This window comes from Nomia melanderi, unplaced genomic scaffold, assembly GCF_051020985.1.
Source record: "Nomia melanderi isolate GNS246 unplaced genomic scaffold, iyNomMela1 scaffold0014, whole genome shotgun sequence".
NCBI classification, from domain to species: Eukaryota; Metazoa; Arthropoda; class Insecta; order Hymenoptera; family Halictidae; genus Nomia; species Nomia melanderi.
The window spans coordinates 13233664-13522021 of NW_027475130.1; positions in this window are offsets into that span (position 1 = coordinate 13233664).

Below are 288358 nucleotides of genomic sequence, written 5' to 3' on the forward strand. Positions count from 1 at the left end.
GCAGATAATTCACTTTGGTTTCTTGCGCTATCTCTAATAGCACCCGAGATATCACCAGATATATATTGGATTTTTCGCCGACCCTGAGTGTCCGGCCCAATGTGTCGATGGTTTTCTCGGTCCCTCGTGGTCCGAGGTCGATCCCGCTGCACAGATTCATGCGCCAGGGCCTCATACAGACAATGCACATTGATTTATTGCGCTATCTGTAATAGCACCCGAGATATCACCAGATATATATTGGATTTTTCCCTGGCCCTGAGTGTCTGACCCCATGAGACGGAAGTTTTCTCAGCCCCTGGTGGCCCGAGGTCGTTCCCGCTGCACAGATTCATGCGCTAGGGCCTCCTGCAGACAATGCACTTTGATTTATTGCGCTATCTGTAATAGCACCCGAGATATCACCAGATTTATATTGGATTTTTCCCTGACCCTGAGTGTCCGACCCCATGAGACGGTGGTTTTCTCGGCCCCTGGTGGTCCGAGGTCGTTCCCGCTCCACAGATTCATGCGCCAGGGCCTCCTCCAGACAATGCACTTTGATTTATTGCGCTATCTATAATAGCACCCGAGATATCACCAGATATATATTGGATTTTTCCCTGACCCTGAGTCCCCGGCCCCATGTTTCGGTGGTTTCCTCGACCCCTGGTTTTCCGAGGTCGATCCCGCTGCACAGATTCATGCGCTAGCGCGTCCTGCAGACAATGGACTTTGATTTATTGCGCTATCTCTAATAGCACCCGAGATATCACCAGATATATATTGGATTTTTCCCTGACCCTGAGTGTCCGGCCCCATGTGTCGGTGGTTTTCTCGGCACCTGGTAGTCCGAGGTCGTTCCCGCTGCACAGATTCATGCACCCGGGCCTCCTACAGACAATGCACTTTGATTTATTGCGCTATATCTAATAGCACCCGAGATATCACCAGATATATATTGGATTTTTCCCTGACCCTGAGTGTCCGGCCGCATGTGTCGATGGTTTTCTCGGTCCCTCGTGGTCCGAGGACGATCCCGCTGCACAGATTCATGCGCCAGGGCACCCTGCAGGTAATTCACTTTGATTTATTGCGCTATCTCTAATAGCGCCCGAGATATCACCAGATATATATTGGATTTTTCGCTGACCCTGAGTGTCCGACCCCATGAGACAGTGGTTTTCTCGGCCCCTGGTGGTCCGAGGTCGTTCCCGCTGCACAAATTCATGCGCCAGGGCCTCCTACAGACAATGCACTTTAATTTATTGCGCTATCTCTAATAGCACCCGAGATATCACCAGATATATATTGGATTTTTCCCTGACCCTGGCAGTCCGGCACCATGAGACGGTGGTTTTCTCGGCCCCTGGTGGTCCGAGGTCGTTCCCGCTGCACAGATTCATGCGCCAGGGCCTCCTGCAGACAATGCACTTTGATTTATTCCGCTATCTGTAATAGCACCCGAGATATCACCAGATTTATATTGGATTTTTCCATGACCGTGTGTGACCGACCCCATGAGACGGTGGTTTTCTCGGCCCCTGGTGGTCCGAGGTCGTTCCCACTGAACAGATTCATGCGCCAGAGCCTCCTACAGACAATGCTCTTTGATTTCTTGCGCTATCTGTAATAGCACCCGAGATATCACCAGATATATATTGGATTTTTCCCTGGCCCTGTGTGTCCGGCTCCATGAGACGGTAGTTTTCTCGGTCCCTAGTGGTCCGAGGTCGATCCCGCTGCACAGATTCATGCGCCAGGGCTTCCTGCAGATAATTCACTTTGATTTATTGCGCTATCTCTAATAGCACCCGAGATATCACCAGATATATATTGGATTTTTCCCTGACCCTGAGTGTCCGGCCCCATGAGACGGTGGTTTTCTCGGCCCCTGGTGGTCCGAGGTCGTGCCCGCTTCTCAGAATCATGCGCCAGGGCCCCCCGCAGATAATTCACTTTGGTTTATTGCGCTATCTCTAATAGCACCCGAGATATCACCAGATATATATTGGATTTTTCCCTCACCCTGGCAGTCCGGCACCATGAGACGGTGGTTTTCTCGGCCCCTGGTGGTCCGAGGTCGTTCCCGCTGAACAGATGCATGCCCCAGGGCCTCCTGCAGATAATTCACTTTGGCTTATTGCGCTATCTCTAATAGGACCCGAGATATCACCAGATATATACTGGATTTTCCCCTGACCCTGAGTATCCGGCCCCAGGAGACGGTGGTTTTCTCGGCCCCTGGTGGTCCGAGGTCGTTCCCGCTGCACAGATTCATGCGCCAGGGCCTCCTACAGACCATGCACTTTGGTTTATTGCGCTATCTGTAATAGCACGCGAGATATCACCAGATATATATTGGATTTTTCCCTGACCCTGAGTGTCCGGCCCCATGAGACGGTGGTTTTCTTGGCCCCTGGTGGTACGAGGTTGTTCCCGCTGCACAGATGCATGCGCCAGGGCCTCCTGCAGATAATTCACTTTGATTTATTGGGCTATCTGTAATAGCACCCGAGATATCACCAGATGTATATTGGATTTTTCCCTGACCATGAGTGTCCGGCCCCATGAGATGGTGGTTTTCTCGGCCCCTGGTGGTCCGAGGTCCTTCCCGCTTCACAGATTTATGCGCCCCGGCCTCCTGCAGATAATTCACTTTGATTTATAGCGTTATCTCTAATAGCACCCGAGATATCACCAGATATATATTGGATTTTCCCCTGACCCTGAGTGTCCGGCCCAATGAGACGGTGGTTTTCTCAGCCCCTGGTGGTCCGAGGTCGTTCCCGCTGCACAGATTCATGCGCCAGGGCATCCTGCAGATAATTCACTTTGGTTTATTGCGCTATCTCTAATAGCACCCGAGATATCACCAGATATATATTGGATTTTTCCTTGACCCTGACAGTCCGGCCCCATGTGTCGATGGTTTTCTCGGTCCCTCGTGGTCCGAGGTCGATCCCGCTGCACAGATTCATGCGCCAAGGCTTCCTGCAGACAATTCACTTTGGTTTATTGCGCTATCTGTAATAGCACCCGGGATATCACCAGATATATGCTGGATTTTTACATGACCTTGGGTGACGGATTCCGAATATCTGTAATTTTCTCGGCCCCTGGTGGTACTAGGTAGTTCCTGCTGCACAGATTCATGCGCCAGGGCCTCCTGCAGACAATGCACTTTGATTTATTACGCTATCTGTAATAGCACAAGAGATATCACCAGATTTATATTGGATTTTTCCCTTACCCTGACAGTCCGGCCCCATGTGATGGTGGTTTCCTCGGCCCCTGGTGGTCCGAGATCGTTCACGCTGCACAGATTCATGCGCCAGGGCCTCCTGCAGACAATGCACTTTGATTTATTGCGCTATCTGTAATAGCACCCGAGATATCACCAGATTTATATTGGGTTTTTCCCTGACCCTGACAGTCCGGCCCCATGTGACGGTGGTTTTCTCGGCCCCTGGTGGTCCGAGGTCGACCCCGCTGCACCGATTCATGCGCCAGGGCCTCCTACAGACAATGCACTTAGATTTAATGCGCTATCTGTAATAGCTCCCGAGATATCACCAGATATATATTGGATTTTCCCCTGACCCTGACTGTCCGGCCCCATGAGACTGTGGTTTTCTCGGCCCCTGGTGGTCCGAGGTCGTTCCCGCTGAACAGATGCATGCTCCAGGGCCTCCTGCAGATAATTCACTTTGGTTTATTGCGCTGTCTCTAATAGCACCCGAGATATCACCAGATATATATTGGATTTTCCCCTGACCCTGAGTGCCCGGCCCCATGAGAGGGTGGTTTTCTCGGCCTCTGGTGTTCCTAGGTCGTTCCCGCTGCCCAGATTCATGCTCCAGGGCCTCCTACAGACAATGCACTTTGATTTATTGCGCTATCTGTAATAGTACCCGAGATATCACCAGATATATATTGGACTTTTCCCTGACCCTGAGTGTCCGGCCCCATGTGTCGGTGGTTTTCTCGGCCCCTGGTGGTCCGAGCTCGTTGCCATTGCACAGATTCATGCGCCAGGGCCTCCTGCAAATAATTTACTTTGGTTTATTGCGCTATCTCTAATAGCAGCCGAGATATCACTAGATATATATTGGATTTTCCCCTGACCCTGACTGTCCGGCCCCATGAGACTGTGGTTTTCTCGGCCCCTGGTGGTCCGAGGTCGATCCCGCTGCAGAGATTCATGTGCCAGGGCCTCCTACAGTCAATGCACTTTGATTGATTGCGCTATCTATAATAGCACCCGAGATATCACCAGATATATGCTGGATTTTTACATGACCATGGGTGACGGATTCCGAATATCTGTAATTTTCTCGGCCCCTGGTGGTACTAGGTAGTTCCTGCTGCACAGATTCATTCGCCAGTGCCTCCTACAGACAATGCACTTTGATTTATTACGCTATCTCTAATAGCACCCGAGATATCACCAGATATATATTGGATTTTTCCCTGACCCTGAGTGTCCGGCCCAATGAGACGGTGGTTTTCTCAGCCCCTGGTGGTCCGAGGTGGTGACCGCTGCACCGATTCATGCGCCAGGGCCTCCTACAGACAATGCACTTAGATTTAATGCGCTATCTGTAATAGCTCCCGAGATATCACCAGATATATATTGGATTTTTCCCTGACCCTGACAGTCCGGCCCCATGGGACGGTGATATTCTCGGCCCCTGGTGGTTCGAGGTCGATCCCGCTGCGCAGATTCATGCGCCAGGGCCTCCTGCAGACAATGCACTTTGATTTATTGCGCTATCTGTAATAGCACCCGAGATTTCACCAGATTTATATTGGATTTTTCCCTGACCCTGACAGTCCGGCCCCATGTGACGGTGGTTTTCTCGGCCCCTGGTGGTCCGAGGTCGTTCCCGCTGCACAGATTCATGCGCTAGGGCCTCCTGCAGACAATGCACTTTGATTTATTGCGCTATCTCTAATAGCACACAAGATATCACCAGATATATATTGCATTTTTCCCTGACCCTGAGAGTCCGGCCCCATGAGACGGTGATTTTCTCGGCCCCTCGTGGTCCGAGGCCGACCCCGCTGCACAGATTCATGCGCCAGGGCCTCCTGCAGACAATGCACTTTGGTTTATTGCGCTATCTCTAATAGCACCCGAAATGTCACCAGATATATATTGGATTTTTCCCTGGCCCTGAGTGTCCGGCCCCATGAGACGGTAGTTTTCTCGGCCCCTGGTGGTCCGAGGTCGTTCCCGCTGAACAGATTCATGCGCCAGAGCCTCCTACAGACAATGCTCTTTGATTTATTGCGCTATCTGTAATAGCACCCGAGATATCACCAGATTTATATTGGATTTTTCCCTTACCCTGACAGTCCGGCCCCATGAGACGGTGGTTTTCTCGGCCCCTGGTGGTGCGAGGTCGTTCCCGCTGCACAGATTCATGCGCCAGGGCCTCCTGCAGACAATGCACATTGATTTATTGCCCTATCTGTAATAGCACCCGAGATATCGCCAGATTTATATTGGATTTTTCCCAGACCCTGACAGTCCGGCACCATGTGACGGTGGTTTTCTCGGTCCCTGGTGGTCCGAGGTGGACCCCGCTGCACAGATTCATGCGCCAGGGCCTCCTACAGACAATGCACTTTGATTTAATGCAGTATCTCTAATAGCACACGAGATATCACCAGATATATATTGGATTTTTCCCTGACCCTGAGTGTCCGACACCATGAGACGGTGTTTTTCTCGGCCCCTGGTGGTCCGAGGTCGTTCCCGCTGCACAGATTCATGCCCCAGTGCCAGCTACAGACAATGCACTTTGATTTATTGCGCTATCTGTAATAGCACCCGAGATATCACCAGATATATATTGGAATATTTCGCTGACCCTGAGTGTCCGACCCCATGTGTCGATGGATTTCTGGGCCTCTGGTGGTCCGACGTCGTTCCCGCTGCACAGATTCATGCGCCAGGGCCTCCTGCAGACAATGCACTTTGGTTTATTGCGCTATCTCTAATAGCACCCGAGATATCACCAGATATATATTGGATTTTTCCCTGACCCTGAGAGTCCGGACCCATGAGACGGTAGTTTTCTCGGCCCCTGGTGGTCCGAGGTAGTTCCCGCTGCACAGATCCATGCCCCAGTGCCAGCTACAGACAATGCACTTTGATTTATTGCGCTATCTGTAATAGCACCCGAGATATCACCAGATATATATTGGATTTTTCCCTGACCCTGAGTGTCCGGCACCATGAGACTGTGATTTTCTCGGCCCCTGGTGGTCCGAGGTCGTTCCCGCTGCACAGATTCATGCGCCAGGGCCTGCTGCAGACAATGCACTTTGGTTTATTGCGCTATCTCTAATAGCACCCGAGATATCACCAGATATATATTGGATTTTTCCCTGACCCTGAGTGTCCGGACCCATGAGACGGTAGTTTTCTCGGCCCCTGCTGGTCCGAGGTCGTTGCCGCTGTACAGATTCATGCGCCAGGGCCTCCTGCAGACAATGCACTTTGATTTATTGCGCTATCTGTAATAGCACCCGAGATTTCACCAGATTTATATTGGATTTTTCCCTGACCCTGACAGTCCGGCCCCATGTGACGGTGGTTTTCTCGGCCCCTGGTGGTCCGAGGTCGTTTCCGCTGCACAGATTCATGCGCTAGGGCCTCCTGCAGACAATGCACTTTGATTTATTGCGCTATCTCTAATAGCACACAAGATATCACCAGATATATATTGCATTTTTCCCTGACCCTGAGAGTCCGGCCCCATGAGACGGTGATTTACTCGGCCCCTCGTGGTCCGAGGCCGACCCCGCTGCACAGATTCATGCGCCAGGGCCTCCTGCAGACAATGCACTTTGGTTTATTGCGCTATCTCTAATAGCACCCGAAATGTCACCAGATATATATTGGATTTTTCCCTGGCCCTGAGTGTCCGGCCCCATGAGACGGTAGTTTTCTCGGCCCCTGGTGGTCCGAGGTCGTTCCCGCTGAACAGATTCATGCGCCAGGGCCTCCTGCAGACAATGCACATTGATTTATTGCCCTATCTGTAATAGCACACGAGATATCACCAGATATATATTGGATTTTTCCCTGACCCTGAGTGTCCGACACCATGAGACGGTGTTTTTCTCGGCCCCTGGTGGTCCGAGGTCGTTCCCGCTGCACAGATTCATGCCCCAGTGCCAGCTACAGACAATGCACTTTGATTTATTGCGCTATCTGTAATAGCACCCGAGATATCACCAGATATATATTGGAATATTTCGCTGACCCTGAGTGTCCGACCCCATGTGTCGATGGATTTCTGGGCCTCTGGTGGTCCGACGTCGTTCCCGCTGCACAGATTCATGCGCCAGGGCCTCCTGCAGACAATGCACTTTGGTTTATTGCGCTATCTCTAATAGCACCCGAGATATCGCCAGATTTATATTGGATTTTTCCCAGACCCTGACAGTCCGACCCCATGTGTCGATGGATTTCTGCGCCTCTGGTGGTCCGACGTCGTTCCCGCTGCACAGATTCATGCGCCAGGGCCTCCTGCAGACAATGCACTTTGGTTTATTGCGCTATCTCTAATAGCACCTGAGATAACACCAGATTTATATTGGATTTTTCTCTGTCCCTGAGTGTCCGGCCCCATGTGTCGGTGGTTTTCTTGGCCCCTGGTGGTCCGAGGTCGTTCCCGCTGCACAGATTCATACGCCAGGGCCTCCTACAGACAATGCACTTTGATTTATTGCGCTATCTGTAATAGCACCCGAGATATCACCAGATATATATCAGATTTTTCTCTGACCCTGAACATCCGGCCCCATGAGACGGTGATTTTCTCGGCCCCTGGTGGTCCGAGGTCGTTCCCGCTGCACAGATTCATGCGCCAGAGCCTCCTACAGACAATGCTCTTTGATTTATTCCGCTATCTGTAATAGCACCCGAGATATCACCAGATTTATATTGGATTTTTCCATGACCGTGAGTGACCGACCCCATGAGACGGTGGTTTTCTCGGCCCCTGGTGGTCCGAGGTCGTTCCCGCTGCACGGATTCATGCGCCAGGGCCTCCTGCAGACAATGCACTTTGATTTATTCCGCTATCTGTAATAGCACCCGAGATATCACCAGATTTATATTGGATTTTTCCATGACCGTGAGTGACCGACCCCATGAGACGGTGGTTTTCTCGGCCCCTGGTGGTCCGAGGTCGTTCCCGCTGCACAGATTCATGCGCCAGAGCCTCCTACAAACAATGCTCTTTTATTTATTGCGCTATCTGTAATAGCACCCGAGATATCACCAGATATGTATTGGATTTTTCCCTGACCCTGAGTGTCCGACCCCATGAGACGGTGGTTTTCTCGGCCCCTGCTGGTCCAAGGTCGTTCTCGCTGCACAGATTCATGCGCCAGGGCCTCCTATAGACAATGCACTTTGATTTATTGCGCTATCTGTAATAGCACCCGAGATATCACCAGATTTATATTGGATTTTTCCCTTACCCTGAGTGGCCGGCCCCATGTGTCGATGGTTTTCTCGGTCCCTCGTAGTCCGAGGCCGATCCCGCTGCACAGATTCATGCGCCAGGGCCCCACGCAGATAATTCACTTTGATTTATTGCGCTATCTCTAATAGCACCCGAGATATCACCAGATATAAACTGGATTTTTCCCTGACCCTGACATTCCGGCCCCATAAGACGGTGATTTTCTCGGACCCTGGGTGTCCGAGGTCGTTCCCGCTGCACCGAATCATGCGCCAGGGCTTCCTGGAGACAATGCACGTTGATTTATTGCGCTACCTCTAATAGCACCCGAGATATCACCAGATATATATTAGATTTTTCCCTGACCCTGAGTCTCCGGCCTCATGAGACGGTGGTTTTCTCGGCCCCTAGTGGTCCCAGGTCGATCCCGCTGCACAGATTCATGCGCCAGGGCTTCCTACAGACAATGCACTTTGATTTATTGCGCTATCTATAATAGCACCCGAGATATAACCAGATATATATTGGATTTTTCCCTGACCCTGAGTGTCCGGCCCCATGAGACGGTGGTTTTCTCGGCCCCTGGTGGTCCGAGGTCGTGCCCGCTTCTCAGAATCATGCGCCAGGGCTTCCTGCAGATAATTCACTTTGGTTTCTTGCGCTATCTCTAATAGCACCCGAGATATCACCAGATATATATTGGATTTTTCGCCGACCCTGAGTGTCCGGCCCAATGTGTCGATGGTTTTCTCGGTCCCTCGTGGTCCGAGGTCGATCCCGCTGCACAGATTCATGCGCCAGGGCCTCATACAGACAATGCACATTGATTTATTGCGCTATCTGTAATAGCACCCGAGATATCACCAGATATATATTGGATTTTTCCCTGGCCCTGAGTGTCTGACCCCATGAGACGGAAGTTTTCTCAGCCCCTGGTGGCCCGAGGTCGTTCCCGCTGCACAGATTCATGCGCTAGGGCCTCCTGCAGACAATGCACTTTGATTTATTGCGCTATCTGTAATAGCACCCGAGATATCACCAGATTTATATTGGATTTTTCCCTGACCCTGAGTGTCCGACCCCATGAGACGGTGGTTTTCTCGGCCCCTGGTGGTCCGAGGTCGTTCCCGCTCCACAGATTCATGCGCCAGGGCCTCCTCCAGACAATGCACTTTGATTTATTGCGCTATCTATAATAGCACCCGAGATATCACCAGATATATATTGGATTTTTCCCTGACCCTGAGTCCCCGGCCCCATGTTTCGGTGGTTTCCTCGACCCCTGGTTTTCCGAGGTCGATCCCGCTGCACAGATTCATGCGCTAGCGCGTCCTGCAGACAATGGACTTTGATTTATTGCGCTATCTCTAATAGCACCCGAGATATCACCAGATATATATTGGATTTTTCCCTGACCCTGAGTGTCCGGCCCCATGTGTCGGTGGTTTTCTCGGCACCTGGTAGTCCGAGGTCGTTCCCGCTGCACAGATTCATGCGCCCGGGCCTCCTACAGACAATGCACTTTGATTTATTGCGCTATATCTAATAGCACCCGAGATATCACCAGATATATATTGGATTTTTCCCTGACCCTGAGTGTCCGGCCGCATGTGTCGATGGTTTTCTCGGTCCCTCGTGGTCCGAGGACGATCCCGCTGCACAGATTCATGCGCCAGGGCACCCTGCAGGTAATTCACTTTGATTTATTGCGCTATCTCTAATAGCGCCCGAGATATCACCAGATATATATTGGATTTTTCGCTGACCCTGAGTGTCCGACCCCATGAGACAGTGGTTTTCTCGGCCCCTGGTGGTCCGAGGTCGTTCCCGCTGCACAAATTCATGCGCCAGGGCCTCCTACAGACAATGCACTTTAATTTATTGCGCTATCTCTAATAGCACCCGAGATATCACCAGATATATATTGGATTTTTCCCTGACCCTGGCAGTCCGGCACCATGAGACGGTGGTTTTCTCGGCCCCTGGTGGTCCGAGGTCGTTCCCGCTGCACAGATTCATGCGCCAGGGCCTCCTGCAGACAATGCACTTTGATTTATTCCGCTATCTGTAATAGCACCCGAGATATCACCAGATTTATATTGGATTTTTCCATGACCGTGTGTGACCGACCCCATGAGACGGTGGTTTTCTCGGCCCCTGGTGGTCCGAGGTCGTTCCCACTGAACAGATTCATGCGCCAGAGCCTCCTACAGACAATGCTCTTTGATTTCTTGCGCTATCTGTAATAGCACCCGAGATATCACCAGATATATATTGGATTTTTCCCTGGCCCTGTGTGTCCGGCTCCATGAGACGGTAGTTTTCTCGGTCCCTAGTGGTCCGAGGTCGATCCCGCTGCACAGATTCATGCGCCAGGGCTTCCTGCAGATAATTCACTTTGATTTATTGCGCTATCTCTAATAGCACCCGAGATATCACCAGATATATATTGGATTTTTCCCTGACCCTGAGTGTCCGGCCCCATGAGACGGTGGTTTTCTCGGCCCCTGGTGGTCCGAGGTCGTGCCCGCTTCTCAGAATCATGCGCCAGGGCCCCCCGCAGATAATTCACTTTGGTTTATTGCGCTATCTCTAATAGCACCCGAGATATCACCAGATATATATTGGATTTTTCCCTCACCCTGGCAGTCCGGCACCATGAGACGGTGGTTTTCTCGGCCCCTGGTGGTCCGAGGTCGTTCCCGCTGAACAGATGCATGCCCCAGGGCCTCCTGCAGATAATTCACTTTGGCTTATTGCGCTATCTCTAATAGGACCCGAGATATCACCAGATATATACTGGATTTTCCCCTGACCCTGAGTATCCGGCCCCAGGAGACGGTGGTTTTCTCGGCCCCTGGTGGTCCGAGGTCGTTCCCGCTGCACAGATTCATGCGCCAGGGCCTCCTACAGACCATGCACTTTGGTTTATTGCGCTATCTGTAATAGCACGCGAGATATCACCAGATATATATTGGATTTTTCCCTGACCCTGAGTGTCCGGCCCCATGAGACGGTGGTTTTCTTGGCCCCTGGTGGTACGAGGTTGTTCCCGCTGCACAGATGCATGCGCCAGGGCCTCCTGCAGATAATTCACTTTGATTTATTGGGCTATCTGTAATAGCACCCGAGATATCACCAGATGTATATTGGATTTTTCCCTGACCATGAGTGTCCGGCCCCATGAGATGGTGGTTTTCTCGGCCCCTGGTGGTCCGAGGTCCTTCCCGCTTCACAGATTTATGCGCCCCGGCCTCCTGCAGATAATTCACTTTGATTTATAGCGTTATCTCTAATAGCACCCGAGATATCACCAGATATATATTGGATTTTTCCCCGGCCCTGAGTGTCCGGCCCCACGGGACGGTGATTTTCTCGGCCCCTGGTGGTCCCAGGTCGTTCCCGCTGCACAGGTTCATGCGCCAGCGCCTCCTGCAGAGAATTCACTTTGGTTTATTGCGATATCTCTAATAGCACCCGAGATATCACCAGATATATATTGTATTTTCCCCTGACCCTGAGTGTCCGGCACCATGAGACTGTGGTTTTCTCGGCCCCTGGTGGTCCGAGTTCGATCCCGCTGAACAGATTCATGCGACAGGGTTTACTGCAGACAATTCACTTTGGTTTATTGCGCTATCTCTAATAGCACCCGAGATATAACCAGATATATATTGGATTTTTCCCCGACCCTGAGTGTCCGGCCCCACGGGACGGTGATTTTCTCGGCCCCTGGTGGTCCCAGGTCGTTCCCGCTGCACATATTCATGCACCAGGGCTTCCTGGAGACAATGCACTTTAATTTATCGCGCTATCTCTAATAGCAACTGAGATAACACCAGATATATATTGGATTTTTCCCTGACCCTGAGTGTCCGGCCCCACGTGTCGGTGGTTTTCTTGGCCCCTGGTGGTCCGAGGTCGTTCCCGCTGCACAGAGTCATGCGCCAGGGCCTCCTACAGACAATGCACTTTGACTTATTGCGCTACCTGTAATAGCACCCGAGATATCACCAGATATATGCTGGATTTTTACATGACCTTGGGTGACGGATTCCGAATATCTGTAATTTTCTCGGCCCCTGGTGGTCCGAGGTCGATCCCGCTGCACAGATTCATGCGCCAGGGTCTCCTGCAGACAATGCACTTTGGTTTATTGCGCTATCTCTAATAGCACACGAGATATCACCAGATATATATTGGATTTTTCCCTGACCCTGAGTGTCCGGCCCCATGTGTCGGTGGTTTTCTCGGCCCCTGTTGGTCCCAGGTCGTTGCCGCTGCTCAGATTCATGCGCCAGGGCCTCCCGCAGACAAAGCACTTTGATTTATTGTGCTATCTGTAACAGCACCCGAGAAAGCTCCATATATATGCTGGATTTTTACATGACTTTGGGTGACGGATACCGAAAATCTGTAATTTTCTCGACCCCAGGCGGTCCGATGTTGTTCCTGCTGCACAGATTCATGCGCAAGGGCCTCCTGCAGACAATGCACTATGGATTATTGCGCTATCTCTAATAGCAGCCGAGATATCACCAGATATATATTGAATTTTTCCCTGGCCCTAGGTGTCCGGCCCCATGAGACGGTAGTTTTCTCGGCCCCTGGTGGTCCGAGGACGTTCCCGCTGAACAGATGCATGCGCCAGGGCCTCCTGCAGATAATTGACTTTGGTTTATTGCGCTATCTGTAATAGCACCCGAGATATCACCAGATTTATATTGGATTTTTCCCTGACCCTGAGTGTCCGGCCCCATGTGTCGGTGGTTTTCTCGGCCACTGGTGGTCCGAGGTCGTTGCCGCTGCACAGATTCATGCGCCAGGGCCTCCCGCAGACAAAGCACTTTGATTTATCGCGCTATCTCTAATAGCACCCGAGATATCACCAGATATACATTGGATTTTCCCCTGACCGTGAGTGTCCGGCCCCATGAGATGGAGATTTTCTCGGACCCTGGTGATCCGAGGTCGTTCCCGCTGCACAGATTCATGCGCCAGGGATACCTGCAGACAATTCACTTTGGTTTATTGCGCTATCTCTAATAGCACCCGACATATCACTAGATATATATTGGATTTTTCCCCGACCCTGAGTGTTCGGCCCCATGAGACGGTGGTTTTCTCGGCCCCTGGTGGTCAGAGGTCGTTCCCGCTGCACAGATTCATACGCCAGGGCCTCCTACAGACAATGCACTTTGGTTTATTGCGCTATCTGTAATAGCACCCGAGATATCACCAGATATATGCTGGATTATTACATGACCCTGTCAGTCCGGCCCCATGAGACGGTGACTTTCTCGGCGCCTGGTGGTCCGAGGTCGTTCCCGCTGAAGGAATCATGCGCTAGGGCTTCCTGCAGATAATTCACTTTGGTTTAACGCGCTATCTGTAATAGCACCAGAGATATCACCAGATGTATATTGGATTTTTCCCCGACCCTGAGGGTCCGGCCCCATGAGACGGTGGTTTTCTCGGCCCCTGGTGGTCCGAGGTCGTTTCCGCTGCACAGATTCCTGCGCCAGGGCCTCCTGCAGACAATGCACTTTCATTTATTGCGCTATCTCTAATAGCACCCGAGATATCACCAGATATATATTGGATTTTTCCCTCACCCTGACAGTCCGGTCCCATGAGACGGTGGTTTTCTCGGCCCCTGCTGGTCCGAGGTCGTTCCCGCTGCACAGATTCATGCGCCAGGGCGTCCTGCAGACAATGCACTTTGATTTATTGCGCTATTTCTAATATCACCCGAGATATCACCAGATATATATTGGATTTTTCCTTGACCCCGACAGTCCGGACCCATGTGTCGATGGTTTTCTCGGTCCCTCGTGGTCCGAGGTCGATCCCGCTGAACAGATTCATGCGCTAGGGCTTCCTGCAGACAATTCACTTTGGTTTATTGCGCTGTCTGTAATAGCACCCGAGATATCACCAGATATATATTGGATTTTTCCCTGACCCTGACAGTCCGGCCCCATGTGTCGATGGTTTTCTCGGTCCGTCGTGGTCCGAGGTCGTTCCCGCTACACAGATTCATGCGCCAGGGCCTTCTACAGACAATGCACTTCTGATTTATTGCGCTATCTGTAATAGCACCCGAGATATCACCAGATATATATCGGATTGTTCCCCGACCCTGACAGTCCGGCCCCATGAGACGGTGATTTTATCGGCCCCTGGTGGTCCGATGTCGATCCCGCTGCGCAGATTCGTGCGCCAGGGCCTCATACAGACAATGCACTTTGATTTATTGCGCTATCTGTAATAGCACCTTAGATATCACCAAATATATATTGGATTTTTCCTTGACCCTGACAGTCCGGCCCCATGTGTCGATGGTTTTCTCGGTCCCTCGTGGTCGGAGGTCGATCCCGCTGCAGAGATTCATGCGCCAGGGCCTCCTATAGATAATTCACTTTGGTTTATTGCGCTATCTCTAATAGCACCCGAGATGTCACCAGATATATATTGGATTTTTCCCTGACCCTGACAGTCCGGCCCCATGAGACGGTGATTTTCTCGGCCCCTGGTGGTCCGAGGTCGATCCCGCTGCACAGATTCATGCACCAGGGCCTCATACAGACAATGCACTTTGATTTATTTCGCTATCTGTAATAGCACCCGAGATATCACCAAATATATATTGGATTTTTCCCTGACCCTGACAGTCCGGACCCATGTGTCGATGGTTTTCTCGGTCCCTCGTGGTCCGAGGTCGATCCCGCTGAACAGATTCATGCGCTAGGGCTTCCTGCAGACAATTCACTTTGGTTTATTGCGCTGTCTGTAATAGCACCCGAGATATCACCAGATATATATTGGATTTTTCCCTGACCCTGACAGTCCGGCCCCATGTGTCGATGGTTTTCTCGGTCCGTCGTGGTCCGAGGTCGTTCCCGCTACACAGATTCATGCGCCAGGGCATCCTACAGACAATGCACTTCTGATTTATTGCGCTATCTGTAATAGCACCCGAGATATCACCAGATATATATTGGATTTGTCCCTGACCCTGAGTGTCCGACCCCATGAGACGGTGGTTTTCTCGGCCCCTGGTGGTCCGAGGTCGTTCCCGCTGCACAGGTTCATGCGCCAGGGCCTCCTGCAGACAATGCACTTTGGTTTATTGCGCTATCTCTAATAGCAGCCGAGATATCACCAGATATATATTGGATTTTTCCCTGACCCTGACCGTCCGGCCCCATGAGACGGTGATTTTCTCGGCCCCTGGTGGTCCGCGGTCGATCCCGCTGCCCAGATTCATGCGCCAGGGCCTCCTACAGACAATGCACTTTGATTTATTGCGCTATCTCTAATAGCACCCGAGATATCACCAGATATATATTGGATTTTCCCCTGACCCTGAGTCTCCGGCCCCATGAGACGGTGGTTTTCTCGGCCCCTAGTGGTCCGAGGTCGATCCCGCTGCACAGATTCATGCGCCAGGGCCTCCTACAGACAATGCACTTTGATTTATTGCGCTATCTATAATAGCACCCGAGATATAGCCAGATATATATTGGATTTTTCCCTGACCCTGACAGTTCGGCCCCATGAGACGGTGATTTTCTCGGCCCCTGGTGGTCCGAGGTCGATCCCGCTGCACAAATTCATGTGCCAGGGCCTCCTACAGACAATGCACTTTGATTTATTGCGCTATCTGTAATAGCACCCGAGATATCACCAGATATATATTGGATTTTTCCCTGACCCTGACAGTTCGGCCCCATGAGACGGTGATTTTCTCGGCCCCTGGTGGTCCGAGGTCGATCCCGCTGCACAGATTCATGCGCCAGGGCCTCCAGCACACAAAGCACTTTGATTTATTGCGCTATCTGTAATAGCACCTGAGATATCACCAGATATATATTGGATTTTCCCCTGACCCTGAGTGTCCGGCCCCATGAGACGGTGGTTTTCTCGGCCCCTGTTGGTCCAAGGTCTTTCCCGCTGGCCAGTTTCATGCGCCAGGGCCTCCTACAGACAATGCACATTGATTTATTGCGCTATCTGTAATAGCACCCGAGATAGCACCAGATATATATTGGATTTTTCCTTGACCCTGAGTGTCCGGCCCCATGAGACGGTGGTTTTCTCGGCCTCTGGTGGTCCGAGGTCGTTCCCGCTGCACAGATTCATGCGCCAGGGCCTCCTACAGACAATGCACATTGACTTATTGCGCTATCTGTAATAGCACCCGAGATAGCACCAGATATATATATTGGATTTTTCCCTGACCTTGAGTGTCCGCCTCCATGAGACGGTGGTTTTCTCGGCCCCTGGTCGTCCGAGGTCGATCCCGCTGCACATATTCATGCGCCAGGGCCTCCTACATACAATGAAATTTGATTTATTGCGCTATCTGTAATAGCACTCGAGATATCACCAGATATATATTTTATAGTTCCCCGACCCTGACTGACCGGCCCCATGAGATTGTGGTTTTCTCGGCCCCTGGTGGTACGAGGTCGTTCCTGCTGCACAGATTGATGCGCCAGGGCCTCCTACAGACAATTCACTTTGGTTTATTGCGCTATCTCCAATAGCACCCGAGATATCACCAGATATATATTGTATTTGCCCCTGACCCAGAGTGTCCGGCCCCATGTGTCGATGGTCCTCTCGGTCCCTCGTGGTCCGACGTCGATCCCGCTGAACAGATTCATGCGCCAGGGCTTCCTGCAGACAATTCACTTTGGTGTATTGCGCTATCTGTAATAGCACCCGAGATATCACTAGATATATGCTAGATTTTTACATGACCTTGGGTGACGGATTCCGAATATCTGTAATTTTCTCGGCGCCTGGTGGTCCGAGGTCGATCCCGCTGCACGCATTCATGCGCCAGGGCCTCCTGCAGATAATTCACTTTGGTTTATTGCGCTATCTCTAATAGCACCCGAGATATCACCGGATATATATATTGGATTTTTCCCTGACCCTGTGTGTCCGGCCCCATGAGACTGTGGTTTTCTCGGCCCCTGGTGGTCCGAGGTCGTTCCCGCTGCACAGAATAATGCGCGAAGGCTTCCTGCAGACAATGCACTTTGATTTATCGCGCTATCTCTAATATCACCCGAGATATCACCAGATATATAATGGATTTTTCCCTGACCCTGAGTGTCCGGCCCCATGAGACGGTGGTTTTCTCGGCCTCTGGTGGTCCGAGGTCGTTCCCGCTACACAGATTCATGCGTCAGGGAATCCTACAGACAATGCACTTTGATTTATTGCGCTATCTGTAATAGCACCCGAGATATCACCCGATATATATTGGATTTTTCCCTGACCCTGTGTGTCCGGGCCCCTTAGAGTCGGTGGTTTTCTCGGCCCCTGGTGGTCGGAGGTCGTTGCCGCTTCACAGATTCATGCGCGAAGGCTTCCCGCAGACAATGCACTTTGATTTATTGCGCTATCTCAAATAGCACCCGAGATATTACCAGATATATAATGGATTTTTCCCTGACCCTGACAGTGCGGCTCCATGAGACGGTGGTTTTCTCGGCCCCTGGTGGTCCGAGGTCGTTCCCGCTGAACAGACTCATACGCCAGGGCGTCCTACAGACAATGAACTTTGATTTATTGCGCTATCTGTAATAGCACCCGAGCTATCACCAGATATATATTGGATTTTTCCCTGACCCTGAGTGTCCGGCAACATGAGACTGTGGTTTTCTCGGCCCCTTGTTGTCCGAGGTCGTTCCCGCTGCACAGATTCATGCGCCAGGGCCTCCTACAGACAATGCACTTTGATTTATTGCGCTATCTGTAATAGCACCCGAGATATCACCAGATATATATTGGATTTTTCCCTGACCCTGAGTGTCCGGCGCCATGAGACGGTGGTTTTCTCGGCCCCTGGTGGTCCGAGGTCGTTCCCGCTGCCCAGATTCATGCGCCAGGGCCTCCTGCAAATAATTCACTTTGGTTTATTGCGCTACCTCTAATAGCACCCGAGATTTCACCAGATATATATATGATTTTCCCCTGACTCTGAGTGTCCGGCCCCATGAGACTGTGGCTTTCTCGGCCCCTGGTGGTCCGAGGTCGTTCCCGCTGCACAGATTCATGCGCCAGGGCCTCCTGCAGATGATTCACTTTGGTTTATTGCGCTATCTCTAATAGCACCCGAGATATCACCAGGTACATATTGGATTTTTCCCTGACCCTGAGTGTGCGGCCCCATGTGTCGGTGGTTTTCTCGGCCCCTGGAGGTCCGGGGTCGTTGCCACTGCACAGATTCATGCGCCAGGGCCTGCCGCAAACAAAGCACTTTGATTTATTGCGCTATCTCTAATAGCACCTGAGATATCACCAGATATATATATGATTTTTCCATGACCCTGACAGTCCGGCCCCATGAGACGGTGATTTTCTCGGCCCCTGGTGGTCCGAGGTCGATCCCATAGCACAGATTCATGCGCCAGGGCCTCCTACAGACAATGCACTTTGATTTTTTGCGCTATTTGTAATAGCACCCGAGATATCACCAGATATAATTGGATTTTTCCTTGACCCTGACAGTCCGACCACATGTGTCAATGGTTTTCTCGGCCCCTGGTGGTTCGAGGTCGATCCCGCTGCACAGCTTCATGCGCCAGGGCCTCCTACAGACAATGCACTTTGATTTATTGCGCTATCTCTAATAGCACCCGAGATATCACCTGATATATATTGGATTTTTCCTTGACCCTGAGTGTCCGGCCCCATGAGACGGTGGTTTTCTGGGGCCCTGGTGGTCCGAGATCGTTCCCGATGCACAGATTCATGCGCCAGGGCCTCCTGCAGATAATTCACTTTCGTTTATTGCGCTATCTCTAATAGCACCCGAGATATCACCAGATATATATTGGATTTTTCCCTGACCCTGAGTGTCCGGCCCCATGAGACTGTAGTTTTCTCGGCTCCTGGTGGTCCGAGGTCGTTCCCGCTGCACAGATTCATGCGCCAGGGCATCCTGCAGATAATTCACATTGGTTTATTGCGCTATCTCTAATAGCACCCGAGATATCACCAGATATATATTGGATTTTTCCCTGCCCCTGACAGTCCGGCCCCATGTGTCGATGGTCCTCTCGGTCCCTCGTGGTCCGACGTCGATCCCGCTGAACAGATTCATGCGCCAGGGCTTCCTGCAGACAATTCACTTTGGTGTATTGCGCTATCTCTAATAGCACCCGAGATATCACCAGATATATATTGGATTTTTCCCTGACTCTGAGTGTCCGGCCCCATGAGACTGTGGTTTTCTCGGCCCCTGGTGGTCCGAGGTCGTCCCCGCTGCACATATTCATGTGCCAGGGCCTCCTACAGACTATGCACTTTGATTTATTGCGCTATCTGTAATAGCACCCGAGATATCACCCGATATATATTGGATTTTTCCCTGACCCTCAGTGTCCGGCCCCATGAGACGGTGGTTTTCTCGGCCCCTGGTGGTCCGAGGTCGATCCCGCTGCCCAGATTCATGCGCCAGGGCCTCCTGCAGATGATTCACTTTGGTTTATTGCGCTATCTCTAATAGCACCCGAGATATCACCAGGTATATATTGGATTTTTCCTTGACCCTGTGTGTCCGGCCCCATGAGACTGTGGTTTTCTCGGCCCCTGGTGGTCCGAGGTCGTTCCCGCTGCACAGAATAATGCGCGAAGGCTTCCTGCAGACAATACACTTTGATTTATCGCGCTATCTCTAATATCACCCGAGATATCACCAGATATATAATGGATTTTTCCCTGACCCTGACAGTCCGGCCCCATGAGACGGTGGTTTTCTCGGCCCCTGGTGGTCCGAGGTCGTACCCGCTGCCCAGATTCATGTGCCAGGGCCTCCTGCAGATAATTCACTTTGGCTTATTGCGCTATCTCTGATAGGACCCGAGATATCAACAGATATATATTGGATTTTTCCCTGACCCTGAGCGTCCGGCCCCATGAGACGGTGGTTTTCTCGGCCTCTGGTGGTCCGAGGTCGTTCCCCCTACACAGATTCATGCGTCAGGGAATCCTACAGACAATGCACTTTGATTTATTGCGCTATCTGTAATAGCACCCGAGATATCACCCGATATATATTGGATTTTTCCCTGACCCTGAGTGTCCGGCACCATGAGACGGTGGTTTTCTCGGCCCCTGGAGGTCCGAGGTCGTTCCCGCTGCACAGATTCATGCGCCAGGGCCTCCTGCAGATAATTCACTTTGGCTTATTGCGCTATCTCTAATAGGACCCGAGATATCACCAGATATATATTGGAATTTTCCCTGACCCTGAGTGTCCGGCACCATGAGACGGTGGTTTTCTCGGCCCCTGGTGGTCCGAGGTCGTTGCCGCTGCACAGATTCATGCGCCAGGGCCTCCTGCAGATAATTCACTTTGGTTTCTTGCGCTATCTCTAATAGCACCCGAGATTTCACCATATACATATTGGATTTTTCCCTGACCCTGAGTATCCGGCCCCATGAGACGGTGGTTTTCTCGGCCCCTGGTGGTCCGAGGTCGTTCCCGCTGAACAGATTCATGCGCCAGGGCCTCCTACAGACAATGCACTTTGATTTATTACGCTATCTGTAATAGCACCCGAGATATCACCAGATATATATTGGATTTTTCCCTGACCCTGAGTGTCCGGCCCCATGAGACGGTGGTTTTCTCGGCCCCTGGTGGTCCGAGGTCGTTCCCGCTACACAGATTCATGCGCCAGTGAATCCAACAGACAATGCACTTTGATTTATTCCGCTATCTGTAATAGCACCCGAGATATCACCCGATATATATTGGATTTTTCCCTGACCCTGAGTGTCCGGCACCATGAGACGGAGGTTTTCTCGTCCCCTGGTGGTCCGAGGTTGTTCCCGCTTCATAGAATCATGCGCCAGGGCCTCCTGCAGATAATTCACTTTGGTTTATTGCGCTATCTCTAATAGCACCCGAGATATCACCAGATATATATTGGATTTTTCCTTGACCCTGAGTGTCCGGCCCCATGAGTCGGTGGTTTTCTCGGCCCCTGGTGGTCCGAGGTCGTTCCCGCTGCACAGATGCATGCGCAAGGGCCTCCTGCAGATAATTCACTGTGATTTATTGCGCTATGTGTAATAGCACCCGAGATATCACCAGATATATATTGGATTCTTCCTTGACCCTGAGTGTCCGGCCCCATGAGACGGTGGTTTTCTCGGCCCCTGGTGGTCGGAGGTCGTTGCAGCTGCACAGATTCATGCGCCAGGGCCTCCTGCAGATAATTCACTTTGGTTTCTTGCGCTATCTCTAATAGCACCCGAGATTTCACCAGATATATATTGGATTTTTCCCTGACCCTGAGTGTCCGGAACCATGAGACGGTGGTTTTCTCGGCCCCTGGTGGTCCGAGGTCGTTCCCGCTGCACAGAATAATGCGCGAAGGCTTCCTGCAGACAATGCACTTTGATTTATTGGGCTATCTGTAATAGCACCCGAGATATCACCAGATATATAATGGATTTTTCCCTGACCCTGAGTGTCCGGCCCCATGAGACGGTGGTTTTCTCGGCCCCTGGTGGTCCGAGGTCGTTCCCGCTGCACAGATTCATGCGCCAGGGTCTCCTACAGACAATGCACTTTCATTTATTGCGCTATCTGTAATAGCACCCGAGATATCACCCGATATATATTGGATTTTTCCCTGACCCTGAGTGTCCGGCACCATGAGACGGTGGTTTTCTCGGCCCCTGGAGGTCCGAGGTCGTTCCCGCTGCACAGATTCATGCGCCAGGGCCTCCTGCAGATAATTCACTTTGGCTTATTGCGCTATCTCTAATAGGACCCGAGATATCACCAGATATATATTGGATTTTTCCCTGACCCTGAGTGTCCGGCCCCATGAGACGGTGGTTTTCTCGGCCCCTTGTGGTCCGAGATCGTTCCCGCTTCATAGAATCATGAGCCAGGGCCTCCTGCAGACAATTCACTTTGGTTTATTGCGCTATCTCTAATAGCACCCGAGATATCACCAGATATATATTGGATTTTTCCTTGACCCTGAGTGTCCGGCCCCATGAGACGGTGGTTTTCTCGGCCCTTGGTGGTCCGAGGTCGTTCCCGCTGCACAGATGCATGCGCAAGGGCCTCCTGCAGATAATTCACCTTGATTTATTGCGCTATCTGTAATAGCACACGAGATATCACCAGATATATATTGGATTCTTCCCTGACCCTGAGTGTCCGGCCCCATGAGACGGTGGTTTTCTCGGCCCCTGGTGGTCCGAGGTCGTTCCCGCTGCACAGAATAATGCGCGAAGGCTTCCTGCAGACAATGCACTTTGATTTATTGGGCTATCTGTAATAGCACCCGAGATATCACCAGATATATAATGGATTTTTCCCTGACCCTGAGTGTCCGGCCTCCTGAGACTGTGGTTTTCTCGGCCCCTGGTGGTCCGAGGTCGTTCCCGCTGCACAGATTCATGCGCCAGGGTCTCCTGCAGATAATTCACTTTGGTTTATAGCGCTATCTCTAATAGCACCCGAGATATCACGAGATATATATTGGATTTTTCCCTGACCCTGAGTGTCCGGCCCCATCAGACGGTGGTTTTCTCGGCCCCTGGTGGTCCGAGGTCGTTCCCGCTGGACAGATGCATGCGCGAGGGCCTCCTGCTGATAATTCACTTTGGCTTATTGCGCTGTCTCTAATAGGACCCGAGATATCACCAGATATATATTGGATTTTCCCCTGACCCTGAGTGTCTGGCCCCATGAGACGGTGGTTTTCTCGGCCCCTGGTGGTCCGAGGTCGTTCCCGCTGGACAGATGCATGCGCGAGGGCCTCCTGCAGATAATTCACTTTGGCTTATTGCGCTATCTCTAATAGGACCCGAGATATCACCAGATATATATTGGATTTTCCCCTGACCCTGAGTGTCCGGCCCCATGAGACGGTGGTTTTCTCGGCCCCTGGTGGTCCGAGGTCGTTCCCGCTGCACAGATTCATGCGCCAGGGCCTCCTGCAGATAATTCACTTTGGTTTATTGCTCTATCTCTAATAGCACCCGAGATATCACCAGATATATATTGGATTCTTCCCTGACCCTGAGTGTCCGGCCCCATGAGACGGTGGTTTTCTCGGCCCCTGGTGGTCCGAGGTCGTTCCCGCTGCACAGATTCATGCGCCAGGGTCTCCTACAGACAATGCACTTTCATTTATTGCGCTATCTGTAATAGCACCCGAGATATCAACAGATATATATTGGATTTTTCCCTGACCCTGAGTGTCCGGCCCCATGAGACGGTGGTTTTCTCGGCCCCTGGTGGTCCGAGGTCGTTCCCGCTGCCCAGATTCATGCGCCAGGGCCTCCTGCAGATAATTCACTTTGGTTTAGTGCGCTATCTCTAATAGCACCCGAGATATCACCAGATATATATTGGATTTTCCCCTGACTCTGAGTGTCCGGCCCCATGAGACTGTGGCTTTCTCGGCCCCTGGTGGTCCGAGGTCGTTCCCGCTGCACAGATTCATGCGCCAGGGCCTCCTACAGACAATGCACTTTGATTTTTTGCGCTATCTGTAATAGCACCCGAGATATCACCAGATATATATTGGATTTTTCCCTGACCCTGAGTGTCCGGCCCCATCAGACGGTGGTTTTCTCGGCCCCTGGTGGTCCGAGGTCGTTCCCGCTGGACAGATGCATGCGCCAGGGCCTCCTGCAGATGATTCACTTTGGTTTATTGCGCTATCTCTAATAGCACCCGAGATATCACCAGGTATATATTGGATTTTTCCCTGACCCTGTGTGTCCGGCCCCATGAGACTGTGGTTTTCTCGGCCCCTGGTGGTCCGAGGTCGTTCCCGCTGCACAGAATAATGCGCGAAGGCTTCCTGCAGACAATGCACTTTGATTTATTGGGCTATCTGTAATAGCACCCGAGATATCACCAGATATATAATGGATTTTTCCCTGACCCTGAGTGTCCGGCCTCCTGAGACTGTGGTTTTCTCGGCCCCTGGTGGTCCGAGGTCGTTCCCGCTGCACAGATTCATGCGCCAGGGTCTCCTCCAGATAATTCACTTTGGTTTATAGCGCTATCTCTAATAGCACCCGAGATATCACGAGATATATATTGGATTTTTCCCTGACCCTGAGTGTCCGGCCCCATCAGACGGTGGTTTTCTCGGCCCCTGGTGGTCCGAGGTCGTTCCCGCTGGACAGATTCATGCGCCAGGGCCTCCTGCAGATATTTCACTTTGGTTTATTGCTCTATCTCTAATAGCACCCGAGATATCACCAGATATATATTGGATTCTTCCCTGACCCTGAGTGTCCGGCCCCATGAGACGGTGGTTTTCTCGGCCCCTGGTGGTCCGAGGTCGTTCCCGCTGCACAGATTCATGCGCCAGGGTCTCCTACAGACAATGCACTTTCATTTATTGCGCTATCTGTAATAGCACCCGAGATATCACCAGATATATATTGGATTTTTCCCTGACCCTGAGTGTCCGGCCCCATGAGACGGTGGTTTTCTCGGCCCCTGGTGGTCCGAGGTCGTTCCCGCTGCCCAGATTCATGCGCCAGGGCCTCCTGCAGATAATTCACTTTGGTTTAGTGCGCTATCTCTAATAGCACCCGAGATATAACCAGATATATATTGGATTTTCCCCTGACCCTGAGTGTCCGGCCCCATGAGACGGTGGTTTTCTCGGCCCCTGGTGGTCCGAGGTCGTTCCCGCTGGCCAGATTCATGCTCCAGGGCCTCCTACAGACAATGCACTTTGATTTATTGCGCTATCTCTAATAGCACCCGAGATATCACCAGATATATATTGGCTTTTCCCCTGATCCTGAGTGTCCGGCAACATGAGACTGTGGTTTTCTCGGCCCCTGGTGGTCCGAGGTCCTTCCCGCTGCACAGATTCAAGCGCCAGGGCCTCCTACAGACAATGCACTTTGATGTATTGGGCTATCTGTAATAGCACCCGAGATATCACCAGATATATATTGGATTTTTCCCTGACCCTGAGTGTCCGGCCCCATAATACGGTGGTTTTCTCGGCCCCTGGTGGTCCGAGGTCATTCCCGCTGCACAGAATAATGGGCGAAGGATTCCCGCAGACAATGCACTTTCATTTATTGCGCTATCTCAAATAGCACCCGAGATATCACCAGATATATAATGGATTTTTCCCTGACCCTGACAGTCCGGCTCCATGAGACGGCGGTTTTCTCGGCTCCTGGTGGTCCGAGGTCGTTCCCGCTGCACAGATTCTTGCGCCAGGGCATCCTGCAGATAATTCACATTGGTTTATTGCGCTATATCTAATAGCACCCGAGATATCACCAGATATATATTGGATTTCTCCCTGCCCCTGACAGTCCGGCCCCATGTGTCGATGGTTCTCTCGGTCCCTCGTGGTCCGACGTCGACCCCGCTGAACAGATTCATGCGCCAGGGCTTCCTGTAGACAATTCACTTTGGTGTATTGCGCTATCTGCAATAGCACCCGAGATATCACCCGATATATATTGGATTCTTCCCTGACCCTGAGTGTCCGGCCCCATGAGACGGTGGTTTTCTCGGCCCCTGGTGGTCCGAGGTCGTTCCCGCTGCACAGATTCCTGCGCCAGGGTCTCCTACAGACAATGCACTTTCATTTATTGCGCTATCTGTAATAGCACCCGAGATATCACCAGATATATATTGGATTTTTCCCTGACCCTGAGTGTCCGGCCCCATGAGACGGTGGTTTTCTCGGCCCCTGGTGGTCCGAGGTCGTTCCCGCTGGACAGATGCATGCGCGAGGGCCTCCTGCAGATAATTCACTTTGGCTTATTGCGCTATCTCTAATAGCACCCGAGATATCACGAGATATATATTGGATTTTTCCCTGACCCTGAGTGTCCGGCCCCATCAGACGGTGGTTTTCTCGGCCCCTGGTGGTCCGAGGTCGTTCCCGCTGCACAGATTCATGCGCCAGGGCTTCCTGCAGACAATGCACTTTGATTTATTGGGCTATCTGTAATAGCACCCGAGATATCACCAGATATATAATGGATTTTTCCCTGACCCTGAGTGTCCGGCCTCCTGAGACTGTGGTTTTCTCGGCCCCTGGTGGTCCGAGGTCGTTCCCGCTGCACAGATTCATGCGCCAGGGTCTCCTGCAGATAATTCACTTTGGTTTATAGCGCTATCTCTAATAGCACCCGAGATATCACGAGATATATATTGGATTTTTCCCTGACCCTGAGTGTCCGGCCCCATCAGACGGTGGTTTTCTCGGCCCCTGGTGGTCCGAGGTCGTTCCCGCTGGACAGATGCATGCGCGAGGGCCTCCTGCTGATAATTCACTTTGGCTTATTGCGCTGTCTCTAATAGGACCCGAGATATCACCAGATATATATTGGATTTTCCCCTGACCCTGAGTGTCTGGCCCCATGAGACGGTGGTTTTCTCGGCCCCTGGTGGTCCGAGGTCGTTCCCGCTGGACAGATGCATGCGCGAGGGCCTCCTGCAGATAATTCACTTTGGCTTATTGCGCTATCTCTAATAGGACCCGAGATATCACCAGATATATATTGGATTTTCCCCTGACCCTGAGTGTCCGGCCCCATGAGACGGTGGTTTTCTCGGCCCCTGGTGGTCCGAGGTCGTTCCCGCTGCACAGATTCATGCGCCAGGGCCTCCTGCAGATAATTCACTTTGGTTTATTGCTCTATCTCTAATAGCACCCGAGATATCACCAGATATATATTGGATTCTTCCCTGACCCTGAGTGTCCGGCCCCATGAGACGGTGGTTTTCTCGGCCCCTGGTGGTCCGAGGTCGTTCCCGCTGCACAGATTCATGCGCCAGGGTCTCCTACAGACAATGCACTTTCATTTATTGCGCTATCTGTAATAGCACCCGAGATATCAACAGATATATATTGGATTTTTCCCTGACCCTGAGTGTCCGGCCCCATGAGACGGTGGTTTTCTCGGCCCCTGGTGGTCCGAGGTCGTTCCCGCTGCCCAGATTCATGCGCCAGGGCCTCCTGCAGATAATTCACTTTGGTTTAGTGCGCTATCTCTAATAGCACCCGAGATATCACCAGATATATATTGGATTTTCCCCTGACTCTGAGTGTCCGGCCCCATGAGACTGTGGCTTTCTCGGCCCCTGGTGGTCCGAGGTCGTTCCCGCTGCACAGATTCATGCGCCAGGGCCTCCTACAGACAATGCGCTTTGATTTTTTGCGCTATCTGTAATAGCACCCGAGATATCACCAGATATATATTGGATTTTTCCCTGACCCTGAGTGTCCGGCCCCATCAGACGGTGGTTTTCTCGGCCCCTGGTGGTCCGAGGTCGTTCCCGCTGGACAGATGCATGCGCCAGGGCCTCCTGCAGATGATTCACTTTGGTTTATTGCGCTATCTCTAATAGCACCCGAGATATCACCAGGTATATATTGGATTTTTCCCTGACCCTGTGTGTCCGGCCCCATGAGACTGTGGTTTTCTCGGCCCCTGGTGGTCCGAGGTCGTTCCCGCTGCACAGAATAATGCGCGAAGGCTTCCTGCAGACAATGCACTTTGATTTATTGGGCTATCTGTAATAGCACCCGAGATATCACCAGATATATAATGGATTTTTCCCTGACCCTGAGTGTCCGGCCTCCTGAGACTGTGGTTTTCTCGGCCCCTGGTGGTCCGAGGTCGTTCCCGCTGCACAGATTCATGCGCCAGGGTCTCCTCCAGATAATTCACTTTGTTTTATAGCGCTATCTCTAATAGCACCCGAGATATCACGAGATATATATTGGATTTTTCCCTGACCCTGAGTGTCCGGCCCCATCAGACGGTGGTTTTCTCGGCCCCTGGTGGTCCGAGGTCGTTCCCGCTGGACAGATTCATGCGCCAGGGCCTCCTGCAGATATTTCACTTTGGTTTATTGCTCTATCTCTAATAGCACCCGAGATATCACCAGATATATATTGGATTCTTCCCTGACCCTGAGTGTCCGGCCCCATGAGACGGTGGTTTTCTCGGCCCCTGGTGGTCCGAGGTCGTTCCCGCTGCACAGATTCATGCGCCAGGGTCTCCTACAGACAATGCACTTTCATTTATTGCGCTATCTGTAATAGCACCCGAGATATCACCAGATATATATTGGATTTTTCCCTGACCCTGAGTGTCCGGCCCCATGAGACGGTGGTTTTCTCGGCCCCTGGTGGTCCGAGGTCGTTCCCGCTGCCCAGATTCATGCGCCAGGGCCTCCTGCAGATAATTCACTTTGGTTTAGTGCGCTATCTCTAATAGCACCCGAGATATAACCAGATATATATTGGATTTTCCCCTGACCCTGAGTGTCCGGCCCCATGAGACGGTGGTTTTCTCGGCCCCTGGTGGTCCGAGGTCGTTCCCGCTGGCCAGATTCATGCTCCAGGGCCTCCTACAGACAATGCACTTTGATTTATTGCGCTATCTCTAATAGCACCCGAGATATCACCAGATATATATTGGCTTTTCCCCTGACCCTGAGTGTCCGGCAACATGAGACTGTGGTTTTCTCGGCCCCTGGTGGTCCGAGGTCCTTCCCGCTGCACAGATTCAAGCGCCAGGGCCTCCTACAGACAATGCACTTTGATGTATTGGGCTATCTGTAATAGCACCCGAGATATCACCAGATATATATTGGATTTTTCCCTGACCCTGAGTGTCCGGCCCCATAATACGGTGGTTTTCTCGGCCCCTGGTGGTCCGAGGTCATTCCCGCTGCACAGAATAATGGGCGAAGGATTCCCGCAGACAATGCACTTTCATTTATTGCGCTATATCTAATAGCACCCGAGATATCACCAGATATATATTGGATTTCTCCCTGCCCCTGACAGTCCGGCCCCATGTGTCGATGGTTCTCTCGGTCCCTCGTGGTCCGACGTCGATCCCGCTGAACAGATTCATGCGCCAGGGCTTCCTGTAGACAATTCACTTTGGTGTATTGCGCTATCTGCAATAGCACCCGAGATATCACCCGATATATATTGGATTCTTCCCTGACCCTGAGTGTCCGGCCCCATGAGACGGTGGTTTTCTCGGCCCCTGGTGGTCCGAGGTCGTTCCCGCTGCACAGATTCATGCGCCAGGGTCTCCTACAGACAATGCACTTTCATTTATTGCGCTATCTGTAATAGCACCCGAGATATCACCAGATATATATTGGATTTTTCCCTGACCCTGAGTGTCCGGCCCCATGAGACGGTGGTTTTCTCGGCCCCTGGTGGTCCGAGGTCGTTCCCGCTGGACAGATGCATGCGCGAGGGCCTCCTGCAGATAATTCACTTTGGCTTATTGCGCTATCTCTAATAGCACCCGAGATATCACGAGATATATATTGGATTTTTCCCTGACCCTGAGTGTCCGGCCCCATCAGACGGTGGTTTTCTCGGCCCCTGGTGGTCCGAGGTCGTTCCCGCTGCCCAGATTCATGCGCCAGGGCCTCCTGCAGATAATTCACTTTGGTTTAGTGCGCTATCTCTAATAGCACCCGAGATATAACCAGATATATATTGGATTTTCCCCTGACCCTGAGTGTCCGGCCCCATGAGACGGTGGTTTTCTGGGGCCCTGGTGGTCCGAGATCGTTCCCGATGCACAGATTCATGCGCCAGCGCCTCCTGCTGATAATTCACTTTGGGTTATTGCGCTATCTCTAATAGCACCCGAGATATCACCAGATATATATTGGCTTTTCCCCTGACCCTGAGTGTCCGGCAACATGAGACTGTGGTTTTCTCGGCCCCTGGTGGTCCGAGGTCCTTCCCGCTGCACAGATTCAAGCGCCAGGGCCTCCTACAGAGAATGCACTTTGATGTATTGGGCTATCTGTAATAGCACCCGAGATATCACCAGATATATATTGGATTTTTCCCTGACCCTGAGTGTCCGGCCCCATAAGACGGTGGTTTTCTCGGCCCCTGGTGGTCCGAGGTCATTCCCGCTGCACAGAATAATGCGCGAAGGATTCCCGCAGACAATTCACTTTCATTTATTGCGCTATCTCAAATAGCACCCGAGATATCACCAGATATATAATGGATTTTTCCCTGACCCTGACAGTCCGGCTCCATGAGACGGCGGTTTTCTCGGCCCCTGGTGGTCCGAGGTCGTTCCCGCTGCACAGATTCATGCGCCAGGGTCTCCTACAGACAATGCACTTTCATTTATTGCGCTATCTGTAATAGCACCCGAGATATCACCAGATATATATTGGATTTTTCCCTGACCCTGAGTGTCCGGCCCCATGAGACGGTGGTTTTCTCGGCCCCTGGTGGTCCGAGGTCGTTCCCGCTGGACAGATGCATGCGCGAGGGCCTCCTGCAGATAATTCACTTTGGCTTATTGCGCTATCTCTAATAGCACCCGAGATATCACCAGATATATATTGGATTTTCCCCTGACTCTGAGTTTCAGGCCCCATGAGACTGAGGCTTTCTCGGCCCCTGGTGGTCCGAGGTCGTTCCCGCTGCACAGATTCATGCGCCAGGGCCTCCTGCAGATGATTCACTTTGGTTTATTGCGCTATCTCTAATAGCATCCGAGATATCACCAGGTACATCTTGGATTTTTCCCTGACCCTGAGTGTGCGGCCCCATGTGTCGGTGGTTTTCTCGGCCCCTGGAGGTCCGGGGTCGTTGCCACTGCACAGATTCATGCGCCAGGGCCTGCCGCAGACAAAGCACTTTGATTTATTGCGCTATCTCTAATAGCACCTGAGATATCACCAGATATATATATGATTTTTCCATGACCCTGACAGTCCGGCCCCATGAGACGGTGATTTTCTCGGCCCCTGGTGGTCCGAGGTCGATCCCATAGCACAGATTCATGCGCCAGGGCCTCCTACAGACAATGCACTTTGATTTTTTGCGCTATCTGTAATAGCACCCGAGATATCACCAGATATATATTGGATTTTTCCTTGACCCTGACAGTCCGGCCAAATGTGTCAATGGTTTTCTCGGCCCCTGGTGGTTCGAGGTCGATCCCGCTGCACAGATTCATGCGCCAGGGCCTCCTACAGACAATGCACTTTGATTTATTGCGCTATCTCTAATAGCACCGGAGATATCACCTGATATATATTGGATTTTTCCTTGACCCTGAGTGTCCGGCCCCATGAGACGGTGGTTTTCTGGGGCCCTGGTGGTCCGAGATCGTTCCCGCTGCACAGATTCATGCGCCAGGGCATCCTGCAGATAATTCACATTGGTTTATTGGGCTTTCTATAATAGCACCCGAGATATCACCAGATATATATGGGATTTTTCCCTGCCCCTGACAGTCCGGCCCCATGTGTCGATGGTCCTCTCGGTCCCTCGTGGTCCGATGTCGATCCCGCTGAACAGATTCATGCGCCAGGGCTTGCTGCAGACAATTCACTTTGGTGTAATGCGCTATCTCTAATAGCACCCGAGATATCACCAGATATATATTGGATTTTCCCCTGACTCTGAGTGTCCGGCCCCATGAGACTGTGGTTTTCTCGGCCCCTGGTGGTCCGAGGTCGTCCCCGCTGCACAGATTCATGCGCCAGGGCCTCCTACAGACTATGCACTTTTATTTATTGCGCTATCTGTAATAGCACCCGAGATATCACCCGATATATATTGGATTTTTCCCTGACCCTGAGTGTCCGGCCCCATCAGACGGTGGTTTTCTCGGCCCCTGGTGGTCCGAGGTCGTTCCCGCTGGACAGATGCATGCGCCAGGGCCTCCTGCACATGATTCACTTTGGTTTATTGCGCTATCTCTAATAGCACCCGAGATATCACCAGGTATATATTGGATTTTTCCCTGACCCTGTGTGTCCGGCCCCATGAGACTGTGGTTTTCTCGGCCCCTGGTGGTCCGAGGTCGTTCCCGCTGCGCAGAATAATGCGCGAAGGCTTCCTGCAGACAATGCACTTTGATTTATTGGGCTATCTGTAATAGCACCCGAGATATCACCAGATATATAATGGATTTTTCCCTGACCCTGAGTGTCCGGCCTCCTGAGACTGTGGTTTTCTCGGCCCCTGGTGGTCCGAGGTCGTTTCCGCTTCATAGAATCATGCGCCAGGGCCTCCTGCAGATAATTCACTTTGGTTTATAGCGCTATCTCTAATATCACCCGAGATATCACCAGATATATATTGGATTTTCCCCTGACCCTGAGTGTCCGGCCCCATGAGACGGTGGTTTTCTCGGCCCCTGGTGGTCCGAGGTCGTTCACGCAGGACAGATTCATGCGCCAGGGTCTCCTCCAGATAATTCACTTTGGTTTATTGCTCTATCTCTAATAGCACCCGGGATATCACCAGATATATATTGGATTTTTCCCTGACCCTGAGTGTCCGGCCCCATGAGACGGTCGTTTTCTCGGCCCCTGGTGGTCCGAGGTCGTTCCCGCTGAACAGACTAATGCGCCAGGGCCTCCTACAGACTATGCACTTTGATTTATTGCGCTATCTGTAATAGCACCCGAGATATCACTCGATATATATTGGATTTTTCCTTGACCCTGACAGTCCGGCCACATGTGTCGATGGTTTTCTCGGTCCCTCGTGGTCCGAGGTCGATCCCGCTGCACAGATTCATGCACCAGGGCCACCTGCAGATAATTCACTTTGATTTATTGCGCTATCTCTAATAGCACCCGAGATATCATCAGATATATATTGGATTTTTCCCTGACCCTGACAGTCTGGCCCCATGTGTCGATGGTTTTCTCGGCCCCTGGTGGTTCGAGGTCGATCCCGCTGCACAGATTCATGCGGCAGGGCCTCCTACAGACAATGCACTTTGATTTATTGCGCTATCTCTAATAGCACCCGAGATATCACCAGATATATATTGGCTTTTCCCCTGACCCTGAGTGTCCGGCAACATGAGACTGTGGTTTTCTCGGCCCCTGGTGGTCCGAGGTCGTTCCCGCTGCACAGATTCAAGCGCCAGGGCCTCCCACAGACAATGCACTTTGATGTATTGGGCTATCTGTAATAGCACCCGAGATATCACCAGATATATATTGGATTTTTCCCTGACCCTGAGTGTCCGGCCCCATAAGACGGTGGTTCTCTCGGCCCCTGGTGGTCCGAGGTCATTCCCGCTGCACAGAATAATGCGCGATGGATTCCCGCAGACAATGCACTTTCATTTATTGCGCTATCTCAAATGGCACCCGAGATATCACCAGATATATAATGGATTTTTCCCTGACCCTGACAGTCCGGCTCCATGAGACGGCGGTTTTCTCGGCACCTCGTGGTCCGAGGTCGTTCCCGCTGCACAGATTCATGCGCCAGGGCATCCTGCAGATAATTCACATTGGTTTATTGCGATATCTCTAATAGCACCCGAGATATCACCAGATATATATTGGATTTCTCCCTGCCCCTGACAGTCCGGCCCCATGTGTCGATGGTTCACTCGGTCCCTCGTGGTCCGACGTCGATCCCGCTGAACAGATTCATGCGCCAGGGCTTCCTGCAGACAATTCACTTTGGTGTATTGCGCTATCTGCAATAGCACCCGAGATATCACCCGATATATATTGGATTTTTCCCTGACCCTGAGTGTCCGGCCCCATGAGACGGTGGTTTTCTCGGCCCCTGGTGGTCCGAGGTCGTTCCCGCTGCACAGATGCATGCGCAAGGGCCTCCTGCAGATAATTCACTTTGATTTATTGCGCTATCTGTAATAGCACCCGAGATATCACCAGATATATATTGGATTCTTCCCTGACCCTGAGTGTCCGGCCCCATGAGACGGTGGTTTTCTGGGGCCCTGGTGGTCCGAGATCGTTCCCGATGCACAGATTCATGCGCCAGGGCCTCCTGCAGATAATTCACTTTGGGTTATTGCGCTATCTCTAATAGCAACCGAGATATCACCAGATATATATTGGCTTTTCCCCTGACCCTGAGTGTCCGGCAACATGAGACTGTGGTTTTCTCGGCCCCTGGTGGTCCGAGGTCGTTCCCGCTGCACAGATTCAAGCGCCAGGGCCTCCCACAGACAATGCACTTTCATTTATTGCGCTATCTCAAATGGCACCCGAGATATCACCAGATATATAATGGATTTTTCCCTGACCCTGACAGTCCGGCTCCATGAGACGGCGGTTTTCTCGGCACCTGGTGGTCCGAGGTCGTTCCCGCTGCACAGATTCATGCGCCAGGGCATCCTGCAGATAATTCACATTGGTTTATTGCGCTATCTCTAATAGCACCCGAGATATCACCAGATATATATTGGATTTCTCCCTGCCCCTGACAGTCCGGCCCCATGTGTCGATGGTTCACTCGGTCCCTCGTGGTCCGACGTCGTTCCCGATGCACAGATTCATGCGCCAGGGCCTCCTGCAGATAATTCACTTTGGGTTATTGCGCTATCTCTAATAGCACCCGAGATATCACCAGATATATATTGGCTTTTCCCCTGACCCTGAGTGTCCGGCAACATGAGACTGTGGTTTTCTCGGCCCCTGGTGGTCCGAGGTCCTTCCCGCTGCACAGATTCAAGCGCCAGGGCCTCCTACAGACAATGCACTTTCATGTATTGGGCTATCTGTAATAGCACCCGAGATATCACCAGATATATATTAGATTTTTCCCTGACCCTGAGTGTCCGGCCCCATAAGACGGTGGTTTTCTCGGCCCCTGGTGGTCCGAGGTCATTCCCGCTGCACAGAATAATGCGCGAAGGATTCCCGCAGACAATGCACTTTCATTTATTGCGCTATCTCAAATAGCACCCGAGATATCACCAGATATATAATGGATTTTTCCCTGACCCTGACAGTCCGGCTCCATGAGACGGCGGTTTTCTCGGCTCCTGGTGGTCCGAGGTCGTTCCCGCTGCACAGATTCATGCGCCAGGGCATCCTGCAGATAATTCACATTGGTTTATTGCGCTATCTCTAATAGCACCCGAGATATCACCAGATATATATTGGATTTCTCCCTGCCCCTGACAGTCCGGCCCCATGTGTCGATGGTTCTCTCGGTCCCTCGTGGTCCGACGTCGATCCCGCTGACCAGATTCATGCGCCAGGGCCTCCTGCAGATAATTCACTTTGGTTTATTGGGCTATCTGTAATAGCACCCGAGATATCACCAGATATATATTGGATTCTTCCCTGACCCTGAGTGTCCGGCCCCATGAGACGGTGGTTTTCTCGGCCCCTGGTGGTCCGAGGTCGTTCCCGCTGCACAGATTCATGCGCGAGGGCCTCCTACAGACAATGCACTTTGATTTATTGCGCTATCTGTAATAGCACCCGAGATATCACCCGATATATATTGGATTTTTCCTTGACCCTGACAGTCCGGCCACATGTGTCGATGGTTTTCTCGGTCCCTCGTGGTCCGAGGTCGATCCCGCTGCACAGATTCATGCACCAGGGCCACCTGCAGATAATTCACTTTGATTTATTGCGCTATCTCTAATAGCACCCGAGATATCATCAGATATATATTGGATTTTTCCCTGACCCTGACAGTCTGGCCCCATGTGTCGATGGTTTTCTCGGCCCCTGGTGGTTCGAGGTCGATCCCGCTGCACAGATTCATGCGGCAGGGCCTCCTACAGACAATGCACTTTGATTTATTGCGCTATCTCTAATAGCACCCGAGATATCACCAGATATATATTGGCTTTTCCCCTGACCCTGAGTGTCCGGCAACATGAGACTGTGGTTTTCTCGGCCCCTGGTGGTCCGAGGTCGCTCCCGCTGCACAGACTCAAGCGCCAGGGCCTCCCACAGACAATGCACTTTGATGTATTGGGCTATCTGTAATAGCACCCGAGATATCACCAGATATATATTGGATTTTTCCCTGACCCTGAGTGTCCGGCCCCATAAGACGGTGGTTCTCTCGGCCCCTGGTGGTCCGAGGTCATTCCCGCTGCACAGAATAATGCGCGATGGATTCCCGCAGACAATGCACTTTCATTTATTGCGCTATCTCAAATGGCACCCGAGATATCACCAGATATATAATGGATTTTTCCCTGACCCTGACAGTCCGGCTCCATGAGACGGCGGTTTTCTCGGCACCTGGTGGTCCGAGGTCGTTCCCGCTGCACAGATTCATGCGCCAGGGCATCCTGCAGATAATTCACATTGGTTTATTGCGATATCTCTAATAGCACCCGAGATATCACCAGATATATATTGGATTTCTCCCTACCCCTGACAGTCCGGCCCCATGTGTCGATGGTTCACTCGGTCCCTCGTGGTCCGACGTCGATCCCGCTGAACAGATTCATGCGCCAGGGCTTCCTGCAGACAATTCACTTTGGTGTATTGCGCTATCTGCAATAGCACCCGAGATATCACCCGATATATATTGGATTTTTCCCTGACCCTGAGTGTCCGGCCCCATGAGACGGTGGTTTTCTCGGCCCCTGGTGGTCCGAGGTCGTTCCCGCTGCACAGATGCATGCGCAAGGGCCTCCTGCAGATAATTCACTTTGATTTATTGCGCTATCTGTAATAGCACCCGAGATATCACCAGATATATATTGGATTCTTCCCTGACCCTGAGTGTCCGGCCCCATGAGACGGTGGTTTTCTGGGGCCCTGGTGGTCCGAGATCGTTCCCGATGCACAGATTCATGCGCCAGGGCCTCCTGCAGATAATTCACTTTGGGTTATTGCGCTATCTCTAATAGCAACCGAGATATCACCAGATATATATTGGCTTTTCCCCTGACCCTGAGTGTCCGGCAACATGAGACTGTGGTTTTCTCGGCCCCTGGTGGTCCGAGGTCGTTCCCGCTGCACAGATTCAAGCGCCAGGGCCTCCCACAGACAATGCACTTTCATTTATTGCGCTATCTCAAATGGCACCCGAGATATCACCAGATATATAATGGATTTTTCCTTGACCCTGACAGTCCGGCTCCATGAGACGGCGGTTTTCTCGGCACCTGGTGGTCCGAGGTCGTTCCCGCTGCACAGATTCAAGCGCCAGGGCCTCCTACAGACAATGCACTTTCATGTATTGGGCTATCTGTAATAGCACCCGAGATATCACCAGATATATATTGGATTTTTCCCTGACCCTGAGTGTCCGGCCCCATAAGACGGTGGTTTTCTCGGCCCCTGGTGGTCCGAGGTCATTCCCGCTGCACAGAATAATGCGCGAAGGATTCCCGCAGACAATGCACTTTCATTTATTGCGCTATCTCAAATAGCACCCGAGATATCACCAGATATATAATGGATTTTTCCCTGACCCTGACAGTCCGGCTCCATGAGACGGCGGTTTTCTCGGCTCCTGGTGGTCCGAGGTCGTTCCCGCTGCACAGATTCATGCGCCAGGGCATCCTGCAGATAATTCACATTGGTTTATTGCGCTATCTCTAATAGCACCCGAGATATCACCAGATATATATTGGATTTCTCCCTGCCCCTGACAGTCCGGCCCCATGTGTCGATGGTTCTCTCGGTCCCTCGTGGTCCGACGTCGATCCCGCTGACCAGATTCATGCGCCAGGGCCTCCTGCAGATAATTCACTTTGGTTTATTGGGCTATCTGTAATAGCACCCGAGATATCACCAGATATATATTGGATTCTTCCCTGACCCTGAGTGTCCGGCCCCATGAGACGGTGGTTTTCTCGGCCCCTGGTGGTCCGAGGTCGTTCCCGCTGCACAGATTCATGCGCGAGGGCCTCCTACAGACAATGCACTTTGATTTATTGCGCTATCTGTAATATCACCCGAGATATCACCCGATATATATTGGATTTTTCCTTGACCCTGACAGTCCGGCCACATGTGTCGATGGTTTTCTCGGTCCCTCGTGGTCCGAGGTCGATCCCGCTGCACAGATTCATGCACCAGGGCCACCTGCAGATAATTCACTTTGATTTATTGCGCTATCTCTAATAGCACCCGAGATATCATCAGATATATATTGGATTTTTCCCTGACCCTGACAGTCTGGCCCCATGTGTCGATGGTTTTCTCGGCCCCTGGTGGTTCGAGGTCGATCCCGCTGCACAGATTCATGCGGCAGGGCCTCCTACAGACAATGCACTTTGATTTATTGCGCTATCTCTAATAGCACCCGAGATATCACCAGATATATATTGGCTTTTCCCCTGACCCTGAGTGTCCGGCAACATGAGACTGTGGTTTTCTCGGCCCCTGGTGGTCCGAGGTCGTTCCCGCTGCACAGACTCAAGCGCCAGGGCCTCCCACAGACAATGCACTTTGATGTATTGGGCTATCTGTAATAGCACCCGAGATATCACCAGATATATATTGGATTTTTCCCTGACCCTGAGTGTCCGGCCCCATAAGACGGTGGTTCTCTCGGCCCCTGGTGGTCCGAGGTCATTCCCGCTGCACAGAATAATGCGCGATGGATTCCCGCAGACAATGCACTTTCATTTATTGCGCTATCTCAAATGGCTCCCGAGATATCACCAGATATATAATGGATTTTTCCCTGACCCTGACAGTCCGGCTCCATGAGACGGCGGTTTTCTCGGCACCTGGTGGTCCGAGGTCGTTCCCGCTGCACAGATTCATGCGCCAGGGCATCCTGCAGATAATTCACATTGGTTTATTGCGATATCTCTAATAGCACCCGAGATATCACCAGATATATATTGGATTTCTCCCTGCCCCTGACAGTCCGGCCCCATGTGTCGATGGTTCACTCGATCCCTCGTGGTCCGACGTCGATCCCGCTGAACAGATTCATGCGCCAGGGCTTCCTGCAGACAATTCACTTTGGTGTATTGCGCTACCTGCAATAGCACCCGAGATATCACCCGATATATATTGGATTTTTCCCTGACCCTGAGTGTCCGGCCCCATGAGACGGTGGTTTTCTCGGCCCCTGGTGGTCCGAGGTCGTTCCCGCTGCGCAGATTCATGCGCCAGGTCCTCCTGCAGATAATTCACTTTGGTTTATTGCTCTATCTCTAATAGCACCCGAGATATCACCAGATATATATTGGATTTTTCCCTGACCCTGAGGGTCCGGCCCCATGAGACGGTGGTTTTCTCGGCCCCTGGTGGTCCGAGGTCGTTCCGGATGCTCAGATGCATGCGCCAGGGCCTCCTGCAGATAATTCACTTTGGTTTATTGCGCTATCTCTAATAGCACCCGAGATATCACCAGATATATATTGGATTTTTCCCTGACCCTGAGTGTCCGGCCCCATGAGACGGTGGATTTCTCGGCCCCTGGTTGTCCGAGGTCGTTCCCGCTGACCAGATTCATGCGCCAGGGCCTCCTGCAGATAATTCACTATGGTTTATTGGGCTATCTGTAATAGCACCCGAGATATCACCAGATATATATTGGATTCTTCCCTGACCCTGAGTGTCCGGCCCCATGAGACGGTGGTTTTCTCGGCCCCTGGTGGTCCGAGGTAGTTCCCGCTGCACAGATTCATGCGCGAGGGCCTCCTACAGACAATGCACATTCATTTATTGCGCTATCTGTAATAGCACCCGAGATATCACCAGATATATATTGGATTTTCCCCTGACCCTGAGTGTCCGGCCATCATGAGACGGTGGTTTTCTCGGTCCCTGGTGGTCCGAGGTCGTTCCCAATACCCAGATTCATGCGCCAGGGCCTCCTGCAGATAATTCACTTTGGTTTATAGCGCTATCTCTAATAGCACCCGAGATATCACGAGATATATATTGCATTTTTCCCTGACCCTGAGTGTCCGGCCCCATGAGACGGTGGTTTTCTCGGCCCCTGGTGGTCCGAGGTCGTTCCCGCTGGACAGATGCATGCGCGAGGGCCTCCTGCAGATAATTCACTTTGGCTTATTGCACTATCTCTAATAGGACCCGAGATATCACCAGATATATATTGGATTTTCCCCTGACCCTGAGTGTCCGGCCCCATGAGACGGTGGTTTTCTCGGCCCCTGGTGGTCCGAGGTCGTTCCCGCTGCACAGATTCATGCGCCAGGGCCTCCTACAGACAATGCACTTTGATTTATTGCGCTAGCTCTAATAGCACCCGATATATCACCATATATATATTGGATATTTCCCTGACCCTGACAGTCCGGCCCCATGAGACGGTGGTTTTCTCGGCCCCTGGTGGTCCGAGGTCGTTCCCGCTGCGCAGATTCATGCGCCAGGGCCTCCTGCAGATAATTCACTTTGGTTTATTGCTCTATCTCTAATAGCACCCGAGATATCACGAGATATATATTGGATTTTTCCCTGACCCTGAGTGTCCGGCCCCATGAGACGGTGGTTTTCTCGGCCCCTGGTGGTCCGAGGTCGTTCCCGATGCACAGATGCATGCGCCAGGGCCTCCTGCAGATAATTCACTTTGGTTTATTGCGCTATCTCTAATAGCACCCGAGATATCACCAGATATATATTGGATTCTTCCCTGACCCTGAGTGTCCGGCCCCATGAGACGGTGGTTTTCTCGGACCCTGGTGGTCCGAGGTCGTTCCCGCTGCACAGATTCATGTGCCAGGGCCTCCTACAGACAATGCACTTTCATTTATTGCGCTATCTCTAATTGCACCCGAGATATCACCAGATATATATTGGATTTTTCCTTGACCCTGACAGTCCGGCCCCATGTGTCGATGGTTTTCTCGGTCCCTCTTGGTCCGAGGTCGATCCCGCTGCACGCATTCATGCGCCAGGGCCTCCTACAGACAATCCTCTTTTCTTTATTGCACTATCTGTAATAGCACCCGAGCTATCACTGGATATATATTGGATTTTCCCCTGACCCTGAGTGTCCGGCCCCATGAGACGGTAGTTTTCTCGGCCCCTGGTGGTCCGAGATCGTTCCCGCTGCACAGATGCATGCGCCAGGGCCTCCTGCAGATAATTCACTTTCGTTTATTGCGCTATCTCTAATAGCACCCGAGATATCACCAGATATATATTGGATTTTCCCATGACCCTGAGTGTCCGGCCCCATGAGACGGTGGTTTTCTCGGCCCCTGGTGGTCCGAGGTCGTTTCCGCTTCATAGAATCATGCGCCAGGGCCTCCTGCAGATAATTCACTTTGGTTTATTGCGCTAACTCTAATAGCACCCGATATATCACCAGATATATATTGGATATTTCCCTGACCCTGACAGTCCGGCCACATGAGACGGTGGTTTTCTCGGCCCCTGGTGGTCCGAGGTCGTTCCCGCTGCGCAGATTCATGCGCCAGGGCCTCCTGCAGATAATTCACTTTGGTTTATTGCTCTATCTCTAATAGCACCCGAGATATCACCAGATATATATTGGATTTTTCCCTGACCCTGAGCGTCCGGCCCCATGAGACGGTGGTTTTCTCGGCCCCTGGTGGTCCGAGGTCATGCCCGCTGCACAGATTCATGCGACAGGGCCTCCTACAGACAATGCACTTTGGCTTATTGCGTTAACTCTAATAGCACCCGAGATATTACCAGATATATATTGGATATTTCCCTGACCCTGACAGTCCGGCCCCATGAGACGGTGATTGTCTCGGCCCCTGGTGGTTCGAGGTCGTTCCCGCTGCACAGATTCATGCGCCAGGGCCTCCTACAGACAATGCACTTTGATTTATTGCGCTATCTCTAATTGCACCCGAGATATCACCAGATATATATTGGATTTTTCCTTGACCCTGACAGCCCGGCCCCATGTGTCGATGGTTTTCTCGGTCCCTCGTGGTCCGAGGTCGATCCCGCTGCACACATTCATGCGCCAGGGCCTCCTACAGACAATGCACTTTGGTTTATTGCGCTATCTCTAATAGCACCCGAGATATCACCAGATATATATTGGATTTTCCCCTGAGCCTGAGAGTCCGGCCCCATGAGACGGTAGTTTTATCGGCTCCTGGTGGTCCGAGGTCGTTTCCGCTTCATAGAATCATGCGCCAGGGCCTCCTGCAGATAATTCACTTTGGTTTATTGCGCTATCTCTAATAGCACCCGAGATATCACCAGATATATATTGGATTTTTCCCTGACCCTGAGTGTCCGGCCCCATGAGACTGTGGTTTTCTCGGCCCCTGGTGGTCCGAGGCCGTTCCCGCTGCACAGACTCATGCGCCAGGGCCTCCTGCAGATAATTCACATTGGTTTATTGCACTATCTGTAATAGCACCCGAGATATCACCAGATATATATTGGGTTTCCCCTGACCCTGAGTGTCCGGCAACATGAGACTGTGGTTTTCTCGGCCCCTGGTGGTCCGAGGTCGTTCCCGCTGCACAGAATCATGCGCCAGGGCCTCCTACAGACAATGCACTTTGATGTATTGGGCTATCTGTAATAGCTCCCGAGATATCACCAGATATATATTGGATTTTTCCCTGGCCCTGAGTGTCCGGCCCCATGAGACGGTGGTTTTCTCGGCCCCTGGTGGTCCGAGGTCGTTCCCGCTGCCCAGATTCATGTGCCAGGGCCTCCTGCAGATAATTCACATTGGTTTATTGCACTATCTCTAATAGCACCCGAGATATCAGCAGATATATATTGGATTTTCCCCTGATCCTGAGTGTCCGGCCCCATGAGACGGTGGTTTTCTCGGCCCCTGGTAGTCCGAGGTCGTTCCCGCTGCACACATTCATGCGCCAGGGCCTCCTACAGACAATGCACTTTGATTTATTGCGCTATCTCTAATTGCACCCGAGATATCACCAGATATATATTGGATTTTTCCTTGACCCTGACAGTCCGGCCCCATGTGTCGATGGTTTTCTCGGTCCCTCGTGGTCCGAGGTCGATCCCGCTGCACGCATTCATTCGCCAGTGCCGCCTACAGGCAATGCACTTTGATTTATTGCGCTATCTCTAATAGCACCCGAGATATCACCAGATATATATTGGATTTTTCACTGACCCTGAGTGTCCGGCCCCATGAGACTGTGGTTTTCTCGGCCCCTGGTGGTCCGAGGTCGTTTCCGCTTCATAGAATCATGCGCCAGGGCCTCCTGCCGATAAATCACTTTGGTTTATTGCGCTATCTCTAATAGCACCCGAGATATCACCAGATATATATATTGGATTTTTCCCTGACCCTGAGTGTCCGGCCCCATGAGACGGTGGTTTTCTCGACCCCTGGTGGTCCGAGGTCGTTCCCGCTGCCCAGATTCATGCGCCAGGGCCTCCTGCAGATAATTCACTTTGGTTTATTGGGCTATCTGTAATAGCACCCGAGATATCACCAGATATATATTGGATTCTTCCCTGACTCTGAGTGTCCGGCAACATGAGACTGTGGTTTTCTCGGCCCCTGGTGGTCCGAGGTCGTTCCCGCTGCACAGATTCATGCGCCAGGGCCTCCTGCAGATAATTCACATGGGTTTATTGCACTATCTCTAATAGCACCCGAGATATCAGCAGATATATATTGCATTTTTTCCAGACCCTGAGTGTCCGGCCCCATGAGACGGTGGTTTTCTCGGCCCCTGGTGGTCGGAGGTCGTTCCCGCTGCCCAGATTCATGCGCCTGGGCCTCCTGCAGATAATTCACTTTAGTTTATTGCGCTATCTGTAATAGCACCCGAGATATCACCAGATATATATTGGGTTTTCCCCTGACCCTGAGTGTCCGGCAACATGAGACTGTGGTTTTCTCGGCCCCTGGTGGTCCGAGGTCGTTCCCGCTGCACAGAATCATGCGCCAGGGCCTCCTACAGACAATGCACTTTGATGTATTGGGCTATCTGTAATAGCTCCCGAGATATCACCAGATATATATTCGATTTTTCCCTGACCCTGAGCGTCCGGCCCCATGAGACGGTGGTTTTCTCGGCCCCTGGTGGTCCGAGGTCGTTCCCGCTGCCCAGATTCATGCGCCAGGGCCTCCTGCAGATAATTCACTTTGGTTTATTGCGCTATCTCTAATAGCACCCGAGATTTCACCAGATACATATTGGATTTTTCCCTGACCCTGAGTGTCCGGCCCCATGAGACGGTGGTTTTCTCGGCCCCTGGTAGTCCGAGGTCGTTCCCGCTGCACAGATTCATGCGACAGGGCCTCCTACAGACAATGCACTTTGGCTTATTGCGTTAACTCTAATAGCACCCGAGATATCACCAGATATATATTGTATATTTCCCTGACCCTGACAGTCCGGCCCCATGAGACGGTGATTGTCTCGGCCCCTGGTGGTTCGAGGTCGTTCCCGCTGCACAGATTCATGCGCCAGGGCCTCCTACAGACAATGCACTTTGATTTATTGCGCTATCTCTAATTGCACCCGAGATATCACCAGATATATATTGGATTTTTCCTTGACCCTGACAGTCCGGCCCCATGTGTCGATGGTTTTCTCGGTCCCTCGTGGTCCGAGGTCGATCCCGCTGCACGCATTCATGCGCCAGGGCCTCCTACAGACAATGCACTTTGGTTTATTGCGCTATCTCTAATAGCACCCGAGATATCACCAGATATATATTGGATTTTCCCCTGACCCTGAGTGTCCGGCCCCATGAGACGGTGGTTTTCTCGGCCCCTGGTGGTCCGAGGTCGTTCCCGCTGCACAGATTCATGCGCCAGGGCCTCCTACAGACAATGCACTTTGATTTATTGCGCTAGCTCTAATAGCACCCGATATATCACCATATATATATTGGATATTTCCCTGACCCTGACAGTCCGGCCCCATGAGACGGTGGTTTTCTCGGCCCCTGGTGGTCCGAGGTCGTTCCCGCTGCGCAGATTCATGCGCCAGGGCCTCCTGCAGATAATTCACTTTGGTTTATTGCTCTATCTCTAATAGCACCCGAGATATCACGAGATATATATTGGATTTTTCCCTGACCCTGAGTGTCCGGCCCCATGAGACGGTGGTTTTCTCGGCCCCTGGTGGTCCGAGGTCGTTCCTGATGCACAGATGCATGCGCCAGGGCCTCCTGCAGATAATTCACTTTGGTTTATTGCGCTATCTCTAATAGCACCCGAGATATCACCAGATATATATTGGATTCTTCCCTGACCCTGAGTGTCCGGCACCATGAGACGGTGGTTTTCTCGGACCCTGGTGGTCCGAGGTCGTTCCCGCTGCACAGATTCATGTGCCAGGGCCTCCTACAGACAATGCACTTTCATTTATTGCGCTATCTCTAATTGCACCCGAGATATCACCAGATATATATTGTATTTTTCCTTGACCCTGACAGTCCGGCCCCATGTGTCGATGGTTTTCTCGGTCCCTCGTGGTCCGAGGTCGATCCCGCTGCACGCATTCATGCGCCAGGGCCTCCTACAGACAATCCTCTTTTCTTTATTGCACTATCTGTAATAGCACCCGAGCTATCACTAGATATATATTGGATTTTCCCCTGACCCTGAGTGTCCGGCCCCATGAGACGGTAGTTTTCTCGGCCCCTGGTGGTCCGAGATCGTTCCCGCTGCACAGATGCATGCGCCAGGGCCTCCTGCAGATAATTCACTTTCGTTTATTGCGCTATCTCTAATAGCACCCGAGATATCACCAGATATATATTGGATTTTCCCATGACCCTGAGTGTCCGGCCCCATGAGACGGTGGTTTTCTCGGCCCCTGGTGGTCCGAGGTCGTTTCCGCTTCATAGAATCATGCGCCAGGGCCTCCTGCAGATAATTCACTTTGGTTTATTGCTCTATCTCTAATAGCACCCGAGATATCACCAGATATATATTGGATTTTTCCCTGACCCTGAGCGTCCGGCCCCATGAGACGGTGGTTTTCTCGGCCCCTGGTGGTCCGAGGTCATGCCCGCTGCACAGATTCATGCGACAGGGCCTCCTACAGACAATGCACTTTGGCTTATTGCGTTAACTCTAATAGCACCCGAGATATTACCAGATATATATTGGATATTTCCCTGACCCTGACAGTCCGGCCCCATGAGACGGTGATTGTCTCGGCCCCTGGTGGTTCGAGGTCGTTCCCGCTGCACAGATTCATGCGCCAGGGCCTCCTACAGACAATGCACTTTGATTTATTGCGCTATCTCTAATTGCACCCGAGATATCACCAGATATATATTGGATTTTTCCTTGACCCTGACAGCCCGGCCCCATGTGTCGATGGTTTTCTCGGTCCCTCGTGGTCCGAGGTCGATCCCGCTGCACACATTCATGCGCCAGGGCCTCCTACAGACAATGCACTTTGGTTTATTGCGCTATCTCTAATAGCACCCGAGATATCACCAGATATATATTGGATTTTCCCCTGAGCCTGAGAGTCCGGCCCCATGAGACGGTAGTTTTATCGGCTCCTGGTGGTCCGAGGTCGTTTCCGCTTCATAGAATCATGCGCCAGGGCCTCCTGCAGATAATTCACTTTGGTTTATTGCGCTATCTCTAATAGCACCCGTGATATCACCAGATATATATTGGATTTTTCCCTGACCCTGAGTGTCCGGCCCCATGAGACTGTGGTTTTCTCGGCCCCTGGTGGTCCGAGGCCGTTCCCGCTGCACAGACTCATGCGCCAGGGCCTCCTGCAGATAATTCACATTGGTTTATTGCACTATCTGTAATAGCACCCGAGATATCACCAGATATATATTGGGTTTTCCCCTGACCCTGAGTGTCCGGCAACATGAGACTGTGGTTTTCTCGGCCCCTGGTGGTCCGAGGTCGTTCCCGCTGCACAGAATCATGCGCCAGGGCCTCCTACAGACAATGCACTTTGATGTATTGGGCTATCTGTAATAGCTCCCGAGATATCACCAGATATATATTGGATTTTTCCCTGGCCCTGAGTGTCCGGCCCCATGAGACGGTGGTTTTCTCGGCCCCTGGTGGTCCGAGGTCGTTCCCGCTGCCCAGATTCATGTGCCAGGGCCTCCTGCAGATAATTCACATTGGTTTATTGCACTATCTCTAATAGCACCCGAGATATCAGCAGATATATATTGGATTTTCCCCTGATCCTGAGTGTCCGGCCCCATGAGACGGTGGTTTTCTCGGCCCCTGGTAGTCCGAGGTCGTTCCCGCTGCACACATTCATGCGCCAGGGCCTCCTACAGACAATGCACTTTGATTTATTGCGCTATCTCTAATTGCACCCGAGTTATCACCAGATATATATTGGATTTTTCCTTGACCCTGACAGTCCGGCCCCATGTGTCGATGGTTTTCTCGGTCCCTCGTGGTCCGAGGTCGATCCCGCTGCACGCATTCATTCGCCAGTGCCGCCTACAGACAATGCACTTTGATTTATTGCGCTATCTCTAATAGCACCCGAGATATCACCAGATATATATTGGATTTTTCACTGACCCTGAGTGTCCGGCCCCATGAGACTGTGGTTTTCTCGGCCCCTGGTGGTCCGAGGTCGTTTCCGCTTCATAGAATCATGCGCCAGGGCCTCCTGCCGATAAATCACTTTGGTTTATTGCGCTATCTCTAATAGCACCCGAGATATCACCAGATATATATATTGGATTTTTCCCTGACCCTGAGTGTCCGGCCCCATGAGACGGTGGTTTTCTCGACCCCTGGTGGTCCGAGGTCGTTCCCGCTGCCCAGATTCATGCGCCAGGGCCTCCTGCAGATAATTCACTTTGGTTTATTGGGCTATCTGTAATAGCACCCGAGATATCACCAGATATATATTGGATTCTTCCCTGACTCTGAGTGTCCGGCAACATGAGACTGTGGTTTTCTCGGCCCCTGGTGGTCCGAGGTCGTTCCCGCTGCACAGATTCATGCGCCAGGGCCTCCTGCAGATAATTCACATTGGTTTATTGCACTATCTCTAATAGCACCCGAGATATCAGCAGATATATATTGCATTTTTTCCAGACCCTGAGTGTCCGGCCCCATGAGACGGTGGTTTTCTCGGCCCCTGGTGGTCGGAGGTCGTTCCCGCTGCCCAGATTCATGCGCCTGGGCCTCCTGCAGATAATTCACTTTAGTTTATTGCGCTATCTGTAATAGCACCCGAGATATCACCAGATATATATTGGGTTTTCCCCTGACCCTGAGTGTCCGGCAACATGAGACTGTGGTTTTCTCGGCCCCTGGTGGTCCGAGGTCGTTCCCGCTGCACAGAATCATGCGCCAGGGCCTCCTACAGACAATGCACTTTGATGTATTGGGCTATCTGTAATAGCTCCCGAGATATCACCAGATATATATTCGATTTTTCCCTGACCCTGAGCGTCCGGCCCCATGAGACGGTGGTTTTCTCGGCCCCTGGTGGTCCGAGGTCGTTCCCGCTGCCCAGATTCATGCGCCAGGGCCTCCTGCAGATAATTCACTTTGGTTTATTGCGCTATCTCTAATAGCACCCGAGATTTCACCAGATACATATTGGATTTTTCCCTGACCCTGAGTGTCCGGCCCCATGAGACGGTGGTTTTCTCGGCCCCTGGTAGTCCGAGGTCGTTCCCGCTGCACAGATTCATGCGACAGGGCCTCCTACAGACAATGCACTTTGGCTTATTGCGTTAACTCTAATAGCACCCGAGATATCACCAGATATATATTGTATATTTCCCTGACCCTGACAGTCCGGCCCCATGAGACGGTGATTGTCTCGGCCCCTGGTGGTTCGAGGTCGTTCCCGCTGCACAGATTCATGCGCCAGGGCCTCCTACAGACAATGCACTTTGATTTATTGCGCTATCTCTAATTGCACCCGAGATATCACCAGATATATATTGGAGTTTTCCTTGACCCTGACAGTCCGGCCCCATGTGTCGATGGTTTTCTCGGTCCCTCGTGGTCCGAGGTCGATCCCGCTGCACGCATTCATGCGCCAGGGCCTCCTACAGACAATGCACTTTCATTTATTGCGCTATCTGTAATAGCACCCGAGATATCACCAGATATATATTGGATTTTTCCCTGACCCTGAGTGTCCGGCCCCATGAGACGGTGGATTTCTCGGCCCCTGGTTGTCCGAGGTCGTTCCCGCTGACCAGATTCATGCGCCAGGGCCTCCTGCAGATAATTCACTTTGGTTTCCTGCGCTATCTCTAATAGCACCCGAGATTTCACCATATACATATTGGATTTTTCCCTGACCCTGAGTATCCGGCCCCATGAGACGGTGGTTTTCTCGGCCCCTGGTGGTCCGAGGTCGTTCCCGCTGAACAGATTCATGCGCCAGGGCCTCCTACAGACAATGCACTTTGATTTATTACGCTATCTGTAATAGCACCCGAGATATCACCAGATATATATTGGATTTTTCCCTGACCCTGAGTGTCCGGCCCCATGAGACGGTGGTTTTCTCGGCCCCTGGTGGTCCGAGGTCGTTCCCGCTACACAGATTCATGCGCCAGTGAATCCTACAGACAATGCACTTTGATTTATTCCGCTATCTGTAATAGCACCCGAGATATCAGCAGATATATATTGGATTTTTTCCTGACCCTGAGTGTCCGGCCCCATGAGACTGTGGTTTTCTCGTCCCCTGGTGGTCCGAGGTCGTACCCGCTGCACAGAATCATGCGCGAAGGCTTCCTGCTGACAATGCACTTTAATTTATCGCGCTATCTCTAATAGCACCCGAGATATCACCAGATATATATTGGATTCTTCCCTGACCCTGAGTGTCCGGCCCCATGAGACGGTGGTTTTCTCGGCCCCTGGTGGTCCGAGGTCGTTCCGGATGCTCAGATGCATGCGCCAGGGCCTCCTGCAGATAATTCACTTTGGTTTATTGCGCTATCTCTAATAGCACCCGAGATATCACCAGATATATATTGGATTCTTCCCTGACCCTGAGTGTCCGGCCCCATGAGACGGTGGTTTTCTCGGACCCTGGTGGACCGAGGTCGTTCCCGCTGCACAGATTCATGCGCCAGGGCCTCCTACAGACAATGCACTTTCATTTATTGCGCTATCTGTAATAGCACCCGAGATATCACCAGATATATATTGGATTTTTCCCTGACCCTGAGTGTCCGGCCCCATGAGACGGTGGATTTCTCGGCCCCTGGTTGTCCGAGGTCGTTCCCGCTGACCAGATTCATGCGCCAGGGCCTCCTGCAGATAATGCACTTTGATTTATTGCACTATCTGTAATAGCACACGAGCTATCACTAGATATATATTGGATTTTCCCCTGACCCTGAGTGTCCGGCCCCATGAGACGGTAGTTTTCTCGGCCCCTGGTGGTCCGAGATCGTTCCCGCTGCACAGATGCATGCGCCAGGGCCTCCTGCAGATAATTCACTTTGGCTTATTGCGCTATCTCTAATAGCACCCGAGATATCACCAGATATATATATTGGATTTTTCCCTGACCCTGAGTGTCCGGCAACATGAGACTGTGGTTTTCTCGGCCCCTGGTGGTCCGAGGTCGTTCCCGCTGCACAGATTCATGCGCCAGGGCCTCCTGCAGATAATTCACATTGGTTTATTGCACTATCTCTAATAGCACCCGAGATATCAGCAGATATATATTGGATTTTTTCCAGACCCTGAGTGTCCGGCCCCATGAGACGGTGGTTTTCTCGGCCCCTGGTGGTCGGAGGTCGTTCCCGCTGCCCAGATTCATGCGCCTGGGCCTCCTGCAGATAATTCACTTTAGTTTATTGCGCTATCTGTAATAGCACCCGAGATATCACCAGATATATATTGGGTTTTCCCCTGACCCTGAGTGTCCGGCAACATGAGACTGTGGTTTTCTCGGCCCCTGGTGGTCCGAGGTCGTTCCCGCTGCCCAGATTCATGCGCCAGGGCCTCATGCAGATAATTCACTTTGGTTTATTGCGCTATCTCTAATAGCACCCGAGATTTCACCAGATACATATTGGATTTTTCCCTGACCCTGAGTGTCCGGCCCCATGAGACGGTGGTTTTCTCGGCCCCTGGTAGTCCGAGGTCGTTCCCGCAGCACAGATTCATGCGACAGGGCCTCCTACAGACAATGCACTTTGGCTTATTGCGTTAACTCTAATAGCACCCGAGATATCACCAGATATATATTGGATATTTCCCTGACCCTGACAGTCCGGCCCCATGAGACGGTGATTGTCTCGGCCCCTGGTGGTTCGAGGTCGTTCCCGCTGCACAGATTCATGCGCCAGGGCCTCCTACAGACAATGCACTTTGATTTATTGCGCTATCTCGAATAGCACCCGAGATATCACCAGATATATATTGGATTTTCCCCTGAGCCTGAGTGTCCGGCCCCATGAGACGGTAGTTTTATCGGCTCCTGGTGGTCCGAGGTCGTTCCCGCTGCCCAGATTCATGCGCCAGGGCCTCCTGCAGATAATTCACTTTAGTTTATTGCGCTATCTCTAATAGGACCCGAGATATCAACAGATATATATTGGGTTTTTCCCTGACCCTGAGTGTCCGGCCCCATGAGACTGTGGTTTTCTCGGCCCCTGGTGGTCCGAGGTCGTTCCCGCTGCACAGATTCATGCGCCAGGGTCTCCTGCAGATAATTCACTTTGGTTTATAGCGCTATCTCTAATACCACCCGGGATATCACGAGATATATATTGGATTTTTCCCTGACCCTGGGTGTCCGGCCCCATGAGACGGTGGTTTTCTCGGCCCCTGGTGGTCCGAGGTCGTTCCCGCTGCGCAGATTCATGCGCCAGGTCCTCCTGCAGATAATTCACTTTGGTTTATTGCTCTATCTCTAATAGCACCCGAGATATCACCAGATATATATTGGATTCTTCCCTGTTCCTGAGTGTCCGGCCCCATGAGACGGTGGTTTTCTCGGCCCCTGGTGGTCCGAGGTCGTTCCGGATGCTCAGATGCATGCGCCAGGGCCTCCTGCAGATAATTCACTATGGTTTATTGGGCTATCTGTAATAGCACCCGAGATATCACCAGATATATATTGGATTCTTCCCTGACCCTGAGTGTCCGGCCCCATGAGACGGTGGTTTTCTCGGCCCCTGGTGGTCCGAGGTAGTTCCCGCTGCACAGATTCATGCGCGAGGGCCTCCTACAGACAATGCACATTCATTTATTGCGCTATCTGTAATAGCACCCGAGATATCACCAGATATATATTGGATTTTTTCCTGACCCTGAGTGTCCGGCCATCATGAGACGGTGGTTTTCTCGGCCCCTGGTGGTCCGAGGTCGTTCCCAATGCCCAGATTCATGCGCCAGGGCCTCCTGCAGATAATTCACTTTGGTTTATTGCGGTATCTCTAATAGCACCCGAGATATCACCAGATATATATTGGATATTTCCCTGACCCTGACAGTCCGGCCCCATGAGACGGTGGTTTTCTCGGCCCCAGGTGGTCCGAGGTCGTTCCCCCTGCGCAGATTCATGCGCCAGTGCCTCCTGCAGATAATTCACTTTGGTTTATTGCTCTATCTCTAATAGCACCCGAGATATCACCAGATATATATTGGATTTTTCCCTGACCCTGAGTGTCCGGCCCCATGAGACGGTGGTTTTCTCGGCCCCTGGTGGTCCGAGGTCGTTCCCGATGCACAGATTCATGCGCCAGGGCCTCCTACAGACAATGCACTTTCATTTATTGCGCTATCTCTAATTGCACCCGAGATATCACCAGATATATATTGGATTTTTCCTTGACCCAGACAGTCCGGCCCCATGTGTCGATGGTTTTCTCGGTCCCTCGTGGTCCGAGGTCGATCCCGCTGCAGGCATTCATGCGCCAGGGCCTCCTACAGACAATGCACTTTGGTTTATTGCGCTATCTCTAATAGCACCCGAGATATCACCAGATATATATTGGATTTTCCCCTGAGCCTGAGTGTCCGGCCCCATGAGACGGTAGTTTTATCGGCTCCTGGTGGTCCGAGGTCGTTCCCGCTGCACAGAATCATGCGCGAAGGCTTCCTGCTGACAATGCACTTTAATTTATCGCGCTATCTCTAATAGCACCCGAGATATCACCAGATATATATTGGATTCTTCCCTGACCCTGAGTGTCCGGCCCCATGAGACGGTGGTTTTCTCGGCCCCTGGTGGTCCGAGGTCGTTCCGGATGCTCAGATGCATGCGCCAGGGCCTCCTGCAGATAATTCACTTTGGTTTATTGCGCTATCTCTAATAGCACCCGAGATATCACCAGATATATATTGGATTCTTCCCTGACCCTGAGTGTCCGGCCCCATGAGACGGTGGTTTTCTCGGACCCTGGTGGACCGAGGTCGTTCCCGCTGCACAGATTCATGCGCCAGGGCCTCCTACAGACAATGCACTTTCATTTATTGCGCTATCTGTAATAGCACCCGAGATATCACCAGATATATATTGGATTTTTCCCTGACCCTGAGTGTCCGGCCCCATGAGACGGTGGATTTCTCGGCCCCTGGTTGTCCGAGGTCGTTCCCGCTGACCAGATTCATGCGCCAGGGCCTCCTGCAGATAATGCACTTTGATTTATTGCACTATCTGTAATAGCACACGAGCTATCACTAGATATATATTGGATTTTCCCCTGACCCTGAGTGTCCGGCCCCATGAGACGGTAGTTTTCTCGGCCCCTGGTGGTCCGAGATCGTTCCCGCTGCACAGATGCATGCGCCAGGGCCTCCTGCAGATAATTCACTTTGGCTTATTGCGCTATCTCTAATAGCACCCGAGATATCACCAGATATATATATTGGATTTTTCCCTGACCCTGAGTGTCCGGCAACATGAGACTGTGGTTTTCTCGGCCCCTGGTGGTCCGAGGTCGTTCCCGCTGCACAGATTCATGCGCCAGGGCCTCCTGCAGATAATTCACATTGGTTTATTGCACTATCTCTAATAGCACCCGAGATATCAGCAGATATATATTGGATTTTTTCCAGACCCTGAGTGTCCGGCCCCATGAGACGGTGGTTTTCTCGGCCCCTGGTGGTCGGAGGTCGTTCCCGCTGCCCAGATTCATGCGCCTGGGCCTCCTGCAGATAATTCACTTTAGTTTATTGCGCTAACTGTAATAGCACCCGAGATATCACCAGATATATATTGGGTTTTCCCCAGACCCTGAGTGTCCGGCAACATGAGACTGTGGTTTTCTCGGCCCCTGGTGGTCCGAGGTCGTTCCCGCTGCCCAGATTCATGCGCCAGGGCCTCCTGCAGATAATTCACTTTGGTTTATTGCGCTATCTCTAATAGCACCCGAGATTTCACCAGATACATATTGGATTTTTCCCTGACCCTGAGTGTCCGGCCCCATGAGACGGTGGTTTTCTCGGCCCCTGGTAGTCCGAGGTCGTTCCCGCAGCACAGATTCATGCGACAGGGCCTCCTACAGACAATGCACTTTGGCTTATTGCGTTAACTCTAATAGCACCCGAGATATCACCAGATATATATTGGATATTTCCCTGACCCTGACAGTCCGGCCCCATGAGACGGTGATTGTCTCGGCCCCTGGTGGTTCGAGGTCGTTCCCGCTGCACAGATTCATGCGCCAGGGCCTCCTACAGACAATGCACTTTGATTTATTGCGCTATCTCTAATAGCACCCGAGATATCACCAGATATATATTGGATTTTCCCCTGAGCCTGAGTGTCCGGCCCCATGAGACGGTAGTTTTATCGGCTCCTGGTGGTCCGAGGTCGTTCCCGCTGCCCAGATTCATGCGCCAGGGCCTCCTGCAGATAATTCACTTTAGTTTATTGCGCTATCTCTAATAGGACCCGAGATATCAACAGATATATATTGGGTTTTTCCCTGACCCTGAGTGTCCGGCCCCATGAGACTGTGGTTTTCTCGGCCCCTGGTGGTCCGAGGTCGTTCCCGCTGCACAGATTCATGCGCCAGGGTCTCCTGCAGATAATTCACTTTGGTTTATAGCGCTATCTCTAATACCACCCGGGATATCACGAGATATATATTGGATTTTTCCCTGACACTGGGTGTCCGGCCCCATGAGACGGTGGTTTTCTCGGCCCCTGGTGGTCCGAGGTCGTTCCCGCTGCGCAGATTCATGCGCCAGGTCCTCCTGCAGATAATTCACTTTGGTTTATTGCTCTATCTCTAATAGCACCCGAGATATCACCAGATATATATTGGATTCTTCCCTGTTCCTGAGTGTCCGGCCCCATGAGACGGTGGTTTTCTCGGCCCCTGGTGGTCCGAGGTCGTTCCGGATGCTCAGATGCATGCGCCAGGGCCTCCTGCAGATAATTCACTATGGTTTATTGGGCTATCTGTAATAGCACCCGAGATATCACCAGATATATATTGGATTCTTCCCTGACCCTGAGTGTCCGGCCCCATGAGACGGTGGTTTTCTCGGCCCCTGGTGGTCCGAGGTAGTTCCCGCTGCACAGATTCATGCGCGAGGGCCTCCTACAGACAATGCACATTCATTTATTGCGCTATCTGTAATAGCACCCGAGATATCACCAGATATATATTGGATTTTTTCCTGACCCTGAATGTCCGGCCATCATGAGACGGTGGTTTTCTCGGCCCCTGGTGGTCCGAGGTCGTTCCCAATGCCCAGATTCATGCGCCAGGGCCTCCTGCAGATAATTCACTTTGGTTTATTGCGGTATCTCTAATAGCACCCGAGATATCACCAGATATATATTGGATATTTCCCTGACCCTGACAGTCCGGCCCCATGAGACGGTGGTTTTCTCGGCCCCAGGTGGTCCGAGGTCGTTCCCGCTGCGCAGATGCATGCGCCAGGGCCTCCTACAGACAATGCACTTTCATTTATTGCGCTATCTCTAATTGCACCCGAGATATCACCAGATATATATTGGATTTTTCCTTGACCCAGACAGTCCGGCCCCATGTGTCGATGGTTTTCTCGGTCCCTCGTGGTCCGAGGTCGATGCCGCTGCAGGCATTCATGCGCCAGGGCCTCCTACAGACAATGCACTTTGGTTTATTGCGCTATCTCTAATAGCACCCGAGATATCACCAGATATATATTGGATTTTCCCCTGAGCCTGAGTGTCCGGCCCCATGAGACGGTAGTTTTATCGGCTCCTGGTGGTCCGAGGTCGTTCCCGCTGCGCAGATTCATGCGCCAGGTCCTCCTGCAGATAATTCACTTTGGTTTATTGCTCTATCTCTAATAGCACCCGAGATATCACCAGATATATGTTGGATTCTTCCCTGTTCCTGAGTGTCCGGCCCCATGAGACGGTGGTTTTCTCGGCCCCTGGTGGTCCGAGGTCGTTCCGGATGCTCAGATGCATGCGCCAGGTCCTCCTGCAGATAATTCACTTTGGTTTATTGCGCTACCTCTAATAGCACCCGAGATATCACCAGATATATATTGGATTCTTCCCTGACCCTGAGTGTTCGGCCCCATGAGACGGTGGTTTTCTCGGACCCTGGTGGACCGAGGTCGTTCCCGCTGCACAGATTCATGCGCCAGGGCCTCCTACAGACAATGCACTTTCATTTATTGCGCTATCTGTAATAGCACCCGAGATATCACCAGATATATACTGGATTTTTCCCTGACCCTGAGTGTCCGGCCCCATGAGACGGTGGATTTCTCGGCCCCTGGTTGTCCGAGGTCGTTCCCGCTGACCAGATTCATGCGCCAGGGCCTCCTGCAGATAATTCACTATGGTTTATTGGGCTATCTGTAATAGCACCCGAGATATCACCAGATATATATTGGATTCTTCCCTGACCCTGAGTGTCCGGCCCCATGAGACGGTGGTTTTCTCGGCCCCTGGTGGTCCGAGGTAGTTCCCGCTGCACAGATTCATGCGCGAGGGCCTCCTACAGACAATGCACATTCATTTATTGCGCTATCTGTAATAGCACCCGAGATATCACCAGATATATATTGGATTTTTTCCTGACCCTGAGTGTCCGGCCATCATGAGACGGTGGTTTTCTCGGCCCCTGGTGGTCCGAGGTCGTTCCCAATGCCCAGATTCATGCGCCAGGGCCTCCTGCAGATAATTCACTTTGGTTTATTGCGGTATCTCTAATAGCACCCGAGATTTCACCAGATATATATTGGATTTTTCCCTGACCCTGAGTGTCCGGCTCCATGAGACGGTGGTTTTCTCGGCCCCTGGTAGTCCGAGGTCGTTCCCGCTGCACAGATTCATGCGACAGGGCCTCCTACAGACAATGCACTTTGATTTATTGCGCTAACTCTAATAGCACCCGAGATATCACCAGATATATATTGGATATTTCCCTGACCCTGACAGTCCGGCCCCATGAGACGGTGGTTTTCTCGGCCCCAGGTGGTCCGAGGTCGTTCCCGCTGCGCAGATTCATGCGCCAGTGCCTCCTGCAGATAATTCACTTTGGTTTATTGCTCTATCTCTAATAGCACCCGAGATATCACCAGATATATATTGGATTTTTCCCTGACCCTGAGTGTCCGGCCCCATGAGACGGTGGTTTTCTCGGCCCCTGGTGGTCCGAGGTCGTTCCCGATGCACAGATTCATGCGCCAGGGCCTCCTACAGACAATGCACTTTCATTTATTGCGCTATCTCTAATTGCACCCGAGATATCACCAGATATATATTGGATTTTTCCTTGACCCAGACAGTCCGGCCCCATGTGTCGATGGTTTTCTCGGTCCCTCGTGGTCCGAGGTCGATCCCGCTGCAGGCATTCATGCGCCAGGGCCTCCTACAGACAATGCACTTTGATTTATTGCACTATCTGTAATAGCACCCGAGCTATCACTAGATATATATTGGATTTTCCCCTGACCCTGAGTGTCCGGCCCCATGAGACGGTAGTTTTCTCGGCCCCTGGTGGTCCGAGATCGTTCCCGCTGCACAGATGCATGCGCCAGGGCCTCCTGCAGATAATTCACTTTCGTTTATTGCGCTATCTCTAATAGCACCCGAGATATCACCAGATATATATTGGATTTTCCCCTGACCCTGAGTGTCCGGCCTCCTGAGACTGTGGTTTTCTCGGCCCCTGGTGGTCCGAGGTCGTTCCCGCAGCACAGATTCATGCGCCAGGGTCTTCTGCAGATAATTCACTTTGGTTTATAGCGCTATCTCTAATAGCACCCGAGATATCACGAGATATATATTGCATTTTTCCCTGACCCTGAGTGTCCGGCCCCATGAGACGGTGGTTTTCTCGGCCCCTGGTGGTCCGAGGTCGTTCCCGCTGGACAGATGCATGCGCGAGGGCCTCCTGCAGATAATTCACTTTGGCTTATTGCACTATCTCTAATAGCACCAGAGATATCAGCAGATATATATTGGATTTTCCCCTGACCCTGAGTGTCCGGCCCCATGAGACTGTGGTTTTCTCGGCCCCTGGTGGTCCGAGGTCGTTCCCGCTGCCCAGATTCATGCGCCAGGGCCTCCTGCAGATAATGCACTTTGGTTTATTGCGCTATCTCTAATAGCACCCGAGATTTCACCAGATATATATTGGATATTTCCCTGACCCTGACAGTCCGGCCCCATGAGACGGTGATTGTATCGGCCCCTGGTGGTTCGACGTCGATCCCGCTGAACAGATTCATGCGCCAGGGCCTCCTACAGACAATGCACTTTGGCTTATTGCGTTAACTCTAATAGCACCCGAGATATCACCAGATATATATTGGATATTTCCCTGACCCTGACAGTCCGGCCCCATGAGACGGTGATTGTCTCGGCCCCTGGTGGTTCGAGGTCGTTCCCGCTGCACAGATTCATGCGCCAGGGCCTCCTACAGACAATGCACTTTGATTTATTGCGCTATCTCTAATAGCACCCGAGATATCACCAGATATATATTGGATTTTCCCCTGAGCCTGAGTGTCCGGCCCCATGAGACGGTAGTTTTATCGGCTCCTGGTGGTCCGAGGTCGTTCCCGCTGCCCAGATTCATGCGCCAGGGCCACCTGCAGATAATTCACTTTAGTTTATTGCGCTATCTCTAATAGGACCCGAGATATCAACAGATATATATTGGGTTTTTCCCTGACCCTGAGTGTCCGGCCCCATGAGACTGTGGTTTTCTCGGCCCCTGGTGGTCCGAGGTCGTTCCCGCTGCACAGATTCATGCGCCAGGGTCTCCTGCAGATAATTCACTTTGGTTTATAGCGCTATCTCTAATACCACCCGGGATATCACGAGATATATATTGGATTTTTCCCTGACCCTGGGTGTCCGGCCCCATGAGACGGTGGTTCTCTCGGCCCCTGGTGGTCCGAGGTCGTTCCCGCTGCGCAGATTCATGCGCCAGGTCCTCCTGCAGATAATTCACTTTGGTTTATTGCTCTATCTCTAATAGCACCCGAGATATCACCAGATATATATTGGATTCTTCCCTGTTCCTGAGTGTCCGGCCCCATGAGACGGTGGTTTTCTCGGCCCCTGGTGGTCCGAGGTCGTTCCGGATGCTCAGATGCATGCGCCAGGGCCTCCTGCAGATAATTCACTATGGTTTATTGGGCTATCTGTAATAGCACCCGAGATATCACCAGATATATATTGGATTCTTTCCTGACCCTGAGTGTCCGGCCCCATGAGACGGTGGTTTTCTCGGCCCCTGGTGGTCCGAGGTAGTTCCCGCTGCACAGATTCATGTGCCAGGGCCTCCTGCAGATAATTCACATTGGTTTATTGCACTATCTCTAATAGCACCCGAGATATCAGCAGATATATATTGGATTTTCCCCTGACCCTGAGTGTCCGGCCCCATGAGACTGTGGTTTTCTCGGCCCCTGGAGGTCCGAGGTCGTTCCCGCTGCACAGATTCCTGCGCCAGGGTCTCCTGCAGATAATTCACTTTGGTTTATAGCGCTATCTCTAATACCACCCGGGATATCACGAGATATATATTGGATTTTTCCCTGACCCTGGGTGTCCGGCCCCATGAGACGGTGGTTTTCTCGGCCCCTGGTGGTCCGAGGTCGTTCCCGCTGCGCAGATTCATGCGCCAGGTCCTCCTGCAGATAATTCACTTTGGTTTATTGCTCTATCTCTAATAGCACCCGAGATATCACCAGATATATATTGGATTCTTCCCTGTTCCTGAGTGTCCGGCCCCATGAGACGGTGGTTTTCTCGGCCCCTGGTGGTCCGAGGTCGTTCCGGATGCTCAGATGCATGCGCCAGGGCCTCCTGCAGATAATTCACTTTGGTTTATTGCGCTATCTCTAATAGCACCCGAGATATCACCAGATATATATTGGATTCTTCCCTGACCCTGAGTGTCCGGCCCCATGAGACGGTGGTTTTCTCGGACCCTGGTGGACCGAGGTCGTTCCCGCTGCACAGATTCATGCGCCAGGGCCTCCTACAGACAATGCACTTTCATTTATTGCGCTATCTGTAATAGCACCCGAGATATCACCAGATATATACTGGATTTTTCCCTGACCCTGAGTGTCCGGCCCCATGAGACGGTGGATTTCTCGGCCCCTGGTTGTCCGAGGTCGTTCCCGCTGACCAGATTCATGCGCCAGGGCCTCCTGCAGATAATTCACTATGGTTTATTGGGCTATCTGTAATAGCACCCGAGATATCACCAGATATATATTGGATTCTTCCCTGACCCTGAGTGTCCGGCCCCATGAGACGGTGGTTTTCTCGGCCCCTGGTGGTCCGAGGTAGTTCCCGCTGCACAGATTCATGCGCGAGGGCCTCCTACAGACAATGCACATTCATTTATTGCGCTATCTGTAATAGCACCCGAGATATCACCAGATATATATTGGATTTGTTCCTGACCCTGAGTGTCCGGCCATCATGAGACGGTGGTTTTCTCGGCCCCTGGTGGTCCGAGGTCGTTCCCAATGCCCAGATTCATGCGCCAGGGCCTCCTGCAGATAATTCACTTTGGTTTATTGCGGTATCTCTAATAGCACCCGAGATATCACCAGATATATATTGGATATTTCCCTGACCCTGACAGTCCGGCCCCATGAGACGGTGGTTTTCTCGGCCCCAGGTGGTCCGAGGTCGTTCCCGCTGCGCAGATTCATGCGCCAGTGCCTCCTGCAGATAATTCACTTTGGTTTATTGCTCTATCTCTAATAGCACCCGAGATATCACCAGATATATATTGGATTTTTCCCTGACCCTGAGTGTCCGGCCCCATGAGACGGTGGTTTTCTCGGCCCCTGGTGGTCCGAGGTCGTTCCCGATGCACAGATTCATGCGCCAGGGCCTCCTACAGACAATGCACTTTCATTTATTGCGCTATCTCTAATTGCACCCGAGATATCACCAGATATATATTGGATTTTTCCTTGACCCAGACAGTCCGGCCCCATGTGTCGATGGTTTTCTCGGTCCCTCGTGGTCCGAGGTCGATCCCGCTGCAGGCATTCATGCGCCAGGGCCTCCTACAGACAATGCACTTTGATTTATTGCACTATCTGTAATAGCACCCGAGCTATCACTAGATATATATTGGATTTTCCCCTGACCCTGAGTGTCCGGCCCCATGAGACGGTAGTTTTCTCGGCCCCTGGTGGTCCGAGATCGTTCCCGCTGCACAGATGCATGCGCCAGGGCCTCCTGCAGATAATTCACTTTGGTTTATAGCGCTATCTCTAATAGCACCCGAGATATCACGAGATATATATTGCATTTTTCCCTGACCCTGAGTGTCCGGCCCCATGAGACGGTGGTTTTCTCGGCCCCTGGTGGTCCGAGGTCGTTCCCGCTGGACAGATGCATGCGCGAGGGCCTCCTGCAGATAATTCACTTTGGCTTATTGCACTATCTCTAATAGCACCCGAGATATCAGCAGATATATATTGGATTTTCCCCTGACCCTGAGTGTCCGGCCCCATGAGACTGTGGTTTTCTCGGCCCCTGGTGGTCCGAGGTCGTTCCCGCTGCCCAGATTCATGCGCCAGGGCCTCCTGCAGATAATGCACTTTGGTTTATTGCGCTATCTCTATTAGCACCCGAGATTTCACCAGATATATATTGGATATTTCCCTGACCCTGACAGTCCGGCCTCATGAGACGGTGATTGTCTCGGCCCCTGGTGGTTCGACGTCGATCCCGCTGAACAGATTCATGCGCCAGGGCCTCCTACAGACAATGCACTTTGATTTATTGCGCTATCTCTAATTGCACCCGAGATATCACCAGATATATATTGGATTTTTCCTTGACCCTGACAGTCCAGCCCCATGTGTCGATGGTTTTATCGGTCCCTCGTGGTCCGAGGTCGATCCCGCTGCACGCATTCATGCGCCAGGGCCTCCTACAGACAATGCACTTTGATTTATTGCACTATCTGTAATATCACCCGAGCTATCACTAGATATATATTGGATTTTCCCCTGACCCTGAGTGTCCGGCCCCATGAGACGGTAGTTTTCTCGGCCCCTGGTGGTCCGAGATCGTTCCCGCTGCACAGATGCATGCGCCAGGGCCTCCTGCAGATAATTCACTTTGGTTTATTGCGCTATCTCTAATAGCACCCGAGATATCACCAGATATATATTGGATTTTCCCCTGAGCCTGAGTGTCCGGCCCCATGAGACGGTAGTTTTATCGGCTCCTGGTGGTCCGAGGTCGTTTCCGCTTCATAGAATCATGCGCCAGGGCCTCCTGCCGATAAATCACTTTGGTTTATTGCGCTATCTCTAATAGCACCCGAGATATCACCAGATATATATATTGGATTTTTCCCTGACCCTGAGTGTCCGGCCCCATGAGACGGTGGTTTTCTCGACCCCTGGTGGTCCGAGGTCGTTCCCGCTGCCCAGATTCATGCGCCAGGGCCTCCTGCAGATAATTCACTTTGGTTTATTGGGCTATCTGTAATAGCACCCGAGACATCACCAGATATATATTGGATTTTTCCCTGGCCCTGAGTGTCCGGCTCCATGAGACGGTGGTTTTCTCGGCCCCTGGTGGTCCGAGGTCGTTCCCGCTGAACAGACTCATGCGCCTGGGCCTCCTACAGACAATGCACTTTGATGTATTGGGCTATCTGTAATAGCTCCCGAGATATCACCAGATATATATTGGATTTTTCCCTGACCCTGAGTGTCCGGCCCCATGAGACGGTGGTTTTCTCGGCCCCTGGTGGTCCGAGGTCGTTCCCGCTGCCCAGATTCATGTGCCAGGGCCTCCTGCAGATAATTCACATTGGTATATTGCACTATCTCTAATAGCACCCGAGATATCAGCAGATATATATTGGATTTTCCCCTGACCCTGAGTGTCCGGCCCCATGAGACTGTGGTTTTCTCGGCCCCTGGAGGTCCGAGGTCGTTCCCGCTGCACAGAATCATGCGCGAAGGCTTCCTGCTGACAATGCACTTTGATTTATCGCGCTATCTCTAATAGCACCCGAGATATCACCAGATATATAATGGATTTTTCCCTGACCCTGACAGTCCGGCTCCATGAGACGGTGGTTTTCTCGGCCCCTGGTGGTCCGAGGTCGTTCCCGCTGCACAGAATCATTCGCCAGGGCCTCCTACAGACAATGCACTTTGATGTATTGGGCTATCTGTAATAGCTCCCGAAATATCACCAGATATATATTGGATTTTTCCCTGACCCTGAGTGTCCGGCCCCATGAGACGGTGGTTTTCTCGGCCCCTGGTGGTCCGAGGTCGTTCCCGCTGCCCAGATTCATGTGCCAGGGCCTCCTGCAGATAATTCACATTGGTTTATTGCACTATCTCTAATAGCCACCGAGATATCAGCAGATATATATTGGATTTTCCCCTGACCCTGAGTGTCCGGCCCCATGAGACTGTGGTTTTCTCGGCCCCTGGTGGTCCGAGGTCGTTCCCGCTGCCCAGATTCATGCGCCAGGGCCTCCTGCAGATAATGCACTTTGGTTTATTGCGCTATCTCTATTAGCACCCGAGATTTCACCAGATATATATTGGATATTTCCCTGACCCTGACAGTCCGGCCTCATGAGACGGTGATTGTCTCGGCCCCTGGTGGTTCGACGTCGATCCCGCTGAACAGATTCATGCGCCAGGGCCTCCTACAGACAATGCACTTTGATTTATTGCGCTATCTCTAATTGCACCCGAGATATCACCAGATATATATTGGATTTTTCCTTGACCCTGACAGTCCAGCCCCATGTGTCGATGGTTTTATCGGTCCCTCGTGGTCCGAGGTCGATCCCGCTGCACGCATTCATGCGCCAGGGCCTCCTACAGACAATGCACTTTGATTTATTGCACTATCTGTAATATCACCCGAGCTATCACTAGATATATATTGGATTTTCCCCTGACCCTGAGTGTCCGGCCCCATGAGACGGTAGTTTTCTCGGCCCCTGGTGGTCCGAGATCGTTCCCGCTGCACAGATGCATGCGCCAGGGCCTCCTGCAGATAATTCACTTTGGTTTATTGCGCTATCTCTAATAGCACCCGAGATATCACCAGATATATATTGGATTTTCCCCTGAGCCTGAGTGTCCGGCCCCATGAGACGGTAGTTTTATCGGCTCCTGGTGGTCCGAGGTCGTTTCCGCTTCATAGAATCATGCGCCAGGGCCTCCTGCCGATAAATCACTTTGGTTTATTGCGCTATCTCTAATAGCACCCGAGATATCACCAGATATATATATTGGATTTTTCCCTGACCCTGAGTGTCCGGCCCCATGAGACGGTGGTTTTCTCGACCCCTGGTGGTCCGAGGTCGTTCCCGCTGCCCAGATTCATGCGCCAGGGCCTCCTGCAGATAATTCACTTTGGTTTATTGGGCTATCTGTAATAGCACCCGAGACATCACCAGATATATATTGGATTTTTCCCTGGCCCTGAGTGTCCGGCTCCATGAGACGGTGGTTTTCTCGGCCCCTGGTGGTCCGAGGTCGTTCCCGCTGAACAGACTCATGCGCCTGGGCCTCCTACAGACAATGCACTTTGATGTATTGGGCTATCTGTAATAGCTCCCGAGATATCACCAGATATATATTGGATTTTTCCCTGACCCTGAGTGTCCGGCCCCATGAGACGGTGGTTTTCTCGGCCCCTGGTGGTCCGAGGTCGTTCCCGCTGCCCAGATTCATGTGCCAGGGCCTCCTGCAGATAATTCACATTGGTATATTGCACTATCTCTAATAGCACCCGAGATATCAGCAGATATATATTGGATTTTCCCCTGACCCTGAGTGTCCGGCCCCATGAGACTGTGGTTTTCTCGGCCCCTGGAGGTCCGAGGTCGTTCCCGCTGCACAGAATCATGCGCGAAGGCTTCCTGCTGACAATGCACTTTGATTTATCGCGCTATCTCTAATAGCACCCGAGATATCACCAGATATATAATGGATTTTTCCCTGACCCTGACAGTCCGGCTCCATGAGACGGTGGTTTTCTCGGCCCCTGGTGGTCCGAGGTCGTTCCCGCTGCACAGAATCATTCGCCAGGGCCTCCTACAGACAATGCACTTTGATGTATTGGGCTATCTGTAATAGCTCCCGAGATATCACCAGATATATATTGGATTTTTCCCTGACCCTGAGTGTCCGGCCCCATGAGACGGTGGTTTTCTCGGCCCCTGGTGGTCCGAGGTCGTTCCCGCTGCCCAGATTCATGTGCCAGGGCCTCCTGCAGATAATTCACATTGGTTTATTGCACTATCTCTAATAGCACCCGAGATATCAGCAGATATATATTGGATTTTCCCCTGACCCTGAGTGTCCGGCCCCATGAGACTGTGGTTTTCTCGGCCCCTGGTGGTCCGAGGTCGTTCCCGCTGCCCAGATTCATGCGCCAGGGCCTCCTGCAGATAATGCACTTTGGTTTATTGCGCTATCTCTAATAGCACCCGAGATTTCACCAGATATATATTGGATTTTTCCCTGACCCTGAGTGTCCGGCCCCATGAGACGGTGGTTTTCTCGGCCCCTGGTAGTCCGAGGTCGTTCCCTCAGCACAGATTCATGCGACAGGGCCTCCTACAGACAATGCACTTTGATTTATTGCGCTAACTCTAATAGCACCCGAGATATCACCAGATATATATTGGATTTTTCCCTGACCCTGCGTGTCTGTCCCCATGAGACGGTGACTGTCTCGGCCCCTGGTGGTTCGACGTCGATCCCGCTGCACAGATTCATGCGCCAGGGCCTCATACAGACAATGCACTTTGATTTATTGCGCTATCTCTAATTGCACCCGAGATATCACCAGATATATATTGGATTTTTCCATGACCCTGACAGTCCGGCCCCATGTGTCGATGGTTTTCTCGGTCCCTCGTGGTCCGAGGTCGATCCCGCTGCACGCATTCATGCGCCAGGGCCTCCTACAGACAATGCAATTTGATTTATTGCACTATCTGTAATAGCACCCGAGCTATCACTAGATATATATTGGATTTTCCCGTGACCCTGAGTGTCCGGCCCTATGAGACGGTAGTTTTCTCGGCCCCTGGTGGTACGAGGTCGTTCCCGCTGAACAGACTCATGCGCCTGGGCCTCCTACAGACAATGCACTTTGATGTATTGGGCTATCTGTAATAGCTCCCGAGATATCACCAGATATATATTGGATTTTTCCCTGACCCTGAGTGTCCGGCCCCATGAGACGGTGGTTTTCTCGGCCCCTGGTGGTCCGAGGTCGATCCCGCTGCCCAGATTCATGTGCCAGGGCCTCCTGCAGATAATTCACATTGGTTTATTGCACTATCTCTAATAGCACCCGAGATATCAGCAGATATATATTGGATTTTCCCCTGACCCTGAGTGTCCGGCCCCATGAGACTGTGGTTTTCTCGGCCCCTGGTAGTCCGAGGTCGTTCCCGCTGCACAGATTCATGCGACAGGGCCTCCTACAGACAATGCACTTTGATTTATTGCGCTAACTCTAATAGCAGCCGAGATATCACCACATATATATTGGATTTTCCAACTGACCCTGAGTGTCCGGCCCCATGAGACGGTAGTTTTCTCGGCCCCTGGTGGTCCGAGATCGTTCCCGCTGCACAGATGCATGCGCCAGGGCCTCCTGCAGATAATTCACTTTGGTTTATTGCGCTATCTCTAATAGCACCCGAGATATCAGCAGATATATATTGGATTTTCCCCTGACCCTGAGTGTCCGGCCCCATGAGACTGTGGTTTTCTCGGCCCCTGGTGGTCCGAGGTCGTTCCCGCTGCACAGAATCATGCGCGAAGGCTTCCTGCTGACAATGCACTTTGATTTATCGCGCTATCTCTAATAGCACCCGAGATATCACCAGATATATAATGGATTTTTCCCTGACCCTGACAGTCCGGCTCCATGAGACGGTGGTTTTCTCGGCCCCTGGTGGTCCGAGGTCGTTCCCGCTGCACAGAATCATGCGCCAGGGCCTCCTACAGACAATGCACTTTGATGTATTGGGCTATCTGTAATAGCTCCCGAGATATCACCAGATATATATTGGATTTTTCCCTGACCCTGAGTGTCCGGCCCCATGAGACGGTGGTTTTCTCGGCCCCTGGTGGTCCGAGGTCGTTCCCGCTGCCCAGATTCATGTGCCAGGGCCTCCTGCAGATAATTCACATTGGTTTATTGCACTATCTCTAATAGCACCCGCGATATCAGCAGATATATATTGGATTTTCCCCTGACCCTGAGTGTCCGGCCCCATGAGACTGTGGTTTTCTCGGCCCCTGGTGGTCCGAGGTCGTTCCCGCTGCACAGAATCATGCGCGAAGGCTTCCTGCTGGCAATGCACTTTGATTTATCGCGCTATCTCTAATAGCACCCGAGATATCACCAGATATATAATGGATTTTTCCCTGACCCTGACAGTCCGGCTCCATGAGACGGTGGTTTTCTCGGCCCCTGGTGGTCCGAGGTCGTTCCCGCTGCACAGAATCATGCGCCAGGGCCTCCTACAGACAATGCACTTTGATGTATTGGGCTATCTGTAATAGCTCCCGAGATATCACCAGATATATATTGGATTTTTCCCTGACCCTGAGTGTCCGGCCCCATGAGACGGTGGTTTTCTCGGCCCCTGGTGGTCCGAGGTCGTTCCCGCTGCACAGATTCATGCGACAGGGCCTCCTACAGACAATGCACTTTGATTTATTGCGCTAACTCTAATAGCACCCGAGATATCACCAGATATGTATTGGATTTTCCCCTGACCCTGAGTGTCCGGCCCCATGAGACGGTAGTTTTCTCGGCCCCTGGTGGTCCGAGATCGTTCCCGCTGCACAGATGCATGCGCCAGGGCCTCCTGCAGATAATTCGCTTTGGTTTATTGCGCTATCTCTAATAGCACCCGAGATATCACCAGATATATATTGGATTTTCCCCTGAGCCTGAGTGTCCGGCCCCATGAGACTGTAGTTTTATCGGCTCCTGGTGGTCCGAGGTCGTTTCCGCTTCATAGAATCATGCGCCAGGGCCTCCTGCAGATAATTCACTTTGGTTTATTGCGCTATCTCTAATAGCACCCGAGATATCACCAGATATATATTGGATATTTCCCTGACCCTGACAGTCCGGCCCCATGAGACGGTGATTGTCTCGGCCCCTGGTGGTTCGACGTCGATCCCGCTGAACAGATTCATGCGCCAGGGCCTCCTACAGACAATGCACTTTGATTTATTGCGCTATCTCTAATTGCACCCGAGATATCACCAGATATATATTGGATTTTTCCTTGACCCTGACAGTCCGGCCCCATGTGTCGATGGTTTTCTCGGTCCCTCGTGGTCCGAGGTCGATCCCGCTGCACGCATTCATGCGCCAGGGCCTCCTACAGACAATGCACTTTGATTTATTGCACTATCTGTAATATCACCCGAGCTATCACTAGATATATATTGGATTTTCCCCTGACCCTGAGTGTCCGGCCCCATGAGACGGTAGTTTTATCGGCTCCTGGTGGTCCGAGGTCGTTTCCGCTTCATAGAATCATGCGCCAGGGCCTCCTGCCGATAAATCACTTTGGTTTATTGCGCTATCTCTAATAGCACCCGAGATATCACCAGATATATATATTGGATTTTTCCCTGACCCTGAGTGTCCGGCCCCATGAGACGGTGGTTTTCTCGACCCCTGGTGGTCCGAGGTCGTTCCCGCTGCCCAGATTCATGCGCCAGGGCCTCCTGCAGATAATTCACTTTGGTTTATTGGGCTATCTGTAATAGCACCCGAGATATCACCAGATATATATTGGATTCTTCCCTGACCCTGAGTGTCCGGCAACATGAGACTGTGGTTTTCTCGGCCCCTGGTGGTCCGAGGTCGTTCCCGCTGCACAGATTCATGCGCCAGGGCCTCCTACAGACAATGCACTTTCATTTTTTGCGCTATCTGTAATAGCACCCGAGATACCACCAGATATATATTGGATTTTCCCCTGAGCCTGAGTGTCCGGCCCCATGAGACGGTAGTTTTATCGGCTCCTGGTGGTCCGAGGTCGTTCCCGCTGCCCAGATTCATGCGCCAGGGCCTCCTGCAGATAATTCACTTTCATTTTTTGCGCTATCTGTAATAGCACCCGAGATATCACCAGATATATATTGGATTTTTCCCCGACCCTGAGTGTCCGGCCCCATGAGACGGTGGTTTCCCCGGCCCCTGGTGGTCCGAGGTCGTTCCCGCTGCCCAGGTTCATGTGCCAGGGCCTCCTGCAAATAATTCACATTGGTTTATTGCACTATCTCTAATAGCACCCGAGACATCACCAGATATATATTGGATTTTTCCCTGGCCCTGAGTGTCCGGCTCCATGAGACGGTGGTTTTCTCGGCCCCTGGTGGTCCGAGGTCGTTCCCGCTGAACAGACTCATGCGCCTGGGCCTCCTACAGACAATGCACTTTGATGTATTGGGCTATCTGTAATAGCTCCCGACATATCACCAGATATATATTGGATTTTTCCCCGACCCTGAGTGTCCGGCCCCATGAGACGGTGGTTTCCTCGGCCCCTGGTGGTCCGAGGTCGTTCCCGCTGCCCAGGTTCATGTGCCAGGGCCTCCTGCAGATAATTCACTTTAGTTTATTGCGCTATCTCTAATAGCACCCGAGATTTCACCAGATATATATTGGATTTTTCCCTGACCCTGAGTGTCCGGCCCCATGAGACGGTGGTTTTCTCGGCCCCTGGTGGTCCGAGGTCGTTCCCGCTGCCCAGATTCATGTGCCAGGGCCTCCTGCAGATAATTCACATTGGTTTATTGCACTATCTCTAATAGCACCCGAGATATCAGCAGATATATATTGGATTTTCCCCTGACCCTGAGTGTCCGGCTCCATGAGACGGTGGTTTTCTCGGCCCCTGGTGGTCCGAGGTCGTTCCCGCTGCACAGAATCATGCGCCAGGGCCTCCTACAGACAATGCACTTTGATGTATTGGGCTATCTGTAATAGCTCCCGAGATATCACCAGATATATATTGGATTTTTCCCTGACCCTGAGTGTCCGGCCCCATGAGACGGTGGTTTTCTCGGCCCCTGGTGGTCCGAGGTCGTTCCCGCTGCACAGATTCATGCGACAGGGCCTCCTACAGACAATGCACTTTGATTTATTGCGCTAACTCTAATAGTACCCGAGATATCACCAGATATGTATTGGATTTTCCCCTGACCCTGAGTGTCCGGCCCCATGAGACGGTAGTTTTCTCGGCCCCTGGTGGTCCGAGATCGTTCCCGCTGCACAGATGCATGCGCCAGGGCCTCCTGCAGATAATTCACTTTGGTTTATTGCGCTATCTCTAATAGCACCCGAGATATCACCAGATATATATTGGATTTTCCCCTGAGCCTGAGTGTCCGGCCCCATGAGACTGTAGTTTTATCGGCTCCTGGTGGTCCGAGGTCGTTTCCGCTTCATAGAATCATGCGCCAGGGCCTCCTGCAGATAATTCACTTTGGTTTATTGCGCTATCTCTAATAGCACCCGAGATATCACCAGATATATATTGGATATTTCCCTGACCCTGACAGTCCGGCCCCATGAGACGGTGGTTTTCTCGACCCCTGGTGGTTCGAGGTCGTTCCCGCTGCCCAGATTCATGCGCCAGGGCCTCCTGCAGATAATTCACTTTGGTTTATTGGGCTATCTGTAATAGCACCCGAGATATCACCAGATATATATTGGATTCTTCCCTGACCCTGAGTGTCCGGCAACATGAGACTGTGGTTTTCTCGGCCCCTGGTGGTCCGAGGTCGTTCCCGCTGCACAGATTCATGCGCCAGGGCCTCCTACAGACAATGCACTTTCATTTATTGCGCTATCTGTAATAGCACCCGAGATATCACCAGATATATATTGGATTTTTCCCTGACCCTGAGTGTCCGGCCCCATGAGATGGTGGTTTTCTCGGCCCCTGGTGGTCCGAGGTCGTTCCCGCTGCCCAGATTCATGTGCCAGGGCCTCCTGCAGATAATTCACATTGGTTTATTGCACTATCTCTAATAGCACCCGTGATATCAGCAGATATATATTGGATTTACCCCTGACCCTGAGTGTCCGGCCCCATGAGACTGTGCTTTTCTCGGCCCCTGGTGGTCCGAGGTCGTTCCCGCTGCCCAGATTCATGCGCCAGGGCCTCCTGCAGATAATGCACTTTGGTTTATTGCGCTATCTCTAATAGCACCCGAGATTTCACCAGATATATATTGGATTTTTTCCAGACCCTGCGTGTCCGGCCCCATGAGACGGTGCTTTTCTCGGCCCCTGGTGGTCCGAGGTCGTTCCCGCTGCCCAGATTCATGTGCCAGGGCCTCCTGCAAATAATTCACATTGGTTTATTGCGCTAACTCTAATAGCACCCGAGATATCACCAGATATATATTGGATTTTCCCCTGACCCTGAGTGTCCGGCCCCATGAGACGGTAGTTTTCTCGGCCCCTGGTGGTCCGAGATCGTTCCCGCTGCACAGATGCATGCGCCAGGGCCACCTGCAGATAATTCACTTTGGTTTATTGCGCTATCTCTAATAGCACCCGAGATATCACCAGATATTTATTGGATTTTCCCCTGAGCCTGAGTGTCCGGCCCCACGAGACGGTAGTTTTATCGGCTCCTGGTGGTCCGAGGTCGTTTCCGCTTCATAGAATCATGCGCCAGGGCCTCCTGCAGATAATTCACTTTGGTTTATTGCGCTATCTCTAATAGCACCCGAGATATCACCAGATATATATTGGATTTTTTCCAGACCCTGAGTGTCCGGCCCCATGAGACGGTGGTTTTCTCGGCCCCTGGTGGTCGGAGGTCGTTCCCGCTGCCCATATTCATGCGCCAGGGCCTCCTGCAGATAATTCACTTTAGTTTATTGCGCTATCTGTAATAGCACCCGAGATATCACCAGATATATATTGGGTTTTCCCCTGACCCTGAGTGTCCGGCAACATGAGACTGTGGTTTTCTCGGCCCCTGGTGGTCCGAGGTCGTTCCCGCTGCACAGAATCATGCGCCAGGGCCTCCTACAGAAAATGCACTTTGATGTATTGGGCTATCTGTAATAGCTCCCGAGATATCACCAGATATATATTGGATTTTTCCCTGACCCTGAGCGTCCGGCCCCATGAGACGGTGGTTTTCTCGGCCCCTGGTGGTCCGAGGTCGTTCCCGCTGCCCAGATTCATGCGCCAGGGCCTCCTGCAGATAATTCACTTTGGTTTATTGCGCTATCTCTAATAGCACCCGAGATTTCACCAGATATATATTGGATTTTTCCCTGACCCTGAGTGTCCGGCCCCATGAGACGGTGGTTTTCTCAGCCCCTGGTAGTCCGAGATCGTTCCCGCTGCACAGATTCATGCGACAGGGCCTCCTACAGACAATGCGCTTTGGCTTATTGCGTTAACTCTAATAGCACCCGAGATATCACCAGATATATATTGGATATTTCCCTGACCCTGACAGTCCGCCCCATGAGACGGTGATTGTCTCGGCCCCTGGTGGTTCGAGGTCGTTCCCGCTGCACAGATTCATGCGCCAGGGCCTCCTACAGACAATGCACTTTGATTTATTGCGCTATCTCTAATTGCACCCGAGATATCACCAGATATATATTGGATTTTTCCTTGACCCTGACAGTCCGGCCCCATGTGTCGATGGTTTTCTCGGTCCCTCGTGGTCCGAGGTCGATCCCGCTGCACGCATTCATGCGCCAGGGCCTAATACAGACAATGCACTTTGGTTTATTGCGCTATCTCTAATAGCACCCGAGATATCACCAGATATATATTGGATTTTCCCCTGAGCCTGAGTGTCCGGCCCCATGAGACGGTAGTTTTATCGGCTCCTGGTGGTCCGAGGTCGTTCCCGCTGCCCAGATTCATGCGCCAGGGCCTCCTGCAGATAATTCACTTTAGTTTATTGCGCTATCTCTAATAGCACCCGAGATTTCACCAGATGTATATTGGATTTTTCCCCGACCCTGAGTGTCCGGCCCCATGAGACGGTGGCTTTCTCGGCCCCTGGTGGTCCGAGGTCGTTCCCGCTGCACAGAATCATGCGCGAAGGCTTCCTGCTGACAATGCACTTTGATTTATCGCGCTATCTCTAATAGCACCCGAGATATCACCAGATATATATTGGATTCTTGCCTGACCCTGAGTGTCCGGCAACATGAGACTGTGGTTTTCTCGGCCCCTGGTGGTCCGAGGTCGTTCCCGCTGCACAGAATCATGCGCCAGGGCCTCCTACAGACAATGCACTTTGATGTATTGGGCTATCTGTAATAGCTCCCGAGATATCACCAGATATATATTGGATTTTTCCCTGTCCCTCAGTGTCCGGCCCCATGAGACGGTGGTTTTCTCGGCCCCTGGTGGTCCGAGGTCGTTCCCGCCGCCCAGATTCATGTGCCAGGGCCTCCTGCAGATAATTCACATTGGTTTATTGCAGTATCTCTAATAGGACCCGGGATATCAGCAGATATATATTGGATTTTCCCCTGACCCTGAGTGTCCGGCCCCATGAGACTGTGGTTTTCTCGGCCCCTGGTGGTCCGAGGTCGTTCCCGCTGCCCAGATTCATGCGCCAGGGCCTCCTGCAGATAATGCACTTTGGTTTATTGCGCTATCTCTAATAGCACCCGAGATTTCACCAGATATATATTGGATTTTTCCCTGACCCTGAGTGTCCGGCCCCATGAGACGGTGGTTTTCTCGGCCCCTGGTAGTCCGAGGTCGTTCCCGCTGCACAGATTCATGCGACAGGGCCTCCTACAGACAATGCACTTTGATTTATTGCGCTAACTCTAATAGCACCCGAGATATGACCAGATATATATTGGATTTTCCCCTGAGCCTGAGTGTCCGGCCCCATGAGACGGTAGTTTTATCGGCTCCTGGTGGTCCGAGGTCGTTTCCGCTTCATAGTATCATGCGCCAGGGCCTCCTGCAGATAATTCACTTTGGTTTATTGCGCTATCTCTAATAGCACCCGAGATATCACCAGATATATATATTGGATTTTTCCCTGACCCTGAGTGTCCGGCCCCATGAGACGGTGGTTTTCTCGGCCCCTGGTGGTCCGAGGTCGTTCCCGCTGCACAGATTCATGCGCCAGGGCCTCCTACAGACAATGCACTTTCATTTATTGCGCTATCTGTAATAGCACCCGAGATATCACCAGATATATATTGGATTTTTTCCAGACCCTGAGTGTCCGGCCCCATGAGACGGTGGTTTTCTCGGCCCCTGGTGGTCGGAGGTCGTTCCCGCTGCCCAGATTCATGCGCCAGGGCCTCCTGCAGGTAATTCACTTTAGTTTATTGCGCTATCTCTAATAGCACCCGAGATATCACCAGATATATATTGGATTTTTCCCTGACCCTGAGTGTCCGGCCCCATGAGACTGTGGTTTTCTCGGCACCTGGTGGTCCGAGGCCGTTCCCGCTGCACAGACTCATGCGCCAGGGCCTCCTGCAGATAATTCACATTGGTTTATTGCACTATCTGTAATAGCACCCGAGCTATCACTAGATATATATTGGATTTTCCCCTGACCCTGAGTGTCCGGCCCCATGAGACGGTAGTTTTCTCGGCCCCTGGTGGTCCGAGATCGTTCCCGCTGCACAGATGCATGCGCCGGGGCCTCCTGCAGATAATTCACTTTGGTTTATTGCGCTATCTCTAATAGCACCCGAGATATCACCAGATATATATTGGATTTTCCCCTGAGCCTGAGTGTCCGGCCCCATGAGACGGTAGTTTTATCGGCTCCTGGTGGTCCGAGGTCGTTTCCGCTTCATAGAATCATGCGCCAGTGCCTCCTGCAGATAAATCACTTTGGTTTATTGCGCTATCTCTAATAGCACCCGAGATATCACCAGATATATATATTGGATTTTTCCCTGACCCTGAGTGTCCGGCCCCATGAGACGGTGGTTTTCTCGGCCCCTGGTGGTCCGAGGTCGTTCCCGCTGCCCAGATTCATGCGCCAGGGCCTCCTGCAGATAATTCACTTTAGTTTATTGCGCTATCTCTAATAGCAGCCGAGATTTCACCAGATGTATATTGGATTTTTCCCCGACCCTGAGTGTCCGGCCCCATGAGACGGTGGTTTTCTCGGCCCCTGGTGGTCCGAGGTCGTTCCCGCTGCCCAGATTCATGTGCCAGGGCCTCCTGCAGATAATTCACATTGGTTTATTGCAGTATCTCTAATAGGACCCGGGATATCAGCAGATATATATTGGATTTTCCCCTGACCCTGAGTGTCCGGCCCCATGAGACTGTGGTTTTCTCGGCCCCTGGTGGTCCGAGGTCGTTCCCGCTGCCCAGATTCATGCGCCAGGGCCTCCTGCAGATAATGCACTTTGGTTTATTGCGCTATCTCTAATAGCACCCGAGATTTCACCAGATATATATTGGATTTTTCCCTGACCCTGAGTGTCCGGCCCCATGAGACGGTGGTTTTCTCGGCCCCTGGTAGTCCGAGGTCGTTCCCGCTGCACAGATTCATGCGACAGGGCCTCCTACAGACAATGCACTTTGATTTATTGCGCTAACTCTAATAGCACCCGAGATATGACCAGATATATATTGGATTTTCCCCTGAGCCTGAGTGTCCGGCCCCATGAGACGGTAGTTTTATCGGCTCCTGGTGGTCCGAGGTCGTTTCCGCTTCATAGTATCATGCGCCAGGGCCTCCTGCAGATAATTCACTTTGGTTTATTGCGCTATCTCTAATAGCACCCGAGATATCACCAGATATATATATTGGATTTTTCCCTGACCCTGAGTGTCCGGCCCCATGAGACGGTGGTTTTCTCGGCCCCTGGTGGTCCGAGGTCGTTCCCGCTGCACAGATTCATGCGCCAGGGCCTCCTACAGACAATGCACTTTCATTTATTGCGCTATCTGTAATAGCACCCGAGATATCACCAGATATATATTGGATTTTTTCCAGACCCTGAGTGTCCGGCCCCATGAGACGGTGGTTTTCTCGGCCCCTGGTGGTCGGAGGTCGTTCCCGCTGCCCAGATTCATGCGCCAGGGCCTCCTGCAGGTAATTCACTTTAGTTTATTGCGCTATCTCTAATAGCACCCGAGATATCACCAGATATATATTGGATTTTTCCCTGACCCTGAGTGTCCGGCCCCATGAGACTGTGGTTTTCTCGGCACCTGGTGGTCCGAGGCCGTTCCCGCTGCACAGACTCATGCGCCAGGGCCTCCTGCAGATAATTCACATTGGTTTATTGCACTATCTGTAATAGCACCCGAGCTATCACTAGATATATATTGGATTTTCCCCTGACCCTGAGTGTCCGGCCCCATGAGACGGTAGTTTTCTCGGCCCCTGGTGGTCCGAGATCGTTCCCGCTGCACAGATGCATGCGCCGGGGCCTCCTGCAGATAATTCACTTTGGTTTATTGCGCTATCTCTAATAGCACCCGAGATATCACCAGATATATATTGGATTTTCCCCTGAGCCTGAGTGTCCGGCCCCATGAGACGGTAGTTTTATCGGCTCCTGGTGGTCCGAGGTCGTTTCCGCTTCATAGAATCATGCGCCAGTGCCTCCTGCAGATAAATCACTTTGGTTTATTGCGCTATCTCTAATAGCACCCGAGATATCACCAGATATATATATTGGATTTTTCCCTGACCCTGAGTGTCCGGCCCCATGAGACGGTGGTTTTCTCGGCCCCTGGTGGTCCGAGGTCGTTCCCGCTGCCCAGATTCATGCGCCAGGGCCTCCTGCAGATAATTCACTTTAGTTTATTGCGCTATCTCTAATAGCACCCGAGATTTCACCAGATGTATATTGGATTTTTCCCCGACCCTGAGTGTCCGGCCCCATGAGACGGTGGTTTTCTCGGCCCCTGGTGGTCCGAGGTCGTTCCCGCTGCCCAGATTCATGTGCCAGGGCCTCCTGCAGATAATTCACATTGGTTTATTGCACTATCTCTAATAGCACCCGAGACATCACCAGATATATATTGGATTTTTCCCTGACCCTGAGTGTCCGGCTCCATGAGACGGTGGTTTTCTCGGCCCCTGGTGGTCCGAGGTCGTTCCCGCTGCACAGAATCATGCGCGAAGGCTTCCTGCTGACAATGCACTTTGATTTATAGCGCTATCTCTAATAGCACCCGAGATATCACCAGATATATAATGGATTTTTCCCTGACCCTGACAGTCCGGCTCGATGAGACGGTGGTTTTCTCGGCCCCTGGTGGTCCGAGGTCGTTCCCGCTGAACAGACTCATGCGCCAGGACCTCCTACAGACAATGAACATTGATTTATTGCGCTATCTGTAATAGCACCCGAGATATCACCAGATATATATTGGATTTTTCCCTGAACCTGAGTGTCCGGCCCCATGAGACGGTGGTTTTCTCGGCCCCTGGTGCTCCGAGGTCGTTCCCGCTGCACAGATTCATGCGACAGGGCCTCCTGCAGATAATTGACTTTGGTTTACTGCGCTATCTCTAATAGCACCCGAGATATCACCAGATATATATTGGATTTTCCCCTGACCCTGAGTGTCCGGCAACATGAGACTGTGGTTTTCTCGGCCCCTGGTGGTCCGAGGTCGTTCCCGCTGCACAGATTCATGCGCCAGGGCCCCCTACAGACAATGCACTTTGATTTATTGCGCTATCTGTAATAGCACCCGAGAAATCACCAGATATATATTGGATTTTTTCCTGACCCTGAGTGTCCGGCCCCATGAGACGGTGGTTTTCTCGGCCCCTGGTGGTCCGAGGTCGTTCCCGCTGCCCAGATTCATGCGACAGGGCCTCCTACAGACAATGCACTTTGATTTATTGCGCTAACTCTAATAGCACCCGAGATATCACCAGATATATATTGGATATTTCCCTGACCCTGACAGTCCGGCCCAATGAGACGGTGATTGTCTCGGCCCCTGGTGGTTCGAGGTCGATCCCGCTGCACAGATTCATGCGCCAGGGCCTCCTACAGACAATGCACTTTGATTTATTGCGCTATCTCTTATTGCACTCGAGATATCACCAGATATATATTGGATTTTTCCTTGACCCTGACAGTCCGGCCCCATGTGTCGATGGTTTTCTCGGTCCCTCGTGGTCCGAGGTCGATTCCGCTGCACGCATTCATGCGCCAGGGCCTCCTACAGACAATGCACTTTGATTTATTGCACTATCTGTAATAGCACCCGAGCTATCACTAGATATATATTGGATTTTCCCCTGACCCTGAGTGTCCGGCCCCATGAGACGGTAGTTTTCTCGGCCCCTGGTGGTCCGAGATCGTTCCCGCTGCACAGACTCATGCGCCAGGGCCTCCTACAGACAATGAACTTTGATTTATTGCGCTATCTGTAACAGCTCCCGAGATATCACCAGATATATATTGAATTTTTCCCTGACCCTGAGTGTCCGGCCCCATGAGAATGTGGTTTTCTCGGCCCCTGGTGGTCCGCGGTCGTTCCCGCTGCACAGAATCATGCGCCATGGCCTCCTACAGACAGTGCACTTTGATGTATTGGGCTATCTGTAATAGCACCCGAGATATCAGCAGATATATATTGGATTCTTCCCTGACCCTGAGTGTCCGGCCCCATGAGACGGTGGTTTTCTCGGCCCCTGGTGGTCCGAGGTCGTTCCCGCTGCACAGAATCCTGCGCCAGGGCCTCCTACAGACAATTCACTCTGATGTATTGGGCTATCTGTAATAGCACCCGAGATATCACCAGATATATATTGGAATCTTCCCTGACCCTGAGTGTCCGGCCCCATGAGACGGTGGTTTTCTCTGCCCCTGGTGGTCCGAGGTCGTTCCCGCTGCTCAGATTCATGCGCCAGGGCCTCCTACAGACAATGCACTTTCATTTATTGCGCTATCTGTAATAGCACCCGAGATATCACCAGATATATATTGGATTCTTCCCTGACCCTGAGTGTCCGGCCCCATGAGACGGTGGTTTTCTCGGTCCCTGGTGGTCCGAGGTCGTTCCCGCTGCACAGATTCATGCGCCAGGGCCTCCTACAGACAATGCACTTTGGTTTATTGCGCTATCTGTAATAGCACCCGAGATATCACCAGATATATATTGGATTTTCCCCTGACCCTGAGTGTCCGGCCCCATGAGACGGTAGTTTTCTCGGCCCCTGGTGGTCCGAGATCGTTCCCGCTGCACAGATGCATGCATCAGGGCCTCCTGCAGATAATTCACATTGGTTTATTGCGCTATCTGTAATAGCACCCGAGATATCACCAGATATATAGTGGATTTGTCCCTGAACCTGAGTGTCCGGCCCCATGAGACGGTGGTTTTCTCGGCCCCTGGTGCTCCGAGGTCGTTCCCGATGCACAGATTCATGCGACAGGGCCTCCTGCAGATAATTGACTTTGGTTTACTGCGCTATCTCTAATAGCACCCGAGATATCACCAGATATATATTGGATTTTCCCCTGACCCTGAGTGTCCGGCAACATGAGACTGTGGTTTTCTCGGCCCCTGGTGGTCCGAGGTCGTTCCCGCTGCACAGATTCATGCGCCAGGGCCCCCTACAGACAATGCACTTTGATTTATTGCGCTATCTGTAATAGCACCCGAGATATCACCAGATATATAATGGATTTTTCCCTGACGCTGAGTGTCCGGCCTCCTGAGACTGTGGTTTTCTCGGCACCTGGTGGTCCGAGGTCGTTTCCGCTTCATAGAATCATGCGCCAGGGCCTCCTACAGACAATGAACTTTCATTTATCGCGCTATCTCTAATAGCACCAGAGATATCACCAGATATATAATGGATTTTTCCCTGACCCTGAGTGTCCGGCCTCCTGAGACTGTGGTTTTCTCGGCCCCTGGTGGTCCGAGGTCGTTCCCGCTGCACAGATTCATGCGCCAGGGTCTCCTGCAGATAATTCACTTTGGTTTATAGCGCTATCTCTAATAGCACCCGAGATATCACGAGATATATATTGGATTTTTCCCTGACCCTGAGTGTCCGGCCCCATGAGACGGTGGTTTTCTCGGCCCCTGGTGGTCCGAGGTCGTTCCCGCTGGACAGATGCATGCGCGAGGGCCTCCTGCAGATAATTCACTTTGGCTTATTGCGCTATCTCTAATAGGACCCGAGATATCACCAGATATATATTGGATTTTCCCTTGACCCTGAGTGTCCGGCCCCATGAGACGGTGGTTTTCTCGGCCCCTGGTGGTCCGAGGTCGTTCCCGCTGCACAGATTCATGCGCCAGGGCCTCCTGCAGATAATTCACTTATGTTTATTGCGCTATCTCTAATAGCACCCGAGATATCACCGGATATATATTGGATTTTTCCTTGACCCTGACAGTCCGGCGCCGTGTGTCGATGGTTTTATCGGTCCCTCGTGGTCCGAGGTCGATCCAGCTGCACAGATTCATGCGCCAGGGCCTCCTACAGCCAATGCACCTTGATTTATTGCGCTATCTGTAATAGCATCCGAGATATCACTAGATATATATTGGATTTTTCCCTGACCCTGACAGTCCGCCCCACGAGACGGTGGTTTTCTCGGCCCCTGGTGGTCCGAGGTCGTTCCCGCTGCACAGATTCATGCGCCAGGGCCCCCTACAGACAATGCACTTTGATTTATTGCGCTATCTGTAATAGCACCCGAGATATCACCAGATATATAATGGATTTTTCCCTGACCCTGAGTGTCCGGCCCCATGAGACGGTGGTTTTCTCGGCCCCTGGTGCTCCGAGGTCGTTCCCGCTGCACAGATTCATGCGCCAGGGTCTCCTGCAGATAATTCACTTTGGTTTATAGCGCTATCTCTAATAGCACCCGAGATATCACGAGATATATATTGGATTTTTCCCTGACCCTGAGTGTCCGGACCCATGAGACTGTGGTTTTTTCGGCCCCAGGTAGTCGGAGGTTGTTCCCGCTGCACAGACTCATGCGCCAGGGCCTCCTACAGACAATGCACTTTGGTGTATTGCGCTATCTGCAATAGCACCCGAGATATCACTAGATATATGCTGGATTTTTACATAACCTTGGGTGACGGATTGCGAATATCTGTAATTTCCTCGGCGCCTGGTGGTCCGAGGTCGTTCCTGCTGCACAGATTCAATCGCCAGTGCCTCCTACAGACAATGCACTTTGACTTATTGCGCTATCTCTAATAGCACCCGAGATATCACCAGATATATATTGGATTTTTCCCTGACCCTGACAGTCCGGCCCCACGAGACGGTGATTTTCTCGGCCCCTGGTGGTCCGAGGTCGTTCCCGCTGCACAGATTCATGCGACAGGGCCTCCTACAGACAATGCACTTTGATTTATTGCGCTAACTCTAATAGCACCCGAGATATCCCCAGATATATATTGGATATTTCCCTGACCCTGACAGTCCGGCCCCATGAGACGGTGATTGTCTCGGCCCCTGGTGGTTCGAGGTCGTTCCCGCTTCATAGAATCATGCGCCTGGGCCTCCTACAGGCAATGCACTTTGATTTATTGCGCTATCTGTAATAGCTCCCGAGATATCACCAGATATATATTGGATTTTTCCCTGACCCTGAGTGTCCGGCCCCATGAGACGGTGGTTTTCTCGGCCCCTGGTGGTCCGAGGTCGTTCCCGCTGCCCAGATTCATGTGCCAGGGCCTCCTGCAGATAATTCACATTGGTTTATTGCCCTATCTCTAATAGCACCCGAGATATCAGCAGATATATATTGGATTTTTCCCTGACCCTGACAGTCCGGCTCCGTGAGACGGTGGTTTTCTCGGCCCCTGGTGGTCCGAGGTCGTTCCCGCTGAACAGACTCATGCGCCAGGGCCTCCTACAGACAATGAACTTTCATTTATCGCGCTATCTCTAATAGCACCAGAGATATCACCAGATATATAATGGATTTTTCCCTGACCCTGAGTGTCCGGCCTCCTGAGACTGTGGTTTTCTCGGCCCCTGGTGGTCCGAGGTCGTTCCCGCTGCACAGATTCATGCGCTAGGGTCTCCTGCAGATAATTCACTTTGGTTTATAGCGCTATCTCTAATAGCACCCGAGATATCACGAGATATATATTGGATTTGTCCCTGACCCTGAGTGTCCGGCCCCATGAGACGGTGGTTTTCTCGGCCCCTGGTGGTCCGAGGTCGTTCACGCTGGACAGATGCATGCGCGAGGGCCTCCTGCAGATAATTCACTTTGGCTTATTGCGCTATCTCTAATAGGACCCGAGATATCACCAGATATATATTGGATTTTCCCTTGACCCTGAGTGTCCGGCCCCATGAGACGGTGGTTTTCTCGGCCCCTGGTGGTCCGAGGTCGTTCACGCTGGACAGATGCATGCGCGAGGGCCTCCTGCAGATAATTCACTTTGGTTTATTGCGCTATCTCTAATAGCACCCGAGATATCACCAGATATATATTGGATTTTCCCCTGACCCTGAGTGCCCGGTCCCATGAGACTGTGGTTTTCTCGGCCCCTAGTGGTCCGAGGTCGTTCCCGCTGCACAGACTCATGCGCCAGGGTCTCCTGCAGACATTGAGCTTCGATTTATTGCGCTATCTGTAATAGCTCCCGAGATATCACCAGATATATATTGGATTTTTCCCTGACCCTGAGTGTCCGGCCCCATGAGACGGTGGTTTTCTCGGCCCCTGGCGGTCCGAAGTCGTTCCCGCTGCCCAGATTCATGTGCCAGGGCCTCCTGCAGATAATTGACATTGGTTTATTGCACTATCTGTAATAGCACCCGAGATATCACCAGATATATATTGGATTTTTCCATGACCCTGAGTGTCCGGCCCCATGAGACGGTGGTTTTCTCGGCCCCTGGTGGTCCGAGGTCGTTCCCGCTGCCCAGATTCATGCGCCAGGGCCTCCTACAGACAATGAACTTTGATTTATTGCGCTATCTGCAATAGCACCCGACATATCACCAGATATATATTGGATTTTTCCCTGAACCTGAGTGTCCGGCCCAATGAGACGGTGGTTTTCTCGGCCCCTGGTGCTCCGAGGTCGTTCCCGCTGCACAGATTCATGCGACAGGGCCTCCTGCAGACAATGCACTTTGATTCATTGCGCTATCTGTAATAGCACCCGAGATATCACCAGATATATATTGGATTTTTCCCTGACCCTGAGTGTCCGGCCCCATGAGACGGTGGTTTTCTCGGCCCCTGGTGGTCCGAGGTCGTTCCCGCTTCATAGAATCATGCGCCTGGGCCTCCTACAGACAATGCACTTTGATTTATTGCACTATCTGTAATAGCACCCGAGATATCACCAGATATATATTGGATTTTTCCATGACCCTGAGTGTCCGGCATCCTGAGACTGTGGTTTTCTCGGCCCCTGGTGGTCCGAGGTCGTTCCCGCTGGACAGATGCATGCGCCAGGGCCTCCTGCAGATAATTCACTTTGGCTTATTGCGCTATCTCTAATAGGACCCGAGATATCACCAAATATATATTGGATTTTCCCCTGACCCTGAGTGTCCGGCCCCATGAGACGGTGGTTTTCTCGGCCCCTGGTAGTCCGAGGTCGTTCCCGCTGCACAGATTCATGCGCCAGGGCCTCCTGCAGATAATTCACTTTGGTTTATTGCGCTATCTGTAATAGCACCCGAGATATCACTAGATATATATTGGATTTTTCCCTAACCCTGAGTGTCCGACCCATGAGACTGTAGTTTTCTCGGCCCCTGGTGGTCCGAGGTCGTTCCCGCTGCACAGATTCATGCGCCAGGGCCTCCTGCAGATAATTCACTTATGTTTATTGCGCTATCTCTAATAGCACCCGAGATATCACCGGATATATATTGGATTTTTCCTTGACCCTGACAGTCCGGCGCCGTGTGTCGATGGTTTTATCGGTCCCTCGTGGTCCGAGGTCGATCCCGCTGCACAGATTCATGCGCCAGGGCCTCCTACAGCCAATGCACCTTGATTTATTGCGCTATCTGTAATAGCATCCGAGATATCACTAGATATATATTGGATTTTTCCCTGACCCTGAGTGTCCGACCCATGAGACTGTAGTTTTCTCGGCCCCTGGTGGTCCCAGGTCGTACCCGCTGCACAGATTCATGCGCCAGGGCCTCCTACAAACAATGCACTTTGGTGTATTGCGCTATCTGCAATAGCACCCGAGATATCACTTGATATATGCTGGATTTTTACATGACCTTGGGTGACGGATTGCGAATATCTGTAATTTCCTCGGCGCCTAGTGGTCCGAGGTCGTTCCTGCTGCACAGATTCAATCGCCAGTGCCTCCTACAGACAATGCACTTTGACTTATTGCGCTATCTCTAATAGCACCCGAGATATCACCAGATATATATTGGATTTTTCCCTGACCCTGACAGTCCGGCCCCACGAGACGGTGATTTTCTCGGCCCCTGGTGGTCCGAGGTCGTTCCCGCTGCACAGATTCATGCGACAGGGCCTCCTACAGACAATGCACTTTGATTTATTGCGCTAACTCTAATAGCATCCGAGATATCACCAGATATATATTGGATATTTCCCTGACCCTGACAGTCCGGCCCCATGAGACGGTGATTGTCTCGGCCCCTGGTGGTTCGAGGTCGATCCCGCTTCATAGAATCATGCGCCAGGGCCTCCTGCAGATAATTCACGTTGGTTTATTGCGCTATCTCTAATAGCACCCGAGATATCACCAGATATATATTGGATTTTTCAATGACTCTGAGTGTCCGGCCCATGAGACGGTGGTTTGCTCGGCCCCTGGTGGTCCGAGGTCGTTCCCGCTGCCCAGATTCATGCGCCAGGGCCTCCGGCAGATAATTCACTTTGGTTTATTGCGCTATCTCTAATAGCACCCGAGATATCACCAGATATATATTGGATTTTCCCCTGACCCTGAGTGCCCGGCCCCATGAGACTGTGGTTTTCTCGGCCCCTAGTGGTCCGAGGTCGTTCCCGCTGCACAGACTCATGCGCCAGGGTCTCCTGCAGACATTGAGCTTCGATTTATTGCGCTATCTGTAATAGCTCCCGAGATTTCACCAGATATATATTGGATTTTTCCCTGACCCTGAGTGTCCGGCCCCATGAGACGGTGGTTTTCTCGGCCCCTGGCGGTCCGAAGTCGTTCCCGCTGCCCAGATTCATGTGCCAGGGCCTCCTGCAGATAATTGACATTGGTTTATTGCACTATCTGTAATAGCACCCGAGATATCACCAGATATATATTGGATTTTTCCATGACCCTGAGTGTCCGGCCCCATGAGACGGTGGTTTTCTCGGCCCCTGGTGGTCCGAGGTCGTTCCCGCTGCCCAGATTCATGCGCCAGGGCCTCCTACAGACAATGAACTTTGATTTATTGCGCTATCTGCAATAGCACCCGACATATCACCAGATATATATTGGATTTTTCCCTGAACCTGAGTGTCCGGCCCAATGAGACGGTGGTTTTCTCGGCCCCTGGTGCTCCGAGGTCGTTCCCGCTGCACAGATTCATGCGACAGGGCCTCCTGCAGACAATGCACTTTGATTCATTGCGCTATCTGTAATAGCACCCGAGATATCACCAGATATATATTGGATTTTTCCCTGACCCTGAGTGTCCGGCCCCATGAGACGGTGGTTTTCTCGGCCCCTGGTGGTCCGAGGTCGTTCCCGCTTCATAGAATCATGCGCCTGGGCCTCCTACAGACAATGCACTTTGATTTATTGCACTATCTGTAATAGCACCCGAGATATGACCAGATATATATTGGATTTTTCCATGACCCTGAGTGTCCGGCCCCATGAGACGGTGGTTTTCTCGGCCCCTGGTGGTCCGAGGTCGTTCCCGCTGCCCAGATTCATGCGCCAGGGCCTCCTACAGACAATGAACTTTGATTTATTGCGCTATCTGCAATAGCACCCGACATATCACCAGATATATATTGGATTTTTCCCTGAACCTGAGTGTCCGGCCCAATGAGACGGTGGTTTTCTCGGCCCCTGGTGCTCCGAGGTCGTTCCCGCTGCACAGATTCATGCGACAGGGCCTCCTGCAGACAATGCACTTTGATTCATTGCGCTATCTGTAATAGCACCCGAGATATCACCAGATATATAATGGATTTTTCCCTGACCCTGAGTGTCCGGCATCCTGAGACTGTGGTTTTCTCGGCCCCTGGTGGTCCGAGGTCGTTCCCGCTGGACAGATGCATGCGCCAGGGCCTCCTGCAGATAATTCACTTTGGCTTATTGCGCTATCTCTAATAGGACCCGAGATATCACCAAATATATATTGGATTTTCCCCTGACCCTGAGTGTCCGGCCCCATGAGACGGTGGTTTTCTCGGCCCCTGGTAGTCCGAGGTCGTTCCCGCTGCACAGATTCATGCGCCAGGGCCTCCTGCAGATAATTCACTTTGGTTTATTGCGCTATCTGTAATAGCACCCGAGATATCACTAGATATATATTGGATTTTTCCCTAACCCTGAGTGTCCGACCCATGAGACTGTAGTTTTCTCGGCCCCTGGTGGTCCGAGGTCGTTCCCGCTGCACAGATTCATGCGCCAGGGCCTCCTGCAGATAATTCACTTATGTTTATTGCGCTATCTCTAATAGCACCCGAGATATCACCGGATATATATTGGATTTTTCCTTGACCCTGACAGTCCGGCGCCGTGTGTCGATGGTTTTATCGGTCCCTCGTGGTCCGAGGTCGATCCCGCTGCACAGATTCATGCGCCAGGGCCTCCTACAGCCAATGCACCTTGATTTATTGCGCTATCTGTAATAGCATCCGAGATATCACTAGATATATATTGGATTTTTCCCTGACCCTGAGTGTCCGACCCATGAGACTGTAGTTTTCTCGGCCCCTGGTGGTCCCAGGTCGTACCCGCTGCACAGATTCATGCGCCAGGGCCTCCTACAAACAATGCACTTTGGTGTATTGCGCTATCTGCAATAGCACCCGAGATATCACTTGATATATGCTGGATTTTTACATGACCTTGGGTGACGGATTGCGAATATCTGTAATTTCCTCGGCGCCTAGTGGTCCGAGGTCGTTCCTGCTGCACAGATTCAATCGCCAGTGCCTCCTACAGACAATGCACTTTGACTTATTGCGCTATCTCTAATAGCACCCGAGATATCACCAGATATATATTGGATTTTTCCCTGACCCTGACAGTCCGGCCCCACGAGACGGTGATTTTCTCGGCCCCTGGTGGTCCGAGGTCGTTCCCGCTGCACAGATTCATGCGACAGGGCCTCCTACAGACAATGCACTTTGATTTATTGCGCTAACTCTAATAGCATCCGAGATATCACCAGATATATATTGGATATTTCCCTGACCCTGACAGTCCGGCCCCATGAGACGGTGATTGTCTCGGCCCCTGGTGGTTCGAGGTCGATCCCGCTTCATAGAATCATGCGCCAGGGCCTCCTGCAGATAATTCACGTTGGTTTATTGCGCTATCTCTAATAGCACCCGAGATATCACCAGATATATATTGGATTTTTCAATGACTCTGAGTGTCCGGCCCATGAGACGGTGGTTTGCTCGGCCCCTGGTGGTCCGAGGTCGTTCCCGCTGCCCAGATTCATGCGCCAGGGCCTCCGGCAGATAATTCACTTTGGTTTATTGCGCTATCTCTAATAGCACCCGAGATATCACCAGATATATATTGGATTTTCCCCTGACCCTGAGTGCCCGGCCCCATGAGACTGTGGTTTTCTCGGCCCCTAGTGGTCCGAGGTCGTTCCCGCTGCACAGACTCATGCGCCAGGGTCTCCTGCAGACATTGAGCTTCGATTTATTGCGCTATCTGTAATAGCTCCCGAGATTTCACCAGATATATATTGGATTTTTCCCTGACCCTGAGTGTCCGGCCCCATGAGACGGTGGTTTTCTCGGCCCCTGGCGGTCCGAAGTCGTTCCCGCTGCCCAGATTCATGTGCCAGGGCCTCCTGCAGATAATTGACATTGGTTTATTGCACTATCTGTAATAGCACCCGAGATATCACCAGATATATATTGGATTTTTCCATGACCCTGAGTGTCCGGCCCCATGAGACGGTGGTTTTCTCGGCCCCTGGTGGTCCGAGGTCGTTCCCGCTGCCCAGATTCATGCGCCAGGGCCTCCTACAGACAATGAACTTTGATTTATTGCGCTATCTGCAATAGCACCCGACATATCACCAGATATATATTGGATTTTTCCCTGAACCTGAGTGTCCGGCCCAATGAGACGGTGGTTTTCTCGGCCCCTGGTGCTCCGAGGTCGTTCCCGCTGCACAGATTCATGCGACAGGGCCTCCTGCAGACAATGCACTTTGATTCATTGCGCTATCTGTAATAGCACCCGAGATATCACCAGATATATATTGGATTTTTCCCTGACCCTGAGTGTCCGGCCCCATGAGACGGTGGTTTTCTCGGCCCCTGGTGGTCCGAGGTCGTTCCCGCTGGACAGATGCATACGCGAGGGCCTCCTGCAGATAATTCACTTTGGCTTGTTGCGCTATCTCTAATAGGACCCGAGATATCACCAGATATATATTGGATTTTCCCCTGACCCTGTGTGTCCGGCCCCATGAGACGGTGGTTTTCTCGGCCCCCGGTGGTCCGAGGTCGTTCCCGATGCACAGATGCATGCGCCAGGGCCTCCTGCAGATAATTCACTTTGGTTTATTGCACTATCTCTAATAGCACCCGAGATATCACCAGATATATATTGGATTTTCCCCTGACCCTGAGTGCCCGGCCCCATGAGACTGTGGTTTTCTCGGCCCCTGGTGGTCCGAGGTCGTTCCCGCTGCACAGACTCATGCGCCAAGGCCTCCTACAGACAATGAACTTTGATTTATTGCGCTATCTGTAATAGCACCCGAGATATAACCAGATATATAATAGATTTTTCCTTGACCCTGAGTGTCCGGCCCCATGAGACGGTGGTTTTCTCGGCCCCTGGTGGTCCGAGGTCGTTCCCGCTGCACAGATTCATGCGACAGGGCCTCCTGCAGATAATTGACTTTGGTTTATTGCGCTATCTCTAATAGCACCCGAGATATGACCAGATATATATTGGATTTTTCCCTGACCCTGAGTGTCCGGCCCCATGCGACGGTGGTTTTCTCGGCCCCTGGTGGTCCGAGGTCGTTCCCGCTGAACAGATTCATGCGCCAGGGCTTCCTACAGACAATGCACTTTGATGTATTGGGCTATCTGTAATAGCACCGGAGATATCACCAGATATATATTGGATTTTCCCCTGACCCTGAGTGTCCGGCCCCATGAGACTGTGGTTTTCTCGGCCCCTGGTGGTCCGAGGTCGTTCCCGTTGCACAGATTTATGCGCCAGGGCCTCCTGCAGATAATTCACTTTGGTTTATAGCGCTATCTCTAATAGCACCCGAGATATCACCAGATATATATTGGATTTTCCCCTGACCCTGAGTGTCCGGCCCCATGAGACTGTGGTTATCTCGGCCCCTGGTGGTCCGAGGTCGTTCCCGCTGCACAGATTCATGCGCCAGGGCCTCCTGCAGATAATTCACTTTTGTTTATAGCGCTATCTCTAATAGCACCCGAGATATGACCAGATATATATTGGATTTCTCCCTGAACCTAAGTGTCCGGCCCCATGCGACGGTGGTTTTCTCGGCCCCAGGTGCTCCGAGGTCGTTCCCGCTGAACAGATTCATGCGACAGGGCCTCCTGCAGATAATTGACTTTGGTTTATTGCGCTATCTCTAATAGCACCCGAGATATGACCAGATATATATTGGATTTTTCCCTGACCCTGAGTGTCCGGCCCCATGCGACGGTGGTTTTCTCGGCCCCTGGGGGTCCGAGGTCGTTCCCGCTGCACAGATTCATGCGCCAGGGCTTCCTACAGACAATGCACTTTGTCGTATTGGGCTATCTGTAATAGCACCGGAGATATCACCAGATATATATTGGATTTTCCCCTGACCCTGAGTGTCCGGCCCCATGAGACTGTGGTTATCTCGGCCCCTGGTGGTCCGAGGTCGTTCCCGCTGCACAGATTCATGCGCCAGGGCCTCCTGCAGATAATTCACTTTGGTTTATAGCGCTATCTCTAATAGCACCCGAGATATCACCAGATATATATTGGATTTTCCACTGACCCTGAGTGTCCGGCCCCATAAGACTGTGGTTTTCTCGGCCCCTGGCGGTCCGAGGTCGTTCCCGCTGCACAGATTCATGCGCCAGGGCCACCTGCAGATAATTCACTTTGGTTTATAGCGCTATCTGTAATAGCACCCAAGATATCACCAGATATATATTGGATTTTTCCCTGAACCTGAGAGTCCGGCCCCATGCGACGGTGGTTTTCTCGGCCCCTGGTGCTCCGAGGTCGTTCCCGCTGAACAGATTCATGCGACAGGGCCTCCTGCAGATAATTGACTTTGGTTTATTGCGCTATCTCTAATAGCACCCGAGATATGACCAGATATATATTGGATTTTTCCCTGACCCTGAGTGTCCGGCCCCATGCGACGGTGGTTTTCTCGGCCCCTGGGGGTCCGAGGTCGTTCCCGCTGCACAGATTCATGCGCCAGGGCTTCCTACAGACAATGCACTTTGTCGTATTGGGCTATCTGTAATAGCACCGGAGATATCACCAGATATATATTGGATTTTCCCCTGACCCTGAGTGTCCGGCCCCATGAGACTGTGGTTATCTCGGCCCCTGGTGGTCCGAGGTCGTTCCCGCTGCACAGATTCATGCGCCAGGGCCTCCTGCAGATAATTCACTTTGGTTTATAGCGCTATCTCTAATAGCACGCGAGATATCACCAGATATATATTGGATTTTCCACTGACCCTGAGTGTCCGGCCCCATAAGACTGTGGTTTTCTCGGCCCCTGGCGGTCCGAGGTCGTTCCCGCTGCACAGATTCATGCGCCAGGGCCACCTGCAGATAATTCACTTTGGTTTATAGCGCTATCTGTAATAGCACCCAAGATATCACCAGATATATATTGGATTTTTCCCTGAACCTGAGAGTCCGGCCCCATGCGACGGTGGTTTTCTCGGCCCCTGGTGCTCCGAGGTCGTTCCCGCTGCACAGATTCATGCGACAGGGCCTCCTGCAGATAATTTACTTTGGTTTATTGCGCTATCTGTAATAGCACCCGAGATATCACCAGATATATATTGGATTTTCCCCTGACCCTGAGTGTCCGGCCCCATGAGACTGTGGTTTTCTCGGCCCCTGGTGGTCCGAGGTCGTTCCCGCTGCACAGAATCATGCGCCAGGGCCTCCTACAGCCAATGCACCTTGATTTATTGCGCTATCTGTAATAGCATCCGAGATATCACTAGATATATATTGGATTTTTCCCTGACCCTGAGTGTCCGACCCATGAGACTGTAGTTTTCTCGGCCCCTGGTGGTCCGAGGTCGTACCCGCTGCACAGATTCATGCGCCAGGGCCTCCTACAAACAATGCACTTTGGTGTATTGCGCTATCTGCAATAGCACCCGAGATATCACTAGATATATGCTGGATTTTTACATGACCTTGGGTGACGGATTGCGAATATCTGTAATTTCCTCGGCGCCTGGTGGTCCGAGGTCGTTCCTGCTGCACAGATTCAATCGCCAGTGCCTCCTACAGACAATGCACTTTGACTTATTGCGCTATCTCTAATAGCACCCGAGATATCACCAGATATATATTGGATTTTTCCCTGACCCTGACAGTCCGGCCCCACGAGACGGTGATTTTCTCGGCCCCTGGTGGTCCGAGGTCGTTCCCGCTGCCCAGATTCATGTGCCAGGGCCTCCTGCAGATAATTGACATTGGTTTGTTGCACTATCTGTAATAGCACCCGAGATATCACCAGATATATATTGGATTTTTCCATGACCCTGAGTGTCCGGCCCCATGAGACGGTGGTTTTCTCGGCCCCTGGTGGTCCGAGGTCGTTCCCGCTGCACAGATTCATGCGACAGGGCCTCCTGCAGACAATGCACTTTGATTTATTGCGCTATCTGTAATAGCACCCGAGATATCACCAGATATATATTGGATTTTTCCCTGACCCTGAGTGTCCGGCCCCATGAGACGGTGGTTTTCTCGGCCCCTGGTGGTCCGAGGTCGTTCCCGCTGGACAGATGCATACGCGAGGGCCTCCTGCAGATAATTCACTTTGGCTTGTTGCGCTATCTCTAATAGGACCCGAGATATCACCAGATATATATTGGATTTTCCCCTGACCCTGAGTGTCCGGCCCCATGAGACGGTGGTTTTCTCGGCCCCCGGTGGTCCGAGGTCGTTCCCGATGCACAGATGCATGCGCCAGGGCCTCCTGCAGATAATTCACTTTGGTTTATTGCACTATCTCTAATAGCACCCGAGATATCACCAGATATATATTGGATTTTCCCCTGACACTGAGTGCCCGGCCCCATGAGACTGTGGTTTTCTCGGCCCCTGGTGGTCCGAGGTCGTTCCCGCTGCACAGACTCATGCGCCAAGGCCTCCTACAGACAATGAACTTTGATTTATTGCGCTATCTGTTATAGCACCCGAGATATAACCAGATATATAATAGATTTTTCCTTGACCCTGAGTGTCCGGCCCCATGAGACGGTGGTTTTCTCGGCCCCTGGTGGTCCGAGGTCGTTCCCGCTGCACAGATTCATGCGCCAGGGCCTCCTGCAGATAATTCACTTTGGTTTATAGCGCTATCTCTAATAGCACCCGAGATATCACCAGATATATATTGGATTTTCCACTGACCCTGAGTGTCCGGCCCCATAAGACTGTGGTTTTCTCGGCCCCTGGTGGTCCGAGGTCGTTCCCGCTGAACGGACTCATGCGCCAGGGCTTCCTACAGACAATGCACTTTGATGTATTGGGCTATCTGTAATAGCACCGGACATATCACCAGATATATATTGGATTTTCCCCTGACCCTGAGTGTCCGGCCCCATGAGACTGTGGTTTTCTCGGCCCCTGGTGGTCCGAGGTCGTTCCCGTTGCACAGATTTATGCGCCAGGGCCTCCTGCAGATAATTCACTTTGGTTTATAGCGCTATCTCTAATAGCACCCGAGATATCACCAGATATATATTGGATTTTCCCCTGACCCTGAGTGTCCGGCCCCATGAGACTGTGGTTATCTCGGCCCCTGGTGGTCCGAGGTCGTTCCCGCTGCACAGATTCATGCGCCAGGGCCTCCTGCAGATAATTCACTTTGGTTTATAGCGCTATCTCTAATAGCACCCGAGATATGACCAGATATATATTGGATTTTTCCCTGAACCTAAGTGTCCGGCCCCATGCGACGGTGGTTTTCTCGGCCCCAGGTGCTCCGAGGTCTTTCCCGCTGCACAGATTCATGCGACAGGGCCTCCTACAGATAATTGACTTTGGTTTATTGCGCTATCTCTAATAGCACCGAGATATGACCAGATATATATTGGATTTTTCCCTGAGCCTGAGTGTCCGGCCCCATGCGACGGTGGTTTTCTCGGCCCCTGGTGGTCCGAGGTCGTTCCCGCTGCACAGATTCATGCGCCAGGGCTTCCTACAGACAATGCACTTTGACGTATTGGGCTATCTGTAATAGCACCGGAGATATCACCAGATATATATTGGATTTTCCCCTGACCCTGAGTGTCCGGCCCCATGAGACTGTGGTTTTCTCGGCCCCTGGTGGTCCGAGGTCGTTCCCGTTGCACAGATTTATGCGCCAGGGCCTCCTGCAGATAATTCACTTTGGTTTATAGCGCTATCTCTAATAGCACCCGAGATATCACCAGATATATATTGGATTTTCCCCTGACCCTGAGTGTCCGGCCCCATGAGACTGTGGTTATCTCGGCCCCTGGTGGTCCGAGGTCGTTCCCGCTGCACAGATTCATGCGCCAGGGCCTCCTGCAGATAATTCACTTTGGTTTATAGCGCTATCTCTAATAGCACCCGAGATATCACCAGATATATATTGGATTTTCCACTGACCCTGAGTGTCCGGCCCCATAAGACTGTGGTTTTCTCGGCCCCTGGCGGTCCGAGGTCGTTCCCGCTGCACAGATTCATGCGCCAGGGCCACCTGCAGATAATTCACTTTGGTTTATAGCGCTATCTGTAATAGCACCCAAGATATCACCAGATATATATTGGATTTTTCCCTGAACCTGAGAGTCCGACCCCATGAGACGGTGGTTTTCTCGGCCCCTGGTGGTCCGAGATCGATCCCGCTGCACAGATTCATGGGCCAGGGCCTCCTACAGACAATGCACTTTGTTTTATTGCGCTATCTCTAATAGCACCCGAGATATCACCTTATGTATGCTGGATTTTTACATGACCTTTGGTGACGGATTCCGAATATCTGTAATTTTCTCAGCGCCTGGTGGTCCGAGGTCGATCCCGCTGCACATATTCATGCGCCAGGGCCTCCTGCAGACAATGCACTTTGATTTATTGCCCTATCTCTATTAGCACCCGTGATATCACCAGATGTATATTGGATTTTTCCCTGACCCTGAGTGCCCGGCCCCATGAGACGGTAGTTTTCTCGGCCCCTGGTGGTCCGAGGTCGTTCCCGCTGTACAGACTCATGCGCGAGTGCCTCCTACAGACAATGCACTTTGATTTATTGCGCTATATGTAATAGCACCCGAGATATCACCAGATATATATTGGATTTTTCCTTGACCCTGACAGTCCGGCCCCATTTGTCGATGGTTTTCTCGGTCCCTCGTTGTCCGAGGTCGATCCCGCTGCACAGATTCATGCGCCAGGGCCCCCTGCTGATAATTCACTTTGGTTTATTGCGCTATCTCTAATAGCACCCGAGATATCACCAGATATATATTGGATTTTCCCCTGACCCTGACAGTCCGGCCCCGTGAGACGGTGGTTTTCTCGGCCCCTGGTGGTCCGAGGTCGTTCCCGCTGCACAGATTCATGCGACAGGGCCTCCTGCAGATAATTGACTTTGGTTTATTGCGCTATCTCTAATAGTACCCGAGATATCACCATATATATATTGGATTTTTCCCTGACCCTGAGTGTCCGGCCCCATTAGACGGCAGTTTTCTCAGCCCCCGGTGGTCCAAGGTCGTTCCGGCTGCACAGATTCATGCGCTAGAGCCTTATGCAGACAATGCACTTTGATTTATTGCGCTATCTCTAATAGCACCCGAGATATCACCATATATATATTGGATTTTTCCCTGACCCTGAGGGTCCGGCCCCATTAGACGGAAGTTTTCTCAGCCCCCGGTGGTCCAAGGTCGTTCCTGCTGCACAGATTCATGCGCTAGAGCCTTATGCAGACAATGCACTTTGATTTATTGCGCTATCTCAAATAGCACCCGAGATATCACCATATACATATTGGATTTTTCCCTGACCCTGAGTGTCCGGCCCCATTAGACGGTAGTTTTCTCGGCGCCTGGTGGTCCGAGGTCGTTCCGGCTGCACAGATTCATGCGCTACTTCCCCTTGCAGATAATTCACTTTGGTTTATTGCGCTATCTGTGATAGCACCCGAGATATTACCAGATATATATTGGATTTTTCCCTGACCCTGAGTTCCCGGCCCCATGTTTCGTTGGTCTTCTCGACCCTTGGCGGCCCGAGGTCGATCAAACTGCACAGATTCATGCGCCAGGGCCCCTTGCAGATAATTCACTTTGATTTACTGCGCTATCTCTAATAGCACCCGAGATATCACCAGATATATATTGGATGTTTACCTGAGCCTGACAGTCCGGCCCAATGAGACGGTGATTTTCTCGGCCCCTGGTGGTCCGAGGTCGTTCCCGCTGCACAGATTCATGCGCCAGGGCCCCCTGCAGATAATTGACTTTGATCTATTGAGCTATCTCTCATAGCACCCGAGATATCACCGGATATATATTGGATTTTTCCTTGACCCTGACAGTCCGGCCTCATTTGACGATGGTTTTCTCGGTCCCTCGTTGTCCGAGGTCGATCCCCCTGCACAGATTCATGCGCCAGGGCCTCCTGCGGACAATGCACTTTGGTTTATTGCGCTATCTCTAATAGCACCCGAGATATCACCAGATATATATTGGATTTTTCCCTGACCCTGAGTGTCCGACCCCATGAGACGGTTGTTTTCTCGGACCCTGATGCTCCGAGGTCGATCCCGCTGCACAGATTCATGTTTTAGGGCCTCCTGCAGACTATGCAGTTTGATATATCGCGCTGTCTCTCATAGCACCCGAGATATCAGCAGATACATCCTGGATTTTTACATGACCTTGGGTGTCCGGCACCATGTGTCGGTGGTTTTCTCGGCCCCTGGTGGTCCGAGGTCGTTCCCGCTGCACAGATTCATGCGCCAGGGCCCCCTGCAGATAATTCACTTTGATTTAGTGCGCTATCTGTAAGAGCACCCGAGATATCACCAGATATATATTGGATTTTTCGCCGACCCCGAGTGTCCTGCCCCATGAGACGGTGGTTTTCTCGGTCCCTTGTGGTCCGAGGTCGTTCCCGCTGCACAAATTCATGCGCCAGGGCCCCCTGCAGATAATTCACTTAGGTTTATTGCGCTATCTGTAATAGCACCCGAGATATCACCAGATATATATTGGATTTTTACATGACCTTGGGTGACGGATTCCGAATATCTGTAATTTTCTCGGCCCCTGGTGATCCGAGGTCGTTCCCGCTGCAAAGATTCATGCGCCAGGGCCTCCTGCAGATAATTCACTTTGGTTTATTGCGCTATCTCTAATAGCACCCCAGATATCACCAGATATATATTGGATTTTTCCCTGACCCTGAGTGTCCGGCCCCATGTGTCTGTGGTTTTCTCGGCCCCTGGTGGTCCGAGGTCGTTGCCGCTCCACAGATTCATGCGCCAGGGCCTCCCGCAGACAAAGCACTTTGATTTATCGCGCTATCTCTAATAGCACCCGACATATCACCAGATATATATTGGATTTTTCCCCGACCCTGAGTGTTCGGCCCCATGAGACGGTGGTTTTCTCGGCCCCCGGTGGTCCGAGGTCGTTCCCGCTGCACAGATTCATGCGCCAGGGCCTCCTACAGACAATGCACTTTGATTTATCGCGCTATCTCTAATAGCACCCGACATATCACCGGATATATATTGGATTTTTCCCCGACCCTGAGTGTTCGGCACCATGAGACGGTGGTTTTCTCGGCCCCTGGTGGTCCGAGGTCGTTCCCGCTGAACAGACTCATGCGCCAGGGCCTCCTACAGACAATGAACTTTGATTTATTGCGCTATCTGTAATAGCACCCGGGATATCACCAGATATATATTGGATTTTTCCCTGAACCTGAGTGTCCGGCCCCATGCCAGGGTGGTTTTCTCGGCCCCTGGTGCTCCGAGGTCGTTCCCGCTGCACAGATTCATGCGACAGGGCCTCCTGCAGATAATTTACTTTGGTTTATTGCGCTATCTCTGATATCACCCGAGATATCACCAGTTATATATTGGATTTTTCCTAGACCCTGACAGTCCGGCCCCATGTGTCGATGGTTTTCTCGGGCCCTCGGGGTCCGAGGTCGATCCCGCTGGACAGATTCATGCGCCAGGGCCCACTGCTGATAATTCACTTTGGTTTATTGCGCTATCTCTAATAGCACCCGAGATATCACCAGATATATATTGGATTTTCCCCTGACCCTGAGTGTCCGGCCCCATGCGACGGTGGTTTTCTCGGCCCCTGGTGGTCCGAGGTCGTTCCCGCTGCACAGACTCATGCGCCAGGGCTTCCTACAGACAATGCACTTTGATGTATTGGGCTATCTGTAATAGCACCGGAGATATCACCAGATATATATTGGATTTTCCCCTGACCCTGAGTGTCCGGCCCCATGCGATGGTGGTTTTCTCGGCCCCTGGTGGTCTGAGGTCGTTCCCGCTGCACAGATTCATGCTCCAGGGCCTCCTACAGACAATGCACTTTGATTTATTGCGCCATCTGTAATAGCACCCGAGATATGACCAGATATATATTGGATTTTTCCCTGACCCTGAGTGTCTGGCACCATGAGACGGTGGTTTTCTCGGCCCCTGGTGGTCCGAGGTCGTTCCCGCTGACAAGATTCATGCGTCAGGGCCTCCTGCAAATAATTCACTTTGGTTTATTGCGCTATCTCTAATAGCACCCGAGATATCACCAGATATATATTGGATTTTCCCCTGAGCCTGAGTGTCCGGCCCCATGAGACTGTGGTTTTCTCGGCCCCTGGTTGTCCGAGGTCGTTCCCGCTGAACAGACTCGTGCGCCAGGGCCTCCTACAGACAATGAACTTTGATTTATTGCGCTATCTCTCATAGCACCCGAGATATCACCAGATATGTATTGGATTTTTCCCTGACCCTGAGTGACCGGCCCCATGAGACGATGGTTTTCTCGACCCCTGAGGGTCCGACTTCGTTCCCGCTGCACATATTAGTGCGCCAGGGCCTCCTGCAGATAATTCACTTTGGTTTATTGCGCTATCTCTAATAGCACCCGAGATATCTCCAGATATATGCTGGATTTTTACATGACCTTGGGTGACGGATTCCGAATATCTGTAATTTTCTCGGCCCCTGGTGGTCCGAGGTCGTTCCTGCTTCACAGATTCATTCGCCAGTGCCTCCTACAGACAATGCACTTTGATTTATTGCGCTATCTGTAATGGCACCCGAGATATCACCAGATATATATTGGATTTTCCCCCGACCCTGAGTGTCCGGCCCCATGAGACGGTGGTTTTCTCGGCCCCTGGTAGTCCGAGGTCGTTCTCGCTGCACAGATTCATGTGCCAGGGCCCCCTGCAGATAATTCACGTTGGTTTAGTGCGCTAACTGTAAGAGCACCCGAGATATCAGCAGATATATATTGGATTTTTCCCTGACCCTGAGTGTCCGACCCCATGAGACGGTGGTTTTCTCGGCCCCTGGAGGTCCGAGGTCGTTCCCTTTGCACAGATTCATGCGCCAGGGCCTCCAGAAGATAATTCACTTTGGTTTCGCGCTATCTCTAATAGCACCCGAGATATCACCAGATATGTATTGGATTTTTCCCCGACCCTGAGTGTCCGACTGCATGAGAAGGTGGTTTTCTTGGCCCCTGGTGGTCCGAGGTCGTTCCCGTTGCACAGATGCATGCGCCAAGGCCTCCTGCAGATAATTCAATTTGGTTTATTGCGCTATCTCTAATAGCACCCGAGATATCACCAGATATATATTGGATTTTTCCCTGACCCTGAGTGTCCGGCCCCATGAGACGGTGGTTTTCTCGGCCCCTGGTGGTCCGAGGTCGATCCCGCTGCCCAGATTCATGCGCCAGTGCCTCCGACAGACAATGCACTGTGGTTTATTGCGCTGTCTGTAATAGCACCCGAGAAAGCACCATATATATGCTGGATTATTACATGACTATGGGTGACGGACACCCAAAATCTGTAAGTTTCTCGGCCCTCGGAGGGCCGAGGTCGTTCCTGCTTCACAGATTCATGCGCCCGGGACTCCTGCAGACAATGCACTTTTAATTATCGCGCTATCTGTAATATAACACGAGATATCACCAGATATATGCTGGATTTTTACATGACATTGGGTGACGGATTCCGAATATCTGTAAATTTGTCGGCCCCTGGTGGTCCCATGTCGTTCCCGCTGCACAGATTCATGCGCCAGGGCCTCCTACAGACAATACACTTTGGTTTATTGCGCTATCTGTAATAGCACCCGAGATATTACCAGATATATGCTGGATTTTTACATGACCTTGAGTGACGGATACCGAAAATCTGTAATTTTCTCGGCCCCTGGTGGTCCGATGGCGTTCCTGCTGCACAGATTCATGCGCAAGGGCCTCCTAAGGACAATGCACTTTGATTTATTGCGCTGTCTCTAATAGCACCCTAGATATCACCAGATATATATTTGATTTTTCCCTGACCCTGAGTGTCCGGCCCCATGAGACGGTGGTTTTCTCGGCCCCTGGTGGTCGGAGGTCGTTCCCGCTGCACAGATGCATGCGCCAGGGCTTCCTGCAGACAATGCACTTTGGTTTATTGCGCTATCTGTAATAGCACCCGAGAAAGCTCCATATATATGCTGGATTTTTACATGTCTTTGGGTGACGGATACCGAAAATCTGTAATTTTCTCGGCCCCTGGTGGTCCGTGGTCGTTCCCGATGCACAGATTCATGCGCCAGGGCCTCCTACAGACAATGCAGATTGATTTATTGCCCTATCTGTAATAGCACCCGAGATATCACCAGATATATATTGAATTTATCCCTGGCCCTGAGTGTCCGGCCCCATGAGACGGTGGTTTTCTCGGCCCCTGGAGGGCCGAGGTCGTTCCTGCTTCACAGATTCATGCGCCCGGGACTCCTGCAGACAATGCACTTTTAATTATCGCGCTATCTGTAATATAACACGAGATATCACCAGATATATGCTGGATTTTTACATGACATTGGGTGACGGATTCCGAATATCTGTAATTTTGTCGGCCCCTGGTGGTCCCATGTCGTTCCCGCTGCCCAGATTCATGCGCAAGGGCCTCCTACAGACAATGCACTTTGGTTTATTGCGCTATCTGTAATAGCACCCGAGAAAGCACCATATATATGCTGGATTTCTACATGACTTTGGGTGACGGATACAGAAAATCTGTAATTTTCTCAGCCCCTGGAGATCCGAGGTCGTTCCTGCTTCACAGATTCATGCGCCAGGGCTTCCTGCAGACAATGCACTTTGATTTATTGCGCTATCTCTATTAGCACCCGAGATATCACCAGATATATATTGGATTTTCCCCTGACCCAGAGTGTCCGGCCCCGTGAGACTGTGGTTTTCTCGGCTCCTGGTGGTCCGAGGTCGTTCCCGCTGCACAGATTCATGCGCCAGGCCCTCCTACAGACAATACACTTTGGTTTATTGCGCTATCTGTAATAGCACCCGAGATATTACCAGATATATGCTGGATTTTTCCATGACCTTAGGTGACGGATTCCGAATATCTGTAATTTTCTCGGCCCCTGGTGTTCCGAGGTCGTTCCTGCTGCACAGATTCATTCGCCAGTGCCTCCCACAGACAATGCACTTTGATTTATAGCGCTATCTCTAACAGAACCCGAGATATCACCAGATATATTCTGGATTTTTCCCTGACCCTGAGAGTCCGGCCCCATGAGACGGTGATTTTCTCGGCCCCTGGTGGTCCGAGGTCGTTCCCGCTGCACAGAATCATGCGCCAGGGCTTGCTGCAGACAATGCACTTTGACATATTGCGCTATCTCTAATAGCACCCGAAATATCACCAGATATATATTGGATTTTCCCCTGAACCTGAGTGTCCGGCCCCATGAGACGGTTGTTTTCTCGGCCCCTGGTGGTCCGAGATCGTTCCCGCTGCACAGTTGCATGCGCCAGGGCCTCCTGCAGATAATTCACTTTGATTTATCGCGCTATATCTAATAGCACCCGAGATATCATCAGATACATCCTGGATTTTTACATGACCTTGGGTGTCCGGCACCATGTGTCGGGGGTTTTCTCGGCCCCTGGTGGTCCGAGGTCGTTCCCGCAGCACGGATTCATGCGCCAGGGCCCCCTGCAGATAATTAACTTTGGATTAGTGCGCTATCTGTAAGAGCACCCGAGATATCACCAGATATATATTGGATTTTTCCCTGACCCTGAGTGTCCGGCCCCATGAGACGGTGGTTTTCTCGGCCCCTGGTGTTCCGAGGTCGTTCCCGCTGCACAGATACATGCGCCAGGGCCTCCTGCAGATAATTCACTTTGGTTTATTGCGCTATCTGTAACAGCACCCGAGATATCACCAAATGTATGCTGGATTTTTACATGAACTTGGGTTACGGATTCCGAATATCTGTAATTTTCTTGGGCCCTGGTGGCCCGAGGTCGTTGCGGCTGCAACAGATTCATGCGACAGGGCCCCTCGCAGACAATGCACTTTGATTTATCGCGCTATCTCTAATGGCACCAGAGATATCACCAGATATATAATGGATTTTTCCCTGACCCTGACTATCCGGCCCCATGAGACGGTGGTTTTCTCGGCCCCTGGTGGTCCGAGGTCGTTCCCGCTGCACAGATTCATGCGCCATGGCCTCCTGCAGATAATTCACTTTGGTTTATTGCGCTACCTCTAATAGCACTCGAGATATCACCAGATATATATTGGATTTTTCCCTGACCATGAGTGTCGGGCCTCATGAGACGGTGGTTTTCTCGGCCCCTGGAGGGCCGAGGTCGTTCCTGCTTCACAGATTCATGCGCCCGGGACTCCTGCAGACAATGCTCTTTTAATTATCGCGCTATCTGTAATATAACACGAGATATCACCAGATATATGCTGGATTTTTACATGACATTGGGTGACGGATTCCGAATATCTGTAATTTTGTCGGCCCCTGGTGGTCCCATGTCGTTCCCGCTGCCCAGATTCATGCGCAAGGGCCTCCTACAGACAATGCACTTTGGTTTATTGCGCTATCTGTAATAGCAACCGAGAAAGCACCATATATATGCTGGATTTCTACATGACTTTGGGTGACGGATACAGAAAATCTGTAATTTTCACGGCCCCTGGAGATCCGAGGTCGTTGCGCTGCACAGATGCATGCGCCAGCGCCTCCTGCAGATAATTCACTTTGATTTATCGCGCTATCTCTAATAGCACCCGAGATATCATCAGATACATCCTGGATTTTTACATGACCTTGGGTGTCCGGCACCATGTGTCGGGGGATTTCTCGGCCCCTGGTGGTCCGAGGTCGTTCCCGCTGCACGGATTCATGCGCCAGGGCCCCCTGCAGATAATTCACTTTGGATTAGTGCGCTATATGTAAGAGCACCCGAGATATCACCAGATATATATTGGATTTCTCCCTGACCCTGAGTGTCCGGCCCCATGAGACGGTGGTTTTCTCGGCCCCTGGTGTTCCGAGGTCGTTCCCGCTGCACAGATACATGCGCCAGGGCCTCCTGCAGATAATTCACTTTGGATTAGTGCGCTATCTGTAAGAGCACCCGAGATATCACCAGATATATATTGAATTTTTCACTGACCCTGAGTGTCCGGCCCCATGAGACTGTGGTTTTCTCGGCCCCTGGTCGTCCGAGGTCGTTCCCACTGCACAGATTCACGCGCCAGGGCCTCCTGCAGATAATTCACTTTGGTTTATTGCGCTATCTCTAATAGCACCCCAGATATCACCAGATATATATTGCATTTTCCCCTGACCCTGAGTGTCCTGCCCCATGAAATGGTGGTTTTCTCGGCTCCTGGTGGTCCGAGGTCGTTCCCGCCTTTCAGATTCATGCGCCAGGGACTCCTACACACAATGCACTTTGATTTGTTGCGCTGTCTGTAATAGCACCCGAGATATCACCAGATATATATTGGATTTGTCCCTGACCCTGAGTGTCCGGCCCCATTAGACGGTGGTTTTCTCGGCCCCTGGTGGTCCGAGGTCGTTCCCGCTGCACAGATTCATGCGCCAGGGCCTCCTGCAGATAATTCACTTTGGTTTATTGCGCTACCTCTAATAGCACCCGAGATATCACCAGATATATATTGGATTTTCCCATGACCCTGAGTGTCCGGCCCCATGGGACGGTGGTTTTCTCGGCCCCCTGGTGGTCCGAGGTCGTTCCCGCTGCACAGATTCATGCGCCAATGCCTGCTACAGACAATACACCTTGATTTTTTGCTCTATCTGTAATAGCACTCGAGATATCACCAGATATATATTGGATTTTTCCCTGACCCTGAGAGTCCGGCCCCATGAGACGGTGATTTTCTCGGCCCCTGGTGTTCCGAGGTCGTTCCCGCTCCACAGATGCATGCGACAGGGCCTCCTGCAGATAATTCACTTTGGTTTATTGCGCTATCTCTAATAGCACCCGAGATATCACCAGATATATATTGGATTTTCCCCTGACCCTGAGTGTCCGGCCCCATGAGACGGTGGTTTTCTCGGCCCCTGGTGGTCCGAGGTCGTTCCCGCTGCACAGATTCATGCGCCAGGGCCTTCTGCAGATAATTCACTTTAGTTTATTGCGCTATCTCTAATAGCACCCGAGATATCACCAGATATATATTGCATTTTCCCCTGACCCTGAGTGTCCTGCCCCATTAAATGGTGGTTGTCTCGGCCCCCTGGTGGTCCGAGGTCGTTCCCGCTGCACAGATTCATGCGCCAATGCCTGCTACAGACAATGCACCTTGATTTATTGCGCTATCTGTAATAGCACTCGAGATATCACCAGATATATATTGGATTTTCCCCCGACCCTGAGTGTCCGGCTCCATGAGACGGTGGTTTTCTCGGCCCCTGGTGGTCCGAGGTCGTTCCCGCTGCACAGATTCATGCGCCAGGGCCTCCTACAGACAATGCACTTTGATTTATTGCGCTATCTGTAATAGCGCCCGAGATATCACCAGATATATGCTGGATTTTTACATGGCCTTGGGTGACGGATTCCGAATATCTGTAATTTTCTCGGTCCCTGGTGGTCTGAGGTCGTTCCCGCTGCACAGATTCATGCGCCAGGTCCTCCTGCTGATAATTCACTTTGGTTTATTGGGCTATCGGTAATAGCACCCAAGATATCACCAGATATATATTGGATTTTTCCCTGACCCTGAGTGCCCGGCCCCATGAGACGGTGGTTTTCTCGACCCCCTGGTGGTCCGAGGTCGTTCCCGCTGCACAGATGCATGCGCCAGGGCCTCCTGCAGAAAATTCACTTTGGTTTATTGCGCTATCTCTAATAGCACCCGACATATCACCAGATATATATTGGATTTTCCCCTGACCCTGAATGTCCGGCCCCATTAGACTGTGGTTTTCACGGCCCCTGGTGGTCCGAGGTCGTTCCCGCTGCACAGATTCATGCGCCAGGGCCTCCTACAGACAATGCACTTTGATTTATTGCGCTATCTGTAATAGCAGCCGAGATATCATCAGATATATTTTGGATTTTCCCCTGACCCTGAGGGTCCGGCCCCATGAGACTGTGGCTTTCACGGCCCCCTGGTGGTCCGAGGTCGTTCCCGCTGCACAGATGCATGCGCCAGGGCCTCCTGCAGAAAATTCACTTTGGTTTATTGCGCTATCTCTAATAGCACCCGAGATATCACCAGGTATATATTGGATTTTCCTCTGACCCTGAGTGTCCGGCCCCATGAGACTGTTGTTTTCACGGCCCCTGGTGGTCCGAGGTCGTTCCCGCTGCACAGATTCATGCGCCAGGGCCTCCTACATACAATGCACTTTGATTTATTGCGCTATCTGTAATAGCAGCAGAGATATCACCAGATATATATTGGATTTTTCCCTGACCCTGAGTGTCCGGCCCCATGAGACGGTGGTTTTCTCGACCCCCTGGTGGTCCGAGGTCATTCCCGCTGCACAGATGCATGCGCCAAGGCCTCTTGCAGATAATTCACTTTGGTTTATTGCGCTACCTCTAATAGCACCCGTGATATCACCAGATATATATTGGATATTCCCCTGACCCTGAGTGTCCGGCCCCCTGAGACGGTGGTTTTCTCGCCCCTGGTGGTCCGAGGTCGTTCCCGCAGCCCAGATTCATGCGCCAGGGCCTCCTACAGACAATGCACTTTGATTTATTGCGCTATCTGTAATAGCACCCGTGATATCACCAGATATATATTGAATTTTTCCCTGACCATGAGTGTCCGGACCCATGAGACGGTGATTTTCTCGGCCCCTGGTGGTCCGAGGTCGTTCCCGCTGCACAGATTCATGCGCCAGGGCCCCTGCAGATAATTCACTTTGGTTTATTGCGCTATCTCTAATAACACCCGAGATATCACCAGATATATATTGGATTTTCCCCTGACCCTGAGTGTCCGGCCCCATGAGACGGTGGTTTTCTCGGCCCCTGGTGGTCCGAGGTCGTTCCCGCTGCACAGATTCATGCGCCAGGGCCTTCTGCAGATAATTCACTTTAGTTTATTGCGCTATCTCTAATAGCACCCGAGATATCACCAGATATATATTGCATTTTCCCCTGACCCTGAGTGTCCTGCCCCATTAAATGGTGGTTGTCTCGGCCCCCTGGTGGTCCGAGGTCGTTCCCGCTGCACAGATTCATGCGCCAATGCCTGCTACAGACAATGCACCTTGATTTATTGCGCTATCTGTAATAGCACTCGAGATATCACCAGATATATATTGGATTTTCCCCCGACCCTGAGTGTCCGGCTCCATGAGACGGTGGTTTTCTCGGCCCCTGGTGGTCCGAGGTCGTTCCCGCTGCACAGATTCATGCGCCAGGGCCTCCTACAGACAATGCACTTTGATTTATTGCGCTATCTGTAATAGCGCCCGAGATATCACCAGATATATGCTGGATTTTTACATGGCCTTGGGTGACGGATTCCGAATATCTGTAATTTTCTCGGTCCCTGGTGGTCTGAGGTCGTTCCCGCTGCACAGATTCATGCGCCAGGTCCTCCTGCTGATAATTCACTTTGGTTTATTGGGCTATCGGTAATAGCACCCAAGATATCACCAGATATATATTGGATTTTTCCCTGACCCTGAGTGCCCGGCCCCATGAGACGGTGGTTTTCTCGACCCCCTGGTGGTCCGAGGTCGTTCCCGCTGCACAGATGCATGCGCCAGGGCCTCCTGCAGAAAATTCACTTTGGTTTATTGCGCTATCTCTAATAGCACCCGACATATCACCAGATATATATTGGATTTTCCCCTGACCCTGAATGTCCGGCCCCATTAGACTGTGGTTTTCACGGCCCCTGGTGGTCCGAGGTCGTTCCCGCTGCACAGATTCATGCGCCAGGGCCTCCTACAGACAATGCACTTTGATTTATTGCGCTATCTGTAATAGCAGCCGAGATATCATCAGATATATTTTGGATTTTCCCCTGACCCTGAGGGTCCGGCCCCATGAGACTGTGGCTTTCACGGCCCCCTGGTGGTCCGAGGTCGTTCCCGCTGCACAGATGCATGCGCCAGGGCCTCCTGCAGAAAATTCACTTTGGTTTATTGCGCTATCTCTAATAGCACCCGAGATATCACCAGGTATATATTGGATTTTCCTCTGACCCTGAGTGTCCGGCCCCATGAGACTGTTGTTTTCACGGCCCCTGGTGGTCCGAGGTCGTTCCCGCTGCACAGATTCATGCGCCAGGGCCTCCTACATACAATGCACTTTGATTTATTGCGCTATCTGTAATAGCAGCAGAGATATCACCAGATATATATTGGATTTTTCCCTGACCCTGAGTGTCCGGCCCCATGAGACGGTGGTTTTCTCGACCCCCTGGTGGTCCGAGGTCATTCCCGCTGCACAGATGCATGCGCCAAGGCCTCTTGCAGATAATTCACTTTGGTTTATTGCGCTACCTCTAATAGCACCCGTGATATCACCAGATATATATTGGATATTCCCCTGACCCTGAGTGTCCGGCCCCCTGAGACGGTGGTTTTCTCGCCCCTGGTGGTCCGAGGTCGTTCCCGCAGCCCAGATTCATGCGCCAGGGCCTCCTACAGACAATGCACTTTGATTTATTGCGCTATCTGTAATAGCACCCGTGATATCACCAGATATATATTGAATTTTTCCCTGACCATGAGTGTCCGGACCCATGAGACGGTGATTTTCTCGGCCCCTGGTGGTCCGAGGTCGTTCCCGCTGCACAGATTCATGCGCCAGGGCCCCTGCAGATAATTCACTTTGGTTTATTGCGCTATCTCTAATAACACCCGAGATATCACCAGATATATATTGGATTTTCCCCTGACCCTGAGTGTCCGGCCCCATGAGACGGTGGTTTTCTCGGCCCCTGGTGGTCCGAGGTCGTTCCCGCAGCCCAGATTCATGCGCCAGGGCCTCCTACAGACAATGCACTTTGATTTATTGCGCTATCTGTAATAGCTCCCGAGATATCACCAGATATATATTGAATTTTTCCCTGACCATGAGTGTCCGGCCCCATGAGACGGTGATTTTCTCGGCCCCCTGGTGGTCCGAGGTCGTTCCCGCTGCACAGATTCATGCGGCAGTGCCTCCTACAGACAATGCACTGTGATTTATTGCATTATCTGTAATAGCACCCGAGATATCACCAGATATATATTGGATTTTTCCCTGACCCTGAGTGTCCGGCCCCATGAGACGGTGGTTTTCTCGGCCCCCTGGTGTTCCGAGGTCGTTCCCGCTGCACAGATGCATGCGCCAGGGCCTCCTGCAGATAATTCACTTTGGTTTATTGCGCTATCCCTAATAGCACCCGAGATATCACCAGATATATATTGGATTTTCCCCTGACCCTGAGTGTCCGGCCCCATGAGACGGTGGTTTTCTCGGCCCCTGGTGGTCCGAGGTCGTTCCCGCTGCACAGATTCATGCGCGAGTGCCTCTTACGGACAATGCACTTTGATTCATTGCGCTATCTGTAATAGCACCCGAGATATCACCAGATATATATTGGATTTTTCCCTGACCCTGAGTGTCCGGCCCCATGAGACTGTGGTTTTCTCGGCCCCTGGTGGTCCGAGGTCGTTCCCGTTGCACAGATTCATGCGCCAGGGCCTCCTGCAGATAATTCACTTTGGTTTATTGCGCTATCTCTAATAACACCCGAGATATCACCAGATATATATTGGATTTTCCCCTGACCCTGAGTGTCCGGCCCCATGAGACGGTGGTTTTCTCGGCCCCTGGTGGTCCGACATCGTTCTCGCACCCCAGATTCATGCGCCAGGGCCTCCAACAGACAATGCACTTTGAATTATTGCGCTATCTGTAATAGCACCCGCGATATCATCAGATATATATTGAATTTTTCCGAGACCATGAGTGTCCGGCCCCATGAGACGGTGGTTTTCTCGGCCCCTGGTGGTCCGAGGTCGTTCCGGCTGCACAGATTCATGCGCCAGGGCCTCCTACAGACAATGCACTTTGATTTATTCCGTTATCTCTAATAGCACCCGAGATATCACCAGATATATATTGGATTTTCCCCTGACCCTGAGTGTCCGGCCCCATGAGACTGTGGCTTTCACGGCCCCCTGGTGGTCCGAGGTCGTTCCCGCTGCACAGATGCATGCGCCAGTGCCTCCTACAGACAATGCACTTTGATTTATTGCGCTATCTGTAATAGCTCCCGAGATATCACCAGATATATATTGGATTTTTCCCTGACCCTGAGTGTCCGGCCCCATGAGATGGTGGTTTTCTCGGCCCCCTGGTGGTCCGAGGTCGTTCCCGCTGCACAGATGCATGCGCCAGGGCCTCCTGCAGAAAATTCACTTTGGTTTATTGCGCTATCTCTAATAACTCCCGAGATATCACCAGATATATATTGGATTTTCCCCTGACCCTGAGTGTCCGGCCCCATGAGACGGTGGTTTTCTCGGCCCCTGGTGGTCCGAGGTCGTTCTCGCACCCCAGATTCATGCGCCAGGGCCTCCTACAGACAATGCACTTTGATTTATTGCGCTATCTGTAATAGCACCCGAGATATCACCAGATATATATTGGATTTTCCCCTGACCCTGAGTGTCCGGCCCCATGAGACTGTGGCTTTCACGGCCCCCTGGTAGTCCGAGGTCGTTCCAGCTGCACAGATGCATGCGCCAGTGCCTCCTACAGACAATGCACTTTAATTTATTGCACTATCTGTAATAGCTCCCGAGATATCACCAGATATATATTGGATTTTTCCTTGACCCTGAGTGTCCGGCCCCCTGAGACGGTGGTTTTCTCGGCCCCTGAAGGTCCGAGGTCGTTCCCGCTGCACAGATTCATGCGCCAGGGCCCCTGCAGATAATTCACTTGGGTTTATTGCGCTATCTCTAATAACACCCGAGATATCACCAGATATATATTGGATTTTCCCCTGACCCTGAGTGTCCGGCCCCATGAGACGGTGGTTTTCTCGGCCCCTGGTGGTCCGAGGTCGTTCCCGCAGCCCCGATTCATGCGCCAGGGCCTCCTACAGACAATGCACTTTGATTTATTGCGCTATCTGTAATAGCACCCGAGATATCACCAGATATGTAATGGATTTTTCCCCGACCCTGAGTGTCCGGCCCCATGAGACGGTGGTTGTCTCGGCCCCTGGTGTTCCGAGGTCGTTCCCGCTGCACAGATTCATGCGCCAGGGCCCCTGCAGATAATACACTTTGGATTATTGCGCTATCTCTAATAACACCCGAGATATCACCAGATATATATTGGATTTTCCCCTGACCCTGAGTGTCCGGCCCCATGAGACGGTGGTTTTCTCGGCCCCTGGTGGTCCGAGGTCGTTCCCGCAGCCCAGATTCATGCGCCAGGGCCTCCTACAGACAATGCACTTTGTTTTATTGCGCTATCTGTAATAGCACCCGAGATATCACCAGATATATATTGGATTTTTCCCTGACCCTGAGTGTCCGGCCCCATGAGACTGTGGTTTTCTCGGCCCCCTGGTGGTCCGAGGTCGTTCCCGCTGCACGGATGCATGCGACAGGGCCTCCTGCAGATAATTCACTTTGGTTTATTGTGCTATCTCTAATAGCACCCGAGATATCACCAGATATATATTGGATTTTTCCCCGATCCTGAGTGTCCGGCCTTGTGAGACGGTGGTTTTCTCGGCCCCAGGTGGTCGGAGGTCGTTCCCGCTGCACAGAATCATGCGCCAGGGCTTCCTGCAGACAATACACTTTGATTTATCGCGCTATCTCTAATAGCGCCCGAGATATCACCAGATATATAATGGATTTTTCCCCGACCCTGAGTGTCCGGCCCCATGAGACGGTGGTTGTCTCGGCCCCTGGTGGTCCGAGGTCGTTCCCGCTGCACAGATTCATGCGCCAGGGCCTCCTGCAGATAATTCACTTTGGTTTATTGCGCTATCTCTAATAGCACCCGAGATATCACCAGATGTATATTGGATTTTGCCCCGACCCTGAGTGTCCGGACCCATGAGACGGCGGTTTTCTCGGCCGCTTGTGGTCCGAGGTCGATCTCACTGCACAGACTCATGCGCCAGGGCCTCCTACAGACAATGCACTTTGATTTATTGCGCTATCTGTAATAAGACCCGAGATATCACCAGATATATATTGGATTTTCCCCTGTCCCTGTGTCTCCGGCCCCATGAGACGGTGGTTTTCTCGGCCCCTGGTTTTCCGAGGTCGTTCCCGCTGCCCAGATTCATGCGCCAGGGCCTCCTACAGGTAATGCACTTTGATTTATAGCGCTATCTCAAATAGCACCCGAGATATCACCAGATATATATTGGATTTTTCCCTGACCCCGACAGTCCGGCCCGATGAGACGGTGGTTTTCTCGGCCCTTGGTGGTCCGAGATCGTTCACGCCGCACGCATACATGCGCCAGGGCTTCCTGCAGACAATGCACTTTGGTTTATCGCGCTATCTGTAATAGCACCTGAGATATCACCAGATATATATTGGATTTTTCCCTGACCCTGAGTGTCCGGCCCCATGAGACGGTGGTTTTCTCGGCCCCTGGTGGTCCGACGTCGTTCCCGTTGCACAGATTCATGCGCCAGGGCCTACTACAGACAATGCACTTTGATTTATTGGGCTATCTGTAATAGCACCATAGATATCACCAGATATATATTGGATTTTCCCCTGACTCTGAGTGTCCGGCCCCATGAGACGGTAGTTTTGTCGGCCCCTGGTGGACTGAGGTCGTTCCCGCTGCACAGATGCATGCAGCAGGGCCTCCTGCAGATAATTCACTTTGGTTTATTGCGCTATCTCTAATAGCACCCGAGATATCACCAGATATATATTGGATTTTTCCCTGACCCTGAGCGTCCGGCCCCATGAGACTGTGCTTTTCTCGGCCCCTGGTGGTCCGAGGTCGTTCCCGCTGCACTGATTCATGCGCCAGGGCCTCCTACAGATAATTCACTTTGGTTTATTGCGCTATCTCTAATAGCACCCGAGATATCACCAGATATATATTGCATTTTTCCCTGGCCCTGAGGGTCCGGCTCCATGAGACGGAGGTTTTCTCGGCCCCTGGTGGTCCGAGGTCGTTCCCGCTGCACAGATGCATGCGCCAGGGCCTCCTGCAGATAATTCACTTGGGATTATTGCGCTATCTCTAATAGCACCCGAGATATCACCAGATGTATATTGGATTTTTCCCCGATCCTGAGTGTCCGGCCCCATGAGACGGTGGTTTTCTCGGCCCCTGGTGGTCCGAGGTCGTTCCCGCTGCACAGATTCATGGGCCAGGGCCTCCTATAGACAATGCACTTTGGTTTATTGCGCTATCTGTAATAGCACCCGATATATCACCAGATATATGCTGGATTTTTATATGACCTTGGGTGACGGATTCCGAATATCTGTAATTTTCTCGGCCCCTGGTGTTCCGAGGTCGTTCCTGCTGCACAGATTCATTCGCCAGTGCCTCCTACAGACAATGCACTTTGATTTATTGCGCTATCTGTAACAGCACCCGAGATATCACCAGATATATAATGGATTTTTCCCTGGCCCTGAGTGTCCGGCCTCATGAGACGGTGGTTTTCTCGGCCCCTGGTGGTCCGAGGACGTTCCCGCTGCACAGATACATGCGCCAAGGCCTCGTATAGACAATGCACTTTGGTTTATTGCGCTATCTGTAATAGCACCCGAGATATCACCAGATATATAATGGATTTTTCCCTGGCCCTGAGTGTCCGGCCCCATGAGACGGTGGTTTTCTCGGACCCTGGTGGTCCCAGGTCGTTCCCGCTGAACAGAATCATGCGCCAGGGCTTCCTGCAGACAATGCACTTTGATTTATCGCGCTATCTCTAATAGCACCCGAGATATCACCAGATATATAATGGATTTTTCCCCGACACTGAGTGTCCGGCCCCATGAGACAGTGGTTTTCTCGGCCCCTGGTGGTCCGACGTCGTTCCCGCTGCACAGATTCATGCGCCAGGGCCTACTACAGACAATGCACATTGGTTTATTCGGCTATCTGTAATAGCACCCGAGATATCACCAGATATATGCTGGATTTTTACATGACCTTGGGTGACGGATTCCGAATATCTGTAATTTTCTCGGCCCCTGGTGGTCCGAGGTCGTTCCTGCTGCACAGATTCATTCGCCAGTGCCGCCTACAGACAATGCACTTTGATTTATCGCGCTATCTCTAATGGCACCCGAGATATCACCAGATATATAATGGATTTTTCCCGGACCCTGACAGTCCGGCCCCATGAGACGGTGGTTTTCTCGGCCCCCGCTGGTCCGAGGTCGTTCCCGCTGCACGGATTCATGCGCCATTGCTTCCTGCAGACAATGCACTTTGATTTATCGCGCTATCTCTAATGGCACCCGAGATATCGACAGATATATAATGGATTTTTCCCTGACCCTGACAGTCCGGCCCCATGAGACGGTGGTTTTCTCGGCCCCTGGTGGTCCGAGGTCGTTCCCGCTGCACAGATTCATGCGCCAGGGCCTCCTACAGACAATGTACTTTGATTTATTGCGCTATCTCTAAGAGCACCCGAGATATCATCAGATGTATATTGGATTTTTCCCTGACCCTGACAGTCCGTCCCCATGAGACGGTGATTTTCTCGGCCCCTGGTGGTCCGAGGTCGTTCCCGCTGCACAGAACCATGCGCCTGGGCTTCCTGCAGACAATGCACTTTGATTTATTGCGCTATCTCTAATAGCACCCGAGATACCACCAGATATATGCTGGATTTTTCCCAGGACCTGACAGTCCGGCCCCATGAGACGGTGGTTTTCTCGGCCCCTGGTGGTCCGAGGTCGTTCCCGCTGCAAGCATTCATGCGCCAGGGCTTCCTGCAGACAATGCACTTTGATTTATCGCGCTATCTGTAATAGCACCTGAGATATCACCAGATATATATTGGATTTTTCCCTGACCCTGAGTGTCCGGCCCCATGAGACGGTGGTTTTCTCGGCCCCTGGTGGTCCGAGGTCGTTCCCGCTGCACAGATTCATGCGCCAGGGCCTCCTGCAGACAATTCACTTGGGTTTATTGCTCTATCTCTAATAGCACCCGACATATCACCAGATATATATTGGATTTTTCCCTGACCCTGACAGTACGGCCCCATGAGACGGTGGTTTTCTCGGCCCCTGGTGGTCCGACGACGTTCCCGCTGCACAGATTCATGCGCCAGGGCCTCCTACAGACAATGCACTTTGATTTATTGCGTTATCTGTAACAGCACCCGAGATATCACCAGATATATATTGGATTTTTCCCTGGCCCTGAGTGTCCGGCCCCATGAGACGGTGGTTTTCTCGGCCCCTGGTGGTCCGACGACGTTCCCGCTGCACAGATTCATGCGCCAGGGCTTCCTACAGACAATGCACTTTGATTTATTGCGTTATCTGTAACAGCACCCGAGATATCACCAGATATATATTGGATTTTTCCCTGGCCCTGAGTGTCCGGCCCCATGAGACGGTGGTTTTCTCGGCCCCTGGTGGTCCGAGGTCGTTCCCGCTGCACAGATTCTTGAGCCAGGGCCTCCTGCAGACAATTCACTTTGGTTTATTGCGCTATCTCTAATGGCACCCGACATATCACCAGATATATATTGGATTTTTCCCCGACCCTGAGTGTTCGGCCCCATGAGACGGTGGTTTTCTCGGCCCCTGGTGGTCCGAGTTCGTTCCTGCTGCACAGATTCATGCGCCAGAGCCTCCTACAGGCAATGCACATTGGTTTATTGGGCTATCTGTAATAGCACCCGAGATATCACCAGATATATGCTGGATTTTTACATGACCTTGGGTGACGGATTCCGAATATCTGTAATTTTCTCGGCCCCTGGTGGTCCGAGGTCGTTCCTGCTGCACAGATTCATTCGCCAGTGCCGCCTACAGACAATGCACTTTGATTTATCGCGCTATCTCTAATGGCACCCGAGATATCACCAGATATATAATGGAATTTTCCCGCACCCTGACAGTCCGGCCCCATGAGACGGTGGTTTTCTCGGCCCCCGCTGGTCCGAGGTCGTTCTCGCTGCACGGATTCATGCGCCATTGCTTCCTGCAGACAATGCACTTTGATTTATCGCGCTATCTCTAATGGCACCCGAGATATCGACAGATATATAATGGATTTTTCCCTGACCCTGACAGTCCGGCCCCATGAGACGGTGGTTTTCTCGGCCCCTGGTGGTCCGAGGTCGTTCCCGCTGCACAGATTCATCCGCCAGGGCATCCTACAGACAATGCACTTTGATTTATTGCGCTATCTGTAATAGCACCCGAGATATCACCAGATATATATTGGATTTTTCCATGACCCTGAGTGTCCGACCCCATGAGGCGGTGATTTTCTCTGGCCCTGGTGGTCGGAGGTCGTTCCCGCTGCACAGATTCATGCGCCAGGGCCTCCTACTGACAATGTACTTTGATTTATTGCGCTATCTCTAAGAGCACCCGAGATATCATCAGATGTATATTGGATTTTTCCCTGACCCTGACAGTCCGTGCCCATGAGACGGTGATTTTCTCGGCCCCTGGTGGTCCGAGGTCGTTCCCGCTGCACTGAACCATGCGCCTGGGCTTCCTACAGGCAATGCACATTGGTTTATTGCGCTATCTGTAATAGCACCCGAGATATCACCAGATATATGCTGGATTTTTCCCTGGCCCTGTGTGTCCGGCCCCATGAGACGGTGGTTTTCTCGGCCCCTGGTGGTTCGAGGTCGTTCCCGCTGCACAGATTCATGCGCCAGGGCCTCCTGCAGACAATTCACTTTGGTTTATTGCGCTATCTCTAATGGCACCCGACATATCACCAGATATAGATTGGATTTTTCCCCGACCCTGAGTGTTTGGCCCCATGAGACGGTGGTTTTCTCGGCCCCTGGTGGTCCGAGGTCGTTCCCGCTGCACAGATTCATGCGCCAGGGCCTCCTGCAGACAATTCACTTTGGTTTATTGCTCTATCTCTAATAGCACCCGACATATCACCAGATATATATTGGATTTTTCCCTGACCCTGACAGTACGGCCCCATGAGACGGTGGTTTTCTCGGCCCCTGGTGGTCCGACGACGTTCCCGCTGCACAGATTCATGCGCCAGGGCCTCCTACAGACAATGCACTTTGATTTATTGCGTTATCTGTAACAGCACCCGAGATATCACCAGATATATATTGGATTTTTCCCTGGCCCTGAGTGTCCGGCCCCATGAGACGGTGGTTTTCTCGGCCCCTGGTGGTCCGACGACGTTCCCGCTGCACAGATTCATGCGCCAGGGCTTCCTACAGACAATGCACTTTGATTTATTGCGTTATCTGTAACAGCACCCGAGATATCACCAGATATATATTGGATTTTTCCCTGGCCCTGAGTGTCCGGCCCCATGAGACGGTGGTTTTCTCGGTCCCTGGTGGTCCGAGGTCGTTCCCGCTGCACGGATTCTTGCGCCAGGGCTTCCTGCAGACAATGCACTTTGGCTTATCGCGCTATCTGTAATAGCACCTGAGATATCACCAGATATATATTGGATTTTCCCCTGACCCTGAGTGTCCGGCCCCATGAGACGTTGATTTTCTCTGCCCCTGGTGGTCCGAGGTCGTTCCCGCTGCACAGATTCATGCGCCAGGCCGTCTTGCAGACAATTCACTTTGGTTTATTGCGCTATCTCAAATAGCACCCGTGATATCACCAGATATATATTGGATTTTTCCCTGACCCTGAGTGTCCGGCCCCATGAGACTGTGGTTTTCTCGGCCCCTGGTGGTCCCGGGTTGTTTCCGCTGCACAGATTCATGCGCCTGGGCCTGCTGCAGATAATTCGCTTTGGTTTACTGCGCTATCTCTAATAGCACCCGTGATATCACCAGATATATATTGGATTTTCCCCTGACCCTGAGTGTCCGGCCCCATGAGACGGTGGTTTACTCGGCCCCTGGTGGTCCGAGGTCGTTCCCGCTCTACAGATTCATGCGCCAGGGGTCCTGCAGATAATTCACTTTGGTTTATTGGGCTATCCCTAATAGCACCCAAGATATCACCATATATATATATTGAATTTTTCCCTGACCCTGTGTGTCCGGCCCCATGAGACGGTGGTTTTCTCCGCCCCTGGTGGTCCGATGTCGTTCCTGCTGCACAGATTCATGCGCCAGGGCCTCCTACAGACAACTCACTTTGGTTTATTGCGCTGTCTCTAATAGCACCCGAGATATCACCAGATATATATTGGATTTTTCCCTGACTCTGAGTGTCCGGCCCCATGAGACTGTGGTTTTCTCGGCCCCTGGTGGTCCAATGTCGTTCCCGCTGCACACACTCATGCGCCAGGGCCTCCTACAGACAATGCACGTTGATTTATTGCGCTATCTGTAATATCACCCGAGATATCACCAGATATATATATTGGGTTTTTTCCTGACTCTGAGTGTCCGGCCCCATGAGACGGTGGTTTTCTCGGCCCCTGGTGGTCCGAGGTCGTTCCCGCTGCACAGAGTCATGCGCCAGGGATACTGCAGATAATTCACTTTGGTTTATTGCGCTATCTCTAATAGCACCCGAGATATCACCAGCATATATATTGGATTTTCCCCGGACCCTGAGTGTCCGGCCCCATGAGATGGTGGTTTTCTCGGCCCCTGGTGATCCGAGGTCGTTCCCGCTGCACAGATTCATGCGCCAGGGCCTCCTGCAGATAATTCACTTTGGTTTATTGCGCTATCTCTAATAACACCCGGGATATCACCAGATATATATTGGATTTTCCCCTGACCCTGAGTGTCCGGCCCCATGAGACTGTGGTTTTCTCGGCCCCTGGTGGTCCGATGTCGTTCCCGCTGCACAGACTCATGCGCCAGGGCCTCCTACAGACAATGCACGTTGATTTATTGCGCTATCTGCAATAGCACCCGTGATATCACCAGATATATATTGGATTTTTCCCTGACCCTGAATGACCGGCCCCATGAGACGGTGGTTTTCTCGGCCCCTGGTGTTCCGAGGTCGTTCCCACTGCACAGATTCATGCGCCAGGGCCTCCTGCAGATTATTTACTTTGGTTTATGGCGCGATCTGTAATAGCACCCGAGATATCACCAGATATATATTGGTCTTTTTCCCTGACCCTGAGTTTCCGGCCCCATGAGACGGTGGTTTTCTCCGCCCCTGGTGGTCGGATGTCGTTCCTGCTGCACAGATTCATGCGCCAGGGCCTCCTACAGACAATGCACTTTGATTTATTGCGCTATCCGTAATAGCACCCGAGATATCACCAGATATATATATTGGGATTTTTCCTGACTCTGAGTGTCCGGCCCCATGAGACGGTGGTTTTCTCGGCCCCTGGTGGTCCGAGGTCGTTCCCGCTGCACAGATTCATGCGCCAGGGATACTGCAGATAATTCACTTTGGTTTATTGCGCTGTCTCTAATAGCACCCGAGATATCACCAGATATATATTGGATTTTCCCCTGACCCTGAGTGTCCGGCCCCATGAGACTGTGGTTTTCTCGGCCCCTGGTGGTCCGAGGTCGTTCCCGCTGCACATATTCATGCGCCTGGGCCTGCTGCAGATAATTCACTTTGGTTTATTGGTCTATCCCTAATAGCACCCGAGATATCACCATATATATATATTGGACTTTTCCCTGACCCTGAGGGTCCGGCCCCATGAGACTGCGGTTTTCTCGGCCCCTGGTGGTCCGAGGTCGTTCCCGCTGCACAGATTCATGCGCCAGGGATACTGCAGATAATTCACTTTGGTTTATTGGTCTATCCCTAATAGCACCCGAGATATCACCATATATATATATTGGATTTTCCCCTGACCCTGAGTGTCCGGCCCCATGAGATGGTGGTTTTCTCGGCCCCTGGTGATCCGAGGTCGTTCCCGCTGCACAGATTCATGCGCCAGGGCCTCCTGCAGATAATTCACTTTGGTTTATTGCGCTATCTCTAATAGCACCCGGGATATCACCAGATATATATTGGATTTTTCCCTGACCCTGAGGGTCCGGCCTCATGAGACTGTGGTTTTCTCGGCCCCTGGTGGTCCGAAGTCGTTCCCGCTGCACAGATTCATGCGCCAGGGACTCCTACAGACAATGCACTTTGCATTATTGCGCTATCTGTAATAGTACCCGAGATATCACCAGAAATATATTGGATTTTTCCCTGACCCTGAGTGTCCGGCCCCATGAGACTGTGGTTTTCTCGGCCCCTGGTGGTCCGAGGTCGTTCCCGCTGCACATATTCATGCGCCTGGGCCTCCTGCAGATAATTCACTTTGGTTTATTGGGCTCTCTCTAATAGCACCCAAGATATCGCCATATATATATATTGGATTTTTCCCTGACCCTGAATGACCGGCCCCATGAGACGGTGGTTTTCTCGGCCCCTGGTGGTCCGAGGTCGTTCCCGCTGCACAGATTCATGCGCCAGGGCCTCCTACAGACAATGCACTTTGATTTATTGCGCTATCTGTAATAGTACCCGAGATATCACCAGAAATATATTGGATTTTTCCCTGACCCTGAGTGTCCGGCCCCATGAGACAGTGGTTTTCTCGGCCCCTGGTGGTCCGAGGTCGTTCCCGCTGCACATATTCATGCGCCTGGGCCTCCTGCAGATAATTCACTTTGGTTTATTGGGCTCTCTCTAATAGCACGCAAGATATCACCATATATATATATTGGATTTTTCCCTGACCCTGAATGACCGGCCCCATGAGACGGTGGTTTTCTCGGCCCCTGGTGGTCCGAGGTCGTTCCCGCTGCACAGATTCATGCGCCAGGGCCTCCTACAGACAATGCACTTTGATTTATTGCGCTATCTGTAATAGCACCCGAGATATCACCGGATATATATTGGATTTTCCCCAGACCCTGAGTGTCCGGCCCCATGAGACTGTGGTTTTCTCGGCCCCTGGTGGTCCGAAGCCGTTCCCGCTGCACAGACTCATGCGCCAGGGCCTCCTACAGACAATGCACGTTGATTTATTGCGCTATCTGCAATAGCACCCGAGATATCACCAGAAATATATTGGATTCTTCCCTGACCCTGAGTGTCCGGCCCCATGAGACGGAGGTTTTCTTGGCCCCTGGTGGTCCGAGGTCGTTCCCGCTGCACAGATTCATGCGCCAGGGATACTGCAGATAATTCACTTTGGTTTATTGGTCTATCCCTAATAGCACCCGAGATATCACCATATATATATATTGGATTTTCCCCTGACCCTGAGTGTCCGGCCCCATGAGATGGTGGTTTTCTCGGCCCCTGGTGATCCGAGGTCGTTCCCGCTGCACAGATTCATGCGCCAGGGCCTCCTGCAGATAATTCACTTTGGTTTATTGCGCTATCTCTAATAGCACCCGGGATATCACCAGATATATATTGGATTTTTCCCTGACCCTGAGGGTCCGGCCTCATGAGACTGTGGTTTTCTCGGCCCCTGGTGGTCCGAAGTCGTTCCCGCTGCACAGATTCATGCGCCAGGGACTCCTACAGACAATGCACTTTGCATTATTGCGCTATCTGTAATAGTACCCGAGATATCACCAGAAATATATTGGATTTTTCCCTGACCCTGAGTGTCCGGCCCCATGAGACTGTGGTTTTCTCGGCCCCTGGTGGTCCGAGGTCGTTCCCGCTGCACATATTCATGCGCCTGGGCCTCCTGCAGATAATTCACTTTGGTTTATTGGGCTCTCTCTAATAGCACCCAAGATATCGCCATATATATATATTGGATTTTTCCCTGACCCTGAATGACCGGCCCCATGAGACGGTGGTTTTCTCGGCCCCTGGTGGTCCGAGGTCGTTCCCGCTGCACAGATTCATGCGCCAGGGCCTCCTACAGACAATGCACTTTGATTTATTGCGCTATCTGTAATAGTACCCGAGATATCACCAGAAATATATTGGATTTTTCCCTGACCCTGAGTGTCCGGCCCCATGAGACAGTGGTTTTCTCGGCCCCTGGTGGTCCGAGGTCGTTCCCGCTGCACATATTCATGCGCCTGGGCCTCCTGCAGATAATTCACTTTGGTTTATTGGGCTCTCTCTAATAGCACGCAAGATATCACCATATATATATATTGGATTTTTCCCTGACCCTGAATGACCGGCCCCATGAGACGGTGGTTTTCTCGGCCCCTGGTGGTCCGAGGTCGTTCCCGCTGCACAGATTCATGCGCCAGGGCCTCCTACAGACAATGCACTTTGATTTATTGCGCTATCTGTAATAGCACCCGAGATATCACCGGATATATATTGGATTTTCCCCAGACCCTGAGTGTCCGGCCCCATGAGACTGTGGTTTTCTCGGCCCCTGGTGGTCCGAAGCCGTTCCCGCTGCACAGACTCATGCGCCAGGGCCTCCTACAGACAATGCACGTTGATTTATTGCGCTATCTGCAATAGCACCCGAGATATCACCAGAAATATATTGGATTCTTCCCTGACCATGAGTGTCCGGCCCCATGAGACGGAGGTTTTCTTGGCCCCTGGTGGTCCGAGGTCGTTCCCGCTGCACAGATGCATGCGCCAGAGCCTACTGCAGATAATTCACTTTGGTTTATTGCGCTATCTCTAATAGCACCCGCGAAAGCTCCATATATATGCTGGATTTTTACATGACTTTGGGTGACGGATACAGAAAATCTGTAATTTTCTCGGCCCCTGGTGGTCCGATGTCGTTCCTGCGGCACAGATTCATGCGCAAGGGCCTCCTACGGACAATGCACTTTGATTTATTGCGCTATCTCTAATAGCACCCAGGACATCACCATATATATATTTGATTTTTTCCTGACCCTGAGTGTCCGGCCCCATGAGACGGTGGTTTTCTCGGCCCCTGGTGGTCCGATGCCGTTCCCACTGCACAGATTCATGCGCCAGGGCCTCCTGCAGATAATTCACTTTGGTTTATTGCGCTATCTGTAATAGCACCCGAGATGTCACCAGATATATATTGGATTTTTCCCTGACTCTGAGTGTCCGGAACCATGAGACGGTGGTTTTCTCGGCCCCTGGTGGTCCGAGGTCGTTCCCACTGCACAGATTCATGCGCCAGGGCCTCCTGCAGATAATTCACTTTGGTTTATTGCGCTATCTCTAATAGCATCCGAGATATCACCAGATATATATTGGATTTTCCCCTGACCCTGAGTGTCCGGCCCCATGAGACTGTGGTTTTCTCGGCCCCTGGTGGTCCGATGTCGTTCCCGCTGCACAGACTCATGCGCCAGGGCCTCCTACAGACAATGCACGTTGATTTATTGCGCTATCTGCAATAGCACCCGAGATATCACCAGATATAAATTGGATTTTCCCCCGACCCTGAATGACCGGCCCCATGAGACGGTGGTTTTCTCGGCCCCTGGTGGTCCGAGGTCGTTCCCGCTGCACAGATTCATGCGCCAGAGCCTCCTGCAGATAATTCACTTTGGTTTATTGCGCTATCTGTAATAGCACCCGAGATGTCACCAGATATATATTGGATTTTCCCCTGACCCTGAGTGTCCGGCCCCATGAGACTGTGGTTTTCTCGGCCCCTGGTGGTCCGATGCGGTTGCCGCTGCACAGACTCATGCGCCAGGGCCTCCTACAGACAATGCACGTTGATTTAGTGCGCTATCTGCAATAGCACCCGAGAAACCTCCATATATATGCTGGATTTATACATGACTTAGGGTGACGGATACCGAAAATCTGTAATTTTCTCGGCCCCTGGTGGTCCGATGTCGTTCCTGCTGCACACATTCATGCGCAAGGGCCTCCTGCAGACAACTCACTTTGGTTTATTGCGCTATCTCTAATAGCACCCGAGATATCACCAGATATAAATTGGATTTTTCCCTGACTCTGAGTGTCCGGAACAATGAGACGGTGGTTTTCTCGGCCCCTGGTGTTCCGAGGTCGTTCCCACTGCACAGATTCATGCGCCAGGGCCTCCTGCAGATTATTTACTTTGGTTTATGGCGCGATCTGTAATAGCACCCGAGATATCACCAGATATATATTGGTCTTTTTCCCTGACCCTGAGTTTCCGGCCCCATGAGACGGTGGTTTTCTCCGCCCCTGGTGGTCGGATGTCGTTCCTGCTTCACAGATTCATGCGCCAGGGCCTCCTACAGACAATGCACTTTGATTTATTGCGCTATCTGTAATAGAACCCGAGATATCACCAGATATATATATTGGGATTTTTCCTGACTCTGAGTGTCCGGCCCCATGAGACGGTGGTTTTCTCGGCCCCTGTTGTCCGAGGTCGTTCCCGCTGCACAGATTCATGCGCAAGGGCCTCCTACGGACAATGCACTTTGATTTATCGCGGTATCTCTAATAGCACCCGAGATATCACCAGATATATATTGGATTTTTCCCTGACCCTGACAGTCCGGCCCCATGAGACGGTGGTTGTCTCGGCCCCTGGTGGTCCGATGTCGTTCCCGCTGCCCAGATTCATGCGCCAGGGCCTCCTACGGACAATGCACTTTGATTTATAGCGCTATCTCTAATAGGACCCGAGATATCACCAGATATATATTGGATTTTTCCCCGACCCTGGGTGTCCGGCCACATGAGACTGTAGTTTTCTCGGACCCTGGTGTCCGAGGACGTTCCCGCTGCACAGATTCATGCGCCCGGGCCTCCTGCAGATAATTCACTTTGGTTTATTGCGCTATCTCTAATAGCACCCGGGATATCACCAGATATATATTGGATTTTTCCCTGACCCTGAGTGTCCGGCCCCATGAGACGGTGGTTTTCTCGGCCCCTGGTGGTCCGAGGTCGTTCCCGCAGCACAGATTCATGCGCCTGGGATACTGCAGATAATTCACTTTGGTTTATTGCGCTATCTCTAATAGCACCCGAGATATCACCAGATATATAGTGGATTTTCCCCTGACCCTGATTGTCCGGCCCCATCAGATGGTGGTTTTCTCGGCCCCTGGTGATCCGAGGTCGTTCCCGCTGCACAGATTCATGCGCCAGGGCCTCCTGCAGATAATTCACTTTGGTTTATTGCGCTATCTCTAATAGCACCCGGGATATCACCAGATATATATTGTATTTTTCCCTGACCCTGAGGGTCCGGCCCCATGAGACTGTGGTTTTCTCGGCCCCTGGTGGTCCGAAGTCGTTCCCGCTGCACAGATTCATGCGCCAGGGATACTGCAGATAATTCACTTTGGTTTATTGCGCTATCTGTAATAGCACCCGAGATATCACCAGAAATATATTGGATTTTCCCCTGACCCTGAGTGTCCGGCCCCATGAGACGGTGGTTTTCTCGGCCCCTGGTGGTCCGAGGTCCTTCCCGCTAGACAGATTCATGCGCCAGGGCCTCCTGCAGATAATTCACTTTGCTTTATTGCGCTATCTCTAATAGCACCCGAGATATCACAAGATATATATTGGATTTTCCCCTGACCCTGAGTGTCCGGCCCCATGAGACTGTGGTTTTCTCGGCCCCTGGTGGTCCGAGGTCGTTCCCGCTGCCCAGATTCATGCGCCTGGGACTGCTGCAGATAATTCACTTTGGTTTATTGCGCTATCTGTAATAGCACCCGAGATATCACCAGATATATATTGGATTTTTCCCAGACCCTGAGTGTTCGGCTCCATGTGACGGTGGTTTTCTCGGCCCCTGGTGGTCCGAGGTCGTTCCCGCTGACCAGATTCATGCGCCAGGGCCTCCTACAGACAATGCACTTTGATTTATTGCGCTATCTGTAATAGCACCCGAGATATCACCAGATATATATTGGATTTTTCCCTGACCCTGACATTCCGGCCCCATGAGACGGTGGTTTTCTGGGCCCCTGGTGGTCCGAGGTCGTTCCCGCTGCACAGATTCATGCGCCAGGGCCTCCTGCAGATAACTCACTTTGGTTTATTGCGCTCTCTCTAATAGGACCCGAGATATCACCAGATATATATTGGGTTTTTCCGTGACCCTGACAGTCCGGCCCCATGTGACGGTGATTTTCTCGGCCCGTGGTGGTCCGAGGTCGTTCCCACTGCACAGATTCATGCGCCAGGGCCTCCTACAGACAATGCACGTTGGTTTATTGGTCTATCTGTAATACCACCCGAGATATCACCAGATGTATAATGGATTTTCCCCTGACCCTGAGTGTCCAGCCCCATGAGACGGTGGTTTTCTGGGCCACTGGTGGTCCGAGGTCGTTCCCGTTGCACAGATTCTTGCGCCAGGGCCTCCTGCAGATAATTCACTTTGGATTATTGCGCTATCTCTAATAGCACCCTAGATATCACCAGATATATATTGGATTTTTCCCTGACCCTGAGTGTCCGGCCCCATGAGACAGTGGTTTTCTCGGCCCCTGGTGGTCCGAGGTCCTTCCCGCTAGACAGATTCATGCGCCAGGGCCTCCTGCAGATAATTCACTTTGGTTTATTGCGCTATCTCTAATAGCACCCGAGATATCACCAGACATATATTGGATTTTCGCCTGTCCCTGAGTGTCCGGACCCATGAGACTGTGGTTTTCTAGGTCCCTGGTGGTCTGAGGTCGCTCCCGCTGCACAGATTCATGCGCCAGGGCCTCCTGCAGACAATTCACTTTGGTTTATTGCGCTATCTCTAATAGCACCCGAGATATCACCAGATATATATTGGATTTTCCCCTGACCCTAAGTGTCCGGCCCCATGAGACGGTGGTTTTCTCGGCCCCTGGTGGTCCGAGGTCGTTCCCGCTGGCCAGATTCATGCGCCAGGGCCTCCTACAGACAATGCACTTTGATTTATTGCGCAATCTCTAATAACACAGGGGATATCACCACATATATATTGGATTTTTCCTTGTCCCTGAGTGTCCGGGCCCATGACACGGTGGTTTTCTCGGCCCCCGGTGGTCCCAGGGTCGTTCCCGCTGCACAGATTCATGCGCCAGGGCCTCCTACAGACAATGCACCTTGATTTATTGCGCTATCTGTAATAGCACCCGAGATATCACCAGATATATATTGGATTTTTCCCTGACCCTGAGTGTCCGGCCCCATGAGACGATGGTTTTCTCGGCCCCTGGAGGTCCGAGGTCGTTCCCGTTGCACAGATCTTGCGCTAGGGCCCACTGCAGATAATTCACTTTTGTTTATTGCGCTACCTCTAATAGCACCCGAGATATCACCAGATATATATTGGACTTTCCCCTGACCCTGATTGTCCGGCCCAATGAGACGGTGGTTTTCTCGGCCCCTAGTGGTCCGAGGTCGTTCCCGCTGTCCAGGTTCAGGCGCCAGGGCCTCCTCTAGACAATGCACTTTGATTTATTGCGCTATCTGTATTAGCACCCGAGATATCACCAGATATATATTGGATTTTTCCCTGACCCTGAGTGTCCAGCCCCAGGAGACGGTGCTTTTCTCTTCCCCTGGTGGCCCGAGGTCTTTCCCGCTGCACAGATTCCTGCGCCAGGGCCTCCTGCAGATAATTCACTTTGGTTTATTGCGCTATCTCTAATAGCACCCGAGATATCACCAGATATATATTGGATTTTCCCCTGACCCTGAGTGTCCGGCCCCATGAGACTACGGTTTTCTCGGCCCCTGGTGGTCCGAGGTCGTTCCCGCTGCCCAGATTCATGCGCCAGGACATCCTACAGACAATGCACTTTGATTTATTGCGCTAACTGTAATAGCACCCGAGATATCACCAGATATATATTGGATTTTTCCCTGACCCTTAGTGTCCGGCCCCATGAGACGATGGTTTTCTCGGCCCCTGGTGGTCCGAGGTCGTTCCCGCTGCACAGATTCATGCGCCAGGGCCTCCTACAGACAATGCAATTTGATTTATTGCGCTATCTGTAATAGCACCCGAGATATCACCAGATATATATTGGATTTTTCCCTGACCCTGAGTGTTCGACCCCATGAGACGGTGGTTTTCTCGGCCCCTGGTTGTCCGAGGTCGTTCCCGCTGCACAGACTCATGCGCCAGGGCCTCCTGCAGATAATTCACTTTGGTTGATTGCGCTATCTCTAGTAGCACCCGAGATATCACCAGATATATATTGGATTTTTCCCTGACCCTGAGTGTCCGGCTCCATGAGACGGTGGTTTTCTCGGCCCCTGGTTGTCCGACGTCGTTCCCGCTGCACAGACTCATGCGCCAGGGCCTCCTGCAGATAATTCACTTTGGTTTATTGCGCTATCTCAAATAGCACCCGAGATATCACCAGATATATATTGGATTTTTCCCTGACCCTGAGTGTCCGGCTCCATGAGACGGTGGTTTTCTCGGCCCCTGGTTGTCCGACGTCGTTCCCGCTGCACAGACTCATGCGCCAGGGCCTCCTGCAGATAATTCACTTTGGTTGATTGCGCTATCTCTAGTAGCACCCGAGATATCACCAGATATATATTGGATTTTTCCCTGACCCTGAGTGTCCGGCCCCATGAGACGGTGGTTTTCTGGGCCCCTGGTGGTCCGAGGTCGTTCCCGCTGCACAGATTCTTGCGCTAGGGCCCACTGCAGATAATTCACTTTGGTTTATTGGGCTCTCTCTAATAGCACCCGAGATATCACCAGATATATATTGGACTTTCCCCTGACCCTGATTGTTCGGCCCCATGAGACGGTGGTTTTCTCTTCCCCTGGTGGCCCGAGGTCTTTCCCGCTGCACAGATTCCTGCGCCAGGTCATCCTGCAGATAATTTACTTTGGTTTATTGGGCTCACTCTAATAGCACCCGAGATATCACCAGATATATATTGGATTTTTCCCTGAACCTGACAGTCCGGCCCCATGAGACGGTGGTTTTCTGGGCCCCTGGTGGTCCGAGGTCGTTCCCGCTGCACAGATTCATGCGCCAGGGCCTCCTGCAGATAATTCACTTTGGTTTATTGGGCTCTCTCTAATAGCACCCGAGATATCACCAGATATATATTGGATTTTTCCCTGACCCTGAGTGTCCGGCCCCATGAGACGGTGGTTTTCTCGGCCCCTGGTGGTCCGATGTCGTTCCCGCTGCACAGACTCATGCGCCAGGGCCTCCTACAGACAATGCACGTTGATTTATTGCGCTATCTGCAATAGCACCCGAGATATCACCAGATATAGATTGGATTTTTCCCTGACCCTGAATGACCGGCCCCTGGTGGTCCGAGGTCGTTCCCGCTGCACAGATGCATGCGCCAGGGCCGCCTGCAGATAATTCGCTTTGGTATACTGCGCTATCTGTAATAGCACCCGAGATATCACCAGATATATATTGGATTTTCCCCTGACCCTCAGTGTCCGGCCCAATGAGACGGTGGTTTTCTCGGCCCCTGGTGGTCCGAGGTCCTTCCCGCTAGACAGATTCATGCGCCAGGGCCTCCTGCAGATAATTCACTTTGGTTTATTGCGCTATCTCTAATAACACAGGGGATATCACCAGATATATATTGGATTTTTCCTTGTCCCTGAGTGTCCGGGCCCATGACACGGTGGTTTTCTCGGCCCCTGGTGTTCCGAGGTCGTTCCCGCATACCAGATTCATGCGCCAGGGCCTCCTACAGACAATGCACTTTGATTTGTTGCCCTATCTGTAATAGCACCCGAGAAAGCACCATATATATGCTGGATTTTTACATGACTTTGGGTAACGGATTCCGAATATCTGTAATTTTCTCGGCCCCTGGTGGTCCGATATCGTTCCCGCTGCACAGACTCATGCGCCAGGGCCTCCTACAGACAATGCACGTTGATTTATTGCGCTATCTGCAATAGCACCCGAGATATCACCAGATATATATTGGATTTTCCCCTGACCCTCAGTGTCCGGCCCAATGAGACGGTGGTTTTCTCGGCCCCTGGTGGTCCGAGGTCCTTCCCGCTAGACAGATTCATGCGCCAGGGCCTCCTGCAGATAATTCACTTTGCTTTATTGCGCTATCTCTAATAGCACCCGAGATATCACAAGATATATATTGGATTTTCCCCTGACCCTGAGTGTCCGGCCCCATGAGACTGTGGTTTTCTCGGCCCCTGGTGGTCCGAGGTCGTTCCCGCTGCCCAGATTCATGCGCCTGGGACTGCTGCAGATAATTCACTTTGGTTTATTGCGCTATCTGTAATAGCACCCGAGATATCACCAGATATATATTGGATTTTTCCCAGACCCTGAGTGTTCGGCTCCATGTGACGGTGGTTTTCTCGGCCCCTGGTGGTCCGAGGTCGTTCCCGCTGACCAGATTCATGCGCCAGGGCCTCCTACAGACAATGCACTTTGATTTATTGCGCTATCTGTAATAGCACCCGAGATATCACCAGATATATATTGGATTTTTCCCTGACCCTGACATTCCGGCCCCATGAGACGGTGGTTTTCTGGGCCCCTGGTGGTCCGAGGTCGTTCCCGCTGCACAGATTCATGCGCCAGGGCCTCCTGCAGATAACTCACTTTGGTTTATTGCGCTCTCTCTAATAGGACCCGAGATATCACCAGATATATATTGGGTTTTTCCGTGACCCTGACAGTCCGGCCCCATGTGACGGTGATTTTCTCGGCCCGTGGTGGTCCGAGGTCGTTCCCACTGCACAGATTCATGCGCCAGGGCCTCCTACAGACAATGCACGTTGGTTTATTGGTCTATCTGTAATACCACCCGAGATATCACCAGATGTATAATGGATTTTCCCCTGACCCTGAGTGTCCAGCCCCATGAGACGGTGGTTTTCTGGGCCACTGGTGGTCCGAGGTCGTTCCCGTTGCACAGATTCTTGCGCCAGGGCCTCCTGCAGATAATTCACTTTGGATTATTGCGCTATCTCTAATAGCACCCTAGATATCACCAGATATATATTGGATTTTTCCCTGACCCTGAGTGTCCGGCCCCATGAGACAGTGGTTTTCTCGGCCCCTGGTGGTCCGAGGTCCTTCCCGCTAGACAGATTCATGCGCCAGGGCCTCCTGCAGATAATTCACTTTGGTTTATTGCGCTATCTCTAATAGCACCCGAGATATCACCAGACATATATTGGATTTTCGCCTGTCCCTGAGTGTCCGGACCCATGAGACTGTGGTTTTCTAGGTCCCTGGTGGTCTGAGGTCGCTCCCGCTGCACAGATTCATGCGCCAGGGCCTCCTGCAGACAATTCACTTTGGTTTATTGCGCTATCTCTAATAGCACCCGAGATATCACCAGATATATATTGGATTTTCCCCTGACCCTAAGTGTCCGGCCCCATGAGACGGTGGTTTTCTCGGCCCCTGGTGGTCCGAGGTCGTTCCCGCTGGCCAGATTCATGCGCCAGGGCCTCCTACAGACAATGCACTTTGATTTATTGCGCAATCTCTAATAACACAGGGGATATCACCACATATATATTGGATTTTTCCTTGTCCCTGAGTGTCCGGGCCCATGACACGGTGGTTTTCTCGGCCCCCGGTGGTCCCAGAGTCGTTCCCGCTGCACAGATTCATGCGCCAGGGCCTCCTACAGACAATGCACCTTGATTTATTGCGCTATCTGTAATAGCACCCGAGATATCACCAGATATATATTGGATTTTTCCCTGACCCTGATTGTCCGGCCCAATGAGACGGTGGTTTTCTCGGCCCCTAGTGGTCCGAGGTCGTTCCCGCTGTCCAGGTTCAGGCGCCAGGGCCTCCTCTAGACAATGCACTTTGATTTATTGCGCTATCTGTATTAGCACCCGAGATATCACCAGATATATATTGGATTTTTCCCTGACCCTGAGTGTCCAGCCCCAGGAGACGGTGCTTTTCTCTTCCCCTGGTGGCCCGAGGTCTTTCCCGCTGCACAGATTCCTGCGCCAGGGCCTCCTGCAGATAATTCACTTTGGTTTATTGCGCTATCTCTAATAGCACCCGAGATATCACCAGATATATATTGGATTTTCCCCTGACCCTGAGTGTCCGGCCCCATGAGACTACGGTTTTCTCGGCCCCTGGTGGTCCGAGGTCGTTCCCGCTGCCCAGATTCATGCGCCAGGACATCCTACAGACAATGCACTTTGATTTATTGCGCTAACTGTAATAGCACCCGAGATATCACCAGATATATATTGGATTTTTCCCTGACCCTTAGTGTCCGGCCCCATGAGACGATGGTTTTCTCGGCCCCTGGTGGTCCGAGGTCGTTCCCGCTGCACAGATTCATGCGCCAGGGCCTCCTACAGACAATGCAATTTGATTTATTGCGCTATCTGTAATAGCACCCGAGATATCACCAGATATATATTGGATTTTTCCCTGACCCTGAGTGTTCGACCCCATGAGACGGTGGTTTTCTCGGCCCCTGGTTGTCCGAGGTCGTTCCCGCTGCACAGACTCATGCGCCAGGGCCTCCTGCAGATAATTCACTTTGGTTGATTGCGCTATCTCTAGTAGCACCCGAGATATCACCAGATATATATTGGATTTTTCCCTGACCCTGAGTGTCCGGCTCCATGAGACGGTGGTTTTCTCGGCCCCTGGTTGTCCGACGTCGTTCCCGCTGCACAGACTCATGCGCCAGGGCCTCCTGCAGATAATTCACTTTGGTTTATTGCGCTATCTCAAATAGCACCCGAGATATCACCAGATATATATTGGATTTTTCCCTGACCCTGAGTGTCCGGCTCCATGAGACGGTGGTTTTCTCGGCCCCTGGTTGTCCGACGTCGTTCCCGCTGCACAGACTCATGCGCCAGGGCCTCCTGCAGATAATTCACTTTGGTTGATTGCGCTATCTCTAGTAGCACCCGAGATATCACCAGATATATATTGGATTTTTCCCTGACCCTGAGTGTCCGGCCCCATGAGACGGTGGTTTTCTGGGCCCCTGGTGGTCCGAGGTCGTTCCCGCTGCACAGATTCTTGCGCTAGGGCCCACTGCAGATAATTCACTTTGGTTTATTGGGCTCTCTCTAATAGCACCCGAGATATCACCAGATATATATTGGACTTTCCCCTGACCCTGATTGTTCGGCCCCATGAGACGGTGGTTTTCTCTTCCCCTGGTGGCCCGAGGTCTTTCCCGCTGCACAGATTCCTGCGCCAGGTCATCCTGCAGATAATTCACTTTGGTTTATTGGGCTCACTCTAATAGCACCCGAGATATCACCAGATATATATTGGATTTTTCCCTGAACCTGACAGTCCGGCCCCATGAGACGGTGGTTTTCTGGGCCCCTGGTGGTCCGAGGTCGTTCCCGCTGCACAGATTCATGCGCCAGGGCCTCCTGCAGATAATTCACTTTGGTTTATTGGGCTCTCTCTAATAGCACCCGAGATATCACCGGATATATTTTGGATTTTTCCCTGACCCTGAGTGTCCGGCCCCATGAGACGGTGGTTTTCTCTTCCCCTGGTGGCCCGAGGTCTTTCCCGCTGCACAGATTCCTGCGACAGGGCCTCCTGCAGATAATTCACTTTGGTTTATTGGGCTATCTCTAATAGCACCCGAGATATCACCCGATATATATTGGATTTTCCCCTGACCCTGAGTGTCCGGCCCCATGAGACTGTGGTTTTCTCGGCCCCTGGTGGTCCGAGGTCGTTCCCGCTGGCCAGATTCATGCGCCAGGACATCCTACAGACAATGCACTTTGGTTTATTGCGCTAACTGTAATAGCACCCGAGATATCACCAGATATATATTGGATTTTTCCCTGACCCTTAGTGTCCGGCCCCATGAGACGATGGTTTTCTCGGCTCCCTGGTGGTCCGAGGTCGTTCCCGCTGCCCAGATTCATGCGCCAGAGCCTCCTACAGACAATGCACTTATATTTATTGCCCTACCTGTAATAGCACCCGAGACAGCTCCATATATATGCTGGATTTTTACATGACTTTGGGTCAAGGATACCGAAAATCTGTAATTTTCTCGGCCCCTGGTGGTCCGATATCGTTCCTGCTGCACAGATTCATGCGCAAGGGCCTCCAACGGACAATGCACTTTGGTTTATTGCGCTATCTGTAATAGCACCCTAGATATCACCAGATATATATTGGATTTTTCCATGACCCTGAGTGTCCGGCCCGATGAAACGGTGGTTTTCTCGGCCCCTGGTGGTCCGAGGACGTTCCCGCTGCACAGACTCATGCGCCAGGGCCTCCTGCAGATAATTCACTTTGGTTTATTGCGCTATCTGTAATAGCACCCGAGAAAGCACCATATATATTCTGGATTTTTACATGACTTTCGGTGACGGATACCGAAAATCTGTAATTTTCTCGGGCCCTGGAGGTGCGAGGTCGTTCCCGCTGCACAGATTCATGCGCCACGGCCTCCTACAGACAATACAGTTTGATTTATTGCGCTATCTGTAATAGCACCCGAGATATCACCAGATATATATTGGATATTCCCCTGACCCTGAGTGTTCGGCCCCATGAGACTGTGGTTTTCTCGGCCCCTGGTGGCCCGAGGTCGCTCCCGCTGCACAGATGCATGCGCCAGGGTCTCCGGCAGATAATTCACTTTGGATTAGTGCGCTATCTGTACGAGCACCCGAGATATCACCAGATATATATTGGATTTTCCCCTGACCCTGAGTGTCCGGCCCTATGAGACGGTGGTATTCTCGGCCCCTGGTGGTCCGAGGTCGTTCCCGCTGCAGAGATTCCTGCGCTACGGCCCACTGCAGATAATCCACTTTGGTTTATTGCGCTATCGCTAATAGCACCTGAGATATCACCAGATATATATTGGATTTTTCCCTGACCCTGAGTGTCCGGCTCCATGAGACGGCGGTTTTCTCGGCCCCTGGTTGTCCGAGGTCGTTCCCGCTGCACAGGCTCATGCGCCAGGGCCTCCTGCAGATAATACACTTTGGTTTATTGCGCTATCTGTAATAGCCCCCGAGATATCACCAGATATATATTGGATTTTTCCCTGCCCCTTAGTGTCCGGCCCTATTAGACGGTGGTTTTCTCGGCCCCTGGTGGTCCGAGGTCGCTCCCGCTGCACAGATTCATGCGCCAGGGCCTCCTACAGACAATGCACTTTGATTTATTGCGCTATCTGTAATAGCACCCGAGATATCACCAGATATATATTGGATTTTTCCCTGACCCTGAGTGTTCGGCCACATGAGACGGTGGTTTTCTCGGCCCCTGGTGGTCTGAGGTCGTTCCCGCTGCACAGACTCATGCGCCACGGCCTCCTGCAGATAATTCACTTTGGTTGATTGCGCTATCTCTAATAGCACCCGCGAAAGCTCCATATATATGCTGGATTTTTACATGACTTTGGGTGACGGATACAGAAAATCTGTAATTTTCTCGGCCCCTGGTGGTCCGATGTCGTTCCTGCGGCACAGATTCATGCGCAAGGGCCTCCTACGGACAATGCACTTTGATTTATTGCGCTATCTCTAATAGCACCCAGGACATCACCATATATATATTTGATTATTCCCTGACCCTGAGTGTCCGGCCCCATGAGACGGTGGTTTTCTCGGCCCCTGGTGGTCCGATGCCGTTCCCACTGCACAGATTCATGCGCCAGGGCCTCCTGCAGATAATTCACTTTGGTTTATTGCGCTATCTGTAATAGCACCCGAGATGTCACCAGATATATATTGGATTTTTCCCTGACTCTGAGTGTCCGGAACCATGAGACGGTGGTTTTCTCGGCCCCTGGTGGTCCGAGGTCGTTCCCACTGCACAGATTCATGCGCCAGGGCCTCCTGCAGATAATTCACTTTGGTTTATTGCGCTATCTCTAATAGCATCCGAGATATCACCGGATATATATTGGATTTTCCCCTGACCCTGAGTGTCCGGCCCCATGAGACTGTGGTTTTCTCGGCCCCTGGTGGTCCGATGTCGTTCCCGCTGCACAGACTCATGCGCCAGGGCCTCCTACAGACAATGCACGTTGATTTATTGCGCTATCTGCAATAGCACCCGAGATATCACCAGATATAAATTGGATTTTCCCCCGACCCTGAATGACCGGCCCCATGAGACGGTGGTTTTCTCGGCCCCTGGTGGTCCGAGGTCGTTCCCGCTGCACAGATTCATGCGCCAGGGCCTCCTGCAGATAATTCACTTTGGTTTATTGCGCTATCTGTAATAGCACCCGAGATGTCACCAGATATATATTGGATTTTCCCCTGACCCTGAGTGTCCGGCCCCATGAGACTGTGGTTTTCTCGGCCCCTGGTGGTCCGATGCCGTTGCCGCTGCACAGACTCATGCGCCAGGGCCTCCTACAGACAATGCACGTTGATTTAGTGCGCTATCTGCAATAGCACCCGAGAAACCTCCATATATATGCTGGATTTATACATGACTTAGGGTGACGGATACCGAAAATCTGTAATTTTCTCGGCCCCTGGTGGTCCGATGTCGTTCCTGCTGCACACATTCATGCGCAAGGGCCTCCTGCAGACATCTCACTTTGGTTTATTGCGCTATCTCTAATAGCACCCGAGATATCACCAGATATATATTGGATTTTTCCCTGACTCTGAGTGTCCGGAACCATGAGACGGTGGTTTTCTCGGCCCCTGGTGGTCCGATGTCGTTCCCGCTGCACAGACTCATGCGCCAGGGCCTCCTACAGACAATGCACGTTGATTTATTGCGCTATCTGCAATAGCACCCGTGATATCACCAGATATATATTGGATTTTTACCTGACCCTGAATGACCGGCCCCATGAGACGGTGGTTTTCTCGGCCCCTGGTGGTCCGAGGTGGTTCCCGCTGCACAGATTCATGTGCCAGGGGTACTGCAGATAATTCACTTTGGTTTATTGCACTATCTCTAATAGCACCCGAGATATCACCAGATATATATTGGATTTTCCCCTGACCCTGAGTGTCCGGCCCCATGAGATGGTGGTTTTCTCGGCCCCTGGTGATCCGAGGTCGTTCCCGTTGCACAGATTCATGCGCCAGGGCCTCCTGCAGATAATTCACTTTGAATTATTGCGCTATCTGTAATAGTACTCGAGATATCACCAGAAATATATTGGATTTTTCCCTGACCCTGAGTGTCCGGCCCCATGAGACTGTGGTTTTCTCGGCCCCCGGTGGTCCGAGGTCGTTCCCGCTGCACATATTCATGCGCCTGGGCCTCCTGCAGACAATGCAGTTTGATTTATTGCGCTATCTGTAATAGCACCCGAGAAACCTCCATATATATGCTGGATTTATACATGACTTTGGGTGACGGATACCGAAAATCTGTAATTTTCTCGGCCCCTGGTGGTCCGATGTCGCTCCTGCTGCACACATTCATGCGCAAGGGCCTCCTGCAGACAACTCACTTTGGTTTATTGCGCAATCTCTAATAGCACCCGAGATATCACCAGATATATATTGGATTTTTCCCTGACTCTGAGTGTCCGGAACCATGAGACGGTGGTTTTCTCGGCCCCTGGTGGTCCGAGGTCGTTCCCACTGCACAGATTCATGCGCCAGGGCCTCCTGCAGATAATTCAATTTGGTTTATTGCGCTATCTGTAATAGCACCCGAGATGTCACCAGATATATATTGGATTTTCCCCTGACCCTGAGTGTCCGGCCCCATGAGACTGTGGTTTTCTCGGCCCCTGGTGGTCCGATACCGTTCCCGCTGCACAGACTCATGCGCCAGGGCCTCCTACAGACAATGCACGTTGATTTATTGCGCTATCTGCAATAGCACCCGAGAAACCTCCATATATATGCTGGATTTATACATGACTTAGGGTGACGGATACCGAAAATCTGTACTTTTCTCGGCCCCTGGTGGTCCGATGTCGTTCCTGCTGCACACAATCATGCGCAAGGGCCTCCTGCAGACAACTCACTTTGGTTTATTGCGCTATCTGTAATAGTACCCGAGATATCACCAGAAATATATTGGATTTTTCCCTGACCCTGAGTGTCCGGCCCCATGAGACTGTGGTTTTCTCGGCCCCTGGTGGTCCGATGTCGTCCTTGCTGCCCAGATTCATGCGCCAGGGCCTCCTACAGACAATGCACTTTGATTTATTGCGCTATCTGTAATAGCACCCGAGAAACCTCCATATATATGCTGGATTTATACATGACTTTGGGTGACGGATACCGAAAATCTGTAATTTTCTCGGCCCCTGGTGGTCCGATGTCGTTCCTGCTGCAAACATTCATGCGCAAGGGCCTCCTGCAGACAACTCACTTTGGTTTATTGCGCAATCTCTAATAGCACCCTAGATATCACCAGATATATATTGGATTTTTCCCTGACCCTGAGTGTCCGGCCCCATGAGACAGTGGTTTTCTCGGCCCCTGGTGGTCCGAGGTCCTTCCCGCTAGACAGATTCATGCGCCAGGGCCTCCTGCAGATAATTCACTTTGGTTTATTGCGCTATCTCTAATAGCACCCGAGATATCACCAGATATATATTGTATTTTTCCATGACCCTGAGTGTCCGGCCCGATGAAACGGTGGTTTTCTCGGCCCCTGGTGGTCCGAGGACGTTCCCGCTGCACAGACTCATGCGCCAGGGCCTCCTGCAGATAATTCACTTTGGTTTATTGCGCTATCTGTAATAGCACCCGAGAAAGCACCATATATATTCTGGATTTTTACATGACTTTCGGTGACGGATACCGAAAATCTGTAATTTTCTCGGGCCCTGGAGGTGCGAGGTCGTTCCCGCTGCACAGATTCATGCGCCACGGCCTCCTACAGACAATACAGTTTGATTTATTGCGCTATCTGTAATAGCACCCGAGATATCACCAGATATATATTGGATATTCCCCTGACCCTGAGTGTTCGGCCCCATGAGACTGTGGTTTTCTCGGCCCCTGGTGGCCCGAGGTCGCTCCCGCTGCACAGATGCATGCGCCAGGGTCTCCGGCAGATAATTCACTTTGGATTAGTGCGCTATCTGTACGAGCACCCGAGATATCACCAGATATATATTGGATTTTCCCCTGACCCTGAGTGTCCGGCCCCATGAGACGGTGGTATTCTCGGCCCCTGGTGGTCCGAGGTCGTTCCCGCTGCAGAGATTCCTGCGCTACGGCCCACTGCAGATAATTCACTTTGGTTTATTGCGCTATCGCTAATAGCACCTGAGATATCACCAGATATATATTGGATTTTTCCCTGACCCTGAGTGTCCGGCTCCATGAGACGGTGGTTTTCTCGGCCCCTGGTTGTCCGAGGTCGTTCCCGCTGCACAGACTCATGCGCCAGGGCCTCCTGCAGATAATTCACTTTGGTTTATTGCGCTATCTCAAATAGCACCCGAGATATCACCAGATATATATTGGATTTTCCCCTGACCCTGAGTGTCCGGCCCGATGAGACGGTGGTTTTCTCGGCCCCTGGCGGTCCGAGGTCGTTCCCGCTGCACAGATTCATGCGCCAGGGCCTCCTACAGACAATGCACTTTGATTTATTGCGCTATCTGTAATAGCACCCGAGATATCACCAGATATATATTGGATTTTTCCCTGACCCTGAGTGTCCGGCCCCATGAGACGGTGGTTTTCTCGGCCCCTGGTAGTCCGAGGCCGTTCCCGCTGCCCACATTCATGCGCCAGGACATCCTACAGACAATGCACTTTGATTTATTGCGCTAACTGTAATAGCACCCGAGATATCACCAGATATATATTGGATTTTCCCCTGACCCTTAGTGACCGGCCCCATGAGACGGTGGTTTTCTCGGCCCCTGGTGGTCCGAGGTCGTTCCCGCTGCCCAGATTCATGCGCCAGGGCCTCCTACAGACAATGCACTTTGATTTATTGCGCTATCTGTAATAGCACACGAGATATCACCAGATATATATTGGATTTTTCCCTGACCCTGAGTGTCCGGACCCATGAGACGGTGGTTTTCTCGGCCCCTGGTGGTCCGAGGTCGTTCCCGCTGCACAGATTCTTGCGCTAGGGCCCACTGCAGATAATTCACTTTGGTTTATTGCGCTATCTCTAATAGCACCCGAGATATCATCAGATATATATTGGATTTTCCCCTGACCCTGATTGTCCGGCCCCATGAGACGGTTGTTTTCTCGGCCCCTGGTGGTCCGAGGTCGCTCCCGCTGACCAGATTCCTGCGCCAAGGCCTCCTGCAGATAATTCATTTTGGTTTATCGCGCTATCTCTAATAGCACCCGAGATATAACCAGATATATATTGGATTTTCCCCTGACCCTGAGTGTCCGGCCCCATGAGACTGTGGTTTTCTCGGCCCCTGGTGGTCCGAGATCGATCCCGCTGCACAGATTCATCCGCTAGGGCCTCCTGCACACAATGCACTTTGATATATCGCTCTATCTCTAATAGCACCCGAGATATCATGAGATAGATCCTGGATTTTTCCCTGACCCTGAGTGTCCGGCCCGATGGGACGGTGGTTTTCTCGCCCCCTAGTGGTCCGAGGTCGTTCCCGCTGCACAGATTCATGCGCAAGGGCCTCCTGCCGATAATTCACTTTGGTTTATTGCGCTATCTCTAATAGCACCCGAGATATCACCAGATATATATTGGTATTTTCCCTGACCCTGAGTGCCCGGCCCCATGAGACGGTGGTTTTCTCGGACCCTGGTGGTCCGACATCGTTCCCGCTGCACAGATTCATGCGCAAGAGCCTCCTGCAGATAATTCACTTTGGTTTATTGCGCTATCTCTAATAGCACCCGAGATATCACCAGATATATATTTGATTTTTCCCTGATCCTGAGTGTCCGGCCCCATGAGACGGTGGTTTTCTCGGCCCCTGGTGGTTCGTGGTCGTTACCGCTGCACAGATGCATGCACCAGGGCCTCCTGCAGATAATTCACTTTGATTTATGGAGCTATCTGTAATAGAACCCGGGATATCATCAGATACATCATGGATTTTTACATGACCATGGGTGTCCGGCACCATGTGTCGGTCGTTTTCACGGCCCCTGGTGGTCCGAGGTCGTTCCCGCTGCTCAGATTCATGCCTCAGGGCCCACTGCAGATAATTCACTTTGGTTTAGTGCGCTATCTGTAAGAGCACCCGAGATGTCACCAGATATATATTGAATTTTTCTCTGTCCCTGAGTGTCCGGCCCCATGTGTCGGTGGTTTTCTCGGCCCCTGGCGGTCCGAGGTCAATCCCGCTGCACAGATTCATGCGCCAGGGCCTCCTACAGACAATGCACTTTGATTTATTGCGGTATCTGTAATAGCACCCGAGAAAGCACCATATATATGCTGGATTTTTACATGACTTTGGGTGACGGATACCGAAAATCTATAATTTTCTCGGTCCCTGGTGGTCCGAGGGCGATCCCGCTGCACAGATTCATGCGCCAGGGCCTCCTGCAGACAGTGCAATTTGATTTATCGCGCTGGATGTAATAGAACCCGAGATATCACCAGATATACATTGGATTTTTCCCGACCCTGAGTGTCCGACCCCATGAGACGGTGGTTTTCTCGGACCCTAGTGGTCCGAGGTCGTTCCCGCTGCACATATTCATGCGCCAGGGCCTCCTGCAGATAATTCACTTCGGTTTATTGCCCTATCTCTAATAGCACCCGAGAAATCACCAGAAGTATATTGGACTTTTTCCCGACCCTGAGTGTCCGTCCCCATGAGACGGTGGTTTTCTCGGACCCTGGTGGTCCGAGGTCGCTCCCGCTGCACAGATGCATGCGCCAGGGCGTCCTGCAGATAACTCACTTTGATTTATTGCGCTATCTGTAATAGCACCCGAGAAAGCACCATATATATTCTGGATTTTTACATGACTTTCGGTGACGGATACCGAAAATCTGTAATTTTCCCGGCCCCTAGTGTTCCGACGTCGATGCGGCCCCACAGATTCATGCGCTAGGGCCTCCTGTATACAATGCACTTTGATATATCGCGCTATCTCTAATAGCACCCGAGATATCATCAGATACATCCTGGATTTTAACATGGCCTTGGGTGTCCGGCACCATGTGTCGGTGGTTTTCTCGGCCCCTGGTGGTCCGAGGTCGTTCCCGCTGCACAGATTCATGCGCCAGGGCCTCCTGCAGATAATTCACTTTGGCTTATTGCGCTATCTCTAATAGCATCCGAGATATCGCCAGATATATATTGGATTTTCCTCTGAACCTGAGTGTCCGGCCCCATGAGACTGTGGTTTTCTCGGCCCCTGGTGGTCCGAGGTCGTTAACGCCGCACAGATTCATGCGCCAGGGAATCCTACAGACAATGCACTTTGATTTATTGCGCTATCTGTAATAGCACCCGAGATATCACCAGATATACATTGGATTTTTCCCTGACCCTGAGTGTCCCGCCCCATGTGACGGTGGTTTTCTCGGCCCCTGGTGGTCCGAGGTCGTTCCCGCTGCCCAGATTCATGCGCCAGGGCCTCCTACAGACAATGCACTTTGATTTATTGCGCTATCTGTAATAGCACCCGAGATATCACCAGATATATATTGGATTTTTCCCTGACCCTGAGTGTCCGGCCCCATGAGACGGTGGTTTTCACGGCCCCTGGTGGTCCGAGGTCTCTCCCGCTGCACAGATTCATGCGACAGGGCCTGCTGCAGATAATTCACTTTGGTTTATTGCGCTATCTCTAATAGCACCGGAGATATCACCAGATATATATTGGAATTTCCACTGACCCTGAGTTCCCGGGCCCATGTGACTGTGGTTTTCTCGGCCCCTGGAGGTCCGAGGTCGTTCCCGCTGCACAGATACATGCGCCATGGCCTCCTGCAGATAATTCACTTTGGTTTATTGCGCTATCTCTAATACCACCCGAGATATCACCAGATATATATTGGTTTTTCCCCTGACCCTGAGTGTCCGGCCCCATGAGACGGTGGTTTTCTCGGCCCCTGGTGGTCCGAGGTCGTTCCCGCTGCACAGATGGATGCGCCAGGGCCTCCTACAGACAATGCACTTTGATTTATTGCGCTATCTGTAATAGCACCCGAGAAAGCACCATATATATTCTCTATTTTAACATGACTTTGGGTGGCGGATACCGAAAATCTGTAATTTTCCCTACCCCTGGTGGTCCGATGTCGTTCCTGCTGCACAGATTCATGCGCCAGGGCCTCCTGCAGACATTCCACTTTGATTTATCGCGCTATCTGTAATAGAACCCGAGATATCACCAGATATATGCTGGATTTTTATATGACTTTTGGTGACGGATACCGAAAATCTGTAATTTTCTCGGCCCCTGGTGGTCCGATGTCGTTCCTGCTGCACAGATTCATGCGCAAGGGCCTCCTACGGACAATGCACTTTGATTTATTGCGCTATCTCTAATAGCACCCGAGATATCACCAGATATATATTGGATTTTCCCCTGACCCTGAGTGTCCGGCCCCATGAGACTGTGGTTTTCTCGGCTCCTGGTGGTCCGTGGTCGTTCCCGCTGCACAGATTCATGCGCCAGGGCCTCCTACAGACAATGCACTTTGATTTATTGCGCTATCTGTAATAGCACCCGAGAAAGCACCATATATATTCTGGATTTTTACATGACTTTGGGTGACGGATACCGAAAATCTGTAATTTTCTCGGCCCCTGGTTGTCCGATGTCGTTCCTGCTGCACAGATTGATTCGCCAGTGCCTCCTACAGACAATGCACTTTGATTTATTGCGCTATCTCTAATAGCACCCGAGATATCACAAGATATATATTGGATTTTTCCCTGACCCTGAGTGTCCGGCCCCATGAGGCGGTTGTTTTCTCGGCCCCTGGTGGTACGAGGTCGTTCCCGCTGCACAAATGCATCCGCCAGGGCCTCCTGCAGATAATTCACTTTGGTTTATTGCGCTATCTCTAATAGCACCCGAGTTATCACCAGATATATATTGGATTTTCCCCTGACCCTGAGTGTCCGGCCCCTCGAGACAGTGGTTTTCTCGGCCCCTGGTAGTCCGAGGTCGTTCCCGCTGCACATGTTCATGCGCCAGGGCCCCCTGCAGATAATTCACTTTGGTTTATTGCGCTATCTCTAATAGCACCCGAGATATCACCAGACATATATTGGATTTTCCCCTGACCGTGAGTGTCCGGCCCCATGAGACTGGTTTTCTCCGCCAATGGTGGTCCGAGGTCGTTCCCGCTGCCCAGATTCATGCGGCAGGGCCTCCTACAGACAATGCACTTTGATTTATTGTGCTATCTGTAATAGCACCCCAGATATCACCAGATGTACATTGGATTTTTCCCCGACCCTGAGTGTCCGGCACCATGAGACGGTGGTTTTCTCGGCCCCAGCTGATCCGAGGTCGTTCCCGCAGCACAGATCCATGCGCCAGGGCCTCCTGCAGTTAATTCACTTTGGTTTATTGCGCTATCTCTAATAGCACCCGAGATATCACCACATATATTTTGGATTTTTCCCTGACCCTGAGTGTCCGGCCCCATGAGACGGTGGTTTTCTCGGCCCCTGGTGGTCCGATGTCCTTCCTGCTACACAGATTCATGCGCCAGGGCCTCCTGCAGATAATTCACTTTGGTTTATTGCGCTATCTCTAATAGCACCCGAGATATCACCACATATATTTTGGATTTTCCCCTGACCGTGAGTGTCCGGCCCCATGAGACTGGTTTTCTCGGCCAATGGTGGTCTGAGGTCGTTCCCGCTGCCCAGATTCATGCGGCAGGGCCTCCTGCAGATAATTCACTTTGGTTTATTGCGCTATCTCTAATAGCACCCGAGATATCACCACATATATTTTGGATTTTTCCCTGACCCTGAGTGTCCGGCCCCATGAGACGGTGGTTTTCTCGGCCCCTGGTGGTCCGATGTCGTCCCTGCTACACAGATTCATGCGCCAGGGCCTCCTGCAGATAATTCACTTTGGTTTATTGCGCTATCTCTAATAGCACCCGGGATATCACCACATATATATTGGATTTTCCCCTGACCGTGAGTGTCCGGCCCCATGAGACTGGTTTTCTCGGCCAATGGTGGTCCGAGGTCGTTCCCGCTGCCCAGATTCATGCGGCAGGGCCTCCTACAGACAATGCACTTTGATTTATTGCGCTATCTGTAATAGCACCCCAGATATCACCAGATGTACATTGGATTTTTCCCCGACCCTGAGTGTCCGGCCCCATGAGACGGTGGTTTTCTCGGCCCCTGGTGATCCGAGGTCGTTCCCACAGCACAGATTCATGCGCCAGGGCCTCCTGCAGATAATTCACTTTGGTTTATTGCGCTATCTCTAATAGCACCCGAGATATCACCACATATATATTGGATTTTTCCCTGACCCTGAGTGTCCGGCCCCATGAGACGGTGGTTTTCTCGGCCCCTGGTGGTCCGATGTCGTTCCTGCTACACAGATTCATGCGCCAGGGCCTCCTGCAGATAATTCACTTTGGTTTATTGCGCTATCTCTAATAGCACCCGAGATATCACCAGATATATATTCGATTTTTCCCTGAATCTGAGTGACCGGCCCCATGAGACGGTGGTTTTCTCGGCCCCTGGTGGTTCGAGGTCGTTCCCGCTACACAGATGCATGCGCCAGGGCCTCCTGCAGATAATTCACAATGGTTTATTTCGCTATCTCTACTAGCACCCGAGATATCACCAGATATATGCTGGATTTTTACATGACCTTGGGTGACGGATTCCGAATATCTGTAATTTTCTCGGCCCCTGGTGGTCCGAGGTAGTTCCTGCTGCACAGATTCATTCGCCAGTGCCTCCTACAGACAATGCACTTTGATTTATTGCGCTATCTCTAATAGCACCCGAGATATCATCAGATACATCCTGGGTTTTTACATGTCCTTGGGTGTGCGGCCCCATGTGTCGGTGGTTTTCTCGGCCCCTGGTGGTCCGAGGTCGTTGCCGCTGCACAGATTCATGCGTCAGGGCCTCCAACAGACAATGCACTTTGATTTATTGCGCTATCTGTAATAGCACCCGAGATATCACCAGATATATATTGGATTTTTCCCCGACCCTGAGTGCCCGGCCCCATGAGACGGTGGTTTTCTCGGCCCCTGTTGTCCGAGGTCGTTCCCGCTGCACAGATTCATGCGCAAGGGCCTCCTACGGACAATGCACTTTGATTTATCGCGGTATCTCTAATAGCACCCGAGATATCACCAGATATATATTGGATTTTTCCCTGACCCTGACAGTCCGGCCCCATGAGACGGTGGTTGTCTCGGCCCCTGGTGGTCCGATGTCGTTCCCGCTGCCCAGATTCATGCGCCAGGGCCTCCTACGGACAATGCACTTTGATTTATAGCGCTATCTCTAATAGGACCCGAGATATCACCAGATATATATTGGATTTTTCCCCGACCCTGGGTGTCCGGCCACATGAGACTGTAGTTTTCTCGGACCCTGGTGTCCGAGGACGTTCCCGCTGCACAGATTCATGCGCCCGGGCCTCCTGCAGATAATTCACTTTGGTTTATTGCGCTATCTCTAATAGCACCCGGGATATCACCAGATATATATTGGATTTTTCCCTGACCCTGAGTGTCCGGCCCCATGAGACGGTGGTTTTCTCGGCCCCTGGTGGTCCGATGTCGTTCCTGCTACACAGATTCATGCGCCAGGGCCTCCTGCAGATAATTCACTTTGGTTTATTGCGCTATCTGTAATAGCACCCCAGATATCACCAGATGTACATTGGATTTTTCCCCGACCCTGAGTGTCCGGCCCCATGAGACGGTGGTTTTCTCGGCCCCTGGTGATCCGAGGTCGTTCCCACAGCACAGATTCATGCGCCAGGGCCTCCTGCAGATAATTCACTTTGGTTTATTGCGCTATCTCTAATAGCACCCGAGATATCACCACATATATATTGGATTTTTCCCTGACCCTGAGTGTCCGGCCCCATGAGACGGTGGTTTTCTCGGCCCCTGGTGGTCCGAGGTCGTTCCCACAGCACAGATTCATGCGCCAGGGCCTCCTGCAGATAATTCACTTTGGTTTATTGCGCTATCTCTAATAGCACCCGAGATATCACCACATATATATTGGATTTTTCCCTGACCCTGAGTGTCCGGCCCCATGAGACGGTGGTTTTCTCGGCCCCTGGTGGTCCGATGTCGTTCCTGCTACACAGATTCATGCGCCAGGGCCTCCTGCAGATAATTCACTTTGGTTTATTGCGCTATCTCTAATAGCACCCGAGATATCACCAGATATATATTCGATTTTTCCCTGAATCTGAGTGACCGGCCCCATGAGACGGTGGTTTTCTCGGCCCCTGGTGGTTCGAGGTCGTTCCCGCTACACAGATGCATGCGCCAGGGCCTCCTGCAGATAATTCACAATGGTTTATTTCGCTATCTCTACTAGCACCCGAGATATCACCAGATATATGCTGGATTTTTACATGACCTTGGGTGACGGATTCCGAATATCTGTAATTTTCTCGGCCCCTGGTGGTCCGAGGTAGTTCCTGATGCACAGATTCATTCGCCAGTGCCTTCTACAGACAATGCACTTTGATTTATTGCGCTATCTCTAATAGCACCCGAGATATCATCAGATACATCCTGGGTTTTTACATGTCCTTGGGTGTGCGGCCCCATGTGTCGGTGGTTTTCTCGGCCCCTGGTGGTCCGAGGTCGTTGCCGCTGCACAGATTCATGCGTCAGGGCCTCCAACAGACAATGCACTTTGATTTATTGCGCTATCTGTAATAGCACCCGAGATATCACCAGATATATATTGGATTTTTCCCCGACCCTGAGTGCCCGGCCCCATGAGACGGTGGTTTTCTCGGCCCCTGGTGTCCGAGGTCGTTCCCGCTGCACAGATTCATGCGCAAGGGCCTCCTACGGACAATGCACTTTGATTTATCGCGGTATCTCTAATAGCACCCGAGATATCACCAGATATATATTGGATTTTTCCCTGACCCTGACAGTCCGGCCCCATGAGACGGTGGTTGTCTCGGCCCCTGGTGGTCCGATGTCGTTCCCGCTGCCCAGATTCATGCGCCAGGGCCTCCTACGGACAATGCACTTTGATTTATAGCGCTATCTCTAATAGGACCCGAGATATCACCAGATATATATTGGATTTTTCCCCGACCCTGAGTGTCCGGCCACATGAGACTGTAGTTTTCTCGGACCCTGGTGTCCGAGGACGTTCCCGCTGCACAGATTCATGCGCCCGGGCCCCCTGCAGATAATTCACTTTGGTTTATTGCGCTATCTCTAATAGCACCCGGGATATCACCAGATATATATTGGATTTTTCCCTGACCCTGAGTGTCCGGCCCCATGAGACGGTGGTTTTCTCGGCCCCTGGTGGTCCGATGTCGTTCCTGCTACACAGATTCATGCGCCAGGGCCTCCTGCAGATAATTCACTTTGGTTTATAGCGCTATCTCTAATAGCACCCGAGATATCACCAGATATATATTCGATTTTTCCCTGAATCTGAGTGACCGGCCCCATGAGACGGTGGTTTTCTCGGCCCCTGGTGGTTCGAGGTCGTTCCCGCTACACAGATGCATGCGCCAGGGCCTCCTGCAGATAATTCACAATGGTTTATTTCGCTATCTCTACTAGCACCCGAGATATCACCAGATATATAATGGATTTCTCCCTGACCGTGACAGTCCAGCCCCAAGCGACGATGGTTTTCTCGGCCCCAGGTGGTTCGAGGTCGTTCCCGCTGCACAGATTCATGCACCAGGGCCTCCTACAGACAATGCCCTTTGATTTATTGCGCTATCTGTAATAGCACCCGAGATATCACCAGATACATCCTGGGTTTTTACATGTCCTTGGGTGTGCGGCCCCATGTGTCGGTGGTTTTCTCGGCCCCTGGTGGTCCGAGGTCGTTGCCGCTGCACAGATTCATGCGTCAGGGCCTCCAACAGACAATGCACTTTGATTTATTGCGCTATCTGTAATAGCACCCGAGATATCACCAGATATATATTGGATTTTTCCCCGACCCTGAGTGCCCGGCCCCATGAGACGGTGGTTTTCTCGGCCCCTGGTGTCCGAGGTCGTTCCCGCTGCACAGATTCATGCGCAAGGGCCTCCTACGGACAATGCACTTTGATTTATCGCGGTATCTCTAATAGCACCCGAGATATCACCAGATATATATTGGATTTTTCCCTGACCCTGACAGTCCGGCCCCATGAGACGGTGGTTGTCTCGGCCCCTGGTGGTCCGATGTCGTTCCCGCTGCCCAGATTCATGCGCCCGGGCCTCCTGCAGATAATTCACTTTGGTTTATTGCGCTATCTCTAATAGCACCCGGGATATCACCAGATATATATTGGATTTTTCCCTGACCCTGAGTGTCCGGCCCCATGAGACGGTGGTTTTCTCGGCCCCTGGTGGTCCGATGTCGTTCCTGCTACACAGATTCATGCGCCAGGGCCTCCTGCAGATAATTCACTTTGGTTTATTGCGCTATCTGTAATAGCACCCCAGATATCACCAGATGTACATTGGATTTTTCCCCGACCCTGAGTGTCCGGCCCCATGAGACGGTGGTTTTCTCGGCCCCTGGTGATCCGAGGTCGTTCCCACAGCACAGATTCATGCGCCAGGGCCTCCTGCAGATAATTCACTTTGGTTTATTGCGCTATCTCTAATAGCACCCGAGATATCACCACATATATATTGGATTTTTCCCTGACCCTGAGTGTCCGGCCCCATGAGACGGTGGTTTTCTCGGCCCCTGGTGGTCCGATGTCGTTCCTGCTACACAGATTCATGCGCCAGGGCCTCCTGCAGATAATTCACTTTGGTTTATTGCGCTATCTCTAATAGCACCCGAGATATCACCAGATATATATTCGATTTTTCCCTGAATCTGAGTGACCGGCCCCATGAGACGGTGGTTTTCTCGGCCCCTGGTGGTTCGAGGTCGTTCCCGCTACACAGATGCATGCGCCAGGGCCTCCTGCAGATAATTCACAATGGTTTATTTCGCTATCTCTACTAGCACCCGAGATATCACTGGATTTTTACATGACCTTGGGTGACGGATTCCGAATATCTGTAATTTTCTCGGCCCCTGGTGGTCCGAGGTAGTTCCTGATGCACAGATTCATTCGCCAGTGCCTCCTACAGACAATGCACTTTGATTTATTGCGCTATCTCTAATAGCACCCGAGATATCATCAGATACATCCTGGGTTTTTACATGTCCTTGGGTGTGCGGCCCCATGTGTCGGTGGTTTTCTCGGCCCCTGGTGGTCCGAGGTCGTTGCCGCTGCACAGATTCATGCGTCAGGGCCTCCAACAGACAATGCACTTTGATTTATTGCGCTATCTGTAATAGCACCCGAGATATCACCAGATATATATTGGATTTTTCCCCGACCCTGAGTGCCCGGCCCCATGAGACGGCCCCTGGTGTCCGAGGTCGTTCCCGCTGCACAGATTCATGCGCAAGGGCCTCCTACGGACAATGCACTTTGATTTATCGCGGTATCTCTAATAGCACCCGAGATATCACCAGATATATATTGGATTTTTCCCTGACCCTGACAGTCCGGCCCCATGAGACGGTGGTTGTCTCGGCCCCTGGTGGTCCGATGTCGTTCCCGCTGCCCAGATTCATGCGCCAGGGCCTCCTACGGACAATGCACTTTGATTTATAGCGCTATCTCTAATAGGACCCGAGATATCACCAGATATATATTGGATTTTTCCCCGACCCTGAGTGTCCGGCCACATGAGACTGTAGTTTTCTCGGACCCTGGTGTCCGAGGACGTTCCCGCTGCACAGATTCATGCGCCCGGGCCCCCTGCAGATAATTCACTTTGGTTTATTGCGCTATCTCTAATAGCACCCGGGATATCACCAGATATATATTGGATTTTTCCCTGACCCTGAGTGTCCGGCCCCATGAGACGGTGGTTTTCTCGGCCCCTGGTGGTCCGATGTCGTTCCTGCTACACAGATTCATGCGCCAGGGCCTCCTGCAGATAATTCACTTTGGTTTATAGCGCTATCTCTAATAGCACCCGAGATATCACCAGATATATATTCGATTTTTCCCTGAATCTGAGTGACCGGCCCCATGAGACGGTGGTTTTCTCGGCCCCTGGTGGTTCGAGGTCGTTCCCGCTACACAGATGCATGCGCCAGGGCCTCCTGCAGATAATTCACAATGGTTTATTTCGCTATCTCTACTAGCACCCGAGATATCACCAGATATATAATGGATTTCTCCCTGACCGTGACAGTCCAGCCCCAAGCGACGATGGTTTTCTCGGCCCCAGGTGGTTCGAGGTCGTTCCCGCTGCACAGATTCATGCACCAGGGCCTCCTACAGACAATGCCCTTTGATTTATTGCGCTATCTGTAATAGCACCCGAGATATCACCAGATACATCCTGGGTTTTTACATGTCCTTGGGTGTGCGGCCCCATGTGTCGGTGGTTTTCTCGGCCCCTGGTGGTCCGAGGTCGTTGCCGCTGCACAGATTCATGCGTCAGGGCCTCCAACAGACAATGCACTTTGATTTATTGCGCTATCTGTAATAGCACCCGAGATATCACCAGATATATATTGGATTTTTCCCCGACCCTGAGTGCCCGGCCCCATGAGACGGTGGTTTTCTCGGCCCCTGGTGTCCGAGGTCGTTCCCGCTGCACAGATTCATGTGCAAGGGCCTCCTACGGACAATGCACTTTGATTTATCGCGGTATCTCTAATAGCACCCGAGATATCACCAGATATATATTGGATTTTTCCCTGACCCTGACAGTCCGGCCCCATGAGACGGTGGTTGTCTCGGCCCCTGGTGGTCCGATGTCGTTCCCGCTGCCCAGATTCATGCGCCAGGGCCTCCTACGGACAATGCACTTTGATTTATAGCGCTATCTCTAATAGGACCCGAGATATCACCAGATATATATTGGATTTTTCCCCGACCCTGAGTGTCCGGCCACATGAGACTGTAGTTTTCTCGGACCCTGGTGTCCGAGGACGTTCCCGCTGCACAGATTCATGCGCCCGGGCCTCCTGCAGATAATTCACTTTCGTTTATTGCGCTATCTCTAATAGCACCCGGGATATCACCAGATATATATTGGATTTTTCACCGAGCCTGAGTGCCCGGCCCCATGAGACGGTGGTTTTCTCGTACCCTGGTGATCCGAGGTCGTTCCCGCTGCACAGATGCATGCGCCAGGGCCTCCTCCAGATAATTCACTTTGATTTATCGCGCTATCTCTAATAGCACCCGAGATATCACCAGATATATAATGGATTTTTCCCTGACCCTGAGTGTCCGGTCCCATGTGTCGGTGGATTTCTCGGCCCCTGGTGATCCGAGGTCGTTCCCGCTGCACACATTCATGCGCCCGGGCCTCCTGCAGATAATTCACTTTGGTTTATTGCGCTACCTCCAATGGCACTCGAGATATCACCAGATATATAATGGATTTCTCCCTGACCGTGACAGTCCAGCCCCAAGCGACGATGGTTTTCTCGGCCCCAGGTGGTTCGAGGTCGTTCCCGCTGCACAGATTCATGCACCAGGGCCTCCTACAGACAATGCCCTTTGATTTATTGCGCTATCTGTAATAGCACCCGAGATATCACCAGATATATATTGGATTTTTCCCTGACCCTGAGTGTCCGGCCCCATGAGACTGTGGTTTTCTCGGCCCCTGGTGGTCCGAGGTCGTTCTCGCTGCACAGATTCATGCGACAGGGCCTCCTGCAGACAATGCACTTTGATTTATGGAGCTATCTGTAATAGAACCCGAGATATCATCAGATACATCATGGATTTTTACATGACCATGGATGTCCGGCACCATGCGTCGGTCGTTTTCACGGCCCCTGGTGGTCCGAGGTCATTCCCGCTGCTCAGATTCATGCGCAAGGGCCTCCTGCAGGTAATTCACTTTGGTTTATTGCGCTATCTGTAATAGCACCCGAGATATCACCAGATATATATTGGTATTTTCCCTGACCCTGAGTGCCCGGCCCCATGAGACGGTGGTTTTCTCGGACCCTGGTGGTCCGACATCGTTCCCGCTGCACAGATTCATGCGCAAGAGCCTCCTGCAGATAATTCACTTTGGTTTATTGCGCTATCTCTAATAGCACCCGAGATATCACCAGATATATATTTGATTTTTCCCTGATCCTGAGTGTCCGGCCCCATGAGACTGTGGTTTTCTCGGCCCCTGGTGGTCCGAGGTCGTTCCCGCTGCACAGATGCATGCGCCAGGGCCTCCTGCAGATAATTCACTTTGATTTATGGAGCTATCTGTAATAGAACCCGAGATATCATCAGATACATCATGGATTTTTACATGACCATGGATGTCCGGCACCATGTGTCGGTCGTTTTCACGGCCCCTGGTGGTCCGAGGTCATTCCCGCTGCTCACATTCATGCGCCAGGGCCCACTGCAGATAATTCACTTTGATTTATTGCGCTATCTGTAATAGCACCCGAGAAAGCACCATATATATTCTGGATTTTTACATGACTTTCGGTGACGGATACCGAAAATCTGTAATTTTCCCGGCCCCTAGTGTTCCGACGTCGTTGCTGCCGCACAGATTCATGCGCTAGGGCCTCCTGCAGATAATTCACTTTGGCTTATTGCGCTATCTCTAATAGCATCCGAGATATCACCAGATATATATTGGATTTTTCCCTGACCCTGAGTGTCCGGCCCCATGAGATGGTGGTATTCTAGGCCCCTGGTGGTCCGAGGTCGTTCCCGCTGCACAGATTCCTGCGCCAGGGCCTCCTGCAGATAATTCACTTTGGCTTATTGCGCTATCTCTAATAGCATCCGAGATATCACCAGATATATATTGGATTTTTCCCTGACCCTGAGTGTCCGGCCCCATGAGATGGTGGTATTCTAGGCCCCTGGTGGTCCGAGGTCGTTCCCGCTGCACAGATTCATGCGCCAGGGCCTCCTGCAGATAATTCACTTTGGCTTATTGCGCTATCTCTAATAGCACCCGAGATATCACCAGATATATATTTGATTTTTCCCTGACCCTGAGTGTCCGGCCCCATGTGTCGGTGGTTTTCTCGGCCCCTGGCGGTCCGAGGTCGTTCCCGCTGCACAGATTCATGCGCCAGGGCCAGCTGCAGACAATGCACTTTGGTTTATTGCGCTATCTCTAATAGCACCCGAGATATCACCAGATATATATTGGATTTTTCCCTGTCCCTGACAGTCCGGCCCCATGTGTCGGTGGTTTTCTCGGCCCCTGGCGGTCCGAGGTCGTTCCCGCTGCACAGATTCATGCGCCAGGGCCAGCTGCAGACAATGCACTTTGGTTTATTGCGCTATCTCTAATAGCACCCGAGATATCACCAGATATATATTGGATTTTCCCCTGACCCTGAGTGTCCGGCCTCATGAGACGGTGGTTTTCTCGGCCCCTGGTGGTCCAAGGTCCTTCCCGCTGCACAGATTCATGCGCCAGGGCAGCCTGCAGATAATCCACTTTGGTTTAGTGCGCTATCTGTAAGAGCACCCGAGATATCACCAGATATATATTGGATTTTTCCCCTACCCTGATTGTCCGGCCCCATGTGTCGGTGGTTTTCTCGGCCCCTGGTGGTCCGAGGTCGATCCCGCTGCACAGATTTATGCGCCAGGGCCCCCTGCAGATAATTCACTTTGAATTATTGCGCTATCTCTAATAGCACCCGAGACATCGCCAGATTTATATTGGATTTTTCCCTGACCCTGACAGTCCGGCCCCATGAGACGGTGATTTTCTCGGCCCCTGGTGGTCCGATGTCGATCCCGCTGCAAAGATTCATGCGCCAGGGCCTCCAGCAGATAATTCACTTTGGTTTATGGCGATATCTCTAATAGCACCCGAGATATCACCAGATATATATTCGATTTTTCCTTGACCCTGACAGTCCGGCCCCATGTGTCGATGGTTTTCTCGGTCACTTGTGGTCCGAGGTCGATCCCGCTGAACAGATTTATGCGCCTGGGATTCCTGCAGACAATGCACTTTGATTGATTGCGCTATCTGTAATAGCACCCGAGATATCACCAGATATATATTGGATTTTTCGCTGACCCTGAGTGTCCGAATCCATGTGTCGATGGTTTTCTCGATCCCTCGTGGTCCGATGTCGATCCCGCTGAACAGATTCATGCGCCAAGGCTTCCAGCCGACAATTCACTTTGGTTTATTGCGCTATCTGTAATAGCACCCGAGATATCACCAGATTAATATTGGATTTTCCCCTGACCCTGAGTGTCCGGCCCCATGAGACGGTGGTATTCTCGGCCCCTGGTGATCCGAGGTCGTTCCCGCTGCACACATTCATGCGCCAGGGCCTCCTGCAGATTACTCACTTTGATTTATTGCGCTACCTCTAATGGCACTCGAGATATCACCAGATATATAATGGATTTCTCCCTGACCCTGACAGTCCGGCCCCAAGCGACGATGGTTTTCTCGGCCCCAGGTGGTTCGAGGTCGTTCCCGCTGCACAGATTCATGCACCAGGGCCTCCTACAGACAATGCCCTTTGATTTATTGCGCTATCTGTAATAGCACCCGAGATATCACCAGATATATATTGGATTTTTCCCTGACCCTGAGTGTCCGGCCCCATGAGACTGTGGTTTTCTCGGCCCCTGGTGGTCCGAGGTCGTTCTCGCTGCACAGATTCATGCGACAGGGCCTCCTGCAGACAATGCACTTTGATTTATGGCGCTATCTGTAATAGAACCCGAGATATCACCAGATATATATTGGATTTTTCCCTGACCCTGAGTGCCCGGCCCCATGTGTCGGTGGTTTTCTCGGCCCCTGGTGGTCCGAGGTCGATCCCGCTGCACAGATTTATACGCTAGGGCCTCCTGCACACAATGCACTTTGATATATCGCTCTATCTCTAATAGCACCCGAGATATCATGAGATAGATCCTGGATTTTTCCCTGACCCTGAGTGTCCGGCCCGATGGGACGGTGGTTTTCTCGGCCCCTGGTGATCCGAGGTCCTTCCCGCTGCACAGATTCATGCGCAAGGGCCTCCTGCAGGTAATTCACTTTGGTTTATTGCGCTATCTCTAATAGCACCCGAGATATCACCAGATATATATTGGTATTTTCCCTGACCCTGAGTGCCCGGCCCCATGAGACGGTGGTTTTCTCGGACCCTGGTGGTCCGACATCGTTCCCGCTGCACAGATTCATGCGCAAGAGCCTCCTGCAGATAATTCACTTTGGTTTATTGCGCTATCTCTAATAGCACCCGAGATATCACCAGATATATATTTGATTTTTCCCTGATCCTGAGTGTCCGGCCCCATGAGACGGTGGTTTTCTCGGCCTCTGGTGGTCCGAGGTCGTTCCCGCTGCACAGATGCATGCGCCAGGGCCTCCTGCAGATAATTCACTTTGATTTATGGAGCTATCTGTAATAGAACCCGAGATATCATCAGATACATCATGGATTTTTACATGACCATGGATGTCCGGCACCATGTGTCGGTCGTTTTCACGGCCCCTGGTGGTCCGAGGTCATTCCCGCTGCTCAGATTCATGCGCCAGGGCCCACTGCAGATAATTCACTTTGATTTATTGCGCTATCTGTAATAGCACCCGAGAAAGCACCATGTATATTCTGGATTTTTACATGACTTTCGGTGACGGATACCGAAAATCTGTAATTTTCCCGGCCCCTAGTGTTCCGACGTCGTTGCTGCCGCACAGATTCATGCGCTAGGGCCTCCTGCAGACAATGCACTTTGATATATCGCGCTATCTCTAATAGCACCCGTGATATCATCAGATACATCATGGATTTTTACATGACCATGGATGTCCGGCACCATGTGTCGGTCGTTTTCACGGCCCCTGGTGGTCCGAGGTCATTCCCGCTGCTCAGATTCATGCGCCAGGGCCCACTGCAGATAATTCACTTTGATTTATTGCGCTATCTCTAATAGCACCCGAGATATCACCAGATATATCTTGGATTTTTCCCTGACCCTGAGTGTCCGGCCCCATGAGACGGTGGTTTTCTCGGCCCCTGGTGGTCCGAGGTCGTTCCCGCTCTGCCAGATTCATGCGCCAGGGCCTCCTACAGACAATGCACTTTGATTTATTGCGCTATCTCTAATAGCGCCCGAGATATCACCAGGTATATATTTGATTTTTCCCTGACCCTGAGTTTCCGGCCTCATGAGACGGTGCTGTTCTCGGCCCCTGGTGGTCCGAGGTCGTTCCCGCTGCCCAGATTCATGCGCCAGGGCCTCCTGCAGATAATTCACTTTGGTTTATTGCGCTATCTCTAATAGCACCCGAGATATCACCAGATATATATTGGATTTTCCCCTGACCCTGAGTGTCCGGCCCCATGAGTCTTTGGTTTTCTCGGCAACTGGTGGTCCGAGCTCGTTTCCGCTGCACAGATTCATGCGCCAGGGCATCCTGCAGATAACTAACTTTGGTTTATTGCGCTATCTCTAATAGCACCCGAGATATCACCAGATATATATTGGATTTGTCCCTTACCCTGAGTGTCCGGCCCCATGTGTCGGTTGTTTTCTCGGCCCCTGGTGGTCCTAGGTCGTTCTCGCTGCACAGATTCATGCGCCAGGGCCCCTGGAGATAATTCACTTTGGTTCATTGCGCTATCTGTAATAGCACCCGAGATATCACCAGATATATGCTGGATTTTTACATGACCTTGGGTGACGGATTCCGAATATCTATAATTTTCTCGGCCCCTAGTGGTCCGAGGTCGTTCCCGCTGCACAGATTCATGCGCCAGGTCCTCCTGCAGATAATTCACTATGGTTTATTGCGCTATCTCTAATAGCACCCGAGATATCACCAGATATATATTGGATTTTCCCCTGACCCTGAGTGTCCGGCCCCATGTGTCGATGGTTTTCTCGGCCCCTGGTGGTCCGAGGTCGTTCCCGCTGCCCAGATTCATGCGCCAGGGCCTCCTACAGACAATGCACTTTGATTTATTGCGCTATCAGTAATAGCACCCGAGAAAGCACCATATATATGCTGGATTTTTACATGACTTTGTGTGACGGATACCGAAAATCTGTAATTTTCTCGGCCCCTGGTGGTCCAATGTCGTTCCTGCTGCACCGATTAATGCGCCAGGGCCTCCTACAGACAATGCACTTTGATTTATTGCGCTATCTGTAATAGCACCCGAGATATCACCAGATATATATTGGATTTGTCCCTTACCCTGAGTGTCCGGCACCATGTGTCGGTTGTTTTCTCGGCCCCTGGTGGTCCTAGGTCGTTCTCGCTGCACAGATTCATGCGCCAGGGCCTCCTGCAGATAATTCACTTTGGTTTATTGCGCTATCTCTAATAGCACCCGCGATATCACCAGATATATATTGGATTTTCCCCTGATCCTGAGTGTCCGGCCCCATGAGACAGTGGTTTTCTCGGCCCCTGGTGGTCCGAGCTCGTTCCCGCTGGCCACATTCATGCGCCAGGGCCTCCTACAGACAATGCACTTTGATTTATTGCGCTATCTGTAATAGCACCCGAGATATCACCAGATATATATTGGATTTTTCCCTGACCCTGAGTGTCCGGCCCCATGAGACGGCGGTTTTCTCGGCCCCTGGTGGTCCAAGATCGTTCCCGCTGCACAGATTCATGCGCCAGGGCCTCCTGCAGATAATTCACTTTAGTTCATTGCGCTATCTCTAATAGCACCCGAGATATCACCAGATATATATTGGATTTTTCCCTGACCCTGACAGTCCGGCCCCATGTGTCGATGGTTTTCTCGGCCCCTGGTGGTCCGAGATCGTTCCCGCAGCACAGATTCATTCGGCAGTGCCTCCTACAGACAATGCACTTTGATTTATTGCCCTATCTCAAATAGCACCCGAGATATTACCAGATATATATTGGATTTTTCCCTGACGCTGAGGGTCCGGCCCCATGAGACTGTGGTTTTCTCGGCCCCTGGTGGTCCGAGGTCGTCCCGCTGCACAGATTCATGCGCCAGGGCCTCCTGCAGATAATTCAATTTGGTTTATTGCGCTATCTGTAATAGCACCCGAGATATCACCAGATATATATTGGATTTGTCCCTTACCCTGAGTGTCCGGCCCCATGTGTCGGTTGTTTTCTCGGCCCCTGGTGGTCCTAGGTCGTTCTCGCTGCACAGATTCATGCGCCAGGGCCTCCTGCAGATAATTCACTTTGGTTTATTGCGCTATCTCTTATAGCACCCGAGATATCACCAGATATATATTGGATTTTCCCCTGACCCTGAATGTCCGGCCCAATGAGACGGTGGTTTTCTCGACCCCTGGTGTTCCGAGGTCGTTGCCGCAGCACAGATTCATTCGGCAGTGCCTCCTACAGACAATGCACTTTGATTTATTGCCCTATCTGAAATAGCACCCGAGATATCACCAGATATATATTGGATTTTTCCCTGACCCTGAGTGTCCGGCCCCATGTGTCGGTGGTTTTCTCGGGCCCTGGTGATCCGAGGTTGTTCCCGCTGCACACATTCATGCGCCAGCGCCTCCTGCAGATAATTCAGTTTGGTTTATTGCGCTATCTCTAATAGCACCCGAGATATCACCAGATATATATTGGATTTTTCCCTGACCCTGAGTGTCCGGCCCCATGTGTCGGTGGTTTTCTCGGCCCCTGGTGATCCGAGGTCGTTCCCGCTGCACACATTCATGCGCCAGGGCCTCCTGCAGATAATTCAGTTTGGTTTATTGCGCTATCTCTAATAGCACCCGAGATATCACCAGATATATATTGGATTTTTCCCTGACCCTGACAGTCCGGCCCCATGTGTCGATGGTTTTCTCGGCCCCTGGTGGTCCGAGATCGTTCCCGCTGCACAGATTTATGCGCCAGGGCCTCCTGCAGACAATGCACTTTGATTTATTGCGCTATCTCTAATAGCACCCGAGATATCACCAGATATATATTGGATTTTTCCCTGACCCTGAGTGTCCGGCCCCATGTGTCGGTGGTTTTCTCGGCCCCTGGTGATCCGAGGTCGTTCCCGCTGCACACATTCATGCGCCAGGGCCTCCTGCAGATAATTCAATTTGGTTTATTGCGCTATCTGTAATAGCACCCGAGATATCACCAGATATATATTGGATTTGTCCCTTACCCTGAGTGTCCGGCCCCATGTGTCGGTTGTTTTCTCGGCCCCTGGTGGTCCTAGGTCGTTCTCGCTGCACAGATTCATGCGCCAGGGCCTCCTGCAGATAATTCACTTTGGTTTATTGCGCTATCTCTAATAGCACCCGAGATATCACCAGATATATATTGGATTTTCCCCTGACCCTGAGTGTCCGGCCCCATGAGACAGTGGTTTTCTCGGCCCCTGGTGGTCCGAGCTCGTTCCCGCTGGCCACATTCATGCGCCAGGGCCTCCTACAGACAAGGCACTTTGATTTATTGCGCTATCTGTAATAGCACCCGAGATATCACCAGATATATATTGGATTTTTCCCTGACCCTGAGTGTCCGGCCCCATGAGACGGCGGTTTTCTCGGCCCCTGGTGGTCCAAGATCGTTCCCGCTGCACAGATTCATGCGCCAGGGCCCCCTGCAGATAATTCACTTTAGTTCATTGCGCTATCTCTAATAGCACCCGAGATATCACCAGATATATATTGGATTTTTCCCTGACCCTGACAGTCCGGCCCCATGTGTCGATGGTTTTCTCGGCCCCTGGTGGTCCGAGATCGTTCCCGCAGCACAGATTCATTCGGCAGTGCCTCCTACAGACAATGCACTTTGATTTATTGCCCTATCTCAAATAGCACCCGAGATATTACCAGATATATATTGGATTTTTCCCTGACGCTGAGGGTCCGGCCCCATGAGACTGTGGTTTTCTCGGCCCCTGGTGGTCCGAGGTCGTCCCGCTGCACAGATTCATGCGCCAGGGCCTCCTGCAGATAATTCAATTTTGTTTATTGCGCTATCTGTAATAGCACCCGAGATATCACCAGATATATATTGGATTTGTCCCTTACCCTGAGTGTCCGGCCCCATGTGTCGGTTGTTTTCCCGGCCCCTGGTGGTCCTAGGTCGTTCTCGCTGCACAGATTCATGCGCCAGGGCCTCCTGCAGATAATTCACTTTGGTTTATTGCGCTATCTCTAATAGCACCCGCGATATCACCAGATATATATTGGATTTTCCCCTGACCCTGAGTGTCCGGCCCCATGAGACAGTGGTTTTCTCGGCCCCTGGTGGTCCGAGCTCGTTCCCGCTGGCCACATTCATGCGCCAGGGCTTCCTACAGACAATGCACTTTGATTTATTGCGCTATCTGTAATAGCACCCGAGATATCACCAGATATATATTGGATTTTTCCCTGACCCTGAGTGTCCGGCCCCATGAAACGGCGGTTTTCTCGGCCCCTGGTGGTCCAAGATCGTTCCCGCTGCACAGATTCATGCGCCAGGGCCTCCTGCAGATAATTCACTTTAGTTCATTGCGCTATCTCTAATAGCACCCGAGATATCACCAGATATATATTGGATTTTTCCCTGACCCTGTCAGTCCGGCCCCATGTGTCGATGGTTTTCTCGGCCCCTGGTGGTCCGAGGTCGTTCCCGCCGCCCAGATTCATGCGCCAGGGCCTCCTGCAGATAATTCACTTTGGTTTATTGCGCTATCTCTAATAGCACCCGAGATATCACCAGATATATATTGGATTTTCCCCTGACCCTGAGTGTCCGGCCCCATGAGTCTTTGGTTTTCTCGGCAACTGGTGGTCCGAGCTCGTTTCCGCTGCACAGATTCATGCGCCAGGGCATCCTGCAGACAATGCACTTTGGTTTGTTGCGCTATCTCTAATAGCACCTGAGATATCACCAGTTATATATTGGATTATACCCTGACCCTTAGTATCCGGCCCCATGAGTCGGTGGTTTTCTCGGCCCCTGGTGGTCCGAGGTCGTTCCCCCTGCACAGCTGCATGCGCCAGGGCCTCCTGCAGATAATTCAGTTTGATTTACCGCGCTATCTGTAATTGCACCTGAGATATCACCAGATATATATTGGATTTTTCCCTGACCCTGAGTGTCCGGCCCCATGAGACGGTGGTTTTTTCGGCCACTGGTGGTCCGAGCTCGTTTCCGCTGCACAGATTCATGCGCAAGTTCCTCATACGGACAATGCACTTTGATTTATTGCGCTATCACTAATAGCACCCGAGATATAACCAGATATATATTAGATTTTACCCTGACCCTTAGTATCCGGCCCCATAAGTCGGTGGTTTTCTCGGCCCCTGGTGGTCCGAGGTCGTTCCCGCTTGCACAGATTCATGCGCCAGGGCCTCCTGCAGATAATTAACTTTGGTTTATTGCGCTATCTCTAATAGCACCCGAGATATCACCAGATATATATTGGATTTGTCCCTTACCCTGAGTGTCCGGCCACATGTGTCGATGGTTTTCTCGGCCCCTGGTGGTCCTAGGTCGTTCTCGCTGCACAGATTCATGCGCCAGGGCCCCTGGAGATAATTCACTCTGGTTCATTGCGCTATCTGTAATAGCACCCGAGATATCACCAGATATATGCTGGATTTTTACATGACCTTGGGTGACGGATTCCGAATATCTATAATTTTCTCGGCCCCTAGTGGTCCGAGGTCGTTCCCGCTGCACAGATTCATGCGCCAGGTCCTCCTGCAGATAATTCACTATGGTTTATTGCGCTATATCTAATAGCACCCGAGATATCACCAGATATATATTGGATTTTCCCCTGACCCTGAGTGTCCGGCCACATGTGTCGATGGTTTTCTCGGCCCCTGGTGGTCCGAGGTCGTTCCCGCTACCCAGATTCATGCGCCAGGGCCTCCTACAGACAATGCACTTTGATTTATTGCGCTATCAGTAATAGCACCCGAGAAAGCACCATATATATGCTGGATTTTTACATGACTTTGTGTGACGGATACCGAAAATCTGTAATTTTCTCGGCCCCTGGTGGTCCAATGTCGTTCCTGCTGCACAGATTAATGCGCCAGGGCCTCCTACAGACAATGCACTTTGATTTATTGCGCTATCTGTAATAGCACCCGAGATATCACCAGATATATATTGGATTTGTCCCTTACCCTGAGTGTCCGGCCCCATGTGTCCGTTGTTTTCTCGGCCCCTGGTGGTCCTAGGTCGTTCTCGCTGCACAGATTCATGCGCCAGGGCCTCCTGCAGATAATTCACTTTGGTTTATTGCGCTATCTCTAATAGCACCCGCGATATCACCAGATATATATTGGATTTTCCCCTGACCCTGAGTGTCCGGCCCCATGAGACAGTGGTTTTCTCGGCCCCTGGTGGTCCGAGCTCGTTCCCGCTGGCCACATTCATGTGCCAGGGCCTCCTACAGACAATGCACTTTGATTTATTGCGCTATCTGTAATAGCACCCGAGATATCACCAGATATATATTGGATTTTTCCCTGACCCTGAGTGTCCGGCCCCATGAGACGGCGGTTTTCTCGGCCCCTGGTGGTCCAAGATCGTTCCCGCTGCACAGATTCATGCGCCAGGGCCTCCTGCAGATAATTCACTTTAGTTCATTGCGCTATCTCTAATAGCACCCGAGATATCACCAGATATATATTGGATTTTTCCCTGACCCTGACAGTCCGGCCCCATGTGTCGATGGTTTTCTCGGCCCCTGGTGGTCCGAGATCGTTCCCGCAGCACAGATTCATTCGGCAGTGCCTCCTACAGACAATGCACTTTGATTTATTGCCCTATCTCAAATAGCACCCGAGATATTACCAGATATATATTGGATTTTTCCCTGACGCTGAGGGTCCGGCCCCATGAGACTGTGGTTTTCTCGGCCCCTGGTGGTCCGAGGTCGTCCCGCTGCACAGATTCATGCGCCAGGGCCTCCTGCAGATAATTCAATTTGGTTTATTGCGCTATCTGTAATAGCACCCGAGATATCACCAGATATATATTGGATTTGTCCCTTACCCTGAGTGTCCGGCCCCATGTGTCGGTTGTTTTCTCGGCCCCTGGTGGTCCTAGGTCGTTCTCGCTGCACAGATTCATGCGCCAGGGCCTCCTGCAGATAATTCACTTTGGTTTATTGCGCTATCTCTTATAGCACCCGAGATATCACCAGATATATATTGGATTTTCCCCTGACCCTGAATGTCCGGCCCCATGAGACGGTGGTTTTCTCGACCCCTGGTGTTCCGAGGTCGTTGCCGCAGCACAGATTCATTAGCCAGTGCCTCCTACAGACAATACACTTTGATTTATTGCGCTATCTCAAATAGCACCCGAGATATCACCAGATATATATTGGATTTTTCCCTGATCCTTAGTATGCAGCCCAATGAGTCGGTGGTTTTCTCCGCCCCTGGTGGTCCGAGGTCGTTCCCGCTGTACAGATTCATGCGCAAGTTCCTCATACGGACCATGCACTTTGATTTATTGCGCTTTCACTAATAGCACCCGAGATATAACCAGATATATATTAGATTTTACCCTGACCCTTAGTATCCGGCCCCATGAGTCGGTGGTTTTCTCGGCCCCTGGTGGTCCGAGGTCGTTCCCGCTTGCACAGATTCATGCGCCAGGGCCTCCTGCAGATAATTAACTTTGGTTTATTGCGCTATCTCTTATAGCACCCGAGATATCACCAGATATATATTGGATTTTCCCCTGACCCTGAATGTCCGGCCCCATGAGACTGTGATTTTCTCGGCGCCTGGTGGTCCGAGGTCGTTGCCGCAGCACAGATTCATTCGCCAGTGCCTCCTACAGACAATACACTTTGATTTATTGAGCTATCTCTAATAGCACCTGAGATAACACCAAATATATATTGGATTTTTCCCCGACCCTGAGTGTCCGGCCCAATGAGACGGTGGTTTTCTCGACCCCTGGTGTTCCGAGGTCGTTGCCGCAGCACAGATTCATTCGGCAGTGCCTCCTACAGACAATGCACTTTGATTTATTGCCCTATCTCAAATAGCACCCGAGATATCACCAGATATATATTGGATTTTTCCCTGACCCTGAGTGTCCGGCCCCATGTGTCGGTGGTTTTCTCGGCCCCTGGTGATCCGAGGTCGTTCCCGCTGCACACATTCATGCGCCAGGGCCTCCTGCAGATAATTCAGTTTGGTTTATTGCGCTATCTCTAATAGCACCCGAGATATCACCAGATATATATTGGATTTTTCCCTGACCCTGACAGTCCGGCCCCATGTGTCGATGGTTTTCTCGGCCCCTGGTGGTCCGAGATCGTTCCCGCTGCACAGATTTATGCGCCAGGGCCTCCTGCAGACAATGCACTTTGATTTATTGCGCTATCTCTAATAGCACCCGAGATATCACCAGATATATATTGGATTTTTCCCTGATCCTTAGTATCCAGGCCAATGAGTCGGTGGTTTTCTCCGCCCCTGGTGGTCCGAGGTCGTTCCCGCTGTACAGATTCATGCGCCAGGGCCCCTGGAGATAATTCACTTTGGTTCATTGCGCTATCTGTAATAGCACCCGAGATATAACCAGATATATATTGGATTTTCCCCTGACCCTGAGTGTCCGGCCCCATGTTTCGATGGTTTTCTCGGCCCCTGGTGGTCCGAGATCGTTCCCGCTGCCCACATTCATGCGCCAGGGCCTCCTACAGACAATGCACTTTGATTTATTGCGCTATCAGTAATAGCACCCGAGAAAGCACCATATATATGCTGGATTTTTACATGACTTTGTGTGACGGATACCGAAAATCTGTAATTTTCTCGGCCCCTGGTGGCCCAATGTCGTTCCTGCTGCACAGATTAATGCGCAAGGGCCTCCTACGGTCAATGCACTTTGATTTATTGCGCTATCTCTAATAGCACCCGAGATATCACCAGATATACATTGGATTTCCCCTGACCCTCAGGGTCCGGCCCCATGAGACTGTGGTTTTCTCGGCCCCTGGTGGTCCGAGGTCGTTCCCGCTGCACAGATTCATGCGCCAGGGCCTCCTACAGACAATGCACTTTGATTTATTGCGCTATCTGTAATAGCACCCGAGAAAGCACCATATATATGCTGGATTTTTACATGACCCTGAGTGAGCGGCCCCGTGAAACGGTGGTTTTCTCGGCCCCTGGTGGTCCGAGGTCGATCCTGCTACTCAGATTCATGCGCCAGGGCCTCCTGCAGACAATGCACTTTGATTTATTGCGCTATCTGTAATAGCACCCGAGATATCACCAGATATATATTGGATTTTTCCCTGACCCTGAGTGCCCGGCCCCATGAGATGGTGGTTTTCTCGGCCCCTGGTGGTCCGAGGTCTTTCCCGCTGCACAGATGCATGCGCCAGGGCCGCCTACAGACAATGCACTTTGGTTTATTGCGCTATCTCTATTAGCACCCGAGATATCACCAGATATATATTGGATTTTCCCCTGACCCAGAGTGTCCGGCCCCGTGAGACGGTGGTTTTCTCGGCCGCTGGTGGTCCGAGGTCGTTCCCGCTGCACAGATTCATGCGCCAGATCCTCCTGCAGATAATGCACTTTGATTTATTGCGCTATCTGTAATAGCACCCGAGATATCACCAGATATATATTGGATTTTTACATGACTTTGGGTGACGGATACCGAAAATCTGTAATTTTCTCGGCCCCTGGTGGTCCGATGTCGTTCCTGCTGCACAGATTCATGCGCCAGGGCCTCCTGCAGATAATTCAATTTGGTTTATTGCGCTATCTGTAATAGCACCCGAGATATCACCAGATATATATTGGATTTTCCCCTGACCCTGAGTGTCCGGCCCCATGAGACAGTGGTTTTCTCGGCCCCTGGTGGTCCGAGCTCGTTCCCGCTGGCCACATTCATGCGCCAGGGCCTCCTACAGACAATGCACTTTGATTTATTGCGCTATCTGTAATAGCACCCGAGATATCACCAGATATATATTGGATTTTTCCCTGACCCTGAGTGTCCGGCCCCATGAGACGGCGGTTTTCTCGGCCCCTGGTGGTCCAAGATCGTTCCCGCTGCACAGATTCATGCGCCAGGGCCTCCTGCAGATAATTCACTTTAGTTCATTGCGCTACCTCTAATAGCACCCGAGATATCACCAGATATATATTGGATTTTTCCCTGACCCTGACAGTCCGGCCCCATGTGTCGATGGTTTTCTCGGCCCCTGGTGGTCCGAGATCGTTACCGCTGCACAGATTTATGCGCCAGGGCCTCCTGCAGACAATGCACTGTGATTTATTGCGCTATCTCTAATAGCACCCGAGATATCACCAGATATATATTGGATTTTTCCCTGATCCTTAGTATCCAGCCCAATGAGTCGGTGGTTTTCTCCGCCCCTGGTGGTCCGAGGTCGTTCCCGCTGTACAGATTCATGCGCAAGTTCCTCATACGGACAATGCACTTTGATTTATGGCGCTTTCACTAATAGCACCCGAGATATAACCAGATATATATTAGATTTTACCCTGACCCTTAGTATCCGGCCCCATGAGTCGGTGGTTTTCTCGGCCCCTGGTGGTCCGAGGTCGTTCCCGCTTGCACAGATTCATGCGCCAGGGCCTCCTGCAGATAATTAACTTTGGTTTATTGCGCTATCTCTTATAGCACCCGAGATATCACCAGATATATATTGGATTTTCCCCTGACCCTGAATGTCCGGCCCCATGAGACGGTGATTTTCTCGGCGCCTGGTGGTCCGAGGTCGTTGCCGCAGCACAGATTCATTCGCCAGTGCCTCCTACAGACAATACACTTTGATTTATTGAGCTATCTCTAATAGCACCTGAGATAACACCAGATATATATTGGATTTTTCCCCGACCCTGAGTGTCCGGCCCAATGAGACGGTGGTTTTCTCGACCCCTGGTGTTCCGAGGTCGTTGCCGCAGCACAGATTCATTCGGCAGTGCCTCCTACAGACAATGCACTTTGATTTATTGCCCTATCTCAAATAGCACCCGAGATATCACCAGATATATATTGGATTTTTCCCTGACCCTGAGTGTCCGGCCCCATGTGTCGGTGGTTTTCTCGGCCCCTGGTGATCCGAGGTCGTTCCCGCTGCACACATTCATGCGCCAGGGCCTCCTGCAGATAATTCAGTTTGGTTTATTGCGCTATCTCTAATAGCACCCGAGATATCACCAGATATGTATTGGATTTTCCCCTGACGCTGAGGGTCCGGCCCCATGAGACTGTGGTTTTCTCGGCCTCTGGTGGTCCGAGGTCGTCCCGCTGCACAGATTCATGCGCCAGGGCCTCCTGCAGATAATTCACTTTGCTTTATTGCGCTATCTGTAATAGCACCCGAGATATCACCAGATGTATATTGGATTTGTCCCTTACCCTGAGTGTCCGGCCCCATGTGTCGGTTGTTTTCTCGGCCCCTGGTGGTCCTAGGTCGTTCCCGCTGCACAGATTCATGCGCCAGGGCCTCCTACAGACAATGCACTTTGGTTTATTGCGCTATCTGTAATATCACCCGAGATATCACCAGATATATGCTGGATTTTTACATGACCCTGAGTGTCCGGCCCCATGTGTCGGTGGTTTTCTCGGCCCCTGTTGGTCAGAGGTCGTTCCCGCTGCACAGATTGATGCGCCAGGGCCTCCTACAGACAAAGCACTTTGATTTATCGCGCTATCTCTAATAGCACCCGAGATATCACCAGATTTATATTGGATTTTCCCCTCACCCTGAGTGTCCGGCCCCATGAGACAGTGGTTTTCTCGGCCCCTGGTGGTCCGAGCTCGTTGCCGCAGCACAGATTCATTCGCCAGTGCCTCCTACAGACAATGCACTTAGATTTATTGCGCTATCTCTAATAGCACCTGAGATAACACCAGATATATATTGGATTTTTCCCCGACCCTGAGTGTCCGGCCCAATGAGACGGTGGTTTTCTCGACCCCTGGTGGTCCGAGGTCGTTCCCGCTGCACAGATTCATGCGCCCCGGCCTCCTGCAGATAATTCACTTTGGTTTATTGCGCTATCTCTAGTAGCACCCGAGATATCACCAGATATATATTGAATTTTTGCCCGACCCTGAGTGTCCGGCCCCATGTGTCGGTGGTTTTCTCGGTCCCTGGTGATTCGAGGTCGTTCCTGCTGCACAGATGCATGCGCCAGGGCCTCCTGCAGATATTTCACTTTGATTTATGGCGCTATCTCTAATAGCACCCGAGATATCACCAGATATATATTGGATTTTCCCCTGACCCTGAGTGTCCGGCCCAATGAGACTGTGGTTTTCTCGGCCCCTGGTGGACCGAGGACGTTCCCGCTGCACAGATTCATGCGCCAGGGCCTCCAGCAGATAATTCGCTTTGGTTTATTGCGATATCTCTAATAGCACCCGAGATATCACCAGATATATATTGGATTTTCCCCTGTCCCTGAGGGTCCGGCCCCATGAGACTGTGGTTTTCTTGGCCCCTGGTGGTCCGAGGTCGTTCCCGCTGCAGAGATTCATGCGCCAGGGCCTCCTGCAGATAATTCACTTTGGATTATTGCGTTATCTGTAATAGCACCCGAGATATCACTAGATGTATATTGGATTTTTCCCTGACCCTGAGCGCCTGGCCCCATGAGACGGTGGTTTTCTCGGCCCCTGGTGGTCCGAGGTCGTTCCCGCTGCACTGATTCATGCGCCAGGGCCTCCTGCAGATATTTCACTTTGATTTATCGCGCTATCTGTAATAGCACCCGAGATATCACCAGATATATATTGGATTTTTCCCTGACCCTGAGTGTCCGGCCCCATGAGACGGTGGTTTTCTCGGCCCCTGGTGGTCCGAGGTCGTTCCCGCTACACAGATTCATGCGCCAGGGCCTCCTGCAGATAATTCACTTTGGTTTATTGCGCTATCTCTAATAGCACCCGAGATATCACCAGATATATATTGGATTTTCCCCTGACCCTGAGTGTCCGGCCCCATGAGACGGTGGTTTTCTCGGCCCCTGGTGGTCCGAGGTCGTTCCCGCTGCCCAGATTCATGCGCCAGGGCCTCCTGCAGATAATTCACTTTGGATTATTGCGCTATCTCTAATAGCACCCGAGATATCACCAGATATATATTGGATTTTCCCCTGACCCTGAGTGTCCGGCCCCATGAGACTGTGGTTTTCTCGGCCTCTGGTGGTCCGAGGTCGTCCCGCTGCACAGATTCATGCGCCAGGGCCTCCTGCAGATAATTCACTTTGCTTTATTGCGCTATCTGTAATAGCACCCGAGATATCACCAGATGTATATTGGATTTGTCCCTTACCCTGAGTGTCCGGCCCCATGTGTCGGTTGTTTTCTCGGCCCCTGGTGGTCCTAGGTCGTTCCCGCTGCACAGATTCATGCGCCAGGGCCTCCTACAGACAATGCACTTTGGTTTATTGCGCTATCTGTAATATCACCCGAGATATCACCAGATATATGCTGGATTTTTACATGACCCTGAGTGTCCGGCCCCATGTGTCGGTGGTTTTCTCGGCCCCTGGTGGTCCGAGGTCATTGCCGCTGCACAGATTCATGCGCCAGGGCCTCCCGCAGACAAAGCACTTTGGTTTATCGCGCTATCTCTAATAGCACCCGAGATATCACCAGATATATATTGGATTTTTCCCCGACCCTGAGCGTTCGGCCCCATGAGACGGTGGTTTTCTCGGCCCCTGGTGGTCCGAGGTCGTTCCCGCTGCACAGATTCGTGCGCCCCGGCCTCCTGCAGATAATTCACCATTGTTTTTTGCCCTATCTCTAGTAGCACCCGAGATATCACCAGATATATATTGGATTTTTGCCCGACCCTAAGTGTCCGGCCCCATGTGTCGGTGGTTTTCTCGGCCCCTGGTGATCCGAGGTCGTTCCTGCTGCACAGATGCATGCGCCAGGGCGTCCTGCAGATAATTCACTTTGATTTATCGCGCTATCTGTAATAGCACCCGAGAAAGCACCATATATATGCCGGATTTTTACATGACTTTGGGTGACGGATACAGAAAATCTGTAATTTTCTCGACCCCTGGTGGTCCGATGTCGTTCTGCTGCACAGATTCATGCGCAAGGGTCTCCTACGGACTATGCACTTTGATTTATCGCTCTATCTGTAATAGAACCCGAGATATCACCAGATATATGCTGGATTTTTACAAGACATTGGGTGACGGATACCGAAAATCTGTAATTTTCTCGACCCCTGGTGGTCCGATGTGGTTCCTGCTGCACAGATTCATGCGCAAGGGCCTCCTACGGACAATGCACTTTGATTTATTGCGCTATCTGTAATAGCACCCGAGATATCACCAGATATAGTTTGGATTTTTCCCTGACCCTGAGTGTCCGGCCCCATGAGACTGTGGTTTTCTTGGCCCCTGGTGGTCCGAGGTCGTTCCCGCTGCACAGATGCATGCGCCAGGGCCTCCTCCAGATAATTCACTTTGGTTTATTGCGCTATCTCTAATAGCACCCGAGATATCACCATGTACATCCTGGGTTTTTACATGACCTTGCGTGTCCGGCCCCATGTGTCGGTGGTTTTCTCGGCCCCTGGTGGTCCGAGGTCGTTGCCGCTGCACAGATTCATGCGCCAGGGCCTCCCGCAGGCAAAGCACTTTGATTTATCGCGCTATCTCTAATAGCATCCGAGATATCACCAGATATACATTGGATTTTCCCCTGACCCTGAGTGTCCGGCCCCATGAGCCGGTGGTTTTCTCGGGCCCTGGTGGTCCGATATCGTTCCCGCTGCACAGATTCATGCGCCAGGGATTCCTGCAGACAATTCACTTTGGTTTATAGCGCTATCTCTAATAGCACCCGAGATATCACCAGATATATATTGGATTTTTACATGACTTTGGGTGACGGATACCGAAAATCTGTAGTTTTATCGGCCCCTGGTGGTCCGATGTCGTTCCTGCTGCACAGATTCATGCGCAAGGGCCTCCTACGGACAATGCACTTTGATTTTTTGCGCTATCTCTAATTTGCACCCAAGATATCACCAGATATATATTGGATTATCCCCTGACCCTGAGTGCCCGGCCCCATGAGACTGTGGTTTTCTCGGCCCCTGGTGGTCCGAGGTCGTTTCCACTGCACAGATTCATGCGCCAGGGCCTCCCACAGACAATGCACTTTGATTTATTGCGCTATCTGTAATAGCACCCGAGATATCACCAGATATATATTGGATTTTTCCCTGACCCAGAGTGTCCGGCCCCATGTGACGGTGGTTTTCTCGGCCCCTGGTGGTCCGAGGTCGTTACCGCTGCACGGATTCATGCGCCAGGCCTCCTACAGACAATGCACTTTGGTTTATTGCGCTATCTCTAACAGCACACGAGATATCACCAGGTATATATTGGATTTTCCCCTGACCCTGAGTGTCCGGCCCCATGTGACCGTGGTTTTCTCGGCCCCTGGTGCTCCGAGGTCGTTCCCGCTGTCCAGATTCATGCGCCAGGACTCCTACAGACAATGCACTTTGGTTTATTGCGCTATCTCTATTAGCACCCGAGATATCAGCAGATATATATTGGATTTTTCCCTGACCCTGAGTGTCCGGCCCCATGAGACGGTGGTTTTCTCGGCCCCTGGTGGTCCGAGGTCGGTCCCGCTTCACAGATGCATGCGCCAGGGCCTCCTGCAGATAATTCACTTTGGTTTATTGCGCTATCTCTAATAGCACCCGAGATATCACCAGATATATATTGGATTTTTCCCTGACCCTGAGTGTCCGGCCCCATGAGACGGTGGTTTTCTCGTCCCCTGGTGGTCCGAGGTCGTTCCCGCTGCACAGATTCATGCGCCAGGGCCTCCTGCAGATAATTCACTTTGGTTTATTGCGCTATCTCTAATAGCACCCGAGATATCACCAGATATATATTGGATTTTCCACTGACCCAGAGTGTCCGGCCCCATGTGACGGTGGTTTTCTCGGCCCCTGGTGGTCCGAGGTCGTTACCGCTGCACGGATTCATGCGCCAGGGCTTCCTGCAGACAATGCACTTTGATTTATCGCGCTATCTGTAATAGCACCCGAGATATCATCAGATATATATTGAATTTTTCCCCGACCCTGAGTGTCCGGCCCCATGAGACGGTGGTTTTCTCGGCCCCTAGTGGTCCAATGTCGTTCCCGCTGCACAGAATCATGCGCCAGGGCTTCCTGCAGATAATTCACTTTGGTTTATTGCGCTATCTGTAATAGCACCCGAGATATCACTAGATATATATTGGATTTTTACATGACCCTGAGTGTCCGGCCCCATGAGACGGTGGTTTTCTCGTCCCCTGGTGGTCCGAGATCGTTCCCGCTGCACAGATTCATGCGCAAGGGCCTACTACGGACAATGCACTTTGATTTATTGCGCTATCTCTAATAGCACCCGAGATATCACCAGATATACATTGGATTTCCCCTGACCCTCAGTGTCCGGCCCCATGAGACTGTGGTTTTCTCGGCCCCTGGTGGTCCGAGGTCGTTCCCGCTGCACAGATTCATGCGCCAGGGCCTCCTACAGACAATGCACTTTGATTTATTGCGCTATCTGTAATAGCACCCGAGAAAGCACCATATATATGCTGGATTTTTACATGACCCTGAGTGAGCGGCCCCGTGAAACGGTGGTTTTCTCGGCCCCTGGTGGTCCGAGGTCGATCCTGCTACTCAGATTCATGCGCCAGGGCCTCCTGCAGACAATGCACTTTGATTTATTGCGCTATCTCTAATAGCACCCGAGATATCACCAGATATACATTGGATTTCCCCTGACCCTCAGTGTCCGGCCCCATGAGACTGTGGTTTTCTCGGCCCCTGGTGGTCCGAGGTCGTTCCCACCGCACAGATTCATGCGCCAGGGCCTCCTGCAGATAATTCACTTTGTATTATTGCGCTATATGTAATAGCACCCGAGATATCACCAGATGTATATTGGATTTTTCCCTGACCCTGAGTGCCCGGCCCCATGAGACGGTGGTTTTCTCGGCCCCTGGTGGTCCGAGGTCGTTCCCGCTGCACAGATGCATGCGCCAGGGCCGCCTACAGACAATGCACTTTGGTTTATTGCGCTATCTCTATTAGCACCCGAGATATCACCAGATATATATTGGATTTTCCCCTGACCCAGAGTGTCCGGCCCCGTGAGACGGTGGTTTTCTCGGCCGCTGGTGGTCCGAGGTCGTTCCCGCTGCACAGATGCATGCGCCAGGGCCGCCTACAGACAATGCACTTTGGTTTATTGCGCTATCTCTATTAGCACCCGAGATATCACCAGATATATATTGGATTTTCCCCTGACCCAGAGTGTCCGGCCCCGTGAGACGGTGGTTTTCTCGGCCGCTGGTGGTCCGAGGTCGTTCCCGCTGCACAGATTCATGCGCCAGATCCTCCTGCAGATAATGCACTTTGATTTATTGCGCTATCTGTAATAGCACCCGAGATATCACCAGATATATATTGGATTTTTCCCTGACCCTGGCTGTCCGGCCCCATGAGACGGTGGTTTTCTCGTCCCCTGGTGGTCCGAGGTCGTTCCCGCTGCACAGATTCATGCGCCAGGGCTTCCTGCAGATAATTCACTTTGGTTTATTGCGCTATCTCTAATAGCACCCGAGATATCACCAGATATATATTGGATTTTCCCCTGACCCAGAGTGTCCGGCCCCATGTGACGGTGGTTTTCTCGGCCCCTGGTGGTCCGACGTCGTTCCCGCTGCACAGATTCATGCGCCAGGGCCTTCTACAGACAATGCACTTTGATTTATTGCGCTATCTGTAATAGCACCCGAGATATCACCAGGTATATATTGGATTTTTCCCTGACCCTGAATGCCCGGCCCCATGAGACGGTGGTTTTCTCGGCCCCTGGTGGTCCGAGGTCGTTCCCGCTGCCCAGATTCATGCGCCAGAGCCTCCTACAGACAATGCACTTTGATTTATTGCGCTATCTGTAATAGCACCCGAGATATCACCAGATATATATTGGATTTTCCCCTGACCCAGAGTGTCCGGCCCCATGAGACGGTGGTTTTCTCGGCCCCTGGTGGTCCGAGGTCGTTCCCGCTACACAGATTCATGCGCCAGGGCCTCCTGCAGATAATTCACTTTGGTTTATTGCGCTATCTCTAATAGCACCCGAGATATCACCAGATATATATTGGATTTTCCCCTGACCCTGAGTGTCCGGCCCCATGAGACGGTGGTTTTCTCGGCCCCTGGTGGTCCGAGGTCGTTCCCGCTGCCCAGATTCATGCGCCAGGGCCTCCTGCAGATAATTCACTTTGGATTATTGCGCTATCTCTAATAGCACCCGAGATATCACCAGATATATATTGGATTTTCCCCTGACCCTGAGTGTCCGGCCCCATGAGACGGTGGTTTTCTCGGCCCCTGGTGGTCCGAGGTCGTTCCCGCTGCCCAGACTCATGCGCCAGGGCCTCCTGCAGATAATTCACTTTGGATTATTGCGCTATCTCTAATAGCACCCGAGATATCACCAGATATATATTGGATTTTCCCCTGACCCTGAGTGTCCGGCCCCATGAGACGGTGGTTTTCTCGGCCCCTGGTGGTCCGAGGTCGTTCCCGCTGCCCAGATTCATGCGCCAGGGCCTCCTACAGACAATGCACTTTGGTTTATTGCGCTATCTGTAATAGCACCCGATATATCACCAGATATATGCTGTTATTTTTACATGACCCTGAGTGTCCGGCCCCATGTGTCGGTGGTTTTCTCGGCCCCTGGTGGTCCGAGGTCATTGCCGCTGCACAGATTCATGCGCCAGGGCCTCCCGCAGACAAAGCACTTTGGTTTATCGCGCTATCTCTAATAGCACCCGAGATATCACCAGATATATATTGGATTTTTCCCCGACCCTGAGCGTTCGGCCCCATGAGACGGTGGTTTTCTCGGCCCCTGGTGGTCCGAGGTCGTTCCCGCTGCACAGATTCGTGCGCCCCGGCCTCCTGCAGATAATTCACCATTGTTTTTTGCCCTATCTCTAGTAGCACCCGAGATATCACCAGATATATATTGGATTTTTGCCCGACCCTAAGTGTCCGGCCCCATGTGTCGGTGGTTTTCTCGGCCCCTGGTGATCCGAGGTCGTTCCTGCTGCACAGATGCATGCGCCAGGGCGTCCTGCAGATAATTCACTTTGATTTATCGCGCTATCTGTAATAGCACCCGAGAAAGCACCATATATATGCCGGATTTTTACATGACTTTGGGTGACGGATACAGAAAATCTGTAATTTTCTCGACCCCTGGTGGTCCGATGTCGTTCTGCTGCACAGATTCATGCGCAAGGGTCTCCTACGGACTATGCACTTTGATTTATCGCTCTATCTGTAATAGAACCCGAGATATCACCAGATATATGCTGGATTTTTACAAGACATTGGGTGACGGATACCGAAAATCTGTAATTTTCTCGACCCCTGGTGGTCCGATGTGGTTCCTGCTGCACAGATTCATGCGCAAGGGCCTCCTACGGACAATGCACTTTGATTTATTGCGCTATCTGTAATAGCACCCGAGATATCACCAGATATAGTTTGGATTTTTCCCTGACCCTGAGTGTCCGGCCCCATGAGACTGTGGTTTTCTTGGCCCCTGGTGGTCCGAGGTCGTTCCCGCTGCACAGATGCATGCGCCAGGGCCTCCCCCAGATAATTCACTTTGGTTTATTGCGCTATCTCTAATAGCACCCCAGATATCACCATGTACATCCTGGGTTTTTACATGACCTTGGGTGTCCGGCCCCATGTGTCGGTGGTTTTCTCGGCCCCTGGTGGTCCGAGGTCGTTGCCGCTGCACAGATTCATGCGCCAGGGCCTCCCGCAGGCAAAGCACTTTGATTTATCGCGCTATCTCTAATAGCATCCGAGATATCACCAGATATACATTGGATTTTCCCCTGACCCTGAGTGTCCGGCCCCATGAGCCGGTGGTTTTCTCGGGCCCTGGTGGTCCGATATCGTTCCCGCTGCACAGATTCATGCGCCAGGGATTCCTGCAGACAATTCACTTTGGTTTATAGCGCTATCTCTAATAGCACCCGAGATATCACCAGATATATATTGGATTTTTACATGACTTTGGGTGACGGATACCGAAAATCTGTAGTTTTATCGGCCCCTGGTGGTCCGATGTCGTTCCTGCTGCACAGATTCATGCGCAAGGGCCTCCTACGGACAATGCACTTTGATTTTTTGCGCTATCTCTAATTTGCACCCAAGATATCACCAGATATATATTGGATTATCCCCTGACCCTGAGTGCCCGGCCCCATGAGACTGTGGTTTTCTCGGCCCCTGGTGGTCCGAGGTCGTTTCCACTGCACAGATTCATGCGCCAGGGCCTCCCACAGACAATGCACTTTGATTTATTGCGCTATCTGTAATAGCACCCGAGATATCACCAGATATATATTGGATTTTTCCCTGACCCAGAGTGTCCGGCCCCATGTGACGGTGGTTTTCTCGGCCCCTGGTGGTCCGAGGTCGTTACCGCTGCACGGATTCATGCGCCAGGCCTCCTACAGACAATGCACTTTGGTTTATTGCGCTATCTCTAACAGCACACGAGATATCACCAGGTATATATTGGATTTTCCCCTGACCCTGAGTGTCCGGCCCCATGTGACCGTGGTTTTCTCGGCCCCTGGTGCTCCGAGGTCGTTCCCGCTGTCCAGATTCATGCGCCAGGACTCCTACAGACAATGCACTTTGGTTTATTGCGCTATCTCTATTAGCACCCGAGATATCAGCAGATATATATTGGATTTTTCCCTGACCCTGAGTGTCCGGCCCCATGAGACGGTGGTTTTCTCGGCCCCTGGTGGTCCGAGGTCGGTCCCGCTTCACAGATGCATGCGCCAGGGCCTCCTGCAGATAATTCACTTTGGTTTATTGCGCTATCTCTAATAGCACCCGAGATATCACCAGATATATATTGGATTTTTCCCTGACCCTGAGTGTCCGGCCCCATGAGACGGTGGTTTTCTCGTCCCCTGGTGGTCCGAGGTCGTTCCCGCTGCACAGATTCATGCGCCAGGGCCTCCTGCAGATAATTCACTTTGGTTTATTGCGCTATCTCTAATAGCACCCGAGATATCACCAGATATATATTGGATTTTCCACTGACCCAGAGTGTCCGGCCCCATGTGACGGTGGTTTTCTCGGCCCCTGGTGGTCCGAGGTCGTTACCGCTGCACGGATTCATGCGCCAGGGCTTCCTGCAGACAATGCACTTTGATTTATCGCGCTATCTGTAATAGCACCCGAGATATCATCAGATATATATTGAATTTTTCCCCGACCCTGAGTGTCCGGCCCCATGAGACGGTGGTTTTCTCGGCCCCTAGTGGTCCAATGTCGTTCCCGCTGCACAGAATCATGCGCCAGGGCTTCCTGCAGATAATTCACTTTGGTTTATTGCGCTATCTGTAATAGCACCCGAGATATCACTAGATATATATTGGATTTTTACATGACCCTGAGTGTCCGGCCCCATGAGACGGTGGTTTTCTCGTCCCCTGGTGGTCCGAGATCGTTCCCGCTGCACAGATTCATGCGCAAGGGCCTACTACGGACAATGCACTTTGATTTATTGCGCTATCTCTAATAGCACCCGAGATATCACCAGATATACATTGGATTTCCCCTGACCCTCAGTGTCCGGCCCCATGAGACTGTGGTTTTCTCGGCCCCTGGTGGTCCGAGGTCGTTCCCGCTGCACAGATTCATGCGCCAGGGCCTCCTACAGACAATGCACTTTGATTTATTGCGCTATCTGTAATAGCACCCGAGAAAGCACCATATATATGCTGGATTTTTACATGACCCTGAGTGAGCGGCCCCGTGAAACGGTGGTTTTCTCGGCCCCTGGTGGTCCGAGGTCGATCCTGCTACTCAGATTCATGCGCCAGGGCCTCCTGCAGACAATGCACTTTGATTTATTGCGCTATCTCTAATAGCACCCGAGATATCACCAGATATACATTGGATTTCCCCTGACCCTCAGTGTCCGGCCCCATGAGACTGTGGTTTTCTCGGCCCCTGGTGGTCCGAGGTCGTTCCCACCGCACAGATTCATGCGCCAGGGCCTCCTGCAGATAATTCACTTTGTATTATTGCGCTATATGTAATAGCACCCGAGATATCACCAGATGTATATTGGATTTTTCCCTGACCCTGAGTGCCCGGCCCCATGAGACGGTGGTTTTCTCGGCCCCTGGTGGTCCGAGGTCGTTCCCGCTGCACAGATGCATGCGCCAGGGCCGCCTACAGACAATGCACTTTGGTTTATTGCGCTATCTCTATTAGCACCCGAGATATCACCAGATATATATTGGATTTTCCCCTGACCCAGAGTGTCCGGCCCCGTGAGACGGTGGTTTTCTCGGCCGCTGGTGGTCCGAGGTCGTTCCCGCTGCACAGATTCATGCGCCAGATCCTCCTGCAGATAATGCACTTTGATTTATTGCGCTATCTGTAATAGCACCCGAGATATCACCAGATATATATTGGATTTTTCCCTGACCCTGGCTGTCCGGCCCCATGAGACGGTGGTTTTCTCGTCCCCTGGTGGTCCGAGGTCGTTCCCGCTGCACAGATTCATGCGCCAGGGCTTCCTGCAGATAATTCACTTTGGTTTATTGCGCTATCTCTAATAGCACCCGAGATATCACCAGATATATATTGGATTTTCCCCTGACCCAGAGTGTCCGGCCCCATGTGACGGTGGTTTTCTCGGCCCCTGGTGGTCCGACGTCGTTCCCGCTGCACAGATTCATGCGCCAGGGCCTTCTACAGACAATGCACTTTGATTTATTGCGCTATCTGTAATAGCACCCGAGATATCACCAGGTATATATTGGATTTTTCCCTGACCCTGAATGCCCGGCCCCATGAGACGGTGGTTTTCTCGGCCCCTGGTGGTCCGAGGTCGTTCCCGCTGCCCAGATTCATGCGCCAGAGCCTCCTACAGACAATGCACTTTGATTTATTGCGCTATCTGTAATAGCACCCGAGATATCACCAGATATATATTGGATTTTCCCCTGACCCAGAGTGTCCGGCCCCATGTGACGGTGGTTTTCTCGGCCCCTGATGGTCCGACGTCGTTCCCGCTGCCCACATTCATGCGCAAGGGCCTCCTACGGACAATGCACTTTGATTTATTGCGCTATCTCTAATAGCACCCGAGATATCACCAGATATACATTGGATTTCCCCTGACCCTCAGTGTCCGGCCCCATGAGACGGTGGTTGTCTCGGCCCCTGGTGGTCCGAGGTCGTTCCCGCTGCACAGATTCATGAGCCAGGGCCTCCTGCAGATAATTCACTCTGGTTTTTTGCGCTATCTCTAATAGCACCCGAGATATCACCAGATATATATTGGATTTTCCCCTGACCATGAGTGTCCGGCCCCATGAGACTGTGATTTTCTAGGCCCCTGGTGGTCCGAGGTCGTTCCCGATGCACAGATGCATGCGCCAGGGCCGCCTACAGACAATGCACTTTGGCTTATTGCGCTATCTCTATTAGCACCCGAGATATCACCAGATATATATTGGATTTTCCCCTGACCCAGAGTGTCCGTCCCCGTGAGACGGTGGTTTTCTCGGCCGCTGGTGGTCCGAGGTCGTTCCCGCTGCACAGATTCATGCGCCAGGGCCTCCTGCAGATAATTCACTTTGGTTTATTGCGCTATCTCTAATAGCACCCGAGATATCACCAGATATATATTGGATTTTCCACTGACCCAGAGTGTCCGGCCCCATGTGACGGTGGTTTTCTCGGCCCCTGGTGGTCCGAGGTCGTTACCGCTGCACGGATTCATGCGCCAGGGCTTCCTGCAGACAATGCACTTTGATTTATCGCGCTATCTGTAATAGCACCCGAGATATCATCAGATATATATTGAATTTTTCCCCGACCCTGAGTGTCCGGCCCCATGAGACGGTGGTTTTCTCGGCCCCTAGTGGTCCAATGTCGTTCCCGCTGCACAGAATCATGCGCCAGGGCTTCCTGCAGATAATTCACTTTGGTTTATTGCGCTATCTGTAATAGCACCCGAGATATCACTAGATATATATTGGATTTTTACATGACCCTGAGTGTCCGGCCCCATGAGACGGTGGTTTTCTCGTCCCCTGGTGGTCCGAGATCGTTCCCGCTGCACAGATTCATGCGCAAGGGCCTACTACGGACAATGCACTTTGATTTATTGCGCTATCTCTAATAGCACCCGAGATATCACCAGATATACATTGGATTTCCCCTGACCCTCAGTGTCCGGCCCCATGAGACTGTGGTTTTCTCGGCCCCTGGTGGTCCGAGGTCGTTCCCGCTGCACAGATTCATGCGCCAGGGCCTCCTACAGACAATGCACTTTGATTTATTGCGCTATCTGTAATAGCACCCGAGAAAGCACCATATATATGCTGGATTTTTACATGACCCTGAGTGAGCGGCCCCGTGAAACGGTGGTTTTCTCGGCCCCTGGTGGTCCGAGGTCGATCCTGCTACTCAGATTCATGCGCCAGGGCCTCCTGCAGACAATGCACTTTGATTTATTGCGCTATCTCTAATAGCACCCGAGATATCACCAGATATACATTGGATTTCCCCTGACCCTCAGTGTCCGGCCCCATGAGACTGTGGTTTTCTCGGCCCCTGGTGGTCCGAGGTCGTTCCCACCGCACAGATTCATGCGCCAGGGCCTCCTGCAGATAATTCACTTTGTATTATTGCGCTATATGTAATAGCACCCGAGATATCACCAGATGTATATTGGATTTTTCCCTGACCCTGAGTGCCCGGCCCCATGAGACGGTGGTTTTCTCGGCCCCTGGTGGTCCGAGGTCGTTCCCGCTGCACAGATGCATGCGCCAGGGCCGCCTACAGACAATGCACTTTGGTTTATTGCGCTATCTCTATTAGCACCCGAGATATCACCAGATATATATTGGATTTTCCCCTGACCCAGAGTGTCCGGCCCCGTGAGACGGTGGTTTTCTCGGCCGCTGGTGGTCCGAGGTCGTTCCCGCTGCACAGATTCATGCGCCAGATCCTCCTGCAGATAATGCACTTTGATTTATTGCGCTATCTGTAATAGCACCCGAGATATCACCAGATATATATTGGATTTTTCCCTGACCCTGGCTGTCCGGCCCCATGAGACGGTGGTTTTCTCGTCCCCTGGTGGTCCGAGGTCGTTCCCGCTGCACAGATTCATGCGCCAGGGCTTCCTGCAGATAATTCACTTTGGTTTATTGCGCTATCTCTAATAGCACCCGAGATATCACCAGATATATATTGGATTTTCCCCTGACCCAGAGTGTCCGGCCCCATGTGACGGTGGTTTTCTCGGCCCCTGGTGGTCCGACGTCGTTCCCGCTGCACAGATTCATGCGCCAGGGCCTTCTACAGACAATGCACTTTGATTTATTGCGCTATCTGTAATAGCACCCGAGATATCACCAGGTATATATTGGATTTTTCCCTGACCCTGAATGCCCGGCCCCATGAGACGGTGGTTTTCTCGGCCCCTGGTGGTCCGAGGTCGTTCCCGCTGCCCAGATTCATGCGCCAGAGCCTCCTACAGACAATGCACTTTGATTTATTGCGCTATCTGTAATAGCACCCGAGATATCACCAGATATATATTGGATTTTCCCCTGACCCAGAGTGTCCGGCCCCATGTGACGGTGGTTTTCTCGGCCCCTGATGGTCCGACGTCGTTCCCGCTGCCCACATTCATGCGCAAGGGCCTCCTACGGACAATGCACTTTGATTTATTGCGCTATCTCTAATAGCACCCGAGATATCACCAGATATACATTGGATTTCCCCTGACCCTCAGTGTCCGGCCCCATGAGACGGTGGTTGTCTCGGCCCCTGGTGGTCCGAGGTCGTTCCCGCTGCACAGATTCATGAGCCAGGGCCTCCTGCAGATAATTCACTCTGGTTTTTTGCGCTATCTCTAATAGCACCCGAGATATCACCAGATATATATTGGATTTTCCCCTGACCATGAGTGTCCGGCCCCATGAGACTGTGATTTTCTAGGCCCCTGGTGGTCCGAGGTCGTTCCCGATGCACAGATGCATGCGCCAGGGCCGCCTACAGACAATGCACTTTGGCTTATTGCGCTATCTCTATTAGCACCCGAGATATCACCAGATATATATTGGATTTTCCCCTGACCCAGAGTGTCCGTCCCCGTGAGACGGTGGTTTTCTCGGCCGCTGGTGGTCCGAGGTCGTTCCCGCTGCACAGATTCATGCGCCAGGGCCTCCTGCAGATAATGCACTTTGATTTATTGCGCTATCTGTATTAGCACCCGAGATATCACCAGGTATATATTGGATTTTTCCCTGACCCTGAATGCCCGGCCCCATGAGACGGTGGTTTTCTCGGCCCCTGGTGGTCCGAGGTCGTTCCCGCTGCCCAGATTCACGCGCCAGAGCCTCCTACAGACAATGCATTTTGATTTATTGCGCTATCTGTAATAGCACCCGAGATATCACCAGATATATATTGGATTTTCCCCTGACCCTGAGTGTCCGGCCCCATGAGACGGTAGTTTTCTCGGCCCCCGGTGGTCCGAGGTCGTCCCGCTGCACAGATTCATGCGCCAGGGCCTCCTACAGACAATGCACTTTGATTTATTGCGCTATCTGTAATAGCACCCGAGATATCACCAGATATATATTGGATTTTCCCCTGACCCTGAGTGTCCGGCCCTGTGAGACGGTGGTTTTCTCGGCCCCTGGTGGTCCGACGTCGTTCCCGCTGCACAGATTCATGCGCCAGGGCCTCCTGCAGATAATGCACTTTGGTTTGTTGCGCTATCTCTAATAGCACCCGAGAAATCACCAGATATATATTGGATTTTTCCCTGACCCTGAATGTCCGGCCCCATGAGACGGTGGATTTCTGTGCCCCTGGTGGTCCGAGGTCGTTCCCACTGCACAGATTCATGCGGCAGGGCCTCCTGCAGATAATTCACTTTGGTTTATTGCGCTATCTCTAATAGCACCCTTGATATCACCAGATATATATTGGATTTTCCCCTGACTCAGAGTGTCAGGCCCCATGTGACGGTGGTTTTCTCGGCCCCTGGTGGTCCCACGTCGTTCACGCTGCCCAGATTCATGCGCAAGGGCCTCCTACGGACAATGCACTTTGATTTATTGCGCTATCTCTAATAGCACCCGAGATATCACCAGATATACATTGGATTTCCCCTGACCCTCAGTGTCCGGCCCCATGAGACTGTGGTTTTCTCGGCCCCTGGTGGTCCGAGGTCGTTCCCGCTGCCCAGATTCATGCGCCAGGGCCTCCTACAGACAATGCACTTTGATTTATTGCGCTATCACTAATAGCACCCGAGATATCACCAGATATATATTGGATTCTTCCCTGACCCTGAGTGTCCGGCCCCATGAGACGGTGGTTTTCTCGGCCCCTGGTGGTCCGAGGTTGTACCCGCTGCACAGATTCATGCGCCAGGGCCTCCTACAGATAATGCACTTTGATTTATTGCGCTATCTGTAATAGCATCCGAGATATCACCAGATATATATTGGTTTTTTCCCTGACCCTGGCTGTCCGGACCCATGAGACGGTGGTTTTCTCGTCCCCTGGTGGTCCGAGGTCGTTCCCGCTGCACAGATTCATGCGCCAGGGCCTCCTGCAGATAATTCACTTTGGATTATTGCGCTATCTGTAATAGCACCCGAGAAAGCACCATATATATGCTGGATTTTTACATGACCCTGAGTGAGCGGCCCCGTGAGACGGTGGTTTACTCGGCCTGTGGTGGTCCGAGGTCGTTCCCGCTGCACAGATTCATGCGCCAGGGCCTTCTACAGACAATGCACTTTGATTTATTGCGCTATCTCTAATAGCACCCGAGATATCACCAGGTATATATTGGATTTTCCCCTGACCCTGAGTGTCCGGCCCCATGAGACTGTGATTTTCTAGGCCCCTGGTGGTCTGAGGTCGTTCCCGATGCACAGATGCATGCGCCAGGGCCGCCTACAGACAATGCACTTTGGCTTATTGCGCTATCTCTATTAGCACCCGAGATATCACCAGATATATATTGGATTTTCCCCTGACCCAGAGTGTCCGTCCCCGTGAGACGGTGGTTTTCTCGGCCGCTGGTGGTCCGAGGTCGTTCCCGCTGCACAGATTCATGCGCCAGGGCCTCCTGCAGATAATGCACTTTCATTTATTGCGCTATCTGTATTAGCACCCGAGATATCACCAGGTATATATTGGATTTTTCCCTGACCCTGAATGCCCGGCCCCATGAGACGGTGGTTTTCTCGGCCCCTGGTGGTCCGAGGTCGTTCCCGCTGCCCAGATTCACGCGCCAGAGCCTCCTACAGACAATGCATTTTGATTTATTGCGCTATCTGTAATAGCACCCGAGGTATCACCAGATATATATTGGATTTTCCCCTGACCCTGAGTGTCCGGCCCCATGAGACGGTAGTTTTCTCGGCCCCCGGTGGTCCGAGGTCGTCCCGCTGCACAGATTCATGCGCCAGGGCCTCCTACAGACAATGCACTTTGATTTATTGCGCTATCTGTAATAGCACCCGAGATATCACCAGATATATATTGGATTTTTCCCTGACCCTGAGTGTCCGGCCCCATGTGTCGATGGTTGTCTCGGTCCCTCGCTGTCCGGGGTCGATCCTCCTGAACAGATTCATGCGCCAGGGCTTCCTGCAGACAATGTACTTTGATTTATCGCGCTATCTCTAATAGCACCCGAGATATCACCAGATACATCCTGAATTTTTACATGAACTTGGGTGTCCGGCCCCATGCGTCGATGGTTTTCTCGACCCCTGGTGGTCCGAGGTCGGTCCCGCGGCACTGATTCATGCGCAAGGGCCTCATACGGAGAATGCACATTGATTTATTGCGCTATCTCTAATAGGACCCGAGATATCAGCAGGTATATACTGGATTTTTACATGACCTTGGGTGACGGATTCCGAATATCCGTAATTTTCTCGGCCCCTGGTGGTCCGAGGTCGTTCCTGCTGCACAGATTCATTCGCCAGTGCCTTCTGGAGACAATGCACTTTGATTTATCGCGCTATCTGCAATAGCACCTGAGATATCATCAGATTTATATTAGATTTTTCCCTGACCCTGAGTGTCCGGCCCCATCAGACGCTGGTTTTCTCGGCCCCTGGTGGTCGGAGGTCGTTCCCGCTGCACAGATTCATGCGCCAGGGTCTCCTACAGACAATGGAGTTTGATTTATTTCGCTATCTGTAATAGCACCCGAGATATCACCAGATATATATTGAATTGTACCCTGACCCTGAGTGTCCGGCCCCATGAGACGGTGGTTTTCTCGGCCCCTGGTTGTCCGAGATCGTTCCCGCTGCCCAGATTCATGCGCCAGGGCCTACTGCAGATAATTCACTTTGGTTTATAGCGCTATCTCTAATAGCACCCGAGATATCACCAGATATATATTGAATTTTCCACTGACCCTGAGTGTCCGGCCCCATAAGACTGTGGTTTTCTCGGCCCCTGGTGGTCCGAGGTCGTTCCCGCTGCCCAGATTCATGCGCCAGAGCCTCCTGCAGATAATTCACTTGAGTTTATTGCGCTATCTCTAATAGCACCCGAGATTTCACCAGATATATATTGGATTTTTCCCCGACCCTGAGTGTCCGGCCCCATGAGACGGTGGTTTTCTCGGCCCCTGGTGGTCCGAGGTGGTTCCCGCTGCCCAGATTCATGTGCCAGGGCCTCCTGCAGATAATTCACATTGGTTTATTGCACTATCTCTAATAGCACCCGAGATATCACCAGATATATATTGGATTTTCCCCTGACCCTGAGTGTCCGGCCCCATGAGGCGGTGGTTTTCTCGGCCCCGGGTGGTCCGAGGTCGTTCCCGCTGCACAGATTTATCCGCCAGGGCCTCCTACAGACTATGCACTTTGATTTATTGGGCTATCTGTAATAGCACCCGAGATATGACCAGATATATATTGGGTTTTTCCCTGACCCTGAGTGTCCGGCCTCATGTGTCGGTGGTTTTCTCGGCCCCTGGTGGTCCGACGTCGTTCCCGCTGCACAGATTCATGCGCCAGGGCCTCCTGCAGATAATTCACTTTGGATTATTGCGCAATCTGTAATAGCACTCGAGAAAGCACCATATATATGCTGGATTTTTACATGACTTTGGGTGACGGATACCGAAAATCTGTAATTTTCTCGACCCCAGGTGGTCCGATGTCGTTCCCGCTGCCCAGATGCATGCGCCAGGTCCTCCTGCAGATAATTTACTTTGGTTTATTGCGCTTTCTCTAATAGCACCCGAGATATCACCAGATATATATTGTATTTTCCCCTGACCCTGAGTATCCGACCCCATGAGACGGTGGTTTTCTCGGCCCCTGGTGGTCCGAGGACGTTGCCGCTGCACAGACTCATGCGGCAGGGACTCCTACAGACAATGCACTTTCATTTATTGCGCTGTCTGTAATAGCACCCGAGATATCACCAGATATATATTGGATTTTTCCCTGACCCTGAATGTCCGGCCCCATGAGACGGTGGATTTCTCTGCCCCTGGTGGTCCGAGGTCGTTCCCACTGCACAGATTCATGCGGCAGGGCCTCCTGCAGATAATTCACTTTGGTTTATTGCGCTATCTGTAATAGCACCCGAGATATCACCAGATATATATTGGTTTTTTCCCTGACCCTGAGTGTCCGGCCGCATGAGACTGTGGTTTTCTCGGCCCCTGGTGGTCCGAGGTCGTTCCCACTGCGCAGATTCATACGCCTGGGCCTCCTGCAGATAATTCAATTTGGTTTATTGCGCTATCTCTAATAGCACCCGAGAAAGCACCATATATATGTTGGATTTTTACATGACCCTGAGTGAGCGGCCCCGTGAGACGGTGGTTTACTCGGCCTGTGGTGGTCCGATGTCGTTCCCGCTGCACAGATTCATGCGCCAGGGCCTTCTACAGACAATGCACTTTGACTTATTGCGCTATCTCTAATAGCACCCGAGATATCACCAGGTATATATTGGATTTTCCCCTGACCCTGAGTGTTCGGCCCCATGAGACTGTGGTTTTCTCGGCCCCTGCAGGTCCGAGGTCGTTCCCACTGCGCAGATTCATGCGCCAGGGCCTCCTGCAGATAATTCACTTTGGTTTATTGCGCTATCTCTAATAGCACCCGTGATATCACCAGATTTATATTGAATTTTCCCCTGACCCCGAGTGTCCGGCCCCATGAGACTGTGGTTTTCTCGGACCCTGGTGGTCCGGGGACGTTGCCGCTGCACAGATTCATGCGCCAGGGCCTCCTACAGACAATGCACTTTGATTTATTGCGCTATCTGTAATAGCACCCGAGATATCACCAGATATATATTGGATTTATCCCTGACCCTGAGTGTCCGGCCCCATGAGACGGTGGTTTTCTCGGCCCCTGGTGGTCCGAGGACGTTCCCGCTGCACAGATTCATAGGCCAGAGCCTCCCGCAGATAATTCACATTGATTTATTGCGCTATCTCTAATAGCACCCAAGATATCACCAGATATATATTGGATTTTCCCCTGACCCTGAGTGTCCGGCCGCATGAGACTGTGGTTTTCTCGGCCCCTGGTGGTCCGAGGTCGTTCCCACTGCGCAGATTCATGCGCCAGGGCCTCCTGCAGATAATTCACTTTGGTTTATTGCGCTATCTCTAATAGTACCCGAGATATCACCAGATATATATTGGATTTATCCCTGACCCTGAGTGTCCGGCCCCATGTGTCGATGGTTGTCTCGGTCCCTCGCTGTCCGGGGTCGATCCTCCTGAACAGATTCATGCGCCAGGGCTTCCTGCAGACAATGAACTTTGATTTATCGCGCTATCTCTAATAGCACCCGAGATATCACCAGATACATCCTGAATTTTTACATGAACTTGGGTGTCCGGCCCCATGCGTCGGTGGTTTTCTCGACCCCTGGTGGTCCGAGGTCGGTCCCGCGGCACAGATTCATGCGCAAGGGCCTCATACGGAGAATGCACATTGATTTATTATGCTATCTCTAATAGGACCCGAGATATCAGCAGGTATATACTGGATTTTTACATGACCTTGGGTGACGGATACCGAAAATCTGTAATTTTCTCGGCCCTTGGTGTTCCGAGGTCGTTCCTGCTGCATACATTCATGCGCCAGGGCCTCCGGCAGGCAATGCACTTTGATTTATCGCGCTATCTCGAATAGCACCCGAGATATCACCAGATATATACTGGATTTTTGCATGACCTTGGGTGTCCGGCCTCATGTGTCGGTGGTTTTCTCGGCCCCTGGTGGTCCGACGTCGTTCCCGCTGCACAGATTCATGCGCCAGGGCCTCCTGCAGATAATTCACTTTGATTTATTGCGCTATCTGTAATAGCACCCGAGATATCACCAGATATATATTGGATTTTTCCCTGACCCTGAGTGCCCGGCCCCATGAGACGGCGGTTTTCTCGGCCCCTGGTGGTCCGAGGTCGTTCCCGCTGCACATATTCATGCGCCAGGGCCTCCTGCAGATAATTCACTTTGATTTATTGCGCTATCTGTAATAGCACCCGAGATATCACCAGATATATATTGGATTTTTCCCTGACCCTGAGTGTCCGGCCCCATGAGACGGTGATTTTCTCGGCCCCTGGTGGTCCGGGGTCGTTCCCGCTGCACAGATGCATGCGACAGGGCCTCCTACAGACAATGTACTTTGGTTTATTGCGCTATCTCTAATAGCACCCGAGATATCACCAGATATATATTGGATTTTCCCCTGACCCAGAGTGTCCGGCCCCATGTGACGGTGGTTTTCTCGGCCACTGGTGGTCCGAGGTCGTTCCCGCTGCACAGGTTCATGCGCCAGGGCCTCCTGCAGATAATTCACTTTGGTTTATAGCGCTATCTCTAATAGCAGCCGAGATATCACCAGATATATAATGGACTTTACCCTGACCCTGAGTGTCCGGCCCCATGAGACGGTGGTTTTCTCGGCCTCTGGTGGTCCGAGGTCGTTTCCGCTGCACAGATTCATGCGCCAGGGCCTTCTACAGACAATGCACTTTGATTTATTTCGCTATCTGTAATAGCACCCGAGATATCACCAGATATATATTGGATTTTTCCCTGACCCTGAACGCCCGGCCCCATGAGACGGTGGTTTTCTCGGCCCCTGGTGGTCCGATGTCGTTCCCGCTGCCCAGATTCATGCGCCAGAGCCTCCTACAGACAATGCACTTTGATTTATTGCGCTATCTGTAATAGCACCCGAGATATCACCAGATATATATTGGATTTCCCCTGACCCTCAGTGTCCGGACCCATGAGGCTGTGGTTTTCTCGGCCCCTGGTGGTCCGAGGTCGTTCCCGCTGCACAGATTCATGCGCCAGGGCCTTCTACAGACAACGCACTTTGATTTATTGCGCTATCTCTATTAGCACCCGAGATATCACCAGATATATATTGGATTTTCCCCTGACCCTGAGTGTCCGGCCCAATAGGAACGGTGGTTTTCTCGCCAATGGTGGTCCGAGGTCGTTCCCACCGCACAGATTCATGCGCCAGGGCCTCCTTGCAGATAATTCACTTTGTCTTATTGCGCTATATGTAATAGCACCCGAGATATCACCAGATGTATATTGGATTTTTCCCTGACCCTGAGTGCCCGGCCCCATGAGACGTTGGTTTTCTCGGCCCCTGGTGGTCCGAGGTCTTTCCCGCTGCACAGATTCATGCGACAGGGCCGCCTACAGACAATGCACTTTGGTTTATTGCGCTATCTCTATTTGCACCCGAGATATCACCAGATATATATTGGATTTTCCCGTGACCCAGAGTGTCCGGACCCATGTGACGGTGGTTTTCTCGGCCACTGGTGGTCCGAGGTCGTTCCCGCTGCCCAGATTCATTCGCCAGGGCCTCCTGCAGATAATGCACTTTGGTTTATTGCGCTATCTCTAATAGCACCTGAGATATCATCAGATATATATTGAATTTTTCCCCGACCCTGAGTGTCCGGCCCCATGAGACGGTGGTTTTCTCGGCCCCTAGTGGTCCGAGGTCGTTCCTGCTACACAGATTCATTCGCCAGGGCCTCCTACAGACAATGCACTTTGATTTATTGCGCTATATCTAATACCACCCGAGATAACACCAGATATATATTGGATTTTTCCCTGACCCTGACAGTCCGGCGCCATGAGACGGTGATTTTCTCGGCCCCTGGTGGTCCGAGGTCGTTCCCGCTGCACAGAATCATGCGCCAGGGCTTCCTGCAGATAATTCACTTTGGTTTATTGCGCTATCTCTAATAGCACCCGAGATATCACCGGATGTATATTGGATTTTTCCCCGACTCTGAGCGTCCGACCCATGAGACGGTGGTTTTCTCGGCTCCTGGTGGTCCGAGGTCGTTCCCGCTGCACAGATTCATGCGCCAGGGCCCGCTGCAGATAATTCACTTTGGTTTAGTGCGCTATCTGTAAGAGCACCCGAGATATCACCTGATATATATTGAATTTTTCTACTGACCCTGAGTGTCCGGCCCCATGAGACGGTGGTTTTCTCGGCCCCTGGTGGTCCGAGGTCGTTCCCGCTGCCCAGATTCATGCGCCAGGGCCTCCTGCAGATAATTCACTTTGGTTTATTGCGCTATCTCTAATAGCACCCAAGATATGACCAGATATATATTGGATTTTTCCCTGACCCTGAGTGTCCGGCCCCATGAGACGGTGGTTTTCTCGGCCCCTGGTGGTCCGAGGTCGTTCCCGCTGCCCAGATTCATGCGCCAGGGCCTCCTGCTAATAATTCACTTTGGTTTATTGCGCTATCTCTAATAGCACCCGAGATATCACCAGATATATATTGGATTTTCCCCTGACCCTGAGTGTCCGGCCCATGAGACGGTGGTTTTCTCGGCCCCTGGTGGTCCGAGGACGTTCCCGCTGCACAGATTCATAGGCCAGAGCCTCCCGCAGATAATTCACATTGATTTATTGCGCTATCTCTAATAGCACCCAAGATATCACCAGATATATATTGGATTTTCCCCTGACCCTGAGTGTCCGGCCGCATGAGACTGTGGTTTTCTCGGCCCCTGGTGGTCCGAGGTCGTTCCCACTGCGCAGATTCATGCGCCAGGGCCTCCTGCAGATAATTCACTTTGGTTTATTGCGCTATCTCTAATAGCACCCGAGATATCACCAGATATATATTGGATTTATCCCTGACCCTGAGTGTCCGGCCCCATGTGTCGATGGTTGTCTCGGTCCCTCGCTGTCCGGGGTCGATCCTCCTGAACAGATTCATGCGCCAGGGCTTCCTGCAGACAATGAACTTTGATTTATCGCGCTATCTCTAATATCACCCGAGATATCACCAGATACATCCTGAATTTTTACATGAACTTGGGTGTCCGGCCCCATGCGTCGGTGGTTTTCTCGACCCCTGGTGGTCCGAGGTCGGTCCCGCGGCACAGATTCATGCGCAAGGGCCTCGTACGGAGAATGCACATTGATTTATTATGCTATCTCTAATAGGACCCGAGATATCAGCAGGTATATACTGGATTTTTACATGACCTTGGGTGACGGATACCGAAAATCTGTAATTTTCTCGGCCCTTGGTGTTCCGAGGTCGTTCCTGCTGCATACATTCATGCGCCAGGGCCTCCGGCAGGCAATGCACTTTGATTTATCGCGCTATCTCGAATAGCACCCGAGATATCACCAGATATATACTGGATTTTTGCATGACCTTGGGTGTCCGGCCTCATGTGTCGGTGGTTTTCTCGGCCCCTGGTGGTCCGACGTCGTTCCCGCTGCACAGATTCATGCGCCAGGGCCTCCTGCAGATAATTCACTTTGGATTATTGCGCAATCTGTAATAGCACTCGAGAAAGCACCATATATATGCTGGATTTTTACATGACTTTGGGTGACGGATACCGAAAATCTGTAATTTTCTCGACCCCAGGTGGTCCGATGTCGTTCCCGCTGCCCAGATGCATGCGCCAGGTCCTCCTGCAGATAATTTACTTTGGTTTATTGCGCTTTCTCTAATAGCACCCGAGATATCACCAGATATATATTGTATTTTCCCCTGACCCTGAGTATCCGACCCCATGAGACGGTGGTTTTCTCGGCCCCTGGTGGTCCGAGGACGTTGCCGCTGCACAGACTCATGCGGCAGGGACTCCTACAGACAATGCACTTTCATTTATTGCGCTGTCTGTAATAGCACCCGAGATATCACCAGATATATATTGGATTTTACCCAGACCCCGACAGTCCGGCCCTATGAGTCGGTGGTTTTCTCGGCCCCTTGTGGTCCGAGGTCGTTCCCGCTGCACAGATTCATGCGCCAGGGCCTCCTGCAGATAATTCACTTTGATTTATTGCGCTATCTGTAATAGCACCCGTGATATCACCAGATATATATTGGATTTTTCCCTGACCCTGAACGCCCGGCCCCATGAGACGGTGGTTTTCTCGGCCCCTGGTGGTCCGATGTCGTTCCCGCTGCCCAGATTCATGCGCCAGAGCCTCCTACAGACAATGCACTTTGATTTATTGCGCTATCTGTAATAGCACCCGAGATATCACCAGATATATATTGGATTTCCCCTGACCCTCAGTGTCCGGACCCATGAGGCTGTGGTTTTCTCGGCCCCTGGTGGTCCGAGGTCGTTCCCGCTGCACAGATTCATGCGCCAGGGCCTTCTACAGACAACGCACTTTGATTTATTGCGCTATCTCTAATAGCACCCGAGATATCACCAGATATATATTGGATTTTTCCCTGACCCTGAGTGTCCGGCCCCATGAGACGGTGGTTTTCTCGGCCCCTGGTGGTCCGAGGTCGTTCCCGCTGCACAGATGCATGCGCCAGGGCCTCCTGCAGATAATTCACTTTGATTTATTGCGCTATCTCTATTAGCACCCGAGATATCACCAGATATATATTGGATTTTCCCCTGACCCTGAGTGTCCGGCCCCATGAGACGTTGGTTTTCTCGGCCCCTGGTGGTCCGAGGTCTTTCCCGCTGCACAGATTCATGCGACAGGGCCGCCTACAGACAATGCACTTTGGTTTATTGCGCTATCTCTATTTGCACCCGAGATATCACCAGATATATATTGGATTTTCCCGTGACCCAGAGTGTCCGGCCCCATGTGACGGTGGTTTTCTCGGCCACTGGTGGTCCGAGGTCGTTCCCGCTGCCCAGATTCATGCGCCAGGGCCTCCTGCAGATAATGCACTTTGGTTTATTGCGCTATCTCTAATAGCACCTGAGATATCATCAGATATATATTGAATTTTTCCCCGACCCTGAGTGTCCGGCCCCATGAGACGGTGGTTTTCTCGGCCCCTAGTGGTCCGAGGTCGTTCCTGCTACACAGATTCATTCGCCAGGGCCTCCTACAGACAATGCACTTTGATTTATTGCGCTATATCTAATACCACCCGAGATAACACCAGATATATATTGGATTTTTCCCTGACCCTGACAGTCCGGCGCCATGAGACGGTGATTTTCTCGGCCCCTGGTGGTCCGAGGTCGTTCCCGCTGCACAGATTTATGCGCCAGGGCCCGCTGCAGATAATTCACTTTGGATTATTGCGCTATCTGTAATAGCACCCGAGAAAGCACCATATATATGCTGGATTTTTACATGACCCTGAGTGTCCGGCCCCATGAGACGGTGGTTTTCTCGGCCCCTGGTGGTCCGAGGTCGTTCCCGCTGCCCAGATTCATGCGCCAGGGCCTCCTGCAGATAATTCACTTTGGTTTATTGCGCTATCTCTAATAGCACCCAAGATATGACCAGATATATATTGGATTTTTCCCTGACCCTGAGTGTCCGGCCCCATGAGACGGTGGTTTTCTCGGCCCCTGGTGGTCCGAGGTCGTTCCCGCTGTCCAGATTCATGCGCCAGGGCCTCCTGCTAATAATTCACTTTGGTTTATTGCGCTATCTCTAATAGCACCCGAGATATCACCAGATATATATTGGATTTTCCCCTGACCCTGAGTGTCCGGCCCATGAGACTGTGGTTTTCTCGGCCCCTGGTTGTCCGAGGTCGTTCCCGCTGCACAGATTTATGCGCCAGGGCCTCCTACAGACTATGCACTTTGATATATTGCGCTATCTGTAACAGCACCCGAGATATCACCAGATATATATTGGATTTTTCCCTGACCCTGAGTGTCCGGCCCCATGTGTCGATGGTTGTCTCGGTCCCTCGCTGTCCGGGGTCGATCCTCCTGAACAGATTCATGCGCCAGGGCTTCCTGCAGACAATGTACTTTGATTTATTGCGCTATCTCTAATAGGACCCGAGATATCAGCAGGTATATACTGGATTTTTACATGACCTTGGGTGACGGATTCCGAATATCTGTAATTTTCTCGGCCCCTGGTGGTCCGAGGTCGTTCCTGCTGCACAGATTCATTCGCCAGTGCCTTCTGGAGACAATGCACTTTGATTTATCGCGCTATCTGCAATAGCACCTGAGATATCATCAGATTTATATTAGATTTTTCCCTGACCCTGAGTGTCCGGCCCCATGAGACGCTGGTTTTCTCGGCCCCTGGTGGTCGGAGGTCGTTCCCGCTGCACAGATTCATGCGCCAGGGTCTCCTACAGACAATGGAGTTTGATTTATTTCGCTATCTGTAATAGCACCCGAGATATCACCAGATATATATTGAATTGTACCCTGACCCTGAGTGTCCGGCCCCATGAGACGGTGGTTTTCTCGGCCCCTGGTGGTCCGAGGTCGTTCCCGCTGCCCAGATTCATGCGCCAGGGCCTCCTACAGACAATGCACGTTGTTTTATTGCGCTATCTCTATTAGCACCCGAGATACCACCAAATATATATTGGATTTTTCCCTGACCCTGACAGTCCGGCCCCATGTGTCGGTGATTTTCTCGGTCCCTGGTGGTCCGAGCTAGATCCCGCTGCACAGATTCATGCGCCTGGGCTTCCTGCAGACAATACAGTATGATTAATTGCGCTACCTCTAATAGCACCCGAGATATCATCAGGTACATCCTGGGTTTTTACATGACCTTGGGTGTCCGGCCCCATGTGTCGGTAGTTTTCTCGGCCCCTGGTGGTCCGAGGTCGTTCCCTCTGCACAGATTCATGCGCCAGGGCCCGCTGCAGATAATTCACTTTGGATTAGTGCGCTATCTGTAAGAGCACCCGAGATATCACCTGATATATATTGAATTTTTCTACTGACCCTGAGTGTCCGGCCCCATGAGACGGTGGTTTTCTCGGCCCCTGGTGGTCCGAGGTCGTTCCCGCTGCACAGATTCATGCGCCAGGGCATCCTGCAGATAAGTCACTGTGGATTATTGCGCTATCTCTAATAGCACCCGCGATATCACCAGATATATATTGGATTTTCCCCTTTCCCTGAGTATCCGGCATCATGAGACGGTGGTTTTCTCGGCCGCTGGTGGTCCGAGGTCGTTCCCGCTGCACAGATTCATGCGCCAGGGCCTCCTGCAGATAATTCACTTTGGTTTATTGGGCTATCTGTAATAGCACCCGAGATATCACCAGATATATATTGGATTTTCTCCTGACCCTGAGTGTCCGGCCCCATGAGACGATGGTTTTCTCGGCCCCCGGTGGTCCGAGGTCGTTCCCGCTATACAGATTCATGCGCCAGGGCCTCCTGCAGATAATTCACTTTGGTTTATTGCGCTATCTGCAATAGCACCAGAGATATCACCAGATATATATTGGATTTTTCCCTGACCCTGAGTGTCCGGCCCCATGTGTCGATGGTTGTCTCGGTCCCTCGCTGTCCGGGGTCGATCCTCCTGAACAGATTCATGCGCCAGGGCTTCCTGCAGACAATGAACTTTGATTTATCGCGCTATCTCTAATAGCACCCGAGATATCACCAGATACATCCTGAATTTTTACATGAACTTGGGTGTCCGGCCCCATGGGTCGGTGGTTTTCTCGACCCCTGGTGGTCCGAGGTCGGTCCCGCGGCACAGATTCATGCGCAAGGGCCTCATACGGAGAATGCACATTGATTTATTGCGCTATCTCTAATAGGACCCGAGATATCAGCAGGTATATACTGGATTTTTACATGACCTTGGGTGACGGATACCGAAAATCTGTAATTTTCTCGGCCCTTGGTGTTCCGAGGTCGTTCCTGCTGCATACATTCATGCGCCAGGGCCTCCGGCAGGCAATGCACTTTGATTTATCGCGCTATCTCGAATAGCACCCGAGATATCACCAGATATATATTGGATTTTACCCAGACCCTGACAGTCCGGCCCTATGAGTCGGTGGTTTTCTCGGCCCCTTGTGGTCCGAGGTCGTTCCCGCTGCACAGATTCATGCGCCAGGGCCTCCTGCAGATAATTCACTTTGATTTATTGCGCTATCTGTAATAGCACCCGAGATATCACCAGATATATATTGGATTTTTCCCTGACCCTGAGTGCCCGGCCCCATGAGACGGCGGTTTTCTCGGCCCCTGGTGGTCCGAGGTCGTTCCCGCTGCACATATTCATGCGCCAGGGCCTCCTGCAAATAATTCACTTTGATTTATTGCGATATCTGTAATAGCACCCGAGATATCACCAGATATATATTGGATTTTTCCCTGACCCTGAGTGTCCGGCCCCATGAGACGGTGATTTTCTCGGCCCCTGGTGGTCCGGGGTCGTTCCCGCTGCACAGATGCATGCGACAGGGCCTCCTACAGACAATGTACTTTGGTTTATTGCGCTATCTCTAATAGCACCCGAGATATCACCAGATATATATTGGATTTTCCCCTGACCCAGAGTGTCCGGCCCCATGTGACGGTGGTTTTCTCGGCCACTGGTGGTCCGAGGTCGTTCCCGCTGCACAGGTTCATGCGCCAGGGCCTCCTGCAGATAAATCACTTTGGTTTATAGCGCTATCTCTAATAGCAGCCGAGATATCACCAGATATATAATGGACTTTACCCTGACCCTGAGTGTCCGGCCCCATGAGACGGTGGTTTTCTCGGCCACTGGTGGTCCGAGGTCGTTCCCGCTGCACAGATTCATGCGCCAGGGCCTCCTGCAGATAATGCACTTTGGTTTATTGCGCTATCTCTAATAGCACCCGAGAAATCACCAGATATATATTGGATTTTTCCCTGACCCTGAGTGTCCGGCCCCATGAGACGGTGGTTTTCTCGGCCTCTGGTGGTCCGAGGTCGTTTCCGCTGCACAGATTCATGCGCCAGGGCCTTCTACAGACAATGCACTTTGATTTATTGCGCTATCTGTAATAGCACCCGAGATATCACCAGATATATATTGGATTTTTCCCTGACCCTGAACGCCCGGCCCCATGAGACGGTGGTTTTCTCGGCCCCTGGTGGTCCGATGTCGTTCCCGCTGCCCAGATTCATGCGCCAGAGCCTCCTACAGACAATGCACTTTGATTTATTGCGCTATCTGTAATAGCACCCGAGATATCACCAGATATATATTGGATTTCCCCTGACCCTCAGTGTCCGGACCCATGAGGCTGTGGTTTTCTCGGCCCCTGGTGGTCCGAGGTCGTTCCCGCTGCACAGATTCATGCGCCAGGGCCTCCTACAGACAACGCACTTTGATTTATTGCGCTATCTCTAATAGCACCCGAGATATCACCAGATATATATTGGATTTTTCCCTGACCCTGAGTGTCCGGCCCCATGAGACGGTGGTTTTCTCGGCCCCTGGTGGTCCGAGGTCGTTCCCGCTGCACAGATGCATGCGCCAGGGCCTCCTGCAGATAATTCACTTTGATTTATTGCGCTATCTCTATTAGCACCCGAGATTTCACCAGATATATATTGGATTTTCCCCTGACCCTGAGTGTCCGGCCCAATAGGAACGGTGGTTTTCTCGCCCCTGGTGGTCCGAGGTCGTTCCCACCGCACAGATTCATGCGCCAGGGCCTCCTTGCAGATAATTCACTTTGTCTTATTGCGCTATATGTAATAGCACCCGAGATATCACCAGATGTATATTGGATTTTTCCCTGACCCTGAGTGCCCGGCCCCATGAGACGTTGGTTTTCTCGGCCCCTGGTGGTCCGAGGTCTTTCCCGCTGCACAGATTCATGCGACAGGGCCGCCTACAGACAATGCACTTTGGTTTATTGCGCTATCTCTATTTGCACCCGAGATATCACCAGATATATATTGGATTTTCCCGTGACCCAGAGTGTCCGGCCCCATGTGACCGTGGTTTTCTCGGCCACTGGTGGTCCGAGGTCGTTCCCGCTGCACAGGTTCATGCGCCAGGGCCTCCTGCAGATAATGCACTTTGGTTTATTGCGCTATCTCTAATAGCACCCGAGAAATCACCAGATATATATTGGATTTTTCCCTGACCCTGAGTGTCCGGCCCCATGAGACGGTGGTTTTCTCGGCCTCTGGTGGTCCGAGGTCGTTCCAGCTGCACAGATTCATGCGCCAGGGCCTCCTACAGACAATGCACTTTGATTTATTGCGCTATCTCTAATAGCACCCGAGATATCACCAGATACAAATTGGATTTTTCCCTGACCCTGAGTGTCCGGCCCCATGAGACGGTGATTTTCTCGGCCCCTGGTGGTCCGGGGTCGTTCCCGCTGCACAGATTCATGCGACAGGGCCTCCTACAGACAATGTACTTTGGTTTATTGCGCTATCTCTAATAGCACCCGAGATATCACCAGATATATATTGGATTTTCCCCTGACCCAGAGTGTCCGGCCCCATGTGACGGTGGTTTTCTCGGCCTCTGGTGCTCCGAGGTCGTTCCCGCAGCACAGGTTCATGCGCCAGGGCCTCCTGCAGATAATTCACTTTGGTTTATTGCGCTATCTCTAATAGCACCCGAGATATCACCAGATATATAATGGACTTTACCCTGATCCTGAGTGTCCGGCCCCATGAGACGGTGGTTTTCTCGGCCACTGGTGGTCCGAGGTCGTTCCCGCTGCACAGATTCATGCGCCAGGGCCTTCTGCAGATAATGTACTTTGGTTTATTGCGCTATATCTAATAGCACCCGAGAAATCACCAGATAAATATTGGATTTTTCCCTGACCCTGAACGCCCGGCCCCATGAGACGGTGGTTTTCTCGGCCCCTGGTGGTCCGAGGTCGTTCCCGCTGCCCAGATTCATGCGCCAGAGCCTCCTACAGACAATGCACTTTGATTTATTGCGCTATCTGTAATAGCACCCGAGATATCACCAGATATATATTGGATTTCCCCTGACCCTCAGTGTCCGGACCCATGAGGCTGTGGTTTTCTCGGCCCCTGGTGGTCCGAGGTCGTTCCCGCTGCACAGATTCATGCGCCAGGGCCTCCTACAGACAACGCACTTTGATTTATTGCGCTATCTCTAATAGCACCCGAGATATCACCAGATATATATTGGATTTTTCCCTGACCCTGAGTGTCCGGCCCCATGAGTCGGTGGTTTTCTCGGCCCCTGGTGGTCCGAGGTCGTTCTTGCTGCACAGATGCATGCGCCAGGGCCTCCTGCAGACAATTCACTTTGATTTATTGCGCTATCTCTATTAGCACCCGAGATATCACCAGATATATATTGGATTTTCCCCTGACCCTGAGTGTCCGGCCCCATGAGACGGTGATTTTCTCGGCCCCTGGTGGTCCGGGGTCGTTCCCGCTGCACAGATTCATGCGACAGGGCCTCCTACAGACAATGTACTTTGGTTTATTGCGCTATCTCTAATAGCACCCGAGATATCACCAGATATATATTGGATTTTCCCCTGACCCAGAGTGTCCGGCCCCATGTGACGGTGGTTTTCTCGGCCACTGGTGGTCCGAGGTCGTTCCCGCTGCACAGGTTCATGCGCCAGGGCCTCCTGCAGATAATTCACTTTGATTTATTGCGCTATCTGTAATAGCACCCGAGATATCACCATATGTATATTGGATTTTTCCCTGACCCTGAGTGCCCGGCCCCATGAGACGGTGGTTTTCTCGGCCCCTGGTGGTCCGAGGTCGTTCCCGCTGCACAGATTCATGCAACGGGGCCTCCTGCAGATAATTCACTCTGGTTTTTTGCGCTATCTCTAATAGCACCCGAGATATCACCAGATATATATTGGATTTTCCGCTGACCCTGAGTGTCCGGCCCCATGAGACTGTGGTTTTCTCGGCCCCTGGTGGTCCGAGGTTGTTCCCGCTGCCCAGATTCATGCGCCTGGGCCTCCTACAGACAATACACTTTGATTTATTGCGCTGTCTGTAATAGCACCCGAGAAGGCACCATATATATGCTGGATTTTTAAATGACCCCGAGTGAGCGGCCCCGTGAGACGGTGGTTTTCTCGGCCCCTGGTGGTCCGAGGTCGATCCTGCTACACAGATTCATGCGCCAGGGCCTCCTGCAGTTAATTCACTTTGGTTTATTGCGCTATCTCTAATAGCACCCGAGATATCACCAGATATACATTGGATTTCCCCTGACCCTCAGTGTCCGGCCCCATGAGACTGTGGTTTTCTCGGCCCCTGGTAGTCCGATGTCGTTCCCGCTGCACAGATTCATGCGCCAGGGCCTCCTACAGACAATGCACTTTGATTTATTGCGCTATCTCTATTAGCACCCGAGATATCACCAGATATATATTGGATTTTCCCCTGACCCTGAGTGTCCGGCCCCATGAGACGGTGATTTTCTCGGCCCCTGGTGGTCCGGGGTCGTTCCCGCTGCACAGATTCATGCGACAGGGCCTCCTACAGACAATGTACTTTGGTTTATTGCGCTATCTCTAATAGCACCCGAGATATCACCAGATATATATTGGATTTTCCCCTGACCCAGAGTGTCCGGCCCCATGTGACGGTGGTTTTCTCGGCCACTGGTGGTCCGAGGTCGTTCCCGCTGCACAGGTTCATGCGCCAGGGCCTCCTGCAGATAATTCACTTTGATTTATTGCGCTATCTGTAATAGCACCCGAGATATCACCAGATGTATATTGGATTTTTCCCTGACCCTGAGTGCCCGGCCCCATGAGACGGTGGTTTTCTCGGCCCCTGGTGGTCCGAGTTCGTTCCCGCTGCACAGATTCATGCAACGGGGCCTCCTGCAGATAATTCACTCTGGTTTTTTGCGCTATCTCTAATAGCACCCGAGATATCACCAGATATATATTGGATTTTCCGCTGACCCTGAGTGTCCGGCCCCATGAGACTGTGGTTTTCTCGGCCCCTGGTGGTCCGAGGTTGTTCCCGCTGCCCAGATTCATGCGCCTGGGCCTCCTACAGACAATACACTTTGATTTATTGCGCTGTCTGTAATAGCACCCGAGAAAGCACCATATATATGCTGGATTTTTAAATGACCCCGAGTGAGCGGCCCCGTGAGACGGTGGTTTTCTCGGCCCCTGGTGGTCCGAGGTCGATCCTGCTACACAGATTCATGCGCCAGGGCCTCCTGCAGTTAATTCACTTTGGTTTATTGCGCTATCTCTAATAGCACCCGAGATATCACCAGATATACATTGGATTTCCCCTGACCCTCAGTGTCCGGCCCCATGAGACTGTGGTTTTCTCGGCCCCTGGTAGTCCGATGTCGTTCCCGCTGCACAGATTCATGCGCCAGGGCCTCCTACAGACAATGCACTTTGATTTATTGCGCTATCTCTAATAGCACCCGAGATATCACCAGATACAAATTGGATTTTTCCCTGACCCTGAGTGTCCGGCCCCATGAGACGGTGATTTTCTCGGCCCCTGGTGGTCCGGGGTCGTTCCCGCTGCACAGATTCATGCGACAGGGCCTCCTACAGACAATGTACTTTGGTTTATTGCGCTATCTCTAATAGCACCCGAGATATCACCAGATATATATTGGATTTTCCCCTGACCCAGAGTGTCCGGCCCCATGTGACGGTGGTTTTCTCGGCCTCTGGTGGTCCGAGGTCGTTCCCGCTGCACAGGTTCATGCGCCAGGTCCTCCTGCAGATAATTCACTTTGGTTTATTGCGCTATCTCTAATAGCACCCGAGATATCACCAGATATATAATGGACTTTACCCTGATCCTGAGTGTCCGGCCCCATGAGACGGTGGTTTTCTCGGCCACTGGTGGTCCGAGGTCGTTCCCGCTGCACAGATTCATGCGCCAGGGCCTTCTGCAGATAATGTACTTTGGTTTATTGCGCTATATCTAATAGCACCCGAGAAATCACCAGATAAATATTGGATTTTTCCCTGACCCTGAACGCCCGGCCCCATGAGGCGGTGGTTTTCTCGGCCCCTGGCGGTCCGAGGTCGTTCCCGCTGCACAGATTCATGCGCCAGGGCCTCCTGCAGATAATTCACTTTGGTTTATTGCGCTATCTGTAATAGCACCCGAGATATCACCAGATATATATTGGATTTTCCCCTGACCCTGAGTGTCCGGCCCCGTGAGGCGGTGGTTTTCTCGGCCCCTGGTGGTCCGATGTCGTTCCCGCTGCACAGATGCATGCGCCAGGGCCTCCTGCAGATAATGCACTTTGATTATTTGGGCTATCTCTAATAGCACCCGAGATTTCACCAGATATATATTGAATTTTACACTGACCCTGAGTATCCGGCCCCATGAGACGTTGGTTTTCTCGGCCCCTGGTGGTCCGAGGTCGTTCCCGCTGCCCAGATTCATGCGCCAGGGCCTCCTACAGACAATGCACGTTGTTTTATTGCGCTATCTCTAATAGCACCCGAGATACCACCAAATATATATTGGATTTTCCCTGACCCTGACAGTCCGGCCTCATGTGTCGGTGATTTTCTCGGTCCCTGGTGGTCCGAGGTACATCCCGCTGCACACATTCATGCGCCAGGGCTTCCTGCAGACAATGCAGTATGATTTATTGCGCTACCTCTAATAGCACCCGAGATATCATCAGATACATCCTGGGTTTTTACATGACCTTGGGTGTCCGGCCCCATGAGACGGTGTTTTTCTCGGCCCCCGGTGGTCCGAGGTCGTTCCCGCTATACAGATTCATGCGCCAGGGCCTCCTGCAGATAAATCACTTTGGATTATTGCGCTATCTGTAATAGCACCAGAGATATCACCAGATATATATTGGATTTTCCCCTGACCCAGAGTGTCCGGCCCCATGTGACTGTGGTTTTCTCGGCCACTGGTGGTCCGAGGTCGTTCCCGCTGTACAGGTTCATGCGCCAGGGCCTCCTGCAGATAATTCACTTTGGTTTATTGCGCTATCTCTAATAGCACCCAAGATATGACCAGATATATATTGGATTTTTCCCTGACCCTGAGTGTCCGGCCCCATGAGACGGTGGTTTTCTCGGCCCCTGGTGGTCCGAGGTCGTTCCCGCTGCCCAGATTCATGCGCCAGGGCCTCCTGCTAATAATTCACTTTGGTTTATTGCGCTATCTCTAATAGCACCCGAGATATCACCAGATATATATTGGATTTTCCCCTGACCCTGAGTGTCCGGCCCATGAGACTGTGGTTTTCTCGGCCCCTGGTTGTCCGAGGTCGTTCCCGCTGCACAGATTTATGCGCCAGGGCCTCCTACAGACTATGCACTTTGATATATTGCGCTATCTGTAATAGCACCCGAGATATCACCAGATATATATTGGATTTTTCCTAGACCCTGACAGTCCGGCCCCATGTGTCGATGGTTTTCTCGGTGCCTCGTGGTCCGAGGTCGATCCCGCTGCACAGATTCATGCGCCAGGGCTTCCTGCAGATAATTCACTTTGATTTATTGAGCTATCTCTAATAGCACCCGAGATATCACCAGATATATATTGGATTTTTCCCTGACCCTGACAGTCCGGCCCCGTGAGACGGTGGTTTTCTCGGCCCCTGGTGGTCCGAGGTCGTTCCCGCTGCACAGATTCATGCGCCAGCGCCCCCTGCAGATAATTCACTTTGGTTTATTGCGCTATCTCTAATAGCACCCGAGATATCACCAGATATATATTGGATTTTCCCCTGACCCTGAGTGTCCGGCCCCATGAGACTGTGGTTTTCTCGGCCCCTGGTGGTCGGAGGTCGTTCCCGCTGCACAGATGCATGCGCCAGGGCCTCCTGCAGATAATTCACTTTGGTTTATTGCGCTATCTCTAATAGCACCCGAGATATCACCAGATATATGTTGGATTTTCCCCTGACCCTGAGTTTCCGGCCCCATGAGACGGTAGTTTTCTCGGCCCCTGGTGGTCCGAGGTCGTTCCCGCGGCACAGATTCATGCGACAGGGCCTCACGCAGATAATTGACTTTGGTTTATTGCGCTATCTCTAATAGCACCCGAGATATCACCAGATATATATTGGATTTTCCCCTGACCCTGAGCGTCCGGCCCCATGAGACTGTGGTTTTCTCGGCCCCTGGTGGTCCGAGGTCGTTCCCGCTGCCCAGAATCATGCGCCAGTGCCTCCTGCAGATAATTCACTTTGGTTTATTGCGCTATCTCTAATAGCACCAGAGATATCACCAGATATATATTGGATTTTCCCCTGACCCAGAGTGTCCGGCCCCATGCGACGGTGGTTTTCTCGGCCCCTGGTGCTCCGAGGTCGTTCCCGCTGCACAGATTCATCCGACAGGGCCTCCTGCAGATAATTGACTTTGGTTTATTGCGCTATCTCTAATAGCACCCGAGATATGACCAGATATATATTGGATATTTCCCTGACCCTGAGTGTCCGACCCCATGTGACGGTGGTTTTCTCGGCCCCTGGTGGTCCGAGGTCGTTCCCGCTGCACAGATTCATGCGCCAGGGCTTCCTACAGACAATGCACTTTGATGTATTGGGCTATCTGTAATAGCACCGGAGATATCACCAGATATATATTGGATTTTCCCCTGACCCTGAGTGTCCGGCCCCATGCGACGGTGGTTTTCTCGGCCCCTGGTGGTCCGAGGTCGTTCCCGCTGAACAGACTCGTGCGCCAGGGCCTCCTACAGACAATGAACTTTGATTTATTGCGCTATCTGTAATAGCACCCAAGATATCACCAGATATATATTGGATTTTCCCCTGACCCTGAGTGTCCGGCCCCATGCGACGGTGGTTTTCTCGGCCCCTAGTGGTCCGAGGTCGTTCCCGGTGCACAGATTCATGCGCCAGGGCCTCCTACAGACAATGCACTTTGATTTATTGCGCGATCTGTAATAGCACCCGAGATATGACCATATATATATTGGATTTTTCCCTGACCCTGAGTGTCCGACCCCATGCGACGGTGGTTTTCTCGGCCCCTGGTGGTCCGAGGTCGTTCCCGCTGAACAGACTCATGCGCCAGGGCCTCCTACAGACAATGAACTTTGATTTATTGCGCTATCTGTAATAGCACCCAAGATATCACCAGATATATATTGGATTTTCCCCTGACCCTGAGTGTCCGGCCCCATGCGACGGTGGTCTTCTCGGCCCCTGGTGGTCCGAGGTCGTTCCCGGTGCACAGATTCATGCGCCAGGGCCTCCTACAGACAATGCACTTTGATTTATTGCGCGATCTGTAATAGCACCCGAGATATGACCAGATATATATTGGATTTTTCCCTGACCCTGAGTGTCCGACCCCATGCGACGGTGGTTTTCTCGGCCCCTGGTGGTCCGAGGTCGTTCCCGCTGCACAGATTCATGCGCCAGGGCTTCCTACAGACAATGCACTTTGATGTATTGGGCTATCTGTAATAGCACCGGAGATATCACCAGATATATATTGGATTTTCCCCTGACCCTGAGTGTCCGGCCCCATGCGACGGTGATTTTCTCGGCCCCTGGTGGTCCGAGGTCGTTCCCGCTGCACAGATTCATGCGCCAGGGCTTCCTACAGACAATGCACTTTGATGTATTGGGCTATCTGTAATAGCACCGGAGATATCACCAGATATATATTGGATTTTCCCCTGACCCTGAGTGTCCGGCCCCATGAGACTGTGGTTTTCTTGGCCCCTGGTGGTCCGAGGTCGTTCCCGCTGCACAGATTTATGCGCCAGGGCCTCCTACAGACTATGCACTTTGATTTATTGCGCGATCTGTAATAGCACCCGAGATATGACCAGATATATATTGGATTTTTCCCTGACCCTGAGTGTCCGACCCCATGCGACGGTGGTTTTCTCGGCCCCTGGTGGTCCGAGGTCGTCCCCGCTGCACAGATTCATGCGCCAGGGCTTCCTACAGACAATGCACTTTGATGTATTGGGCTATCTGTAATAGCACCCGAGATATCACCAGATATATATGGGATTTTCCCCTGACCCTGAGTGTCCGGCCCCATGCGACTGTGGTTTTCTTGGCCCCTGGTGGTCCCAGGTCGTTCCCGCTGCACAGATTTATGCGCCAGGGCCTCCTACAGACAATGCACTTTGATTTATTGCGCGATCTGTAATAGCACCCGAGATATGACCAGATATACAATGGATTTTTCCCTGACCCTGAGAGTCCGGCCCCGTGACACGGTGGTTTTCTCGGCCCCTGGTGGTCCGAGGTCGTTCCCGCTGCACAGATTCATGCGCCAGGGCCCCCTGCAGATAATTCACTTTGGTTTATTGCGCTATCTCTAATAGCACCCGAGATATCACCAGATATATATTGGATTTTCCCCTGACCCTCAGTGTCCGGCCCCATGAGACTGTGGTTTTCTCGGCCCCTGGTAGTCCGAGGTCGTTCCCGCTGCACAGCTTCATGCGCCAGGGCCTCCTGCAGATAATTCACTTTGGTTTATAGCGCTATCTCTAATAGCACCCGAGATATCACCAGATATATATTGAATTTTCCACTGACCCTGAGTGTCCGGCCCCATAAGACTGTGGTTTTCTCGGCCCCTGGTGGTCCGAGGTCGTTCCCGCTGCCCAGATTCATGCGCCAGAGCCTCCTGCAGATAATTCACTTGAGTTTATTGCGCTATCTCTAATAGCACCCGAGATTTCACCAGATATATATTGGATTTTTCCCCGACCCTGAGTGTCCGGCCCCATGAGACGGTGGTTTTCTCGGCCCCTGGTGGTCCGAGGTGGTTCCCGCTGCCCAGATTCATGTGCCAGGGCCTCCTGCAGATAATTCACATTGGTTTATTGCACTATCTCTAATAGCACCCGAGATATCACCAGATATATATTGGATTTTCCCCTGACCCTGAGTGTCCGGCCCCATGAGGCGGTGGTTTTCTCGGCTCCTGGTGGTCCGAGGTCGTTCCCGCTGCACAGATTCATGCGCCAGGGCTTCCTACAGACAATGCACTTTGATGTATTGGGCTATCTGTAATAGCACCGGAGATATCACCAGATATATATTGGATTTTCCCCTGACCCTGAGTGTCCGGCCCCATGAGACTGTGGTTTTCTCGGCCCCTGGTGGTCCGAGGTCGTTCCCGCTGCACAGATTTATCCGCCAGGGCCTCCTACAGACTATGCACTTTGATTTATTGGGCTATCTGTAATAGCACCCGAGATATGACCAGATATATATTGGGTTTTTCCCTGACCCTGAGTGTCCGGCCCCATGAGACGGTGGTTTTCTCGGCCCCTGGTGGTCCGAGGTCGCTCCCGCTGCCCAGATTCATGCGCCAGGGCCTCCTGCAAATAATTCACTTTGGTTTATTGCGCTATCTCTAATAGCACCCGAGATATCACCAGATATATATTGGATTTTCCCCTGACCCTGAGTGTCCGGCCCCATGCGACGGTGGTTTTCTCGGCCCCTGGTGGTCCGAGGTCGTTCCCGGTGCACAGATTCATGCGCCAGGGCCTCCTACAGACAATGCACTTTGATTTATTGGGCTATCTGTAATAGCACCCGAGATATCACCAGATATATATGGGATTTTACCCTGACCCTGAGTGTCCGGCCCCATGAGACTGTGGTTATCTCGGCCCCTGGTGGTCCGAGGTCGTTCCCGCTGCACAGATCCATGCGCCAGGGCCTCCTGCAGATAATTCACTTTGGTTTATAGCGCTATCTCTAATAGCACCCGAGATATCACCAGATATATATTGGATTTTCCACTGACCCTGAGTGTCCGGCCCCATAAGACTGTGGTTTTCTCGGCCCCTGGCGGTCCGAGGTCGTTCCCGCTGCACAGATTTATGCGCCAGGGCCTCCTACAGACTATGCACTTTGATTTATTGGGCTATCTGTAATAGCACCCGAGATATCACCAGATATATATTGGATTTTCCCCTGACGCTGAGTGTCCGGCCCCATGAGACGGTGGTTTTCTCGGCCCCTGGTGGTCCGAGGTGGTTCCCGCTGCCCAGATTCATGTGCCAGGGCCTCCTGCAGATAATTCACATTGGTTTATTGCACTATCTCTAATAGCACCGGAGATATCACCAGATATATATTGGATTTTCCCCTGACCCTGAGTGTCCGGCCCCATGAGACGGTGGTTTTCTCGGCCCCTGGTGGTCCGAGGTCGCTCCCGCTGCCCAGATTCATGCGCCAGGGCCTCCTGCAAATAATTCACTTTGGTTTATTGCGCTATCTCTAATAGCACCCGAGATATCACCAGATATATATTGGATTTTCCCCTGACCCTGAGTGTCCGGCCCCATGAGACTGTGGTTTTCTCGGCCCCTGGTTGTCCGAGGTCGTTCCCGCTGCACACATTTATGCGCCAGGGCCTCCTACAGACTATGCACTTTGATTTATTGCGCTATCTGTAATAGCACCCGAGATATGACCAGATATATAATAGATTTTTCCTTGACCCTGAGTGTCCGGCCCCATGAGACGGTGGTTTTCTCGGCCCCTGGTGGTCCGAGGTCGTTCCCGCTGCACAGATTCATGCGCCAGGGCCTCCTGCAGATAATTCACTTTGGTTTACAGCGCTATCTCTAATAGCACCCGAGATATCACCAGATATATATTGGATTTTCCACTGACCCTGAGTGTCCGGCCCCATAAGACTGTGGTTTTCTCGGCCCCTGGCGGTCCGAGGTCATTCCCGCTGCACAGATTCATGCGCCAGGGCCACCTGCAGATAATTCACTTTGGTTTATAGCGCTATCTCTAATAGCACCCGAGATATCACCAGATATATATTGGATTTTTCCCTGAACCTGAGTGTCCGGCCCCATGCGACGGTGGTTTTCTCGGCCCCTGGTGCTCGGAGGTCGTTCCCGCTGCACAGATTCATGCGACAGGGCCTCCTGCAGATAATTTACTTTGGTTTATTGCGCTATCTCTAATAGCACCCGAGATATCACCAGATATATATTGGATTTTCCCCTGACCCTGAGTGTCTGGCCCCATGAGACTGCGGTTTTCTCGGCCCCTGGTGGTCCGAGGTCGTTCCCGCTGCACAGATTTATGCGCCAGGGCCTCCTACAGACTATGCACTTTGATTTATTGGGCTATCTGTAATAGCACCCGAGATATCACCAGATATATATTGGATTTTCCCCTGACGCTGAGTGTCCGGCCCCATGCGACGGTGGTTTTCTCGGCCCCTGGTGGTCCGAGGTCGTTCCCGCTGCACAGGTTCATGCGCCAGGGCCTCCTACAGACAATGCACTTTGATTTATTGCGCTATCTGTAATAGCACCCGAGATATGACCAGATATACAATGGATTTTTCCCTGACCCTGACAGTCCGGCCCCGTGAGACGGTGGTTTTCTCGGCCCCTGGTGGTCCGAGGTCGTTCCCGCTGCACAGATTCATGCGCCAGGGCCCCCTGCAGATAATTCACTTTGGTTTATTGCGCTATCTCTAATAGCACCCGAGATATCACCAGATATATATTGGATTTTCCCCTGACCTTCAGTGTCCGGCCCCATGAGACTGTGGTTTTCTCGGCCCCTGGTAATCCGAGGTCGTTCCCGCTGCACAGCTTCATGCGCCAGGGCCTCCTGCAGATAATTCACTTTGGTTTATAGCGCTATCTCTAATAGCACCCGAGATATCACCAGATATATATTGGATTTTTCCCTGACCCTGACAGTCCGGCCCCGTGAGACGGTGGTTTTCTCGGCCCCTGGTGGTCCGAGGTCGTTCCCGCTGCACAGATTCATGCGCCAGGGCCCCCTGCAGATAATTCACTTTGGTTTATTGCGCTATCTCTAATAGCACCCGAGATATCACCAGATATATATTGGATTTTCCCCTGACCTTCAGTGTCCGGCCCCATGAGACTGTGGTTTTCTCGGCCCCTGGTAATCCGAGGTCGTTCCCGCTGCACAGATTCATTCGCCAGTGCCTCCTACAGACAATGCACTTTGATTTATTGCGCTATCTCTAATAGCACCCGAGATATCACCAGATATATATTGGATTTTTCCCTGACCCTGACAGTCCGGCCCCACGAGACGGTGATTTTCTCGGCCCCTGGTGGTCCGAGGTCGTTCCGGCTGCACAGATTCATTCGCCAGTGCCTCCTAGAGACAATGCACTTTGATTTATTGCGCTATCTCTAATAGCACCCGAGATATCACCAGATATATATAGGATTTTTCCCTGACCCTGACAGTCCGGCCCCATGAGACGGTGATTTTCTCGGCCCCTTGTGGTCCGAGGTCGATCCCCTTGCACAGATTCATGCGCCAGGGCCTCCTACAGACAATGCACTTTGATTTTTTGCGCTATCTCTAATAGCACACGAGATATCACCAGATATATATTGGATTTTTCCCTGACCCTGAGTGACCGGCCCCATGAGACGGTGATTTTCTCGGCCCCTGGTGGTCCGAGGTCGATCCCGCTGCACAGATTCATGCGCCAGGGCCTCCTACAGACAATGCACTTTGATTTATTGCGCTATCTCTAATAGCAGCCGCGATATCACCAGATATATATTGGATTTTTCAGTGACCCTGACAGTCCGGCCCCATGTGTCGATGGTTTTCTCGGTCCCTCGTGGTGTGAGGTCGATCCCGCTGCACAGATTCATTCGCCAGGCCCCCTTGCAGATAATTCACATTGATTTATTGCGCTATCTCTAATAGCACCCGAGATATCACCAGATATATACTGGATTTTTCCCTGACCCTGACAGTCCGGCCCCATGAGACGGTGGTTTTCTCGGCCCCTGGTGGTCCGAGGTCGTTCCCGCTGCACACACTCACGCGCCAGGGCCTCCAACAGACAATGCACTTTGATTTATTGCGCTATCTGTAATAGCACCCGAGATATGACCAGATATATAATAGATTTTTCCTTGACCCTGAGTGTCCGGCCCCATGAGACGGTGGTTTTCTCGGCCCCTGGTGGTCCGAGGTCGTTCCCGCTGCACAGATTCATGCGCCAGGGTCCCCTGCAGATAATTCACTTTGATTTATTGCGCTATCTGTAATAGCACCCGAGATATCACTAGATATATATTGGACTTTTCCCTGACGCTGAGTGTCCGGCCCCATGAGACTGTAGTTTTCTCGGCCCCTGGTGGTCCGAGGTCGTTCCCGCTGCACAGATTCATGCGCCAGGGCCTCCTACAAACAATGCACTTTGATTTATTGCCCTATCTGCAATAGCACCCGAGATATCACCAGATATATATTGGATTTTTCCCTGCCCCTGACAGACCGGCCCCATGTGTCGATGGTTTTCTCGGTCTCTCGCGGTCCGAGGTCGATCCGGCTGAACAGATTCACCCGCCAGGGCCTCCAACAGACAATGCACTTTGGTTTATTGCGCTATCTGTAATAGCACCCGAGATATCACCGGATATATGCTGGATTTTTACATGACCTTGGGTGACGGATTCCGAATATCTGTATTTTTCTCGGCCCCTGGTGGTCCGAGGTCGTTCCGGCCTGACAGATTCATGCGCCAGGGCCCCCTGCAGATAATGCACTTTGGTTTAGTGCGCTATCTGTAAGAGCACCCGAGATATCACCAGATATATATTGAATTTTTCCCTGACCCTGTGTGCCCGGCCCCATGTTTCGGTGGTTTTCTCGACCCCTGGTGGTCCGAGGTCGATCCCGCTGCACACATTCATGCGCCACGGCCCCTTGCAGATAATTCACTTTGATTTATTGCGCTATCTCTAATAGGACCCGAGATATCACAAGATATATATTGGATTTTTACCTGACCCTGACAGTCCGGCCCAATGAGACGGTGATTTTCTCGGTCCCTCGTTGTCCGAGGTCGATCCCGCTGCACAGATTCATGCGCCAGGGCCCCTTGCAGATAATTCACTTTGATTTATTGCGCTATCTCTAATAGCACCCGAGATATCACCATATATATATTGGATTTTTCCCTGACCCTGAGGGTCCGGTCCCATTAGACGGTAGTTTTCTCAGCCCCCGGTGGTCCAAGGACGTTCCTGCTGCACAGATTCATGCGCTAGAGCCTTATGCAGACAATGCACTTTGATTTATTGCGCTATCTCTAATAGCACCCGAGATATCACCATATACATATTGGATTTTTCCCTGACCCTGAGTGTCCGGCCCCATTAGACGGTAGTTTTCTCGGCGCCTGGTGGTCCGAGGTCGTTCCGGCTGCACAGATTCATGCGCTACTGCCCCTTGCAGATAATTCACTTTGGTTTATTGCGCTATCTCTGATAGCACCCGAGATATTACCAGATATATATTGGATTTTTCACTGACCCTGAGTTCCCGGCCCCATGTTTCGTTGGTCTTCTCGACCCTTGGCGGTCCGAGGTCGATCAAACTGCACAGATTCATGCGCCAGGGCCCCTTGCAGATAATTCACTTTGATTTACTGCGCTATCTCTAATAGCACCCGAAATATCACCAGATATATATTGGATTTTTACCTGACCCTGACAGTCCGGCCCAATGAGACGGTGATTTTCTCGGCCCCTGGTGGTCCGAGGTCGTTCCCGCTGCACAGATTCATGCGCCAGGGCCCCCTGCAGATAATTCACTTTGATCTATTGCGCTATCTCTCATAGCACCCGAGATATCACCGGATATATATTGGATTTTTCCTTGACCCTGACAGTCCGGCCTCATTTGACGATGGTTTTCTCGGTCCCTCGTTGTCCGAGGTCGATCCCGCTGCACAGATTCATGCGCCAGGGACCCATGCAGATAATTCACTTTGATTTATTGCGCTATCTATAATAGCACCCGAGATATCACCAGATATATATTGGATTTTTCCCTGACCCTGAGCGTCCGGCCCCATGTGACGGCGATTTCCTCGGCCCCTGGTGGTCCGAGGTCGATCCCGCTGCACAGATTCATGCGCCAGGGCCTACTACAGACAATGCACTTTGATTTATTACGCTATCTGTAATAGCACCCGAGATATCACCAGATATATATTGGATTTTTCCCTGATCCTGAGTGTCCGACCCCATGAGACGGTGGTTTTCCGGGCCCTGGTCGTCCGAGGTCGTTCCCGCTGCACAGATTCATGCGCCAGGGCCTCCTGCGGACAATGCACTTTGGTTTATTGCGCTATCTCTAATAGCACCCGAGATATCACCGGATATATGCTGGATTTTTACATGACCTTGGGTGACGGATTCCGAATATCTGTATTTTTCTCGGCCCCTGGTGGTCCGAGGTCGTTCCGGCCTGACAGATTCATGCGCCAGGGCCCCCTGCAGATAATGCACTTTGGTTTAGTGCGCTATCTGTAAGAGCACCCGAGATATCACCAGATATATATTGAATTTTTCCCTGACCCTGTGTGCCCGGCCCCATGTTTCGGTGGTTTTCTCGACCCCTGGTGGTCCGAGGTAGTTCCTGCTGCACAGTTTCATTCGCCAGTGCCTCCTACAGACAAGGCACTTTGATTCATTGCGCTATCTGTAATAGCACCCGAGATATCACCGGATATATATTGGATTTTTCCTTGACCCTGACAGTCCGGCCCCATTTGTCGATGGTTTTCTCGGTCCCTCGTTGTCCGAGGTCGATCCCGCTGCACAGATTCATGCGCCAGGGACCCATGCAGATAATTCACTTTGATTTATTGCGCTATCTCTAATAGCACCCGAGATATCACCAGATATATATTGGATTTTTCCCTGACCCTGAGTGTCCGCCCCCATGTGACGGTGATTTCCTCGGCTCCTGGTGGTCCGAGGTCGATCCCGCTGCACAGATTCATGCGCCAGGGCCTACTACAGACAATGCACTTTGATTTATTGCGCTATCTGTAATAGCACCCGAGATATCACCGGATATATATTGGATTTTTCCCTGATCCTGAGGGTCCGACCCCATGAGACGGTGGTTTTCCGGGCCCTGGTCGTGCGAGGTCGTTCCCGCTGCACAGATTCATGCGCCAGGGCCTCCTGCGGACAATGCACTTTGGTTTATTGCGCTATCTCTAATAGCACCCGAGATATCACCGGATATATGCTGGATTTTTACATGACCTTGGGTGACGGATTCCGAATATCTGTATTTTTCTCGGCCCCTGGTGGTCCGAGGTCGTTCCGGCCTGACAGATTCATGCGCCAGGGCCCCCTGCAGATAATGCACTTTGGTTTAGTGCGCTATCTGTAATAGCACCCGAGATATCACCGGATATATATTGGATTTTTCCTTGACCCTGACAGTCCGGCCCCATTTGTCGATGGTTTTCTCGGTCCCTCGTTGTCCGAGGTCGATCCCGCTGCACAGATTCATGCGCCAGGGCCCCTTGCAGATAATTCACTTTGATTTATTGCGCTATCTCTAATAGCACCCGAGATATCACCGGATATATATTGGATTTTTCCTTGACCCTGACAGTCCGGCCCCATTTGTCGATGGTTTTCTCGGTCCCTCGTTGTCCGAGGTCGATCCCGCTGCACGGATTCATGCGCCAGGGCCCCTTGCAGATAATTCACTTTGATTTATTGCGCTATCTCTAATAGCACCCGAGATATCACTATATATATATTGGACTTTTCCCTGACGCTGAGTGTCCGGCCCCATGAGACTGTAGTTTTCTCGGCCCCTGGTGGTCCGAGGTCGTTCCCGCTGCACAGATTCATGCGCCAGGGCCTCCTACAAACAATGCACTTTGATTTATTGCCCTATCTGCAATAGCACCCGAGATATCACCAGATATATATTGGATTTTTCCCTGCCCCTGACAGACCGGCCCCATGTGTCGATGGTTTTCTCGGTCTCTCGCGGTCCGAGGTCGATCCGGCTGAACAGATTCATGCGCCAGGGCCTCCTGCAAATAATTCACTTTGGTTTATTGCGCTATCTCTAATAGCACCCGAGATATCACCAGATATATATTGGATTTTCCCCTGACCCTGAGTGTCCGGCCCCATGAGACTGTGGTTTTCTCGGCCCCTGGTTGTCCGAGGTCGTTCCCGCTGCACAGATTTATGCGCCAGGGCCTCCTACAGACTATGCACTTTGATTTATTGCGCTATCTGTAATAGCACCCGAGATATGACCAGATATATAATAGATTTTTCCTTGACCCTGAGTGTCCGGCCCCATGAGACGGTGGTTTTCTCGGCCCCTGGTGGTCCGAGGTCGTTCCCGCTGCACAGATTCATGCGCCAGGGTCCCCTGCAGATAATTCACTTTGATTTATTGCGCTATCTGTAATAGCACCCGAGATATCACTAGATATATATTGGACTTTTCCCTGACGCTGAGTGTCCGGCCCCATGAGACTGTAGTTTTCTCGGCCCCTGGTGGTCCGAGGTCGTTCCCGCTGCACAGATTCATGCGCCAGGGCCTCCTACAAACAATGCACTTTGATTTATTGCCCTATCTGCAATAGCACCCGAGATATCACCAGATATATATTGGATTTTTCCCTGCCCCTGACAGACCGGCCCCATGTGTCGATGGTTTTCTCGGTCTCTCGCGGTCCGAGGTCGATCCGGCTGAACAGATTCATGCGCCAGGGACTCCTACAGACAATGCACTTTGATTTATTGCGCTATCTCTAATAGCACCCGCGATATCACTAGATATATATTGGATATTTACATGACCCTGGGTGACGGATTCCGAATATCTGTAATTTTCTCGGCGCCTGGTGGTCCAAGGTCGATCCTGCTGCACAGATTCATTCGCCAGTGCCTCCTACAGACAATGCACTTTGATTTATTGCGCTATCTCTAATAGCACCCGAGATATCACCAGATATATATTGGATTTTTCCCTGACCCTGACAGTCCGGCCCCACGAGACGGTGATTTTCTCGGCCCCTGGTGGTCCGAGGTCGTTCCGGCTGCACAGATTCATTCGCCAGTGCCTCCTAGAGACAATGCACTTTGATTTATTGCGCTATCTCTAATAGCACCCGAGATATCACCAGATATATATAGGATTTTTCCCTGACCCTGACAGTCCGGCCCCATGAGACGGTGATTTTCTCGGCCCCTTGTGGTCCGAGGTCGATCCCATTGCACAGATTCATGCGCCAGGGCCTCCTACAGACAATGCACTTTGATTTTTTGCGCTATCTCTAATAGCACACGAGATATCACCAGATATATATTGGATTTTTCCCTGACCCTGAGTGACCGGCCCCATGAGACGGTGATTTTCTCGGCCCCTGGTGGTCCGAGGTCGATCCCGCTGCACAGATTCATGCGCCAGGGCCTCCTACAGACAATGCACTTTGATTTATTGCGCTATCTCTAATAGCAGCCGCGATATCACCAGATATATATTGGATTTTTCAGTGACCCTGACAGTCCGGCCCCATGTGTCGATGGTTTTCTCGGTCCCTCGTGGTGTGAGGTCGATCCCGCTGCACAGATTCATTCGCCAGGCCCCCTTGCAGATAATTCACATTGATTTATTGCGCTATCTCTAATAGCACCCGAGATATCACCAGATATATACTGGATTTTTCCCTGACCCTGACAGTCCGGCCCCATGAGACGGTGGTTTTCTCGGCCCCTGGTGGTCCGAGGTCGTTCCCGCTGCACACACTCACGCGCCAGGGCCTCCAACAGACAATGCACTTTGATTTATTGCGCTATCTGTAATAGCACCCGAGATATGACCAGATATATAATAGATTTTTCCTTGACCCTGAGTGTCCGGCCCCATGAGACGGTGGTTTTCTCGGCCCCTGGTGGTCCGAGGTCGTTCCCGCTGCACAGATTCATGCGCCAGGGTCCCCTGCAGATAATTCACTTTGATTTATTGCGCTATCTGTAATAGCACCCGAGATATCACTAGATATATATTGGACTTTTCCCTGACGCTGAGTGTCCGGCCCCATGAGACTGTAGTTTTCTCGGCCCCTGGTGGTCCGAGGTCGTTCCCGCTGCACAGATTCATGCGCCAGGGCCTCCTACAAACAATGCACTTTGATTTATTGCCCTATCTGCAATAGCACCCGAGATATCACCAGATATATATTGGATTTTTCCCTGCCCCTGACAGACCGGCCCCATGTGTCGATGGTTTTCTCGGTCTCTCGCGGTCCGAGGTCGATCCGGCTGAACAGATTCACCCGCCAGGGCCTCCAACAGACAATGCACTTTGGTTTATTGCGCTATCTGTAATAGCACCCGAGATATCACCGGATATATGCTGGATTTTTACATGACCTTGGGTGACGGATTCCGAATATCTGTATTTTTCTCGGCCCCTGGTGGTCCGAGGTCGTTCCGGCCTGACAGATTCATGCGCCAGGGCCCCCTGCAGATAATGCACTTTGGTTTAGTGCGCTATCTGTAAGAGCACCCGAGATATCACCAGATATATATTGAATTTTTCCCTGACCCTGTGTGCCCGGCCCCATGTTTCGGTGGTTTTCTCGACCCCTGGTGGTCCGAGGTCGATCCCGCTGCACACATTCATGCGCCACGGCCCCTTGCAGATAATTCACTTTGATTTATTGCGCTATCTCTAATAGGACCCGAGATATCACAAGATATATATTGGATTTTTACCTGACCCTGACAGTCCGGCCCAATGAGACGGTGATTTTCTCGGTCCCTCGTTGTCCGAGGTCGATCCCGCTGCACAGATTCATGCGCCAGGGCCCCTTGCAGATAATTCACTTTGATTTATTGCGCTATCTCTAATAGCACCCGAGATATCACCATATATATATTGGATTTTTCCCTGACCCTGAGGGTCCGGTCCCATTAGACGGTAGTTTTCTCAGCCCCCGGTGGTCCAAGGACGTTCCTGCTGCACAGATTCATGCGCTAGAGCCTTATGCAGACAATGCACTTTGATTTATTGCGCTATCTCTAATAGCACCCGAGATATCACCATATACATATTGGATTTTTCCCTGACCCTGAGTGTCCGGCCCCATTAGACGGTAGTTTTCTCGGCGCCTGGTGGTCCGAGGTCGTTCCGGCTGCACAGATTCATGCGCTACTGCCCCTTGCAGATAATTCACTTTGGTTTATTGCGCTATCTCTGATAGCACCCGAGATATTACCAGATATATATTGGATTTTTCCCTGACCCTGAGTTCCCGGCCCCATGTTTCGTTGGTCTTCTCGACCCTTGGCGGTCCGAGGTCGATCAAACTGCACAGATTCATGCGCCAGGGCCCCTTGCAGATAATTCACTTTGATTTACTGCGCTATCTCTAATAGCACCCGAAATATCACCAGATATATATTGGATTTTTACCTGACCCTGACAGTCCGGCCCAATGAGACGGTGATTTTCTCGGCCCCTGGTGGTCCGAGGTCGTTCCCGCTGCACAGATTCATGCGCCAGGGCCCCCTGCAGATAATTCACTTTGATCTATTGCGCTATCTCTCATAGCACCCGAGATATCACCGGATATATATTGGATTTTTCCTTGACCCTGACAGTCCGGCCTCATTTGACGATGGTTTTCTCGGTCCCTCGTTGTCCGAGGTCGATCCCGCTGCACAGATTCATGCGCCAGGGACCCATGCAGATAATTCACTTTGATTTATTGCGCTATCTATAATAGCACCCGAGATATCACCAGATATATATTGGATTTTTCCCTGACCCTGAGCGTCCGGCCCCATGTGACGGCGATTTCCTCGGCCCCTGGTGGTCCGAGGTCGATCCCGCTGCACAGATTCATGCGCCAGGGCCTACTACAGACAATGCACTTTGATTTATTACGCTATCTGTAATAGCACCCGAGATATCACCAGATATATATTGGATTTTTCCCTGATCCTGAGTGTCCGACCCCATGAGACGGTGGTTTTCCGGGCCCTGGTCGTCCGAGGTCGTTCCCGCTGCACAGATTCATGCGCCAGGGCCTCCTGCGGACAATGCACTTTGGTTTATTGCGCTATCTCTAATAGCACCCGAGATATCACCGGATATATGCTGGATTTTTACATGACCTTGGGTGACGGATTCCGAATATCTGTATTTTTCTCGGCCCCTGGTGGTCCGAGGTCGTTCCGGCCTGACAGATTCATGCGCCAGGGCCCCCTGCAGATAATGCACTTTGGTTTAGTGCGCTATCTGTAAGAGCACCCGAGATATCACCAGATATATATTGAATTTTTCCCTGACCCTGTGTGCCCGGCCCCATGTTTCGGTGGTTTTCTCGACCCCTGGTGGTCCGAGGTAGTTCCTGCTGCACAGTTTCATTCGCCAGTGCCTCCTACAGACAAGGCACTTTGATTCATTGCGCTATCTGTAATAGCACCCGAGATATCACCGGATATATATTGGATTTTTCCTTGACCCTGACAGTCCGGCCCCATTTGTCGATGGTTTTCTCGGTCCCTCGTTGTCCGAGGTCGATCCCGCTGCACAGATTCATGCGCCAGGGACCCATGCAGATAATTCACTTTGATTTATTGCGCTATCTCTAATAGCACCCGAGATATCACCAGATATATATTGGATTTTTCCCTGACCCTGAGTGTCCGCCCCCATGTGACGGTGATTTCCTCGGCTCCTGGTGGTCCGAGGTCGATCCCGCTGCACAGATTCATGCGCCAGGGCCTACTACAGACAATGCACTTTGATTTATTGCGCTATCTGTAATAGCACCCGAGATATCACCGGATATATATTGGATTTTTCCCTGATCCTGAGGGTCCGACCCCATGAGACGGTGGTTTTCCGGGCCCTGGTCGTGCGAGGTCGTTCCCGCTGCACAGATTCATGCGCCAGGGCCTCCTGCGGACAATGCACTTTGGTTTATTGCGCTATCTCTAATAGCACCCGAGATATCACCGGATATATGCTGGATTTTTACATGACCTTGGGTGACGGATTCCGAATATCTGTATTTTTCTCGGCCCCTGGTGGTCCGAGGTCGTTCCGGCCTGACAGATTCATGCGCCAGGGCCCCCTGCAGATAATGCACTTTGGTTTAGTGCGCTATCTGTAATAGCACCCGAGATATCACCGGATATATATTGGATTTTTCAATGACCCTGACAGTCCGGCCTCATTTGTCGATGGTTTTCTCGGACCCTCGTTGTCCGAGGTCGATCCCGCTGCACAGATTCATGCGCCAGGGCCCCTTGCAGATAATTCACTTTGATTTATTGCGCTATCTCTAATAGCACCCGAGATATCACCATATATATATTGGATTTTTCCCTGACCCTGAGCGTCCGGCCCCATGTGACGGCGATTTCCTCGGCCCCTGGTGGTCCGAGGTCGATCCCGCTGCACAGATTCATGCGCCAGGGCCTACTACAGACAATGCACTTTGATTTATTACGCTATCTGTAATAGCACCCGAGATATCACCAGATATATATTGGATTTTTCCCTGATCCTGAGTGTCCGACCCCATGAGACGGTTGTTTTCCGGGCCCTGGTCGTCCGAGGTCGTTCCCGCTGCACAGATTCATGCGCCAGGGCCTCCTGCGGACAATGCACTTTGGTTTATTGCGCTATCTCTAATAGCACCCGAGATATCACCGGATATATGCTGGATTTTTACATGACCTTGGGTGACGGATTCCGAATATCTGTATTTTTCTCGGCCCCTGGTGGTCCGAGGTCGTTCCGGCCTGACAGATTCATGCGCCAGGGCCCCCTGCAGATAATGCACTTTGGTTTAGTGCGCTATCTGTAATAGCACCCGAGATATCACCGGATATATATTGGATTTTTCCTTGACCCTGACAGTCCGGCCCCATTTGTCGATGGTTTTCTCGGACCCTCGTTGTCCGAGGTCGATCCCGCTGCACAGATTCATGCGCCAGGGCCCCTTGCAGATAATTCACTTTGATTTATTGCGCTATCTCTAATAGCACCCGAGATATCACCATATATATATTGGATTTTTCCCTGACCCTGAGCGTCCGGCCCCATGTGACGGCGATTTCCTCGGCCCCTGGTGGTCCGAGGTCGATCCCGCTGCACAGATTCATGCGCCAGGGCCTACTACAGACAATGCACTTTGATTTATTACGCTATCTGTAATAGCACCCGAGATATCACCAGATATATATTGGATTTTTCCCTGATCCTGAGTGTCCGACCCCATGAGACGGTTGTTTTCCGGGCCCTGGTCGTCCGAGGTCGTTCCCGCTGCACAGATTCATGCGCCAGGGCCTCCTGCGGACAATGCACTTTGGTTTATTGCGCTATCTCTAATAGCACCCGAGATATCACCGGATATATGCTGGATTTTTACATGACCTTGGGTGACGGATTCCGAATATCTGTATTTTTCTCGGCCCCTGGTGGTCCGAGGTCGTTCCGGCCTGACAGATTCATGCGCCAGGGCCCCCTGCAGATAATGCACTTTGGTTTAGTGCGCTATCTGTAAGAGCACCCGAGATATCACCAGATATATATTGAATTTTTCCCTGACCCTGTGTGCCCGGCCCCATGTTTCGGTGGTTTTCTCGACCCCTGTTGGTCCGAGGTCGATCCCGCTGCACAGATTCATTCGCCAGGCCCCCCTGCAGATAATTCACATTGATTTATTGCGCTATCTCTAATAGCACCCGAGATATCACCAGATATATACTGGATTTTTCCCTGACCCTGACAGTCCGGCCCCATGAGACGGTGGTTTTCTCGGCCCCTGGTGGTCCGAGGTCGTTCCCGCTGCACACACTCACGCGCCAGGGCCTCCAACAGACAATGCACTTTGGTTTATTGCGCTATCTGTAATAGCACCCGAGATATCACCGGATATATCCTGGATTTTTACATGACCTTGGGTGACGGATTCCGAATATCTGTATTTTTCTCGGCCCCTGGTGGTCCGAGGTAGTTCCTGCTGCACAGTTTCATTCGCCAGTGCCTCCTACAGACAAGGCACTTTGATTCATTGCGCTATCTGTAATAGCACCCGAGATATCACCAGATATATATTGAATTTTTCCCTGACCCTGTGTGCCCGGCCCCATGTTTCGGGGGTTTTCTCGACCCCTGGTGGTCCGAGGTCGATCCCGCTGCACACATTCATGCGCCACGGCCCCTTGCAGATAATTCACTTTGATTTACTGCGCTATCTCTAATAGCACCCGAAATATCACCAGATATATATTGTATTTTTACCTGACCCTGACAGTCCGGCCCAATGAGACGGTGATTTTCTCGGCCCCTGGTGGTCCGAGGTCGTTCCCGCTGCACAGATTCATGCGCCAGGGCCCCCTGCAGATAATTCACTTTGATCTATTGCGCTATCTCTCATAGCACCCGAGATATCACCGGATATATATTGGATTTTTCCTTGACCCTGACAGTCCGGCCTCATTTGACGATGGTTTTCTCGGTCCCTCGTTGTCCGAGGTCGATCCCGCTGCACAGATTCATGCGCCAGGGACCCATGCAGATAATTCACTTTGATTTATTGCGCTATCTCTAATAGCACCCGAGATATCACCAGATATATATTGGATTTTTCCCTGACCCTGAGTGTCCGGCCCCATGTGACGGCGATTTCCTCGGCCCGTGGTGGTCCGAGGTCGATCCCGCTGCACAGATTCATGCGCCAGGGCCCCTTGCAGATAATTCACTTTGATTTATTGCGCTATCTCTAATAGCACCCGAGATATCACCATATATATATTGGATTTTTCCCTGACCCTGAGTGTCCGGCCCCATTAGACGGCAGTTTTCTCAGCCCCCGGTGGTCCAAGGTCGTTCCGGCTGCACAGATTCATGCGCTAGAGCCTTATGCAGACAATGCACTTTGATTTATTGCGCTATCTCTAATAGCACCCGAGATATCACCATATATATATTGGATTTTTCCCTGACCCTGAGGGTCCGGCCCCATTAGACGGTAGTTTTCTCAGCCCCCGGTGGTCCAAGGTCGTTCCTGCTGCACAGATTCATGCGCTAGAGCCTTATGCAGACAATGCACTTTGATTTATTGCGCTATCTCTAATAGCACCCGAGATATCACCATATACATATTGGATTTTTCCCTGACTCTGAGTGTCCGGCCCCATTAGACGGTAGTTTTCTCGGCGCCTGGTGGTCCGAGGTCGTTCCGGCTGCACAGATTCATGCGCTACTGCCCCTTGCAGATAATTCACTTTGGTTTATTGCGCTATCTGTGATAGCACCCGAGATATTACCAGATATATATTGGATTTTTCCCTGACCCTGAGTTCCCGGCCCCATGTTTCGTTGGTCTTCTCGACCCTTGGCGGTCCGAGGTCGATCAAACTGCACAGATTCATGCGCCAGGGCCCCTTGCAGATAATTCACTTTGATTTACTGCGCTATCTCTAATAGCACCCGAGATATCACCAGATATATATTGGATTTTTACCTGACCCTGACAGTCCGGCCCAATGAGACGGTAATTTTCTCGGCCCCTGGTGGTCCGAGGTCGTTCCCGCTACACAGATTCATGCGCCAGGGCCCCCTGCAGATAATTCACTTTGATCTATTGCGCTATCTCTCATAGCACCCGAGATATCACCGGATATATATTGGATTTTTCCTTGACCCTGACAGTCCGGCCTCATTTGACGATGGTTTTCTCGGTCCCTCGTTGTCCGAGGTCGATCCCGCTGCACAGATTCATGCGCCAGGGACCCATGCAGATAATTCACTTTGATTTATTGCGCTATCTCTAATAGCACCCGAGATATCACCAGATATATATTGGATTTTTCCCTGACCCTGAGTGTCCGCCCCCATGTGACGGTGATTTCCTCGGCTCCTGGTGGTCCGAGGTCAATCCCGCTGCACAGATTCATGCGATACTGCCCCTTGCAGATAATTCACTTTGGTTTATTGCGCTATCTGTGATAGCACCCGAGATATTACCAGATATATATTGGATTTTTCCCTGACCCTGAGTTCCCGGCCCCATGTTTCGTTGGTCTTCTCGACCCTTGGCGGTCCGAGGTCGATCAAACTGCACAGATTGATGCGCCTGGGCCCCTTGCAGATAATTCACTTTGATTTACTGCGCTATCTCTAATAGCACCCGAGATATCAGCAGATATATATTGGATTTTTACCTGACCCTGACAGTCCGGCCCAATGAGACGGTAATTTTCTCGGCCCCTGGTGGTCCGATGTCGTTCCCGCTGCACAGATTCATGCGCCAGGGCCCCCTGCAGATAATTCACTTTGATCTATTGCGCTATCTCTCATAGCACCCGAGATATCACCGGATATATATTGGATTTTTCCTTGACCCTGACAGTCCGGCCTCATTTGACGATGGTTTTCTCGGCTCCTGGTGGTCCGAGGTCGATCCCGCTGCACAGATTCATGCGATACTGCCCCTTGCAGATAATTCACTTTGGTTTATTGCGCTATCTGTGATAGCACCCGAGATATTACCAGATATATATTGGATTTTTCCCTGACCCTGAGTTCCCGGCCCCATGTTTCGTTGGTCTTCTCGACCCTTGGCGGTCCGAGGTCGATCAAACTGCACAGATTCATGCGCCTGGGCCCCTTGCAGATAATTCACTTTGATTTACTGCGCTATCTCTAATAGCACCCGAGATATCACCAGATATATATTGGATTTTTACCTGACCCTGACAGTCCGGCCCAATGAGACGGTAATTTTCTCGGCCCCTGGTGGTCCGATGTCGTTCCCGCTGCACAGATTCATGCGCCAGGGCCCCCTGCAGATAATTCACTTTGATCTATTGCGCTATCTCTCATAGCACCCGAGATATCACCGGATATATATTGGATTTTTCCTTGACCCTGACAGTCCGGCCTCATTTGACGATGGTTTTCTCGGTCCCTCGTTGTCCGAGGTCGATCCCGCTGCACAGATTCATGCGCCAGGGACCCATGCAGATAATTCACTTTGATTTATTGCGCTATCTCTAATAGCACCCGAGATATCACCAGATATATATTGGATTTTTCCCTGACCCTGAGTGTCCGCCCCCATGTGACGGTGATTTCCTCGGCTCCTGGTGGTCCGAGGTCGATCCCGCTGCACAGATTCATGCGATACTGCCCCTTGCAGATAATTCACTTTGGTTTATTGCGCTATCTGTGATAGCACCCGAGATATTACCAGATATATATTGGATTTTTCCCTGACCCTGAGTTCCCGGCCCCATGTTTCGTTGGTCTTCTCGACCCTTGGCGGTCCGAGGTCGATCAAACTGCACAGATTCATGCGCCTGGGCCCCTTGCAGATAATTCACTTTGATTTACTGCGCTATCTCTAATAGCACCCGAGATATCACCAGATATATATTGGATTTTTACCTGACCCTGACAGTCCGGCCCAATGAGACGGTAATTTTCTCGGCCCCTGGTGGTCCGATGTCGTTCCCGCTGCACAGATTCATGCGCCAGGGCCCCCTGCAGATAATTCACTTTGATCTATTGCGCTATCTCTCATAGCACCCGAGATATCACCGGATATATATTGGATTTTTCCTTGACCCTGACAGTCCGGCCTCATTTGACGATGGTTTTCTCGGTCCCTCGTTGTCCGAGGTCGATCCCGCTGCACAGATTCATGCGCCAGGGACCCATGCAGATAATTCACTTTGATTTATTGCGCTATCTCTAATAGCACCCGAGATATCACCAGATATATATTGGATTTTTCCCTGACCCTGAGTGTCCGCCCCCATGTGACGGTGATTTCCTCGGCTCCTGGTGGTCCGAGGTCGATCCCGCTGCACAGATTCATGCGCCAGGGCCTACTACAGACAATGCACTTTGAGTTATGGCGCTATCTGTAATAGCACCCGAGATATCACCGGATATATATTGGATTTTTCCCTGATCCTGAGTGTCCGACCCCATGAGACGGTGGTTTTCCGGGCCCTGGTCGTCCGAGGTCGTTCCCGCTGCACAGATTCATGCGCCAGGGCCTCCTGCGGACAATGCACTTTGGTTTATTGCTCTATCTTTAATAGCACCCGAGATATCACCAGATATATATTGGATTTTTCCCTGACCCTGAGTGTCCGACCCCATGAGACGGTGGTTTTCTCGGCCCCTGGTGGTCCGAGGTCGATCCCGCTGCACAGATTCATGCGTGAGTGCCTCCTACAGACAATGCACTTTGATTTATTGCGCTATATGTAATAGCACCCGAGATATCACCAGATATATATTGGATTTTTCCTTGACCCTGACAGTCCGGCCCCATGTGTCGGTGGTTTTCTCGGACCCTGGTGGTCCGACGTCGATCCCGCTGCACAGATGCATGCGCCAAGGCTTCCTGCAGACAATTCACTTTGGTTTATTGCGCTATCTGTAATAGCACCCGAGATATCACCAGATATATGCTGGATTTTTGCATGACCTTGGGTGACGGATACCGAATATCTGTAATTTTCTCGGCCCCTGGTGGTCCGAGGTAGTTCCTGCTGCACAGTTTCATTCGCCAGTGCCTCCTACAGACAATGCACTTTGATTTATTGCGCTATCTGTAATAGCACCCGAGATATCACCAGATGTATATTGGATTTTTCCCTGACCCTGAGTGTCCGACCCCATGAGACGGTGGTTTTCTCGGCCCCTGGTGGTCCGAGGTCGTTCCCGCTGCACAGATTCATGCGCCAGGGCCTCCTGCAGATAATTCACTTTGGTTTATTGCGCTATCTGTAATAGCACCCGAGATATCACCAGATATATATTGGATTTTTCCCTGACCCTGAGTGCCCGGCCCCATGTGTCGGTGGTTTTCTCGGACCCTGGTGCTCCGAGGTCGATCCCGCTGCACAGATTCATGTTTTAGGGCCTCCTGCAGACTATGCAGTTTGATATATCGCGCTGTCTCTCATAGCACCCGAGATATCAGCAGATACATCCTGGATTTTTACATGACCTTGGGTGTCCGGCACCATGTGTCGGTGGTTTTCTCGGCCCCTGGTGGTCCGAGGTCGTTCCCGCTGCACAGATTCATGCGCCAGGGCCCCCTGCAGATAATTCACTTTGATTTAGTGCGCTATCTGTAAGAGCACCCGAGATATCACCAGATATATATTGGATTTTTCGCCGACCCCGAGTGTCCGGCCCCATGAGACGGTGGTTTTCTCGGTCCCTGGTGGTCCGAGGTCGTTCCCGCTGCACAAATTCATGCGCCAGGGCCTCCTACGGACAATGCACTTTGATTTATTGCGCTATCTCTAATAGCACCCGAGAAAGCACCATATATATGCTGGATTTTTACATGACTTTGGTTGACGGATACCAAAAATCTGTAATTTTCTCGGCCCCTGGTGGTCCGATGTCGTTCCCGCTGCACAGATTCATGCGACAGGGCCTCCTGCAGATAGTTGACTTTGGTTTATTGCGCTATCTCTAATTGCACCCGAGATATGACCAGATATATATTGGACTTTTCCTGACCCTGAGTGTCCGGCCCCATGCGATTGTGGTTTTCTCGGCCCCTGGTGGTCCGAGGTCGTTCCCGCTGCACAGATTCATGCGCCAGGGCTTCCTACAGACAATGCACTTTGATGTATTGGGCTATCTGTAATAGCACCGGAGATATCACCAGATATATATAGGATTTTCCCCTGACCCTGAGTTCCCGGCCCCATGAGACTGTGGTTTTCTCGGCCCCTGGTTGTCCGAGGTCGTTCCCGCTGAACAGACTCATGCGCCAGGGCCTCCTACAGACAATGAACTTTGATTTATTGCGCTATCTGTAATAGTACCCGAGATATCACCAGATATATATTGGATTTTTCCCTGAACCTAAGTGTCCGGCCCCGTGAGACGGTGGTTTTCTCGGCCCCTGGTGGTCCGAGGTCGTTCCCGCTGCACAGATTCATGCGACAGGGCCTCCTGCAGATAATTGACTTTGGTTTATTGCGCTATCTCTAATAGCACCCGAGATATCACCAGATGTATATTGGATTTTTCCCTGACCCTGAGTGTCCGACCCCATGAGACGGTGGTTTTCTCGGCCCCTGGTGGTCCGAGGTCGTTCCCGCTGCACAGATTCATGCGCCAGGGCCTCCTGCAGATAATTCACTTTGGTTTATTGCGCTATCTGTAATAGCACCCGAGATATCACCAGATATATATTGGATTTTTCCCTGACCCTGAGTGCCCGGCCCCATGTGTCGGTGGTTTTCTCGGACCCTGGTGCTCCGAGGTCGATCCCGCTGCACAGATTCATGTTTTAGGGCCTCCTGCAGACTATGCAGTTTGATATATCGCGCTGTCTCTCATAGCACCCGAGATATCAGCAGATACATCCTGGATTTTTACATGACCTTGGGTGTCCGGCACCATGTGTCGGTGGTTTTCTCGGCCCCTGGTGGTCCGAGGTCGTTCCCGCTGCACAGATTCATGCGCCAGGGCCCCCTGCAGATAATTCACTTTGATTTAGTGCGCTATCTGTAAGAGCACCCGAGATATCACCAGATATATATTGGATTTTTCGCCGACCCCGAGTGTCCGGCCCCATGAGACGGTGGTTTTCTCGGTCCCTGGTGGTCCGAGGTCGTTCCCGCTGCACAGATTCATGCGACAGGGCCTCCTGCAGATAATTTACTTTGGTTTATTGCGCTATCTCTAATAGCACCCGAGATATCACCAGATATATATTGGATTTTCCCCTGACCCTGAGAGTCCGGCCCCATGAGACTGTGGTTTTCTCGGCCCCTGGTGGTCCGAGGTCGTTCCCGATGCCCAGATTCATGCGCCAGGGCCTCCTGCAGATAATTCACTTCGGTTTATTGCGCTATCTCTAATAGCACCCGAGATATCACCAGATATATATTGGATTTTCCCCTGACCCTGACTGTCCGGCAACATGAGACTGCGGTTTTCTCGGCCCCTGGTGGTGCGAGGGCGTTCCCGCTGCCCAGATTCATGCGCCAGGGCCTCCAGCAGATAATTCACTTTGGTTTATTGCGCTATCTCTGATAGCACCCGAGATATCACCAGATATATATTGGATTTTTCCTAGACCCTGACAGTCCGGCCCCATGTGTCGATGGTTTTCTCGGTCCCTCGGGGTCCGAGGTCGATCCCGCTGCACAGATTCATGCGCCAGGGCCCCCTGCAGATAATTCACTTTGATTTATTGCGCTATCTCTAATAGCACCCGAGATATCACCAGATATATATTGGATTTTTCCCTGACCCTGACAGTCCGGCCCCATGTGTCGATGGTTTTCTCGGTCCCTCGTGGTCCGAGGTCGATCCCGCTGCACAGATTCATGCGCCAGGGCCCCCTGCTGATAATTCACTTTGGTTTATTGCGCTATCTCTAATAGCACCCGAGATATCACCAGATATATATTGGATTTTCCCCTGACCCTGACAGTCCGGCCCCGTGAGACGGTGGTTTTCTCGGCCCCTGGTGGTCCGAGGTCGTTCCCGCTGCACAGATTCATGCGACAGGGCCTCCTGCAGATAATTGACTTTGGTTTATTGCGCTATCTCTAATAGTACCCGAGATATGACCAGATATATATTGGATTTTTCCCTGACCCTGAGTGTCCGGCCCCATGCGACGGTGGTTTTCTCGGCCCCTGGTGGTCCGAGGTCGTTCCCGCTGAACAGACTCATACGCCAGGGCCTCCTACAGACAATGAACTTTGATTTATTGCGCTATCTGTAATAGCACCCGGGATATCACCAGATATATATTGGATTTTTCCCTGAACCTGAGTGTCCGGCCCCATTCCAGGGTGGTTTTCTCGGCCCCTGGTGCTCCGAGGTCGTTCCCGCTGCACAGATTCATGCGACAGGGCCTCCTGCAGATAATTTACTTTGGTTTATTGCGCTATCTCTAATAGCACCCGCGATATCACCAGATATATATTGGATTTTCCCCTGACCCTGAGAGTCCGGCCCCATGAGACTGTGGTTTTCTCGGCCCCTGGTGGTACGAGGTCGTTCTCGCTGCCCAGATTCATGCGCCAGGGCCTCCTGCAGATAATTCACTTTGGTTTATTGCGCTATCTGTAATAGCACCGGAGATATCACCAGATATATATTGGATTTTCCCCTGACCCTGACTGTCCGGCAACAGAGACTGCGGTTTTCTCGGCCCCTGGTGGTGCGAGGTCGTTCCCGCTGGCCAGATTCATGCGCCAGGGCCTCCAGCAGATAATTCACTTTGGTTTATTGCGCTATCTCTGATAGCACCCGAGATATCACCAGATATATATTGGATTTTTCCTAGACCCTGACAGTCCGGCCCCATGTGTCGATGGTTTTCTCGGTCCCTCGGGGTCCGAGGTCGATCCCGCTGCACAGATTCATGCGCCAGGGCCCCCTGCAGATAATTCACTTTGATCTATTGCGCTATCTCTCATAGCACCCGAGATATCACCGGATATATATTGGATTTTTCCTTGACCCTGACAGTCCGGCCTCATTTGACGATGGTTTTCTCGGTTCCTCGTTGTCCGAGGTCGATCCCGCTGCACAGATTCATGCGCCAGGGACCCATGCAGATAATTCACTTTGATTTATTGCGCTATCTATAATAGCACCCGAGATATCACCAGATATATATTGGATTTTTCCCTGACCCTGAGCGTCCGGCCCCATGTGACGGCGATTTCCTCGGCCCCTGGTGGTCCGAGGTCGATCCCGCTGCACAGATTCATGCGCCAGGGCCTACTACAGACAATGCACTTTGATTTATTACGCTATCTGTAATAGCACCCGAGATATCACCAGATATATATTGGATTTTTCCCTGATCCTGAGTGTCCGACCCCATGAGACGGTGGTTTTCCGGGCCCTGGTCGTCCGAGGTCGTTCCCGCTGCACAGATTCATGCGCCAGGGCCTCCTGCGGACAATGCACTTTGGTTTATTGCGCTATCTGTAATAGCACCCGAGATATCACCGGATATATATTGGATTTTTCCTTGACCCTGACAGTCCGGCCCCATTTGTCGATGGTTTTCTCGGTCCCTCGTTGTCCGAGGTCGATCCCGCTGCACAGATTCATGCGCTAGAGCCTTATGCAGACAATGCACTTTGATTTATTGCGCTATCTCTAATAGCACCCGAGATATCACCATATATATATTGGATTTTTCCCTGACCCTGAGGGTCCGGCCCCATTAGACGGTAGTTTTCTCAGCCCCCGGTGGTCCAAGGTCGTTCCTGCTGCACAGATTCATGCGCTAGAGCCTTATGCAGACAATGCACTTTGATTTATTGCGCTATCTCTAATAGCACCCGAGATATCACCATATACATATTGGATTTTTCCCTGACCCTGAGTGTCCGGCCCCATTAGACGGTAGTTTTCTCGGCGCCTGGTGGTCCGAGGTCGTTCCGGCTGCACAGATTCATGCGCTACTGCCCCTTGCAGATAATTCACTTTGGTTTATTGCGCTATCTCTAATAGCACCCGAGATATCACCAGATATATATTGGATTTTTACCTGACCCTGACAGTCCGGCCCAATGAGACGGTAATTTTCTCGGCCCCTGGTGGTCCGAGGTCGTTCCCGCTGCACAGATTCATGCGCCAGGTCCCCCAGCAGATAACTCACTTTGATCTATTGCGCTATCTCTCATAGCACCCGAGATATCACCGGATATATATTGGATTTTTCCTTGACCCTGACAGTCCGGCAACAGAGACTGCGGTTTTCTCGGCCCCTGGTGGTGCGAGGTCGTTCCCGCTGGCCAGATTCATGCGCCAGGGCCTCCAGCAGATAATTCACTTTGGTTTATTGCGCTATCTCTGATAGCACCCGAGATATCACCAGATATATATTGGATTTTTCCTAGACCCTGACAGTCCGGCCCCATGTGTCGATGGTTTTCTCGGTCCCTCGGGGTCCGAGGTCGATCCCGCTGCACAGATTCATGCGCCAGGGCCCCCTGCAGATAATTCACTTTGATTTATTGCGCTATCTCTAATAGCACCCGAGATATCACCAGATATATATTGGATTTTCCCCTGACCCTGACAGTCCGGCCCCGTGAGACGGTGGTTTTCTCGGCCCCTGGTGGTCCGAGGTCGTTCCCGCTGCACAGATTCATGCGACAGGGCCTCCTGCAGATAATTGACTCTGGTTTATTGCGCTATCTCTAATAGTACCCGAGATATGACCAGATATATATTGGATTTTTCCCTGACCCTGAGTGTCCGGCCCCATGCGACGGTGGTTTTCTCGGCCCCTGGTGGTCCGAGGTCGTTCCCGCTGAACAGACTCATGCGCCAGGGCCTCCTACAGACAATGAACTTTGATTTATTGCGCTATCTGTAATAGCACCCGGGATATCACCAGATATATATTGGATTTTTCCCTGAACCTGAGTGTCCGGCCCCATTCCAGGGTGGTTTTCTCGGCCCCTGGTGCTCCGAGGTCGTTCCCGCTGCACAGATTCATGCGACAGGGCCTCCTGCAGATAATTTACTTTGGTTTATTGCGCTATCTCTAATAGCACCCGCGATATCACCAGATATATATTGGATTTTCCCCTGACCCTGAGAGTCCGGCCTCATTTGACGATGGTTTTCTCGGTCCCTCGTTGTCCGAGGTCGATCCCGCTGCACAGATTCATGCGCCAGGGACCCATGCAGATAATTCACTTTGATTTATTGCGCTATCTCTAATAGCACCCGAGATATCACCAGATATATATTGGATTTTTCCCTGACCCTGAGTGTCCGCCCCCATGTGACGGTGATTTCCTCGGCTCCTGGTGGTCCGAGGTCGATCCCGCTGCACAGATTCATGCGCCAGGGCCTCCTGCGGACAATGCACTTTGGTTTATTGCGCTATCTCTAATAGCACCCGAGATATCACCGGATATATGCTGGATTTTTACATGACCTTGGGTGACGGATTCCGAATATCTGTATTTTTCTCGGCCCCTGGTGGTCCGAGGTCGTTCCGGCCTGACAGATTCATGCGCCAGGGCCCCCTGCAGATAATGCACTTTGGTTTAGTGCGCTATCTGTAATAGCACCCGAGATATCACCGGATATATATTGGATTTTTCCTTGACCCTGACAGTCCGGCTCCATTTGTCGATGGTTTTCTCGGTCCCTCGTTGTCCGAGGTCGATCCCGCTGAACAGATTCATGCGCCAGGGCCCCTTGCAGATAATTCACTTTGATTTATTGCGCTATCTCTAATAGCAGCCGAGATATCACCATATATATATTGGATTTTTCCCTGACCCTGAGTGTCCGGCCCCATTAGACGGCAGTTTTCTCAGCCCCCGGTGGTCCAAGGTCGTTCCGGCTGCACAGATTCATGCGCTAGAGCCTTATGCAGACAATGCACTTTGATTTATTGCGCTATCTCTAATAGCACCCGAGATATCACCATATATATATTGGATTTTTCCCTGACCCTGAGGGTCCGGCCCCATTAGACGGTAGTTTTCTCAGCCCCCGGTGGTCCAAGGTCGTTCCTGCTGCACAGATTCATGCGCTAGAGCCTTATGCAGACAATGCACTTTGATTTATTGCGCTATCTCTAATAGCACCCGAGATATCACCATATACATATTGGATTTTTCCCTGACCCTGAGTGTCCGGCCCCATTAGACGGTAGTTTTCTCGGCGCCTGGTGGTCCGAGGTCGTTCCGGCTGCACAGATTCATGCGCTACTGCCCCTTGCAGATAATTCACTTTGGTTTATTGCGCTATCTCTAATAGCACCCGAGATATCACCAGATATATATTGGATTTTTACCTGACCCTGACAGTCCGGCCCAATGAGACGGTAATTTTCTCGGCCCCTGGTGGTCCGAGGTCGTTCCCGCTGCACAGATTCATGCGCCAGGGCCCCCAGCAGATAATTCACTTTGATCTATTGCGCTATCTCTCATAGCACCCGAGATATCACCGGATATATATTGGATTTTTCCTTGACCCTGACAGTCCGGCCTCATTTGACGATGGTTTTCTCGGTCCCTCGTTGTCCGAGGTCGATCCCGCTGCACAGATTTATGCGCCAGGGACCCATGCAGATAATTCACTTTGATTTATTGCGCTATCTCTAATAGCAATCGAGATATCACCAGATATATATTGGATTTTTCCCTGACCCTGAGTGTCCGCCCCCATGTGACGGTGATTTCCTCGGCTCCTGGTGGTCCGAGGTCGATCCCGCTGCACAGATTCATGCGCCAGGGCCTACTACAGACAATGCACTTTGATTTATTGCGCTATCTGCATTAGCACCCGAGATATCACCGGATATATATTGAATTTTTCCCTGACCCTGTGTGCCCGGCCCCATGTTTCGGTGGTTTTCTCGACCCCTGGTGGTCCGAGGTCGATCCCGCTGCACACATTCATGCGCCACGGCCCCTTGCAGATAATTCACTTTGATTTATTGCGCTATGTCTAATAGCACCCGAGATATCACAAGATATATATTGGATTTTTACCTGACCCTGACAGTCCGGCCCAATGAGACGGTGATTTACTCGGTCCCTCGTTGTCCGAGGTCGATCCCGCTGCACAGATTCATGCGCCAGGGCCCCTTGCAGATAATTCACTTTGATTTATTGCGCTATCTCTAATAGCACCCGAGATATCACCATATATATATTGGATTTTTCCCTGACCCTGAGGGTCCGGTCCCATTAGACGGTAGTTTTCTCAGCCCCCGGTGGTCCAAGGTCGTTCCTGCTGCACAGATTCATGCGCTAGAGCCTTATGCAGACAATGCACTTTGATTTATTGCGCTATCTCTAATAGCACCCGAGATATCACCATATACATATTGGATTTTTCCCTGACCCTGAGTGTCCGGCCCCATTAGGCGGTAGTTTTCTCGGCGCCTGGTGGTCCGAGGTCGTTCCGGCTGCACAGATTCATGCGCTACTGCCCCTTGCAGATAATTCACTTTGGTTTATTGCGCTATCTCTGATAGCGCCCGAGATATTACCAGATATATATTGGATTGTTCCCTGACCCTGAGTTCCCGGCCCCATGTTTCGTTGGTCTTCTCGACCCTTGGCGGTCCGAGGTCGATCAAACTGCACAGATTCATGCGCCAGGGCCCCTTGCAGATAATTCACTTTGATTTACTGCGCTATCTCTAATAGCACCCGAAATATCACCAGATATATATTGGATTTTTACCTGACCCTGACAGTCCGGCCCAATGAGACGGTGATTTTCTCGGCCCCTGGTGGTCCGAGGTCGTTCCCGCTGCACAGATTCATGCGGCAGGGCCCCCTGCAGATAATTCACTTTGATCTATTGCGCTATCTCTCATAGCACCCGAGATATCACCGGATATATATTGGATTTTTCCTTGACCCTGACAGTCCGGCCTCATTTGACGATGGTTTTCTCGGTCCCTCGTTGTCCGAGGTCGATCCCGCTGCACAGATTCATGCGCCAGGGACCCATGCAGATAATTCACTTTGATTTATTGCGCTATCTCTAATAGCACCCGAGATATCACCAGATATATATTGGATTTTTCCCTGATCCTGAGTGTCCGACCCCATGAGACGGTGGTTTTCCGGGACCTGGTCGTCCGAGGTCGTTCCCGCTGCACAGATTCATGCGCCAGGGCCTACTACAGACAATGCACTTTGATTTATTACGCTATCTGTAATAGCACCCGAGATATCACCAGATATATATTGGATTTTTCCCTGATCCTGAGTGTCCGACCCCATGAGACGGTGGTTTTCCGGGCCCTGGTCGTCCGAGGTCGTTCCCGCTGCACAGATTCATGCGCCAGGGCCTCCTGCGGACAATGCACTTTGGTTTATTACGCTATCTGTAATAGCACCCGAGATATCACCAGATATATATTGGATTTTTCCCTGACCCTGAGTGTCCGACCCCATTAGACGGTAGTTTTCTCGGCGCCTGGTGGTCCGAGGTCGTTCCGGCTGCACAGATTCATGCGCTACTGCCCCTTGCAGATAATTCACTTTGGTTTATTGCGCTATCTGTGATAGCACCCGAGATATTACCAGATATATATTGGATTTTTCCCTGACCCTGAGTTCCCGGCCCCATGTTTCGTTGGTCTTCTCGACCCTTGGCGGTCCGAGGTCGATCAAACTGCACAGATTCATGCGCCAGGGCCCCTTGCAGATAATTCACTTTGATTTACTGCGCTATCTCTAATAGCACCCGAGATATCACCAGATATATATTGGATTTTTACCTGACCCTGACAGTCCGGCCCAATGAGACGGTAATTTTCTCGGCCCCTGGTGGTCCGATGTCGTTCCCGCTGCACAGATTCATGCGCCAGGGCCCCCTGCAGATAATTCACTTTGATCTATTGCGCTATCTCTCATAGCACCCGAGATATCACCGGATATATATTGGATTTTTCCTTGACCCTGACAGTCCGGCCTCATTTGACGATGGTTTTCTCGGTCCCTCGTTGTCCGAGGTCGATCCCGCTGCACAGATTCATGCGTGAGTGCCTCCTACAGACAATGCACGTTGATTTATTGCGCTATATGTAATAGCACCCGAGATATCACCAGATATATATTGGATTTTTCCTTGACCCTGACAGTCCGGCCCCATGTGTCGGTGGTTTTCTCGGACCCTGGTGGTCCGACGTCGATCCCGCTGCACAGATGCATGCGCCAAGGCTTCCTGCAGACAATTCACTTTGGTTTATTGCGCTATCTGTAATAGCACCCGAGATATCACCAGATATATGCTGGATTTTTGCATGACCTTGGGTGACGGATACCGAATATCTGAAATTTTCTCGGCCCCTGGTGGTCCGAGGTAGTTCCTGCTGCACAGTTTCATTCGCCAGTGCCTCCTACAGACAATGCACTTTGATTTATTGCGCTATCTGTAATAGCACCCGAGATATCACCAGATGTATATTGGATTTTTCCCTGACCCTGAGTGTCCGACCCCATGAGACGGTGGTTTTCTCGGCCCCTGGTGGTCCGAGGTCGTTCCCGCTGCACAGATTCATGCGCCAGGGCCTCCTGCAGATAATTCACTTTGGTTTATTGCGCTATCTGTAATAGCACCCGAGATATCACCAGATATATATTGGATTTTTCCCTGACCCTGAGTGCCCGGCCCCATGTGTCGGTGGTTTTCTCGGACCCTGGTGCTCCGAGGTCGATCCCGCTGCACAGATTCATGTTTTAGGGCCTCCTGCAGACTATGCAGTTTGATATATCGCGCTGTCTCTCATAGCACCCGAGATATCAGCAGATACATCCTGGATTTTTACATGACCTTGGGTGTCCGGCACCATGTGTCGGTGGTTTTCTCGGCCCCTGGTGGTCCGAGGTCGTTCCCGCTGCACAGATTCATGCGCCAGGGCCCCCTGCAGATAATTCACTTTGATTTAGTGCGCTATCTGTAAGAGCACCCGAGATATCACCAGATATATATTGGATTTTTCGCCGACCCCGAGTGTCCGGCCCCATGAGACGGTGGTTTTCTCGGTCCCTGGTGGTCCGAGGTCGTTCCCGCTGCACAAATTCATGCGCCAGGGCCTCCTGCAGATAATACACTTTGGTTTATTGCGCTATCTCTAATAGCACCCGAGATATCACCAGATATATATTGGATTTTTCCCCGACCCTGAGTGTCCGGCCCCATGTGAGGGTGGTTTTCTCGGCCCCTGGTGCTCCGATGTCGTTCCTGCTGCACAGATTCATGCGCAAGGGCCTCCTACGGACAATGCACTTTGATTTATTGCGCTATCTCTAATAGCACCCGAGAAAGCACCATATATATGCTGGATTTTTACATGACTTTGGTCGACGGATACCAAAAATCTGTAATTTTCTCGGCCCCTGGTGGTCCGATGTCGTTCCCGCTGCACAGATTCATGCGACAGGGCCTCCTGCAGATAATTGACTTTGGTTTATTGCGCTATCTCTAATAGCACCCGAGATTTCACCAGATATATAATGGATTTTTCCCTGACCCTGACAGTCCGGCCCCATGAGACGGTGGGTTTCTCGGCCCCTGGTGGTCCGAGGTCGTTCCCGCTGCACAGCTTCATGCGACAGGGCCTCCTGCAGATAATTGACTTTGGTTTATTGCGCTATCTCTAATTGCACCCGAGATATGACCAGATATATATTGGACTTTTCCTGACCCTGAGTGTCCGGCCCCATGCGATTGTGGTTTTCTCGGCCCCTGGTGGTCCGAGGTCGTTCCCGCTGCACAGATTCATGCGCCAGGGCTTCCTACAGACAATGCACTTTGATGTATTGGGCTATCTGTAATAGCACCGGAGATATCACCAGATATATATAGGATTTTCCCCTGACCCTGAGTTCCCGGCCCCATGAGACTGTGGTTTTCTCGGCCCCTGGTTGTCCGAGGTCGTTCCCGCTGAACAGACTCATGCGCCAGGGCCTCCTACAGACAATGAACTTTGATTTATTGCGCTATCTGTAATAGCACCCGAGATATCACCAGATATATATTGGATTTTTCCCTGAACCTAAGTGTCCGGCCCCGTGAGACGGTGGTTTTCTCGGCCCCTGGTGGTCCGAGGTCGTTCCCGCTGCACAGATTCATGCGACAGGGCCTCCTGCAGATAATTGACTTTGGTTTATTGCGCTATCTCTAATAGCACCCGAGATATCACCAGATATATATTGGATTTTCCCCTGACCCTGAGTGCCCGGCCCCATGAGACTGTGGTTTTCTCGGCCCCTGGTTGTCCGAGGTCGTTCCCGCTGCTCAGATTTATGCGCCAGGGCCTCCTACAGACTATGCACTTTGATACATTGCGCTATCTGTAATAGCACCCGAGATATCACCAGATATATAATAGATTTTTCCTTGACCCTGAGTGTCCGGCCTCATGAGACGGTGGTTTTCTCGGCCCCTGGTGGTCCGAGGTCGTTCCCGCTGAACAGACTCATGCGCCAGAGCCTCCTACAGACAAAGAACTTTGATTTATTGCGGTATCTGTAATAGCACCCGGGATATCACCAGATATATATTGGATTTTTCCCTGAACCTGAGTGTCCGGCCCCATGCCAGGGTGGTTTTCTCGGCCCCTGGTGCTCCGAGGTCGTTCCCGCTGCACAGATTCATGCGACAGGGCCTCCTGCAGATAATTTACTTTGGTTTATTGCGCTATCTCTAATAGCACCCGAGATATCACCAGATATATATTGGATTTTCCCCTGACCCTGAGAGTCCGGCCCCATGAGACTGTGGTTTTCTCGGCCCCTGGTGGTCCGAGGTCGTTCCCGATGCCCAGATTCATGCGCCAGGGCCTCCTGCAGATAATTCACTTCGGTTTATTGCGCTATCTCTAATAGCACCCGAGATATCACCAGATATATATTGGATTTTCCCCTGACCCTGACTGTCCGGCAACATGAGACTGCGGTTTTCTCGGCCCCTGGTGGTGCGAGGGCGTTCCCGCTGCCCAGATTCATGCGCCAGGGCCTCCAGCAGATAATTCACTTTGGTTTATTGCGCTATCTCTGATAGCACCCGAGATATCACCAGATATATATTGGATTTTTCCTAGACCCTGACAGTCCGGCCCCATGTGTCGATGGTTCTCTCGGTCCCTCGGGGTCCGAGGTCGATCCCGCTGCACAGATTCATGCGCCAGGGCCCCCTGCAGATAATTCACTTTGATTTATTGCGCTATCTCTAATAGCACCCGAGATATCACCAGATATATATTGGATTTTTCCCTGACCCTGACAGTCCGGCCCCATGTGTCGATGGTTTTCTCGGTCCCTCGTGGTCCGAGGTCGATCCCGCTGCACAGAATCATGCGCCAGGGCCCCCTGCTGATAATTCACTTTGGTTTATTGCGCTATCTCTAATAGCACCCGAGATATCACCAGATATATATTGGATTTTCCCCTGACCCTGACAGTCCGGCCCCGTGAGACGGTGGTTTTCTCGGCCCCTGGTGGTCCGAGGTCGTTCCCGCTGCACAGATTCATGCGACAGGGCCTCCTGCAGATAATTGACTTTGGTTTATTGCGCTATCTCTAATAGTACCCGAGATATGACCAGATATATATTGGATTTTTCCCTGACCCTGAGTGTCCGGCCCCATGCGACGGTGGTTTTCTCGGCCCCTGGTGGTCCGAGGTCGTTCCCGCTGAACAGACTCATGCGCCAGGGCCTCCTACAGACAATGAACTTTGATTTATTGCGCTATCTGTAATAGCACCCGGGATATCACCAGATATATATTGGATTTTTCCCTGAACCTGAGCGTCCGGCCCCATTCCAGGGTGGTTTTCTCGGCCCCTGGTGCTCCGAGGTCGTTCCCGCTGCACAGATTCATGCGACAGGGCCTCCTGCAGATAATTTACTTTGGTTTATTGCGCTATCTCTAATAGCACCCGCGATATCACCAGATATATATTGGATTTTTCCCTGACCCTGAGAGTCCGGCCCCATGAGACTGTGGTTTTCTCGGCCCCTGGTGGTCCGAGGTCGTTCTCGCTGCCCAGATTCATGCGCCAGGGCCTCCTGCAGATAATTCACTTTGGTTTATTGCGCTATCTGTAATAGCACCGGAGATATCACCAGATATATATTGGATTTTCCCCTGACCCTGACTGTCCGGCAACAGAGACTGCGGTTTTCTCGGCCCCTGGTGGTGCGAGGTCGTTCCCGCTGGCCAGATTCATGCGCCAGGGCCTCCAGCAGATAATTCACTTTGGTTTATTGCGCTATCTCTGATAGCACCCGAGATATCACCAGATATATATTGGATTTTTCCTAGACCCTGACAGTCCGGCCCCATGTGTCGATGGTTTTCTCGGTCCCTCGGGGTCCGAGGTCGATCCCGCTGCACAGATTCATGCGCCAGGGCCCCCTGCAGATAATTCACTTTGATTTATTGCGCTATCTCTAATAGCACCCGAGATATCACCAGATATATATTGGATTTTTCCCTGACCCTGACAGTCCGGCCCCATGTGTCGATGGTTTTCTCGGTCCCTCGTGGTCCGAGGTCGATCCCGCTGCACAGATTCATGCGCCAGGGCCCCCTGCTGATAATTCACTTTGGTTTATTGCGCTATCTCTAATAGCACCCGAGATATCACCAGATATATATTGGATTTTCCCCTGACCCTGAGTGTCCGGCCCCTTGCGACGGTGGTTTTCTCGGCCCCTGGTGGTCCGAGGTCGTTCCCGCTGAACAGACTCATGCGCCAGGGCCTCCTACAGACAATGAACTTTGATTTATTGCGCTATCTGTAATAGCACCCTGGATATCACCAGATATATATTGGATTTTTCCCTGAACCTGAATGTCCGGCCCCATTCCAGGGTGGTTTTCTCGGCCCCTGGTGCTCCGAGGTCGTTCCCGCTGCACAGATTCATGCGACAGGGCCTCCTGCAGATAATTTACTTTGGTTTATTGCGCTATCTCTAATAGCACCCGAGATATCACCAGATATATATTGGATTTTCCCCTGAGCCTGAGAGTCCGGCCCCATGAGACTGTGGTTTTCTCGGCCCCTGGTGGTCCGAGGTCGTTCCCGCTGCCCAGATTCATGCGCCAGGGCCTCCTGCAGATAATTCACTTTGGTTTATTGCGCTATCTGTAATAGCACCGGAGATATCACCAGATATATATTGGATTTTCCCCTGACCCTGACTGTCCGGCAACATGAGACTGCGGTTTTCTCGGCCCCTGGTGGTGCGAGGTCGTTCCCGCTGCCCAGATTCATGCGCCACGGCCTCCAGCAGATAATTCACTTTGGTTTATTGCGCTATCTCTGATAGCACCCGAGATATCACCAGATATATATTGGATTTTTCCTAGACCCTGACAGTCCGGCCCCATGTGTCGATGGTTTTCTCGGTCCCTCGGGGTCCGAGGTCGATCCCGCTGCACAGATTCATGCGCCAGGGCCCCCTGCAGATAATTCACTTTGATTTATCGCGCTATCTGTAATAGCACCTGAGATATCACCAGATATATATTGGATTTTTCCCTGACCCTGACAGTCCGGCCCCATGTGTCGATGGTTTTCTCGGTCCCTCGTGGTCCGAGGTCGATCCCGCTGCACAGATTCATGCGCCAGGGCCCCCTGCTGATAATTCACTTTGGTTTATTGCGCTATCTCTAATAGCACCCGAGATATCACCAGATATATATTGGATTTTCCCCTGACCCTGACAGTCCGGCCCCGTGAGACGGTGGTTTTCTCGGCCCCTGGTGGTCCGAGGTCGTTCCCGCTGCACAGATTCATGCGACAGGGCCTCCTGCAGATAATTGACTTTGGTTTATTGCGCTATCTCTAATAGTACCCGAGATATGACCAGATATATATTGGATTTTTCCCTGACCCTGAGTGTCCGGCCCCATGCGACGGTGGTTTTCTCGGCCCCTGGTGGTCCGAGGTCGTTCCCGCCGCACAGACTCATGCGCCAGGGCTTCCTACAGACAATGCACTTTGATGTATTGGGCTATCTGTAATAGCACCGGAGATATCACCAGATATATATTGGATTTTCCCCTGACCCTGAGTGTCCGGCCCCATGCGATGGTGGTTTTCTCGGCCCCTGGTGGTCTGAGGTCGTTCCCTCTGCACAGATTCATGCGCCAGGGCCTCCTACAGACAATGCACTTTGATTTATTGCGCCATCTGTAATAGCACCCGAGATATGACCAGATATATATTGGATTTTTCCCTGACCCTGAGTGTCCGGCCCCATGAGACGGTGGTTTTCTCGGCCCCTGGTGGTCCGAGGTCGTTCCCGCTGACAAGATTCATGCGTCAGGACCTCCTGCAAATAATTCACTTTGGTTTATTGCGCTATCTCTAATAGCACCCGAGATATCACCAGATATATATTGGATTTTCCCCTGACCCTGAGTGTTCGGCCCCATGAGACTGTGGTTTTCTCGGCCCCTGGTTGTCCGAGGTCGTTCCCGCTGAACAGACTCGTGCGGCAGGGCCTCCTACAGACAATGAACTTTGATTTATTGCGCTATCTGTAATAGCACCCGAGATATCACCAGATATATATTGGATTTTTCCCTGAACATAAGTGTCCGGCCCCATGCGACGGTGGTTTTCTCGGCCCCTGGTGGTCCGAGGTCGTTCCCGCTGAACAGACTCATGCGCCAGGGCGTCCTGCAGATAATTCACTTTGGTTTATTGCGCTATCTCTAATAGCACCCGAGATATCACCAGATATATATTGGATTTTTCCCCGACCCTGAGTGTCCGACTGCATGAGAAGGTGGTTTTCTTGGCCCCTGGTGGTCCGAGGTCGTTCCCGCTGCACAGATGCATGCGCCAAGGCCTCCTGCAGATAATTCAATTTGGTTTATTGCGCTATCTCTAATAGCACCCGAGATATCACCAGATATATATTGGATTTTTCCCTGACCCTGAGTGTCCGGCCCCATGAGACGGTGGTTTTCTCGGCCCCTGGTGTTCCGAGGTCGTTGCCGCTGCACAGATTCATGCGCCAGGGCCTCCCGCAGACAATGCACTTTGATATATTGCGCTACCTGTAATAGCACCCGAGAAAGCACCATATATATGCTGGATTTTTACATGACTTTGGGTGACGGATACAGAAAATCTGTAATTTTCTCGGCCCCTCGTGGTCCGAGGTCGTTCCTGCTGCACAGCGGTATGCGCCAGGGCCTCCTGCAGATAATTCACTTTGATTTATCGCGCTATCTGTAATAGCACCTGAGATATCACCAGATATATATTGGATTTTTCCCTGACCCTGAGAGTCCGGCACCATGAGACGGTGATTTTCTCGGCCCCTGGTGGTCCGAGGTCGTTCCCGCTGCACAGGACCATGCGCCTGGGCCTCCTGCAGATAATTCACTTTGATTTATCGCGCTATATCTAATAGCTCCCGAGATATCATCAGATACATCCTGGATTTTTACATGACCTTGGGTGTCCGGCACCATGTGTCGGGGGTTTTTTCGGCCCCTGGTGGTCCGAGGTCGTTCCCGCTGCACGGATTCATGCGCCAGGGCCCCCTGCAGATAATTCACTTTGGATTAGTGCGTTATCTGTAAGAGCACCCGAGATATCACCAGATATATAATGGATTTTTCCCTGACCCTGACAGTCCGGCCCCATGAGACGGTGGTTTTCTCGGCCCCTGGTGGTCCGAGGTCGTTCCCGCTGCACAGATTCATGCGCCAGGGCCTCCTACAGACAATGTACTTTGATTTATTGCGCTATCTCTAAGAGCACCCGAGATATCATCAGATGTATATTGGATTTTTCCCTGACCCTGACAGTCCGTCCCCATGAGACGGTGATTTTCTCGGCCCCTGGTGGTCCGAGGTCGTTCCCGCTGCACAGGACCATGCGCCTGGGCTTCCTGCAGACAATGCACTTTGATTTATTGCGCTATCTCTAATAGCACCCGAGATATCACCAGATATATGCTGGATTTTTCCCTGGCCCTGACAGTCCGGCCCCATGAGACGGTGGTTTTCTCGGCCCCTGGTGGTCCGAGGTCGTTCCCACTGCAAGCATTCATGCGCCAGGGCTTCCTGCAGACAATGCACTTTGATTTATCGCGCTATCTGTAATAGCACCTGAGATATCACCAGATATATATTGGATTTTTCCCTGACCCTGAGTGTCCGGCCCCATGAGACGGTGGTTTTCTCGGCCCCTGGTGGTCCGAGGTCGTTCCCGCTGCACAGATTCATGCGCCAGGGCCTCCTGCAGACAATTCACTTTGGTTTATTGCTCTATCTCTAATAGCACCCGACATATCACCAGATATATATTGGATTTTTCCCTGACCCTGACAGTACGGCCCCATGAGACGGTGGTTTTCTCGGCCCCTGGTGGTCCGACGACGTTCCCGCTGCACAGATTCATGCGCCAGGGCCTCCTACAGACAATGCACTTTGATTTATTGCGTTATCTGTAACAGCACCCGAGATATCATCAGATATATATTGGATTTTTCCCTGGCCCTGAGTGTCCGGCCCCATGAGACGGTGGTTTTCTCGGCCCCTGGTGGTCCGACGACGTTCCCGCTGCACAGATTCATGCGCCAGGGCCTCCTACAGACAATGCACTTTGATTTATTGCGTTATCTGTAACAGCACCCGAGATATCACCAGATATATATTGGATTTTTCCCCGGCCCTGAGTGTCCGGCCCCATGAGACGGTGGTTTTCTCGGCCCCTGGTGGTCCGAGGTCGTTCCCGCTGCACAGATTCATGCGCCAGGGCCTCCTGCAGACAATTCACTTTGGTTTATTGCGCTATCTCTAATGGCACCCGACATATCACCAGATATATATTGGATTTTTCCCCGACCCTGAATGTTCGGCCCCATGAGACGGTGGTTTTCTCGGCCCCTGGTGGTCCGAGTTCGTTCCTGCTGCACAGATTCATGCGCCAGAGCCTCCTACAGGCAATGCACATTGGTTTATTGGGCTATCTGTAATAGCACCCGAGATATCACCAGATATATGCTGGATTTTTACATGACCTTGGGTGACGGATTCCGAATATCTGTAATTTTCTCGGCCCCTGGTGGTCCGAGGTCGTTCCTGCTGCACAGATTCATTCGCCAGTGCCGCCTACAGACAATGCACTTTGATTTATCGCGCTATCTCTAATGGCACCCGAGATATCACCAGATATATAATGGAATTTTCCCGCACCCTGACAGTCCGGCCCCATGAGACGGTGGTTTTCTCGGCCCCCGCTGGTCCGAGGTCGTTCTCGCTGCACGGATTCATGCGCCATTGCTTCCTGCAGACAATGCACTTTGATTTATTGCGCTATCTGTAATAGCACCCGAGATATCACCAGATATATATTGGATTTTTCCATGACCCTGAGTGTCCGACCCCATGAGGCGGTGATTTTCTCTGGCCCTGGTGGTCGGAGGTCGTTCCCGCTGCACAGATTCATGCGCCAGGGCCTCCTACAGACAATGTACTTTGATTTATTGCGCTATCTCTAAGAGCACCCGAGATATCATCAGATGTATATTGGATTTTTCCCTGACCCTGACAGTCCGTCCCCATGAGACGGTGATTTTCTCGGCCCCTGGTGGTCCGAGGTCGTTCCCGCTGCACAGAACCATGCGCCTGGGCTTCCTGCAGACAATTCACTTTGGTTTATTGCGCTATCTCTAATGGCACCCGACATATCACCAGATATATATTGGATTTTTCCCCGACCCTGAGTGTTCGGCCCCATGAGACGGTGGTTTTCTCGGCCCCTGGTGGTCCGAGTTCGTTCCTGCTGCACAGATTCATGCGCCAGAGCCTCCTACAGGCAATGCACATTGGTTTATTGCGCTATCTGTAATAGCTCCCGAGATATCACCAGATATATGCTGGATTTTTACATGACCTTGGGTGACGGATTCCGAATATCTGTAATTTTCTCGGCCCCTGGTGGTCCGAGGTCGTTCCTGCTGCACAGATTCATTCGCCAGTGCCGCCAACAGAAAATGCACTTTGATTTATCGCGCCATCTCTAATGGCACCCGAGATATCACCAGATATATAATGGATTTTTCCCTGACCCTGACAGTCCGGCCCCATGAGACGGTGGTTTTCTCGGTCCCTGGTGGTCCGAGGTCGTTCCCACTGCACAGATTCTTGCGCCAGGGCTTCCTGCAGACAATGCACTTTGGTTTATCGCGCTATCTGTAATAGCACCTGAGATATCACCAGATATATATTGGATTTTCCCCTGACCCTGAGTGTCCGGCCACATGAGACGTTGATTTTCTCTGCCCCTGGTGGTCCGAGGTCGTTCCCGCTGCACAGATTCATGCGCCAGGGCCTCCTGCAGACAATTCACTTTGGTTTATTGCTCTATCTCTAATAGCACCCGACATATCACCAGATATATATTGGATTTTTCCCTGACCCTGACAGTACGGCCCCATGAGACGGTGGTTTTCTCGGCCCCTGGTGGTCCGACGACGTTCCCGCTGCACAGATTCATGCGCCAGGGCCTCCTACAGACAATGCACTTTGATTTATTGCGTTATCTGTAACAGCACCCGAGATATCACCAGATATATATTGGATTTTTCCCTGGCCCTGAGTGTCCGGCCCCATGAGACGGTGGTTTTCTCGGCCCCTGGTGGTCCGACGACGTTCCCGCTGCACAGATTCATGCGCCAGGGCCTCCTACAGACAATGCACTTTGATTTATTGCGTTATCTGTAACAGCACCCGAGATATCACCAGATATATATTGGATTTTTCCCCGGCCCTGAGTGTCCGGCCCCATGAGACGGTGGTTTTCTCGGCCCCTGGTGGTCCGAGGTCGTTCCCGCTGCACAGATTCATGCGCCAGGGCCTCCTGCAGACAATTCACTTTGGTTTATTGCGCTATCTCTAATGGCACCCGACATATCACCAGATATATATTGGATTTTTCCCCGACCCTGAATGTTCGGCCCCATGAGACGGTGGTTTTCTCGGCCCCTGGTGGTCCGAGTTCGTTCCTGCTGCACAGATTCATGCGCCAGAGCCTCCTACAGGCAATGCACATTGGTTTATTGGGCTATCTGTAATAGCACCCGAGATATCACCAGATATATGCTGGATTTTTACATGACCTTGGGTGACGGATTCCGAATATCTGTAATTTTCTCGGCCCCTGGTGGTCCGAGGTCGTTCCTGCTGCACAGATTCATTCGCCAGTGCCGCCTACAGACAATGCACTTTGATTTATCGCGCTATCTCTAATGGCACCCGAGATATCACCAGATATATAATGGAATTTTCCCGCACCCTGACAGTCCGGCCCCATGAGACGGTGGTTTTCTCGGCCCCCGCTGGTCCGAGGTCGTTCTCGCTGCACGGATTCATGCGCCATTGCTTCCTGCAGACAATGCACTTTGATTTATTGCGCTATCTGTAATAGCACCCGAGATATCACCAGATATATATTGGATTTTTCCATGACCCTGAGTGTCCGACCCCATGAGGCGGTGATTTTCTCTGGCCCTGGTGGTCGGAGGTCGTTCCCGCTGCACAGATTCATGCGCCAGGGCCTCCTACAGACAATGTACTTTGATTTATTGCGCTATCTCTAAGAGCACCCGAGATATCATCAGATGTATATTGGATTTTTCCCTGACCCTGACAGTCCGTCCCCATGAGACGGTGATTTTCTCGGCCCCTGGTGGTCCGAGGTCGTTCCCGCTGCACAGAACCATGCGCCTGGGCTTCCTGCAGACAATTCACTTTGGTTTATTGCGCTATCTCTAATGGCACCCGACATATCACCAGATATATATTGGATTTTTCCCCGACCCTGAGTGTTCGGCCCCATGAGACGGTGGTTTTCTCGGCCCCTGGTGGTCCGAGTTCGTTCCTGCTGCACAGATTCATGCGCCAGAGCCTCCTACAGGCAATGCACATTGGTTTATTGCGCTATCTGTAATAGCTCCCGAGATATCACCAGATATATGCTGGATTTTTACATGACCTTGGGTGACGGATTCCGAATATCTGTAATTTTCTCGGCCCCTGGTGGTCCGAGGTCGTTCCTGCTGCACAGATTCATTCGCCAGTGCCGCCAACAGAAAATGCACTTTGATTTATCGCGCCATCTCTAATGGCACCCGAGATATCACCAGATATATAATGGATTTTTCCCTGACCCTGACAGTCCGGCCCCATGAGACGGTGGTTTTCTCGGTCCCTGGTGGTCCGAGGTCGTTCCCACTGCACAGATTCTTGCGCCAGGGCTTCCTGCAGACAATGCACTTTGGTTTATCGCGCTATCTGTAATAGCACCTGAGATATCACCAGATATATATTGGATTTTCCCCTGACCCTGAGTGTCCGGCCCCATGAGACGTTGATTTTCTCTGCCCCTGGTGGTCCGAGGTCGTTCCCGCTGCACAGATTCATGCGCCAGGCCGTCTTGCAGACAATTCACTTTGGTTTATTGCGCTATCTCAAATAGCACCCGTGATATCACCAGATATATATTGGATTTTTCCCAGACCCTGAGTGTCCGGCCCCATGAGACTGTGGTTTTCTCGGCCCCTGGTGGTCCGGGGTTGTTTCGGCTGCACAGATTCATGCGCCTGGGCCTGCTGCAGATAATTCGCTTTGGTTTACTGCGCTATCTCTAATAGCACCCGTGATATCACCTGATATATATTGGATTTTTCCCTGACCCTGAGTGTCCGGCCCCATGAGACTGTGGTTTTCTCGGCCCCTGGTGGTCCGGGGTTGTTTCGGCTGCACAGATTCATGCGCCTGGGCCTGCTGCAGATAATTCGCTTTGGTTTACTGCGCTATCTCTAATAGCACCCGTGATATCACCAGATATATATTGGATTTTCCCCTGACCCTGAGTGTCCGGCCCCATGAGACGGTGGTTTACTCGGCCCCTGGTGGTCCGAGGTCGTTCCCGCTCTACAGATTCATGCGCCAGGGGTCCTGCAGATAATTCACTTCGGTTTATTGGGCTATCCCTAATAGCACCCAAGATATCACCATATATATATATTGAATTTTTCCCTGACCCTGAGTGTCCGGCCCCATGAGACGGTGGTTTTCTCCGCCCCTGGTGGTCCGAGGTCGTTCCCGCTGCATAGGTGCATGCGCCAGGGCCTCCTGCAGATAATTCACTTTGGTTTATTGCGCTATCTCTAATAGCACCCGAGATATCACCAGATATATATTGGATTTTCCCCTGACCCTGAGGGTCCGGCCCCATGAGACTGTGGTTTTCTCGGCCCCTGGTGGTCCGAGGTCGTTCCCGCTGCATAGATGCATGCGCCAGGGCCTCCTGCAGATAATTCACTTTGGTTTATTGCGCTATCTCTAATAGCACCCGAGATATCACCAGATATATATTGGATTTTCCCCTGACCCTGAGGGTCCGGCCCCATGAGACTGTGGTTTTCTCGGCCCCTGGTGGTCCGAGGTCGTTCCCGCTGCATAGATGCATGCGCCAGGGCCTCCTACAGACAATGCACTTTGATTTATTGCGCTATCTGTAATATCACCCGAGATATCACCAGATATATATATTGGGTTTTTTCCTGACTCTGAGTGTCCGGCCCCATGAGACGGTGGTTTTCTCGGCCCCTGGTGGTCCGAGGTCGTTCCCGCTGCACAGATTCATGCGCCAGGGATACTGCAGATAATTCACTTTGGTTTATTGCGCTATCTCTAATAGCACCCGAGATATCACCAGCATGTATATTGGATTTTCCCCTGACCCTGAGTGTCCGGCCCCATGAGATGGTGGTTTTCTCGGCCCCTGGTGATCCGAGGTCGTTCCCGCTGCACAGATTCATGCGCCAGGGCCTCCTGCAGATAATTCACTTTGGTTTATTGCGCTATCTCTAATAGCACCCGGGATATCACCAGATATATATTGGATTTTTCCCTGACCCTGAGGGTCCGGCCCCATGAGACTGTGGTTTTCTCGGCCCCTGGTGGTCCGAAGTCGTTCCCGCTGCACAGATTCATGCGCCAGGGCCTCCTACAGACAATGCACTTTGAATTATTGCGCTATCTGTAATAGTACCCGAGATATCACCAGAAATATATTGGATTTTTCCCTGACCCTGAGTGTCCGGCCCCATGAGACTGTGGTTTTCTCGGCCCCTGGTGGTCCGAGGTCGTTCCCGCTGCACATATTCATGCGCCTGGGCCTCCTGCAGATAATTCACTTTGGTTTATTGGGCTCTCTCTAATAGCACCCAAGATATCACCATATATATATATTGGATTTTTCCCTGACCCTGAATGACCGGCCCCATGAGACGGTGGTTTTCTCGGCCCCTGGTGGTCCGAGGTCGTTCCCGCTGCACAGATTCATGCGCCAGGGCCTCCTACAGACAATGCACTTTGATTTATTGCGCTATCTGTAATAGCACCCGAGATATCACCAGATATATATTGGATTTTCCCCAGACCCTGAGTGTCCGGCCCCATGAGACTGTGGTTTTCTCGGCCCCTGGTGGTCCGATGCCGTTCCCGCTGCACAGACTCATGCGCCAGGGCCTCCTACAGACAATGCACGTTGATTTATTGCGCTATCTGCAATAGCACCCGAGATATCACCAGAAATATATTGGATTCTTCCCTGACCCTGAGTGTCCGGCCCCATGAGACGGAGGTTTTCTTGGCCCCTGGTGGTCCGAGGTCGTTCCCGCTGCACAGATGCATGCGCCAGGGCCTACTGCAGATAATTCACTTTGGTTTATTGCGCTATCTCTAATAGCACCCGCGAAAGCTCCATATATATGCTGGATTTTTACATGACTTTGTGTGACGGATACAGAAAATCTGTAATTTTCTCGGCCCCTGGTGGTCCGATGTCGTTCCTGCGGCACAGGTTCATGCGCAAGGGCCTCCTACGGTCAATGCACTTTGATTTATTGCGCTATCTCTAATAGCACCCAGGACATCACCATATATATATTTGATTTTTCCCTGACCCTGAGTGTCCGGCCCCATGAGACGGTGGTTTTCTCGGCCCCTGGTGGTCCGATGCCGTTCCCACTGCACAGATTCATGCGCCAGTGCCTCCTGCAGATAATTCACTTTGGTTTATTGCGCTATCTGTAATAGCACCCGAGATGTCACCAGATATATATTGGATTTTTCCCTGACTCTGAGTGTCCGGAACCATGAGACGGTGGTTTTCTCGGCCCCTGGTGGTCCGATGTCGTTCCTGCTGCACACATTCATGCGCAAGGGCCTCCTGCAGACATCTCACTTTGGTTTATTGCGCTATCTCTAATAGCACCCGAGATATCACCAGATATATATTGGATTTTTCCCTGACTCTGAGTGTCCGGAACCATGAGACGGTGGTTTTCTCGGCCCCTGGTGGTCCGATGTCGTTCCCGCTGCACAGACTCATGCGCCAGGGCCTCCTACAGACAATGCACATTGATTTATTGCGCTATCTGCAATAGCACCCGTGATATCACCAGATATATATTGGATTTTTCCCTGACCCTGAATGACCGGCCCCATGAGACGGTGGTTTTCTCGGCCCCTGGTGGTCCGAGGTCGTTCCCGCTGCACAGATTCATGCGCCAGGGCCTCCTGCAGATAATTCACTTTGGTTTATTGCGCTATCTGTAATAGCACCCGAGATATCACCAGATATATATTGGATTTTCCCCAGACCCTGAGTGTCCGGCCCCATGAGACTGTGGTTTTCTCGGCCCCTGGTGGTCCGAGGTCGTTCCCGCTGCACAGATTCATGCGCCAGGGCCTCCTGCAGATAATTCACTTTGGTTTATTGCGCTATCTGTTATAGCACCCGAGATATCACCAGATATATATTGGATTTTCCCCTGACCCTGAGTGTCCGGCCCCATGAGACTGTGGTTTTCTCGGCCCCTGGTGGTCCGATGTCGTTCTTGCTGCCCACATTCATGCGCCAGGGCCTCCTACAGACAATGCACTTTGATTTATTGCGCTATCTGTAATAGGACCCGAGAAACCTCCATATATATGCTGGATTTATACATGACTTTGGGTGACGGATACCGAAAATCTGTAATTTTCTCGGCCCCTGGTGGTCCGATGTCGTTCCTGCTGCACACATTCATGCGCAAGGGCCTCCTGCAGACAACTCACTTTGGTTTATTGCGCTATCTCTAATAGCACCCGAGATATCACCAGATATATATTGGATTTTTCCCTGACTCTGAGTGTCCGGAACCATGAGACGGTGGTTTTCTCGGCCCCTGGTGTTCCGAGGTCGTTCCCACTGCACAGATTCATGCGCCAGGGCCTCCTGCAGATTATTTACTTTGGTTTATGGCGCGATCTGTAATAGCACCCGAGATATCACCAGATATATATTGGTCTTTTTCCCTGACCCTGAGTTTCCGGCCCCATGAGACGGTGGTTTTCTCCGCCCCTGGTGGTCGGATGTCGTTCCTGCTGCAAAGATTCATGCGCCAGGGCCTCCTACAGACAATGCACTTTGATTTATTGCGCTATCTGTAATAGCACCCGAGATATCACCAGATATATATATTGGGATTTTTCCTGACTCTGAGTGTCCGGCCCCATGAGACTGTGGTTTTCACGGCCCCTGGTGGTCCGAGGTGGTTCCCGCTGCCCAGATTCATGCGCCAGGGCCTCCTGCAGATAATTCACTTTGGTTTATTGCGCTATCTGTTATAGCACCCGAGATATCACCAGATATATATTGGATTTTCCCCTGACCCTGAGTGTCCGGCCCAATGAGACGGTGGTTTTCTCGGCCCCTGGTGGTCCGAGGTCCTTCCCGCTAGACAGATTCATGCGCCAGGGCCTCCTGCAGATAATTCACTTTGGTTTATTGCGCTATCTCTAATAACACAGGGGATATCACCAGATATATATTGGATTTTTCCTTGTCCCTGAGTGTCCGGGCCCATGACACGGTGGTTTTCTCGGCCCCTGGTGGTCCGAGGTCGTTCCCGCTGCACACATTCATGCGCAAGGGCCTCCTGCAGACAACTCACTTTGGTTTATTGCGCTATCTGTAATAGTACCCGAGATATCACCAGAAATATATTGGATTTTTCCCTGACCCTGAGTGTCCGGCCCCATGAGACTGTGGTTTTCTCGGCCCCTGGTGGTCCGATGTCGTCCTTGCTGCCCAGATTCATGCGCCAGGGCCTCCTACAGACAATGCACTTTGATTTATTGCGCTATCTGTAATAGCACCCGAGAAACCTCCATATATATGCTGGATTTATACATGACTTTGGGTGACGGATACCGAAAATCTGTAATTTTCTCGGCCCCTGGTGGTCCGAAGTCGTTCCCGCTGCACAGATTCATGCGCCAGGGCCTCCTACAGACAATGCACTTTTAATTATTGCGCTATCTGTAATAGTACCCGAGATATCACCAGAAATATATTGGATTTTTCCCTGACCCTGAGTGTCCGGCCCCATGAGACTGTGGTTTTCTCGGCCCCTGGTGGTCCGAGGTCGTTCCCGCTGCACATATTCATGCGCCTGGGCCTCCTGCAGATAATTCACTTTGGTTTATTGGGCTCTCTCTAATAGCACCCAAGATATCACCATATATATATATTGGATTTTTCCCTGACCCTGAATGACCGGCCCCATGAGACGGTGGTTTTCTCGGCCCCTGGTGGTCCGAGGTCGTTCCCGCTGCACAGATTCATGCGCCAGAGCCTCCTACAGACAATGCACTTTGATTTATTGCGCTATCTGTAATAGCACCCGAGATATCACCAGATATATATTGGATTTTCCCCAGACCCTGAGTGTCCGGCCCCATGAGACTGTGGTTTTCTCGGCCCCTGGTGGTCCGATGCCGTTCCCGCTGCACAGATTCATGCGCCAGGGCCTCCTGCAGATAATTCACTTTGGATTATTGCGCTATCTCTAATAGCACCCGCGAAAGCTCCATATATATGCTGGATTTTTACATGACTTTGGGTGACGGATACAGAAAATCTGTAATTTTCTCGGCCCCTGGTGGTCCGATGTCGATCCTGCGGCACAGATTCATGCGCAAGGGCCTCCTACGGACAATGCACTTTGATTTATTGCGCTATCTCTAATAGCACCCAGGACATCACCATATATATAATTGATTTTTCCCTGACCCTGAGTGTCCGGCCCCATGAGACGGTGGTTTTCTCGGCCCCTGGTGGTCCGATGCCGTTCCCACTGCACAGATTCATGCGCCAGGGCCTCCTGCAGATAATTCACTTTGGTTTATTGCGCTATCTGTAATAGCACCCGAGATGTCACCAGATATATATTGGATTTTCCCCTGACCCTGAATGACCGGCCCCATGAGACGGTGGTTTTCTCGGCCCCTGGTGGACCGAGGTCGTTCCCGCTGCACAGATTCATGCGCCAGGGCCTCCTGCAGATAATTCACTTTGGTTTATTGCGCTATCTGTAATAGCACCCGAGATGTCACCAGATATATATTGGATTTTCCCCTGACCCTGAGTGTCCGGCCCCATGAGACTGTGGTTTTCTCGGCCCCTGGTGGTCCGATGCCGTTCCCGCTGCACAGACTCATGCGCCAGGGCCTCCTACAGACAATGCACGTTGATTTAGTGCGCTATCTGCAATAGCACCCGAGAAACCTCCATATATATGCTGGATTTATACATGACTTAGGGTGACGGATACCGAAAATCTGTAATTTTCTCGGCCCCTGGTGGTCCGATGTCGTTCCTGCTGCACACATTCATGCGCAAGGGCCTCCTGCAGACATCTCACTTTGGTTTATTGCGCTATCTCTAATAGCACCCGAGATATCACCAGATATATATTGGATTTTTCCCTGACTCTGAGTGTCCGGAACCATGAGACGGTGGTTTTCTCGGCCCCTGGTGGTCCGATGTCGTTCCCGCTGCACAGACTCATGCGCCAGGGCCTCCTACAGACAATGCACGTTGATTTATTGCGCTATCTGCAATAGCACCCGTGATATCACCAGATATATATTGGATTTTTCCCTGACCCTGAATGACCGGCCCCATGAGACGGTGGTTTTCTCGGCCCCTGGTGGTCCGAGGTCGTTCCCGCTGCACAGATTCATGCGCCAGGGCCTCCTGCAGATAATTCAATTTGGTTTATTGCGCTATCTGTAATAGCACCCGAGATGTCACCAGATATATATTGGATTTTCCCCTGACCCTGAGTGTCCGGCCCCATGAGACTGTGGTTTTCTCGGCCCCCGGTGGTCCGAGGTCGTTCCCGCTGCACATATTCATGCGCCTGGGCCTCCTGCAGATAACTCACTTTGGTTTATTGGGCTCTCTCTAATAGCACCCAAGATATGACCATATATATATATTGGATTTTTCCCTGACCCTGAGTGTCCGGCCCCATGAGACTGTGGTTTTCTCGGCCCCTGGTGGTCCGATGTCGTCCTTGCTGCCCAGATTCATGCGCCAGGGCCTCCTACAGACAATGCACTTTGATTTATTGCGCTATCTGTAATAGCACCCGAGAAACCTCCATATATATGCTGGATTTATACATGACTTTGGGTGACGGATACCGAAAATCTGTAATTTTCTCGGCCCCTGGTGGTCCGATGTCGCTCCTGCTGCACACATTCATGCGCAAGGGCCTCCTGCAGACAACTCACTTTGGTTTATTGCGCAATCTCTAATAGCACCCGAGATATCACCAGATATATATTGGATTTTTCGCTGACTCTGAGTGTCCGGAACCATGAGACGGTGGTTTTCTCGGCCCCTGGTGGTCCGAGGTCGTTCCCACTGCACAGATTCATGCGCCAGGGCCTCCTGCAGATAATTCAATTTGGTTTATTGCGCTATCTGTAATAGCACCCGAGATGTCACCAGATATATATTGGATTTTCCCCTGACCCTGAGTGTCCGGCCCCATGAGACTGTGGTTTTCTCGGCCCCTGGTGGTCCGATACCGTTCCCGCTGCACAGACTCTTGCGCCAGGGCCTCCTACAGACAATGCACGTTGATTTATTGCGCTATCTGCAATAGCACCCGAGAAACCTCCATATATATGCTGGATTTATACATGACTTAGGGTGACGGATACCGAAAATCTGTACTTTTCTCGGCCCCTGGTGGTCCGATGTCGTTCCTGCTGCACACATTCATGCGCAAGGGCCTCCTGCAGACAACTCACTTTGGTTTATTGCGCTATCTGTAATAGTACCCGAGATATCACCAGAAATATATTGGATTTTTCCCTGACCCTGAGTGTCCGGCCCCATGAGACTGTGGTTTTCTCGGCCCCTGGTGGTCCGATGTCGTCCTTGCTGCCCAGATTCATGCGCCAGGGCCTCCTACAGACAATGCACTTTGATTTATTGCGCTATCTGTAATAGCACCCGAGAAACCTCCATATATATGCTGGATTTATACATGACTTTGGGTGACGGATACCGAAAATCTGTAATTTTCTCGGCCCCTGGTGGTCCGATGTCGTTCCTGCTGCACACATTCATGCGCAAGGGCCTCCTGCAGACAACTCACTTTGGTTTATTGCGCAATCTCTAATAGCACCCGAGATATCACCAGATATATATTGGATTTTTCCCTGACTCTGAGTGTCCGGAACCATGAGACGGTGGTTTTCTCGGCCCCTGGTGGTCCGAGGTCGTTCCCGCTGCACAGATTCTTGCGCCAGGGCCTCCTGCAGATAACTCACTTTGGATTATTGCGCTATCTCTAATAGCACCCGAGATATCACCAGATATACATTGCATTTTCCCCTGACCCTGAGTGTCCGGCACCGGGAGACTGTGGTTTTCTCGGACCCCGGTGGTCCCAGGGTCGTTCCCGCTGCACAGATTCATGCGCCAGGGCCTCCTACAGACAGTGCACCTTGATTTATTGCGCTATCTGTAATAGCACCCGTTATATCACCAGATATATATTGGATTTTTCCCTGACCCTGAGTGTTCGGCCCCATGAGACGATGGTTTTCTCGGCCCCTGGTGGTCCGAGGTCGTTCCCGCTGCACAGATTCTTGCGCTAGGGCACACTGCAGATAATTCACTTTTGTTTATTGCGCTACCTCTAATAGCACCCGAGATATCACCAGATATATATTGGACTTTCCCCTGACCCTGATTGTCCGGCCCCATGAGACGGTGGTTTTCTCGGCCGCTGGTGGTCCGAGGTCGTTCCCGCTGACCAGATTCAGGCGCCAGGGCCTCCTCTAGACAATGCACTCATATTTATTGCGCTATCTGTATTAGCACCCGAGATATCACCAGATATATATTGGATTTTTCCCTGACCCTGAGTGTCCGGCCCCATGAGACTGTGGTTTTCTCGGCCCCTGGTGGTCCGAGGTCGTTCCCGCTGCCCAGATTCATGCGCCTGGGCCTGCTGCAGGTAATTCACTTTGGTTTATTGCGCTATCTGTAATAGCACCCGAGATATCACCAGATATATATTGGATTTTTCCCAGACCCTGAGTGTTCGGCTCCATGTGAGGGTGGTTTTCTCGGCCCCTGGTGGTCCGAGGTCGTTCCCGCTGACCAGATTCATGCGCCAGGGCATCCTGCAGATAATTCACTTTGGTTTATTGCGCTCTCTCTAATAGCACCCGAGATATCACCAGATATATATTGGGTTTTTCCGTGACCCTGACAGTCCGGCCCCATGAGACGGTGGTTTTCTCGGCCCCTGGTGTTCCGAGGTCGTTCCCGCATACTAGATTCATGCGCCAGGGCCTCCTACAGACAATGCACTTTGACTTGTTGCCCTATCTGTAATAGCACCCGAGAAAGCACCATATATATGCTGGATTTTTACATGACTTTGGGTAACGGATACCGAAAATCTGTAATTTTCTCGGCCCCTGGTGGTCCGATATCGTTCCCGCTGCACAGACTCATGCGCCAGGGCCTCCTACAGACAATGCACGTTGATTTATTGCGCTATCTGCAATAGCACCCGAGATATCACCAGATATAAATTGGATTTTTAACTGACCCTGAATGACCGGCCCCATGAGACGGTGGTTGTCTCGGCCCCTGGTGGTCCGAGGTCGTTCCCGCTGCACAGATGCATGCGCCAGGGCCGCCTGCAGATAATTCGCTTTGGTTTACTGCGCTATCTGTAATAGCACCCGAGATATCACCAGATATATATTGGATTTTCCCCTGACCCTGAGTGTCCGGCCCCATGAGACTGTGGTTTTCTCGGCCCCTGGTGGTCCGAGGTCGTTCCCGCTGCCCAGATTCATGCGCCTGGGCCTGCTGCAGATAATTCACTTTGGTTTATTGCGCTATCCGTAATAGCACCCGAGATATCACCAGATATATATCGGATTTTTCCCAGACCCTGAGTGTTCGGCTCCATGTGACGGTGGTTTTCTCGGCCCCTGGTGGTCCGAGGTCGTTCCCGCTGACCAGATTCATGCGCCAGGGCCTCCTACAGACAATGCACTTTGATTTATTGCGCTATCTGTAATAGCACCCGAGATATCACCAGATATATATTGGATTTTTCCCTGACCCTGACATTCAGGCCCCATGAGACGGTGGTTTTCTGGGCCCCTGGTGGTCCGAGGTCGTTCCCGCTGCACAGATTCATGCGCCAGGGCCTCCTGCAGATAATTCACTTTGGTTTATTGCGCTCTCTCTAATAGGACCCGAGATATCACCAGATATATATTGGGTTTTTCCGTGACCCTGACAGTCCGGCCCCATGTGACGGTGATTTTCTCGGCCCGTGGTGGTCCGAGGTCGTTCCCACTGCACAGATTCATGCGCCAGGGCCTCCTACAGACAATGCACGTTGGTTTATTGGTCTATCTGTAATACCACCCGAGATATCACCAGATGTATAATGGATTTTCCCCTGACCCTGAGTGTCCAGCCCCATGAGACGGTGGTTTTCTGGGCCACTGGTGGTCCGAGGTCGTTCCCGTTGCACAGATTCTTGCGCCAGGGCCTCCTGCAGATAATTCACTTTGGATTATTGCGCTATCTCTAATAGCACCCTAGATATCACCAGATATATATTGGATTTTTCCCTGACCCTGAGTGTCCGGCCCCATGAGACAGTGGTTTTCTCGGCCCCTGGTGGTCCGAGGTCCTTCCCGCTAGACAGATTCATGCGCCAGGGCCTCCTGCAGATAATTCACTTTGGTTTATTGCGCTATCTCTAATAGCACCCGAGATATCACCAGACATATATTGGATTTTCGCCTGTCCCTGAGTGTCCGGACCCATGAGACTGTGGTTTTCTAGGTCCCTGGTGGTCTGAGGTCGCTCCCGCTGCACAGATTCATGCGCCAGGGCCTCCTGCAGACAATTCACTTTGGTTTATTGCGCTATCTCTAATAGCACCCGAGATATCACCAGATATATATTGGATTTTCCCCTGACCCTAAGTGTCCGGCCCCATGAGACGGTGGTTTTCTCGGTCCCTGGTGGTCCGAGGTCGTTCCCGCTGGCCAGATTCATGCGCCAGGGCCTCCTACAGACAATGCACCTTGATTTATTGCGCAATCTCTAATAACACAGGGGATATCACCACATATATATTGGATTTTTCCTTGTCCCTGAGTGTCCGGGCCCATGACACGGTGGTTTTCTCGGCCCCCGGCGGTCCCAGGGTCGTTCCCGCTGCACAGATTCATGCGCCAGGGCCTCCTACAGACAATGCACCTTGATTTATTGCGCTATCTGTAATAGCACCCGAGATATCACCAGATATATATTGGATTTTTCCCTGACCCTGAGTGTCCGGCCCCATGAGACGATGGTTTTCTCGGCCCCTGGAGGTCCGAGGTCGTTCCCGTTGCACAGATTCTTGCGCTAGGGCCCACTGCAGATAATTCACTTTTGTTTATTGCGCTACCTCTAATAGCACCCGAGATATCACCAGATATATATTGGACTTTCCCCTGACCCTGATTGTCCGGCCCAATGACACGGTGGTTTTCTCGGCCCCTAGTGGTCCGAGGTCGTTCCCGCTGACCAGATTCAGGCGCCAGGGCCTCCTCTAGACAATGCACTTTGATTTATTGCGCTATCTGTATTAGCACCCGAGATATCACCAGATATATATTGGATTTTTCCCTGACCCTGAGTGTCCAGCCCCAGGAGACGGTGCTTTTCTCTTCCCCTGGTGGCCCGAGGTCTTTCCCGCTGCACAGATTCCTGCGCCAGGGCCTCCTGCAGATAATTCACTTTGGTTTATTGCGCTATCTCTAATAGCACCCGAGATATCACGAGATATATATTGGATTTTCCCCTGACCCTGAGTGTCCGGCCCCATGAGACTATGGTTTTCTCGGCCCCTGGTTGTCCGACGTCGTTCCCGCTGCACAGACTCATGCGCCAGGGCCTCCTGCAGATAATTCACTTTGGTTTATTGCGCTATCTCAAATAGCACCCGAGATATCAACAGATATATATTGGATTTTTCCCTGACCCTGAGTGTCCGGCTCCATGAGACGGTGGTTTTCTCGGCCCCTGGTTGTCCGAGGTGGTTCCCGCTGCACAGATTCATGCGCCAGGGCCTCCTACAGACAATGCACTTTGATTTATTGCGCTATCTGTAATAGCACCCGAGATATCACCAGATATATATTGTATTTTTCCCTGACCCTGAGTGTACGGCCCCATGAGACGGTGGTTTTCTGGGCCCCTGGTGGTCCGAGGTCTTTCCCGCTGCACAGATTCTTGCGCTAGGGCCCACTGCAGATAATTCACTTTGGTTTATTGGGCTCTCTCTAATAGCACCCGAGATATCACCAGATATATATTGGACTTTCCCCTGACCCTGATTGTTCGGCCCCATGAGACGGTGGTTTTCTCTTCCCCTGGTGGCCCGAGGTCTTTCCCGCTGCACAGATTCCTGCGCCAGGGCATCCTGCAGATAATTCACTTTGGTTTATTGGGCTCTCTCTAATAGCACCCGAGATATCACCAGATATATATTGGATTTTTCCCTGAACCTGACAGTCCAGCCCCATGAGACGGTGGTTTTCTGGGCCCCTTGTGGTCCGAGGTCGTTCCCGCTGCACAGATTCATGCGCCAGGGCCTCCTGCAGATAATTCACTTTGGTTTATTGGGCTCTCTCTAATAGCACCCGAGATATCACCAGATATATATTGGATTTTTCCCTGACCCTGAGTGTCCGGCCCCATGAGACGGTGGTTTTCTCTTCCCCTGGTGGCCCGAGGTCTTTCCCGCTGCACAGATTCCTGCGACAGGGCCTCCTGCAGATAATTCACTTTGGTTTATTGCGCTATCTGTAATAGCACCCGAGAAAGCACCAAATATATTCTGGATTTTTACATGACTTTCGGTGACGGATACCGAAAATCTGTAATTTTCTCGGGCCCTGGAGGTGCGAGGTCGTTCCCGCTGCACAGATTCATGCGCCACGGCCTCCTACAGACAATACAGTTTGATTTATTGCGCTATCTGTAATAGCACCCGAGATATCACCAGATATATATTGGATTTTCCCCTGACCCTGAGTGTCCGGCCCCATGAGACGGTGGTATTCTCGGCCCCTGGTGGTCCGAGGTCGTTCCCGCTGCAGAGATTCCTGCGCTACGGCCCACTGCAGATAATTCACTTTGGTTTATTGCGCTATCGCTAATAGCACCTGAGATATCACCAGATATATATTGGATTTTTCCCTGACCCTGAGTGTCCGGCTCCATGAGACGGTGGTTTTCTCGGCCCCTGGTTGTCCGAGGTCGTTCCCGCTGCACAGGCTCATGCGCCAGGACCTCCTGCAGATAATACACTTTGGTTTATTGCGCTATCTGTAATAGCACCCGAGATATCACCAGATATATATTGGATTGTCCCCTGACCCTGAGTGTCCGGCCCGATGAGACGGTGGTTTTCTCGGCGCCTGGCGGTCCGAGGTCGTTTCCGCTGCACAGATTCATGCGCCAGGGCCTCCTACAGACAATGCACTTTGATTTATTGCGCTATCTGTAATAGCACCCGAGATATCACCAGATATATATTGGATTTTTCCCTGACCCTGAGTGTCCGGCCCCATGAGACGGTGGTTTTCTCGGCCCCTGGTAGTCCGAGGTCGTTCCCGCAGCCCAGATTCATGCGCCAGGACATCCTACAGACAATGCACTTTGATTTATTGCGCTAACTGTAATAGCACCCGAGATATCACCAGATATATATTGGATTTTCCCCTGACCCTGAGTGTCCGGCCCCATGAGACTGTGGTTTTCTCGGCCCCTGGTGATCCGAGGTCGATCCCGCTGCACAGATTCATCCGCTAGGGCCTCCTGCACACAATGCACATTGATATATCGCTCTATCTCTAATACCACCCGAGATATCATGAGATAGATCCTGGATTTTTCCCTGACCCTGAGTGTCCGGCCCGATGGGACGGTGGTTTTCTCGGCCCCTGGTGGTCCGAGGTCGTTCCCGCTGCACAGATTCATGCGCAAGGGCCTCCTGCCGATAATTCACTTTGGTTTATTGCGCTATCTCTAATAGCACCCGAGATATCACCAGATATATATTGGTATTTTCCCTGACCCTGAGTGCCCGGCCCCATGAGACGGTGGTTTTCTCGGACCCTGGTGGTCCGACATCGTTCCCGCTGCACAGATTCATGCGCAAGAGCCTCCTGCAGATAATTCACTTTGGTTTATTGCGCTATCTCTAATAGCACCCGAGATATCACCAGATATATATTTGATTTTTCCCTGATCCTGAGTGTCCGGCCCCATGAGACGGTGGTTTTCTCGGCCCCTGGTGGTTCGTGGTCGTTACCGCTGCACAGATGCATGCGCCAGGGCCTCCTGCAGATAATTCACTTTGATTTATGGAGCTATCTGTAATAGAACCCGGGATATCATCAGATACATCATGGATTTTTACATGACCATGGGTGTCCGGCACCAAGTGTCGGTCGTTTTCACGGCCCCTGGTGGTCCGAGGTCGTTCCCGCTGCTCAGATTCATGCGCCAGGGCCCACTGCAGATAATTCACTTTGGTTTATTGCGCTATCTGTAATAGCACCCGAGAAAGCACCATATATATTCTGGATTTTTACATGACTTTCGGTGACGGATACCGAAAATCTGTAATTTTCCCGGCCCCTAGTGTTCCGACGTCGATGCGGCCCCACAGATTCATGCGCTAGGGCCTCCTGCAGACAATGCACTTTGATATATCGCGCTATCTCTAATAGCACCCGAGATATCATCAGATACATCCTGGATTTTAACATGGCCTTGGGTGTCCGGCACCATTTGTCGGTGGTTTTCTCGGCCCCTGGTGGTCCGAGGTCGTTCCCGCTGCACAGATTCATGCGCCAGGGCCTCCTGCAGATAATTCACTTTGGCTTATTGCGCTATCTCTAATAGCATCCGAGATATCGCCAGATATATATTGGATTTTCCTCTGAACCTGAGTGTCCGGCCCCATGAGACTGTGGTTTTCTCGGCCCCTGGTGGTCCGAGGTCGTTAACGCCGCACAGATTCATGCGCCAGGGAATCCTACAGACAATGAACTTTGATTTATTGCGCTATCTGTAATAGCACCCGAGATATCACCAGATATACATTGGATTTTTCCCTGACCCTGAGTGTCCCGGCCCATGAGACGGTGGTTTTCTCGGCCCCTGGTGGTCCGAGGTCGTTCCCGCTGCCCAGATTCATGCGCCAGGGCCTCCTACAGACAATGCACTTTGATTTATTGCGCTATCTGTAATAGCACCCGAGATATCACCAGATATATATTGGATATTCCCCTCACCCTGAGTGTCCGGCCCCATGAGACTGTGGTTTTCTCGGCCCCTGGTGGTCCGAGGTCTCTCCCGCTGCACAGATTCATGCGACAGGGCCTGCTGCAGATAATTCACTTTGGTTTATTGCGCTATCTCTAATAGCACCGGAGATATCACCAGATATATATTGGAATTTCCACTGACCCTGAGTGCCCGGGCCCATGTGACTGTGGTTTTCTCGGCCCCTGGAGGTCCGAGGTCGTTCCCGCTGCACAGATGCATGCGCCATGGCCTCCTGCAGATAATTCACTTTGGTTTATTGCGCTATCTCTAATACCACCCGAGATATCACCAGATATATATTGGTTTTTCCCCTGACCCTGAGTGTCCGGCACCATGTGTCGGTCGTTTTCACGGCCCCTGGTGGTCCGAGGTCGTTCCCGCTGCTCAGATTCATGCACCAGGGCCCACTGCAGATAATTCACTTTGATTTATTGCGCTATCTGTAATAGCACCCGAGAAAGCACCATATATATTCCGGATTTTTACATGACTTTCGGTGACGGATACCGAAAATCTATAATTTTCCCGGCCCCTAGTGTTCCGACGTCGTTGCTGCCGCACAGATTCATGCGCTAGGGCCTCCTGCAGACAATGCACTTTGATATATCGCGCTATCTCTAATAGCACCCGAGATATCATCAGATACATCCTGGATTTTAACATGGCCTTGGGTGTCCGGCACCATGTGTCGGTGGTTTTCTCGGCCCCTGGTGGTCCGAGGTCGTTCCCGCTGCACACATGCATGCGCCAGGGCCTCCTACAGACAATGCACTTTGATTTATTGCGCTATCTGTAATAGCACCCGAGAAAGCACCATATATATTCTGGATTTTAACATGACTTTGGGTGGCGGATACCGAAAATCTGTAATTTTCTCTACCCCTGGTGGTCCGATGTCGTTCCTGCTGCACAGATTCATGCGCCAGGGCCTCCTGCAGACATTCCACTTTGATTTATCGCGCTATCTGTAACAGAACCCGAGATATCACCAGATATATGCTGGATTTTTATATGACTTTTGGTGACGGATACCGAAAATCTGTAATTTTCTCGGCCCCTGGTGGTCCGATGTCGTTCCTGCTGCACAGATTCATGCGCAAGGGCCTCCTACGGACAATGCACTTTGATTTATTGCGCTATCTCTAATAGCACCCGAGATATCACCAGATATATATTGGATTTTCCCCTGACCCTGAGTGTCCGGCCCCATGAGACTGTGGTTTTCTCGGCTCCTGGTGGTCCGTGGTCGTTCCCGCTGCACAGATTCATGCGCCAGGGCCTCCTACAGACAATGCACTTTGATTTATTGCGCTATCTGTAATAGCACCCGAGAAAGCACCATATATATTCTGGATTTTTACATGACTTTGGGTGACGGATACCGAAAATCTGTAATTTTCTCGGCCCCTGGTTGTCCGATGTCGTTCCTGCTGCACAGATTGATTCGCCAGTGCCTCCTACAGACAATGCACTTTGATTTATTGCGCTATCTCTAATAGCACCCGAGATATCACAAGATATATATTGGATTTTTCCCTGACCCTGAGTGTCCGGCCCCATGAGGCGGTTGTTTTCTCGGCCCCTGGTGGTACGAGGTCGCTCCCGCTGCACAAATGCATCCGCCAGGGCCTCCTGCAGATAATTCACTTTGGTTTACTGCGCTATCTCTAATAGCACCCGAGTTATCACCAGATATATATTGGATTTTCCCCTGACCCTGAGTGTCCGGCCCCTCGAGACTGTGGTTTTCTCGGCCCCTGGTAGTCCGAGGTCGTTCCCGCTGCACATGTTCATGCGCCAGGGCCCCCTGCAGATAATTCACTTTGGTTTATTGCGCTATCTCTAATAGCACCCGAGATATCACCAGACATATATTGGATTTTCCCCTGACCGTGAGTGTCCGGCCCCATGAGACTGGTTTTCTCAGCCAATGGTGGTCCGAGGTCGTTCCCGCTGCCCAGATTCATGCGGCAGGGCCTCCTACAGACAATGCACTTTGATTTATTGCGCTATCTGTAATAGCACCCCAGATATCACCAGATGTACATTGGATTTTTCCCCGACCCTGAGTGTCCGGCACCATGAGACGGTGGTTTTCTCGGCCCCAGCTGATCCGAGGTCGTTCCCGCAGCACAGATTCATGCGCCAGGGCCTCCTGCAGATAATTCACTTTGGTTTATTGCGCTATCTCTAATAGCACCCGAGATATCACCACATATATTTTGGATTTTTCCCTGACCCTGAGTGTCCGGCCCCATGAGACGGTGGTTTTCTCGGCCCCTGGTGGTCCGATGTCGTTCCTGCTACACAGATTCATGCGCCAGGGCCTCCTGCAGATAATTCACTTTGGTTTATTTCGCTATCTCTAATAGCACCCGAGATATCACCACATATATATTGGATTTTCCCTGACCCTGAGTGTCCGGTCCCATGTGTCGGTGGATTTCTCGGCCCCTGGTGATCCGAGGTCGTTCCCGCTGCACGCATTCATGCGCCCGGGCCTCCTGCAGATAATTCACTTTGGTTTATTGCGCTACCTCTAATGGCACTCGAGGTATCACCAGATATATAATGGATTTCTCCCTGACCCTGACAGTCCGGCCCCAAGAGACGATGGTTTTCTCGGCCCCAGGTGGTTCGAGGTCGTTCCCGCTGCACAGATTCATGCGCCAGGGCCTCCTACAGACAATGCCCTTTGATTTATCGCTCTATCTCTAATAGCACCCGAGATATCACCACATATATATTGGATTTTCCCTGACCCTGAGTGTCCGGTCCCATGTGTCGGTGGATTTCTCGGCCCCTGGTGATCCGAGGTCGTTCCCGCTGCACGCATTCATGCGCCCGGGCCTCCTGCAGATAATTCACTTTGGTTTATTGCGCTATCTCTAATAGCACCCGAGATATCACCAGATATATATTGGATTTTTCTCTGGCCCTGAGTGTCCGGTCCCATGTGTTGGTGGTTTTCTCGGCCCCTGGTGATCCCAGGTCGTTCCCGCTGCACACATTCATGCGCCCGGGCCTCCTGCAGATAATTCACATTGGTTTATTGCGCTATCTCTAATAGCACCCGAGATATCACCAGATATATATTGGATTTTCCCCTGACCCTGAGTGTCCGGCCCACCGAGACTGTGGTTTTCTCGGCCCCTGGTAGTCCGAGGTCGATCCCGCTGCACAGGTTCATGCGCCAGGACCCCTGCAGATAATTCACTTTGGTTTATTGCGCTATCTCTAATAGCACCCGAGATATCACCAGACATATATTGGATTTTCCCCTGACCGTGAGTGTCCGGACCCATGAGAATGGTTTTCTCGGTCAATGGTGGTCCGAGGTCGTTCCCGCTGCCTAGATTCATGCGGCAGGGCCTCCTACAGACAATGCACTTTGATTTATTGCGCTATCTGTAATAGCACCCCAGATATCACCAGATGTACATTGGATTTTTCCCCGACCCTGAGTGTCCGGCCCCATGAGACGGTGGTTTTCTCGGCCCCTGGTGATCCGAGGTCGTTCCCACAGCACGGATTCATGCGCCAGGGCCTCCTGCAGATAATTCACTTTGGTTTATTGCGCTATCTCTAATAGCACCCGAGATATCACCAGATATATATTCGATTTTTCCCTGAATCTGAGTGACCGGCCCCATGAGACGGTGGTTTTCTCGGCCCCTGGTGGTCCGAGGTCGTTCCCGCTACACAGATGCATGCGCCAGGGCCTCCTGCAGATAATTCACAATGGTTTATTTCGCTATCTCTACTAGCACCCGAGATATCACCAGATATATGCTGGATTTTTACATGACCTTGGGTGACGGATTCCGAATATCTGTAATTTTCTCGGCCCCTGGTGGTCCGAGGTAGTTCCTGCTGCACAGATTCATTCGCCAGTGCCTCCTACAGACAATGCACTTTGATTTATTGCGCTATCTCTAATAGCACCCGAGATATCATCAGATACATCCTGGGTTTTTACATGTCCTTGGGTGTGCGGCCCCATGTGTCGGTGGTTTTCTCGGCCCCTGGTGTCCGAGGTCGTTCCCGCTGCACAGATTCATGCGCAAGGGCCTCCTACGGACAATGCACTTTGATTTATCGCGGTATCTCTAATAGCACCCGAGATATCACCAGATATATATTGGATTTTTCCCTGACCCTGACAGACCGGCCCCATGAGACGGTGGTTGTCTCGGCCCCTGGTGGTCCGATGTCGTTCCCGCTGCCCAGATTCATGCGCCAGGGCCTCCTACGGACAATGCACTTTGATTTATAGCGCTATCTCTAATAGGACCCGAGATATCACCAGATATATATTGGATTTTTCCCCGACCCTGAGTGTCCGGCCATATGAGACTGTAGTTTTCTCGGACCCTGGTGTCCGAGGACGTTCCCGCTGCACAGATTCATGCGCCCGGGCCTCCTGCAGATAATTCACTTTGGTTTATTGCGCTATCTCTAATAGCACCCGGGATATCACCAGATATATATTGGATTTTTCACCGACCCTGAGTGCCCGGCCCCATGAGACGGTGGTTTTCTCGGACCCTGGTGATCCGAGGTCGTTCCCGCTGCACAGATGCATGCGCCAGGGCCTCCTCCAGATAATTCACTTTGATTTATCGCGCTATCTCTAATAGCACCCGTGATATCACCAGATATATAATGGATTTCTCCCTGACCCTGACAGTCCGGCCCCAAGCGACGATGGTTTTCTCGGCCCCAGGTGGTTCGAGGTCGTTCCCGCTGCACAGATTCATGCACCAGGGCCTCCTACAGACAATGCCCTTTGATTTATTGCGCTATCTGTAATAGCACCCGAGATATCACCAGATATATATTGGATTTTTCCCTGACCCTGAGTGTCCGGCCCCATGAGACTGTGGTTTTCTCGGCCCCTGGTGGTCCGAGGTCGTTCTCGCTGCACAGATTCATGCGACAGGGCCTCCTGCAGACAATGCACTTTGATTTATGGCGCTATCTTTAATAGAACCCGAGATATCACCAGATATATATTGGATTTTTCCCTGACCCTGAGTGCCCGGCCCCATGTGTCGGTGGTTTTCTCGGCCCCTGGTGGTCCGAGGTCGATCCCGCTGCACAGATTTATCCGCTAGGGCCTTCTGCACACAATGCACTTTGATATATCGCTCTATCTCTAATAGCACCCGAGATATCATGAGATAGATCCTGGAATTTTCCCTGACCCTGAGTGTCCGGCCCGATGGGACGGTGGTTTTCTCGGCCCCTGGTGATCCGAGGTCCTTCCCGCTGCCCAGATTCATGCGCAAGGGCCTCCTGCAGGTAATTCACTTTGGTTTATTGCGCTATCTCTAATAGCACCCGAGATATCACCAGATATATATTGGTATTTTCCCTGACCCTGAGTGCCCGGCCCCATGTGACGGTGGTTTTCTCGGACCCTGGTGGTCCGACATCGTTCCCGCTGCACAGATTCATGCGCAAGAGCCTCCTGCAGATAATTCACTTTGGTTTATTGCGCTATCTCTAATAGCACCCGAGATATCACCAGATATATATTTGATTTTTCCCTGATCCTGAGTGTCCGGCCCCATGAGACGGTGGTTTTCTCGGCCCCTGGTGGTCCGAGGTCGTTCCCGCTGCACAGATGCATGCGCCAGGGCCTCCTGCAGATAATTCACTTTGATTTATGGAGCTATCTGTAATAGAACCCGAGATATCATCAGATACATCATGGATTTTTACATGACCATGGATGTCCGGCACCATGTGTCGGTCGTTTTCACGGCCCCTGGTGGTCCGAGGTCGTTCCCGCTGCTCAGATTCATGCGCCAGGGCCCACTGCAGATAATTCACTTTGATTTATTGCGCTATCTGTAATAGCACCCGAGAAAGCACCATATATATTCTGGATTTTTACATGACTTTCGGTGACGGATACCGAAAATCTGTAATTTTCCCGGCCCCTAGTGTTCCGACGTCGTTGCTGCCGCACAGATTCATGCGCTAGGGCCTCCTGCAGACAATGCACTTTGATATATCGCGCTATCTCTAATAGCACCCGAGATATCATCAGATACATCCTGGATTTTAACATGGCCTTGGGTGTCCGGCACCATGTGTCGGTGGTTTTCTCGGCCCCTGGTGGTCCGAGGTCGTTCCCGCTGCACAGATTCATGCGCAAGAGCCTCCTGCAGATAATTCACTTTGGTTTATTGCGCTATCGCTAATAGCACCCGAGATATCACCAGATATATATTGGATTTTTCCCTGACCCTGAGTGTCCGGCCTCATGAGACGGTGGTTTTCTCGGCCCCTGGTGGTCCAAGGTCCTTCCCGCTGCACAGATTCATGCGCCAGGGCAGCCTGCAGATAATCCACTTTGGTTTAGTGCGCTATCTGTAAGAGCACCCGAGATATCACCAGATATATATTGGATTTTTCCCCTACCCTGAGTGTCCGGCCCCATGTGTCGGTGGTTTTCTCGGCCCCTGGTGGTCCGAGGTCGATCCCGCTGCACAGATTTATGCGCCAGGGCCCCCTGCAGATAATTCACTTTGAATTATTGCGCTATCTGTAATAGCACCCGAGATATCACCAGATATATATTGTATTTCTCCCTGACCGTGAGTGTCCGGCCCCATGAGACGGTGGTTTTGTCGGCCCCTGGTGGTCCAAGGTCGTTCCCGCTGCACAGATTCATGCGCCAGGGCCGCCTGCAGATAATCCACTTTGGTTTAGTGCGCTATCTGTAAGAGCACCCGAGATATCACCAGATATATATTGGATTTTTCCCCGACCCTGAGTGTCCGGCCCCATGTGTCGGTGGTTTTCTCGGCCCCTGGTGGTCCGAGGTCGATCCCGCTGCACAGATTTATGCGCCAGGGCCCCCTGCAGATAATTCACTTTGGTTTATTGCGCTATGTCTAATAGCACCCGAGATATCACCAGATATATATTGGATTTTCCCCTGACCCTGAGTGTGCGGCCCCATGAGACGGTTGTTTTCTAGGCCCCTGGTGGTCCGAGGTCGTTCCCGCTGCACAGATGCATTCGCCAGGGCCTCCTGCAGATAATTCACTTTGGTTTATTGCGCTATGTCTAATAGCACCCGAGATATCACCAGATATATATTGGATTTTCCCATGACCCTGAGTGTCCGGCCCCATGAGACGGTGGTTTACTCGGCCCCTGGTGGTCCGAGGTCGTCCCCGCTGCACAGATTCGTGAGCCAGGGCCTCCTGCAGATAATGCATTTTGACTTATTGCGCTATCTGTAATAGCACCCGAGATATCACCAGATATATATTGTATTTCTCCCTGACCGTGAGTGTCCGGCCCCATGAGACGGTGGTTTTCTCGGCCCCTGGTGGTCTGTGGTCGTTTTCGCTGCACAGATTCATGCGCCAGGGCCTCCTACAGACAATGCACTTTGATTTATTGCGCTATATCTGTAATAGCACCCGAGATATCACCAGATATATATTGGATTTTTCCCTGACCCTGTGTGCCCGGCCCCATGAGACGGTGGTTTTCTCGGCCCCTGGTGGTCCGAGGTTGGTTCCGCTGCACAGATTCATGCGCCAGGGCCTCCTGCAGACAATTCACTTTGGTTTATTGCGCTATCTCTAATAGCACCCGACTTATCACCAGATATATATTGGATTTTTCCCTGACCCTGAGTGCCCGGCCCCATGTGTCGGTGGTTTTCTCGGCCCCTGGTGGTCCGAGGTCGATCTCGCTGCACAGATTCATGCGCTAGGGCCCCCTGCAGACCATGCAATTTGATATATCGCGCTATCTGTAATAGCACCCGAGATATCACCAGATATATATTGGTTTTTTCCCCGACCCTGAGTGTGCGGCCCCATGAGACGGTGGTTTTCTCGGCCCCTGGTGGTCCGAGGTCGTTCCCGCTGCACAGATTCCTGCGCCAGGGCCTTCTACAGACAATGCACTTTGATTTATTGCGCTATCTGTAATAGCACCCGGGATATCACCATATATATATTTGATTTTTCCCCGACCCTGACAGTCCGGCCCCATATGCCGGTGCTTTTCTCGGCCCCTGGTGGTCCGACGTCGTTCCCGCTGCACAGATTCATGCGCCAGGGCCTCCAGCAGACAATGCACTTCGGTTTATTGCGTTATATCTAATAGCACCCGAGATATCACCAGATATATATTGGATTTTTCCCCGACCCTGAGTGTCCGGCCCCATGAGACGGTAGTTTTCTCGGCCCCTGGTGGTCCCAGGTCGTTCCCGCTGCACAGATTCATGCGCTGGGGCCTCCTGCAGACAATGCACTCTGATTTATTGCGATATCTCTAATAGCACCCGAGATATCCCCAGATATATATTGGATTTTCCCCTGACGCTGAGTGTCCGGCACCATGAGTCGGTGGTTTTCTCGGACCCTGGTGGTCCGAGGTCGCTGCCGCTGCACAGATTCATGCGCCAGGGCCTCCCGCAGACAAAGCACTTTGATTTATCGCGCTATCTGTAATAGCACCCGAGATATCACCAGATATATATTGGATTTTTCCCTGACCCTGAGTGTCCGGCCCCATGAGACGGTGATTTTCTCGGCCCCCGGTAGTCCGAGGTCGTTCCCGCTGCACAGATGCATGCGCCAGGGCCTCCTGCAGATAATTCACTTTGGTTTATTGCGCTATCTCTAATAGCACCCGAGATATCACCAGATATATATTGGATTTTCCCCTGCCCCTGAGTGTCCGGCACCATGAGACGGTGGTTTTATGGGCCCCTGGTGGCCCGAGGTCGCTCCCGCTGCACAGATGCATGCGCCAGGGCCTCCTGCAGATAATTCACTTTGGTTTATTGCGCTATCTCTAATAGCACCCGAGATATCACCAGATATATATTGGATTTTTCCCTGACCCTGAGTGTCCGGCCCCATGAGACAGTGGTTTTCTCGGCCCCTGGTGGTCCGAGGTCGTTCCCGCTGCCCAGATTCATGCGCCAGAGCCTCCTACAGACAATGCATTTTGATTTATTGCGCTATCTGTAATAGCACCCGAGATATCACCAGATATATATTGGATTTTCTCCTGACCATGAGTGTCCGGCCCAATAGGAACGGTGGTTTTCTCGGCCCCTGGTGGTCCGAGGTCGTTCCCACCGCACAGATGCATGCGCCAGGGCCTCCTGCAGATAATTCACTTTGGTTTATTGCGCGATCTCTAATAGCACCCGAGATATCACCAGATATGTATTGGATTTTTCCCTGACCCTGAGTGTCCGGCCCCACGAGACTGTGGTTTTCTCGGCCCCTGTCGGTCCGAGGTCGTTCCCGCTGCACAGATGCATGCGCCAGGGCCTGCTGCAGATAATTCACTTCGGTTTATTGCGCTATCTGTAATAGCACCCGAGATATCACGAGATATATATTGGATTTTTCCCTGACCCTGAGTGTCCGGCCCCATGGGACGGTGGTTTTCTCGGCCCCTGGTGGTCCGAGGTCGTTCCCGCTGCACAGATCCATGCGCCAGGGCCTACAGCAGATAATTCACTTTGGTTTATTGCGCAATGTCTAATAGCACCCGAGATATCACCAGATATATATTGGATTTTCCCCTGACCCTGAGTGTCCGGCCCCGTGAGACGGTGGTTTTCCCGGCCCCTGGTGGTCCGAGGTCGGTCCCGCTGCCCATATTCATGCGCCAGGGCCTCCTGCAGGCAATGCACTTTGATTTATTGCGCTATCTGTAATAGCACCCGAGAAAGCTCCATATATATGTTGGATTTTTACATCACATTGGGTGACGGATACCGAAAATCTATCATTTTCACGGAACCTGGTGGTCCGAGGTCGTTCCCGCTGGCCAGATTCATGCGCCAGGGCCTCCTACAGACAATGCACTTTGATTTATTGCGCTATCTCTAATAGCGCCCGAGATATCACCAGGTATATATTTGATTTTTCCCTGACCCTGAGTGTCCGGCCTCATGAGACGGTGGTGTTCTCGGCCCCTGGTGGTCCGACGTCGTTCCCGCTGCCCAGATTCATGCGCCAGGGCCTCCTGCAGATAATTCACTTTGGTTTATTGCGCTATCTCTAATAGCACCCGAGATATCACCAGATATATATTGGATTTTCCCCTGACCCTGAGTGTCCGGCCCCATGAGTCTTTGGTTTTCTCGGCAACTGGTGGTCCGAGCTCGTTTCCGCTGCACAGATTCATGCGCCAGGGCATCCTGCAGACAATGCACTTTGGTTTGTTGCGCTATCTCTAATAGCACCTGAGATATCACCAGATATATATTGGATTATACGCTGACCCTTAGTATCCGGCCCCATGAGTCGGTGGTTTTCTCGGCCCCTGGTGGTCCGAGGTCGTTCCCCCTGCACAGATTCATGCGCCAGGGCTTCCTGCACATAATTCACTTTGATTTACCGCGCTATCTGTTATTGCACACGAGATATCACCAGATATATATTGGATTTTCCCCTGACCCTGAGTGCCCGGCGCAATGAGACGGTGGTTTTATGGGCCCCTGGAGGTCCGAGGTCGTTCCCGTTGCACAGATGCATGCGCCAGGGCCTCCTGCAGATAATTCAGTTTGATTTACCGCGCTATCTGTAATTGCACCCGAGATATCACCAGATATATATTGGATTTGTCCCTTACCCTGAGTGTCCGGCCCCATGTGTCGGTTGTTTTCTCGGCCCCTGGTGGTCCTAGGTCGTTCTCGCTGCACAGATTCATGCGCCAGGGCCCCTGGAGATAATTCACTTTGGTTCATTGCGCTATCTGTAATAGCACCCGAGATATCACCAGATATATGCTGGATTTTTACATGACCTTGGGTGACGGATTCCGAATATCTATAATTTTCTCGGCCCCTAGTGGTCCGAGGTCGTTCCCGCTGCACAGATTCATGCGCCAGGTCCTCCTGCAGATAATTCACTATGGTTTATTGCGCTATCTCTAATAGCACCCGAGATATCACCAGATATATATTGGATTTTCCCCTGACCCTGAGTGTCCGGCCCCATGTGTCGATGGTTTTCTCGGCCCCTGGTGGTCCGAGGTCGTTCCCGCTGCCCAGATTCATGCGCCAGGGCCTCCTACAGACAATGCACTTTGATTTATTGCGCTATCAGTAATAGCACCCGAGAAAGCACCATATATATGCTGGATTTTTACATGACTTTGTGTGACGGATACCGAAAATCTGTAATTTTCTCGGCCCCTGGTGGTCCAATGTCGTTCCTGCTGCACAGATTAATGCGCCAGGGCCTCCTACAGACAATGCACTTTGATTTATTGCGCTATCTGTAATAGCACCCGAGATATCACCAGATATATATTGGATTTGTCCCTTACCCTGAGTGTCCGGCCCCATGTGTCGGTTGTTTTCTCGGCCCCTGGTGGTCCTAGGTCGTTCTCGCTGCACAGATTCATGCGCCAGGGCCTCCTGCAGATAATTCACTTTGGTTTATTGCGCTATCTCTAATAGCACCCGCGATATCACCAGATATATATTGGATTTTCCCCTGACCCTGAGTGTCCGGCCCCATGAGACAGTGGTTTTCTCGGCCCCTGGTGGTCCGAGCTCGTTCCCGCTGGCCACATTCATGCGCCAGGGCCTCCTACAGACAATGCACTTTGATTTATTGCGCTATCTGTAATTGCACCCGAGATATCACCAGATATATATTGGATTTGTCCCTTACCCTGAGTGTCCGGCCCCATGTGTCGGTTGTTTTCTCGGCCCCTGGTGGTCCTAGGTCGTTCTCGCTGCACAGATTCATGCGCCAGGGCCCCTGGAGATAATTCACTTTGGTTCATTGCGCTATCTGTAATAGCACCCGAGATATCACCAGATATATGCTGGATTTTTACATGACCTTGGGTGACGGATTCCGAATATCTATAATTTTCTCGGCCCCTAGTGGTCCGAGGTCGTTCCCGCTGCACAGATTCATGCGCCAGGTCCTCCTGCAGATAATTCACTATGGTTTATTGCGCTATCTCTAATAGCACCCGAGATATCACCAGATATATATTGGATTTTCCCCTGACCCTGAGTGTCCGGCCCCATGTGTCGATGGTTTTCTCGGCCCCTGGTGGTCCGAGGTCGTTCCCGCTGCCCAGATTCATGCGCCAGGGCCTCCTACAGACAATGCACTTTGATTTATTGCGCTATCAGTAATAGCACCCGAGAAAGCACCATATATATGCTGGATTTTTACATGACTTTGTGTGACGGATACCGAAAATCTGTAATTTTCTCGGCCCCTGGTGGTCCAATGTCGTTCCTGCTGCACAGATTAATGCGCCAGGGCCTCCTACAGACAATGCACTTTGATTTATTGCGCTATCTGTAATAGCACCCGAGATATCACCAGATATATATTGGATTTGTCCCTTACCCTGAGTGTCCGGCCCCATGTGTCGGTTGTTTTCTCGGCCCCTGGTGGTCCTAGGTCGTTCTCGCTGCACAGATTCATGCGCCAGGGCCTCCTGCAGATAATTCACTTTGGTTTATTGCGCTATCTCTAATAGCACCCGCGATATCACCAGATATATATTGGATTTTCCCCTGACCCTGAGTGTCCGGCCCCATGAGACAGTGGTTTTCTCGGCCCCTGGTGGTCCGAGCTCGTTCCCGCTGGCCACATTCATGCGCCAGGGCCTCCTACAGACAATGCACTTTGATTTATTGCGCTATCTGTAATAGCACCCGAGATATCACCAGATATATATTGGATTTTTCCCTGACCCTGAGTGTCCGGCCCCATGAGACGGCGGTTTTCTCGGCCCCTGGTGGTCCAAGATCGTTCCCGCTGCACAGATTCATGCGCCAGGGCCTCCTGCAGATAATTCACTTTAGTTCATTGCGCTATCTCTAATAGCACCCGAGATATCAGCAGATATATATTGGATTTTTCCCTGACCCTGACAGTCCGGCCCCATGTGTCGATGGTTTTCTCGGCCCCTGGTGGTCCGAGATCGTTCCCGCAGCACAGATTCATTCGGCAGTGCCTCCTACAGACAATGCACTTTGATTTATTGCCCTATCTCAAATAGCACCCGAGATATTACCAGATATATATTGGATTTTTCCCTGACCCTGAGTGTCCGGCCCCATGTGTCGGTGGTTTTCTCGGCCCCTGGTGATCCGAGGACGTTCCCGCTGCACACATTCATGCGCCAGGGCCTCCTGCAGATAATTCAGTTTGGTTTATTGCGCTATCTCTAATAGCACCCGAGATATCACCAGATATGTATTGGATTTTCCCCTGACGCTGAGGGTCCGGCCCCATGAGACTGTGGTTTTCTCGGCCCCTGGTGGTCCGAGGTCGTCCCGCTGAACAGATTCATGCGCCAGGGCCTCCTGCAGATAATTCAATTTGGTTTATTGGGCTATCTGTAATAGCACCCGAGATATCACCAGATATATATTGGATTTTCTCCTGACCCTGAGTGTCCGGCCCCATGAGACGATGGTTTTCTCGGCCCCCGGTGGTCCGAGGTCGTTCCCGCTATACAGATTCATGCGCCAGGGCCTCCTGCAGATAATTCACTTTGGTTTATTGCGCTATCTGCAATAGCACCAGAGATATCACCAGATATATATTGGATTTTTCCCTGACCCTGAGTGTCCGGCCCCATGAGACGGTGGTTTTCTCGGCCTCTGGTGGTCCGAGGTCGTTCCAGCTGCACAGATTCATGCGCCAGGGCCTCCTACAGACAATGCACTTTGATTTATTGCGCTATCTGTAATAGCACCCGAGATATCACCAGATATATATTGGATTTTTCCCTGACCCTGAATGCCCGGCCCCATGAGACGGTGGTTTTCTCGGTCCCTGGTGGTCCGAGGTCGTTCCCGCTGCACAGATTCATGCAACGGGGCCTCCTGCAGATAATTCACTCTGGTTTTTTGCGCTATCTCTAATAGCACCCGAGATATCACCAGATATATATTGGATTTTCCGCTGACCCTGAGTGTCCGGCCCCATGAGACTGTGGTTTTCTCGGCCCCTGGTGGTCCGAGGTTGTTCCCGCTGCCCAGATTCATGCGCCTGGGCCTCCTACAGACAATACACTTTGATTTATTGCGCTATCTGTAATAGCACCCGAGAAAGCACCATATATATGCTGGATTTTTACATGACCCCGAGTGAGCGGCCCCGTGAGACGGTGGTTTTCTCGGCCCCTGGTGGTCCGAGGTCGTTCCCGCTGCACACATTCATGCGCCAGGGCCTCCTGCAGATAATTCAGTTTGGTTTATTGCGCTATCTCTAATAGCACCCGAGATATCACCAGATATGTATTGGATTTTCCCCTGACGCTGAGGGTCCGGCCCCATGAGACTGTGGTTTTCTCGGCCCCTGGTGGTCCGAGGTCGTCCCGCTGCACAGATTCATGCGCCAGGGCCACCTGCAGATAATTCAATTTTGTTTATTGCGCTATCTGTAATAGCACCCGAGATATCACCGGATATATATTGGATTTGTCCCTTACCCTGAGTGTCCGGCCCCATGTGTCGGTTGTTTTCTCGGCCCCTGGTGGTCAGAGGTCGTTCCCGATGCACAGATTCATGCGCCAGGGCCTCCTGCAGATAATTCAATTTGGTTTATTGCGCTATCTGTAATAGCACCCGAGATATCACCAGATATATATTGGATTTGTCCCTTACCCTGAGTGTCCGGCCCCATGTGTCGGTTGTTTTCTCGGCCCCTGGTGTTCAGAGGTCGTTCCCGCTGCACAGATTCATGCGCCAAGGCCTCCTGCAGATAATTCACTTTAGTTCATTGCGCTATCTCTAATAGCACCCGAGATATCACCAGATATATGCTGGATTTTTACATGACCCTGAGTGTCCGGCCCCATGTGTCGGTGGTTTTCTCGGCCCCTGTTGGTCAGAGGTCGTTCCCGCTGCACAGATTCATGCGCCAGGGCCTCCTACAGACAAAGCACTTTGATTTATCGCGCTATCTCTAATAGCACCCGAGATATCACCAGATATATATTGGATTTTCCCCTGACCCTGAGTGTCCGGCCCCATGAGACAGTGGTTTTCTCGGCCCCTGGTGGTCCGAGCTCGTTCCCGCTGGCCACATTCATGCGCCAGGGCCTCCTACAGAGAATGCACTTTGATTTATTGCGCTATCTGTAATAGCACCCGAGATATCACCAGATATATATTGGATTTTTCCCTGACCCTGAGTGTCCGGCCCCATGAGACGGTGGTTTTCTCGGCCCCTGGTGGTCCGAGGTCGTTCCCGCTGCACTGATTCATGCGCCAGGGCCTCCTACAGACAATGCACTTTGGTTTATTGCGCTATCTGTAATAGCACCCGATATATCACCAGATATATGCTGTTATTTTTACATGACCCTAAGTGTCCGGCCCCATGTGTCGGTGGTTTTCTCGGCCCCTGGTGGTCCGAGCTCGTTCCCGCTGGCCACATTCATGCGCCAGGGCCTCCTACAGAGAATGCACTTTGATTTATCGCGCTATCTGTAATAGCACCCGAGAAAGCACCATATATATGCCGGATTTTTACATGACTTTGGGTGACGGATACCGAAAATCTGTAATTTTCTCGGCCCCTGGTGGTCCGATGTCGTTCCTGCTGCACAGATTCATGCGCAAGGGCCTCCTACGGACAATGCACTTTGATTTTTTGCGCTATCTCTAATTTGCACCCAAGATATCACCAGATATATATTGGATTATCCCCTGACCCTGAGTGCCCGGCCCCATGAGACTGTGGTTTTCTCGGCCCCTGGTGGTCCGAGGTCGTTTCCACTGCACAGATTCATGCGCCAGGGCCTCCCACAGACAATGCACTTTGATTTATTGCGCTATCTGTAATAGCACCCGAGATATCACCAGATATATATTGGATTTTTCCCTGACCCTGAGTGTCCGGCCCCATGAGACGGTGGTTTTCGCGGCCCCTGGTGGTCCGAGGTCGTTCCCGCTTCACAGATGCATGCGCCAGGGCCTCCTGCAGATAATTCACTTTGGTTTATTGCGCTATCTCTAATAGCACCCGAGATATCACCAGATATATATTTGATTTTCCCCGACCCTGAGTGTCCGGCCCCATGAGACGGTGGTTTTCTTGACCCCTGGTGGTCCGAGGCCGTTCCCGCTGGCCAGATTCATGCGCCAGGCCTCCTACAGACAATGCACTTTTGTTTATTGCGCTATCTCTAACAGCACACGAGATATCACCAGGTATATATTGGATTTTCCCCTGACCCTGAGTGTCCGGCCCCATGTGACCGTGGTTTTCTCGGCCCCTGGTGCTCCGAGGTCGTTCCCGCTGGCCAGATTCATGCGCCAGGACTCCTACAGACAATGCACTTTGGTTTATTGCGCTATCTCTATTAGCACCCGAGATATCAGCAGATATATATTGGATTTTTCCCTGACCCTGATAGTCCGGCCCCATGAGACGGTGGTTTTCTCGGCCCCTGGTGGTCCGAGGTCGGTCCCGCTTCACAGATGCATGCGCCAGGGCCTCCTGCAGATAATTCACTTTGGTTTATTGCGCTATCTCTAATAGCACCCGAGATATCACCAGATATATATTGGATTTTTCCCTGACCCTGAGTGTCCGGCCCCATGAGACGGTGGTTTTCTCGTCCCCTGGTGGTCCGAGGTCGTTCCCGCTGCACAGATTCATGCGCCAGGGCCTCCTGCAGATAATTCACTTTGGTTTATTGCGCTATCTCTAATAGCACCCGAGATATCACCAGATATATATTGGATTTTCCACTGACCCAGAGTGTCCGGCCCCATGTGACGGTGGTTTTCTCGGCCCCTGGTGGTCCGAGGTCGTTACCGCTGCACGGATTCATGCGCCAGGGCTTCCTGCAGACAATGCACTTTGATTTATCGCGCTATCTGTAATAGCACCCGAGATATCATCAGATATATATTGAATTTTTCCCCGACCCTGAGTGTCCGGCCCCATGAGATGGTGGTTTTCTCGGCCCCTAGTGGTCCGATGTCGTTCCCGCTGCACACAATCATGCGCCAGGGCTTCCTGCCGATAATTCACTTTGGTTTATTGCGCTATCTGTAATAGCACCCGAGATATCACTAGATATATATTGGATTTTTACATGACCCTGAGTGTCCGGCCCCATGAGACGGTGGTTTTCTCGTCCCCTGGTGGTCCGAGATCGTTCCCGCTGCACAGATTCATGCGCCAGGGCCTACTACGGACAATGCACTTTGATTTATTGCGCTATCTGTAATAGCACCCGAGATATCACCAGATATACATTGGATTTCCCCTGACCCTCAGTGTCCGGCCCCATGAGACTGTGGTTTTCTCGGCCCCTGGTGGTCCGAGGTCGTTCCCGCTGCACAGATTCATGCGCCAGGGCCTCCTACAGACAATGCACTTTGATTTATTGCGCTATCTGTAATAGCACCCGAGAAAGCACCATATATATGCTGGATTTTTACATGACCCTGAGTGAGCGGCCCCATGAGACGGTGGTTTTCTCGGCCCCTGGTGGTCCGAGGTCGTTCCCGCTGCACAGATGCATGCGCCAGGGCCGCCTACAGACAATGCACTTTGGTTTATCGCGCTATCTGTAATAGCACCCGAGATATCACCAGATGTATATTGGATTTTTCCCTGACCCTGAGTGCCCGGCCCCATGAGACGGTGGTTTTCTCGGCCCCTGGTGGTCCGAGGTCGTTCCCGCTGCACAGATGCATGCGCCAGGGCCGCCTACAGACAATGCACTTTGGTTTATTGCGCTATCTCTATTAGCACCCGAGATATCACCAGATATATATTGGATTTTCCCCTGACCCAGAGTGTCCGGCCCCGTGAGACGGTGGTTTTCTCGGCCGCTGGTGGTCCGAGGTCGTTCCCGCTGCACAGATTGATGCGCCAGATCCTCCTGCAGATAATGCACTTTGATTTATTGCGCTATCTGTAATAGCACCCGAGATATCACCAGATATATATTGGATTTTTCCCTGACCCTGGCTGTCCGGCCCCATGAGACGGTGGTTTTCTCGTCCCCTGGTGGTCCGAGGTCGTTCCCGCTGCACAGATTCATGCGCCAGGGCTTCCTGCAGATAATTCACTTTGGTTTATTGCGCTATCTCTAATAGCACCCGAGATATCACCAGGTATATATTGGATTTTTCCCTGACCCTGAATGCCCGGCCCCATGAGACGGTGGTTTTCTCGGCCCCTGGTGGTCCGAGGTCGTTCCCGCTGCCCAGATTCATGCGCCAGAGCCTCCTACAGACAATGCATTTTGATTTATTGCGCTATCTGTAATAGCACCCGAGATATCACCAGATATATATTGGATTTTCCCCTGACCCTGAGTGTCCGGCCCCATGAGACGGTAGTTTTCTCGGCCGCTGGTGGTCCGAGGTCGTTCCCGCTGCACAGATTCATGCGCCAGGGCCTCCTGCAGATAATTCACTTTGGTTTATTGGGCTATCTGTAATAGCACCCGAGATATCACCAGATATATATTGGATTTTCTCCTGACCCTGAGTGTCCGGCCCCATGAGACGATGGTTTTCTCGGCCCCCGGTGGTCCGAGGTCGTTCCCGCTATACAGATTCATGCGCCAGGGTCTCCTGCAGATAATTCACTTTGGTTTATTGCGCTATCTGCAATAGCACCAGAGACATCACCAGATATATATTGGATTTTTCCCTGACCCTGAGTGTCCGGCCCCATGAGACGGTGGTTTTCTCGGCCTCTGGTGGTCCGAGGTCGTTCCAGCTGCACAGATTCATGCGCCAGGGCCTCCTACAGACAATGCACTTTGATTTATTGCGCTATCTGTAATAGCACCCGAGATATCACCAGATATATATTGGATTTTTCCCTGACCCTGAATGCCCGGCCCCATGAGACGGTGGTTTTCTCGGCCCCTGGTGGTCCGAGGTCGTTCCCGCTGCACAGATTCATGCAACGGGGCCTCCTGCAGATAATTCACTCTGGTTTTTTGCGCTATCTCTAATAGCACCCGAGATATCACCAGATATATATTGGATTTTCCGCTGACCCTGAGTGTCCGGCCCCATGAGACTGTGGTTTTCTCGGCCCCTGGTGGTCCGAGGTTGTTCCCGCTGCCCAGATTCATGCGCCTGGGCCTCCTACAGACAATACACTTTGATTTATTGCGCTATCTGTAATAGCACCCGAGAAAGCACCATATATATGCTGGATTTTTACATGACCCCGAGTGAGCGGCCCCGTGAGACGGTGGTTTTCTCGGCCCCTGGTGGTCCGAGGTCGATCCTGCTACACAGATTCATGCGCCAGGGCCTCCTGCAGTTAATTCACTTTGGTTTATTGCGCTATCTCTAATAGCACCCGAGATATCACCAGATATATATTGGATTTTCCCCTGACCCAGAGTGTCCGGACCCATGTGACGGTGGTTTTCTCGGCCCCTGGTGGTCCGAGGTCGTTCCCGCTGCACAGGTTTATGCGCCAGGGCCTCCTGCAGTTAATTCACTTTGGTTTATTGCGCTATCTCTAATAGCACCCGAGATATCACCAGATATACATTGGATTTCCACTGACCCTCAGTGTCCGGCCCCATGAGACTGTGGTTTTCTCGGCCCCTGGTAGTCCGATGTCGTTCCCGCTGCACAGATTCATGCGCCAGGGCCTCCTACAGACAATGCACTTTGATTTATTGCGCTATCTCTAATAGCACCCGAGATATCACCAGATACAAATTGGATTTTTCCCTGACCCTGTGTGTCCGGCCCCATGAGACGGTGATTTTCTCGGCCCCTGGTGGTCCGGGGTCGTTCCCGCTGCACAGATTCATGCGACAGGGCCTCCTACAGACAATGTACTTTGGTTTGTTGCGCTATCTCTAATAGCACCCGAGATATCACCAGATATATATTGGATTTTCCCCTGACCCAGAGTGTCCGGCCCCATGTGACGGTGGTTTTCTCGGCCTCTGGTGGTCCGAGGTCGTTCCCGCTGCACAGGTTCATGCGCCAGGGCCTCCTGCAGATAATTCACTTTGGTTTATTGCGCTATCTCTAATAGCACCCGAGATATCACCAGATATATAATGGAATTTACCCTGATCCTGAGTGTCCGGCCCCATGAGACGGTGGTTTTCTCGGCCACTGGTGGTCCGAGGTCGTTCCCGCTGCACAGATTCATGCGCCAGGGCCTTCTGCAGATAATGTACTTTGGTTTATTGCGCTATATCTAATAGCACCCGAGAAATCACCAGATAAATATTGGATTTTTCCCTGACCCTGAACGCCCGGCCCTATGAGGCGGTGGTTTTCTCGGCCCCTGGCGGTCCGAGGTCGTTCCCGCTGCACAGATTCATGCGCCAGGGCCTCCTGCAGATAATTCACTTTGGTTTATTGCGCTATCTGTAATAGCACCCGAGATATCACCAGATATATATTGGATTTTCCCCTGACCCTGAGTGTCCGGCCCCATGAGACGGTGATTTTCTCGGCCCCTGGTGGTCCGGGGTCGTTCCCGCTGCACAGATTCATGCGACAGGGCCTCCTACAGACAATGTACTTTGGTTTATTGCGCTATCTCTAATAGCACCCGAGATATCACCAGATATATATTGGATTTTTCCCTGACCCTGAGTGTCCGGCCCCATGAGACGGTGGTTTTCTCGGCCCCTGGTTGTCCGAGGTCGTTCCCGCTGCACAGATGCATGCGCCAGGACCTCCTGCAGATAATTCACTTTGATTTATTGCGCTATCTCTATTAGCACCCGAGATATCACCAGATATATATTGGATTTTCCCCTGACCCTGAGTGTCCGGCCCAATAGGAACGGTGGTTTTCTCGCCCCTGGTGGTCCGAGGTCGTTCCCACCGCACAGATTCATGCGCCAGGGCCTCCTTGCAGATAATTCACTTTGTCTTATTGCGCTATATGTAATAGCACCCGAGATATCACCAGATGTATATTGGATTTTTCCCTGACCCTGAGTGCCCGGCCCCATGAGACGGTGGTTTTCTCGGCCCCTGGTGGTCCGAGGTCTTTCCCGCTGCACAGATTCATGCGACAGGGCCGCCTACAGACAATGCACTTTGGTTTATTGCGCTATCTCTATTTGCACCCGAGGTATCACCAGATATATATTGGATTTTCCCGTGACCCAGAGTGTCCGGCCCCATGTGACGGTGGTTTTCTCGGCCACTGGTGGTCCGAGGTCGTTCCCGCTGCACAGGTTCATGCGCCAGGGCCTCCTGCAGATAATGCACTTTGGTTTATTGCGCTATCTCTAATAGCACCCGAGAAATCACCAGATATATATTGGATTTTTCCCTGACCCTGAGTGTCCGGCCCCATGAGACGGTGGTTTTCTCGGCCTCTGGTTGTCCGAGGTCGTTCCAGCTGCACAGATTCATGCGCCAGGGCCTCCTACAGACAATGCACTTTGATTTATTGCGCTATCTCTAATAGCACCCGAGATATCACCAGATACAAATTGGATTTTTCCCTGACCCTGAGTGTCCGGCCCCATGAGACGGTGATTTTCTCGGCCCCTGGTGGTCCGGGGTCGTTCCCGCTGCACAGATTCATGCGACAGGGCCTCCTACAGACAATGTACTTTGGTTTATTGAGCTATCTCTAATAGCACCCAAGATATCACCAGATATATATTGGATTTTCCCCTGACCCAGAGTGTCCGGCCCCATGTGACGGTGGTTTTCTCGGCCTCTGGTTGTCCGAGGTCGTTCCCGCTGCACAGATTCATGCGCCAGGGCCTTCTGCAGATAATGTACTTTGGTTTATTGCGCTATATCTAATAGCACCCGAGAAATCACCAGATAAATATTGGATTTTTCCCTGACCCTGAACGCCCGGCCCCATGAGACGGTGGTTTTCTCGGCCCCTGGTGGTCCGAGGTCGTTCCCGCTGCCCAGATTCATGCGCCACAGCCTCCTACAGACAATGCACTTTGATTTATTGCGCTATCTGTAATAGCACCCGAGATATCACCAGATATATATTGGATTTTTCCCTGACCCTGAATGCCCGGCCCCATGAGACGGTGGTTTTCTCGGCCCCTGGTGGTCCGAGGTCGTTCCCGCTGCACAGATTCATGCAACGGGGCCTCCTGCAGATAATTCACTCTGGTTTTTTGCGCTATCTCTAATAGCACCCGAGATATCACCAGATATATATTGGATTTTCCGCTGACCCTGAGTGTCCGGCCCCATGAGACTGTGGTTTTCTCGGCCCCTGGTGGTCCGAGGTTGTTCCCGCTGCCCAGATTCATGCGCCTGGGCCTCCTACAGACAATACACTTTGATTTATTGCGCTATCTGTAATAGCACCCGAGAAAGCACCATATATATGCTGGATTTTTACATGACCCCGAGTGAGCGGCCCCGTGAGACGGTGGTTTTCTCGGCCCCTGGTGGTCCGAGGTCGATCCTGCTACACAGATTCATGCGTCAGGGCCTCCTGCAGTTAATTCACTTTGGTTTATTGCGCTATCTCTAATAGCACCCGAGATATCACCAGATATATATTGGATTTTCCCCTGACCCAGAGTGTCCGGCCCCATGTGACGGTGGTTTTCTCGGCCCCTGGTGGTCCGAGGTCGTTCCCGCTGCACAGGTTCATGCGCCAGGGCCTCCTGCAGTTAATTCACTTTGGTTTATTGCGCTATCTCTAATAGCACCCGAGATATCACCAGATATACATTGGATTTCCCCTGACCCTCAGTGTCCGGCCCCATGAGACTGTGGTTTTCTCGGCCCCTGGTAGTCCGATGTCGTTCCCGCTGCACAGATTCATGCGCCAGGGCCTCCTACAGACAATGCACTTTGATTTATTGCGCTATCTCTAATAGCACCCGAGATATCACCAGATACAAATTGGATTTTTCCCTGACCCTGTGTGTCCGGCCCCATGAGACGGTGATTTTCTCGGCCCCTGGTGGTCCGGGGTCGTTCCCGCTGCACAGATTCATGCGACAGGGCCTCCTACAGACAATGTACTTTGGTTTATTGCGCTATCTCTAATAGCACCCAAGATATCACCAGATATATATTGGATTTTCCCCTGACCCAGAGTGTCCGGCCCCATGTGACGGTGGTTTTCTCGGCCTCTGGTGCTCCGAGGTCGCTCCCGCTGCACAGGTTCATGCGCCAGGGCCTCCTGCAGATAATTCACTTTGGTTTATTGCGCTATCTCTAATAGCACCCGAGATATCACCAGATATATAATGGACTTTACCCTGATCCTGAGTGTCCGGCCCCATGAGACGGTGGTTTTCTCGGCCACTGGTGGTCCGAGGTCGTTCCCGCTGCACAGATTCATGCGCCAGGGCCCTCTGCAGATAATGTAC